At 39.5% G+C, this 223,021-nt stretch overlaps 4 protein-coding genes across 15 annotated transcripts; 3 read left to right on the top strand and 1 right to left on the bottom strand.

Annotated features, from left to right (window-relative positions):
* Positions 1-12,236: 12,236 nt before the first annotated feature.
* Positions 12,237-15,378, bottom strand: senp8 (SUMO peptidase family member, NEDD8 specific). Its single transcript, XM_084723706.1, has 2 exons — positions 15,253-15,378; positions 12,237-13,641 (listed from the first exon to the last, which is right to left on the bottom strand). Exon 2 carries the CDS (start codon positions 13,612-13,614, stop codon positions 12,949-12,951), a length of 666 nt encoding a protein of 221 aa, XP_084579832.1. The 5' UTR covers positions 13,615-13,641; positions 15,253-15,378; the 3' UTR covers positions 12,237-12,948.
* Positions 15,379-16,143: 765 nt separating this feature from the next.
* Positions 16,144-176,633, top strand: myo9aa (myosin IXAa). Of its 12 annotated transcripts, none has more exons than XM_084739754.1 (45): positions 16,144-16,548; positions 52,940-53,911; positions 101,324-101,418; positions 101,511-101,573; positions 104,560-104,659; positions 107,040-107,093; positions 112,526-112,623; positions 113,606-113,732; positions 114,989-115,078; positions 120,548-120,664; positions 121,596-121,730; positions 129,360-129,481; positions 131,657-131,798; positions 134,441-134,636; positions 137,535-137,654; positions 139,433-139,480; positions 140,892-140,967; positions 145,423-145,563; positions 146,090-146,129; positions 146,233-146,355; positions 149,369-149,449; positions 149,673-149,783; positions 153,820-153,942; positions 155,509-155,658; positions 156,477-156,796; positions 157,479-159,197; positions 160,351-160,450; positions 160,675-160,908; positions 162,724-162,821; positions 162,972-163,099; positions 164,029-164,249; positions 164,774-164,890; positions 165,066-165,254; positions 165,462-165,512; positions 165,692-165,803; positions 167,375-167,436; positions 168,764-168,956; positions 169,068-169,196; positions 169,311-169,416; positions 169,518-169,649; positions 171,238-171,361; positions 173,178-173,198; positions 173,472-173,680; positions 173,772-173,914; positions 174,983-176,633. In XM_084739754.1, exons 2-45 carry the CDS (start codon positions 53,027-53,029, stop codon positions 175,480-175,482), a joined length of 8,145 nt encoding a protein of 2,714 aa, XP_084595880.1. In that variant the 5' UTR covers positions 16,144-16,548; positions 52,940-53,026; the 3' UTR covers positions 175,483-176,633. The 12 variants fall into 12 exon arrangements, with proteins under 12 accessions (XP_084595880.1, XP_084595963.1, XP_084595805.1 ...); XM_084739837.1 differs by having other exon boundaries at positions 164,026-164,249; positions 173,181-173,198; XM_084739679.1 differs by having other exon boundaries at positions 164,026-164,249.
* Positions 176,634-182,251: 5,618 nt separating this feature from the next.
* On the top strand, positions 182,252-191,547 carry scamp2l (secretory carrier membrane protein 2, like). Its single transcript, XM_084739582.1, has 9 exons — positions 182,252-182,390; positions 184,139-184,216; positions 184,322-184,408; positions 185,644-185,773; positions 185,869-185,997; positions 186,945-187,104; positions 188,385-188,486; positions 189,014-189,131; positions 191,052-191,547. Exons 1-9 carry the CDS (start codon positions 182,334-182,336, stop codon positions 191,217-191,219), a joined length of 1,029 nt encoding a protein of 342 aa, XP_084595708.1. The 5' UTR covers positions 182,252-182,333; the 3' UTR covers positions 191,220-191,547.
* Positions 191,548-196,384: 4,837 nt separating this feature from the next.
* Positions 196,385-218,873, top strand: bbs4 (Bardet-Biedl syndrome 4). Its single transcript, XM_084723692.1, has 16 exons — positions 196,385-196,444; positions 198,552-198,594; positions 202,602-202,681; positions 205,610-205,673; positions 205,929-206,040; positions 206,271-206,343; positions 206,844-206,897; positions 206,988-207,115; positions 211,111-211,165; positions 211,313-211,381; positions 211,594-211,746; positions 213,209-213,380; positions 213,594-213,663; positions 214,341-214,485; positions 214,572-214,776; positions 218,256-218,873. The coding sequence occupies exons 1-16, from the start codon at positions 196,385-196,387 to the stop codon at positions 218,408-218,410; spliced, it is 1,638 nt and encodes a 545-aa protein (XP_084579818.1). The 3' UTR covers positions 218,411-218,873.
* The last annotated feature ends 4,148 nt before the right edge of the window (positions 218,874-223,021 follow it).

Below are 223,021 nucleotides of genomic sequence, written 5' to 3'. Positions count from 1 at the left end.
TAATCTTTTTTTTTTATAATTTTAAGTTTAACTTGAAGTTTTTTTATGGCTCTGATAGACAAAACAATGTCAGATGCAATTATTGCCATTTCTACTACTTTGACTACTGATTAAATAGCAATTAATACATGTTTAATCTGGAAAGTTGGAAACCACTGGTCTAGACATGTAAAAACATGTTTTCATCTATTTGTGTTGAAAAAAAAAACAAATTTAATTCAAGTAGGAATCAAATGTGTCACACAAAAATTGCACAGAAGTTTCTAATCAGTGTCAGATTTTAAACACGGCCCAAGAAATGTTCAATTGAGCTGATTGTGAACCACTGAACTCCATTACAAGAAACTACACTGACATCTAGTGAACATTCAGCACAGAGCAACACACTCCTAAATACACTCACACACTCCACCTGCAGTTTTCTAACAATATCTGAAATGACCTACATCCAAATAAAACAAGCCCAGTACTAATTTTAAAACAAATCTGATTCCAAATCACTAAATTCTCCAGTGAAACTCTGGATAATATTAATGAAAATTCATGACATTGATTATAATTAATATTCATTTGGTCCAGTGCCTGAAAATAACCTGTTTGTCACTTCAAAGGCTCGACCACCTGGATACCATGGAAACCTCAGTGATTGACAGTTGGCAGAGTTCCTGCAGTGAAAGAGACGGGGGGTGGGGGGGACAGAGAGGAGGACACCTGGTTCAGAGGGTCAAACGATCGTGGCCCGACTCTGTCCGAGGAATATGCCAGGAATCTGACAGCTGATCCTGCTGTGATGTTTTTTTTTTTAATGTGTTTCAAGTAACAAAGTCTAATCTTGATGTTTGACATAAAATTAGTCTGATGCCACGTCTCTTTCTCTGTTTTATGTGTTGTTTAAGTGATTTTTATACTTTTAAAATCAGAGAGAAGATCTGCTGCTGCTGATAAAGTTCAGTTCTACACCAAACATGAAAGATCAGTGTGTCTGAAACCTTTGGAAAATGTCACATCACTGGTACTTGAATTTTTGCTAAATGTTTTTATATTTAACTAGAATTTACAGAGTTTTCTTTTACATTTATACAAATATTGTCACATTGTCAGATAAGAGTACAGTGAAGTAAAGAGGAAGAGGAAGATATTTGAACGTGGACCTGCAGCCATAACCAGCCTGAGAAAACACGCAGAACTCCACTTCAAGATCAAAATGAAAGAAGAAGCATCTTAACTCAAGGACAGAAAAGTGAAGTGGATATGAAACCCTCGAGGATTCGGTTCATTACATTACAGTATTCAGCCACAATCATGATGAAAGATTGTGATTATTTGCTCACTTTAACATCAAGGAAACTACATTTAAAAATGTCTCGCATAAGTGCGCCATGTTTCCGATACTGACGTCCCTCTGATGGAGATTTTATCTCTAAAGGATGTTTTTAAGGATTTCAGGTTTGTTATGACAAAGAAGAAAGTTATAAAACCATTTAGAAAAGAAAAGATTCAATCTAAACTTTGTATGTTACTGTTGATACATCAGAGCTGCAATTGGCAGAATAGTTTAATCTTAAATAAAACTCTTGATCAAATGGCAAAATTTTAGAAGTAGTTAGCAGAATAATATGTAGTTAAATATCACTGACAGGATTCATTCTGCTTCATCATGATATTCTAAGAACATTTTATTGACATACTTTTACTTAAGTTACATTTTAAAGGCAGGACTTTTACTTGTAATGGGGGATTTTTCCTCTGTGACATTTACTTGAGTAAAGGATCTGAATACTTGTTTTGTTTTTAAACAGTATGTTTATTGTTTTCACATAAGAGATGCATACAGGAAGTTAAAAAAGGAGGACAAAAGTAGTGAGTATATTAATCCAAAGGTATTTCACAAGCTCAGATAAACTTCACAATCTGTTATAAATCATCCAAGTGGTCTCCCTGTGTTAATACATCCACCATGATCCACAAAATTTATGAAGGGTCCCCAAATCTTTTCATAAATTCAATTTACCTCTGAGTGTATATGTATTTTTTTTTTTCCAGCAATAAATTCCTGTCAAGCGTTTTGCTTGCAGAACGCCAAGACTAGTAAATTGGGATTTTTATTTTCTCCAAGAAAGATCAGGAGGATACAACCTCAAAATAATAACCTTACGTTCCAGTGGCACCTTAACAGACAAAAGCTACGTAAAAGACATAACAAGACAAACATGTTGCTAGACGATGAAAATGACATAAAAGACATAACAAGACAAAAATGATGTGACAGTACATAACAAGAAGAAAAAGACGTAATAAGATGAATGTGACGCTAGAAAACAAAAATGATGTGAAAGACATGGCAGGACAAAAACGCCATAAAAGATGTAACAAGACTAAAATTACCTAACAAGACGAAAACAATGTAAAATGTGTGATAAAAGAAATAGGATGCATATAGACGTAAGAAAACGAATAGGATGAAAAAAGATGAAAATTATGCAACAATATGTAACAAGTCAAAAATGTTGTAAAGGACATAACAACACAAAAATGACGTGACAGTACATGACGAAGAAAATTACGTAAAAGACGTAATAATACAAATCTGATGCAAGAGGAGGAAAATGAAATAAAAGGCGTGACAAGGCAAAAGCAATGTACAGGTGTAACAAGACAAACATGATGTAACAACACAAAATCTATGTAAAAAATATAACAAGATAAAAATGATATAAAAGATGAAAACGATGTAAAAGACATAACAAGAAGTAACAAGACAAAACAGACGTAAAGGAAGATTCATGGAGAAAAGTTGAGCTTTGTTTAACTTCACACAGAGAGAGCAAGTAGAAATGTCCTTCAGTGAGCTACTGTTTACCTTTATACATTTCAGAGCCTGTACTTTCTTAAACTATTTGGCACTTTATAACTTATTATTTAATAAAAGTGCTGTAGAAATGAGTATAAGATTATACAGCAGCGAGTTTACTGCTCTCAGTTGAGCAGCAGGCCTTCTGGGGACCTTCAGAAGTACAAAGGCCAGGGGCCAACTACTGTAACACTGTGTTTGTGTGAGCGTGGAGTCAATTTCAGCTGTAGAGGAACGGGGGCAGGTCCAAGCAGATGTCCAGACAAGCCGCAGCCTCATCCATACCTCCAGGGAGCCGTATTGTCTGTCCCGGAATGCTCTGCAGGTGACCTTTGACCTCTGTGGTGTGAAGCAGAACGCTGACTGTAACGTCACGGTAATGGTCTGCATTACACACTGTAAAATCATCGCACTCGCACACACACACACACACACACGCAGGCTGCTTTACTGGAGGATTTCCATGAAGAACGCATTACCTCAGCGGTGCATTAAATGTGTCCACGTCTGCACCAGAGCACAATCCCAGCGCATTACGGCGAATCGCTTTATGAAGTGAGAGGCGTCGTGTTTCACTGCTAAACACTGCGCAAATATTTCTCTCTATCCAAAGGGATTTTATAAACCAAATATCCAGAGAGAACATAATCATAAATGTCATACATCTTACGGAAATATTTCACGCCGAGGCAATAAAATGATGCATGCTTCTTTAAAGAGTTATGCAAGTGCATCTTTATGAAGTCATATTAAAAAGATTAACTGAAAAAAGACTGAAGATGGATGTGCACGCTTTATACTACCTGGCAAGCACTAAGAAACTGCATCAGAGGACTGTTCTTTAAGGCACAGTTTGGATTATTTGAAGTGGATTTGTATGAGGCACTGATAACAGTAGATAACAGTCATTACGGCCCCAGTTTGGAGAAGCAGAGAGGAGAACCAGCGTGAAGCAAAGCAGTGTGCTGCTGTGGACGGGGTCAAAACTTATTTCAGCCACTTAATAAAAAGTCCACTTAAAAAAAAAAATCAGTATAACTTTGAATGCATGCTGAGGGGTGATCTCAGTGCTGCACCTGATCCACACAATACCTGTACAACCCCCCGGCTACCTTAAAAAAAAAGTAGTAATAGGAAATGACTGCTTAACTGTAAAAAAAAAAAGAAAAAAGAAAACGTAGGGTAACCAAGATAAAAATTAATGCTCTGTGAATGAAATTAAACGGAGGCGGTTACTGAAACTAAAGTGTCTCTATTTTGCAGAGCTGATGAGTGAAATAATAATTTAAAAGTCGTGGGTTGGAGTAACTGATTCTGTGAAAGTCTTTAATTGTAATTTAATTGGCGGTACCCGTGTCAATCAAAGGGTCAAACCCGCCTCCCTCACGTATAGTTGATATGATGTGATCATATGTTGTTACCTGAGCAGGCAGCAGACGTGTGTCGACACAACGACAACAGTAGACGCAAGTAAAACGCGTGTACTTACGGTGATTTACCACAACTTCCTAAAGTTTTGATATTGAGTATAAAAGTAAATTCACCGACCCTAAAAAAGACCTGTGGCGGTAACAGTCCTGCTGCCATTTGCTGAAGAAAAGTCCCGGTGAGTGACTGAGATGTTCATGTGTCTGCTAATGTGAAGCTACTGAACTGTAAACGGGTGAAATGACATGAAAACGCCATAGCAACGTTAGCTGCGCTAGCGTTAGCGACCGTTAGTCGCGCTAGCATTAACCGTGCTAGCCGCGGCCCGCTAATACGAACTGTGACGTTTGAGGCCTGTGACCTGCTAATGTTGACTAGGAGTCACTGCACTGTGTTCAGACACACCAGACGTCGTGCAGCCTTGAATAAAAGTAACGTGTGCTCACAGAAGTTTGTGCAAATGTGAAATAGCACTTTAGTGTTCAGTTAGCCACGCTGTGATAAAAATGACCTCTGCTAGTTCAATCTAAAATGAGCTAAAGCTAAATCTGTGCACTCTGTGTGTATGGAATTGTCATAGAGTTTGCATTGTTGACTCTGAATGAGAAAAAAATTGACATGACAAATTGATAAAGGCACAATGACTTTTTTTTATATTTTGTTATGGCAATATAATTTTACTTTTCTTAAGGTAAAAGACATTATAGTTGAATGATACAAGGCTTTGTAACATTTGTCTCTTGCCACTAGTGGTAAATGATCTTGAGCGACATTTGGCTTATATAACAGCGATTTCCTGTTGGAAAAGACTGTTTGATGGAAAGGTAAAGTGGTGAAAATATTCTAAATATAGTGTACTCTTAAACTGATGCTGTTTTTTTTCCAAATTGACCTCTTTTAAGGTGGCTAAAATATGTTTTAGCAGTACATTGCTTAGCTTCCTTCACTGGGACTCCTGCTGCTTCTCCAAACTGGATTATTTGAAACAGGGCTGTATAAGGCACTTACTGCCTACACATTGCCAAACTATCGCTCTAATATTCTGTAACATGAATTGAGTATTATGTGAAAATGTACAGACCTCTATTAGCTTTAGAGGTATATCTACAGTTCTATTAGTGATCAAAAATCAATACTAAGTCTGTGAAAAACAGTTCATCAGGGTGTATCCCTGTTATTTCGATGGAAGAAACACCCAACACGAAGGCATGACATCACTCTAGACTACTGTTGAGTTTGATTGTCTAAAAATATGGTCAGTTACCTCAAAGTTTGAATGGCGAAGCATTTCATTTATCCCCAGCCAGAAGACCTCAAAGGACCAACAGAATGCAATGCAGCCACATGTTAAACTGTGTTTTGATTAACGGAGGTTGGCTGCGACCACAGACACACCCCAGTCTTCACAAACAAGTTGGATAGCTTCACTGTATTTAAACGTCCAAAAGCCCACCATTGACTGGGAGCAACACGTTCACACCCATCCTCTGGAGAGCCGTTCAAAGTCACTCTGGGAGAAATGGGAAACCATTCAGAGCACGGCGAAACAATACGCTGCAACATTTCAGCGCAAAATAACTGGGGCTGAATCATTCAAATGCAAAAAGACTGTTAGATTGGGTTGCACCAACAAGGATTCGTGGTTTAACTTCTTATTAAGTTGCACTAAGCTTTATCACTTTATCTTAAAATGGTGAGTGAACTTTCTTTTTTTTTTACTCTAAATCTAGATTAAATTTGAATCTAATGCACCAAAACATTCAACTCAAAATATGATCCACTAACACTTAGAGCCTTACTTTCTAAAATGGCTGCCTGTCCTTTAAAATAGTCTGTAGTTGCTGCCAGCCAGCTCCTTAGTGCCTGGCAGCAATTTATCTGTCATTATTTGGCCAAATTGCTCCATTAATTCAGCCAAAAAGTTTTTGTCAAAGGAGGAGAGAGATTAGAGCTTCTTTGCTAAGCCATCATGAGTAGGCTAACCAGGCTAACTGACCTTTTAGCTAACAAGTTAACAGTAAGTTTATTTTTTACTTTTTAGCTAACTAGCAAACAAAGCAATGTTGTTGTTGTTTTTTTTTTAACTAGATAGTAAACAATGTAAAGTTTTTTCAACTTTTTAGCTAGCTTGCAAACAAAGCATAATTGTATTGTTGATTTTCAAAAACTTTTTAGCTAGTTAACACAGCAACATTTTGTTTTTATTCTTATTGTTTTAAATTTTTAGCTAGGTGGTAAACAATGTGGAGCTTTTTCAACTTTTTAGCTAGCTAGCAAACAATATAAAGCAGCAGAAAGTTAAGTTTTCCCCCTTGTTCTGATAGCACTCAAATTTATTTTTTATCTATTTACTCATTAAGTATATTTGGATTGAAATGACTGAACTTGGATTTACTATACTGACATGAGTTTTAATTGTGCAACGGAGCTCTGCTTATTTTTAAATCTGGATTCAGTCGTTTTAAGCCTAGTTTTGCTAAACTTTGATTAGAACTAAAATCTTTGTTGATGTGACTTAGAGTATGTAAGGGAGAATTTATCCTTAAAGGAAAACTGGCCAAAACCTCTTTATTTGGGAAATTTGGTTCAAGTACTTGTAAGTCTGCCTGTTGTATCAGGGGTTGAATTGTTGATGTGGAGGAAAAACAAACTGTGCTAGTCTGAATCTTCATGGTTGAATTATCTGTCATATTTATGAACATTAGCATGGAATTAAATTTACTGTACCTTTTCATTTTGCTCTTCACTCTCATCTTTTCCTCAGCCTCTTTCTCTCTGTGTGTGTTTGCATCTGCACTTCATCAGCTCTTTGGATTTCTTTACTTTTCCTTCCAGCAATTACTAATTCAAACCGGCAAGTCCACCGCTGAAATCTGCGGTCCCTCATAACTCAGTGTGTACACACTTTCCACAGAATCAGTGGCTTTCGTTATAAGCTATTCTACATCGGTTGTTAGCTAACTAGTTTGTTAGCATTTGGCTCATATTAAGATGACTATATGTCACTTTTACAGGTTCCCCCTTTTAACCATCTTAATTGGTTGTCAACATAGACAGGCCACAGAGCATATTTAAGTACAGGAGACAGAAAAGGAGACAGTTAACTGAGGTTCTGCTGAGTACCAAGCTTGCTCAGCTGTTAATGGAGGGCCCAGCAGCACCTTGACTGTGTTTAACATGAATGGAAGAGAACCTATTCCCAGCTTGTTGAATGTGATTTTTTTTGTTTTCTGCAGGGACAGAGCATTCAGTGAGTGTTCACACAACAACTGACCTACATAACAACTTCAGTTCACCCCTGAGGAGGTGAAATGGACTAACCTGACTGATACTTTTCTGTTGAGCCTCATCTCAGGGGGAATCACGCTGCACATTCGATGAAGCATCTTATTCTTGCTTTCTCTTTTGATTTCTTCTGTGATGTGATGGACCTGACCTGACCTACTTACGCCTCCTGACCAAGACAGACGTGTCACCGTGCAATGCAACACCTGGAACACAGAGCTGTTCAGGATGTAACTGTGTTGGTTTGGGCCTCTCGGTAGGATGTTGCTTGTTTTAATCAAACTGATTCTCACGCATGCTGCTGTAAATGAAGCTAAAATGGCTCCAGGTTGTTGTAGTTGGTTGCAGATGTGTTGTGACAGGACATGATGTAATGTAGAACCAGCGCTTCCAAAACAGATTTAACTTTTAGAGGTCACAGACAGTTCTGAGCTCATGTTTATGGTCTCTGTTTAAGTGTATGTGTGCATTTGTGTATGTATATGTTCCTCCTCCAGGCCTGAGGGGTTCAGTCTGACGAGAAAATATGAACCACCTGGAGATCCTGCAGGGAGAACCGTGGCTGCTGCTCCTGACATCAGTTACACACAAAACACAGCAGTGAGTGTGCACTGTGTACAAGTACACTTATTATTTAGTACACTTTAAGCACGCATTACATTACTTAGCACTTGTTTAGCACACTTTACATTTTTTAGCACATTTTACATTATTTAGCACAATCTTAGCACACTTTACATCATTTAGAACACTTATCATTGTTTAGCATGCTTTTAGCATACTTAACATTATTTGCCACACTTGTAGCACATTCTGTATTATTTACCACACTTTTAGCACATTGTAAATTATTTAGCACACTTTTAGTACACTTTTCACTATTTAGCACACTTTTATTTAGCACATTTTACATTGTTTAGCTCATTTATAGCACATTATTTAGCACACTTTAAGCACACATTACATTGTTTAGGACACTTTTATTTAGCATACTTAACATTTTTCATTAGACGCAGCTTTGATGTTTTTGCACAGTTATGTACTGGTTTCCAAGGAGATCACCTGTCAGTAATCTACCATGATGCCATCTGGTGGCATGCCTGTCAAGCGTCCAAAGCTGGCGGTGCGACCCCTTGCATCTAGAAACGCCCCTATGGACTAGGGGTGGGAATCTTTGGGCACCTGCCGATTCGATTACGATTACGATTCAGGGGCTACGATTCGATTATAAAACGATTATTGATGCATCTTTATGTATATTGATGCACTTTTTCACAAACACATTTCTTTTTGTCTCACTGAATAAGCATTGGTCACTTGCAATTTTTAAAAACAGCGCATTTGTAATAAGAATTCATTTCGATTATATTTTATTAAACTATTGGAAATATGTGCAAACTGGAAAGTACCAACAGTAGCCACTAGTAGCCGCAGCAACAGCAGCCTGCCGTCTCCCCGACTCCTCCGTCGGGTGGAATCGAGTTACGGCTTCTCATGTTTGTTGTGTTGCCAAAGTATTTTATTTTAGCTCGACACAGCTTACATATAACGTGGCTCTTGTCCAGTTCGCTTCCGCCGTCGACGTTGTAGAAGCCGAAGTGTTTCCACACGGCTGCTTTTAAATTAGAAGGAGCTGTTCGGACCTCATGGCGAGGTGGCTGCCGGTCGGCCATGTTTATTTTCCGCTGTGCGCGTGTCGCTCCAGGTGCGCGTCCCAAAGTGTCCCGGCGATGACGCGTACCGCGCTTCTTAGTTCCACATTATTTAGAAGCTTCTGTATCACTTTAATTAACAGATTTAAATAATCGAAATTTGGACGTTTGTGAATCGATTCAGATTCGTCCACGTCCGAATCGCGATGCATCTAAGAATCGGAAATTTCCCCCACCCCTACTATGGACACTGTCATGGTTTGGAGTTTTTGTTTGTTAGTACTAAGTAATTAATTTTGCATTGCCTTTGGTTGAAGTATTGTATGTGGACTCTCATTGTTTTCTGATTGATAACCGCTGTCATCAATGGTATTTTCACAGTTGCTTCAGTTAAACACTTGTAAGGCCAACTACTGTTTTCAACCTTCACTGAATGTGTGTTAAGCTCACTGCAGGGCTTTGCGAGATGAAGAATGGCCTTCTTCCTAATTGCGACAGCGATTATCAGTAATCCTACTGTTGATTTACAGCAGAACAAACCCACAAAACCAAGGAGCTTTGTTTCATGCCACAAAAATGTGTGTATCATTTGCCAAAAGAGCAAAGAGCAGTATGGGATTTTGTAGGATTTAAGTTTATCCATCTCAGTTCAGGTTATCCAGCACATAACAAGGTGCCTGTTTGTGATAGTCCTTCAGATTCTCATGCAGAACTTCTGTGCACTACTGTAGGTTGAGAGTACCCAGACCTGAGATGACAATAGACAGAAAGTCGAGTTCAGTTTCCTTGTAAGTGCTCATGGAGAGGACTTGGTAAATTGGCCATTTAGAGGCAAATCTGTCTAAATTAATGTGCCTTTCCCTGGGCTCTTTGTCTCACTAATGCAGTGTGCTGACTGGGTGGTGAATGACCCAGCTTTGTGGCATTTTATTAGGACAATAGTAAACCCTGATGGCTCGTCCGACTGGTTACTCCGGGTGAAATATGCCTGTGGGATGTAGATGTGTGCAGGATGCCAGAGGAGGGAGAGCAGAGGCTGGAAACAGTCCAAGCTGTGTGGATTTAAGAGGAGTGCAGGGCGGGCAGCCACATGAGGAGGACATGTCCCCTGTTATACAACACAGTTACTGATAAGTATTGCTGATTATACTGTATGCGGTCAATTACATTAGTGGGTACAATTTTACGTAGTTGTACTCTTTTAGGTTTTGCTTTCTAGGTAGGAAGTTACATAACACAAGACAGAAATGTTTTATGCATTCTCACTCAGTCCTCCCAGGTCCAAATGTGGTTTGCTGCTTCATCCATCCATGTTGAAACCATAAATCCTCCAACTGATATAGTAAGCTTGCTCATAAATATATCAAAGGCCACAATTAAGTTGTAAATAAAGAGCAGTTTGTCCTTCCTGTGTGCTTTCTCAATATAGTTAAGTACAATGCTGGATGACAGTTGGTACAGTTGCCCACATTCTGCCTCTGTACCCTTATGGAAATTACATCAGTGGATATTTTCAGTGATTTTCTAAATATGAAAGCTGTTGCCTTTTATGGATGAATAGAAATTTCTTGCAGCTAGAACACAATGAAGTTTACACCGTGTTTGTGTTTCAGTGTTATTTTGTTGCTGTCCATCTGTGTCAGTATTATGTTTATTTCCTTTTAAATCACAAGAACATGTTGAATTTTAAGCTACGGCAGGAAAGCCCTCGGTATCAAACTTCAGTATGTTTTGAGTGATGACTGAATTGTTTGTAATGTGAAGAATGAAAAACTGTCAAGTCCAAAAATTATGTTTTGAATGTCTTATTAGATTGTTCAACTATTCTGATAATTGATTTATATTTCAACTCATTTATGAAGCAAAAATGCAAAACATTTCTTATTTCCACCCTCTCACTCTGCTTTCTTTGTCTCATGTTATTGTAAAATAATTTGGACTGTTGGTGGTACTAAGCAGGTAATTTGCAGATGTCAGCTTTTGTGTGATGAAATTGTGATTGTGTGAAATTTTCAGTACCTCCTGAAATTTTGACTCAATGATTTACTGATTACTGATTAGTCAAGAAAATAACCTGCAGACTAACTGTTAATGATAATAATTGTTGTTTGTAGCTCCACTGCAGTGCTGCAATGAGTAATAGATCATCAAAAGAAAAAATCAAATTGGACTCTGAAGGTGTCATTTGGCGTTGTTGGACTATGCAATGGCCTTCTTTCACTATTTTATGTCAGTTTATACACCAAATGAAACAATTAGCTGGATCATCAGAAAAGTAATCAAACTGGATTGTAATTCTGACAAAACAAGCATTTTGCAGGTGTCTGATTTATGCCATAATTACATTTTTTAAGCAATTTCTAGTTCACCATCATTTATTACTAATGAATTTTAAAATACTTACCAGAGTACAGTCATTTCAAACAGGTCTATGGGACAGAAAAATACCCATAAAAGGTGTCAGTATGCCAGTTGTTCTGATCATTTTGCAGCCTAACAGTGTTGGCTAGACAGATAAAGATTTTCTGTCTTATTTTGGCTCACAACCTTTACGTTTAAGAAAAATATGTTGTTCAACATTACAGCTTCTGTAAATACACATACACAAATCCACTCAATTTCTTCACCGAAGTAACTGTGTATTCAAAATAACAAACTTTGCTGCTAGAAAATGTCATAAAAATGTAACAAAGGGAAACAAAATGAGAGATGGAAGATTTTTTTAAATTTTGCTTTTCGAGGCTCAAGTCTAAATGTTGAGAATAAAGTTGAACTTTCAGTCAACATTCTGACTTTTTTTTTTTTGTCAAAATGCAAAATAAATAAAAATCCTCCTCTTGACTTATTTTGCCTAGCTCTAATGCTTAAAGTTTAAGTTGATTCTCTACATTTCAACTTTATTATATAAATGCAAAATAAATATAAAATCTTCCTTGTCTCATTTCCCCCCTCATGCGGGGCCTTCGTACACTTTGTAAAAATAAGACAGCTGGGACCTCAAACAAAAACCACAAACCAAGTTTAACATTTTGTCAACAAAAATGTGACAACAGCAGAATTTATTTCATCAACAGACAATGAGTTTGATACTTGCCTCTTGTGAGAACATAACCTACATTCCACCACTCAGCATTGCCCTTTGTCCCATAAACACTTGCAGCACACAGTGCATCAAAAATGTTTCGAAACTAAAAGTGTTGTGGTTGCAAACATCTGTTTCAAACTGAGAAACAACGAATGTGACCACTGGAACAGACGTGACATAAAATAGGAGCCAATATTAAGATGCACATTCTTATTGTCAATTCTAGTTCATTTAAAATGACCCTGAGCAATAATCTGTGTAAACATTTCTACATTCGCTCCGAACTAATACGATGGAGAAAAGAAAAGTCTGTGCCTCCTCTTCCACATGACATATTCTCTCCATCCTCAAGAAATATGTACAAGGGAGTAAATTCCTTTTACAGGCATGCTGGTGTTCTTGTTTACATATTGTATTTTGCTGTGCATATACAAGGAATAAACATGACACCAAGTGCTCAATCAGTCACTGAAGATTCATTGCTTCATCTTTTTAAACGTTTCTATATGGAGTATGATAGAGACTGTAATAGAAATATACTTCATATATAGTTATATACTGTATTCAAGGAGTGCATTCAGATGCTCCAGCAGTAGATATGTAGAGGCTGACAGCTGTTCTGCATATAGTGACGGGCAATTGACGTGCTAAGGAAAAGACAGAGAGCAGCAGAGGTCACTCTGAGCTAGACTCTGGATCAGTCTGCACCACTCAGCCCTCTTCTGGGTGATGTAGGCCGGGGTGATGATCTGCATGGGGAGGCGTGGGGAGCCCTCCACCCGGGCCTTCTCACATAAGGCCTCTGCGATACAGATAACATACATGCCACAGTCATAGCTGTTCTGCTGCGAGGGGCAGGGCTCCTCCACAAACGGCGCTTTTCTCCCCGCGCCCAAAAAAGGCTCCAGCTTGCTGGCGATGCGCCGCGCGTGCAGTGAATTGCTGCCGTTTTGAGAGTCATAGTGGGCAAAGTGGTTGGACTTGTGGTGGTAGACCAACAGGCTCCAGTGGGATCCCCCTGCGGTTTGGTTGGAGTTGTCGTTAACGGCGAGGAAGACCCAGTGACGAGAGGCGAGATCCAGCGGCTCCAGAAACAGAGCTAACTCATCGGGGCAAGAGGCACACTTGATGAACTGGGTGACCTCTGGGCTGATGAAGATGATGGTGTCACCCAGGACTCTGAAGCGCTCGGCAGCAAAGTACTCGAAGGCAAAACCGATGACTTGGTCATTGAGCCAGTAAGGTCCTTCCAGTAAGGACACATCAGAGCGCCGCAACAGGCTGTCCTGGTAGCTCAGCACTACAGGATCCATCCTCCAACACAGTCAGAGAGGCTCAGTCTGAAACATACACAGGAAGATTTTATTTAACTGATTATTGATTAGTCAATCATCAAAAAATGAATCAACAACAATTTAAATAATTAATTCAAGGCTGCAACTGATTATTCTCATTATCAATTAATCTATTGATTATTTTCTCAATTAATTGATTAGTTTTTTGGGCCAAACAAAAAAACTTTCTCAAAATTATTAATCAATCAATGACTTATCTTTTTTACCCATTTATCAAGCAGAAGTACAACACATTTCTTACTCCATCCTTTTTAATTGTGAAACTGGGTGCTTTCTTTGTCTTATGTGATTGTAAAATATATCTCTTTGGGTTTCACATTGTCGGCAGCACAAAACAAGCAACTTGTAGATTGTATGGAAACTGATTGAGGAGTGAATTTTTTGACACTTTTTATAGATCGATTCAGAATCAGTTCTAGGTTCAAAACGAAATCTTATTTCAATACTAATATATAGTTTCAAGCTCTTACGTTGTGCTTGTTGAGCAAGGCTCTGGGTGAAGGTACATTAAGTTTTAACAAGATAGTGCACTTTGGTCTTGCAAAGCTAATCATTAAATTATTAAATCCAAAATGCACTTCTTACATCTCTCATTAGTTACACTACAAAATAGGCCAAACTCTTAATGTTAGACCTTCTCCATGCTACTTTGTGTTTTCTTTGTTCTATACAAGTATTTGAAATGATTCATGTAAAAATTAAGGTTTTCTTTTTTTGAAAGCTGAAGGAGGCTTGTACAGCTCACCTGATATCCACTTCCCTGAGGTGGGGACAGATAAAAAGTATCATGGATAGTCATAGATTATCAATAGATCATCAGAAAAGTAATCAAACTGGACTGTATATCAGACAAAACGAGCAATTTGAAGGTGCCATTTGGGTGTCAACTGAACAATGCCATGGGCTTACTTTTGAACAATATATGCCAGTTTATACATAACAGTTAGTTAGAAACATAATAACTTATCATTCAATAAAATAATTTTCATTTGGAATAATAGAATATTTTGCACTGATATGGGACTGTTTTCAGCAGAAGAAAGTTTGTACGATTAGTTGCTGTTTTCAAAGTGACACAGAACCTTAACATGATGATGAAAACCCAATGAATTATCTTCATGGTATGATTCTCTAAACAACTGCTGCACAGAGATGAAGATGTATTAAAGCTAAACAGCCTTACAGAAACCGTGTGCTAACACAGAAGGTCCCAATTTTATTTCCATCTTGACTTGGTTCGTTTGTGTGGAACATTACTTTGGAGTAACTTGTGGTATTAAAAGACAGTGTTAATTTTCAAATATTTGCAATGGCGTTTGATCGGCCATCGCCGAAAAACTACAGGGTGTCGGTGTCCCTGTAATGCCGCTGCTGGGTGTCACATTAACTTACTGCAATGCGTTTAGGCTAGTTCATCATTTTTGCCAGCAGGCAGCTCGCTGCTCAAACGGTCTTTAGCTTTAGCATGAGCTAGCTAACCGCCACTTACACCATCACACGAAGCTAAACAACTCAGCTCAACAGTAATTTAAGCCTGTAGAACAAAAACCGTGTTCTATCAAATCAAAATACATGCGTTTGGATAAATGTCCATACCTGTAAAAGACACATTCAAATAAAAAGTACCACGAAAACTGCAGTCTTGTCCCTCATTGCAATGACTAACGTAAACCGGGGCAAGAAGACGTTACACATTTTGCGACAAAGGTATGCGCATGCGCAATATATTTACTGTAAGGCTTTAAAGATTGAAAAGTTCAGTACTGTACGTTTTACAGTTACATAAGAAGAACTACAACCACTTACGTGAAAATCGACATAACGGCCGTCACGACAATATTATATAAACGCAAAGTAGACGCTTAGATTTGGTTTAACCATCTAAACACATATGTGTACATCGCTGCCGTTAGTCAGTGTTTAGATGGTAACTCTAGATGGAATCTCTCGCGAGATTTGTACCTGTTGTTTCTTCATTGGGCACAGTGGACAAACTAATTAGTTTAATGAAGTGAAAATGCTGTGGTTGACCTGTATTTGTCTTTGTGGTCAAGAACACTTGGTTATGTTTAGGGGGGGGAAAAAAATCCTTTGTTTTAGTCTCTCGCGAGAGCTTTCGCAGATCTGGGGTTCCCCTACGACTCCGTACAGTGATGTATTAAGGAAACTGGATAGAGCGACAAAGATGGCGTCCCATTCACTCCTACGGAACTGGCTCACTACGCCGAAAAAAGCCTCAGCGTGATTTGAGTTTGGGGGCCATGAAGCATGCGCATTACAGTCTTTCTCCAGTCGAGCCTTTAGAAAACTCAGAAAAAATCATAGTTTAAAGCTGCTCCCTTTCCAACGGGGAAAATGCTTTCTGGACACGATGGACCAAAGAAACTTTTTTTTATTTCTTTGTAATTAACACGGAAATTGCAATGCCCCTTTCGGCCACTACACCAAAACTCTTCTCACAGTCCAGCTCCGGCGCTGGGGGTTTGGCTCCGTCCTCCCTCTGGATTTTCTCCCCGCCCAGGAGCAGCGTGAACGCGCACGGCTGCGCGTCCGAGAGTGGCCGCACTGATTAGCAAGGCAAAGTAGAGTTTTCAGCGACCGTCACCGAGCTGCGAAGGACTGCCTTTTTAAAAAAAATTACATTCAAACAGCGAACACGCACGGATAAAAAAAAAAAATGCGCAAATACTCTGCGCGGACTTGAATTTCGAGGAGTTGTTCGGGGGCGAGCGGTGGCAGAGAGGAGGAAACAAATTAAATCAGTGGGAATGCAGGGAATTAAATAGAGACTTAAGCATTTTGTCTGGCTACAAGTGTGTGTGGCTCTGCACCCCATCCCGAGAAGAGACGAAAAACTTGAGTCCCACTTATAATTTACTTCACCGTCTGGAGGTAAGAGTGATGTTTGGTAGTTAACTTGGAGTCTGGGTTTGTGTGGTGGTGGTGGTGGTGGGCTGCCCCACAGTGGGAAGAGGGGCTCTGGGGCTGGAAGCAGCCAATGAATCATGAAACTTGTTCTTTTAATCTCTCCGCTCATTTGCAAGATGGTTTTCAGTTGCCACGCTGCTTTTAAGGTGTGTATGGCCCCAGTCGGTGCTTTTGTTGAATGAATAGTAACAATCAGAGGTGTGTTTGTTGTGTGTGTGTGGTGTGAGAGCTTGTAAAAAGTTTGAGTTGCTGCTCAGTGACATGTCATTTCACAGTGCAGCTGCAGGCTGCCTGCTCTACATGTATTATTCCTATGAAATGTGACACTGATGAACAACAGCTCAAATAAAATTATGCATTTTAGTTGAATTAACTTCATTATATTCATTTATTTGTCAATAATAGCTCATTTAGTAGCTCCATTATGATGTAAATGTGTCAGAGTAACTTAATTTTCATGTGTGATCCCCGGGGAGGTTGATATTATACATTATGCAAGTTTACACACCAACCGATTACAAAGAAAAACAAATTACTGATTAATTATTCAAGAAAATAACCATCATTTGCAGCAGTCGAGTATTTAAGTGGCATCTATATGATGAAAATGTGTCAGATTTACTTAATTTTCATTTGTAGTCCCATTAAAAGAAACAAACAAAGCAACAAAACAACAGCAGTGCACATACATATAGGATGATGCAGCATAAAAGAAAGGAAACCAAGCAAAAACATTAAAGAGCAGACACATATGACAGCAATAATTCATATACCAGCACACTCAAATCTGTTATTTTGTCTGTTAATTTGCATGCTTGTGTGAGTGTTTGGCTGCAGCAGGGTGGGGTAAATGTTTACATGTATTATTTAGTGGAGGTCAGACAGCGCAGCTTATAATGCAGTGCAGGCAATAAAGAGTGCAAAGCAGCTGTAATCGTACAGGGAGGTCTAATGGGGTGAAGAAGCTGCTGAATCATGGACTCAGCCTGTCAGTGGACAGAGAGTCGACTTCAGACACATCACGGCTGCAAACTCACTGTGCAAGGTGCCTTTAATGTACCGTGAGATGGTTTATATTTTGTCCCTTGGAGGCTTTGTCCTGCATTGTGTCTGTGCTGCTCTGTGGTGAGATTATAGCAGCAGCACCTTGCTGTCCTTGCTGATCTTCTGTCTGTTCTTTTTGGGACGTTTTATGCTTTTGTTATTACAGAGTTGTCAGTAGAATGATGACAGGGAAGTGAAGGGAGAAAGAGCTGGCGAACAAAGGTCCCCAGCTGGTATGACAATTATATAATGCTCCTACTAGATTTAGAACAGGATTTCTGTGATTATAAGGGATAAATGTCCTCATATCAGGGTGCTTTTCTTCTCATTTAGTTAAAAATATTTGTAATTAGAGCTGCAACATGTAATCAAATCATTGTTTTTAGTCATATTAAGAAAAACATCAAAATTCTCTGATTCCAGCGTCTTAAATGTGAATATTTTCTGATTTCTTTTATCATTTATGACAGTAAACTGAATATCTTTAAATTATGGATACATGAGGACGTCATCTTGGGCTTTTTGCAACACTTTTCATCATTTTCTGACATTTTATAGACCAAAACAGTTAACTGAGAAAATATTTGACAGATTAATCAACAATTGTTAGTTGCAACTCTACAATTATATAATACCCCTTTTCGATGTAAGTCCACTCAATCTAGTTATATTTATAAAGCCTCAAATCATAGCAGAAGTTCCACTAGGGCACTTTTAGGGCACATCTAGCCCATACTCTTTGTAATATTATTTACAGAGACCCAGTAATTTTCACCAAGAGCAAGCACTGAGGCGACAGTGGCGAGGAACTTTTAACAGGCAGTAACCTCAAGCAGATCCAGACTCAGACTTTAGAGCAGGATTTTTTTGAGTATTGGTGTTAAACATCCTCATATCATGCTTTTTTTTAATCTGCAAGTAGTTTAAGAAAATGACTTGAATTCAAGGAGCTGTGAGGTTCCCCGGAGAGTTCGTCCTGCCTTCTGATCACGCACAGGTGATGAAAGTAAAGTGGGCCTGTCCTGCAGGAATGTGAGGTCTGAGAAGACACAGCTGCTGTAGCATGAGAGGCGGCCCGGGCCAAGACTCAAGCAACTGGTCCCTGTCGACATCTGACACCCCGCAGGCCCTCGCTGTCTGCTATTTCTAAAAGACGGGCCTTAGTTTGTATCACATCGGGGCTACATCTGTGTTCAGGGATATCGCCGACACCACCTGAAAGACTGAAGCTGTGGTCTGAAAGGTTGGAGGCTCAGTTTAGGACGTGTGCAGGAGCTGATTTGCAAGGCTGTGATAGATTTTGCAATTAAATGAACATTTTGCAGCGCTGGAATAACATCATCTGCCTTCCTAATAGAGCTTTTCACCTTCTAAGACTAGTTGGTAAAGTTGCACATATCATGAAAACACAAACATGTGCATGTGAAGTTACATCAGTTCATCTTCGCAGCTACATAATGTGTGATTGTGTCAGCGTTCTCAGGGAAACAATGAATGACTTCGGGTGTTGTCACCTTGTATATCATGTCCTGGGGTGTGGCCTCACGTTTGACCAGTCCTGTTCTTTGTGTCTAACTTGAGTTCATACAAATTCACATCTGTCTCATTGACGGTGGCCATTAACTCCTTGTTAATCAGTCACCAATAAAGATGGTGGCCGTAATGCAAACATGAATGAGATTTTGTAAGATTGCCTGGTTAAAAATACCTTTCATTGGTTGCAGTTGCAAGGAGGGTGAGACTTTAGTTATGCTGCAGCACATTTTAGATGCAGACCAGCTGAGACATCGTGAAGACAGAGAGGACAACCTCTACCCTGCAGAGTTTAAACCCTCTTGTCATAAAATATACATCAGCAGTGAAATAACTGTCTATATATAACCTCATATTCTTTTGACAGTTAAACATGTTGTAACTTGGCTGAGATAAAGACAGTTATCACTACCAGGGTGTGGGGTTAAACATTTATGTTTTTTTAACTTATCCCTGTACAGATTGTTTTATTTATTGGCTGTAATCAAATAAGAAGAGTGATGCTACTAACCAGTGTTTTGAAATATGATACACCGTGGTAATCAGTTTTTCGATTACCTAACTTGCCTCAGCGTTCATGTTTCCAAGAAGCACCAAAGAAGGGCCTATCGGCAGTAGAGCCTCACATCTTTTTGAGGATCCCACGAGACACAGAATTTTTGTGGGATTCCTGTGGGATGGGAGTCAGTTTCACTATTCATCACAGTTGTGGGACAGGAGAGGAAATACAGTCAAAAGGAGCAGGTGGGAGTGGGACTCATGGTAACAATAGACCTCATTTTTACTTACAAAAACATGTATACTGTTGTGTGTGGACTGTGGATTGACAGGAATGGGATGTAATGGGAATCCTCTTCATTTTTTCAGGAGTGTGACGGGACAGGAGTGAAAATCCACTCCCTAACCTCACATTCGGCAGCCCTCTTAGCTTCCATGCAAACGAGGTGTTTGCCTGCTCTCTTTACTCCAGAGACGTTCTCAGAAACTTGACGTTCCTTTGAAAAACGGCCCCGTTTTATCCGCCTTGCTCTCTAAGTTCAGACACACTGTGCAATATATATCTGGAGTTTTGCCCACGTCCTCTAATACCAAAACTCCTATTTCCAGCATAACTGAAATGCTGGCTTGTGCTAACTTACTGCCATTTTCTCGTAAGTGCCTGTTTGCTACTGCACATGTGCAACTCTCAATGGAAATGAAAAGGAAGAGAGATGAACACATGTGGGATACGCTGGTATTAATAATCAGGTTTTCACAGCATTTTTTGGACATGTATACAGTGCAGTCGGAATATGTTTCTCAGTTGGGGTTTGCGACACGCGGCCTCTCGCCTGTTTATGGTCAGCTCTGCTAACCAACTAGCCCACAGTCTGCAAGGCTGGGGTAGAGCACAAACAGTGCAACGCCGACCTTTTCAAGAAGTTGTTTGAATGAGTGAAAGAGGGAGGCTGTGTTCGCGCAAACAAGTCCACCATCAGTGGAAAAACGTTTTAAAAAGTATTATTTTGAATCAAAGAAGCAAAAAGCAGCTCCAGCCGCTCCACTTCTCCATAATCAGAGTACGCACGGCTGCATGCAAACATGAATATTAGTGGAATATTCATCATCATTAACTATATAAAGTGCTTAGTGGGAATATAACCTTTCTCAGAATGCAGGTTAAAAATTAATATTATATTTTGTGCATGTAAATGTCGTCACTGTGACTCTAATACTAAGGGACTGTAACTGTGGTGTTCATCTTTTGTTTCATTTTCTGTTAAATTGCAGCCTTTGGGGGGAGAAGGTGACAACAGTTACCAGGGCCTGTTTCCCAGAAATAATTTCATCGTTCTTTTAAAGCATAAATACAGTGTTTAAGACTCTTTAGTCTTCACACATGCTGTTTTGCTCTCTTGATAATTGCTGTAACAATCCTCTGTGCTCTGACAGCTTCTTTGCACATCCACAGCAGCTCCTGTGAGCTCCTGTTGTTCCTACACTCGCCAACATAAATCTAAAAATGTGAATGACCCCATCATCGCCCCTCAAGGTGTTACCTGCTGAAGTGGGTTGCAGCTTGTGTTTTTTTGGGGGGGAGAGAACAGCGAGTCACGTGCCACAGGCTCACATGATCAGAGCGTCCTGAAAAGTGTTGTGGCCTCATGATGGGATTGTATGGTGTAAGTGATTGGCATGCACATGAAGTCATTAAAGAGGAACCTGCTTGTGTTGCAGCGAACAAAGCTCCCCTTTCTTTAGTAGGCCATTATATGAGCGAGGCTTTGGCCTCAAAGGCTCAGCTTCCCCGCGTTTTGCATTTCCCCTCATTAACTCACTGCTGCTAACAGTAGCCTGAGTGAGATGGAGAGAAGAAAGTGCATTGTGTTCTGTGCAATTTTGTTTATGTGAAATGAGCTTAACTTGTTCTTTTTAATTAATCCCTTAAAATGGGAAACAGAGTCAACAAACAGTGCTGATCTGAATGGAAGGTCAGTTTGTATCACCTTAAATTAAATTCTTCCCTTCAAAGTTTTGTTTTGAACGGAGAAGGAAGTGTTCAGCATCTCTTTTTGATGAGATACCCCCCTGGTTATTTATGTCGCATTCGCGTACTCCTCAAATTCCCAAGTTAGGAAGCCATTCTTCTGACTTTGTTGTGTTCATGAGCTTTTAAGTCATAATGTGGACAAAACATGGACACTGCATCATTACATCCCCTAAAACCACTTAAGTATAGTTTAATGTGACTTTTTATCCTAATAAATAGAAAGTATAGGCTGAACTTTTCTAACTAAGCTGGGTCACTCAATGACATGCACATCCATAAACCCAGTGGGATGGATGCTGGATCATAAAAAACATACCTAAACAGAGAAGGAAAGATCAGCACACCAAAAAGCTCCTGTTTATAGTATTTGCATGTGGTATCAAACTCCAGGCTCTTCTTAGACCACTTCAGCTGCACTTTACATGGACAGCAACTAATGATTACAACCTCATACCATGTTACCAATAACACGTGAGCAAAAAAAAAAATATCAGGATTCAATGTTAATGGGTTTTTTGCTTGTCTGGTCGTACAAGTGGGTCAGAAATCTACTTGCCAGTGGTCGAGTTTTACTTGCCCCTGTAAGAATTGGTATAATTTATTAGCAATTCTAAAATACCAACAAAGATTAACATTAATTGTCATTTTTAAGGGGTGTAGCATCTGTAAAATGTCATAAAAATAGTGAAATCTGTCCACGGTGATGTCTTTAAATGTCTCATTTGGTCCAAAACCCAAAGAGGCTGAAAACAGCATTTTCTGCCATTTTTGCATGAAAAATTACTTTAACCATGGATTATTCATCAAAATAGTTTAATAATTCAATTCTTTTTTTTGCCACTTGCCTAGCTGGAAAGGTGAGTTGACAGATTTACTTGCCCAACATGGCATTCGTTTGCCCTGGAGAAGCGGGCAAGCCTTATTGCCGAGCCCTGGACATGCGATGCGTGTTGGAAGTTTCCAACCAAACGTTTACTTTCATCCTTACAGTTTCTGCCTCTACGATATCAACAGATAACTTAGGACTGTTCATGTATACTTACCTAGTTGGAAACTATTTTTTGCGATTATTCCAATGCCTCATGAATGCAGCATTAGTTGAAAAAGCTTGAAAAATAACAGAGAAGTTGAATGTCATGGAAAGAAAGCAATATGCTGAGCGTTAAGACCCCTGAGTTTCTCTTTCCTACTGTATATTTTTTTATAAATTGACCCTGAATAACTATGTGATGAAGTTTGATGTGGATATAGATGCTTCCTTACATCCTAATTTGTCTTTTGGTTTAAGGAAGAGGATGGTTAGTGGCTTGGATGTGGAAGCTGTTAATTAGTGGAGGAGGAATGTTTAAGATTTTTGACTTGCTGTGGCAGAACCACAGTGTAAAACTTCTCATAAAAGTCCTATTTCCAAAATGATAGTTTAGTTCAGGTATCTTGATAATCGATTGGTCATTTTGAGTAATCTTTCTAAATGAAAAAATGTCCTAATTCTCTGATTTATATAATATTGTCTAGTTTCTTTAGTTGTCTATTATAGTAAACTGAATATCTTTGGTTGTGGGCAAAGTGAGACATTTGAGGACGTCATCTTGGACGGATCTAAAGACTTTACGGACCAAACAACTAATCGATTAATTAAGAAAATGATGTGCAGATTAATAGATGACGAGAATAATCATTAGTTGCAGCCCGAGTTAAGTTCCAGAGGTTTTAACAGGAAAAAATATATGCATGATGACACATACATTAACTGAAGCCTTCAGATGCCAGTGGCCACATTACTGCAGGGTTTTTGGCAGCGGAGCACTGACTGGAAACTAAAGTAGTGATTTGCTGAATTTTTGTGTGTGTTGTGACACAGCTGTGACAATAGCTGCTGGCCCCCTGCAGCCTTATGGTACAGACAGGACAGGGCCAGTGGTTAATCCTGAGGTATGTGCTGTTGTGTAATGGTACACAATACTGTCTATGTGCAGAGCAGTGCTGCACCGAAAACACTTTAACTATCAGTGAAAGGTGTGGTGATCTTCTTAAAGCTTTCATATGGCTGCACTGGCCCAAGTGTGTGTCATAGCATCAGAGAATATTATGTAATACTGTATATAAATATTCATTTGGGTTTTTAAGCAGCCAGTGCACCCACTCAGTGCTAAATATACTCTTAAAACCTTAAGGAAATTATGTGATCTATTGATTTTTAGTTCTGAGATACAGGCTAGTCAAGAGAACAGGAAGAAGGGAGTTTTTTTTTTTTTTTTCAAATGAGCTTTAACAAAAAGTCTTTAACACCCTGTCTTCAGCTTTCATCAGGTTATTATTTGATTATCAGGCTATTAAATTAATATCTGTGATTGCAAGTGAAGACGACAGTGTGAGAGTCTTTTTGTCCTGTATTGTCAACCAATTGTTTCCAACCACCTGTCAATCTACACGTGTGCAAAAGTTTTGCTCTATTACTGGTGTTCACGCTGTTTCTGTATCACTTTTACACAAAGTGCAAACATTATTATCAACTGTAGTATTACTTCCAGGGCTAAAGAGCACTGATCAGTTTAAAATACTTCATTTTTGGAGGAATTTACTGGTTGAATGTGGTTTGAACTTAACTTTTTAATAGTATATTTTGTGATATGCTTTTTACATTAAGTATTACAAATGTGTCCTCATTTTTGAGATTGAGATAAAGCAAACAAATAAACAAAAGAGGCATTTATAACTATATCTTTGTCCCACCCCCCTTCCCTTCTCAGGACTTTACGTTGTGTCACTCAGATGGGGGTCATTAATATTAGACAACTATTCAGTTTGTTCAAAAGTGCAAAGCATATTCTCTCTATGTGAGAGAGCTTTCTTACTGCTTTCTTCCACAACATTAAAATAAATGTCTTTACTACGATAAGTGCACAAGATGGCAACTGTTGTTGACATTTATCAAGCAGGGAAACTGATCAGAGACTCCAACCATCACCGTATTTAGTGAATTTCAAGAGAATATAATCTTTATTTGAAAGTCCAGCAAATAAATGTGACCCTCGAATAACTTTGTTTAGAATTTTACTTTCTCTGAAGTTAGGAGTGTTGATTTAAAAGTGAGTAGAGGTCAGCAGCTAAAGGAAAGGAAGTGCCTGGAAAAAGATTCCTCACCAACACGAGGAGTGCAGTGAGAATTGCTTTAAAAAAATGGCAAATAGTTTTTTATGGCATTTAAGGTTTTATTTAAAGTTCTCAAAAGAGGGAACATTGCACGTGTCATCTAAAACGTGCATGTAACGGACCAGATATTCTCCTCCATCCAGGAAGAGAGAAAGTTCGCTGAGGCTGTTATCAGTGAGGAATTCTGTCAGTTTACAGTAGTCTGTGCTCTGTCAGAATGAGGCAAGAGGGAGGAAGAGAAGCGGAGATAGTTGTGGCTAACTGACAACAAACAGGCTGTGATAAGGTGCATTTCACATACAGAGACATGCAGCTCTCTATGGCTGGAATGCTTCTGCTGCCTAATCTATACGGTAGTTATCAGCGCAGTAAATGAGCAGATAATATAGGCTCAGGCTAAATTCAGATAACTCTAGAGTCTCTACCATTAACTGTGGAGTTTGTGTCAGAAGTGTAGCCTCTTAAAGTGTGTTGGAATTAGTCTGATTAAAGAAAATGATGGAAAATAAAATTCAGATAGCATTGCAATGAGGTGCTGGATGTAGACTCATGCATTTCTTTTTATTTTGACCTAAAGAAGGCCAAAACATCATCAAAATAAAAATTAAATTAAAGCATTTAAACATGCATGATGCTCTTGCAGGTGCTCTTTGGCTGTCACAGTAACTTTGGAACAATTATTCACGAGTGACTTTTATATTAAATCAGTTATCTAATGGACAGTGGTCGTCCCATCCATTAAAATCATATGCCTCCAAGCTTATCAATTCCTTTTATTGATGCTGGCATGTTTTTCTGACTGTTGCTCATTGCAAAACAATGATGTCAAACTCATTAGTCATGGCAGAGACGAAGACACATTTCAAACCATGGCTTCATTTCACGAAGAAAGATGGCAGCAGTGCTGTTGTAAAATATCTGTAAAATGATCGTCAGGAGAGAAATATGCTGAAACATTTTTCTCCACAACATGAGCTTAAAATCTGGGAATAATAACATTAGTGCTACGCAGGCAGGAGTATCAGATTTTTCCTTTGACCAAGAAAATCCAAATGAAAACAAACGCTGTTCAAATATTCTTTCATTTCATCCATTTTAGATAATGACAGACAGACTTTTTGCTGCAGCTACCTCTCAGGTTACAGCCAACTGATCAAGAATCAATAAAGGGAATCAAGAAAGAATCAGCCTGATAAGCAGAATTGATAATGGTATTTATATCAATAAAACCTGATCAATTCCCAACCGTACTGATAATTAGTTTTTAGTCCTATTATGTCAAGTTTTTATGCTTTGAAATTACTTCTGCTGTCGGGGTTTGTGGGCACATTTTTTGGCAGTTCGTTTTCAGAATACCTTGAAATTTTGTAACCAGATGTGGGTTAAATTTAGTGGAAAGTTTACCTTTGCGCCAAAGAAAAAGTGAGGCATTTTTGACAATCTGGAGACAAGGAATTTGTCAGGCTCTGCAGAGGAATGCAGTCTTGCAATAAGACACACTTTTGTAATAAGAGTCAGTCAACAAGAGAAACACGGTCTATTAGGAGGAATAGGGGCATATTGTTTCTTGTATGTTTCGAGTGTAATTTGACCATGTAGTAGCCAGGGAAACCACCAATAAAAAACACTGTTATGTGCTGATTTAAGTGAAGCTGCAACTATTTCTGGATTAATCGATTAGTTGTTTGAGTCAACTTTCAAACAAAAATGTCAAACATTTGCAGGTTCCAGCTTCTTCAGTGCTTAGGATTTGCAGCTTTTCTTCATCAATTCAATGATTTTTTTTTACTATAAACGATTAATCGTTAATTGTGAAAATAATCAACAGATTAAACAATTTGTCGATAATGAAAATAATTGTCTGTTGCAGCTCTAGATCAAAGTATTTCTGTGCTAGAAGTGGTAGAAGCTGTGGTAGAAGTTCTTTTAGGGTGCAAAAATATAGCTAAGACTTCTCTCTAGGTCTCAACAAACAAAGCCTTAAAGTAATCATTGTTTGATCATTAAAACAACATAAAGATTGATAAATTCACCCTCCTCGCTGAACTCTGCTCAGTCCTCTTGTTTCACAGCGTTCAGTTTAACGTCCATGTCCTTTTACTTTGGCTCCCACCTGCATTAATCCTGATTACCCACTGATGCATTTCAGAGCGGCCATTCACTGCAGTGACTTAGTAGTCTGGTTGAACGATTATGGTCAGACACCCTGGAGACGTTTAGAGGCTCCCTATTGTCTTCGCAAAGTCCGAGTCCTCCACTCAGCCTGCAAGAGCCACTTAACAGTGAAGCTGTCGCAGCCTAGCAAATATTTTTGCTCTACATGTCACGCTGGCTGTGCTGCATCGCAGAGCAGGTGAGCTATGAGAGGAGACTCCAAATGCCAACTGTAATGAGTTTTTCATGAGCCCTAGTTTTGTGGACGGAGAGTCCGAGCTGGTGTGAGCTTAATCAGGGTTCAGATGGAGGGTCGGACTGTTCTGACCTTCTCAGCTGAGAGAATGAAGTATTGTTCTGAGAGACTGTGCTAAGTTGTTTTGTTCTTGATGTTAATTCGCTGTGGATGCACGGTCTCTTTTGGTGAAATAAGTGTATGTAAAATTCATGTTGTCAGTTCATTTAAAGAGTGAGGTTCTTTAGAGTGCTGAGAGAATTCTATGAACCTAGTCAAACAGTTTATTGATCAGTTGACTGTAAATTAGTTAACAATATCTGTGGCATATAGTTTTTTTGGGAATTATTTTTGTGGCTTTTTTTAGCCTTTATTTGACAGGACAGCTTGTAGGAAATGTCAGCTGCTGAGGACTCTGTACTCGCTGTACATGGACCGCGTGCTCTACAACCTGAGCTACCAGGACATCTAGCTTCTCAAATGTGGAAATTTGTTGCTTTTCTTCATTTTATGCTAGTGTCAGTTGACAACCCAGCCTCTTCAATCTTCAATCTGTGTGTGTGTGTGTGTGTGTGTGTGTGTGTGTGTGACATGTAGTGAATGGTCTGCAGGAGGGAGTTGAACTACTGCAGAATATGAAGAGATATCAGTGTTTTTTCCTCATTTGATCAGAAGCCAAAAACACAAAAACATATTGCATTTGACTTTGTCTGCACAAACACATGAAACCTGACTGGATAAAACAAGACCGCACATGTTGTCTGGGGTCGTCAGAGGGCATGCTGGGAAATGAAGGAAGTCTCAAGGTGAATAGAGAAATACGTGAGACATATTTAAGAGAATTGGATTTCACAAAAGTCTAGTGTTTCCCTGCAGAATGATTCCTTCAACACATGAAGATCACATATTAATGATGCAAAGTGAGAGGGGATCTGAGGCTGGAATTTTCCTGTAACCTAGAAAGTCTTGTTTATTTCTAATTTGACCACAGTTTACCAAATGTCGCTCCCCATCATCTGTCCACAAGCTTTGGGTGTGCACTAAACCATGAGGTCATAATAACATTTACGTGCAGCCTCTCCAGAGATCCTCGCCAGCATCTTCCACCATCTCATTGAAGCCTGCAACCAAAGTTGCGTTATCATCCCGCTGCTGCAGCTCTCTCTGTCTCTGTCTGTCGACTGCGGCTCTGACTGCACCACCAGGCTCAGATTTCAAACAGCCTGCGGTCTGCTGAAGGCAGAAAGACAGCAGTCGTCCCCCCGTCCTCAGAAGAGACGGCGAGAGCCACTGTAACGCTGCCCTGTAATTACAGGTCATGTTTTTTCCTAATACGCTAAACAGATGTGCTTAAAATTATGCTGAACATTCAGACCCTGAGTTAGACATGATGACATGTCATTACTATCAGCTGGTGAAGGAGTTCACTGTTACTGCTAAATGATTTGCATTTAAGATTCTCAAATTACTAAAGTGTTGCTTTTATTCTCAGTGACAAAAAAGTTGCAACATCTACGGGTTAAATGGACAAAAACAAAACAAATTCAACTTATACCGAACAAACACTTATTTTGAAAATGATGTGCACCATATATAAAAGTTCCTTGATTTAAATTGAATAGTTTTAGTATATAAAACTGTAAAAAAAAAAAAAAAAAAAAAAAAAGTAGCCAGCAGTGATAGTGCTGCTCATAGTGGAGCAGAAGCAGTCAGTTGTCAGTTTGGCTTTAAATGTACAGTACAGGTTACAGGCTGTCAGTTAATGAACACAGCAGATGCTCAAGACCAAGAAAAGTTTTGTCTGTTGTTTTCCAGCTGATGGAAAAGCAACGAGTTTAGCCCTGAAGTAAGCTGAGCAGGAGAGACTAACGTCAAGCTAATCCTAATGTACTGCACCTTAACAATATTGGCTCTGCACTCATAACATTTTCAGAGGCTCTGTAATCCACCCTCGAACTACAGCATCTTTTTTTGAAGACGTGGTAAAATAAATCCATAATGATAAGCCAACTTCTGTAGTTATTTATCCATCTTTTTGTCATGAAATCAGTTGTTGTTGTTGTGAGCATGAGATGCCTTGGGTTGAGTCTATAGACCAATTGGAGGTTGTGTTCCTGACATATGTGGCGGTGCTGATTCTTAAGTGTATTAACAGATCAATGCATTGATCTGTACATGAGATCGACCCTTCAAAACAAAACTTGTAGTGATAATGTTGATAAGTTCACCCTGATTTACATTAAAAGGAGGCCTTTGAAATCAACTGCTGTGCCCGACAGAATCAGTCTGCTGACTGCTGTATAATACAGTGATGTCTGATGGTCCGGTTATGTGTGGTGGTGGGTTTGTTTAACTTGCTGTGAAGTGAGTATGACAACATATAGGCCTAATACATACTGACTTCCAAACATATCCACAAGAGCAGTTTTGCAGTGCCAAAATGTGATATATTGGATTATAACATTTCCTTTGATCACTGGTGCCCACTCGTGTGTTCCATGATTCATAGTGATGTCTTTGAAATAGCTCTTGATGTAGGTGTCGGATGGCCTCAAGGAAAGAAATATTCCCTCTGTATCGTTATGCAACGCCTCACAAAAGGAACCTTTGGCAGCTAATTTGATCAAATTCACTGCAGCTAATTGGCCATGTGGATGACGAATCCGTGAACGAACCCCGAGGTTAAGAACCCGTCTTATGTTTGAATGTCTTTTGTCTGCATGCTTGGCCTCCTCACAGGTATCCCACATAGGAAACAGTGTTGATCTCTTGGTGCACATTACAGGACGTGTGTGTTTGTCTCTGTGAGGTTGGAGGCATGTTGGCACTGAGCTGCATGAGCAGCTACAGTCATTACTGCTCATCTCCACTCAGCTATGAAAGACGAGATGAGTCCTTTTGGCACTTGGAGCCTCTTTTACCCCGAGTGTGTGTTTGCATACAAGCTCCTGATCCTTGCTACCTGTTCCATCATGCGTATGTATACTGTGCCCGTTTAGGTCTTATGTTGTTGTACACTCAGCCTTCCTTCTGGTTGGTATGTTGTCTTTTACTTGTTGAATGTTTCTGGAGGAAACGTGCCGGTGTCCTGGCTGCTCCTCAGCACTGTCTTCCCCCAGGCCAGGGGCCGCTGAATGGGTCCGTTTGGCCCAAAAGACTCCCTTTCTGAGGGGGAAATGGAGTGTGCATAATCTGGGTCAATGATACCTCCTAGTCCCTCACCATCTTCCTCCTCTTCTCCTCCCTCCTCTTCTTTCATCTCCCCTCTCTGCTGCTCGAAAACACCTTACAAACTGTTGCCTTCGGTATGTTTTGACCACATAAACTTTTTACTGCAGCTCGATACGGGAGATTTGAGTCTGATATTGTCTCCCTTAAATTAGCTTCATCAACTAACTGCTGCTGGTGGACAGACTGTAGAAAGGTGACAGTTTCTTATCTTTGACTGGCTGGCACCGCTATATTGGCAATAATTGTTTTTAATTGTATTTTAATCAGCTTCAGGTATGAACATGCACAATAAACACATTGCAAAAGTTTGTCTGAAATGCAGAAAATAAGAAAAATCATTTTATGAACAGTCACCAATGGGTCTGAAGTTTGTATGCAGAGGGCATCAATATGCCCGTCGTAAACTTAAAAATCTTTATAAACAGATAGGGTTGGGCAATGTTTACCAATATGTTGATGTCCACAGTGAGGCATCATGATGGACAATGATATCATTGCTGGGTTGAAAAGGGTCTTTGTCTCTGCACCACATGTCCGTAACTTAATTATCTTTAAAAAGAAAATAATAAACACGAGATGGAGATGTAGTCCACTGAACAGCAGATCCAACTTCTTTTTATTTTCTCTCCCAAATATCAAAAACAGAATTTTGGCAACAACTCCATGGCAGCTCTGAGGGGACGATGATGTTACAATGATAGACGGCTCAGTGGTTGATGACTGTCAGCCATCATGATGGACGCCGCCGTCGCCCATCAGCCCAAAAAACTTATAAAGAGATTTTAAGAGAGAGAGAGAGATTTTTGTGAGGATTTTCAAGCTGTTTTATTGCAGATATTTTCAAGAATTAAATACTAAAGTTGTAGACATTTTGCACACAATTTCACTTTATCACAAGTTATGTTGTCGCTGCAATCCCTGAGCATCGTTATCACATGGCCTTTAACTTTATAAGCTCACAGTTATGAGTCTTTTTTCTGCTTATATTCATGTCAGAGTCGGCATATGCGACCTGATTTTTCACATACATGTGTCATGCAGTTGTTTCAATTGGCATGTAAGTGTGATCCTTTTTTTAGCTGCAGTTATGGGCGCTGATAAAGTTGGCACAGTTCACATTCACTAAGGTTCAAAGTCTTCACGGGTCCAAAAATGTATGTCAGCTCAAGAGGACCTACATAGAACTGAACTAGATCCATTTATTACTGGAAAACTGGTACCTGGACCCATGCAGAACTAAGACACTTTGGACCCAAACCTGGCCGGGAGACACAGACCCAATCAGCACTGATATTAACGTTAATTTGAAAGCTGTGAAAATAAAACCGTGTTGTGTGTTTTATCACAGCTGAGTCTTCTCAGATCCTTTTGAGGATTACCCTTAATGTTAAAATGACCTGTTATCCGTGGTAATAGAACAGGACCCACCCGGGCCAGACTGACCGTGTTAAACATAGATCTGAATCTGTACAGGTCCCGGGTTGTGTTTTGGGTCCTGGGGTTCAGGTGGACCTGTGAGTACCTCCAGTTTTAAAGCCTCTCTGCTGTTTGAATTTTCCTTCTCCTCACACTGAAAGCGTGCTGTAAAAACCACCCATAGTGACTTAATTAAGTTTTTTTTGTTATATTTCATAAAATAGAAGCCAACATGTACATTTCTGGATATGATTTCACAGAAAACCATTAAACCTAAACTCTTTATTATGCCTTTAAAACAACAGCTGTTGATGATGTGCCTTCCATTCGCTGGCCTCTTTTATGGCGGGGCGGTGTACTTTTCCTACTCCACCGGCCAAATGCAGACCGTGCAGCGTCATATTGATATTTCCAGAGCTAGACTGGAGTCTGAAAGGAAAAACATTTTTCCACTCTCTAAAACAATAAAATGTAAATGTGAGGTCAGTCCAAGAACACGGGCCTTGTTTTAGACTCAACATTTTGCACCAGTGCTCAGTAGTCGTACAGGACGTGGATGGGACACCGGTGTCTCCACCTACAGCGGCTTAATCAGGCCACAGCTCAGGTAATTATAGTATCGAGAGAAGGTGAACAAAGGAAGGCATGTTTAGAAAACTGCACACACGATATTCATAATGAAATGCACTTCCAGTACGCGTGTCAGAAAATGTCACTGGGAAACGCTTTGATCTGTGTAATTATTACCTGTTATCGTGTACTTTTACGAGGTCTTTCATTACAATCACAAGCTGTATCCTTGAAGAACCCTCCACCCACCACCGCTCACTGATAACAGTTAACCATTAGAGCATTAGATCACACTGAAGTTTAGTTTTATGGCTTTGACTAAACTGAAGTGCTTTCTGCTTCAGTCTGACATCATTGGGAAGTACATATGTTTGTGGACTATTCACTTTGTTACGGGAATACATCTGGTTTTTGTAAGTGCTTAGTCAGTGTATTAACGACAGCAGATGGTGGTCAGTGCGCCCTCGATTTTGAGAAGTGGATAGGAGTAGCACAGGGTCAGAAACAACATTTATTTCAGCCACTTAGAAAGGGCCTATCTATAACAATCAATATCAGTTTAAGTTTTCATAAGAAGCTGCCGTTATATAAGCCAAATATCTCTCTCTCCAAACCAACCAGACTCCGCTGGCAAAAACTGTAATTTTACCTCACAGAACATGGGAGTTACTGGTCTACTGCTGCCGTGATTGGTTTGGTTTGATATACTGAGTAATCGATTATTAAATTAACGGCCAGCTATTTTGATTTAATAGATTCATTGGTTTAGGTGAAATAAACTCAAAATTCTGTGATTTCAGCTTCTTAAATGTGAATGTTTTCATGTTTCTTTACTCCTCTGTGACAGTAAACTAAATATTTTCAGGCTGTGGACAGAACAGCAACATTTAAGGACGACGTCTTGGCCCTTGGGAAACACTGATCAATGTTTTTCACCATTTTCTGACGTTTTTATGGCCCAAGCAATTAATCAGTTAATTGAAAAAGTAGTCAGCGGATTAGTAGAGAATGAAAACAATTAGTTAGTTAGTTAGTTGCAGCCCTAGTTTGGAGAGAGCAATATTTGGCTTCTGTAACAGCTGGTGGTGACTTAAAAAAAAAATATATATATATATATATATGTATGTATATGCAGCTCAAGAGGTAGAGCAGGTCGTCTAATAATTGCAAGATTGGTGGCTTGATCCCTGTGAGCTAATGGTTGAATGTGACATCTAATTATAAAAGCTGAATAATGCTGTATAAAGTTAAGTCCAATGACCACTTGGGGCTTTTTTAGGAGGCATATAGATGTTTTGCTGCTGACTCTGTCTACAGCAGTGTGTTTCTTGGCTTCCTACACCTGTACTCCTCTTTGCTTCTTCAAGCTGGGGGTGTGCTGACCACCATCTACTGAAGGTAATACACTGACTATGGATGAGTATCTCATACAACCCCAATAATCCATGTGCATATAGTTACCAAAGACAGAAGTGTTGGACAGAGACCAGCAGTTGAGAGTTGGAGACAGGCAACAGGTTTGGCAGCAGGTGTTTCAGGATCAGCCGACACGGCTGCCTCATCTGCTACGGAAACAAGAAAAGCTCAAATTGATCATCGCGTGAATCCTTTGGCAGACAGATAATGTTATTGTTTTTATTGGGATGGTGTTTGTGATTTTTCTGTGTAGTAATTGCAGGTATTAGATCAGGTGCTAACAAAGAACGTTAGTGGTGAAAACAAGGTGTCCTGCATACTGTTGAGTCTGCACCTGGTCCCCACTGTGTGGCCGTCTGTGATTGTCTAAAATGTCACATGACTGGTTGTGTTACATTGCTGAAAACCCTCTCCTTTCGTCCTTTTAACGCCTTTTTTTTTCTGCCCTAGATACAAACTGGCTTTGTCACTCTTTCACCACAGGCCTTATTGTTTTCGTTATTTGGGTTCTGGATCCCATTCAGTCCCGCTTTCCATTTATCTTCAGAGGAGAACGTAAACAATGCTGAAATGGAATACTGACAAATTTGTATGTGGCGCCAGAGTCAGCTGTGCTTCAATTGTGGTTCAAGTTTGACTTCATTGTTTGCCTTTTAAATTTGGCTGAATGTGAAGTCTTGAATGCCAAATTTCTCCAAATCCCTTTTGTCATGGTTTGTGGGTCTGACTGCGTTTATAAATCATTCTGCTAATGTGTTTTTTCATCAATAAGTTGGAAAAGAAGAGAAATGAATGACATTAAAAGCATCTTTTTATATGCTGTATATTAATAGACACATGTTAACAATGCTGTAATAGCGTTGTTATGGTGTTGTTATGTTGAAGCCCCCTGAGCTACACTTCCTGTCTCACCCAGAGCTGCTGTCATTGTCCTGGGAGTGGACACAGGAAGTGGAATTCTCCATGGCGACAACAGAGGAGTGGTGCTGTTTACTCCCACTGTTTCTGCCGCTCGTTTACAGAAGCCCCCAGTCGTATTTTTTAACAGACATTCTTCACGGCAGCAGCCTGTCACAGAGTTCAGTTTAACGTTGAATCAAGGGAGAACTGCCCTACCAGCAATGAAAATATACAACCTGACACGGCAACGACTTGTCACCGCTCTCTCAGGTGTTTTCACACCTGTAGTTTGGTTCATTTCGTTCTGAACAAAAAGAAAAAAAAGTGACACACAGTTTTGGTGAAAGTCATTCATGCATCATCAGGATCCACTTTGGGAATTCAAATTCCGGTGACTGACAGAAGTTAATGCAGCACTTTAATGCTTCTGATGTTTATATTTCTGTTCTTTAGTGTCACAAAATGCTCACAAAGAAATATAATGTAGACAAATGGAAATAATATAAACTTTATTAGTATTGTAGACTGCAAATTGCTGCATGTTATGAATAATGACTAACAGGTAGAGACAGAACAGGAATGATTCAGGGCTTATTGCTGTGGTATCACTGTCATGATTTAATGAACTGTTAAAGTACAAAGAATTGGATATAAACACAGGAGTTTTAAAGATTTTGACCTATTAATCAGAGAAAATACCCATCAGGGTTGCTCCTGTAGAAATTGTAGTATTTATTAGCACCTGTCAAATAACAACAAAGACTGAAGTTAATTGTCAGATTTAATCGAGGGTAACAACATCTATAAAGTGTCAAAAATAGTGAAACCATCCTGGTTTCTCAACGTCCAAGATGATGTCTTTTGTTTTGACGTTTAAAACCCAAAGATATTCAGTTTAATGTGATAATGAACAGAGAAAAACTACATTTTCTGCCATTTTGCATGAAACATTACTTACCATTACCAAGCCGGGCAACTGACTTGCTAGATTTAGTGGCCCAACGCTGCAGATGAATATGCTTCATGGTGGATCAGCAGATGGATTTATTTGTAATTCACCTTCTGGAAATCATGCTAAAACCACATATCTGCTATCATAAAGTCTTGTTGTTGGTTCATGTTAGGGTTTTCCTTTCACGCAGAGCACTAGTCCCTGGTTGAGTGGATGTACTCTGTTCTGCTGGATGAGAACACGTTGTGGAACAGAGCCTGTTGCTCTGCAGACCATTAAATTAGCAGAAAAATATAAAAAAATATTGCCCCTCACACTACAAACAAACCACACTAGAATCCACTTAGAAGTGGACCGAGACCCAAGTGGTCTTGGTCTGGTTGTTTAGTCTGCATCAGGGTTCGATCAACAGCTTTCACACCAGACGAAAAAAAAAATAACTGGACAAATGGTCAAGAGTTCATTTTACCCAACATTTAAAACATTTATTAGAAACGTGAAAGTACATTTTTACCTCTGTGTGGTTGTGTGTGATTTGAAATATTCCCTTTTCCAGCCTCTTTCTCTTTTTATGAGGGTCCATTAGAATTAATCCTGCAGTCATTTACAAGCTTTTTAACTTAACCTTGTACTTTGGATCTGTTGTTTTTTGTTCCACTGAAGATTTGACCGAAGCTGGTTGGATTAACAGCATTTTACGACAATATCCTTTTTTCCATGAAGGCTTATAATGTTCAAATACTGAGTCAGTGAATTTAGCTAAAAAGGGCATAGGTTATAAAGACATGGCAGACTGTTGCACACAGTAGCATGCAATGTAATTTTTTTTTTTTTTTTGCAATGTTGTCCTTGGAACTTCTGCTGTACTCTGAATTAATTTCCTTCCTTTGCTTTCTCCCTCTGCTCTCTCCACTCCACTTCAGGCAACAACAATAACAGGTCCTGCACAGCAAACACACACACACACACACACACACACACACACACACACACACACACACACACACACACACACACACACACACGGCTCCTCCCTCCCGTGTCATATTTTCTTGTCGGTTGTGTCACCTGTTGGTGTTCGGCGGTGGAATGTGCAGGGAGTTGGTGTTGGCCGGGCGCTTCATTCAGACTGAGCAGCCACAGTTATCCTCCGCTGTGTGCACAGACGGGCCGAAGAGGCCTTCAGTCATTTTTAATTACGGTGTGGACACTGACTCCAGCATGGACTCGCTCCAGCACCGCTCCGGCCCCACTGACTCAGGTGTCTTGTAACCTGAAATGCCAGCGGCGTGCAGGCTGACATGTTGTAGTTCATCAACTTCATGACTCAGACTGATGAAACACTTGTGTTTATTTTCCTTGGTTTCATTTCAGTTCGATCTTAATGATTTCCTGGATTAGTAAGTAGCGGTTTATTTGTTTAAGGAGCTGTAAATCTGAGTTCCCTGAATCTGTCCACATAATTATCTTGTTGTATATATAAGTTGCCCATGTTTATAATGCTAGAGTAACCTTAATAAACAGTGGATTTAAAGCTAAACCAAATTAAGCAAAAATAATAAAACCATACTAGTGTTTTTGAACGTTTTAGCTCCTTGGCTACAAATCCTTCCATACTTTTTGCTGTTCATTTCCAAATAGCCTTCATGCTGTACAGTTTTAGAATCGACAGGTTACTTCAGGAAACACTGGCGGCAGCAACTTGACGATTGCGCAGTAAACATTAAAAGTCCACAGGAATGAATGAACAAATTAATGAATTATCTTTTATTTACAGCGTGCTTTTTGCAGCAGAGCCATTTCTAAGATGCATTGCAAACCCAGGCAATTTTCTCAATGTAACAGGCCTGTGTCATATGAAGAAAATGTAGGCTCAGCCTCGCACTGTAATTTTACTGTTTAAAAATAAAATACGATGTAATGGAACTTCCTGCAGATATATATATGATCAAGTATATATGTTTCTCCACATCATACACTTTATCTATGGTTTACATTTTTGGTTATCCTGTCATTGAGTGATTTTTCCATTGCTTCATGCACATAATAGCTATTTACAGACTGGGTGGAATAAAACACCGAAATCTTCTTTACAATAATTCGTTATGTTTATTATTGGGTGGGCAAGCTCAATAAAATATGCTAAGTTAATATTAGTGTATATGATGGAATTGTGGCATTAAAATGTGTCCATGGAAACATCCAGCTGGCTACATCATATCCTCGTAGCGAGTCCTGGATATGATAAAGAAAAGAGCAGAAAATCCTTCTGTTTTGAGAGGCTGGAAGCAGCGTTGTTAAATAATCAAATAAATGATGAAGCGAGTTGTTTCTCCCTGCCTTCTCTTCCCCAGACATGAGGAAACTCAGGCAGGCTGCAGGAAGGTTGCAGGGGCGCAGCATTATAATTTGAGAATAACAAGCGACTACAAGTCGGTTAATCAGCAGTTTATTGCTGTTAATTATCTTACAATGTAAAGTTAAGCCTGTTATCCTGAAAACAAAAGCCCACTGCTCTGATGATGATGACACACTCTGGAGTTTGAGTTCAGTGCCTGCCTGCCTGCAAGACTCAATTAACAAAGTGTTCAATTTAACTGTTAGAAAAACATCTGTGCCTTCTGAAAGATTATTAATAATTTCTTACGGCTCATCAACAGACTCATTAAACAAACATTTGGCATTAATTTGAACTCTAATTAATGTGGAACGGGCGAACAATAACGCAAAAGGAGGACACCGCAGCTGTAGTGTTGTTGAGATTTCAACCTAACATGTTTCCTTAATCTCTGATGCCATATCATGCTAGTTTTCCGATTTATTACAGTAAATATCTTGCACATTTCTTCTTCTCTTCTTCTCAAAATCAAGTCAAGGAAAGATCCTCTATCATGTGGTCTGAAACGTGTGTTTGGATTAGAAAATGGTCAGCTGGTCAGTCCTCCAGCGTGATGTCCGGAGGGAGACCTCAGGTAGCATCTGCGGAGAGTTTCCTGGACTTAACCTCCAGTAAACCCTCAGCTCTGAGGGCACTGCTGAAGTTGCTGAACAAACCATCTGTTGGACAAATTGTTTGAACCGTATCAATAATGAGCTGAAGTACATAAACAGGCGTGTTGGCTCGTGGTATTCCTCTTTTTCATTTCTTGCTTTCCTTCCTCTCTTCCGCTCTCACTTTCCCACAGCTCAGGTTTCAGGAAACCGACATCCTCTCCTCTCTCTGTGTCTGTATCTGCTTCATTTTCTCATTTCACTCTCTCTTTCTGTGACCTCTCACTCGGCCCTCTTTTCTCACCCTCGCTGGCTCTCTGAATATTTCGGTCAGAGCTCGTGTTCCACACCCCAGCCACCGCTTCCTACTCATTAGTGCTTCCAGAGACAGACGGAGAGACTGGAGAGTCGTGTGACTGAGTGCACAACATGCTTCAGATGTAGTAAACTATGTGTGCAGGTCTGTGTTTCACCTCGGGCACCGAATCCATGTTAGTGTCAGTGCATGGGAAAGAAAAACAAGTCTTCCTCCTGGGCCTAAAGTTAATTCAGACCGGATACTATTCACCTCCACTCCCTTAAATTCACCTTGACTCATTCCTCTCTGATGGGTCATCGGAGTGGTAGATCTAGCTGAACTAGATATTAAAGCTTTATTAGTGTATTTATTTTCAGGTAATTGTTTTAGGCTTGTCTTGTCGATGTATAAGAAGCTGTCTGTTTTTATTATTTTCCCAGGCGTCTCAATACAGCCAATGTGAAACAGGCATCAAACGCTTGTGACCTCCTCATCACAGGTTCTGCCTTTAGTAGGGCTGAGGGATTTTGGAAAAAATATCTAATTTGATTATTTTGACTGATACTGCAATTGTGATATCGTTTGCGATAACAGAGGCAATGATCACTTTTACGTCGTTATTGTTATTTTGATTGAAAAACATGTTAAAATGACGTTTTTTAAAGTCTGTAGAATCTGATTTGTAGGACAGGACATCTCTGCCTCACAACATTCATTAATTTAAAAGTTTTTTTGACTCACATTTTGCCTTAAACAAATTGAAAATCTCAATAATATTTTGATTAATTGAGCAGCCCTAGCCTTCAGTGCAGTGTTGTGCACATTTTAACAAAAGATTTCTGCTTTTCAGTTTGTTAAATTTCAAGATATTTTTAAGTCTGAAAGAAAGGTGAAAGTATTCAGTGCTTTGCAAGAAAAAAAAAGCAAAAATGTGATACCTCACATTTATCTTGGGGGGTCCTTAACAGCTGGTTGGGACCCTGTGGCTAGATCAGATCAAAGTGCTGTGGAAAAGGAGAAACGTGCTGCAACACTGTTTAGTTTTAGTTTAGTAGAGAACGGATCAGACTGTGATCAGGTCTATTTCAGCTGATATTGATCCATCATTTTGCCCAGATTTTCCCCAAGACTGAGCCTGAGGACTGGCTCAGGGCATCTCTTATTTTGGTGTGAAATTGCTTTCTTTCACCACAGAAAAAGTTGTCATCATCACTTTAAAACATCATCTGGAGACGCAGAGCTACTTTCAGACACTAAAAAGCACCAATAAGCTGCTCTGAGAAAAATATTTCCTGTGTTAGCAAATCTACTGATGCAGTCATTCCCAAAACGAAAGTCCAGGTTCTGGAGCAGTGAGCACAGTCTACACACAAAGGTTTTGAGGAAACATTTGCATGTATTAACTGCAATTTTCACAAAACCCCAAAACCGAAATGTTAAAGACGCTGACTGCAGTGCTGGCATCCTGCACTCCTCGTTTTTCCGTTGACCCAAATTAGCGTCAAACATGGTCATTCAGCAGTGAGTTAAATACAGGGAGAAGGTACAGTAGGCTGTGGTGCCATATCCTCATGTTACAGTCAATTTACCACACAGTCTAGAAAGAAAGTTAACCTCTGTCAAACGTTCACTTGTGGACAGACTTATTGGTGTGACCCAAAAATGGTTGGTGCACTTTTCCAAAGGAAACTGTGTAAATTTTCAGATATGTTCTGAGTTCGGTCAGCTGTAGTCAGAGCTGCAGAATAAAGCCCCACAATAATGTAGACCAGGTTATATCCTTACTGTCAGAATATGGTGAAAATAGTCATCACAATGCCCACATCCACAAATTGCTTGTTTCTTGAAACCAACTGTTCAAATCTAAAGATATTCAAAATAGCACTTGAGACCATTTAAAGTTGGATTTCCTACTAGTAAAACATCTTTTTCATGTAAATTGATGTCAAAATGTTGCCAGTGTCATTAAGTGATGTAAAATAAAATGCATAATGGCGTCTGCAAACTCCTGTGTTGTTTGTCCTCATCTGTGCAAAGAGGCTGCACTTCAGAGGGCTCCGTTGTGGAGCACACTTGTCGAAGAAACTAATCAGTTTGTCTCGGTCAGCCATGTTTTTGTTTACTTTTAGTGTTATGCATCTGGAAAGCTTTGAGGACAAAAGTTGGAAATTTCACCTGGGAAATTCTGATCTCCGACATTGTCTGGAGTGCAGCATAAATACTGGAAAGATCCTTTGTGACGTCATCCATTGGTTTCTGCAGATCCGTTTTGAAATGTCACAGTGTGGCGGCCATGGCCATCGCCGTCGGCTAACTCCCGGCCAATCCAAAAAACGTGCAAAGAGATGGAACGTGAGTGGAGCTCAGACGGCTGAATGAAGGAGCTTCGTAGCAGCCAGCCACCTATGATGGCATCCACCTGTCACCCAAAGTAGACACGCCCTTAATTATGCATCACTTTAAGCGTTAATATAATTTTAACGTGAGAGTTTGAAAAAATTCAGCCTCTGTACAGTTGCCATAAATGGAGAAATTAGCTTTAGAGACCAAATCTGTTTTTGTACAAGGCTGCAAAGATATTTGTTTCTGCTTTAAAGTTGAGAATGTTAATATGGAAATTTACAGGGAGTGGAGTTTGCCCCAAGTGGCCATTTGAGGAACTGCAGTTCAGCGTTGGTGTAATTTTCCAGTCTCGGAGGCTGCTGTTGGTAAACTACTAATGATGAGCTAACTGCAAACAAGCTAGCCAGCTGAGACGTGTACTGCCCCTGGCATTTTGTTTTCAGGATTGTGCATAATTTCATTCAAAAAGTTTTAATGAAGAAAGGCAAAAAACTGTCTGAGTTAATGAGTTTGTTAACTGATAGGAGGACAGGAACTAGTTGATTTCGTCTCAAAATTTTACTGTTAAATGTTGGTGTGACCAGAAGTAGAAACTGCAAATCCTCACATTTGAGAATTTGATTGCTGATAGTTGATGATTATTTTCAGTCAGTCAACTACTGAACTAATTAGCAGCTGATGTGTTACTCCAGTAGAGTCAAAGAAGCCGGAGGAGAATCATAACTCTTCGGTTGACGAGGTCAAGGCCGTTCTCTGTGAGCTGCAGCGTTGCCTCCAGGCTGAAGGTGAACTATTTCTGTTGGACGCTGCAGAGGCAGAGTTGTGTTACACTCTGATACATTTGTGGGGCAAAGAATGGTGACCCGTAATTAAGTGTGTGTGTTCGTGTGTGTGTTTGCGGAGCGTGCTGGTGCTCGTATGGCACGTTCACTGCCACATCAATCAGCTGACCCCTCCGTTCCTTTCATACTGCAGCTGGGGCTACTGCTCCTGCAGGGCTTAAGTCATCTCCAGTGGGCAAACGTGAAAATACCGGCGAATACAATCTGCATCCACGCTAGATTTTAATGTTTTTTGAGAACCTCTCTGTCCACACTAAAATGCCAAAATCACGAGGAAATGGCTAAATCACAAAGAAATTGTGCATTTTCATCCAACATCTAGCAAAGAGACACATCCTGTCTTCTAAACCTTTGAAAGAATAAGGAAATTCACACCCAGAAAATCCCTTTTAACAGGGAAAAGATGGAAGAAACCACAGAGGAGGGATTCCTCTCTCAGGATAGACAGACATGCAAGAGATGTTGCGTGTACAGAACAGCAAAGTCACAATAAAAGCAGAATATCACATAAAATGGTCATTCTGATTTTGCCACATAAATACTTTTATCTCAACCAGGTGAACAGTGAATCCTGTGTTGTGACACTGAACCAAAATCTTTATTTTATGATACACAAACACAACTATTATATTAACTATTTTGATCATTGATGAAAAGTTTTGAGTATTTTTAAGAAAAAAGGTGCAAATTCTCTGATTTTAGCTCCTTGAATGTGACTTTCTTTTTTTTTTTACCCCTCTATGACAGTAAACTGAACATCCTCATGATCAACATTTTTCACCAGTTTCTGACAGTTTATGGACCAAACAACTAATTGATTAATTGCAAAAATAATCGACAGATTAATCGACAGTAAAAATAATCTTTAGTCACAGCTCTGTTAAAGAGAGCCTCTACTGCTTCACAGAACCAGACTGAGCATGTGAAGGTTTGTGCCATCAAGAAATATAGTCCATTTTGTTCACATGTATTCATCCAAACAGGCTCACTGCAGTTTATAATGGATCTTTTGACAGCAGGTATGACAGAAATGAGACAGAGGAGCTGCTCAAACTGCAGACAGCAGGCCGACAATTCAGACAAGCCAGAGATCCGACCAATCCAAACTGTTAATTGTTCTGGCGGTTGATCGGCCACTGTGACCTCCCTCAGACTACACGTCAAACACTTTTAACACCTGCTCTTGACATGCCTTCGTAGGACCGACTGCACTCACACTAACGCATGTGGAAGCTGTTTTCTGGGAGTGCCGCAGGCGTTGTTTTATTTTCTTTCTTATATCGACCATGTGACAAATCAAAGCACATTCTTTAGAAAGTTCGGTTTTCATGTACGTGAGCAGCTTTCAAGACCTTCCTTTTTCTTTACAGTTGGTTTTATGACTGTTTGCAGTGTATGTGTTTTATGTCTGAAGTGCAATTTCCTCTGCCCTGTAACACTGAGGGGGGTTGGGCTGTTTTTGAAGGTAGCAAAGGACTATTAAAAGCAGGGAAATGAGTCTCTGTGTGGTATGTATGCTGCATAACAGAGTCGGGCTCCGTGTGCCTTATCTGTGTCTTTATCTGTGCTGTAATGCACTGCCATAATTAGCACCTTCTTTCACACGCGTGACACAGGTAGAGACCAATAAACTAAGCACATTCTCATGTAATCACACCCTTTTGTTACAGAGCTTTACAAAGTGCTTTCCAAATAAAAGAAAAAAGCACTCGGAGGCTGACTGACTCAGTCAACAATAAACCCTTCAAACCTGTTGCTATACATCCAAACATACATCCATCACGTGAAGTATATATATATATGTCAAATCATGTTCATGTCTGCAAACTTACCTGTAAGATTCTAAAGCACAGTTTTTATACCACATGTGGCGCAGGAACAACAAATTATTATTTGGTCAATATTCAATAAAAATCCTTTTCAGTTTTTCAGCTGTCGCGCTGACAGACAAATGAGTGAAATCATGACCTCATGGGTAAATTACATCACAATTATGAACGAGTATAATTGGTATGGCCAGAATGTCTGGTAATAAAAATAGTAACTACCAGATGACACGCCTGTCTTTGGGTAATTCAGCCAAGATGTGAACCTGAAGGGCTGAGCACATGTCACGTCTGTCCAATTAGAAACACACCCAGTGCTGGCATGCAGTAGATTAAGAAAGCATTGTTTTGTTTTGTTTTTATCTAAATTAAAGGGTTAATAGATGAAGCATCCAGAAATCTACTTGCCTTCAATTTTTACTTGTTCCTGTACAAAATTGCTTATTTATTAGAGGTAATCTAGTAACAGCAAAGACTAAAATTAAATGTCATGTTTAATCTCAGGTTGCGATGTCTATAAAATGTCAGGAAATAGTTAAAAACTTACATCCCAGTTTTTCACAGTCCAAGCTGATGTCTTTAAATGTCATGTTTTTTCAGTCTAAAACCCAAAGATATTCAGTTTAATATGATAATAAATGAAGAGAAGTGGGAAATCTCCATTTTTGGGAGGATGAAAACAGCATTTTTTTTTTTTTTTGAAAAATTACTTCAACGATTCAGTAATTATCAAAATATTTTAATAGTTTTATCATTTTATACGGCTTGCCTGGTTGGGAAAGTGGGTTGCCAGATTTCCTTTACTCACCCCGGGCAAGTTGGCAATCCTTGTTGTTGAGCCCTGACATCCAAGTAACATTCCTAATTTATAATTGACAAAATTATTGCCAGTATTTGACAGTTTTATTGCTACATCAGAAGACTATTTTTGTTTTTCCAGTGATTAAAAAAACAGTATAAAACATGTTCTTGTTTGCATGGACTTTAGTGATGGGAATTACGTCTCTTTGAACGGAGCTGGATCATATGTTATTTTGTTTTAAGAGGTCGAGGATTACTGGAGTTATCTGCAAAATAATCACTAGGATGATGACAGGGTAAGATTTTGATCAGATTTAAATGGACAAATCCTGATAAATAGTAAGACAGCTTATTCAAATAATAATGCTTTGTGCAAAAGGCTCATTTTACAGCCAACTTCTGACTATCGGGCTTCCCACCTGCTTTTAACACGATGTTATGATCTCTGTTCGTCATTATGTGTGATTGGTCGCACGCACATACACATCAACACAACATTCAGTCATGGCCGACGAGGACGTGGAGAAAAGCTCATCCTATCGTTCTCTACTTTGACTGAAATTTGTGAATGAAAAAGAGTTTGAATGCTGCATCAGGAGTGATTGTTTTCAGGCATTACCTTGGTCTTAAAAAGGTCAAAGGCCTGGGGTTTCAGCTGTTTTGTTGCTTGCAATCCTGTGACATGTCGCTAATAAACATGGCAGCTAAATTTGGAGCCGTCAGATTCACAAATGAACCCACAGACACGTGTGGACTAGATGTGAGAGTTCACAGTCCAGCGCCAATTCACACACCTCAGTGCAACACATAGAAATTCCCAGCGGCTAAAGGTGGAACACAAAGCCACCACAACATTAGGAGACATGAATACACGAGCTTAGCCTTGATGACAGTGACACACACACACAGTTCTTCAGAGGGATGACTTCACATCGTAGAAAGCCGACCAAACTTGATCCTTCACTCGTCGGCAACAATGGCAGCCATAGAAGAGTCTGACTCACACGACTGAACCTCTCCTTCACTTCCTGTCAGAGGGAACCTCCATACAGGCATCTCGCAGCAGACAATCAGCCTCCTGCATGAATGTTTTCTTATTTTTCTCTCATATTTCTTCTCAAACAAAATCCTACGTGGGATCCATGAAACGTGTCTGTTCTCACCCGCCTGATTAAGCTGATGAATCGTGTTTTATCCTAAATTGGATGCACCTGCCAGGAAATTTGCAATTAGCATTAAGAAACGCCCAGATACATCTGTACAAGAGCAGCAGGCAGATGCATCCCTGGTGTCCACAGCTGTCCGTTTGGGAATAATCCAGCCTTAATAACGGCTAAACCGTGGACCGGGACATGTCAGACAGGTCTACAAACTCTCTTTAGAAGGTCAGGAAAGCGACAGCGATGTCCACAGTGAAACGTTGCCGATGGTTGATGACATTGCCATTTTTTGGGGGGATGGTGGGGGGTTACTGTTCCATAACAGAAAAACAGACTTGCTCACCACTGTAGTTACCGACACTTCCCACTGTCTCACATCCCTGCCAGGGGAGCGTCCAACGTACATCCCTGTGCCAGATTTAAAAGTTTAAAAAGTTCTTCATCTTCACATGTTAGTCAACATACTACCTCAAATGCACAAAGCTTTTAAATCACAATGTTGTGCTGGTAGAAGACACAGTGGCTGATGACTGTCAGCCATGATGGCATCATTCCAAGCTCTACCCCGAGGGCACTGTTGAATTTTGATCTTACCTAAGAACAAACAGCAAGACCAAAAGTATAGCTGAATGCCACAAAGGTGCGTCACGCACAATTTCAGATCACATCTTTTCATAGGAACAATTCATGCATGAGGCCTCATGTTCAGATTACAGAAAGAACACAAAGAGTGCAGTTTTCTTCTGATTATTTAATATTTTAAATAGAATAAGTAAATTTGCAAGCATTCTGGGTTCTTAAATCCTTCATAAATTACATTGTCAGACCCACAAAAAATAAATATGCATGTTATTAAACAAATCCATCCAGATGTTTTGATGTAATGTTTGAAAATCTGTCCACTTGTTTAAAGCATTTTGCTTTATTGAATAGAAAAGGACTTTTTATTTATTCATGAAAACAAACTATTGTTTCTGCGTTTCGCTCATGCTACAGGTTGTTTGAAGCCACTGATCCCAAAGTACAGATAAGTTCCAACATCTTAACTTTGGTGAACTCTGATAACATCTGACCTGAAGTTTAACTCGTTCAAAGGAAGAACGCACACAGTCTATTGTTTGTTTTACATATCCAGAACATGCTCTGCGTGAATTCCAGCTTTTAGATGATCCTGGGTCTGTCCGGATCTGCCACGTCTCTGGAAAAGTCCCCTCACGCAGATTCCAGGTCAGATTACTTGACTGTGATTCTTAATCCCTGACCATTCAGGTGACGTAACCGGATCCGTTTGTGGGTCAGTTGTTTGAGGAGACGAGAGGCCGCTGCAGGTTTCCTCCAGCTGTGCTCGGATTGCTCCGTCACCTCCTCAGAAAGCACAAACCTCGAGCTTATCTGTACCAGACCTCACATACGTACATACGTACACACGCACACACACACACACACACACACACACACACACACGTACACGCACACACACACACACACACACACGGAGTGCTCAGGTGACATGACATCATGCCTCAAACATTTTCTCCTCTTCTTTTCTCACTCTGTTTCTTTCTGTCTTTTTGTTTTCGTGTCTTGTTTCAGTCTGAGGACACTTTTAGCAGAAGAAAAGCTGCAAGTTTGATACTTTGCACTGACGGCATCACTCACATATTGCTGAGACGATGTATTCAGAGTGTGAAAGTGCATCTGTACTATGTGTGTGCGTGTGTGTGGGAACAGAATTTTTTGTTTAGTTGGATAAAGTGCAACAATTGTGATGATGTTGACCTTTTGGAAGTTTTATTATCACAGTTGGCCTTTAGCACGTAGGCCTGAAGAATGAAAAGCATAAATGTTATCTATAAAGATATTTTATTCTTGGACACAGTAGAATTCACTAAAACATTTTTGTGCATCTCTTGGATAACAACTCAGCTTATGGGTGTGGCTTCAGTGGCAGGACTTATGTCGATTGTTAGACATTTGGAATAACTGCACGCTAATTTCTGTAAACAAATATCTGCGTATGAATGCAGCATCTGCAGGAAAGGGACAAGATTTTGGTATCATAAGTGTTCTGGTTTCCGTTTGTAGGCGAGTGGGCTTTAGTTGCATGCAGGTAAACAGTCTGCACGGACAGCAAAAGAGCTAGGAAGGAGTGCATTGGCTGACATGCAATCCTGGAACCCACTGGTTATCAAAACAGTTTAGCTTTTTAAATTTACCTACCTTCATTTGCAGATATCAGATTATCCATGTAACAGCTTATCCTTTAAGGGTCATGGAGGGCTGGAGTCTATCCCAGTTAAAATTGGGCAAGTGGCGGGGTTCACCCTGGACAAGTTGCTAGTTCATCACAGGGCTGACACATAGTGACAAACAACCACTCACACATTCACACCTATGGGCCATTTAGAGTCACCAGTTAACTTGTTAAACTGCATGTCTTTGGACTGTGGGAGGAATCCAGAGTATCCGGAGAGAACCCACATGGACACGAGGTGAACATGCAAACATGCCTCGGTCACAAACTCCCCAGCACCCCAGCCGGCTCAGGGATTTGAACTCAGGACCTTCTTGCTGTGAGGCAGCAGTGCTAACCACCGTGCCACCGCTCAATATAATGTGTCATGTTTAAACTCAGACACCGATGTTTGACTTGTCACTTTTTCTGAACACGGAGCAACAAGTAGCTCTGCACTCTTTTGCTGTCAAATTAAGCTCCAGGGGATAAAAGTTAGGGCTGCGAGATATGATAAAACAAGTCATATTGCGATTATTTTGACTGAAATTGCGATACGCGATATGATCAGTGGGAGCGAACTCACCAGTCTACTTTTTAAAATGAAATAAAATACATTAAAACATCTGCATTGTTCTCAACTTCTGGTATCTTTCGCGATTAAATAAACACCTGCTGAACTTAAACCGGCTCACTATGGCTGCTGTGACTTATACTATTCCTTCCTTCATTGTAATAGTATCCAGCTCATCCGCCAAATATTTATCAACAAGTATTAAATAAAAACCGGTAAGACTGCTCTGTTTGTCTTTTGTCTGAAAACCAGATCCGCCCATTTCATTTCTCTGCCAAATAATCTGTTTGTGGGTTGCAGCACTTGTTGTTGACACTCGACTTAGTTTAAGTGCCCTGACTCCTTAGCTTCATTTGAAAAAGTCTGTAATTTGTGTCTAATTAATAAGTTTAATCTTTTAAATTTTGTGTGACAATTTGATTTAAGCAAAAGATGTAAAATGTGCTTCCCCTCCAAAGCTGATCTGCCTTTACATTCCTCTCATGTCACCTTGATCAATTCTAGCACAGTTGTCTGTAAATCAATAAAAACAGCAAGATAACAGTGAAGGTAGTTATCACTGGGGGACGCTCTGTGTTCGGGAAGGTTTGTCGGTGTCTTCCTGGAGGAGACGTCTGTCCGTTAGTTGATTGTCTTCATGTGATGGTAAACAGAGGAGCAGCCAGCACGGCCCTGTGCCGTCCCGCCCTGCCACAACCCTAAATCCCCCCTCCCTATCCTTTAAGCAGCAAGCTGACCATCTGTTCCAGGCGCTGGGCCCTAACCCACTCAAAACACACACACACACACACACACGCAGACGAACATGGAAACACACACACAGTACAATCACTCAAGCAGGAAACACACCAACACTCATGACGGTCAGTTAATACCTGCTAATAGTGTGCATGGTTTCAGCCTGATGCAGTTAGATCGAGTGCTTCATGTGAGGTTAAAAAGGTGTTTTTCTGTCTCGTGTGTGTGTGTGTGTGTGTGTATTAGTAAAGGGGGAGAGGTCCTGTGTTTGTGTTTGTGTGGCTCTCATGGTTATATGAAAGTTGCTGAGGCGACACATGGCATGAGAGCGTGGACGTGAGGCGACAGGAAATGACCAGGAGTGCAGCGCTGTATCATTTCCCTGCTGGAGTCCTCTGTGATCCATTCTGCACACCAACTTTATGTTTTCCTGCTCCATTTCCTGTTTTCACTTTTGTTTTCTGATGTGCTCAATGCTGCTCGTGCAGTTTGAGCAGATGAGGAGTGCGATCTGCTTTCCTCTTCATCCGTTTTGATACTGAAGATAAATTTAAATTAAAATGCAGATCAGTTTTACTGAAATTCGGAAATTAAAGGACTATGTTCTCTGTGTTGCAGCAGGTTTTATTTGTCCAGCCTGGGAGAGAAGGCAGAGTATTCTGTTTAAGGCTAAGCTATGAAATGGACTGTAATTTTGTATTGAAAGGAAAATGTTTGAATGCTACAACTGTTTTTGGTGTCTTATAAACCCCTGAGGCTTGGGCACTTTTTGTGCATGACATGAAAATAAAAGGATGTAAATATTTCAGGAACAGTCAACAATCAGACATTTTCCTAATTGATGTAATGATGATGTAATTCCAAACCGCATTTGATCATTTTCGGTGTCATACATGATGGTACACTGTATTTCTGCAGGTCAGACAAAACAAAACGTATGAAGAAGCTAACTTGGGCTGTGGGAAATGGGGGATTTTCACTACTGTCTGACATTTTACAGACAAATTTAATTAGTCATCAGATTAAAGCTATAATATGAAACATTTCTGCATTAAAATGTCTAAAATTTCTAGACATGTTATATACTTTGTTAAGATGTGCACTTACATTGTCCCAGATGTTTCGAAAAATGTTCAAATCCAGAGAAGTCTGTAATTTATTCAAGGTAATGGTGCATTTCCTACTAACCATTAGCTGCTGTAACTTCTGGGAAATCATTGGAGAGTGAGGAAGGAATGAGGTGAACATGATTCCACCCGAGTCTGCTGTGGTGGCTGTTTAACAGTTAAGACAACAACTCCCATGATCCCACTCTACTTCAAAATGTCATCAAACTACATCTTTTGTTAATGTTTTAATGTGAGAGACTCATAGCAGCAGAACATTGATATTATGTGTTTATTCAATAATGAAAATAATCATTAGTTGCAGCCTCAATATTTATTGTAGGATGTTTAAGTTACTGATTCAAATCAGTGATCAAACGGATCTGTAGATACTCAAAAATCAATTGTAGAAGAGGCAGAGATGCTGATTCCTGCACAACCTTTAGCTCTTTGTAGACCAGAATGCAGTGCAGCCACAACACGTGTTGCTCTTTGACTTAATAGCAGCAACTTAAGTGACACAGTGCGCCACTCCTTTCTCCACCCGCATGAAAAAGCCACAGCTGATAGCAACAAGTCAGAGCCTATTCCTCTGCTTTGAAAACCAAAATCTTAAGTAAAAGTTGACGAGACGAGTGGAAGCAAAGTGGGTACAGCAGCTGACATAGTGACTCCTGGAATGCATTGAACTTTTCAGACCGTAATGATATCAGGGTTTGATATAAAGGATGAAGACATTTGCTGCTGCGGCTGTTGGAGCTCTGATGCGATGCTGAATATATTGTTTATCACTGTTTAAAGATGTGCTGACGGCCAAATGTTGCTTTATTACCGAACCCTGTCTGCTGTATGTGTAAGTGCATTGTGTACTGCTGCTAACCCAACCACTCAAAAATAACTTTGGGTTCATTCAGATGCAGCCGATCAAGAGTTTGTGCGACAGGATCGTCCAAATCCTGCTGATAGTGAAGAAATCCCAGCGGCGGCTCAGTCATCAAACCAGTCTTTCTTCCTCTCTGTCTCTTTGGCCTCTTCTCACCCCATGATGTCCCTCTGCTGTGTATTAAAGAGGGAACTTGTGAATGGCGTGATTGTGTATTCAGTAAAGAGGATGGCAGCTGCCGACCTCGGCGTTGGCGAGAGCTTATGTGTGTGTTTGGGAGTGTGTATGTATGTGTGTATGTGTGTGTGTGTTAATGGTAATCCTGTAGATCCTGATGACTTATCCTTCATCCTTTATGAGTGTGCATGTCGGGCTCCGGCAAAATAATTTGGCCCTTTAGTAGATTGCATAATGGCACATGAAGTCTTTGTGTCATAATCTGACAAATTTCGTAATCTGGCAGATTGCAGAGGGCCGTGGCCTGGTTTTAGAATAATTGAATCGTTGGTAAAGGTCTGCTTCGATTGCAGTATACACAGTGTCATACCTGCTAGTGCTTTGCTGTTTGATATGTAATAGGCCTGGAACTACTTTTGATGGATGTATTGTCCCAGAAATAATTGTGATAAATGATTGATTGAAGGATTATTGTCATTTTAAGACAATTTTATGCCACTGATGATAATACAATAGTGTAATAATGCACATACACCCTTTCAAAGAGCAACAGACTTTTAATTCAGACAGAAGACAGCAAGAGGACAGAAATTACGAAAAAAGCAAAATGTGTGTCAGCCAGGGATGGGTATCATTAAGATTTTATTGATACCAATATCGATACTGATACTGCTTATCAGTGACAATACTTATTCATACTGTTATTGATATTACTCACCGTGATTTAGTGCAAAAAGTCCAGGGACTATAGAGTGAAAAAACATGCCTTTTGGTGGTAAATAAATAAGTAAATAAATAAATAAATACATGATGTGAGAGTTCCTGAGTTATTGCATTTAGCTGCATTTTCATTCAGTTCAGTAAAGTAAACCCAAACATTTGTCTTGTCAGCTGTTAATGTAACGTTAAAAAAATACTCATAGCAGTATTGTTCGTCAAAGAGCTTATCAACATACCAGTTTAGTACTGGGTCATTTGGTTCAGGCGCTGTGGAAAAAATGCTCAGCACTGCTAACAAGCCTTCTAATGTCAGAGAAACTGCTGTTTTCTCATGTAAACAAACATAAAAATAAAATCAATGATTTAGGAAATATAGACAAGACCTTGATCATTTTGACTGACCTTGATAAGTTGATCGCATATGTTTACCTATTTTGTGTTGATGTTGGTATTTTCAGTTTTTTAAGCTTGAGAGAAGTGATCTTAAGTGTGTTGATCAGTGTTTGTGTCCTTCTCCTCTGTTTTATAGTGGTGATGTCTTGAATCGGTGACCCCTTCAGCCCAGTAAAGGACGTGCCACTGCCGGGCTGCTGCTAATGGGAACTCCTGCTCCGCCATGAGTGCTCGTGATGGCGTTGGTGGCGTCGGTGGCGTGGGCACCCTGGGCCGGCGGCAGCGCTTCGACAACTCTGAGTTCACAGTGCGCATCTACCCAGGCGCCCTGGCCGAGGGCACAATCTACTGCCCGATCAGCGCCCGCAAGACCACCACCGCCGCTGAGGCCATTGAACGCGTCATTGAACGCCTGCAGCTGGACCGCACCAGGTGTTACGTTCTGGCTGAGGTGAAGGAGTTCGGGGGAGAAGAATGGATCCTGAACCCCAGCGACTGTCCCGTGCAGAGGATGATGCTCTGGCCCCGCGTGGCGCTGGAGCACCGCGCGCTGTCTGGCGCCGAGGATTACCGCTTCCTCCTGAGGCAGAAGAACTTGGACGGCTCGATCCACTATGGCGGCAGCCTCCAGATGTGGCTGCAGGTCACGGAGGAGCGCAGGCGCATGGTGGAGCGAGGACTGCTGCCACAGCCCGACTCTCAGGGTGACCACGCAGATCTGTGCCACCTGCCGGAGCTCAACGAGCGCTCGCTGCTGGACAACCTGCGCTCGCGCTTCCGCCAGGAAAAGATCTACACTTACGTTGGGAGCATCCTCATCGTCATTAACCCCTTCAAGTTCCTGCCCATCTACAACCCCAAGTATGTGAAGATGTATGATAATCATACGCTGGGAGATCTGGAGCCACATATTTACGCTGTGGCGGATGTGGCGTACCACGCCATGCTGCAAAGAGAGAGAAATCAGTGCATCGTGATATCTGGGGAGAGCGGCTCGGGGAAGACGCAAAGCACAAACTTTCTCATTCATCATCTGACGGCGCTCAGCCAGAAGGGTTTCGCCAGTGGAGTGGAGCAGATAATCTTGGGAGCAGGACCTGTACTAGAGGTAAGAATAAACCTCCTCCAGTGTTGCCATGGTTGTTGTTGTTGTTGTTGTCAGAAACTTTTGACTCTTCTTCTTTGGTGTAACTTTCGACTTTGAGTGGCGCCTTCTAATGGATGTTTTGCTTAACGTCAATGCCAACATAAAGGGCGTACGGTATGTGGGCAGTGACAGTTACATAGTTTGAAACGGACGTATCTATTTTTGTATGTAGAGGGGGCATAAAGGAGTCTTTGGCTGACTTTGGGACTTGATTCCCAGAAGACGAGACGTGACTTTAGACTGGAAAACAAACACATTCGTCTCAAGTTCGGACTTTCTTAAATCCCGGAACAATAAAAACGAAATAAGCCATTAACAGGTAGTCTTGTGCTCTGCATATGAAGAGTCATGAGTACATGTTTTTCATTGAGTTCTCAGAAGATGAGCTTTATGTTGAACTTTTAGTTGCTGCACCTAATTAAAGAAGCTCTCGTTATATAAAAAACATCTTCTCCTTACCTCATTCTTCCAGATCCTGTCTCAGTTGTCTGTTGAGGCTTTGAGTTTCCAGTTGGCTGATGTGCAAAGATTCCCTCATTCTTGAATTGAGACTTGACTTGGATCTGCCCCCAAAAAACTGACAGCTCTGGCTTATAATGCTGCCTGATTCACAGTGTTTGTTAGCTGAATTGGCCACATTAGGAAAGACATACGACACCAGCAGATATTCAGGTTACACCAACATGTGTGGGCTGATGTGTTCAGTGTGGAATTTTTCACTCTGGATTCGTGTTTTCTACAGTTTTCCTGCATAAATGGATTTATTCCTGCAACTGCACTCGACACAAGTAGCTGTGAATGAGATCCTGTGCAACTTTTTTAACATTTAGTCACACAACAGTGCTTAGCCACAACTGTCTGTATGGCTGGTCCCGAGTTGTGTCTGCCCCCATACAGAGGTTTATTTCACTTTGAGTCCAGCTGTGTGGGGATTATGCAGCACACAGTGGAGCTCTCTATCTGCACGCTGCCAGTGGCCTATCAGTGGTTACAGTTGTACATTCTTGTTTTTGTGATTACGGCCCTTTTTTTTCCCCCCGCACAGTGGAAAGATTGTCTCAAGGTAGACCTCGCAGAGGCCCGGCCAGAGGTTGTGAAGGAAACTGGTTGTTTTCATATCACTCAAGACATTCCTCTCATATTCTTTTTTCTTCTTCGGGGACCTGTCACATTAATGCATGCCAGTCAAGAGTCTTTGACAAGTTCACAACCGCACGTTGTTGTTTTTTTCATTCGTCTTCAACATCAACCGGATTCCTGAAAATTGCATAACAACCTTTAACTGTATGCATAATGCTGCCAGTCAGGAAGGCAGATACTGGTCACTTATTGTCAAGAGAGTTGTTTTATTTTATGAAGGGTTGTGTTGCTCACTGTCACGTCACCTGACCACCAGCTGTTTACACTTACAAAGAACAGCGCAGAATAAATGCCTACATTTCTTCTGGTATTTCCTCATCTGGGTATGTAGTCAGCCATCAAGGGCGGCGTGCACTGTGTGCGTGTTCGGCTTGATTTCTGATTCTCAAACGTTCAAATCATTAGTCAGTGACTCCTCAGTCGACTTATTCTTCCAGTCGAGCAGTTAGTCAGTGTACATTATAATAACAGGATAAAACAGATAGAAGATTACAGAAATGCACAGGAATAAAATTTCAATGAGGAATTATGAGGAATCATAATTAAATTTTTATATCAGATGGCAGAACATGCAGGGCAGGTGACGCTTGCTTGTTTGTACGCTTGTGTTTTTTTTGCCTCTGAAACGCTCTGATTGTTATTTTAAGTATCTGACAGTTTTATTGAAAGGACTGCAACAGTGAGACCTTATTTTGAAGTGTAAGATGCGTTTTGTTGAACCAGAAACAGCTGCTTCATTTTTCTCGCCACCAGACTCACCAGACTCTTTTGCAAAACGTCATCATTGTCAGCTTCATTCAAATTCAACAGAAACAAAATAAAACTCACTAAAAACGTCTCAGTTTGTGTTTGGTTGAAATAAATTCTTAATTTACGGTGTGAGGGAGCGCAGATCGTACGGGGCAGGTAACGCCGGACAAGATAAAAGATCTCAAATGTCGACAGTTTTCTTCTCAAGTCAACCTTAATATAATCCATAAAGATAAACTGTATTTATGTAGAAACTTTACATCTTGGCTTTTGCTGCTTCAGCTCTACTGGCCTCTGTTGGTTAGCTGCAGTATTTTAGTGGGAGAAGACAATGGGAATGAGAGGTTAACCGTTTAAAAAACTGAGATTTCTCACTAGAATAAGTGCTGGCTGGTGCGTCAGATAGATACTGAATTAAACACAGACTCATAACACTGTTAATTCAACTTCAATCCTGTGTGTGTTTGACACATTTGAGGAGTTTTTTTTGGCTGTTTGTTGAATTCCTGGGAGTGCACCTACAGTATCTTCTGATTATATTGAACATTAAGCATTATGTTTTATTTTTATATACATGCAAAGTTGCATGATCAAAAAATGGGGATGCAAAAGGACGCTTCCAAAGTCTAATAGTGGAGCTGCAGCTGCTCCCTTCGCTCCATCGCTCAGACACTTACGTCAGCCACGTCTGCACGAATGTGTTCATCATCTACCAGCCAAATAATTTATGGTATCTTGAGTTTATAGCTGTTCTACTGGAGGGGATATCAGTTTTAAATTGTTTATTACAATCCAAACGCTAATTCATTTATTTCAGTTCCTCCCCAGATAGTAAAATAAAAATTCTTGGCATCGGCGTCAAGTTGAAAATGGCAGCTGTAGAGTCAAGTTCAAAGGTAACCAGCAAAACAAACAGTGTTTGCAACAAGTAGCTCGACACGCCGTTTTTTTTGCCTTTGGTTTAGCAGGCACGGTCCTCAGGAATGCCATTCATCGGTGTGTCTCCGGGGTTAATGAGTAAGCATATTGGGTTAATCCTCAACGCAGCAACACGAGTGAGTAGTTTTGAGTGCAGAGGAGCAGCCTTTAATTGTTTGCACAGTAAGATTGCGTATCTGCCCGCTGGTGATTGATGCCAAGAGTGAAGCTGCGGTGCTACTGCAGAGAGAGAGAGAGATAGAGGAGAGGAGGGAGGAACGGCAGCCAACATTACCTCATCGAAACACTTCGTCTTCATTTCCTCATCGCTCTTCATTCAGGACAGAAGATCGAGCAGCACAGGAGTGTTTTACTTTAATATATTCTGTGGATTTCTTCGTGGTTGTCCCTCTCCTACTTTACATGTGTGTAGTCATATTTCGTCTCAGGGTTTTGTCAGTGACAGTAAAATGTATTGACCTCTGTTGGAGTTAATGTTCACTCATCTTAACGTAAAGAGCTGTGAATTTAACCTTGACCTCTAACACAGGCCACTGGTTTCAAGAGGGAAACTCCAATGAGAGCTTGTTTACAGAAAGCGCTGCTGCACGTGCGGAAGAGTTATCGAATCAGAAGTTTATCGAAATCGCAATATGGCTTTTTGCAATTTTCAAATCGCAGGAGGTGCAAAATTAGTTTAAGGCAAAATTTGTGTCAAAAAAGCTTTTAAATTAAAGAAAGTCATGAGGCAGATGTCCTGTCCTACAGATCAGATTCTACAGACTTAAAAAAACTGATTCCTGCAAAAGAATCACACCATAGTCATTTTAACCAGCCGAACAATCAAATTAAAAATAATAACGTAACAGTAAAACATGATCAATACAACACATTACACATTAGGAAAGTTTTGACAAGAGCAGATAATTTCAGGCTATAAAACTTGAGTAAAACATGACAGTAAATATCTATAAAAGGTTTAGGTGTTTCGCCTTGCTTTGTGTCACTGACTCGAGGTTCAGTTAAGTTCATTTTCCCTCCCACTTGCAGGTTAGTGACAGGGACAGCTCATCAGTCAGAAATGACTGGCGTCAAAGATGTTCCGCCTTCACCCTCAACGTAAACAATGCAAAACAAAGCAGACAGACTTTTCCTCTGACTGTCAGCTGCAGGACAAATTCACCCCGAGGCCTGAAGCGTGTGGAGAGTTTTTTCTTTTTTTTTTTTTTTTAACTCTTGATAGAGGATATCACTTACAGGAGGTTTTGGTCTCTTTGGAAACCAGCCAACAGCTGCAGCTACGTGTTAAGATCCTGACAAATCCTGTCGCTCAACTGCTTCAATTAATAAAACTCAAGTGGAGGGAGATGAAAACGTAAACCCGTAATGACATGTCAGGCTGGTTAAATAAACACAGCAGGCTGCAGAGTTTTGGTTAAACGTGGTTATTATTCTACATTTAAGGCACTTAGATATGTGACAGGCTTGAAGTGCAAAGGGGAATGGGCTGATTTGACTTCTCCTACCTTCATCATCTTTGGACTTCAGTTGACCCTGAGTGAAGATGAATAAAAACATACATGAAATTCGACAAATACTTCACTCATGTTGGTTTAGTGCTTATCTGCTGTCTGTCATTCCTGACGTTGTTTGCCATCTCGTGCCAGATATGACTGAAATTGACATTACCCCATAAATTCCTGTGACTATACTTACACACTGGAATTCACTGTTTGAAATACTTTGGGTTGTCTTTACTTCTTTTGTCTCCACGCCGGCATCGGTCATGGAATGTAGGAAGGTTTGACTCATTCTCGCAAATGCGGTGGAGTCAAAGTCGATGCAGGCAACATGTGCTGCAATAGTTGAAATGCGGAAGGCAAAGTTGGCGAGGGCAACACATCTGACCTGGGGAAACACCTGGTCAAACACAAAATATATCAAAAGCAGAAGAGTGTAACATGTTTGATAGCCTGAAAACCAAGTCAACCGAAGCAGCAGCAGCTAACATTAACACGCCTGCAGCCAGTGTCTAAACAGTTAAACTTCAGGTGAATAATTAGCTCATTTGATAAGTTGATGTTGGAGATAACTGGGCTGTTTTCACTGTCTTGGTTGATGTTAGCAAACACTGAGCCACTGACTGCATCCAAAACTCCTTAGCAACATGCTATTTAGCGCGCTAAAACGGTGTGTGAGATTTATCAGTATGTCCGAAACCTCAGTATGAAACCAGTATTTGTGAATTGCAGGAAAATATTACAGTTTGCAAACACTGCATTAGTTATGATGATAACAATGAAACAGGAAGGATAATATGTGCTTCCTCCAGGAGACACACCAGAGGGTTAAAAGCCCTGGGGACAGACTGACAGGCAGGTTGTAAGGACAGGTTTCAGAGGGTAGACAGAGATAAGGAGCACTTTATTTCATGGAGTGTATAAAATATTCCAAATAAATAACAAAATGTTCCAGATAAGTAACACTACTGATTATGAGAAATAAATGAGATTCTTATTTTGAGTTTACTGAAGTCTCATCTATTTCTCCTAAACCTCCCGTAGGAGCAAAAAACACAAGGAAAGCAGGAGATTTTTTTGCTGAGCAAAAGTTGGTTTCTCCTTGGTGACCGTACGGAACAACAAGACTTTAATTTGACCACTGAGAAGAATTTAAGATCTCATTTAAGACAACCAAGTTTTCTTATAGATCTTGCTTTTATCTCGAGCTGATTATTCAAATTTAAAATCAGTGCAGTGAGACAAAAAGAGAATATTATAAGATCTTAAATTGGACTCAAATAAGTCTCAGGCTCAGACGAGACAAAGGCACCGAATTTAAGAAATATGAGAAAATGGTCAAAGTCTTAAATTGGTCTTAATTTGAGTTTGTTTATTTCTAGAAGACACAGGTTCGACAAAGACAAAATCTTATTTTGAACTTTTCCTTTTCTCTTTCCTGTGAACATTACACAACCCTACTGAACAATATATAAGGGAAACTTCACTGCTTTACATAAACATGCCAACTGACGAGAAATACAGACACCACCACATTATCTGTCCAGCAATAGATGACAGGCAGTTATGAAGGAAAGCTGTTAGTGCTGCATTACTATTAAAGCCCATTTGCTGCATGTTTCTCTGCTTTATCTCCATTTGTTCAACATTGCTCATCAGTAATGACAGGTTTCTGCAGAAAACTGTCTTTGCAAGATGACTCCTGAGTTTCGCCCACACAGTACTTAAACTTTTTTTTTTTTAGCTCTCTGTGACATATCCACAAACACCAAACAACTGTTGGATTAAAGACTAATAGAAGAAAAAATGTATCTTGGATAGTTTAGAGATTTGTTGTATTTTATTTATTTACCTGTTTGTAATTTTTTGTACCAGGTAGTCATCATCTTGTGTTTAACTACCACCCAGGCGTTGAATCCAGGTGTCAGCCTGTCAGACTTTGGGTTTTCAGGTGGCTACCTGACATTTAAGAATGATTGAAAGCACAGTCGGGGACTGAAGGTCCTAAGTAGGTATGATAATGCAACATGTTCTTAAAATACAACAGGATGGGGCGTTTTGATAGCCTAATGGTTAACATAACCACTACATTCAGATGTTAGGTTGCATGTTATAACCCTTACTCTCTCTCCATGTTTCCTGTATACCTCTGCTGTGTCTGCCATAAAAATAAAAGAAATAACTGGCAAAAATATGATCTATTAAGAGAAGAATAGTACTCCAACCTTTTCATCCTGTCACACAGTCCTACAGCAGCCTCATTTAGTGTGGATGTCTTTATAGAGTACAACACATCAGGATTTGGGTTCTTGTCATTTTATGTAACCAGTATAAGTCAATATCGGATCACTATTTTAAGAAGGAACTGGTTCTGGTTCGACATTGTTGTTTTTGACACAGATGAAAAACAAAGCCTGCTCACAGGAAGCTCGGTCATTTGTTTTTACACGTGAGCCGAGTGACAGCCTGATATGAGCTCAGCTGTCTCCTCATGTCCCCCGGGTCAGAGGGAGAGTGTGGGGTTACCTCACACTGCTCACTCTGACAGTGCATCATCAGGAGCCGCTTTCCAGGACCGGGGAGGGGTGTCACAGGGCATTAGTGCACGAGCGCAGTTAATGGGGTGTGTGTTGACGGGGTGTTTCAGGGGCACATCGATGTGCTGTGAGCTGCAGGGCACCGCTGCTGCACCCTGCTGCCATCAAAGCGTATGCAAACACCCACTTTCATGTGCACACAGGCATAAATTTATTGTCAGCCAGATTTGAATGCTCTCAGTCATTGCACTGATTGAAAACAACAAATCCTTTCAATACTAAAATAACATATTTAACAAAAGCCGAATTAAATTAATGAATGGAAATTTCTTTTAGTTCATTATTTTGCATGCATGACTTACAGATTTACTGCATCGGCCTTCGTTTACCTAATTTAATGGTCTAATCTCCAAAGAATGACTGAGAGCTGCTGCTCGGAGAGAAACAGCTGGGAAAAACGCTGCGTAGAGCCGGAATATTTTCACATCTAACTCAGTAAATTGAGGGTTTATTTTGATCAGACCAGAGATAGTGATTGTTGGAACAGTGGAAAGACAAACCAGGAAGGTTTCAGTGAGTTTTATTTTGCTTGAATTGAATGAAGTGTGTTAGAAGATGAGTTAACAAGGGAATTGAGCTCGTCTTATTTCGATGAAAGAGAGACTTTAATTCAGAGAGTGTAAGGTTGTTTTTTTTCTGTTGCCTGTGGAACATAGCGTACTCACCACTCACACACGTCTCCCAACTGAAACTCTAACTCCACTTTAAAGTTTGAGGTTTTTTTTTAAAGCATTTTGTCAGAGGCTGCCCAAAGTGGGGCCTGCAGGCCAAAGTTGGCCCACCATAACATTCAGCTTGGCCCAAAAGATGCTAGTGATGCTGACCTTTTTAGGTCACTAGAAATAGGATCTTAAGGGAACTTAAGATCCTAGTATGTTGCATCTTAACAATTTAGTGCAGTTGCTTCATGACCCACTCTTAAACCTCCGGTGAAAATCATGTTTTTAACATTTTTGCATGAAAAAAAAAAATATCAGAGCACTTCTTATTGTTTAAAACATGACTGGAGATGGACTTTAAATTTCAATTCTGGCCCACTAAGAGAAAAAGTTTGCCATAAAGCAACAAGTCAGACACCATAAGCCCGTAATAAAGCGAGTCTTTACCACAAATGGGGACTTAATGTCTTTTTTTTACACATGCTCCCTAAAACAGTTGTGATTCTGTAGTTCTTTCTTAATGTGCAACACATCTGGAGAAAATACCTACAAGTATTGATGTTTTGTGCATGTAAAAGGACCTGCAGAGCTCGTTGGCCCGGTGAGCTCTGGAGCTCCTGTTGTGCTCCTCCGTGCTCCCGGCCAACAGAAACACTCCCGGTGTGAGTCAACCCAGGTCAGCAGTTTCACCTCTCAGCATCTCCTTCACTGCTACCTCGGTACACACAGAAATACACACACACTTGCTCATTTAATACCATCTCCCCAGAGCCCCCCACTAATACTGAGTGGGATTAGTGTGTATTACGGGATCTCCCCCGACTGGGCGGGGTCAAGCGAGATTTACTGTGCCCTGAAAGCGTTGTTTTCCTGCAGCGGAAGAAAAGACGAGATGAGAGAGATGGGGAATGATTGAGTACCGTTCATGTGCGGTGTCTTTTCAGTTGAGTGTAAAGTTACAGTGCTGTGTGTGTTTTATTGAGGTGAAACTAGGGTAAAGAGTGTAACACTGGACGGTGTGTGTGTGTGTGTGCACTTACACAACGGGCTCGGCCTATAGGCTGCGTTCCCCGGTTGAGTAACAGGTTATCTGTACATCTCTGCAAGGACATGAATGTTATGGAGTTAAAACAAACAGTAGCAAGTTACACAAGTTATAACCACAGAATTGTTTGTGTTGCAACTTGAGGTTGGCGATGTAGTTGAAAAACAGAGTTTCATTAGTTTCTGAGCAACGACTCTCCTCATCATGGTATGAGGATTATGTAATAAAGCCATATGTTTGGAGCTGTTTGCTCAGGGTTGTCCCAGATGATCGAGTGAAGGCTGTTCTGTCACGTACAGCAGTGGTCGAATCATGTTCAGAGAGCTCTTACTTTAACTTTTATTATCTGTCTGTCTGTTTTCTCACACTTGTTGGTTAAATTAAGCCCTGACCTCACATCCTGGTTAGCTTCGGTTCCTCTCTAGCTTCAGTAACTCAGTGCTATCTCTCATTCAGCTGGTCTTTCTGAAAGACTTTACACCCCATTTACACTTGCTATTAAAATATTATCTGTATCCAGATAAGCTATTCAGTTTAAAAGAGAAGTAATCAAACACGGTTTTATTTATAATTAAAATTTGAAACAGGAACTCTAACCATCAGGAATTTTACTGTGCTTCATCGTAAAGCCGGTAATCATTTCATCCATGATTTTAACAAAGATCGAGCTACTTTGTGAGCACTCAACTTTGCGAGTGTCATTTGTATATCCTTAAAACTCTCAACACTCTCCTGTAAGGACATTTGTCAAACTTTTTAGCTGTGATATCTGTTGTCTAAAAAGTTCTTCACTGTCCAGTCCTCTTTTCTTTTGAGCTGCGACATTTAAACCAGTGTTGAAGGGAAATGGTGTTATCTAAAGGCCATTAAAAGCAGACATACTGAAAAAATACTGTCCGTATTAAAACACATAGAAGTCAACCACCAAAAAAGTTGTTCTCAGTGGTGTATGTTGCACTTTATATTGTTGCATCATGTCAATATTTGCATTGAAATTTCATACCAGAAACAAGGGCTGCACAATTAATTGAAATATTATCGAAATCTCAATGCAAGCTGCAATTAAATAAGGTAAAATGTGAGCTGCAGAGATTCCCTGGTGTACAGATCTTCTTCTCCAGATGTAAGAAAACATGTTTGTTTGGTACAGCAAGTGTTGTCAGTGAAAATTAAAATAATACAAAAATTGTGAATCATATTGCAATATCTGTAAAAAATAATCACAATACTTTGTTTAACCATACTGTACAACCAGAGCCTAGATTACCTGAACTGCTAGATGAGTTATGCTCCTTACCTCATCAGAGGACCACGTCCTTCCTCCGCTGTCATTAGTCAGACTCATAAAAACGAACCGCTGCAGGAAATGAATGAATCAGTCTGTCCTTTATTCACCTTCCACGGTGGGAAGCAGCCAGTGGAACAGACATTAGTGGACACTGGCTTCTGTAAGTTGTGTAAGTGCTGCACTTTTAGTCGTTATTGATTTAAGAGTTGTGGTAAGACTGTGGTTGTGGTCACAAATGAGATGTAACGGAATCAAAATGAAATTAGCTGAAGTTGTCAATCTTGTAGATACTTAGATGAGTTTTAGCTTTTTCAAAATATAGTAGAAAAATGTGTGTTGGCAGCTCTGACTCAACTGAAATGTAAGAAATGTTCTTTTTTTTTTTTCTGTCCGTAACACAAAGATAAATCTGATGCATCATCAGCCTTGTACAACAGGCATTGCACATATGAATAAATATATGAATATAATAAACAAATGTATCTGCAGACAAACACATTGAATCATCGTGGTCGCACTGTGAAGGCATTTTCAAAAAGCTGTTTTCACACATTTGCATAGAAAATGTTTATCCTCTGTAATGGAAACAGTGGGAGGACTATGCAGCAAAAAAAAAAAAAAAGAGATTTGAATATTTGGAGTGGCGCTAAAATGTTGCCTGAATAGACAAAACCTCATAAATACACATATTTAGGCTGCAACTAATAATAATTTTCATGACTGATTAATCTACCAGTTATTTTCTAAATGAATTGATTAAATGATTGGTCTATAAACATAAAACTATAGAAATAAAACTGTGTAAAATGCATGTAAAGATATTCATTTTGCTGTCATGAAAGACCAAAAAAGGTAGAAAAATCTCACCTTTGAGAACCTGGAACCATCAAATAAACAGTGAAACAATTAAATGATGATTGAAACAGTTGCAGAGTAATTATCTGTCAATCGACTTATCGATGCAGCTTTAGTTTAGGAAGATAAATGTGTATTTTGTGTTATGGAAACATCTGGCAGGACATTTCAGCTGCAGAGGTGATTGTTTTGAAAGACACTGAAAAGTTCTTGAGTTGACAAAAATGATAGATATGCATGGTTTTTTATTTCAGGATAAATTTCCAAAAAAAATGATTGGTTGGTGTCAAATTAGTGCAGTGATTTATATTTTTTAAGGCAGGAGTTACTCTTTCAGTCAATCTTCAGATAACATAACCCACAAACTACAGTTGCAGACTTTGTAACGTCAGTGTTACGAGCTAATGGCGTTTGTGCTCAGCAGAAAGATGAAGAACAACTCCAGCTGTTACTTTTCACCGTATGTTTATCTCTCCAACCTGGTGCCAAGCAGCTCTTATTTTTCTGTGAGACTGTATACACGAAGACTGGTACGACTGGCTTGGAAAGAGGAGTACATACTGTTCCTGCCGCAGAGGGTAGTGTTGATACAGCTCCTCAGTCTGCCTGTAACAGCTGGAGGTCAGAGGTCACAGAGAGATTTGGTGCCACATCAGTCCCACAGGGGTCAGAGTGTTTGACTTGTCAGCTGAGTGTAGTTTGTGTTGCACGGTCGAGATAATCACAACTTTTTAATTAAACTTCCCCCCATTTCCCAGCGAACTCTTTCATGCTCTGCAGTTAAAGCAGTGACAGAAGTTATTTTAAGTTACACACCACATTCAGAACTTATTTCTGATATTTTTGGCATTTCCAGAATTTCGTTGAGGCTACTGAAAGGGTAGCTAAACCTGTCACAAACTTCACAGCTGTGGCACATCTGTGCAGAGGTGGAATCATTTATTTGATTAGTCTGATCAGTACCTACTTTGATAATGGATCAGTGGTTTCAGTCAAAAATAGTGAAAAGATACCAAACATTCTCTGTTTTTCTTTCTGTTTTTTATCTTTGTAGACTAAACATCTTAGTGTTTTGTTCTTTTGGTCTCATGAAACAAGACTCTTAAATAGGCCTGTGACAGTGTTGGACAATATACCGTCATGGAAATAATTGCTATAAACAATATCGTTGTTGTTGTCATAGGATCTTTTTATGCTTCTATTATAGTGATATGAAACAGCATAAAAATGCAAGTGCACCCTTTCAAAGAGCAATGAACTTTAAATGCTTAAGAATATTCAGACTTTTGAGTTGGAATGTGAAAAATATATTAAAATATCCTAAGCAAATAAAACATAAATAAACTCACAATCAAATCAATAAATAAAATGGACTCTCTGTTAACAAAAAATACACTTGAATAAATATTAAACATTTGGCAGAGGGTTGGAGGGAGTCATATGTTAGTTATATTACCACTTGTCGTGAAGTCAACATACTGGTCTTAGTAGAGAAACCCCTGCTGTTTATTCTGGCGTGATGTTAATGCTAAACTGTTGGTGACATTCTCATGTAAACAAACACGCATGGAAACCCCACGGGCAACGTAGAGGTCAGCAGAAAAGGTCCAGGTCACATCCATATATCTGTGATAAGTAGATGACTGCTTTTGAAGACGTCATCTTTAGCTCTGGGAGGTTGTGATGTTTTTTGTCTCGTGCGTCTCGTTACACTTTCTGAGCCAACGAGTCAGTCGTCAGCAGCAGATATCAGCAGCAGCCCGACAATGTGCCCGGTTGTCTCCCCTCACAGGCTCTTTATTTATGCCGGGGTACGCCAGAGTTCGCAGGTGCTTCGTCAGCGTCTCTCTCTCACACACACACACACACACGCCACAGTCAGCACTCGCTGTCAGACTTGACCAGCTGCCCTACTGCCCCGACTACACCTGCAGCAGTGTGTCACACAGAAGTGAGCCTGTAAACCAAATCACTCTGGAGCCCATCTGGGTTATTGATGTCTTCAATTATGGCAGAAATTTTTTGTTTGGATTTTATTTTTCTGATACAAAGTCTTACTAATTTATATTCAGTAATGTGGAGATGAAACAAATAGTTGATTACTCTTATTGATAACATCGACAAAAAATTATTGCTCTGTATTTTTCTGTATTTTAAGGTTCTTAATAACTTTGTGATTTTTTTTTTTTTTATTTACGTAGAAGCTACAAATAAGCCCTGTGGGTTTGTTATCTCTCCCTGCACTTATTTTAACCTGAAAAAATAAAACTAAGCTAAAATAGATTAATTGTTTAAACAAAAGTGCCAAATTTCACAGGTGCCAGTTGATCAAAAGTGAAACATTTACTGGTGTTTTTTGGCATTTGTGATGATAAACTGAATATTTTTGTGTTTGACGGCTGATCAAAAAAGAAATTAAATTGACATTTACTGGACCAAACGATATATCTAATAATTGCAAGTTTACAAAAGTGTGTACGCACAATTGTGATGAATACTAGGTGCTGGACAGAAGTACATGTCAAAAAAGTAAAAAGGAAGGAAGTGGTTTACCATGACCTGTGGATAGGTACTTGTAAGACGTGTCTCTGAAATTGCTTGCGCCCAAAACGTCACATGGTCGTGTAGGAATAAATGTTCAGGGCAGCAACATTTAGTGTGTCTTTCAAACAAATAATTGAAAAAATAACTGGCACATTAATTGATGATGTAAATGTTAGTTGCAGCCTGACGGTCATTTTCATTCAGGAAATAAATTCCTAGAAAGTCCCCTGCTCCTCTTATATTTCAAACACACGTTCAGATACAAATAGCCTTCTCTCTGTCCTCCCTTCTGTTGCTGTGTCCATCTGCAGCTGGCCAGATGTTGCATTTCCCCTCTCATCCTCCCTTAGAAACTCTCCTCTGATTTTGTTGAGGATCGGATGTTCAGGACTTGTTTTAAAAGCCCTTTGTGGACCCTCAGTCATGTCCCTTCTGTCCCCCCTCCGCTCTCCTCCTGTAGGAGTGGAAACAACTGAAAGAGGGGGGGGGAGTCGTCTTTTGATGCTATTTTACACTTTGCAGTCTTGATTTCGAGCATTTTCAAAATTCAGTAAAGATCTGAAGGATAAGCGAGGTTTTTAATAATTTATATATAATGTATTTCTCTAAAAACAATGAAGACACCAGCACACCAGCAGTTAACATCTGAGACCACCTCTCGTCCCCCTTCAGAACTCACAGTCTGTTCCTCCTGCTGATTTTCCATCCTCATGATTTCAAGTATCAATAAAGTCCGTTACATAAACGCTGCAAGCACGCCCTCCACTCCTCACTCGAGTTACATAAATCCTCGCAGGTGACCTCTCTGCTGCAAGGGTCTCATGTGGTGCGTGTGTATGTGTGTGGTTTGTGGTCATCCCGGGCTTCCCATATTGTCCAGATGTGGTGTAATAAAACCCAGTGTGAAGAGCTCGCACATCTGGAAGGGAGCAGAAAACATGAGGGATGTCACCCCGGAGCAAGTCGCTCATGGAAAGATCATCACTGTACATGTCCCGGTGGTTTGTCGGTGCCAAGTTGTGGAAAGTTAGATTAAATTTTCTCTGAATGACAACAGCAGGTGGTCCTCTCCTCCGGCTCATGTTGGAATGAAAGTTTTAGTTAAGATAATTTCCTGACTTTTGTACTCCTGATACGTTATCGCTTGCAGGAAACGACAAGCAATTACCAAGAGCCGTTATCATCTTCCCTTTTCTCTGTCTTCCTCCGTTGGCCCGTAACTACAATCGTGGTTTGTCTATCTCCACTGGCCCGTCCCAGTAAGAAGTTAAGTGTCACCGCCACGCTAAGAATAAATCGCTGTGCTCTGGGAAAGCTGCCTGTGGTAGTGTGTGAGTGACTCAGTGACTGTCCAGAACAATGGCTCTGAAGAGGCGTTGCAGTGCGTTTAGTGAGTGTTGAGATATGGTTCCCTTCTGTCATAAAGCTTTTAACAGCCGCCGTCTTCCAGACATCGCTGCCTCTGCTGAATAAACACTGACCTCAGGTTTAAATCATTAAAAGACCAGGACAAGATTATGTTCTACATACAGCAGCGTTTCCCTTTGATGTGACACATTCATTTTATCATAATCCAAATATTGTTGATCTTTTTCAGGCTCTTTTAATTTGCTTAAAGTGACTGTTTGGACAATTTAAAATGGGGTTGTATGAGGTATTTTCACCACTTTCTGTCTTTTCTGTCAGGCAGAAGGGAAACCGCCATTACATAAGCCAAATTTCACTCCCTCCAAACCAACCAAACTCCATTGGCGAAATCAGTAATTTTACCTTGCAGAATTCATGAGTCGCTTGTCTTCTGCCACCTCAATGGTTGGTTTGTTTGTGAAGATATTTGACTTAAGCGTTTTGAAGGATTAGTTCAAATTAACCAAAGTCACACACTAACACAAACAAATGAACAAATAGAAGTAGCAGTAGAACAACAACTCTGAGGTAAAATTGCTGATTTCACCAGTGGACTTTGGTTGGTTTGGAGGGAGCAATATTTGACTTATTTAATGGTGGTTTCCCATCAGAGAAGGATGTCTGACACTGACTAAGTACGTCATATAACCCTCCTTTAAATAATCCAAACTATCGCTTTAATAATCTTTAGTATTTTCTTGGAGGTTTTGCGTTTATAGGCCATGGAGAAATAAGTAAAGCGACAAGTTTACAACTCATCATGGCAGCGGCATCATGCTTCTTGTGACGGGACGGAAGTGAACACACACAGAAACTGATGAATGGCAGCATGCATGCATACACACAGCGCAGTCAAAGAAATATATCGCTACCTCTGGATTATTTTATGCTTGAGTTTAGCCTGGATCCAGGTCTTGGTCCAGATTTTCAGAAGCCACTGTCTTAAGTGGTTTAGCAGTCTTGCTGATGCAGGGCTTTAACCTCATGGCTGTCAGGGTGATTTGTCATTTTCTTCTTGTTGCGATCCATCGATAAGAGAGATCATTAAAACAGACCAACACGCAAATAGATTTGTGCTGCTTCTTAAAGGTACAGCTGGAGTTTTTAATTTACATTTTTATTTGGTTTGAATGATCTGTTGTTCTATTTTAGTTCTCCAGCCCACTGGACATGTGCAGGAGAGGCTTCCTGCTTCCACATCATAAGTATAAGATGTTGAGCAACTAAGGAAGCAAAATCAGCAGCATTACAGTAATATCTGTGAAGGTGTGTGTCCTCTGGAACTTTTCTGAAAATTGCAAACAAAGGGGCGGGAAAATTCATAGCCAACGTTTCCATGGATAGGTGAGGGCGGTGTAAGTGTGAGGTTTTGACCACACATGCAGCTATGTGTCCGTATTTTGATGACTGGGTCGTATAAGCACATGGGTGACATGTCACACGTCCCTGCAGACTGCAGCAGCCACTTTTCCAAATATGTATTGTGTGGTAGTTGCATTGAATCCCTCAGTTTGACCCTTTTTAAAGTGAAAGCACTGCTGGTGGTCCATCACCTAGAGGCGGCACAGATGAAGATCAAAAGAATCAGGCTTCAAAATATTCCAAAAATGTCATTTTCTGCTGTTTGAGTAGGAAGGAAGTGCATTCAACATGTTTATTAATCCTCAAGGACACACAGACAGAATGTAAACATGACTGTGTTTGTTTACAAGAAAACACCACAGGGTACTTTCAGAGTTTGACTCTGCGATGTGTGTAGAGAGGTCAGCTACTAACAGCTCATTTAGTGCTACATTGAAGTGTAGAGGTCAAACAGAGGGGTGTACCCAGTTTTCTGGATTAGATAATTAACCATTTAATTCCAGCCAGTGTCTAACAAAGCGTTTCCTTATTTGTGTTATTTATGTTTTCTAACTTTTTAAAGAAAGAAAGCGGAACACATCTGTGTGTAATGTAAGACAGAGGACCGGATGAGGACAGATATTCTCGGACTGACACGGTGTTGGACAGCGTCCTGATGTTTGTGTCTCTCAGATGAAACTAATTGGATTGACCTCCTTTCTGCTCCGACCACGTGGCTCAGCTTGATTGTGCTAAGTCACTCCCCTCACCTGCCCTGCATTGTCTTGCCTCAGCGTAGCACCGCGTTAGCATAGCGGCACCGGCGGCCTGCTAATGCTTGACATGTGGCCTACATATGGGCGTGTTGCTGCTGATAAGACCACCTGTTCCGACTTTGCTCCAACATGGCGAGCTTTGTGGACGGAGCTTTACTCATATGACCTGGGTGTTGGCTAATGACAGTAAGAGGTCACAGTGCACAGGGTGCAGTGTACAACACACACACACACACACACACACACACACACACAGATTCATCTGTCAGCTGAGGTTAGAGTTCAACTGGAGCTTATATACCTCACTGGATCCATATACAGAATCTGTCGTAACACGAGACAGAGAAACCTACAGAGAATTATCACCTGAATCTGCAGCTCAGCTTTATGAAGAGCAACTGAATATTTTTTGGGGGGGGGAATATTTTTATTGCCACATTGTCATGGCACAAAAAAACATGCAATTATAATTATTTGGTGGATTTTATGCACATTAATAAGTGGGGAAGATAAAAAGCAAGAATCATGTCAGAAAACATGAGAGAAAAACAAGGAAAAATGAAATTAACTATAATAGGTAAACAGATGTACAGCTACTACTGTTACAGGATTAAGTATGTCATGTACCATGCATCTGAACATATTTAAACAAATGCAAAGCCCCTCACTCATCACTGTATTATTTATTTTATTTGGTGAGTTGGAGTCATTGACCACTGACAGGCAACAGCACTGGAATATTTTCATCTTTAAAGTAATACTGGGTAAACTTCCAGCTACGCTCCTCCAAGTGGCTGCTTTTTAATTCACCCCAGGTTTTAACTGAGCTGTGGAAAACTGCATTTTCCTTCCATGTGCCATGAGCACGGAACAATCCACAGAATGATCTTAAATTAAATAAACTCGCATCTACTGATGAATTTAAAGAATGTGGTGATGGAGACGAGGCTTGTTTTTGTTTAATATGTTGTATGTGTTGCCTTTTAATATGTTGTGATTGGCTGCTGTCTTGGCCCGGTCTGTCGTGTAAAATAGATTTTCAATCTCAGCAGGACGTCCTGATTAAACAAAAGTAAAAAAAAAATACCTTCTCTTTCCCTCAGACTTATTTACTTATTCTTTACCTGCCTCGTCCACAACTTCACTGTTTTGGTTCACTCTCACCTCTCTGACAAAGTTGTTCACTACCTGCTCAGCACTAAATTGCAGCCTGACACAGCTAGAAACTGGCTGGTGAACATAGTGGAGCATTTAGCAGCTAAAGAGCCAGATGTTTCCCTCAGAAGTTGGCAGAGACCAGATCTAAAAGAGTGCGACGTTGGTAGAAACACGGCCCCATATAAATGATAATGTTGCTTCTTAACTGCTGCATGTACAACTCTGCTGCAACTATTTGCAACTTAAAAAATGATGATGTGTCAATATTGTGCTCAGTTAAACATCACTTAAGCTGTTATTATACTGTGTGCAATTGTGCAAGAGTCTGCTAGGGTCTGTGTGATATAAATTTCGTCATCTCAGCGTGTGTGTGTGTGTGTGTTGTCCATGCAGCCACGAGAGATGCTGATCTACTGTGCATGCAGAGAACGTGTCCTCTAAGCAGACTCCAGAAAGTAGAATAAACACAACTAACAGGTGTCTGTGGTGCCCTCATACTGTAGCCTCTGCAGCTTTAATCAATCCTAGTTTTCTTCCTCCTTTGACCTCACAGGTGTTGTTTTGTCCTCTCTGGTATTCCTCGATGATCAGATAAAACTAACTGATGATCTCCATTACCGAGTGCACAAGCAGCTAAAAGTCAAACAGTGCTGACAGTGTCGAGTACACAGCTCAGAGTTATTGATAGACACTTTCTACAGTAGATGCAGTGATATTTGACATGAAGCCAAGCTCTCGAAGTCGAGGCCGATGTTTACAAACTTATCAAGACATGTTAAATGGTAGCTGCCGGCAGACTTCATTTAACAACCAGCATGAAAACATTTTAATATGCAGCGAGATCCCATGGAAGATTATAGATTAGGAATGCAGCAGGACCTGATTCTTTTATCTGTCAAGTTCGCTCATGATTTTTAACTTGATACCCTGCTGTAACCTTTCAGTGGTGTAGATAATACTCCAGATACCTTTAACATGAACAATAGGATCATGAATATGCATTTAGACCTCCCAAACCTGTTCTTTTGTTTCTAATTTCCCACAAAACTTCAACAGAAACTGTTTTATCTTAACATGTAATTGATCCTTCTCTTTTTTTCTCTTCTACCGAACTCGTCCGCTCTCATCCCGTAGCGTTCAGCTCGCTGTGTTCACTTGAGAAAAGTGGGAAACTGAGGCCCGGCCCCGCGGTGACTGATCTGTAATAACAATTAGCAACAGCTTTGCTGTGTTAGTGTAAGGAGACTGTTGAGCTTATAAATACTTGAAGAGAGTGAGGTTTATATTTCTGTGGCGGCTGAGTAATCCTCTCTGTCCTGCAGTGTAAAGCCTGCAGTCATTTTACTGACGGAGTTCATGCAGGGAGCTGTGATTTCTGCTTCTTTATCGTCAGCGTGCAGCTTGTAACTTTTCTGCGTTTTAATATTTCAGTGTTGAATATTTGATTTTTTCATATTTACACTGTGAGGGTTCTGTTACAGCCTCTAACTGCAGTATGAGAAAGTAAAACTAGTCTGTATATTTACTCTTCTATGGCTCATTTCAAGAATTAAATTCAACGGCACTTTTATAAAGAATTGAGAGCTGCAACGAAAAACCAAGAAGTCAAAATGAATTGCCAGCTACTTTGATAGCAGATTAATCATTTCAGTCATTTTTCAATCAAATATTTACTGGTTACAGCTTCCTAAATGTGAGGATTAGCTGCTTTTCTTAATCATTTATGACAGTAAATGCAGAGTCTTTGGGTTTTGGACTGTTGAAAGTGATCTGAAGACATCACTTTGGCCTCCTGGGAATTTTGATGAGCATCTTTCACAATTTTTGGACCTTTTACAGACTAAACAGTTCATTGGTTAATTGTGAAAGTAACTGACATATTGTGGTAGGGCTATAATTAACATTTTTTGGGGTGCTTTTTATGCCTTTAATGGACAGAACAGCTGAATGTATGACAGGAAATGGGGAGAGAGAGCAAGAGAATGACATGCAATAAAGTGCCGCAGGCAGGATTCGAACCCACGGCTGCTGCGGAGGACTCACAGCCTCCGTACATGGGGCACACGCTCCAACTGAGCTACTCAGGCGCCCCCAATTAACTAATTATTTTTGTGCAGATAAATTAATAGATCATTTTGTCTATAAAATGGCAGCAAAGAGTGAAAAATGCCCAGGTCATTGACTCGCTTAATGGTCTCCAACCAACACATCAAAAAGTTAAAATCTCAACTTTTCAGCTGAAACAATTCGTCATTTGACAGACAATTAATCTGCAACTTCTCCAATAACTAATTAATCATTAGATTTAAGCAAAACTACCACTGAACTAAAACAATCTCAAATTTAAGCTCACAGTCAAAGTTATGTCACAGTTTTCATGTGTTTAACTAAAAAAAATATCAATCACAATCACGACAGTTTGCAGTGTGATACTGGTAAATACTAATAATCAGTTATTCATTTCCAAGTACAGTGCGGCAGCGTTTCAGTGCAGATTGCAGCAAAACAAGCAACACAGGCTTGAATTTGTTCATCATTCTGGCTGTAGAGAAGATTCATAGTCTGTGACTGCATCTTAAGACAAAGAAAAGCAGCAAATATGTACAAATAAGAGGCTGGAACGAGGACTTAGGTTTCTACTTGAGAAATGGAAAGGATTGATCAATTGTCACAATAGTTGTATAACATTTATTTAGCTGACACCGTTATCCAAAGTGACTTACAATAAAAGCATTGATACGATGCAAGAATTGCAAGAATTGTGCAAGAAGCTGCAGGATATTTTTTGTTGATTAGGTAATCAGTTAATTGACTTCAGCTCTACATTTGGCTCATTAAACGTGTATTTTTCTGGGTCAAAACCTGAGACAACACCATCAATATTTCTGTGTATTTTTCCAGTTCTTGCTCCTTCCCGACTCCGTCTTTGTGTGAACACAGTGAATCGGGACGTGACTCCATGTTTTCCAGGACACGGCGCCCCCCCCCCCTCACTCCCCCTCACTATTACATTCCATCTCACTGTATGGTGGCCAGATTTGGGAAGCTTCTTTCCACGCCTCCTGCGTTTCCTGTCTTTCTGCTCTTCTGTTTCTGCTTCTCTTGCTTCGCAGAGAGCGTCTCTGATTTGTGTTGTGAGAAACTTGTACTCATTTTCTCTGTGGCTGTATGGAGTTACAGCCAACGCTGCAATATTGCGCACTGAAAATGATGAAATATATAATTATTTAGATTTTTCTGTGTATGGTTTCTCAGTCTCCACGCAGTAATTCGGGCTGATACTTTACACTCTGCCTTTGCACTGTACTGAGCTGCTGTAAATGCTGATGTACCTGCACTCACACAGATCCTCACATGCACACAGTCAGAATGCAAAGAGTTGGATTAAAGTTTCTCTACGAGCCCAGAAATCTGTCGCCACTCCATAGATCCACCCTGTGATCCCTCATGGCACGCCTCCACATTCACCAGAGACAACAAACACACACACAAGACACAAGACACAGAAGTGTGTGGTACAAAGTGTAGGAGGTTTTATATGAAGATGATTTTGTTTTGTAACCTACAAGTTTTCTCGTTCAGCCCATCCTCTCCTGCAGTCAGGATTATATTTGTTTTCCTGTTTTAGAAGCAGGATAATAAACTTCATTGGATGACGTGTGGAACAATATATCAGAGACAGGTTCTAGTAGAAAACAGTTGGGGCGTAAATCACAAGTTTCTTCACAATACGATATTTTATAGATTGTTTGTGAGATCAACAAATATTGTATCGTTGTCTAAAGTCTGTCACTGTGCAATTTCAGATTCAGAGACCCGTGATCGATGTTTAACACAATCAGTAACGTTTATATCAGCTCACAAAAAGCAACTAAAATATGATTTGACAGTTTTATTACTCATCCAGGCATTTAAATGAAAAATTATATATTTTTTTTTAATAAAAAGAAAGTCGTGATACTCATCTCTCTTTAAGAGTTATAGTTTAGTTTTTGCAGAAAGAAGCTGGTGAGCAGGCGGCGTCTAACGCGAGCACAAGGGTGAATGAATGCCATGTTTCTTTTTCAAGGTGCCTGAATATTTTATCTCATAACATCATTTTTTGCATAATGGCAAGTGCTTTGTCTGTTGCCTTTTCTCCAAAATCCCAAATATTTCCTCACTGCTGATTTATTCTTGAGAAGAGAATAGCCTAAATATCCTCGTCTTTTTCTTGGCTGCTCGCCGTTATCTGCCTGGTGCAAGCACAACGATGCCGTGGGAACTTCAAAATAAAAGCATATCTTAAAGATTATATTTGGTAAACTATTAAACTATTATTTATTAAAACAACAGGATCATGTTTTTCCTGCTGACCTCATTGGGCTTATGAATGTTCGTGTCTTTTTAATATTTTTCGCAGTTGTGTCTCTTCGTCATGTTTCAGGTGTGTATGAGTTATTAGCAGTTCCACAAAGAAGACATTTTCCCTCTAAACTTCAGCCAGAATTTTATTTTTCCTTCTTTCCTTTCCCATTAATCATCTCACAACCCCTCAGATTTTGTGACCCTTTGCAGGAGCCTAACCTCGTGATCGAGAACTGCTGGACTAAAGTACCTGACTTCAGTGCTTTTAAATCAGAACTTTTACTCGTAATGGAGCATTTTTCATTGTTGTATCAGTTCAGTGTATTAACTAAAGAGCCCTTTAAAACTACTTAGAAAGCTCTGTGCTCTGTGAGGCTGAGAGGAGGGACCTCTGGAGCCGCTGCAGGTTATCCGAGCTACTCGCTTGCACTGAGAAATTGCATATTGACACAGGCTCCTGGAGTGAGTGGGATTAGTGTTTGCTCTAAAAGATAGGCCTGTTTTCCTAATGGCTGAGCACATTTACTTAGCACTTGTCAAACACATCCTATACAGGGAGGCAAATTGACTCCGGTCACTCACCCCTCCGTCATCGTCAAAGCTCAGCGCTCACTGGAACGCCACCAAATCCGCTCCTGTACCAGGCCTGTTTCATTTGGACGGGTGGTGAAGTGTAATTCAGTGCAACTTTGAAGCGTTAGCACTTGAGTATTTCTTTTTGTGAGACTTTAATGTTATTGAACTACATGTCAGAGAGAAATAACGCACCTTTTACTCCAAACCTGTAGTAAATAGATATTTATGAAATCTTTACAGAACATGCACAGTAATAACAAAGTTTGGAAAAGGCTTACTTTTAACTGTGATGTTTTCAAGGTTCTGAGTTTGATTGAATTCAAATCTACTCATTGAAAATGTTTGATTTTCAACATGATCTGGTGTTTTATCTACACAATCATGTAAAAGCAAAAATCTTTAGAAATTTGACATGAAATGATCCCTTCATATGTGTTTGTCATCTACTAGTGTCTCACATAAGACGCGGAGTGGAGCTACATGGGTGCTGGAATGAAATATGGGTGTTTTTCCATTTTTTCCATTTTGCATGGCATCACAATTTAGATATGATGTCAAAGACTTTTAGAGTCAAGAAATATTTGGTATAGGTACTTTGAGAAGTGAGTGATTTTACTCATAAAAAGCTGCACAAACCTCATAATAACCTCACACAATAAAAATACTTTTGATATTAGGTACCTTTCCTTATGCTTTTCCTTCAAAAAAGTTTTAAGTGCAGATGTTTTGCCGTTATTTGAAAATGTTCACTGATGTCCTGGCTTGTTTAAGTTTGTTTAACTCAGTGGTTCCCAAAGTTTTTCTGGCAGAAGCTGAAAAAAAGTTCACCTCACCCCACAATTACTGTCAATAATTAAACATAACTGGACAAACAACTGATTAAAAAAAGAATTATAAAAGGATTCAAGTTGGAATTTAATGAAATAAAGACCAGCATGACTGGCATCAGCAAACTCTTCTTCATTTATTTCCCCTACATAAATGATCTACGCCCCTGAATTGTATTACTTTTATGAATAAATAATTGTTTGATTAATTAATAAATTGCTGAGATGTAAAATACCAGAAATTAGTGAAAAATGCCCTGAGCTGACATCTTCAAATTGCTTGTTTTGACTGATTTATAGTCCAAAATTCAAAGATGTTCAATTTACAGCAATAAAACAACAAAAGAAAACAGCAAATCCTCATATTTAACAAGCTGGAACCAGCAAAACTTTTCACGTTTGCTTGATAAATTACTCAAATAATTATCAAGATGCTTTTCTAGTTGTTGCGATTAGAGTTGTTGATTTCACGCTGTGCTTTGGGACGCTGCAGTCAGTGGTGTATTAGCACCGAAAAGCAACATATTGTTGCTGTAAGTGGTTTTAGATCCATGCATCGTGTTTCCTTTTTGCATTTCATCTAAAAAAAATCAAACATGATGACCAATAAAAAAAAACACCAGTCTGTGATGAACTCACTCTGATGTAATTCATCCCCTGTCTGTCCACAGGCACTTGAACCTGACCTGATCTCCACCCAACCTTTAAAACAAACATTTTGAGTGACGAGGCCTCGGCTCTGACTGAGTGGCATGTAAAGGGATTTGAGGTTATTACATCATCACAGTACGGAGGCTTGTAAATGTCGCTGCGAGCCAATAAAATCTCTTTTAATACCAAATAGTCACCGTGTTATTCAAAATGGACAAGAAAAATCTCCCCTGCCCTGTTTTTTCACTCTTTGCAGTATAAAATATCAACACGATTATCGTATTTTAGATGAAAAGACGCCGTTTTCTTCTTTATTCTTTTGTGCTTTACATAACAATTTAGATTATTACTGTCACTTTTTAAAGCAAAAATGCAAAAAATATCAGATTATGATTGCAGCAACACGTTAAACACAAGCTCAAAGCATATTCGAACCTTCAAAACTGCATTTGAACTACTTTTGAGGTGCAGATTGATTTACTCCATTATCCACAGACAGTAGACAGAAAAATGCCAACAACTTTCAGCAAACTATGATTAACCTCCAGTCAGTCGGTTCTAATAAGAAACTGAAAGTATGTGACATTTATGTGATTTCTATCTTATACATTTCAAATATTCTTATACAGCATTCTGTGAACTTTAGCACAACACAAAACCGCTTCATTAAAAAATTGTCGCACTTGTCAGTTTTCTATTTTCTCTTTAAGCTTCTTGACTTTAAGTATACTTGCTTTTTGTCTTTATATTTTGCTGCTGACTGTGTTTATTGTTAAGCACTAAAAATCCAGGGTAAATTCCTTGCATGCATTGTTTCGGCTTCTGCATGCAACTCTTATCTTATTTTTGTTTTATTTTTGTGATGCCAGCCAGGTGATAACCTGACAAAAGCTGTCCAGTCACACACACAAACACAAAAGACGTCTTAAATGTAATTCACCCTGCTCATACAACCTTAAGGCAAAATAAACATTTATAGCAAAAGAGACCAAAAACACAACTTTTCATTTAAACAGTTAGAACAGAGGCTCTGCTTTTACAATAAACAAACAGCATTGGCCAATAAATCTGATTGTGATTCTGGTTAAAGCTTCTCGAACATCTTCTCATGAGAGCTGCGTGTTTTATGAGTGAAAGCCAGCTGCTTCCCTCAGATGCTCCTCCAGTTGCCTGACATGACTGTATTAACACGTGTTTATAACTGGATTCATGTCATAGTTGGACCTCATTCATGATGAAGCAGATAATATGACTAAACGTGTGAATGTTTCCCCGTAGCTTGAACGTCGTAGTTACCAGATAATGTGCGCTAATTGTCCGGTGTCTTTACTATCAGCATCACACTTGGAGGTTGTGATGAAAAGGGCCACACCCAGGTCTGCAGTGCTGCATTGAGCTGGCAGAGATTCAAGCCGAGGGCTCAGACTCTCTGTGTGAGTCTGACTCTCCGCGTGTGTGTTGGTTTGCATGCTGAGGTGTGTGTGCACGTGGATCGATATGAGTGTTGCCGGCCCGGCGGCTCTGTTGGCCCAGTCTCACGCCGTTTGTCCGCTCAGGTCAGCCTCTGGTTTACTGTTGGGAAGGATTTCACCGATGCCAGCTGGAGAGGGTCCGTGTATAAAAAACTGCAGTTTAACCGCCGACAGCTGATCAGTGCAGATGGTGAAAACTCCGAACACATTTGTCAGATCAGGTTCAGTTGTGGGTGTGTTGTGATTCATGTGTTGTGTTGTTATCTTCCATGGACTTAAATTAAGCTGCTAGTTTACTCACTTATCTTTTGAAGGATGACTCCTTCAGCTTTCTTTTCCAGGGTTTTCAAATGGAAACTCCCACTCAGCTGTTAGCAGCAAAAAGCAGTGATGTAGTGATGAGCGCCGATGCCCTCGGCTCCCATCCCTCAACCGAGGGGTTTTATATGTAGCAACGTTATCACGCAGAAACTGGATCACATGGGAAAATATTCTTAGAAGGGCCTGGGAAAATAGGCATTTAGGCACTAAAACATACGTACTTAGACTACAATTGCTCAAATGCGTTATTGTGTCATCTATAAAATGTCACAAAATATTGAAAATTCCCATCATAATTTCCCAAAGTCCAGTGTCAGATGTTTTGTTTTTTTCCGAGCAGAAGTCCAAAACTCCAAAATATTAAGAACAAATCATGTATGATATCAAATCCACAACTTTCAGAACTTTGAACCAGCAAATTTGTGGCATTTTACCTTAAAAAAACGACAGAAGAAAAGACATGACGAAAACAGCATCAAAATAGGAGACAAGGTGACACCTTCAAATATCTTGTTTTGTCAAAAACCCAAATATATTCACTTTAGAGCTGCAGTGGTTAGTCGATTAATTGATAAGTCAATCGAAAGAAAACAATCAGTGAATTCTTTCAGTCTTTTTTCAAGCAAACATCAAAAATTCCAGCTCCAACTTCACTCTGAGTTCTAGGAAACTGTTATGAATATTTTTCACATTTTTTGACATTTTATAGACAAGATGACTAATCTCTTTTTTTGATTAATTGTGAAAATAAGGGTAATCATTAGATTGATTGATAATATAAAGGGAGATGATCGTTAGTTGCAGCCCGAAATCCATTTACTGTCGTAAAGATGAAAGAAACATGCAAAAATTCATATTCAAGGAGCTGGAAGCAGTGCATTTTGAGCATTTTTACTTAAACAAATGATTTAAATGAATAGTCAAAATCATCGCTGATTCATTTTTCTGTTGTTCAGCACTGTTTTGGCTCTAGTTCCCAGTGTGTTTTCTGTCCCAGATTTGTGTCTCATGTCCCCTGAGACTCTTTACACGGTTCATTATCATAGTGGGAGCAGTGGTCGGTCTGATATTTGACTCAACAATCAGGTTTTGTTCGTCTATATGTTGGTGGAGTGACTCACGGCTCTGAGCGCAGCCTGTGGGCTGAGTGGAATGAATGACAGCAGTTCATGACCATCACTACCAAACATCAGCTCCTGCTTTTGTTTTGGTAAAACCCAAAACTGCAGAAAGCTGCTCGGATGACGGCTCACAGTGAAGACATTTTGAATGCATTCGGTCACGTATGTGCGTCTTTTTAACCCTTCAGGTCCTAATAAGACTGGACAGGATGTGTTGTTTAATATGGGCTGCATAAACTGCAGGTCTTGGTCTTTTATTTTGGTATATAAGCGTTCACTTTGTTATTGAGGCTAAAGAATTGTGTCATTTACTGATAGCTGAGGACTTAATACACTGTGAATTATAGTAAAACAAACACAGAGGAAGAAGGAAGGTATTGAATTTCACTGCCATCCACAAGCTTTATTTCTTTTATTTATGCTTGTAAGGACTTGTATTTGTGTGCATATTTAGCATATAAAGCCTTCTCACTTTTCCTCATTCGACGCCTCCCCTCCGTTTTTTCCTTGGTGTTATCACTCATGCGTTTGGGAAGCTCTTTTCCACTGTTTTTCATGGATTCCTGCCTGCATAATCACGTCTACAGACGATTTAAGATGTGAAGCGGAGGTGCAGACACCGGCTGCTCCATTCTCATGCAGCAGTACTATTATTATTATTATTATCATTATTATTATTATTATTATTATTATTATCAGACCTGGACCCGGCGGTACAGATAAAAGTATATTTATGTGTGAAGTATAAGACTGACACTGTGGGATTAAAGGAATAATCTTTACTGAGTCCGGTGAATAAACACTTTATCACATAGACCTCACCATCTTTTTCAGAGGCAGCTGAATTTTACAATTTTGTCTGATGGCATCAATCATAATCTGATGATGGATGGTGTTAATACTCTCATGTGTTGCTCAGATAAAGTGATATTCCTTTATCACACATGGCGAGGCTGGCTAGGAGCTAAGAATCTTGTGTATAATCATAAAACTTCATCATTAAAACAGAAGTTTATGTTTATATTCATTTAACATTTAAAACATAGCAAAAACACCTGATGATTACCAAGCTGGACAAAACAACTGAGGGCCCAGAATCTGTTGGATCGTACTGCTGTAGGAACAGTAATCAAGTGACGTATGTGCATGTTTATTTATATTTAACATGTTTCTTTTAAGCTGAACCGTATCAGACATACTGAGGTTGAGCTTGTGTGTTTATTTTGAGTATATGTGTGGTGTTTTGTTTTCTTCCTTGGTCTTTCTGTCTTTTTTTTGTCTGTTTTGTCCTTAAGATTGTGTGTCTTTGTTTGTCTCTTCATGTAATTAAAGCACAGGTGATTTATGGAGTCAGTGCTCCAGATATTGCTGCAAAGTTAGTATCCGCAAAATCTTAAAGATTAGTTCCTTTTGTTATGAACTTTTTTACTGTTTTTACAGTTTAAAAAGATGCTACTTCCTCCCCGTCTTGCTTTTGAAAGAAAGTTGTTTCTTCACTTTAAAATGACATGGCCTGAACACATTTTCCATCATAACTGAACTCAGAACATAAATGCTGAGTGCCAGTTTGCTCTGCAAAGCATCTGGAGGCTACAGTCGCTCTCTGTATAGTTCACACACAAAAAATGAAAAGGTCGCACGTCTCAAGTCTTCAAGTCAAGGAGGACAAAATACTCAAATTTCACTTATTCATTTAGCTAACAGTGACATTAACGTTTGTCTATTATTTGAGCCAAATAAAGTGATATGTGAGTATTTCATCCTCCTTGTCTTGAAGATGTGCTGCCTGAGTTTAGCTCTCCTCTGAGGATCCCTCCTTTACTGGCTGTTATATTTTACGTTGATTTAACACATGATTCCCTGCAGGAATCCGCTACATGTCTTTCTTTACATCTCTTTCTGTCGTGTTTCTCTCTCTGTCTCCCTCCTCCCTCCTCATTTTTCATCCCTTTCGGTGCCTCTCGTTTACCTCATCTCATTACCACGAGGAAACACTGCACTATTGTTTACCCCTGAACGTCCCGGTGAAGCCGACGCAGAAACAAGAAGCTCCCCCGCTCCCGTTCGTCCCGCCACTAGTTGTGCATCTTTTTCGGAAATGATCTCCTCTGGTTCTTCTTGCGTCTTTGGACCACATTAACCCCTCGCTCACACTTCTGATCTGAAACCGAGCGGTCTTATGTAACGGCGGGTCAAAAGTTCAGCTGAGGCCAAGTTTTTTTTTTTTTCTTTGAAATCGTCACATGGCAGAAAGAGCAGGAATAATGAGGTGAATGAGTAAAGAACAGAGCAGATACTGTGTGTGCCAGTGTGAGAAATGACATTGCGTCAAAGGCATCTTGACAATGTTTGAAATAAATCCTGTAAGGCAGCTGTGCTCCACAGAAAAGGAAAAGAGGCCTCGGCTACAAATAGTCACCCCTCACAGCAAAGGACTGTAGGTTCGGTCATCTTGTTACACTGAGGAAGAATGTGGTTTAACTTCTTTCTGGAAGAATGCACAAAGGAAAACCTGCCTTCAAAAATGTCACGATTGTGGGATTTCTTTTCACTGTAATGGCCAAAAAATAGTTGATCCTTTGTGGTCTGAACTTAAGCTGGAAGAGTTTTCCCAGTCGAGCTGCAGGTGCGCTGCGGTCTCACCTGGAGCTGAACTGTTTCGGGCTTCACCTTTGAGTCTTATCTTGAAACAAGGCTAAGTGAAACCTAGTATAAGGCTGGAAATTCAAAGTGTTTCTGTGACATACAGATGACTTTTTATTAGTGCTACAGTCTTTATGATACGCGGCCTTTAAAGTAAAAACTAAACAAACTCATTATTTTGAGAAGGTTGGATGTTATTTTAAGATAAGGTCATTATTTGGGGATTTTAAGTCATTATGTTGAAATGTTTTCATAAAGTTTCTCATTATAATGACTTGCAGGATCTTATTTTTTGTCCTTCACATTGGCAGAAATCGGCGTCCACAGACAGAGAGACAGGGCATGGACATGCATGCATGGACATACAGACACTTCATAGGGTGTATATCACTCGAATAAAATCAAAATAAAAAAATCAGATGGTTTAGCATCCATTTTACTAAAAGAAATTATTATTATGTGATCATATCAGTGTCATCACCTTTAAGTCCTCCGTGAATGTCTCTATAATAATCTTTATTATAGAGAAATGAAAATGGAAATTTGCATTTGGCTTCACAGGCTGGTTAAAAACACATAACATTAAATTACACTACACACAATTATAGCAGAACACGCACAGTTCAGACAACAATAACAGACAGTGTCACAGTGTGAATGATGTTCATGAATTTAGCAAAGTTATTGCATTTAGTATGAAAGACTTTTTATAAATATTCTTGGTTACTGCAGCTGCTCTATTGTGTGCTCTAATTCTTTACAGACGAGATGAAGAGGATCAGTTTCAGCTGTTATACATCAAAAAGATAAAATCAATCGAAAACAACAGTTTGGATTAAGGATGGTCTGTAACTTATGCTGCAGCCTTGAGTGTCTGCTGGTACTGATGTTGATCAGATATCGTCTTTTTTCCTCTCTTAAACTAAGCTGTTAATAATACATTTGTTTGGATGCACTTTGCCTGACCATCTAAATCTGATATCGGTCTCAAACTGTGAAACAAATATTCTGCTCCCATGATGGCAGAAATACACAGCCCACAGCGTGACTCTGTTATGTAACACCGCTGCTTCTTTTTATTTTTACTTTTTAAAGTCACTTTCAGCAGCATTCAAACATTTAAAATGTAAATAAACTGCATAAATGTGTAAATAAATGTCACTCGGCTGTGTGTGATTTTTTTTTTTTCCTCCCAGAGCTCAAAATAACTCCACACATCTGGCACGATGACAGCGGTGCTGACAGCTCTCACTCACGTTCTAGTTACTGTTTTTGTGACACATGCTGCTCATCTGCATTTCTGTGACGCATCTCTGTTTACAGCAATCCTTAGTTAAGAGTTCATCTGATAGTTCAGGCTAATTGATCATATCCAATCCAGGGATTTTGACCACTGTCAGAGGGATACTGAAACTGAGTGTTGGATCAGGGAGTCCCTAGTTTAGATATCAAAAAGAATTTAAATACTTTCAAATAGGTGTACTAAAAATCTTAACTATCATACAGGGCTGCAATAAAAGATTATTTTAATTGTTGATAAATCTCTGGATTATTTTCTTGATTAATCAGTTAGTTGTTTGATCAATAAAATGTTAGAAAATGGTGAAAAAATGTTGGTAAGTGTTTCCCAAAGCTCAAGAAAATGTCAGTGAATATCAGTCAGTTATTACTTTAATGATTGATTAATAATCATTGTTGCAGCTCTACTGTTATATATGTAGAGGAAGAAAATAAGAGCACCGTGTAGCTCTGGTGAGGAAATCATAAGAACGCTGATGCAGATTTATTAAAGAGACATTCACGTATTTGACTCCCTCATTGCTGCTCTTCAGTCTGGATTATTAGTGTGCAGCTGTTGAGGGGAGATACGAGGCTCAGCTAAATTGAAGGTTAGACCTCTTTGTTTTTAAGTTCCCATCGGCACTGAATTCCCCCCCTGCCAGCTCACACACACACTCACACACACATGCGAAGAGCTGATGCTCGCCAACAGCAGAGATGCACACACACACACACACACACACACACACACACACACACACACACACACACACACACACACACACACACACACAGATCTACTGAGACAGAATCAAAAGTCACGTGTGTGTCTGAGCTGTGTAAAACTGAGCTAAAATTAGAGATGTTGATGACTAGGCTCAGCTGTACGTGTGGCCACAAGCAGGGAGGTGACATTTCAGCACAACTGGAAACTGCAATGGGAAATTAAGACTCCCACTGGGCCTCTCCCAGTCCCAGGAGTTCAGGACCCCGAGGAATTAAAATGCACCCCTAATGCTTTGCAAGGCTGAGTCTGTGCAGACGGATCAAACTGAGAGTGAGAAAGAAAGAAACTTTCCACAGCAACAGTGAGTCAATCAGTGTCGTAAAACACATTCAGTTCAGTTTGAGTTGTCAGAGTGATTACAGTTCCCTTTGTGTGTTGGATTTGGAAACCACAGTTCAGTTCAATAATGATGAGACAAAACTACCTCTGTTCTCCTGCAAGATGATATTTGTAGCTGTAGCCTGTTAAAAGCAGGTTTAAAACCCTGTTCTTATGGATCATGTGATCGTTGCTGTGTGTGCGTACATGATCAATGGACCTGCCTCTTGTGTGGAGCTAATCTTGCATTCTACTGCATTGATCAGCCTAGTTTTTGTTTGTGCACATTCATGACTATATGCTGAAGGACATTCACAGTTTTTGAACCCCCCTTTTCTTTTGTGGCTCCACGTGGGCAGCAGTTGTGGCCACAGGCATTATGTTTTCAGGTCATCCCAATCTTGTAAACGCAATATTTCAAGACGGCCTTGAGGGACCTTATTTTTCCATAGGTTAGTCATCTCCGTGTAACCAGCGCTACCATCTTTCTAGTTTTTGCACAGGCTAACTTGGATGTTGTCTGTTTTGCTGAAGACCATGCTAATTTTGTTGGTGTGAATGTCCGACTGTTCTTTTAATTAACGGAGAATGTTGCCATTCTATATCATGTGCTTCTCTGTGGGGTTGAGAGCTTTTTCAAGTGCATCCTTTAGCATGTGGGCTACTGTCTCCTGCAGCGTTTCCATCTCTGTTGCCATTGTTTGCTTGATTAGCATAGCTAACTCCTCAGGGAATCGTTAGCTCGTTGCCGTCTGCAGGAGTCTTGTTTCTTCGTCGAACTTGGTTCTTTTTTCGAGGCCGTATCTTTAGTTGAGTTGACTGTTTCATACGACCATTGACAGCTGACTTCTCACTCTTCTTAACCGACTGCTTCAGTCTGAAATCTTGTTTCAGTGTATGTGGAACTTAACAAATCTCTGTGGCATTGCAGGAGGTTCTTCACCCTCTGTTGCCTCGTGGGGATCTGCACTCTACCGAATGCATTCCTCAATGTTGTGTTAATCACTTTTGTATGACAGGATTGGCTCTAAATTTGTGTATATCCTCGCACTCGTAAATGTCTGTAAAGCACTTTAAAACCTTGTGTATGAGTTGTGTTATAAAGATAAATGTGCCTCGCCTTGTAGTGTTAATGTAACTGACAGTGACGGAGCTGCAGCAGGAGAGATATGTTTAGTTTTAATATGGTTAAGTGTCATTAATGAACTGAATTTGTATTAATCAATGTGCGGATGCATCGATATGTTTGAAAATGGAGTCACATTAATGGAGTTCTGTTATTGTTTAGAATAAGTTGTTCTCTGAGGCGTTCGTCTGCTCTCTGTCTCACGCTCTTCCTGTTTAGTTTTTGGTGCAGTGGACCTTTCATTATGTTTTTGTTCTGCTGTCTGTCCCTGTCCAACAGTCCAACACAGAGATATTGTCATCCTCTGTGTGTTTTGGGCTGTAATAAGTTGTTTTTACCAGTAAAAAAGATGTTAAGACTCCAGTCGTCGTCGTCATGAAACAGAGGAGAAGCATCGCCAGTCATATTCACTGGTGTTTGTTTGTTTGGTATCCTCTCTGCAATGTGTGAGAGAAAGTGAGAGTGAAATCAGATGAAACACAAATAAAGAAAGGATCAGATGCCAGAGGGGGGCAGTCAGAGGAAGCAGGACACACACACACACACACACACACACACACACACACACACACACACACACACACACACACACACACACACCTTCAGTGCAGATCAGGAATGACTGGGCAGCTTACTGTGCTGACTCACTGAAGAAAACAAGTAAACACGCTGCCACCCACGAGCCGTGCAGGGAGTCCATTTGTCTGATCTGCAGCATTTTATCCAGAAGGTGATCTGTTCTGACTCCAGTCTTTCAGTCCCGACCTCAGTGAGACATGCAGGCCAGTCTTGAAAATTTGGAAAATGCTTAAATTTTATGTTTTCAAACTTAAGAATATACTCTAAGTTGAATATACTCCTTGACAGACTCCATGAAAATGATACTCGATGTCTCTTTAGGTACCATGGCAGAAATAAAACTGCTCGGCACACAAAACAGGACAATATTTTTTACAATCTGCACATAGTACTGGTACAGAAAAAAGTTATTGAACACTGCCTGGAAGAACAATGAAGACTTGAGGTCTTCAATTATCATTTTTAATAGCTTTAGTTCTTCCAATAACATAATTAATGAAGGCTGCGTTGTTTTAAAGATGTGGTGTTGATAAAGTATTGATATTTGACATCCTTACTCCTTGAAAATGCCTCATTTGCAAGATAATGTGTTGTATCATCTGCACAATCACTAATGTTAACAAAAAAATCTTTAAATATGACCCAAGCTAATGGGGAAATAAAATAAAGATTAAAGAATAAACTGCTGGATTTTTTTTTTAAGAGGACAGAGAAGAGTGCTCCGTCTTATCTTATATTTTATTTTAATTTTACATACAGGTTAATAAAGGGAGAGGATAGGGGCTCCTTTCTCTTGAGAAGCAAATATTTTGCATATGTATGGACGCTTCAGTTGCAGTTCAATTAACACACCTGTGAGTAAACCACAGTCTATAAATGGAGAAGAGAGGAGCTCCATCTGATCTCCTCACAAACTAACGTTGTATTATTTCGTGCACCGTATGGTTGCTTCATATGCAGGTCAATTATAACACACTTGTGAGTCGGTTAAGTATATAAACAAGAAAACTTTGCGCTTACCTGATAATGTCAGCTCAGCGATTATAACGAGAACCGGAGATGACAACAGTGATGCTGGAAATGCTGATCGTCCTCTGCAACTTCACATGAGATTTCTATGTGATGATAAAAGCCTCGAGAGTCTGGAAATTTTGGGGTTAGGTCTCTCGAAAGAGCTTGAAAAGTGCTTGAATTTTATTCTTAAAAAGCTGCACGAACCCTGAATTACTGTAAATTATGAACACAGTGTAATTTTCATGTACGTTATTGTGACTTTAACTCATGTTTCATTGCTCTCAGCTCAGTTTCAGTGATATTTAATGTTTTCGGAGTGTTTCGCTGAGGGTTGAGAACATTTTCCTACCCCTGGGCTTAAGAATTCTTTGCTAAATCCATCGCTTAACTCAAACAACAAATAAGGCTTCTGTCTGTGTTCCTGGAAAGTGTTCTCTGACTCTTTGGATGTACAGAATTTCCTCTCCGTCGCCGCCAGCAGAAATTATTGCAAATGTTAACATCTTGTCTTTAGGCTAACTTAAAGATAAGATGATCTTGGCTTAAGTCTTTCTCTGCCTCTTAAGATCATTATCTGTAAACAGGGGAAACTGATTCAGTCAGATATCCTACAGTACATGGTTTGTAGTCGTTGTCACAATTTCCTGGCTAATACAGCCTCAGTTATATGATAAAGAGCTTCTTTCACAGCCCGAGGATAAGAGTCTTCTTTAGGGATTCATCCACAGGTCTACAATTTATGGAATAGCATGGGAAATGAATTCACTAATTTCAAGCTTTTTGAGAGTTTATGATTTTCTTTCTGTGCGTCTGAGGGGGTCTTTGTAACTCAGGAATGTGTTTTTTTTTCTTCCCTCCACTCATCTCGTGTAATTCAGAGAGGTTTATGTTATATGAGAGATGTCTCTGATAGCCGAGCGGTCCTGGAGATCCGTGATTATTTTTCTATTACGTCTGGCTTTCATCTCCATCCCTGTGACTAATGTTCACTTCCCTCTGACTAACTCAGGACGACTTTCTGATTGAGCCAAATACTTCAGTCAGTCATTGCACTGATCAAAAGGCCGCCGCTTTTTCTAATTAGGATTCTCTTGTTTTTCTTTCTCGTTCATCTCCATCTTTTTTTTTTTTTTTTTCCTGGAACACACATACTAATCAGTCATCTCCAAGCCTTTTTATGGAATCATTTAACTTTTTGGAGAATGCCCTTTTTTCACTTTTTTGGTGGAGAGTTTTATGAGAAGATCAATATCACTCTGTTAAATGTCGAGCCGCAGCCAGCAGCTCATCAACTGTAAACAGAGGGGAGCAGCTCATCTGACTGTTCAGAGGAATTAAAATCTGCCTTGTTTTAACAAGATTTGACGTTATAACTACATATTTTGCATAGTATTGTGATGTATTTTCACATTATTATACCATGGTATTTCAAGAAACTTCCTTCTTAACAACATTATCACTTAAAGATGCATATTGCTGCCACAACAGTAAAAGAAATGTGGATCAGTGTCATGTAAATACGTCAAAAGTTTATTGTTACAAGATAATTTCATGTTTTAACAACATATTTTCACATTATTACAATTGACAAACTTATCACATTATAACAAGAAACATTTATCTTGTTATATTGTGAAATTTTTCACATAACTCATATTATTATAACTTGACATTATAAAGATACAAGTCATCACATTATATCTAGAGCTGCAGTGATTAATCAATTACTAATCGACCATTAGATTATTTGCCAGCTGTGTTTTTTAATAATCAGTTAATCATTTTGAATAATTCATTTTAGAAAAATGTCCAAATTCAATTATTTCAATTTCTAAAATTTGAGTTTCTTTAGTCCTCTGTGAGAATAAACTGAATATCTTTGAGTTGTGGACAAAAAGAGAAACAGCAACAGTTTTCACCATTTTATGGACCAAACAGCTAATCGATTAATCAAGAAAATGATCAACATATTGATTGATAATGCGAATTGTCATTTATTGCATCCCTAGGTGTAACAATATAAGTTATTACTTTAAAGACAAATAGTATGTTGTTATAACAAGAAAAGTTTCTTTTTATAATATAACAAGTTTGTATGTTATAGTTTTGTGAAAATAATTCAGGATGATTTCCAAGAGAAACTAATATGTTGTTAAAATCAGAAAAAAGATCCAGTCGATGCAGCTTCATCTGCTAGAAAAACTGACTGAGAAAGACTGAAGATGCAGTTCCCACAAACAGAAGTACGTCATTTTCTGCATGGTTGCCAGACATAATAATAGATATAAAGAAACTACTGTTGTCTTCTTCTAAAAGTAATAATAATAAAAAAAAAAATACAACCAAAATGGGACTGCATCGACTCCAGAGGTTTGAGTCTGTTTATTTTTTTATTTTTTCAACTGGTGAGAAATGTCATCACTGATACAAACACACTATGTGCTTGTTGTTGCATCAGTATCCACACACAGAATGACGCAGTATAAATAGATGAGGCCACAGTTTTAGCAAAGCTCGAAGCTGCAGCTCTCTTGGACACAACACTTGTCAAAAACCCCAAACAAACAAGCTCTGAGGTTTATGGCAGTTCGCTCGAGCCCGGCGCTTCTCGCCAGAGGTTGTTTGACGTCTATATTGCTCATTTCAGTGGACCATCAGATCTGATCCCAGGGGTGTTTGAGGCAGAGTGATGGTGAGCTACTGAGAATTACAGAGGACGGCTTTTTCTGACAGCAGGATCGCGGTGCAGTGCTACAAAAAGCTTGATCTCTTAAACCGAGCTCACAGCCAAACATTTCAAATGGCTGAATCACATTTTCCCGTGTCACTTGGTGGTTCACAGTGTTTTGCATGAACACTCATTGCAGAAACAGACATGATTTGTATGGCTTAGCTGTAAACAGATTCACTTTTCTTTATCCACAGGGTTCTGTTACCCATTGTGGTTTCATGTGTCTGCAGATTTGGATGTATTTAAATCCTTATTATTAAGATATAGGATCAGCCGGTCTCATGAGGTTTACACTCTCATGCCACAGTTTGTCAATGCACACTGCCACTATTATGTTACTGTGATATTTTGATTGTTAGTTTTAGAGTTGGACTTGCAATTGTTTCTGTAGATAGACTAATTAATTAAAGGAAATATGTCATATATTTACTGTAATAAATCAGAATATGACCATCAGAGATTAAGGAAACATTCTAAATTGACGATAATGCTGCATTTCCACGTGTCCAACCCACGCGGACAAGCTAATTATCGCCCCTTTTTCGGCGTGATGCTACGAAGGCTTGATGCTTCGGTCTGTAACTTCCACAAATTCCACGTCTCAGTTCAAGCAGCACTCAAACTTTATTCCGAATTAGTCGATGTTTAGTTTGAAAGACTCAAATAAGACATAAAAAGTGACCACTGAACTGTAAATGCAAACATTGTCCTTACTTAATTTAACTAGTTTATCTTTAACCTAATTTATATTAGTCTTTTAATTTAGCTTGTTTACACTGAGTTTCCAGCACTTTTCACCCTCATACTTTTTCATTCTATAATATTTACCTGCTTGTTGATGAAAGTAATGCACAACTTGACGTGGTTAAGATGTTTTACTTCTTTTTCCCAAGGTAAATGGTGTTTTTAAGTAAACTTAACTTGCTGTACTTCACAGTGTGGCAACATGACTGACAATGGAAAAAGTCAGTCGCCTGTTTTTAGCGGATTTACCCCTGTTGTCACGCTACTGTGGTGTAAAAACACTCTTGTTAGGACATTACGGTCCAGACAGTTTATTTTGTTCTGAAAATTAAAAAAAAAACAGCTTCCATTTGGTCATTTCTCCTAAATGTTTTGCGCTGACAGTTAAACCTGTGTACTTCCTGCCTCAAACACATTTTAGAGGCCCTGTTTAGACAGAAAGAGCCACTGCCAGAACCCACATCCCACCGTGCTTTTACTCAGCTGGGAACCATGACTGCAGAACCCCCCCCCCCCCCTGTGATTAAACAACCGCAGTGACCACAGTCCGCTCCGGCCAACGTGACCTGAGGTGTGTGATTACAAGGGGCACGGTTACGAATTAGCCTCCGGAGAACGTTATCTGCCCACACACACTCTGACATAATACCCATGATGCACGTCGGGCTGAGTCACTCGCTCCTTCACTCTATTGTTGACATCCTGTCCAGATTATTGTGGTGGATGAGTAGGTCTGGTAATGGGCTCAGGGAAGGATATGAATCTATAAATGAGCGACTCCTCTTTGAGTAGCCGCTGAATCACACGGATGCTTCGGAGCTACTGTCAGAGCAGGAATGCTAAAAATTTGGTGACACTTTTCCTCAATCAGTTTGCAGTCAGTGAGTCAGAAGAATGCGTTTTTTTTTTTTTTTTATCTCACGGCCCATTTCACTTTAGTAACTTTGAAATTCAGACAAAGCCTTTCTCTGTGTATTTTGGGACCACGCTGTCACATGACCTCTAAACACAACCCAGCATGGAAATTCATTTGTAACCCCGAAGCATTTAATGACTCACTAAAAGATAATCCCCTTTGTGAGTTAAATCAAGCGGTCTTTTGTCCGCACTTTCTATCTGAGAGCCAAGCGTGACCTCTTCATCCGTCTGAAACTATTCTCTGCTGACTCCTCTCCTCTCCTCTCCTCTCCTCTCCTCTCCTCTCCTCTCCTCTCCTCTCCTCTCCTCTCCTCTCCTCTCCTCCCTGTGCCTCTGCTCCTCACAGATCATACAAAGGCGGACAAAGACCTAATTACCTCTCTGCAGACAGAAGCATTAATAGAATCTGAACTGATTTCCTCAGTGTGAAGCGGCGCTGGAAGTCTAATTGATTTCCTAGAAAAGAAGCGTCTGCAATTTTCCTGCAGAGGCTGATGACCCTGCACATCATCCTGTATATTCCTAATGCAAACATTTATTTTTTGGCAAAAATAGTGATGTGATGTATTAGGTAACAAGTAGGGATGTGCCGATCCAAAAAAAATTAAATAAAAAGTCATGTAGACTGTATTTCTTTCCCAGTTGTAGGGCTAGGTCAAAAAAATTGCATATATACAAGTGTATTATTAACAGCTTAGTTGGTTAAGAGAGGGAAGTAGATGGTATTGGATTTGTATCAGCAGATACTCAAGGTTGCGGTTTCGGTGTTGGACCTGAAAAAGTGGTATGGAGCCATCTCTAATATTAAGAGATGGATCTGATGTTCAAAGAAGCAGTAAACTACCAGCTATGATAGGCCGACCGAACAGAGAAAGCATCCTGCCAGACTGAGTCAGATAAAATGTCCAGCTGTTGCTGCTACAAGTTGTACAAATGCAAACTTGACCCAAACCCACTGAAAAAAGAGACATGGAAAGACAGAGACATGTCTAAACATCATCAATTTCAGGAATAGGATATGAAAAAAGTTTTCTAACAATATGTACTTTTAAATAACTATCAGTGGGTTCACCGGTAAATGTGAACCTTCTGAAACCTCTCAATGTTTTTGTGTGTGAAAAGTTCAGCATCACAAGGAATAATGGGCAAATACATATGATAATGAACAGATAAAAAAGAAAACAAATCTTCTTTCCTACCATAATAGCTTGAATCCCAGTAAGAAAAGGGAAAACGCTATAGTTTCATTATTATGATATCAGGTAGTAGGAGGTGCTGCAGACCCCTTTGCCCTCACAGCAAACCTCTTGTTCCACAGGAAACACTGATCATTATTGTTAAATAACTGAGTTGCAAAGTGGCAGGAGCTATTTTGAGCCCCTCTGGTTCTGGAATTAATTAATCTTTCCCATAAATAATGTTAAATGTTGGTTAAATAATCAGTGGAAAAGATTAATGACTGCCTTAGAGGATATTTTTTTTTTATTAAAAAAAAGTTGAAGGTAGAAACCTGAGCACATAAAAACTTCAGCTGACTACAACTCATTGCATTTCAGCAAGAAACATCCAATCAACAAGCTCAAAGCTCTGTTACATGCATCGCTAATGGCGGTGCTGAGAAAACTGAAAACACAGTCTGCTGTTTGAATCAATTCTGCTTTAAATTCTGCGGTCGGTTTTGGATAAATTCAGACGCTATGATGTCATGTTTTGTTCCCAAATGCACTCAAGTGTTTTAATTTCGCTACTGCAATGACAGCGGCAGCCGAGGCTCATGGGTGTTGCAGCATTTTGAGCCGTCCACCGTGCAAAACAGATTGACAAAACAGAAAGAAAGTTGAAGTAATTAAAAAGCTGGTGGCCATAAGTTATCGTGTGAAGACAAAGATTAAAAGGAACTAAAGAAAGTGGAAAAATAAACTTCCTAAACCAGTAATCTTATTTTACAACTCTTTAATCCACTCTGAACATAACATGTTGTGTCCATAAAATTGCACTGAAGCTCATCTGACAGGGATCTGGGGGTACATCAGATAAAAGGTTGGGAACCGCCACCTGAGAGAGTAGCCTAATTCATTCAAAATTGGAAAGAAAGCACTGGAAATAATCGGGATTGGTCACTACGCTGAGTGAAATTATCATAAGATCAGGAGGGAGAATAAATGGGGTCAGTGAGTTCACTTCCCCCTCCAAAATGAAAGTTGATTGATTTCGAAAACAGCAGTGAAAGACATCTAATTAAAAGGTTTTCTCACAGTGAGCACATTACTCAACACACGTGTACGAGTGTTGGCATGAGGATGGACAGAGTACTTTACTAATAAAAACATCACACCAGCCCTGCGGCGTCCTCTCTCTCTCTCTCTCTCTCTCTCTCTCTCTCTCTCTCTCTCTGCGTCTGAGCCCCTCTGAACGACTTTGACCGAGCCTGCAGACAGACACATTACACCCAGAACACGCTGGCACCATCTCAAGTCTGTCATTGGTCTGCCTTTGGCTCCGTCCGTGGTCTGAAGCCAAGAATAATGTTGTTGACCTGCTGGAGTGACTGAAGTGGTGTGGAGAATCATGTCTGTACAAACAGTTTTAGCTCCCTTTGAGTCTTTGTGACCACTCGAAAGGGGGGGAAGGATCCACCCTCAGAGACTCTTCCACTGCTAGAAATCTTGTGAAAATTTATGTTTCAGTCTTTCTCACTTTGCCTCGACCTGCCTCGTCTGCTGGAGCTGAAGTTAGCGACTTACATTTCCCAGAATAACTTCTTGACAACTCCCATCGGAGAAGAGGCAGGAACAAATTTGCATTGTTGTGGGTTGTTTGCGGAGGTGGAAAGAGCAAGAGTGCAGTAAAATAATTTTTGCAGTTGAGAACGAGTTACTGAGAGCTCGACTTGTCTTGCTGCTGCTTTGCATTCAGATATTTGGGGTCAGTTTGGGTGAAAAAATCAAATTTGTTATCTCAGCCAGGCCTAAGTGTTCAAATGTCTGTGTGTGTGTGTGTGTGTGTGTGTGTGTGTGTGTGTGTGTGTGTGTGTGTGTGTGTTACATCCATTCATCTTTCATGGACTATAGTTAGCTCAAGATGAGATGTTTTGACTCATCGTCCTGTTTATTGTTTCTCAATGACAGTTAGGAGTCGGGCTGGGTGATCTAATCTTATTTCAATCATGATTCTGGCCTCCCACGATCATTAAAATAAAATAATCAAAATAAAATGGTTATTGTGCCGCATGTTGTGTTGCCTTATGTTTTGTGTTTATTTATGTTTTTCATTTTGTTATTTATTTTCATTTATTTCTTGTTTTTCAGTTCAGTTATTTTGACAGTTCGAAGTCTTGTCACCCGGTTACAATGGCAGTACACTATTCTGTGCATCTTAAAGGGATAGTCCGGGTTTTTGAACACTCAGTGTATTAGCTGCAGTAGATGCTGGTCGGTGCGTCACTGATTTGGAGAAGCAGAGAGAAGCACAGACACTGAGCAATGAGCTGCTGCAACAAAAGGTATTTCAGCCACTTGTCTTTGAACTAGCCAAACTCCATAGGCGAAATCAGTAATTTTACCTCTCATAACATGGGACTTGTTTACAGCTGCTCTGTTTGATCTGTTTGTTTGTTTGTGTTATTGTGTGAGTTTGATGTTTTAAAAGAATTTTTAAAGTCATACAATAACACAAACAAACTAACAGATCAAGGCAGCCGTAGACCAGCAACTACTGTATTCTGAGGGGTAAAATGACTGATTTCAACTATGGAGTTTGGTTGCTTTGGAGAGAGAGCAGTATTTGTCTTCTGTAACAGCAGATTCCCATCAGAAAAGGCTGCCTGTCTGCATACACTTAAACTGATATTCATTTTTTCAAGGTGGCCAAAATGCGTTCTGCTGACCCTGGCATGTAAACCGCCATCTATATAATATCCATAAGTACCTCATACAGCCCTACATCAAATAATCCGAACTATCTCTTTAGCATGCAGTGAATTAAGATAAGATATTAACACGCAGAAGAACTATCCCTTTTAAAGAAATTTGAGACTATTCTATACAAAAAACATTGTTCACAACTTTGCAAATATCCGCTGTTTGCATCTGGCAGTTGTGATGGCATTGCAGTAGGTGCTTCACCATCTGTTGTCTGGTAGAGATCTGCTCTCTCATTGTTACTGATGGATATTTTTGTCTTTTCACATGTTGTTATAGATTGCTTTGCTGCAGAGGAAATACTTCTGATGTTGTGACGAAAGGTGGCAATATCGCATCTGATTCTCAGAAACTGAAATGGACTTTTTTCTTTTGTTTTGACTTTGAAAGTGACCCAATAACAGCTAGTTCTCTCTGTAGTGACTTATTTCAGTTTATTTTGCATGCATGTTGTAATTTTAAGTTGATTAAACTGTTCTTGTATGTTGGTAAGAAGCTCAGTCTGATCCGGAGTTCAGTTATGGCATATTGTCCCTTCTGTGGCGAGATTTGTGTTTTATTGCCGTTGATATAGAGCTAGCCAAGTTTAGAAAGAATACAAACTGTCGGCTATAAAAATGTCTTCTTTAACTATGCATCTTTTTTACACAGACCAGGTGGATGAATACACTGAACTGTTCTGAGCATAAATCAGCTCTCGGTATTTTAGTTGTTCCACATCCTGCTTCCTGCCGGCTCAACACTAAATGTTGAATGTCAAGCCGTTTAATAAAAAACAACACCAAAAGGTCCATTATCTGACTCGTCTGACCCGAGTTCCTCACCATGTCTGCGAGCAGGTTGTTGTTATGATCTTTAGCGCTTGGTTTTTATTGGCTGTGCATTCAGGAAGTTCTTCCTACTTAGGGACTGATGGTAGTCTGTCCTTGTCTGCCCTGTGGTTCCTGAACCAGGCTGGTTATCCAGTTCACAGACGCATGGAGTGATGAACAGAATACCAGCTCCTGCGGGAATATCAGCTGCATCAGGGATCACGATTTAAAGCCCACGTTTCTGAGCTGTATTGTCACTGTTCCTCGGTTTGACCTCGTGCTGCTCTTTCTTTGTCCAGACAGTAGAGCTGAATATGTTTTTCCACAGCATCTGCCCATTTTAATGATTTGTTCAGCCTGGTGAGTCATAAATGAAGGGCGAGTTCATTGCTGTGATCCAGTTGTTTGAGCCAGGCTCAGACAGGAGTAGACAGGCCAAAGCGTCCTGGGTTCTCTTGGGCCTTGAAAAGCATCTTAATGGTATGAGGATCTTTGCCCATAGACTTGAAATGGGACAAAGATCATTGAAATCCTATGATGCATTTGGGAAATGGAGCACTGGTCTGAAGTCTGAAGAGTTTCAGTTTTGTTGCAATTGTTTTCATAGGGTTTCCATGGGTCCTTAAAGTCCAATAATCTGAATTTTAGGCCTTAAAAATGTCTTATGAACTTTGAAGAGTCTTAAAAATATATTGGATTATAAAGTTAAAGTTACTTTTATAAAGTTGCATCAACTACAGTTTCACTTTTTAAAGTGTCTTTGGGAAAAAAAATGTATTAATCATGCAGTAACAACTACAGCATGAACAAAAATCAACACGGGACCAATAACCACCAATGCAAAACATGTAGCCTGGTCAGAATTTATAGGAGCACCAGGTAGTGTCACGATGTGATGGGTGTCCTAACATGGCGTCTCCTGTCATCAAAAATAGCCATTTTTATAAGTAATAAGTTAAAATTGTTCTTGAATGTGTTACTTAAATCTAATATGGCATAGTGCAAGTTTAATATGGATGTAAAAAAGGTCTTAAATTGTGCTGATAATGGTCTTTTTGAAACTTAAGGAACTCTGTTTCTACTGAATGTTTGTCCTGTTTTATTTCCCTATAGGTCTTTTACAAAGAACTGTCCTATGTGCCGTTACCCTTTGTGTATTTGCGACTGAAACACACTGTAATCCATGAGTCAGCTATTATTGACTCATTTGATTTCACTTTCTTACCGCTTTTCCTTGTGAGGCTTTGTTTGTGGCTGGAAAAGATCCGTGTCCTAATTTCCTCCTCTGTGTCGCAGCAGCTCGCCAGCGATGGCCCACCCTGAAACAAAAAGGCAAGATGGTTTTGTAATTAAAGTCAAATGAATGAATGAGTCAGAGTTGTGATCCAGCGCAGATACTGACGTAATTCACTCCTCTGATACTGGACTCACGTCACTGATCCACGTCGCGATCCAGATTCTGTAGTCTGATGTTTTTTTGACAGTCGTCTTGGCCTTTTCTGGAGTTAATTTGTTTGACTGCTGTTTATATATTTGTGTGTGAGGATCAGCCAGAGATAGAAAGGGAGATGAGGAAAGGAAGTGAAAGACAGATGGATGAATAGAGTGGCAGACATGCTGCTTGGAGCCTGCAGAATCATATTTTGTACCTCATATTGCACACAATTGGGGGTCGACGGGTTGACGGGTCTGGACTGCAGGCAGGTCAGTATAGTACCTGAACTCTTTTACTACAAAACCACGCTGTTGTAACACATGCAGAATGTGTCTTGGCATTGTCTTGCTGAAATAAGCAGTGATGTCTTTTGCAGCTCGTATGCACCTTTCAGAGTTAATGGGGCCTTCACAGACGTGACACACCCTCATACCATCACCATGCTGGCTTTTGAACTTTGGGGCTGCTGACAGTCTGGATGCTCCTTCTCCTCTTTAGCCCAGACGAAACAATGTCCATGGTTTCCAAAAACAATTTGACACGTGGACTCGTCAGACCGCAGCGCACTTTCCCACTTGCTGTCAGCCCATCTCGGACGAGCTCGGGCCCCAGAGAAGTTGGCAACATTTCCGGACGTTGTTGATAAATGGTTTTCTCTTCGTCTGGTAGAGTCTTAACGTGCATTTGTAGATGCAGCAACAAACTGTGTTTACTGACAACGGATTTCTGAAATGTTCCAGAGCCCATGTAGCAATATCCTGCCTGAGAGGTCGAAGGTCACGGGCATTTAATGTTGGTTTTCGTCCTTGCCCCTTATGTGCAGAGATTTGTCTAAATCTTTTAATAATATTATGGATTGTAGATGCTGAAATCCCTAAAATCCTTGAAATTGTATTGAGAAATGTTGCTCTTAGACTGTCGGACAGATTGGAACCGAAAAAAGTGCATTTGTGCATCTGTAGAATGAACTCGGTGAACCCCTTGACTCGTTGCAGTTTCAGCTGCAAATTTATGCCTTGGGATTAGCCTGAAGCCCTATAATGTTGCCTATTAGCTTGGCATTAGCTTGGCATTAGCCTCTTCCTAGAATGCCTGCATGTTAGTAAGTGGAGTTGGTGAAGGGTGGGGTCAGGGAGGGGTGTATTCCCATTCCTCAGACGCAGGGCTCGGGGCAGCTCTAAGTGATTCAGTGAGGAATTTGTTTACTTGTGGCGGAGCTACAAATAACTGCAGGGTTTATATAGGGCGAGAAACGACTTCCCCTCCAGGCAGCCATACAACATAAACAGAGCTGCGAGGGGAAGTACTGGACCGTCTTATTAAAGCACAACCACTACACATGTTCCACACAGCCACATGGATCCCATTACTCACTGAGGAGCTTTTTTCCATCAGGCCCGCTGTTGGCCCCGACCCCCTTCATCCTCACTCTGGCAATTTGTCTGACTCTGACTTAAATAGATCCTAAAACCGTGTTATTAATCTGTCTCGGACTGACGCTGTTTGAAACTATGTAAGAGGAAAAGCTCGCTCTGCGTCGGCCAGGCTGACAGCGTTTCAAGACAATGTTTGGCACGGGGCCAAAGCCTCCGTGCGCTTGACCCACAAACAAATAATCCACACCTAAAGTCGACTCTGAACTTGACCTCAAACGTCTGGCTCAAACCTGTGTCTAACATATGTTAATATGTAATGTTTCCCAGTGCAGATTTGTTTTCATCTTACCACGTCTTCCTCTTTTTCCCCCTGCAGGCATTCGGGAACGCGAAGACAGCCCACAACAACAACTCGAGTCGCTTTGGCAAATTCATTCAGGTGAACTACCAGGAGAGCGGCACCGTGAGAGGGTAAGAAACCAGACACAAATACTTTTCATCCTCCTGAATAAATCATGATTTGAAATTAATCGTGTTATTGTACTGTTTTGTTTTTTTTTCAGAGCGTATGTGGAGAAGTACCTCCTGGAGAAGTCGAGGCTGGTCTATCAGGAGCACAATGAGCGGTGAGCACTTCTCAGAAATGCAGATCACATGCTGCTTCACTTCTGAGCAGTGGTTAATAATACACTAAAAAACGTGACGATGTTGGCGTCCAGATGGCTGACAACTTCCTCAAACACTTCTTATCAAGATTCATCCAGTAGCTCTTGTGCACGCATTAATCTATACACGATCTATGAACCGCTTGTGTGCATTTTAAGCCAACAGCAGTTTATAATACTCTATACTCATGGGTGCTAAATTGGGGTGAACATGTCAGCCTATGTAATGTTAGATGGATTAATATTTATCCTGGTGTATCTCAGGCAATGCACTTCTTCTTAAGGTCAAATTTCAGGTGGCCAAACACATTGATCATATTTCAGGTGACGCTATATGTAACAAGGAGAAATGTGGGAGTGTATGAACCCCATTTCAACATCAATCGACATTATAATGAACATAGTATAAACTGTGCAGTCCTTAATATTATAAAAATAAAATTTGTTAAAGCGTGTTATGTGGTGTGTAGTCAGCCTAATAAAGTCAGTGATCACTCAAAGTTAAAAAGGTCGACTCGAAAAAAGCTCTCACTTGATTTATGATGGATTCTTCAGGAGATTTTGTCCGTCTCTCTTCAGTGAGAGGCTCATTTCGCCACAGCCAACTGTTGAACGTCAATCCAAAATATGCTGCCATCTCAGCAAGCATTTCGCCCAGAAGTTATTTGGATAGACGGAGATTACAAATGTTGCGGCATACGCCTTGTTGAACCTCAGTCGAGCGCATTTGGTTCCTCGTTGACAGAGCGCCGCGCACACTTTGAAGTGTTTCCACACAAAGTTGGAGGCAGACATTGTGTTGTGTGTAATTCAGATGGCAGAGCCACAAGCCACTGTACTGACTGCATTAATGGTCAGAACTGTTTGAATTCCTACTCTGAATTAATTAAAGCGCTCGGTGTGCTCGGCCGGTAACACCTCAGAGCAACAAAACACACACTACGCCTCATGTAAATGTATAATAGAATGTATTCTGGTCATTTCAAACACCAATGAAATTAATTAGTCTGTTGCGATTCTACAACTGCATTTTTTTTCCTGCTTTGCCTCGGGATTGAGGGGGTGTTGCAGCTCCATCTTAAACTTTAGGGGAGCAAAAACCTCAATGCCCCACTATAGATGGAGAGTGCTATAACATATTATATCAACACTGATATGGACAGTATGTCAACAAACTAGGCTGTGTCAATCTTGGCAATTTCAGCACGATCTTTTATGTTGAATCAGTCTTGCAGACATTTGAACTGCACTTTAGTTAAAACTTTATTCACTAACTTAGAAAGAAATGTCCCAGCAGCAAATATAAACTAAACAGAGTTTTGAATTTTGGCAAAAAATGTGTATCTGAGTGAATGTAAACTCAGAAAGACTGCCGTTTGAGTTTGCCAAAGTGGTTCATGAAGTGAGTTGAGCTCTAAATGGGAGTGACACTAATGTGCTGGAGTGGCTGGACGGTGTGGCGAGGGTTAACCTCACCATGGGGGGCTCCCAGTGGGCCCCCTGTGTTAGCCACCTCTTATTGAGATGGATTGCTGACTCCAGACCCATAAAAGCGTGTGTGTGTGTGTGTGTGTGTGTGTGTGTGTGTGTGTGTGTGTGTGTGTATTCCAAGAGGACCTTGGTCGCACAGCTGCTGAACACTTTTGACCTCTAACCTTTACGCTGCAACTTGATGCTGTCAGAGAAAAACGCATTCGTACACACCAACAAACTGAGATACATGAGCTTGCATGACTGTTCTTTTCTAGTTTTCGCTCTCGTTTTAGCCACGTCAGCGATGTGTCTGTAGGGAATCAATGCAACACATCGCTCTAACAAGTAAAATCTCCAAGCCCAAAGTATTTGTTTGGATTTTTTTAATTAGAGGATTCCTCTTAAATTAATGGCTGAATTCTCATTGCTAGTTCTCTCTTCTTAGGTTTAAATTAACGCTTTAACAACAACATTGTATGCTAACATTCCCCTGCTGGTGACAGTTTAACATTTTAAACATTTGCTTATTAAATGATTATGCTAAATATAAGCATGTTACTAAGCTGTTTACATGCTAAATATTCTACGCTAAATGTTATCAAGTTGCCAAGCTAACTGAACACATTACCATCCTGCTTTTGCTAACTAAGGTGTTTAGAAACAGCATCTTATGAAGCTAACTGTTAGCATGCTCAATATTCCTTACTAAATGTGAGCAGGCAGCCAAGCTAACAATAGAAAAATTCTGCTATAGTATTTGGCGTGGTAGCTATTACCCTGCTGACATTCAAACATGTATTTGTTTGTTACCTGAATATGCTAAATGTAAGCATGTTACTTAGGTTAGTCTTTGCATAATAACATGCAAAACATTACTTGCTTAACATTAGGAGGCTGCCAAGCTAACTGTACGCATATTAACGTCCTGCTATCGGTAACTATTTTTACTATTACTATTTTTAACATCAGCATGTTACAAAGCTAACTGTTAGTGTGGTAACATGCTAAGCATTTATTGTTAGATGTTAGCAGGCTGCCAAAACTAGCTGTATGTCCTGCTCTTGCAAACTTAACATTTTAGTGTTTAGCATGGTAGCTAACAAGCAAATAAGATAAACATTTTATGTAAACATTAGCTACTGTCTAGCTACTATTGTAGCATTTTAATTTGCTTGCTGTGCTGCTGACATCAGTAAGCTATCATGCTAAAAGCTAAAAAACTTTTTTTTTTAGTAGTAGTGTTGTGGTTTTTTGTAGATAAGCTTTTGCTCATTTTTTTACTTGTAGTGCTAAAGTCCTATTTTTTTCTAATCATGAACTAATTAACAGTTTCAAGATGGAAATATTTTTGTCCTTTTTATTTTTAACATGGTCTGCTCATATAAAACACACAAAAATACAGATTTTTAATAAAGCTTTCATTTCAAGTTCAACTAAACAAAAGTGGAAATGTTCTTTTTTATGTTGTTTTTAGGAACTACCATGTGTTTTACTACCTGCTGGCAGGAGCAAGTGAAGAAGAGAGGAAAGCCTTTCACCTCAAAAAGCCTGAAGAATACCATTACCTCAGTCAGGTGGGACTTTCACAATGAGACACAAAAAAATAAGAGAACAATAAGTGACCTTGCCTGGTTGTTGTCAGTTTCTGTTTGTGTTTTTATGTCTTCGTGACTTTTGTGTTATTTGCTGTGACGTGTTTGTTTATGTGTACAGTTATATATGTTTGTTTGCGTCTGTATTGGTTGTTCTAAGGCCCCAGCCAAGCAAGTACAGTTACCTCTGTGTCTCTGCAAACAGGAAAGAGAGAAATCAGGACACAAAGGAAACACATTCCACTGTCGGTGGCTTTCAACACCTGCCATATTGTCTCTTTGTGTCTTTCTCTCTCTGTCTCTCACACACACACACACACACGCGAACACAAGACCTGCCACTGTCTGATCTTTTCGCTTTTTTCAGAGAGACGGACAGGAGTGTTTTATTTTAGACATCTGTGTGTGTTTGTGTTCACTTGATAATGTATTAGTGTGTGTTTTGTGAGTGTAACTGCATGTGTGTGGGTTTTTCACTTTATCTTTGTCACATGAACTCGCACAAACCACCACTGACAAACACAGAAAGACAGAGACAAAAATAGTATTTGTCACTTTGCCTCTGTTGCTTATGTTGCCCACAACGAAAACAGGTTTCTCATAACCATGACACAAAGCCACTATAAACACATAAACACACACATATGGAATGTGGATGTTGTGTAAAACTTGTTGCGTCTCTTCCTCCGAGCTTCGACAGTCACGCCAAGACGACCAGTGACCCGCACTCCTCCTCCAAAATCCTCACACCTACGCAGAAGGGAGCAGGGAATTCCTTCCATTCCTTTCGGCCACTGATGTGCACATGCAAACACACAAACACACAAGGAAACACACATGCAAACATAAATACAAACACACATTCTTGCACTCTGTGTCTCTTCTTTGTTCCATTTCGGTCTGTTCTGTGGTGTTTACATTAAAAAAAAAAAACGAGCGAGCTCTTGCATGGATTTCACAACCGCACAGTCGAGACAACTTGTTTACAAGCTACGTAAACATGTTGCAGTTCTGTTTTTTCTTTTAACAGTTTTTTTTTCATTTTTCACACCTTGTTCTTTAATCATAACTCTTGCTGCGTTGTGCTTTGAAAATCACACCTGTGGTTTTGCAACTTTGAATTAACCACAAATCTTTATTTAAACGGCTGATTTTCAAAGCGAGCCATAAGATTTTAGGTTGAGTTCCTCATTTTGTAGCAACAATTGGACTGAATTCATTTAAATACTTGGTAAAAAATGATGTTGCAGAGACTTTAAACTTTATTTAGATGCTTGAAATATGAAACTGGAAGTTTTATCATTTCTCACGTGTCCAAAGTTTGCACCAAATATGTGTTTTAATCCAACCCAAGAAATACTGCAACAACTTATGAAATATAATAGAACATTAGAATGGTCATCATATATTTCTATCATAAAGTCCTTCTCCCTTGTACACTGTAAACTTTGAATATTTGAATAAGCGTGTGACCCAAAAGCAAATACAAAACTTGTTACTACAATACGTTTTGAGGAGTAATTTAAAAGGTATAGGTACAGAATTAGTTGCTAAGTTCCTCAGGTAAGGAGTTCCACAGCAGACTCTAACAGAAAACACCCTGTTCCTGTTAGTTATGAGGCGAACTGTAGAAACGGCCTGGAAGGTCCTGCATGAAGAACGTGATGATGCTGAAAAAAATCCAGAAGGCATAGACGAATAGACAAGGAGGTCATGTTGAAAGGATTGTATGATTTTAATAATTTATTGCAAATGTCGCTTTTCAACAGCAGTTTTTGAAATGACAGACCTGGAGAAGAATTTTAAAACAGTTCCTGGAACACCAGGGAATAGTTACTTTAACATGAAACAGAGGCTGTACGCTATGATAGATTTCATATCTCAGGCAAGTTGATTTTATACATGAACGAGACTTCCTGGAATGTAGGAAATCAATCATAAAAACTCATGGTACGCTTTAAAAAGCGGTCAGCTGTAATATAAACTAAAGCCAGTCATTCATTCAGAGTCATTAATGTGCATGTGTGTTACAAATCTGCAGCATTTATTTCACCTTTTGACCCTGCTTTAATGACATAATGTGTTCGATCATTACATGAGCCTTTTGTTAAGTGTGTGTGAATTTCTCTCTCATCAGTGTCTCTATACCTTTGAGTGTTTGACTACTTGATATGTGTGTGTGTGTGTGATGAACCGAGCTGTAAATTTGATCCATTGCTTTTGTCTTAACAGCACGACCTTCCATCGCTGTTTTAGCTGCGCATAAATCTGAGTACATGTTTGACTGTATGTGTTTCCATTGGACTGCTGCTGTCTAACCGTAACCTCGCCCCCCCTGTAAACTCTGCCTTAACATTTCCAGATGACAAAGTCAGCCCGCCAACTGCACTGGGACAGTTACTGTGACAGTGAACCGGTCAGTATCTGTGCCTCGGCCCTGTCTGTGCTGTCCGTGTGTCTGTACGTGTTGGAGAAACGTCGACAAAGTAGATGTTCAGTCACCTGAGCACTCGCTGAAGCTCAAGCCGCACTCTCCCCTGCACAGTAGCACACACCCCCCCCCCCACCTCCTTCCCCACCCTCCTCCCCTCCTCTTGCTCATTTTGTTGCTTTTTGGATATTTCCTGGTTTGGTTTGGGGTGTGTTTATTTTAGCTCCGTTTGTTTTTGCCTTTCCCTGTTGTGCTGCTTCTCTGAGTTATGTTGGTATGTCTAGTCATATCCTGGCTACTGTAGCTGCCTGTGTTGCTGTAACCTGTGTGACTTTTTTGATCATTGACAGTGCAGTGTTTTCTATTATTGAGATGTGCTTGTCACCTCCTGTATTCTGAACATGTCTCAAAGTCCTAAAAATGCAGTCAGTAAATACAGGGTTTTATTGTCAGGCTTTCTGTATCATTTAGATCACATTTACTGACTCACATTTGGCAAATGCTCTTGACAGGAGGAGCTGACAGTGCTGCTCAGTGTTCAGGAGTAAAAATGCACAGTAAGATCAAGTTAAGATGAACACTTAAGTCGAGTTCATGCTACAGTATTTCAGCCCTGATTTTCCACTTGCTGATTGCACTCAAAAGGCCAGAGATCATAGGCAAATCGACAGATTCTCCTATGGGGAAAGATCGCTGTGAAAAAAAATATATCAAGCAGGTTTAATATCTGGTTGTGCCAGGGACAAGCGAGGAGCCACGCAACAGCTACAACCAATGAGAGCAGACACAGGCCAGGTGAGGAGAGGAGAGGGAGAGAGAGAGAAGAACACTGGAGCAGCAGACAGAAAAGCCCAAATATAGAAAAAAAAAAGTAATGATAAAGTTATAAATTCATTCAAACAGCTCTACCTCCAGCAGTGCTGATGCAGTGCTGTGAAGTCCCGCTGTGAGATAACAGCATGCTGCACATAGTATTCATACTCTCATGTCACTTCTCACATGTGTTTTGGTGACAAAATGTAGTTTGGAGAATAGGCAGAGTCACAGGGGATTCCCCAGGTGAAAAATCTTGTAATGTGTGACCCCTTATCGCTTATCAGCAGGATTCTGCGCCTCTGCTTTTAGGTTGTTTTTAATGTATTGGGTGCTTATTTTTGCTGTAGTCTTTGTTATCTTAAATGAATGGTGTCTGTAAAAAAATAAATAAATCTGCAGGTTCTGTTAGGGCCTGCTGATCAGTCATGTAGTGTGCAGCACGACAACTTCAAGACTCACAATTACAAGACATAAAGTTGCGTAATGTGGACGGCACAGCAATCCGACAAAACCGTGTAGTGTGACTAAGACATTAGCAGCAATCAAGTCCAAGAGGGAGACAGAGGATGAACGTGTGCTCGTGCAAATGCAGGCGTTAAGCTGCAGTTAGCGTAGATTAGGGACGCAACACATAGTATGATCATACTCTGCTTAGCTCCCAGCTTATCCAAAAAATATATGGAGCATGAGTGGAGGTCAGGCAGCTGAATAAAGCACCTACCTAGTGGCTAGCCACCTGTGACAGCGTCCACCTGTTGCTGAAATTGGCCATGTCCCTTAATTAAGCATAACTATACAACCCGGTACAGTTGTCAGAAACAGGGAAATTAGCTACAGAGACCAAAACTGTCTATTGTACCAGGCTGTAAACATGTACGTATATTTCTGCTGTAAAGTTGTCAAATGGCCACTCGAGGAACTGCAGTTTTTGGCAGGTCTGAGCAGGACAAATGACTTGTTAAAACCATCAGCTAAGCAGTGAGCTGGTAGTTTCCCCAAGGTCAGGAACACTCAAACAGATTGGCGTCTTTCCTAAATCGTCGTTCAACCAACTCTAAAATACAGTATCTCTGCTAAAAGTGGTCTGAATTAAACATAATGCACTGCAGCCAGGAGACATGTGTGAGTGCACAATGGGCTTGAGTTTTCACAGACGTGTCGCATTGTTCACTTGCTTAAGTAGTCATTGGCTGAGCTCCAGTATTTTTTTACATGCTCATACGTCTGTGTTGGCACACGCTGTTTGCCCAAAGACACACCCTCGCCTCTCATTAATTTCTGTATCTGATTCAAATCTCACTCACCTCTCTGCAGCAGAAATACTGTGATTGTATGTCAATGATCAAAAAAGTTTTCTTTGATTTGTGTTGGGATTTTTATTTTTTTTTGTGGTGGGTGTTAAGGTTTTTATTTATTAACCTACGTATGTAACAGTGCATGTTGATTCTGAAGTTATACTTTATTATTAATTACTTTTCCACTCCTTAGAAAAGAAAACTGCCCAGAGGAAAGGAAAAGTTCAAAATAAGATTTTGTCTTTGACTAGCCTGTCTACTAGTCATATATGAGCTTGACTTTGACTTTGACCATTTTCTCATTTTTCTTAAATTCGGCTCCTAACAAATAAACTTTGTCTCGTCTCAGCCCAAGACTAATTTGAGCCCAGTTAAAGATCTTAAAAAATCTTTTGTCTCACTGCACTGATCTTAAATTTGTTTTAAATAATCAGCTCTTGAGATAACGCTGAGATCTTGAAGAAAACTCTTAAACGAAATCTTAAATTTGTCTCAGTGGTCAAATTAAAGCCTTGTTGTTCCTTATGATCATCAAGAGGAAAACCTCTGAGACACATATGAGCTCAGGAAAAGATCTCCTGCTTATCTTTTGTTTAGCTCCTTTTTTCCCCTAAGAAAAGTTTCGGAGATGAGACCTAAATTTGCTCAAAATAAGAATCTCATGTATTTCTCATAAGATAAAGAAAAGACGGTTGTGAGAAACAACATTTTCCTCTGGGTGTATTTTTGAATTCTGATATTTATGTAAACTCTGATGTTAGGAAAAGGAAATACTCTAAATATGCAGTGACTTCAGTGCGATTATCCCTGCAGCAATGGTCTGTATTAGGAGCAATATAATTTGATAGTTGAAAAACAACTATGTTATTACATGTCTGCAATGGAAATATTATTCCAGATTGATGTATTTCAATGATTCTGATGATTTTTTAATGTTATTTGGTTTCATTTACAACATCTGGAATCCTCAGACACCTTTTAATTACACTGACAGATTGTTTTCACTGGAAACAAGTCTGTAAATGTAGATTTTCCAGCTATAGAAATGTAACACCAGAGTTACTAATAGGTCAGTGTGAGTTTCTGCCATGGAAGCAGAGAGCGAGGGAGGCTACGAGGAGGCACGTTGGTGTAAGTGTGAGTCTCATGTTTGGAGTGTTTGTCTTTCAGGCCTCGGTATGTGATAATTATGGCAGCCATAGTGGAATGGGCCCATAAAGCAAAGAGCAGACCTCACATTACGGAGGGTGTATGTAGTGAAAGACTGTGTAGTTATGTAGTTACATCAAAGCGTGTGTCCCCAGTCGGGAAAAAGCTCTTCCTCTTGTCATAAACAACTAATCCAAATCCACATTTATCCACAAGTTTACTCAGTTTAATGTGCGTTTATATGCTGAATGATATTACACAGTATTAGTATCAAATGATAGTTCGGATTATTTGATGTGTGGTTGTATGAAGTACTTATTGATAGTCAGTACCAGCACGAAAACTGAGCAATTAACTTGTGGACAGAGTCAGCAACAAAAGGTATAAAGGTAAAAAATGAATATCACTTCAATTGTGCACTATATTTAGAATATTGCTCTCTCCAAACCAACCAAACTCTATAGGCAAAAACAGTCATTTTGCCTCATATAACACGGGAGTTGCTGGTCTTTCAACTCCTCAATCTGTAATTTTGTTTGTGTTATTGTGTCACTTTGGTGAACTTTTTAAATACTAAAGTCACACAATAACACAAACAAACTAACAAAGTGAGGAAGCGGATAACCAGCAGCGAGTTTGGTTGGTTTGGACTGAGCGATATTTGGCTTTTTTAACAGCGGTTTCCTGTCAGAAAAGCCTGTTTGACAGCAAAGTAAAGTGGTCAAAATATTCTAAATATAACATTCGGTAGTAATGGATTACATGTGATTGGCTTTATGTAATCAGATTATAAAGATAAGTAACTGTAAGTAGCCCACTATATTTGAAAAATGTGTCATTAGATTGTAGTTACATTGTCAAGGATAACTCAATTACATTTTTGATTACATCTTCAAAATATGGAAATTTTAAAATTAAGACACTATTGTCATGATAAATAGTGCTCTATTAAGTAAAATACGTCTGATATACAGTTTCTTAGACAAGTGGTACACAAAACCAAACCCTGTGTAAAAAAGCATTTTATTTGCATTGAAAAAGTTTTGAGATGTTTAAAAAGGAAAAAAAAAATTAGCCCTAGTTTTTTAGTAGAAGTTCAGTGTTTGAATTTGAAGTAATCCAAATTTAGTGCAAAAGTAATCAGATTATCTTATATGTTTTGTAATCCAGTGCATTTGTTTACTAATTACAAAATTTCCCATGTAATTCGTATCAGTAACTGACTACATTTCAAAGTAATCTGACCCAACCTTGTATAGTATACAAATATTTTTTTAGGTAGATTTTTTTTTTTTTTTTTTTCGGCAAAATCACTTTTTGTTGTTTTTGTTTTGTTGCAGTACGTTTAGTTCCTGTGCTGCTTCTCATAACGTACTGCACGTTGACCACGATCTACTGTAGGTAATACACTGACTATGGATAAGTACCTCATACAACCTCACTTCAAATAATCTGAACTATCCCTATAATGCTTTGTTTTGGATTTTTTTTGTGACGATTCTTGTCTCTGTGTGTCGTCAATAAGATCTACACAGTACATGTATTACATGCACTATGTAAAATGTGCACTTGCTTCTGTGAACTATACATTTACAGTAAGCGCCTTTCTGCAGACATCACCGCCGTTGCATCCAAACACGCTCCTCCTGCGTCTCCTCTCTGCTAGTTTAGTTGTCGTCAATCACTCAAACACAGGAAAACCCATAAATTGCTGCCCTTCTCAGCTCTTTTGCCAGCTTGCCAAATTTCTGTGGATTGGTTTAAAGGGGGAAGCCAAGCCGGTTTTTCCACTACATGAGCAGAACCTGCACACGCTGCTGCTCTGCACATCAGACCGGAGTGTTGCTCCTCTGTTTGACCGCCAAAACTTCTTAATGATAGCTTATTTTAGAATGAGTCATTCATTTTGTCTGCTTCAGGCCACTCTGCTGTTCTTTGTTTCAGCTGCAAAGTAAACTTCAAAACTATTTTAAGCATCTTTGCTGGACACTCTGTAAACATTGAAAACATTTGGACACTTTGTATGTCAACAGTCTTTAGCGAGTCCTTCTAAACTTTACAGTGACTCGTCATTAGCTGTGTCGGCGTTCGGGCCGGTGTGTCGTAACAGCATCCGTCGGCCTGGTAACACCCGGTGCTGCTTTGTTTTATTTTCAGGACTGCTTCACGGTCGAAGGAGAAGACCTGAAGCACGACTTTGAGAGGCTTCAGTTGGCCATGGAGATGGTGGGCTTTCTACCTGCCACGCGCAAACAGTGAGTGACACACACACGACCGCAGAGAACGTGTGAAAAAATAAGATCGGTAGTCGCATACACACAATAAAGCTGCTCCCTAGAACCCTGAAGGGTTCTTTGGCTTGTCCCCAAAAGAGAACTTATTTTGGTTTGAGGTAAAACGGTTCTACTTGAACCCTTTCAGAGAGTTCACATCAATGTAAAGCTTTTACCTGGAATCATCTGTGAAAGGTTTCATCAGAACCTCCTAGGTTCTACAGAGAACCCTTCTATGGTGCAATGGTTCCAACTAGAACTGTCTCTGAGGGTTCTTTCCAGAACCCATCCAGGGAGTTTTACTGAGAACCTCTTTATATTTCAGGGATTTTATCTCTAATGCACTCAAGGGGTTCTACAAATAACCATTCTACATTCTAAGGGATATATCTAGAACACACTTAGAGTTCTCCCAGGAACTTTTTTATATTACATATTTTATCGAGAACACAATCAGGGGACTATACAGAAGACCTTTTTTTATTCCAGGGGTTTTAGCTAGAACCTACCCAGAGGGATCTACTGACAACCATAGTCCAAGGATTTTAACTAGAACCCTTGACAAAAGAGTTCTTCAAAAAAGGGATCTTTGCATGAAAAGGATTCTCAATGGAACCCTTAGACTCACAAAGAACCCTTGACAAACACTTTGTTCAAAAAAGGGGTTCTTCAGAAGTAAATGGTTCTGGATAGAACCTCAGCCCTTCAGGAAGAACCCTTCTGGAACCCTTATTTCTAGTATCCAGTCTCCTTCACACTCAGTCACCTCAGCCATCTTGTCCTCCTCGTTTTGAAGCCTTCATCACCTCCAGTGACATAATGTGAATTTAAATTTTATCGTCATTTAAATCAAATCTGTTCTCATAGATCCAGAGGGTTCCACAGACAGACACCAACTGCAGCTGCAGTTATGGTTCCACAGTATTTTTCCTGTCTCCTAAACTTTTCCTGAACTGTTGTCTAGGATCTTCTCCCTGCTGTCGGCCATCCTCCACCTGGGTAACATCCGCTACAAGAGGAAAACCTACAGGGACGACTCCATCGACATCTGTAATCCAGAGGTGCTGCCTGTCGTCTCAGAGCTGCTGGAGGTACTGAAACACAATGCTGCTGGGAGAATTTTTATTTTATTGCTTCATGTTCTCTAAATGTGTGCTTAGATTAAAAAATATGGACGGTGTTAAATCTAACATGATGCACCTGCTCTGATTGTGTTTCTTGTTTGCTTGTATTGCCAAACAACATGCAATAAATAACACAAAAAAGATGCATTTTAGATCAGTAAAATATGATAGAAATCAAAGTTGGGGTTTGTAAGTTTGGAGAAACCGGTATTTAACTGAAAAAAAAAAAAATCCACCCCTCCATTAAAGGGGTAGTTCACCCAAAAATGAAAATTTACTCATCCTCAGGCCAATTGAAGGTTGGGTTTTGTTTTTTAATCCAGAAAATCTCTAAAACATAAAGGGTCTCCTAAGCAATTAAAGTGAATGATGACTTGTTTTCAACTGTAAAAAAAAAACAGCCCCAAAGAAAACGAAAAAAATGCCTCAATACATGCTGTTCACTTGTGCATGCACACCATCACACCACACACACCCAGTGAGCACACACACACATGAACGTGGCTCAAACCTAAAGATCTGTGTGCACGTATAATGCATATTACTCTCCAGCTAATGGAGCCTGAATACAAGCAGAGCCATTATGTTTACATTACAATTGACAGTTTAGTTAGAGATCATGTATGATTTTATTATTTCATGCACATTACAATCTAATACACGTTTATCGACAGAAACATGCTGTTCTAGATGGATTTTTAATTAATGAGCGCAGACATCAGCCGATGACAATTATCTCAAAATGCCAGATAATTGCCCCGATTAATCAGGAGACAGATTAATCAGTCTGTCAGTAGTTTTAGTATTGTATTACTTAATTATTGTTTGTGGGTCATTAGTCATGACACAGTATTCACTCTGATGTGTTTGAGTGTAGAACTGTCAAATCTCTGCTTTTAACTTGTGTGCTAAAACAGGATGTTTGCGCGACAGGGTAGACGGTTCAGGAGGAGACGGTTTTCATGACAGTTGATGCCGCTGCTGTCGATATTTTTTTAAAAGCACCTCTTCAAAGCCGTCACCCTGCACACGATCACTAAAACACTGTCAGAGATGAAAGGCAGCTTAAATGGAAAGTGTCAGATTTCTTTTAAACAAGTCAAAACGCTGTGATGAGCCAGGATTCTCTAGTCAAAATACACATTGTTGCCGTTGAATTGACTGACGGGCTTTTCATCTTTTCAGTAACTCGGTCCACTTTCTCTCTCCGCTGTCACACACAGGTCAAAGAAGAGATGCTGTTTGAAGCTCTGACAACACGGAAGACGGTTACAGTCGGAGAGAAGCTGATTGTTCCTTACAGACTTGCCGAGGTGAGACTGTTGCTCTGTTACCGCCGACATTAAATGTATCAGACCAGAATTCAGACATGTAAATACAGAAAAAAATAACTGCTTTCAAGTTGAAGCTAACCAGGCAAAATCACATTATGCTTTAAAGTCCATGGTTGCGGAAAAAAAAAAGTTTGGCAGGTTCATAGAGAGCAGGGCTTGTGGGTAAAAATCAAAGTGCTGCTCCAGACTGAACTAGATTCACTCACTGGCTTCCCGAGGGTGCGACATTATGTAACTGTGCTAACATACAGAGTTATACAGTGTAATTGGTTGTGAGACCTTGTTGAAAATCCACTTCTCCTTTTTTCTCTGTTAACTTTCTCTCTTTTTCATCTCTATGCCAACATGCCTCGGTCAACTCTTTAGAAATGAGAGATGAGAGAATTCTGTGTTTGCAGTCTGCACTTAAAACATCGGTGAATCTGTTTATAAATCCTAATTATCTCTCAGCTGTCTGCGGCTGGTTTTGCAGTGTTGTCACTGCTGCTGCATTTCCAGTTTTCTTATGTGACCATTATCGATTTTGTTTTCATGTAGCCTCACTTCAAATGTAAATAACTAAAAATGTTTCATAGGCTATGTAATGTAATGTGTAGCTGTGGAAATAAAGCTTTGACTGAGGAGGAAAAGAGGGACAATCAAATGGTATAAGCACATTTTTACTAATGATTTATCGATTAATTGATTGTTAATGTTATCAATGATGAGTAAGCTTTGGATCATCTTCATAGAGGGCTCAGAGGAACTGCACTATCTACTAATACCAACTTAAGTTTTATTATTTAGCTTGCAGGAAGTGTTTCTGTGTTTGGTTAAGTTTCTATCTGTACATGCACTATTATAATATGTTTAAGTATGTGAAAGCTAGCTAGCTTTAGCAGGAGATTGGATGTTTTTTTTTCTCCATCATGAATTAATTTAGGTGCAGCCTGATATTTTTCATTTACAGGTAAAAAAAAATCAAAAGTTAAACTTAGCTACAGTTTTAGCTAGCTGTCACTTGATCTAACCCTCTGATTCTAGTTCTCTAGTCGTCTTTCTGGAGCATATCTGTATTCCCAGGGTCCTATTTCCTTTGTCATGTTCCCATTATGTGCCATATAAATCTGGGGAACGTACTGCGGGACCCTGGGAACGTGGGAATGAACCCCTGACTGTTGGGAGAAGTTAGCTTTAAAGGCTTTCTGCTAGAATGCCCTTCTTGGTTCGGTTCAGTGGAAATAAAATAACGGTTTGAGTTAGAATAGCAAGATTTCTGCCAGAACAAGCTTTTTTGGCAGACAGCCTTGAAGGCTAACTTCTTCCATGTGCAACCCCGGAGTGCAAATGCAGATATTTACAGTGAAGATTAGTGTTTATACTGTAGTAGTCAGGCTTTAAGACACGTTAGTTTTTGTATGACTGAGCATTTCTTTAAGATTAGATAAAGTGTCATACCCAGTGGTGCGACTGAGGGCATTTTGCCAACTCAATAACGTCTCTGCAGGCTCGTCTCTTGAGTCTGACCCGGCCGTGTTTACAGGACAGTGAGGACAGTGTGCACCAGCACCGGATCTCCCTCCTGCTCTCTCCCTCTCTCTGCAGCTCTCTCAGTCTGTAGCTTCTCACACCAACACACACTCACAAACACACGTGCACGGAGTCCTTCGGCCTGTTTAGAGAGCAGGAAGGCATTTCAAGTCCCTCTACAGTTTTCATTGGGACCCCCTCTCTGAAAACAAACACGTCACGGTCTGCAGATGAGAGCCATCCGAGAGAGGACAGGGAACAACACGGATGTAACACGCCTGTCAGTTTGAATGAAGTCGTTTTTACACATGCATGAGTTTGTTAACTCAGAAACTTGTCGTCCTGGATAAATATTTCATATTCAAGTGATGTCAAATGTTAAATATTTTCTTGCACACATGCACTTAGTTTGGTTAGATGATTTTTTTTTATTTTCCAGTACAAATTGCTCACAGTATTCGCTCAGGGAAACAATCTCAGCAGTTATTTTACCACAAACCCTCCCAGAAGATGGTTTTTGTATTACACATTCCCATCAAAAGGCCAACAACCCTCATAATGGCCCGTCAGATATTTAGGAGCCCTTTCATATGAACAAACTGTGATTGTTTTGGTAGCGCTCTGGGTGGTCTCTGTGTAAATATTGCTCCAACAGTCACAACAATCTCATTGCCTGTTAACTGAAATCATACACTTGAAAACCTCAAAGAAATTTGAGAGATTCTGTAATGAGTTTTCTCCATTTGGTCGGAGTTATGAGGCCGTTTCCCTCCGAATGTTTTAAGTCCAACTTCCTCTAAATAATGAAAAGCTTATGGGTCATTAGACCGCAGTATGTATGGAGTTCAAAATAATATCTGTGGTGACTCATGGAAGGTTCATATTTGGTCTGATGGCTGCTAAAAATATCGTTGTTAATTATTTAGAAACAAAGGAATTTTAACTTTGAGTGTCCGCTTTATGGTTTATTTTGTTTCACCTTTGCTGCAGCAGGGTCAAATCTTTCCAGCGGATACGGGAATTAGACAGTTTTTCTCAATAATGTGACATGGAAGCTTTTGTTAAATAATCTCTGTGTTTATGAAAAGACACACAACATTGATCCAGAAGACTATTCTTACTCAGTCTCCACCAGCGATTCCCTCTGTTTGAAGGGTGTGGATGAGCCGCCCCTAACCCTAACCCTTTTTTTGGTTTGATCTCACACTTGTGACAAAGATATGTAATGAAGGCAGGATATTTTACAGCTTAACAATAAACATTATTGTCCAAAATGACACGTTTAATAACTATGAATAACTATAAATAACTGTAATTAAAAATACACAAATAGAACAAACTGTGTTTGTTCAATATTAAACCTGAATTAAGAAAAGGGATTCAGTATGCACAAAATTCTGCCTGTAAAGCTGAGAAATAAAAACAATCTGCATTATGTTCTGTTAAAAAGAAAACAGTTTATATATAGTTGCATTTTGGACGACATATATGCTGATATTGATATTGACTAATATAGCTGTGATATATAGGCTAATACCAGGCCGCTAATGATCAACCAGTCTTTACACTGACCTCATCATGTTTTATTTTTTTTAAACTGTTGATTAAAAAAAGACTGGCTATAATTTGAACTTGTGGTCATTATATACATTTGTGTCGTGCACATTGATCTGATGCGACATCAACTGTCACTTTCATGTAGATTAAATAAAAACTAAAAGCTCTTTTTAAAACAGTTAGCCAGTTAGCTAACATCGACATTAGCATCAGTGAGTGTTAGAGGTTCGGGGGAATATTAGGTTATGTTACATTCTCAGCAGATCAATGTGCACAACATGAATACGCTTAATTAACTTCAGCTGACATTTAACGTTAGCTAATATTAGCTAGCTACCAAACGTTAGTGTTAGCTTACTTGTCAAGAAGAAAAGTGGCCTCCTCTTTGTGGCTTTTTAGCCTTTGAAACCTCATCAGCTGACTTCAACGAGCAAAAGGTGACCAGCTGTTCACCCTGGTCTTGTTCCTCCATTTGTCACTAAGCACTCTGGATTGGCACCAAGAGGAAGCTGGGCGCCGATCGACCGTTTTCCACACTAACTTGGCAACTGCTAACCGCGTTGTTGCTGATGGCCACACAAGATACCACGTGAAAACACCGTTGTTGTACTTTTGGCTCACAAGCTTTGTTTTAGTAAAAGTGATACAGCAGTTTTATTCCACATCTTTTCCACAAACTGTTTAACACTAAATAACATGAAGAGTTTATGAAAATGATTCTAACTAAAGTGACACAAGAAGACTTCTTCAGAAGAAGTCTTCCAAGTATTCAGTGTTTGTCATCTGAACGCCCCAACCGCAGAGTCTCATAGGCTGCATGTTTAGCCTATAAAAACTAAGTAAAATATTTTTATTAGGCCATAACTGAAATTTTTACACCAGAACTTGGCAGATGACACTGTCTGTGCCACATTCGACCGATTGCCAGTTCTCATGAGTCAACCTGATGAATGTTCGGCCGGCTAATGGCATTAATACAGGCTCAGGGACGTCCTGCTGTGACACTGTGCCGTCTGCCAGCACGTCTGTAATGCTGTCTTCTGTGCCAACGCTTCAGATGAGAATACCAACGTTAGAGAAGTGTTTGGATAGGAGAGTCGTCTGGGTTCTCCTGTTCTTTTAGGATAGCCCTTTATGCATTTTCCAGTGAGAGTTTTGAGTGCAGTGTTGCTGACAGACAGCTCAGTGAGGATGTGATTTACATCCAGGTCAAACTATGAATGTTTAGATATAAAGGAGAAATACAACTGTCTGCACATCTTGACTCCTTTTTGCATAACCTGTTTCAAACTGGGCCAGTGCTGTCTGAGACTTGAATATAAATCCATTTTATTCTCTATCTTTAAATGCCTCCATTCACTGGACCTCAACAAAAGCGCAGTATTACAAGGCCACACTCTAATGTATAATACAGATGTGATGTCTGGAGTCGTGTCAAGCATCAGTTGGCACCTAAAATAATGGATGACTCTTCAAACCTCTGGCACGCCACACAGAAGTGTCACAAACTTAAATATTTGGACATTTAGGGGAAATAGATTTATTTGCTTTCATGCTGAGAGTGACTGTAGATGAGGAGATCAATACTTCGTCACATCTGTACGGTAAATATGAAGCGAGAGCCAGCAGCTGGTTAGCTTGGCTTTGGATAAAGATTGGACACAGGGGGAAAATCTAGTTTGGCACTCTCCAAAAGTAACACAATCCACTTTCCAGAACCTCTAAAGTTCACAGCTTAACATATTATATCTTGTTTGATTTATTTATTTATTATAACAGGGAAATTGTACATTAATCACAATTAAATCAAGTTAGCTAAAGCCTAGTTTTCCTTATTTATGGCAGGTTGTATGCCAAACTATTTTTTTGGCTGGGACAGGTTGGCACATCACACCACCATAAAACATCTTTTTACTCTCTAGTTAAACAATTGAACAAATGAGATGTGGTATGTTAATTAGTGATCTTTAGAGGTGATGTCAGGCAGACTTTATTACGTTTGGACAGAGATATGTTAGCTGTTTCCCTCGTGTCCAGTTTTGGTCCTAAGACAGCGACTACTGGCTGCAGCTTCGTATTTAGCCCGTAGTTATGAAACTGGTAGCAATTTTCTCACACAAGAAAGTGAATAAGTGTATTTCCAGTTATTTTGTTTTTGCAAAGTGCTTTCAAAAACTAGGGTAAAAATAAACACAGTTAACAAGACAACTAATTAAAATGGGAACGTGGCAGACAAGGTGAGAAATAAAAACAACATATACAGTAAAAGGACCTTATATAATGAGTGATATGCAACAGTTGAACGCTTCTCCCTTCTTAATCAAGTGTTGTAAGCTGAGATCGCGCTGTGCCTGAAGAGATGTTTGTTGTGTCCTCCTCCAGGCTGGTACGGTGCGAGACTCCATGGCCAAGTCCCTGTACAGCGCTCTGTTTGACTGGATCGTCTTCAGGATCAACCACGCTCTGCTCAACGTCAAGGACCTGGTGGAGACCACCAAGGTAGGACGACACGTCGACTGTCACTGTCACGTTTAAGAAGACCTATTTCCACCACATGGTGCGACTCAACTCGACTCTACTTGCTTTTGGTACTTGTAGTTTGTTTTCCACTGCAGATGGTACTGTACTCTGGACTTTAACCCACACTGTATATTTACTGCCAGATTGACAACTTCTCACATGCACACAAAAAGAGAAGCAACATTTCTCTTTTAACAGAGGGAGTGAAGGAATGATTTTCTTGATACATCTGCACTTTGTCAATTTACTGTGATGTGGCAGCCATTTTTTAGTTAATAAAGAAACTGAGGTTGGCATTGATGGTAGCTTGTCTGCTTAACAATGCCAGGTTTGTCCTTTTGGTATCAGCTCAGCTTACTTGGAACCTTGACCGAGGTGCTACCAAAAAAAGTACCACCTAGCGGGTACTATCCCTAATGGAAAAACAAAAACATAGAGTCAGAGTCAGTTTGAGCCGAGTCGAGTCTTACCATGCTATGGAAATGCAGCTATTCTGTCTGAATTACACACAAGATCAAGAGATGAGAGAATTGTACTCTGAGAGATTCTCAAGTACGGAAAATCTCAAAATGATAACGGCTAGATTCCTCTGCAGAGGCTGTGGGTTCGACTCCCACCTAACCCTCTTTGCTGCATGTCATTCCCTTACTCTTACCCCCTTACCTGTCATATCTTCAGCTCTCCTATGAATAAAGCCATAAAAGCTTAAAAAAGAATAATTTCCTACAGCATAAAGCAATATCAAGTTGTTAAAGTTACTGCTGAGAATATTTAAGATCTTTATTGACAATATAATCAACTTTCAGATGTTGCAGCCCGCGAGATTTTGAAATACTGATATTCAGGAATTTTCCGTCGTTGCTCATAGGATGCAAGATTAAATTTCTGTCATTTTGTGTTCGTTTGTCAGATCTTGTCCATTGGAGTTCTCGACATTTTTGGATTTGAGGATTACGAGAACAACAGCTTCGAACAGTTCTGCATCAACTTTGCCAACGAACGTCTCCAGCACTACTTCAACCAGCACATCTTCAAGCTTGAACAGGTAAGACGTCTTCTTCTCTTTAAGGAGGTGTCTTCTTACTTGAGGTTTTTTAGCCGGGAGCTGAACCTCTGAGCTTCTGAGTTACCGCAGCTGTTACTTTAACATGTTGTAGATCTACTCGCTTCAGCGGCTGTGACCATTTTCAAGGAAACGCCTCATCCTTATCTGACCGCGCAGTGCACGTACATTACAATGACACCGAAACAATGGAGGAATTCTTCATCACGTTATGCAACAGCGTTAGTGGAGAAGCTGACGGCCGTGTGACTCAACTCACCCTCCCTGTGACCACCCCGACCGAGGATGTATGTTCTGTTAAGTGAGCTGATTAACTTCAAAGGGCCTTTTAAAGTCATGATCCGTGAGATTTGCCTGCAAGTTAAACATTGTGTTTACCTTGAGATTGACTGAATCAGGGCTCTGCCTGCCCTGACATGTTTGAGGGGTTTTCAGTCACTGCGTGAGTCGGACCGACACATGAAGGACGACTTCCTCTGTCACTGCTGCTTTGTGCAAAGTCAAACCCGGTCCTACCATGTCATAAATATGTCAAGACTTAGACTGTAGATTTATGACATGAGCAGAGACTTCAAAGACGTCTTTGTTTTGGAGGTTAAAGTTAAGGTCGCATTTGTTCTTCACATGAGCTGATGACTTGTGTAAGTAATGGCCCAACAATGAAAGATTCATATACGTTGCAAGTTGTCAAGTTGTCAAGCATTCATGTTTTAATGAAACCTCTGCAGGGAACAAACCTGAACATGACATCATGACATTTACAGAAACTTAATCCACAAATGTTTTTCTTTGCATAGATTGAGAAAAAAAATGAGGGCTGGAGACGTTCAGGGTGGCAGATTCAGCTAAACCAGCCAAGTTAGCTCTCCCAGCTTATGTATGCTAACATGGCTAGCGACATTTTTTGCACACACTGGATATCAAACAGAGACTACGTCGTATTTAGTTGCTGTGAGCTGCAAATTCACCACCTCTAAACAAAAGACTGAAGAAAAAGTTATCCCTCCTCCTGGCAGTGTCTGTGGTGTCTGCAGCTGTCTGTTTGGGAGTATAATCCAGGCTTCGCTCGCTCATTAGTTGTCTATAAAATGTCAGGAAATGGTGAAAAATGTTGATCAGTGTTACCCAAAGCCCAAAGTGACGTCCTCAAATGTCTTAGTTTGACCACAAATACTTGTTATGGTTGTTACTAATATTAAGAGCATCTTTATACACTATTAACTGATGTATGAATTAATGCCATAGTTATCCTGCTTATTAAGAAGTAACTAATGTTAATTAATGGACCTTTAATGTAGTGTTATTGAGTATTTGAACATTTTTTTATTAGAAAATGACCCAAAACAATTAATTAATTATAAAAACAGTTGACAGTGAATTAAATCGTCGATGAATAATTGATTAAGTGATTAAAACAACAACTTGACTTGAAGAATTTCAGTGAACTGACGAGTCTCCGACTGATGAGTTTCAGGGGACAGCCTTAGAAAAAATATCTTTAAAAATACAATATGCAAAAGCAAGTACTTTTTTTTTTCTCAAACATGTTTGAGATTAGACTAAATATTTCGAGACATTACAAAAACTTTAGTCTTTAGTTGTCGTTAAATAGTTAACGATTGATTTTAAGGTGTTTTTTGGATCCTGATCTTGTAATATCTTACTTCTTTTCTTCTCACTGACTCTGAGACTTCAGCTTCCAGCGTTTGTTGATACTTATTACGGGACTTCCTGTGCTACTGGTCGCTGCACTTATCCAGGTCATAATATATCAGCCTCGAGCAAAACTGTTGAGTTCTTTTCTTTAAAGGCAGCCTGTTTTTTCTCTTTGTGTCGCATACTGTGTTTTTTGTGCTTTTTGTATTTAGTAGTTTGAATCCCAGCTCGCCATGTGTTGGAAAATGCTTTGAGATTTTGTTCTTTACTTTAACAGCTTTGCAGAGATGTGGCCACATATACTTATCCATCCGTGACCCACAAGTTCACAATATATTGATCACCACAACATCCATTTACTGTGCATGTGAACAGAGCTGTGAAATTATCAGTAAACATGTTCTCGTATTGATTTCTTATGTTTTCCATGGATCAAACAGACACTACAGCTTTTAAGCCACTTTTTTGTCGGACATTTGGAATTTTTTTCACGCCAAAGATAAAAGAAAATCCATATTTTTAAGTCTCAGGTTGTTCGGTTAAAAATGAAGTTTGATATTACATATCCCAGTTGATTAAAAGCGCATCAAAGACTTGAGCAGAGGAAACTGGAGAGCTTAGGAAGTTATAATGGTCTAAGTACAGTAAAGCATTAGTCGTGTGTGGAAAAATCGATGTGCACCACTGAGGCGGCCTGAAAGCTTCTGAAAATGATTCAGCCGGGTAAGTTTGAGCTGGCATGCTTCATGTTTCCGCTGAATCCAGCTTCACACCCTCGTCTACAGTTACATACAGTATATTTCCATTCATCTGTCGGCCGATGAGTCACTCTGCTGGAGCAGTTAGGGGCTAAAGCGTTTGCCTAAGGGCACATTTGACGGTCATTTTAATCGGCAGTAGAACTTTTCTTCTTTTTTTTTCTCGATTTTTGAAGACTTTTCAAACAATCTCTCTGCCAGTAATTATATAATTGAAAGACATGAAATGGAATAAGAGGATGGTAGTATGATAATATTTATACTACAGCACTACTGTATAAACGAACTACAGTTAAATTGTTTGGCACCGATCGTGGAAACTTTTAAATCTCTTGCCGTGATGGTGAGGAGGAAGGTTTCCATGATAGAAAGGCAGACAGACGGAGGATGTTAGTGTTAATTGATAATTGAATTAACCTATGTTCCTGTCATTTATCATCTGTACCTACTGCACAGACCGTAAATCTCTCCGTACATGACAAACATGATATACACACATTAGAGCACTTATTAGACCTCTTAGTTTCTGTTTCACTGAATAATTTATGAAGAGCTTTTAAATATTGACCCTTTCAGACAGACATTACGTTGATCTGATATTAATTCAACATGTCGGTCTCGAGTCTGAATCAGTAATGGAATAAATTTTCAATTAATTTATCCTCAGTTTCTAAAAGTAGCAATACCACCTTGTAGAAATACTCAATTACATGTAAAGGTCCTGCATTCAAAATTTCACTGGAGTTAAAGTAAATAAAGTATATAAAATAAAGTATTCAAAGTTACATCAAGTGATAAAAATACTTAGGTATCAGAACGCTGTCAGTGTTACATCAATATATTATTTTCCATTAATATTGATGCTTTACCTTGTAAACAGTGCTTTTATTTAATCTATTTATTACTTTAATTTTATTTTTATCAGGGAGATCATACACAGTCCAGGTTTAAAAGACATTTAGGTGCATAAATTACATTTACATAAATGCGTAATAATAGAAACATAACTCAAATACTTGTATTTTGCTCTATCTTATGTTTTACTTTTAATAACTATAAACATTTGAACTAACAATGCCACACACGTGAATTTATCCTTTATTTACTCTTTATAAAACAGTCTCCTTAATAATTCAGAGGAGACGGCAGCTTCAGTTCAATCAGCTCAGGTCTACGTGAAATAATTTAACCAATTCATTTTGAACAAATTCTTCTAAATTTCTCTGTTTGCGTTTTTATTAAATATGTTTCTCTCTCCACTTCCTAATACCTCTGATAAGTAATATTCTCATTAAGTATTTGTCTGCTGTAGTTGCTGAGTATTCAGTGTTTTTGTACCCATTAGCTCATTTTAAATACTGTATATACTTTTGGTAGTTAAATCTTTAATACGGCATCATATTTTATAAACTGATAATGTGCTGTCAAATAAATGTAGTGGGGTACAAAGAAAAATATATTTGCCTCATGAGCTGCAGCGATTAATCGATTATTTATTGACAATTAAATTAATCACCAACTATTTTGATAGTTGATTAATCCTTTTGAGTAATTTTTTAAATAAAAAATGTCCAAATTCTCTGATTCGCAGCCTATCAAAAGAGAATATTTTCTTGTTTCTTTACTCCTTTATGACAGTAAACTGAATATTTTTGGGTTGTGGACAAAACAAGACATTTTATGGACCAAACACTTGTTGACACTTGACTGACTTGTCAAAAGTTAGTTAGTTGCAGCTCTGAAATACCTCAAACTTGTACGTAAGTAAATGCACTTAGTAATACACAGAAAGTACCGTTTCTGTGTCACTTTCAACATGACACAAGTCTGACCTGACTGACATCAGATAACTGTAAAGGCTGCAGCAGTTTAACAGTTTAACATGCAGAGAGAGAGAAATATGCATCTAGTAATATCACAACTCTCTAAAATCACCGTAATAAATGTATTCTGATGCACAAACACGATAACATCAGTTTCATAAACTATGAAACACCATGAAAAAGACGATTTTCAGTTGGATTCAGATCAGTGTATAAAAGCAATTTTCCTCTCGGCGGTGTAACCGGGGCAAAGAGGTCAAAAAACCCTCATGCAATAGTAATAATCTGACAAACAGTCTCTTCCTATAGGTGCACAGGTTTCATTCATCCTTCCTTCATCCATACTGCATGAGAGAAAATGGGACTTGACGTCCGATCAATTTAATGCATGTGCACTGTCATATATTAGAAAATAGGCAGCAGAATTTGCTCTTTAATAATGTTAAATAATGAAATTGATGTAGAAATGTGTCATGTAGTGGATTTACTGTAAGAAGAGGGGGCAAGCGTCCTTCATGCTCAAGACGATGGTCATCAAATAGGATTTAAACTGTAAAATAACTTTAAAATCTACTGGTGTTTCAGCCTTCTTATGTTTCATTTGTTCTGTTGCCACCAGCTGTCATTCACTCTGGCGAAATCTCAAAGAAAGCATCAGATAGAAGTTGTGATGACAGACAGGCGAATAAAGCAGCGGTAGCAGGGAATGGGCTGTTATTTCTAATATAATTACTGGGTTAAATTAACGACACGCCATAAACACAAACTGTAGACTAATATGAAGACAGTCTGTTGTGTTTCTGCACATGTTGGAGACACGTTGTGGTTTCTTTTCTTGTCGTTTGAGTCAAAATAAGAGTGAATCACAGCAGTTATTGGAAGACAATTTAAAGGCATGTGGAGGGGGTGGATTCAGTATCCTGTGCAGTGTAATGCAATCCAATACAAACACCCCCGCAAACCACAGCTTAGTGATTACCAAAGAGTTGACTCAGCACCCAGCTGACGCTCAAATGTAATATTATAGCGTTTATTCGAGGGCTGTTGTATTGGATTAAATTGCACAGGTGTGCAGCCACAGTTTGGCTCAAGTCTTATTAAAGACACGGGAGTAAAAACCATGTGTTTAGCAAGTTACTCAGTCAGAGATAACTATTATGTTCTGAGATGTTTACACTGTGAAAGGATGGAAAGACAGATGTGTCCTCTTCTGCTTTAACTGTGTTATTATCCTGGAGGAAATTTAGTTTGCAGCCAGAAATTAAACAAAAACTGCACAGTAGCACACAGATGTCGAGTCCTGCACAGGTCCAGTTTTGCAAACGTGCACTTGCAAACCCGAGTATTGAAACTGACACGTTATCCGCAATTAGCTCCAAGTCAAAGTCTCATGACACGACCCATGATTAAACACATACAGTCACTCACTTGTCACTCTTCCTCTTCTTGGAAAAATATCTGTCAGTTGGCGCAGCCCTGGTGCTCCTGCAGCTGTCGATGTGTTTCCTCAGCAATGTTGTGCCTAGCTTGCGGCTATCAAAAGAAAATGTCTTTTGGCACTTTTTACAAGCAGCAAAACCGCTGTCAGCGTATTTTTTACAGTCTCAGATTACACCATATTTCTTCCAAACAACCGACTTGGCATTTGGTGAAGCATTTGGTATCCTCCGCTGGATATTTTTGCCTTTAAGTCATCTGTTTTGATGCAGTAGCTATGAGCTAGCTTACGTCGCTGTTTCAATCAGTGACGTCGTACCATTTTGCCAGATGTGGGATCAAAGGTTGCATCGTAGGCTTGACAGCTGTTTAGGATTGATATTATTTGCTGATTTAAATGTAAAAAATACATATAGGAATACAATAGGAAAAAACAACAACATCACACCACCACCAACTTTTTTTGTGGGTTACCTGGTGGATACTCGACCCGGACTCTGCACTGAGGACACTGAACGATGCAGAGCAATATCAATTTAAAATGTATAATCGGAGACTATTTACCTTTTGAAAGGAGAGATAACAGTTTTTTTCATACAAATGCAGTTATAAGCAATAAAACAATCTCTTGCTTTAACCTCATTTTGTCTGATATGATCAGCAGCTTACAGTATGACAGCTAACACAGGCAACCTTTATGTACATTGATGCTGTGTAATTGACTTTACTGGTCAGTTTACTGACTTTAAGGCTCTTATCCTCTTATGTTTCTGTTGCACTCAGGCTAAGATACAGTTATCATGTAAGCATAACTTTTTGCTGCTTTGTATCCTTCTATACAAGTAATCATTCATTCCACCGTCACTGACATGTAACTCAGGAATACAGAAACAAAACGGCTCTTCCTTCTGTTTTTTTGTAAAAGATCCAAAGGTATAAACCAGCTGCCTTTTCAGGAGGAGAGTAACAGCTGGTGTTGAATAAATGTGGTTAATAACAGTGAAATAAATCTTTTGTTGATAAGAGTCGAATGGAATCAGCTGGATTGTTTATATGTAGAAAGTTCAACACAAACTGCAAATCACTGCAAAAGACAAAGACCGTGGTACAAAATGATGCTCTCAAACTCCTTATTTGTTTACTTGTTTGCTGTTCCTTTGTCACTTTATCTCAATACCGACGGCAGTCATCTTCCTTTTAGAATATTCTTTCCTGTGAACTGTATTGTCTTCAGCACAGATGGTGGAGGAAGCAACAGTAATTAACTTCAGGGTAACAAAGGAAGATACAAGAGAGGAGAGGATTCCAGTGACTTTTTTAGTTTTTATTAAACCTCGTCTGGATTAAGGTCTTTATTGGTTAAATCTCTTTCCCAGGAACACTGGAAAATAACATGTATGCAGGGGAAGAACACTGATAAATGCTCTGAATGCTTCTCTCATTATTAAACCACCAAGAGGCCGAGCAACATCTGAGGAACGTTTCATAGCACAGGGAGACAACACGAAAGCATGTATACAAACAGCATTGTTGCTTTGATTGAAGTGCTTTAAACAGCCCGACCCACAACGGGACCGGTTGTCTGTTTTTAATAGCACATTAATAATATTTCATATTTTTATTGGCACCAAGAGATATTATCATTGATGCCACGTGCACTGAATGTCTTCAGGCCAAAATCTAGAACTCGTGATCTGCATCTGTCTCTGTTTCCCAACTGCTTAAAAGCATAAAAGGACAATATTGATCTTATTTTTTGAAATATTGCATATAGATGTGATGAAATAAGGCACTTGGCAGGAGCTTCATTGCAACAGCAGACATGCCAAAGAAAGAGACTAGAGTTTCTACATCGCATAAAATTGCTTGTAAGGAAAGTGTTCTCACGTGTTGTTAACTGACACTGAGCTCTCTGTGTACATTTTGTGTCCCTGCAGGAGGAATACAGGGCAGAGGGCATCAGCTGGCACAACATCGATTACATCGACAACACCGGCTGCATTAACCTGATCAGCAAGAAGCCCACGGCGCTGTTCCACCTACTGGACGAGGAGTGCAAGTGAGTCTTTGGTCTGTCTGTTTACCTGTTTGACTCATCAGTCATCAAGAGCTTCAGGAAGATGAAAGCAAATTTGGCAGGTATCCTGACAGCTGAATGATTAAGATGCATCACATTTAAGTGCAGCATACCTGGTCTGATTCCAGCTGGGGACCTTTGCTGCATGTCATATCCCCCTCTCTATCTCTCTCCTGCTCTCCTGTCTGTATTTATACTGTTGACCTGGGACTCACTGCCTGTCTCTAACTGTAACGGCGGCCTTGCTGAACTGCTGTGGCTCGCAAGTGTGTGTCTTTCTACATTGAGTTTGCATAAAAGACAAGCGAAGCGTTGTAATCAGAGAGCGGACACATTATTTTTGTTCCCTCATTCAGAGAGAGCACACACCAGAAAAATACTGCCCCTCGCTCGATTTTTTCATGTCTGTGAGACATATAGACATCAAAACTGTATTGAAAGGTGTTGGTGGTGGTATGATCAATCAGTATGACTATCAACAGATAATTTTGCAGAGAAACATCTGCATCACAGCAACAACAGGCGACACACTTCATCACTTGATCGCTGCAGCACGACTCACATGCGTCTGTGTTGCTGGTCTGACCAGTGAAAAGCATGAGGTTTCTCTCTTGTACCGAACTAAGACAAACTTAAGTGGCTCGTTAATCCCTCGTAAAACAGACTTCACTCAAACCCGACAGACAAACAAGTACCAAAACCATATTTGTTAGTCTGACCACTCTTCAAACAATCACCAACTCTGGTTGGATCAAATTAAATTCTGAATTTGCCGCAAAGTGCAAAGAGTCTGACTCTGCAGGGTGTTTACCTCTCACTCCTCACCCAGCTCAGTGCACTCATGGTCCGACTGAGTGGGTGTGTACTGTGCTGCTGGATGAGAGAGTGTTGCAGGGCAGTGGCTGTCACTCTGCAGACCATTACATTAACAAAATAAAATAACAAGTATCGCCCCAAAAATGGGACCAACAGCCGCCGATGGATTCAGTCCATCGTCGATGGGCGATATATTTGTCCAGTCGGACAACCCTAAATTGTAATCCCTTACACTACTTGTTACTGGAAAAGGTAATTATACCTCAGTAACATATTACCGTCCAACAATTCTTGATTCACTGTTCACTCTAGTAGGCATCAAATGAAAATATCAAGTGTGTACACTGACATTAAAATCATCCCAGGAGCACGTTGGGCAGGTTAACAGAGGCTGTCCATAGATGTTACAGCAGGAGGGATGTGACGCTTCATATGTCGGACCTTCTGGCTGATGTTCAGTTTCCGATAACTCAACTTTTATGGTCTGACTATAAGACTCTCACTGGGAAGGGAAATATGATTCTTGTGAAACTACTCTCTGTCAGGTAAAGCAGGAAGCGATTCTAGTCTACACCCCACCTGAAATAATAACTGTACAGCTCCATGGAAAAATGTTGCGTAAGACTTTGTTAAATGTCCACTTATTTCTACTAATATAATCTTTGAAATGTAATCAAACCGCTTAAGTGTAAGAACAATTCCCAGAATGTAAATCCTCCGAACTGTATTTATACCTTTCGTGACTGTACTGTGACTATTTTTACTAACGATACTGCCTCCTTTATTTCCCCCCGTCTTCTCCATTTGGACTCTGGATCGAATTCCTCCGACTTGGACGAGCTGAAAAGTCTTCGGCTGTGTTGTTTTCATAGCTCAGGTTTCGCCCTGTTCCAAAACCCCTGGTGTCTCATTCTTCCCCTCTTCTCTTCCTGCAAGCTGTTTTGTTTTCTGCAGAATTGCTGGCTCTTCACGTTAAAACACCAGAGCCCAGATTAGTTTTAAATGATAATCCTCGACCTGTGGCATCGGGGGATAAGATGTCAGAGCTGGTTACAGATCGGATCATGTTAACTTGCCATGTTTCCACTGGTCCGCCGTAAAAAACTGTTGTTGTAACTGGATGACAGGCCGATGGAAAAATGTCTTCAATTCATGATGTTCTTTGTGGATGAGAATATCAAGAATCTATCAACATTTTCAGTGTGATTTATGCTGCAGTGTTCATGACACGGTCGACGGCTTTAAACAAGTGCATCAACAGCGTGTTTCAATATTAGACACAGATGTAAAAACCTTTTGTTCTTCAAATTAAACTCTTCTGTCCTTTTTTTTTTTTTTCAGTTTCCCTCAAGCCACCAACCAGACTCTGTTGGACAAGTTCAAGCGGCAGCATGAGGGGAACAGCTACATCGAGTTCCCTGCTGTCATGGAGCCCGCCTTCATCATCCGACACTACGCCGGCAAGGTCAAGTACGGAGTCAAGGTCAGTTTCATCTTCACCCCCACAGCCAATCATTGATTAGACAGATAGGGAAGAGAGAGTGCAGCCAATCTCAGCATCGACCTTCTGCTTTTTGTGCTGAGTTGGAGAGAAAGTGTTTTTCTCACACAACTGATAATGTAATCTCGTCGGTTAAAAGTCGCCTTTTCTCAATTATTGACATTGATTAGCATGTTTTCCAGTTTATTCAGTGGGTTTTTAAAGCTGCAACCTCTCTCAACCCTAGATTATATAATATTTTAACTGAACTTAAAACGTCAGCTGTATCTTTTTTAGTTGGAGCCGCCATGGGAAAATGTTGTAAAACCATTTTAAAGTGGCGAATGACTGGCTAGATTTCATGGGACATCATGTTATATTAATATTACATCAATGAGTGATTGCTACTGGTGATGCATATATGTAAAAAAAAACATATTGAAGAAATAAATAATGTAATAATGATATTGACTTCAGTGACATTCGGTGTTGAGCTGCATTTTAAAGATGTAACTCATGAATAAAATAAATGAATAAAAATAGTTATTTGTAGAAATACGATGTACCACTTTATATGTACGGTATCATAATATTGTCGGTTTAATACAGTAAAATGATAATGAATCTTAATCATTATATCAGCAATGAAACAGTATTTTATATCTTTAATGAAGTTTTAACTCATGTTTAAATTGTATAAAATTTAAAGCAGCAACAAGGAACTTTCATGTTGTGTTGATTATGGCGCCCCCTCTGAACAAAAGCGGTAGTGTTTCAATCGCCATATTTCGTAAAGATCTTGATCGAACTAGTGAATGCATATGTTTTGGAAGGGAATGAAACAAAGACAACTTATTTTCAATTGTTTGTTGTAAACACAGCTGTTTACATCATGCATAGCGATGATGTCGTGCATCTATTTGTAGCTACGTAACATTAATCACTGATGATGGTGGAACAAAAGTAAACTTTGCTTTAGTACCGTTCTTACATCTAAGTTACATGTAAGCCAACATCTAACAAATTCAGTTGTTCAGTAGAAGTAATTTTGTAAAGAAAGCTTAAGTTGTGGACTTTCCTCATATTACGAAAATGTTGGTTTGGAGTCTTTTCAAATCCTGCATTTCTCTGTTAAATCTGTTAAATAACCAACCAAAGCTGACTCATGTTTCCCCTCATGCTCTGTTATTACCCCTTTTTATTCCCCCATCAATTATTTTCTTTTTCTCTTTGCTAATCCTGCCCAAGCATAAGCCGTAGCCACAGAATATAACGCCAGAAATAAAATCCTCTGAAGAAAAATCTCCTCCTCTTTCCTTTCAACATACCACTCACTGTGAAACTTTACCGGGGAAAATGTAAACATTTGTCTGATTCTGCAGAGATTTAGACATAATCTGGTCCTGTATAGACAGTCTTTTCGCTGATGGTCTTATTTGCTTATGCAAATTATATAAAGACATCAGTATTAAATTTAAGCTGTTTCATAACAAGATAAAAATCCTTGTAGCCGGTTTTACACATTCATGGGGTTTGTTACATAATTTATTGAAGATAAAACATATAAAAATACATAAAACATTTTCCAAAATATGTAAAAGAAATGCAAAAAACCTCCCACATAAGCTCACATAAATCAGTGTGCATTAGAATTTAAACCCTCTGCAGGTAAAATAATACGCCACTGGTCCCTTTTTTCTGGAGCCAGAGAGAAAAAAAAGGGGGTTGTTAAGTCTCACATAACAACGAGGAGGCATTTTAATCCCTTTTTCTATATTACACAATCAAATCAAGATATGGCATCCCGGCGACCCTTTCACCTATTGTGCAGATCTGAGCTTTTGTATGCAGGGTTACTGCCGTGAACAGCAGCTCTGTCGTGGCCTGTCAACGTGCTGTCAGCCAGGAAAAAATCCACTGCAGACGAATTCTTCTCAGATTTGAAGACCAACTAAGAAGCAAACTTGAGATTGAGCTTAGAGTTAAACGTGTACCTGAATGTTTTTTCAGGTGAAGTCGGCTGATCCAACAGACACATATCACACTCAGTATGTGCATAAATGACAGTTAGTTATCTCTAAAGCCCCACGACTTTACTTCAAGCTTCTATGGGATAAAACTTTAACCCTTTGGAGCCCATCGTAGGGATATACCATTGTTTGTTTTTTGCTAACTGTAGTCATTTTTTTCAGTATATTTAAAGTGTTTTACATCCATAAAATCAACACATCCTCTGCTATCCATTGATGTCACTAAGTAAGATATACTGAACTGTAAAATTCAAGACAAATTCAAGGTAAGAATTGCAGAAAAACACAAAATTTGTCTGCAGAAGTTCATCAGTTGTATAATCATCAATTATGTAGATGTATTTTAAAGAAAGAGTTCAGATTTTTGAAGTGGGTTTGTATGAGGTACTTAACAATAGTCAGAGTTTTACCAAGAGTAGAAACGCCCCCAGTTTGGAGAAGCGGTACCAGCATTTACTGTAGGTAATGCACCAACTGTGGGTAACTATCTCACACAACCCCACTTTTAATAATCTGAACTGTCCCTTTAATGCGTGGACCCCAGAAAGATTAGCAACTGTCCTGGCGGAAGACGATAAAATAAACAAATAACACCCCTGTGTATCACACGTGCAGGACTTCAGGGAGAAGAACACCGACCACATGCGTCCGGACATCGTTGCTCTACTGAAGAGCAGCAAGAACGCCTTCATCTGCGGGCTGATCGGCATCGACCCGTCAGCCACTTTCCGCTGGGCGGTACTCCGAGCCTACTTCAGGGCCCTGGTGGCTTTCAGAGAGGCCGGGAAGAGACACACGCAGAAGAAGACTGGTGAGCTCTCACGCTAATGGAAACTCCACTCGTGTGCACATTACAGCAGTGAGGGCAGAGTACAGCGTGTTCTGATGGAGGAGATAAACAGACAGGGAAAACTTATCTGAGCTTAGAAAGAGAAAGAAAGCTTGAAAAAAATCATCATTAACTGTGTATGGTCTTTTTATTGTACCAAGTTAACTATTCATATTTTATTTGTACCTATATTATTGATTTACAGCACATTGCTGCTGCACATTTTTCAGTGATCAATTACATTAGATTTAATACTATGCTGTCATATTATGTTATATATTATATGAAAATCTGTGCTCACTGTACAGCCATATTCCAAAACAGTTGGGACGTGGTGTAAAATATAAATAATTATAAAATGCAATGATTAGCAAATCATTTTCAACATATATTCAAGTGAATATGGTGCAAAGACAAGATGTTTAATGTTCAGACTGAGTTTGATGCCTGCGACGCTTTCCACGAAAGTTTAGACAGGAGCATGTTTGCCACTGTGTCTTGACAGGCGTTTGGGAAACGAGGACACAAATTTTTGAGCTTTGAAAGTGAAATTCTTTCCCACGTTTTGTGTTTGTGCTTCATAATGCATCACACATTTTCAGTGAGAGACAGGTCCAGACTGCAGGGAGGCCAGTCAAGTACCTGAAGCCACGCTGTTGCAACACGTGCAGAATGTGTCTGCACTGTCTCGCTGAAATAAGCAGGGACGTCTCTGAAAAGGGCGTCGCCTGGATGGCAGCGTATGTCGCTCCAAAACCTGTATGTACCTGTCGGCATTAATGGGGGAGCTTTACAGATGTGCCCAGATGCTGGCTTTTTAAACTTTGCGCTGGTAACAATTTGGACAATCTGGACACAATGTCCATGGTTTCTAAAAACAATTTGAAATGTGGACTTGTCACACCACTGTCCACTCACTGTCAGTGTGTCTCAGATGAACTCAGCTCTCAGAGAAGTCTGCAGCGTTTCTGGATGTTATTTATGAGGCTTTCACTTTGCACCGTCTTAACTTGTGTTGGCAGACAACCATTAAATATCAGATCTTTGTACTGTAATCAACTGAATATTGCTCGAAAAGGATTTTCAAATCATTGCATTATGTTTTTATTTAGGTTTTGTGCAGTGTCCCAACTGTTTTTTGAATCAGGGTTGTAGTTTGTGTGAAGCTCAGTCTGTGTCAAAACAACACCGAAGAATCCAGAAAGAGAGAAAGGACACAAACTTGACTGAATGTCATGTGAGCATCACAGCAAGAATAGCAGTAAATGAGTTTACTACTACTAAATCTAGAGAAGGTGATAATGATTATTTGCTTTTTCATTTCCTCTTGCTCTATCTTTGAAGCCTGCGGCCTGTTGACTCTGAGTGAAAGTGAAAAACAGCTCTGTGAAATTACAAACCTCATTTTTACTGTATGCTCACATGTCGTGCAGTTAGGATTTTGTCCTTTTCAGTCATTATAGTTCTCTTTATGTCCGCTATATTTTGTGTCTCAGTAGTCACTGTTCTGTAGTATGTGTGCAGTAGTGCTGGTAGTGCTGCCATGTATTTACAGTAGTAGCTCTCGCTCTTTGTCTCTCTCAGCTTTGCCTTTCTACGAATGTCCTCTTGCCCTTTAGATTCGACTCTAGCTGTACTTGATATGCAGTAGATGTTACCATCAGATGTTCTTTCAGCTCTGCCGTCGTATGAACCAGACTTGCGCTCTGCACCCTCTTGATTGTTCCTACACATGAAGTTTGACATGTAGATGTTGTTGATGTGAAAATTTGCTTATCCTTAGATACAGTATCTTTTAGAAACCTTTCCAACTGAGCTCTAAAGATATTGGTGTCACCCAAGGAAACTTTTTACATGTCTTCTAAAACATTTCTGCAAAATGACAGTAGTGTTTTTGACTTTTAGTAAAGTTGTTATTGTGCCATGCCTTTTATTTCTTTTTTTTAAATAAATTATGAGGTAAATTGTTTTTAAATTACCTGTAAATACCCTCACCATGTCCAAGGTTCTGTTTATGCCTGGTATTAACTCACATCTTGGATAATCCATTTCAAAATGAACAGCTCTAAGTATTTCAGTTTGGACACGGCATTTGAATGCATTTCCACATGCGTCTGGAGTGACCACTTGTGATCGTATCTCACTTCCCCGCCCTGTATGCAGACATGCAGGTTCATCATTTCTGTTTTGAAAGACCAAATGCGGCTGCGGTCCAACACTTGTAACCAACACGCTAGCAATGTTTGTTACACAAAGAAAAAAAGAAATTAATTTATACCATTTGCCAAATTTACAAGAATTTGTCTTTCACAGCATTTCACAAAGTTTCAAAAGATTCACCTGACCCAATAACTCTCAAAAGTGTGTTTTTTTTAGTAGTAGCCCAGGAAGTAGTAGCTCATAGCCCAGAGGTAGCCAGTATTGGTTACAGTTTACGGGATGTTTAGCAGTGTGGTCAAATACCTAGCTGCTAAATGTTGGCAGTACGTCTTTGGTGCATTCTCATAAATACTTAAAAGTGTTTACTGTTGAAACCAGGTATAAACAAGGCCTAAGAGGACAAGGACTGTAGATTCAGTTTGCAGAAAACCTTCTAGAAGACACTGTATGAAAGTGCCTTTGGGTGGCGAACACCCACACACAGAACTACAACGACAAACATCCTCCTGCTGCCACCAACTGCAGTTTTGAATGTCAATCATCTTTTCTCCAGAAGTCTTGCACAGGTATCTCTCCAGTAGACGACTGCATCTCTTGATCTCTTCTTCTTCGCTGTCTAATCTGTCATTTCTTTCTCTCTTTTCCCCACCTTCTCTTTCCTTGTGTATTTTTTTTTCTCTCTTCTCTGTTTTCTTTTTCTTTTGTTTTGCTTCTCCAAAGGGCATGATGACGCTGCTCCCTGTGCAGTTTTGAAAAGTGTGGATAGTTTTAGCTTTCTGCAGCACCCTGTGCATCAGAGAAGCTTAGAGATCCTGCAGAGATGCAAAGAGGAGAAGTACAGTAAGGCTGCCAATACAACAGTTAACAACTACTCCTACTCTCATGTTAGATCATGACTTTGGGGAATCTGTAGGGAGGAGGCTGACCAACGTCTACGACTTTACTGCACCGTACTGCAGCCACAGTCAAGCCAAAAGAGATCAAAGTCATAAGAAGATCCAAACTTTAAGGGATAGTTCGGATTATTTGGAGTGGCGTTGTATGACGTACTTATCCCTTATAGTCGGTGTATTACGTACAGCAGATGGTGGTCGACACGCCCCCAGTTAGGAGAAGCAGAGAGGGGCACCAGCAAAGAAGTGAAGCAATGAACTGCTGTGGACAGGCTGTTTTAGTCAATTAAAAAAGTGTTTGTTATGTTAAGAATATTTTCGCTGCTTTACTTTGCCATCAAACAGCCTTTTCTGACGTGAAACCCTCGTTAAATACGACAATATCATTTTCCCCAAACCAAACTCTGTAGGCGAAATCAGTAACTTTACCACAGAGAACACAGGAGCTGCTGATCCACCGCCAACTCAGTATGTTTGTTTGTTTGTGTTATTGTCTGACTTCAGTGAATCTGAACCATCCACTTAAAACAACAAGGTCACACAATAACAAAAACAAACTACGAGATTGAAGCAGCGGTGAACCAGGAACTCATGTGCTCTGTGAGGTAAAAGTACTGTTTTTCCTTAAGGAGTCTGGTTGCCTTGAAGAAAGTGGTATTTGGCTTACATACCAACACTTTCCTGTTGGAAAAGGCTGTCTGACGGTGAAGTAAAGCCACACACACATTCTATAAATAGCATACACCTTAGAGCCAGACCGACATATTAGTATGACAGCAAAGTTTGACTCGCATTTATTAAAAATGTCCAACAGGTCTAACAAGTCATGGGGAAAAGTAAATTCCCATGAAATAAATAACACTATATGAAGATAATTCTCTAACAATCAAGATAAATCTCTGTCCTGTTATATTTAATGTATTTAAGACTTTTTTCTATTTTATGTCACACCATAGGACACGCTTATGTTAGAGTTCAGACAGGCTCCAGTTCACATAAACTGACTAAAATACATTTTGTTGCCGACCCTGTCCACAGCAGTACATTGCTTAGCTTCCTGCTCCTGCTGCCTCTCCATCGACTATAAGTAATACGCTGACCAACCTCAGAGAACCCCACATCAAATAATCCAAACTACCCCTTTAAAGTGACGTTTTTATTAATTTTCTGCTTTATGATTTGATTTACAGCTCCTGTTTTCTCTCATTAGACTAGATGCTTGTTGGTCTCCGCTCCCTCTGTCTCCCTCTTCCTCCTCTCTCGTGCACCTGCATGCATTTGTCCTCAGTCTTGTCTTGCACGTTGTTCACTAGCATGCTTCAGCCATCCTGTCACTAACACTGTGCTGGTAGATAAATGCATGGTTTGTACGGCTCTGTCGGCTAACTCCGGGGTGGGGAAACATCGCAGTAACGCCTCCGGGTGTCCATCACTTCAGCACACAGCTACACGTTCATGTCCAGTCCTGTCTGTCGGGCAGTGGGTATATCTGCTTGTCCACCACAGCACTCGTCACTAATACCACATAGGCTGGTGATGGTGATAGAAGACTGAGGGGGTACATATGACACAGACGTGTACACTATCATCACTAACTTGCTCACAGGCAGCTTTACATGTGGTGCAGGACCTCACACACTCTTCTCTCAAAGGTCACTTTTCCTCTACAAATGTTTCATGACACTCCGATGTGTTTGTGTCTTTTTGTTTTGTGCCACCCTGCAGCTCCGGATGAGAGTGAAAATGTTGTACAAAGTGATGAAACTGAAAACGGTACACTGTTCAGTCACCTGATAAAAAATACTCTCTGTCAGATTTGCTTCTAAAGTAGGCTAACGCACGCCGTAGATTTCTCTGATTTCACATCACCGGGGCCTGCTGCAGGTTCAGAGGGGATGCTGTGCACTGTAGTAATGTAACAAAGCAGCCTTAAAGGGATAGTTCGGATGTTTTAAGTGGGATTGTATGAGGTTCTTATACATAAGTCAGTGTATTAGCAGCAGGAGCACCGGTGTAGGAAGCTAATTAATGTACTGCTGTGAACAGGGTCAGCAGCAAAATGTATTTTAGCCACCTAAAAAAAATCAATCAGATCAAATCAAAATATTTTCACCTCTTTACTTTGCCATCAGACAACCCTTGAGACCCTAGAGTGCATGTATAGGTTTTAGTAAAGAAAACAAAAAAAAATATTAAGTATTAAAGTGAAAACAATCTGGTGAATAAAAGACAAATAAGTTATTAATAATAATTGGTAAAAAAAAAAAAAAAAGGATAAACCAACTAGACTGTATAAATTCATAGCCAGTAAATTAAAAAAATGAGTTCCATTAAAAGCCAGACTAAAAATGTATGTCATGAGTTTGCTTTTGAATTTAAAAAAGGTTAGTTAAGATTCACTGAAGTCACACAATAATTCAAAACAAACTAATAGCAGCGTCTGTTGTGTTCTGCAAGATAGAATGAATGTTTTTGTAGAAGTTTGGTTGATTTGGAGAGAGTGATATTTGGTTTATACAATGGCAGTTTCCCACCAGAAAAGGCTGTCTGACAGCAAAGTTAAATGCTGAAATTATTCTAAATTACACTTAAACTGTTACTGATTATTTTAAGTGGTTGTAATATCTTTTTTTTTGCTGACCCTGCTTAGTTTTCAGGATGGGTGTACCAAACACCTCCGGATAATAACCTCATACAATCCCATTTCAAATAATCTGAACTGTCCCTTTAATTCAACCCATCCTGCTCAGTTTTATTCTCTAAAATTCTCTTTAGTTTGACATAAATGGCTACTTCCTGCCTTACTCTTATTAGATAAATTAATTATGGGACAAAATATGCTTTGAATACTCTGATTTTAAAATAACTAAGCAAACCTACAGTCCGGACTAAACTAAATAACTCTTGAGTATCATCTTCCATAATTCGACACTAACAAGAGAAACTCACTATTAACCTCACAGATCTTTGTTTCGGTATTAAATCATCTGCAGCAGATCATATTTCCAATAAAAGGGCACATAACACTCACTGCAATAACACTGGAGTGTCACATGGTGTCGGAAGTGTGTGTTTTTGTTTGGGAAGGGGTTTTGTTTGTCTTTATGTCTGTTTTGTGTGTGTGAGTGAGTGTGTGTGTGTGTGTGTTCTTTCACATGATGCCAACCTGTGTGTTCGCGATCAGGTATGACCAGAAAGAGTCCACGTACGCCGCTGTCAGACCTCCAGGGGAGCAACACCATCAACGAGAAATCACCACGGTAAGAGTCGGTGCTCTGAGGTTTGTCAAGTGGTTTGTGAAGTTTCCAGTCAGGTCAAGTCAGGAGAGAAACTGACATATCTGAATAAATAAATTACGATTGTATCATTACTTATATGTTGAAATAGCGTTACAATTCAAAGCCAGGTCCTCCTAATGACCGCATTCATAAGACACCACAGATATGCAGGACTCATGAGCACCTGTACATGTGTCAAATGAGGACAAAATACCATGCTGTCACACCTGACAATGTAATGCAAGCTAACACAAACACCACAAACTACAGGTGCAAAAGTTACCAGACAGTTAAACCACTTATAATTTAATATTTTAAGCTTCATAAAGGTACCATTTACTGCATTGGATTTGATTGTAATGCACAACTGCTTGGGAGTCCAAGTCAGACTCACACTGGGGACATTGTAGTTCGTTGTTAGAGTCCTCCTCCGTAGACCTCCAGGGCTTCCTGTAATTACGTTTTTGATCTTACATACAAATGACAAAGAGCTCTCAAACTGATCAACGACCCTTTAATAACTTCTGTCATACTTTAAATAATATATTTTTAACCATCATGCAGTGATACTCACCTCTGGCATTGAGACAGACGTGGCATTCCTTTAAAATAAAGGGTGAAGACTGCGATGTGACCCCGAGCGTTGCTCTCACGCCACCCCGCTGAGACCCCGGTCCACCACCTCCTCTAATTAGCTGTGGACCGTGAGATTAGCAGCCCCACGACCACGACTGGTAGCGCAGAGCGGCTCGCACAAGACGGCTTTTGTTACACAGGAGCTCAGTCCGGGGCCGTTAAAATCCGCCCTTAATGTGATTTGCGACCTCTGGCCTCCCCTTCTGACTCTGTATCTCACTCACACACTCATCTTCTACATGTTAGCAGAGCTCTAAACCCTGCAGCTGCTTCCTCTGTGATGTAAAGTCAGAGCTATGCATTTAGAGGAGTGCCCGGGGAGTGATAAATATTCAATCCCTGCAGGGTGCTTGTCGGTTGGACGGAGCAGAGGACAGTGCGGTGCTTTATGGGACTCTCAGAGAGACCGGGGAGACAAACACTACAAGAGGCAGATTGTACTTTCGCCATTTACTGAGATCGATGATCAACTGGGGAGAATATAAACCCAGTGAATCTTAAGACTGATTTACACTTACATACTGGAGCTTTGTGGATCTTCTCTCGTAATTTGTAAAACCGTAATGTAACGCAGGCTGCTGGTACAAATCATATGGATCTGTACGACTCCTCTGGGACTGTGTACCCCAGACTGTGATGAGGATGGTGGAGCAGTGCGCCGGCTTTGTTAACGAACATCCTCTGGGTCTCTAACGTGGCCTCAGAGAAAAACTAAGTGAAAGGCCAGCAACACCTCTGTTGTAGCTTTTTTACACCTGATTTCTTTCTTCTTTTTTTTTTAATCTCATGTCCATAGTGTGTTTCAAATTCAACAAAAAAACATTTTGAGGTTTGAAAGAAAAAGAAAACGTTCAATTCAGAATCATCTTTACTGCATGTTTAAGCGTACAGTTTGAATCTGGTTTCCTGTGCTTGAAGCAGAAAGCTAATGTCAGAAAGTCAATGCTAATATACTTATATTTACCGTGTTAACCATCTTAGTTTAGCATGTCAACATGCAGACTCTCACCAGGCAACAGGTGGTGAAGCACCTGCTGCGATGCCACCACAATTGCAACCAGCAGAGATTTGCAAAGTTTTGAAAGAAGTTTTATTTTTGTGTAGTAGTGCAGGTTTGTTCAACTTTCAAATGAATACAGTTATGTTCATGAAATCCACCGAGTCTCAGCTTCCTGTCAGACCCAATTTAAACAATTTCATTGATATTCAGGGACCCCAGTATCTGGAAATATTCAAATACACAGTTTTTATAATGGACTAAAATAAGACATTTATACTGCGTGCAAAAAACTGCATGTTTTCTGCCCAAAACCGCATAGATTTAGCATGGAGTGGGTCCGTCTGAAAAGGAGTATTTTCATTCAGGTATCTTCAGGTGAGACAACAAGGAATCCCTTTGAAAATGTCTTTGCCAGAAAAAAAAAAAGAAAACAAAAGATAGGGTACTTAAAAATGTATTTCAGCAGTGAAAAATCAATCCAAACATCAGCTTTTCACCAAAAAATCTACAGTACCATAAAGCTGAACCTTCTCATCTATTTTTTTGTATCGGTGTTGACTTTCATTTTTATTAGCCACTGAAAACGTCTCCACACGCTCGTGTCCCTCCTCGTTTTCTCTCTAGGAATGATTCAGCCCCCTGCTAATAACACAGTACGAGTTACCAAACACATCTCGCTGCTGTAGCGTACAGTGTGTGTCACAGAGTGTGTGTGGCTTGTTAACTCATCAGGAGGAGTTCTGACTGGAAACACATAAATAAAGTCCTTGAGTGGATCTGAAGAGCTGAATCAGTGATAAATTGCAGCTGCCACAGCTGCACTCTGATTCTGAACAATGATTATTTATTTTTTTACCTCCATGTGTTTTTACTCCTCTTTCTCCTCTGGGCTAAAATAGTTGAGAATGGTTAATGGTTTTAACCATGACCTGACCGCCCGTGTTTTTGTTTGTGTTCTGGGCAGGTGGTGAGGTTTCACCTTGAGGCCTGAGGTTTAAACCCTCACAGGCTTCAGTAAACTCTGAGAGGTGGATTTCGCTCTCTCCTGGGGTTAATAACGTGGAAACTGCTGCCCCTGCTGGTGGCATTCCTTCAAAGAAAAATATACAACAGATGCAAAATATAAGGCACTGTTATTATTATAAAACAAACATTATTATACATTGGTTAAACTAAGCTACAACAGATCTATCCAACATATTCACCCATATGTGAGAAGTCACCCTCTCACACAGCTGTTTTTCTCTGAGCGTCTGACCCTTCACACACTGATAAATCCAGACTGTCAAACGGCTATTTTCAGTGTTTCTGAGGAAGTTCAAAAACCCTCACAGTCACAGCAGATCTTTGTTAATAAATTACTGTGTCAGAAAAAAATAAAGACACAGTATTGAAGCTGTGAAAAAATGTCAGTGTAGTGCAGGGGTCTGCAACCTGTACAGTACTATGGACAATTATTAAATTCTCTGTTTTCCTCAGAGACTTTTCTTCTTTTTTTTTTTTTTTGATTTGGTCCACATCTAACGTATAGTGAGAATTTAGAGTAGCCACCAGCAGAACGCACATTTCAGTTGACGAAATATTAAAACTTTTTCTTACTTTAGTGCATAGACTACACATTTCTACAGTTGAAGAATGTAAGAGTCACTTTAGCTCTACAACTGTGATAAGTGAGGGTTAAAATAACCATAATTTGTTAAAAAAATTTTTGCCAAAGTCACACGGAGCCACTGGAGAGGGTCAAAAGGGCCGCATGCAGCTCCAGAGCTGCAGGTTGCAGACCCGCCAGTGTCGTGCATGATTGTGACTGACACTGTATAGTTTAATTATTTCATTTTAATTTGCTGTATTTTCTGTATTTGGTGTATATATGTAATTGCAGATCCAGGCTTGGCATGTAAACAGTTAAACCAATCACAAGTAAACATATATTGTGTTTTTGTTTTTGTTTTTTACAGTATAGCCCTAAAAGTTTGGATCTTTATGGCTGTGTGGACAACACTAGTTGTCAAACACAGCCAGTTAACCCTTATACAAACAAAATATTTAATATACAAGGACTACTGAGGGGTCCCAAAAATATCATCATGGCAAAATAATTTATTTCTTATCTCTTCTCAAACCATTATTAGTTATGTAATTAATGTCATCTGACAAAGATTATTATCATTTTAGGAAAGTTACTGATACATTTGCATGTTGTGTAAAATGAAAATATATGACAGTTGAGGAAATCTGTGTCTGCTGTGAAATAAATTAGGACCCACAGAAAATAAGAACTCAATATAGTTCGATCTGTTAAAACTGCACCGGTGAAATTGGGTGGTTTCGACTGGGGTACCCCAGGACCCCAATATATGATTATTAAAGAAAAAAAAAAAACTTATGAAAAAACGTACAGCAGTAAGTAAGATTTAGATGAATATCTAATGAACATCAGGCACATGCTGACCGGAATATCTTGTTGTTTTTGTTGTTTTTTTTTTAATCATGCTTGATAGCAGGTTGCATGTAAATGAATCTTTAGCACTTTAATAAAAAGATTAAATACCTTAAAGTTAATAAATCTTTCACTCTGTAAAAGTGAATGTATTCTACGTTGAATTTATAAAATAAAAGAGGACAGAAAAAAGTTGCTTTTCACTCATAGCTGTATGTATGATTATATTTTAATAATCTACAGATCAATTATGAAATCTATGTAGATAGATATGAAGCTTCATCGGTGTCTTGTAGTGTAAAAGATATAATTTTGTAAACTAATGACTTTTTTTGCTGCCTGTGTGTGTTTTGTCTTGAAGGAGTTCTCCGGGCCTCGGCTGGAATGGGCGTGTTGGTCGACAGAGCCGCTTGTCGTCCAGCAGCTCCACCACAGAAGAAGACGGCATCTTCGTCAACTCTGCCAGCAGCAAACTCCTGGAAAGAGCCCACGACATCCTCATGTCAGTAACACGATGCTGCCACAGTTATGCAACTTTTGCAATTTTCTGCAATAATTTAGTTTTTCTAATTTTACATTTTTTTTTTTTTTTTTATTTAAATGTGAAGCTATTGTCAGAATAGTTTGACTGTACTGTTATTTATTGCTGTGGTCAGCCGTGTGGCCTCGAGACATCCCTAAAACTGAAAGAAAGTTCAAACTCAGTGTCAGCCAACATCTGCCCTGCTGAAGTTTCCTCCAGTGATCTCTGCATTCCTACCAGCTCCAAGGGTGCTGTTCTGCAGCTGACCCTGACCTCTGACCTCCCCGCGGAGGGAACAAGTGGAAAGAGAATTTCCCCACAGGGATGAATAAAGTTCTTACATTATTGACAGGGATATGACCCACATGGGAAGAATTTCTGGAATTAATTCAATGCTTTGTTGACCCAACTCACCTGTTGATTTAAAGAGAAAATGAGGGATTTTGTTGCTCAGAGCAGACTAGACTTCTAGATTAACTTTTCTGTTTTTGTTTTTTATAAACAGGAGGAACAAAAACTACAAATCTAAGCCAGTTCTTCCCAAGGTACAGTACAGTATTTGGTTAATTTATCATAATAGAAGGCATAGACTTTAATGTAGTGTTACATTATCCACATTACGACCTAACTGTGACTTTACACCTGCAGCATTTACTGAATGTTAAGTCCCTGAAGTACCTCAGCAACCTGACGCTTCACGACCGCATCACCAAGTCCCTGCTTCACCTCCACAAGAAGAAGAAACCACCCAGTATCAGCGCACAGTTCCAGGTCAGGCACACACACACACACACACACACACACACACACACACACACACACACACACACACACACTCACAGTGCAGAGCTCGATGATTTGCCAGTCAGTGCTCTCACCGTAAAAATAACACGATTAGGCCGAGCCGGAGCGAGGAATCTCCCTCCAGCTGTGAATCCGATAAAAACAAGGTGTGTCCTTTACAACTGGCTCTGGGTGGAGACGTCACCCTATGACTCTGGCTGCCCACGGCCTTTACTGTCCACTGTCTTATCCCTGTATTTTGTCCATAATGTCCGTGAAGTCCATTACGTAGTTCACACACCCACCCAAAAGTCTTAAAAAGTATGACAGCATGTCTGGGAATTTAAGAAAAAAAAAAGATTGAATAAATGTCTCATAAAAAAAATACTTTCGATTTGGTGAGAAAGTATAAAGTTTGGCATTTCAAAGTTTCTGACACACTCTGAGTAATGTTCACTTTATAAGGAGATGAGACCATGAAACAGGTGACTGTAATGATTCTTTTAGAGAATAAAAGCAGCCTCGAACCAAAAATGAGCTTATTCCCACCATTGAAAGGTTCAGTGTGTAAGATTTAGGTAAATCTAACGGCAGAAATGAAATATAGTATTCATAAGTATGTTTTCATTAATTTATCATCATCTGAAAATAAGAATAATTGTGTTTTTGTTACCTTAGAATGAGACGTTCATATCTACAGAAGGCGCAGGTGCTCTTCCATGTGGGCCGCCATGTTTCTACAGTAGCCCAGAACAGACAAACAAAACACTTAGGAGTTTTGCTGCCTGTGTAGGTTCTCTAACACCAGAGATATTCAACAGCCCCTTCTGAGCTGTGATTCTTGATTCAGTTCAATTCAAGATTCTTGGATTCTTGGTGATATCTAGTGAACCGGCCCTCTGGCAACCAACTTTTCAGGTTCCAAACCAGTTTATATTTGGTGGAATGAATGAATGTATATGAGATTATTCAGACGCTTAAACCACAAATAAAACCCATCGTCATCGAACAGCACAATACATCAGCATCATCTAAACATGAACCTAAACAACGTGAATTATAATCTCATTAGAGTATCGCTCCAGGAGAAATCCCACAGTACAAACACACAAGCACCACCTCATAAACACAAAACAGTAAAACCAAATTATCTCTCACACGTTACTTTTCTCCCTCGTTCCCATGGTTCAAAAAGAAACTCAGAAAGAGCAAAAACATTTGCAGATGCTCAGAATAGTTCAAAATTAGCTGCGTGAACAAGTACATTACTGGTTCCATGTCGGAAAAAGGCCAAACTCGTGGCCTGCGGGCCAAATCTGGCCCCCAACAAGGTGCCAAGTGGACATCTGATAATCTTCTAATTCACAATGAAAATAAATTGATTCATACTGTTTTTCCCAGGAAGGAGGAACACATATGGTACTTTCATGTGATGGGATAAATGAGGCTGGCGGTAACAGAGGGAGGCTGATCTTTGCATGATGGTGTTTCAGGCTGTGCAGAGCTGTAAGATCACATGATGAGCCATGCAGGAGAAGACAACTGTTAGCTGAAGAGGAGCAAAAGTTATGCAGAAATTAGGATAATTAAGATCCCACAAATGTGCATTTCATTCTAAAACAGCATGAATATGCTGTTTATTCTCCCCCTGGTTGTTTTTGTTTTTGTTTTTCGTTTATCATTTCAGTGACAGCATGATAGAAGAGGTTTCAACTGTTTCCAAAGCATTTACAAGTAAAAATTATTATTAAATGCAGCAAAACATCTGATTGATCTGTCAATCTTTGCACCAAGTTAATTTAGTTAATATGCAAAGTTAAAGGAATAATCTGCAACATTTTCTGGGGAAAAAATATAAACTTCTGTTATGCAATCTCTTTCAATCATCACTTATACCTGCCAGAAGTGTGTAGTGGTGGCTGTATGCTGTATGATGCGTGACTCCACCTTTAATAAGTCAGATTACTTGAAAATAAAGAAAGATTGAGTTATGCCTAAAGCCTCTTAATCATTATTTACTTATTTAATGTTCTGCTAAATAATGTTATTATTAATGTTTGTTTATTATCTGGCCTTGGGTCAGAACTGGGCCCCGGGCAAAGTAAGTTTAGTATGGCTGTCTTACACTCTTGGAAGGGGAGGGTGAGGCGAGCGGTATTCTAATAGTTGCAATCTTCAAACTCGTCCTTTTAAACTATTGGAAACAGATGAAAATGTTGTATCATTTGTTAGCAGATGATTTTCTTTAAAATGTGAGATAAGTGAGACTGAAAATTAGCATTAACATTCAGAATAATCTGGTTATCCTCAGGTCAAGAAAAGCAACACGGCAACAGAAACACTTCAGTCAAAAACTGCTCTATTTTCTCCCTGATGTCTTTGAACATGAACTGTGCGCTCCGGCTGTTGGAGGTAGAGACGAGTGCTGAGGCCCCTCAGCTCTGGCAGGCAGCCCTGGCCCCAGTGTGTGTGTGTGTGTGTGTGTGTGTGTGTGTGTGTGTGTGTGTGTGTGTGTGGATGACTTCACTTCCCACATCCTGTGCTGCGTTGATTGCTTTAATCTCCCATGGAGGGGGAGGAGACTGAATTCCTCCTCCTGCCACTGAAGTATCACACACACATGCTGCTCACACACATGGCCATATGTTTACACACACACACACGCACACACACAAACACACAACAACTGCACATGGAGACACTACACACATGGTTTCTTCTTTTTTTTGTTGACATATTGCTGATATTTATGATCCAAGGCAGTGACTTTAGTCTTTACTCACAGATGGAACCACCTGACTTTGACTACTGCCTGTCAAACAACTGTGGAGAAACACACACACACACACACACACACACACACACACACACACACACATACACACACACACACACACACACACACACACACACACACACACACATACACACACACACACACACACTGCCTCTGTACGTGTCTTTCTGTTAAATTTGTCTTCTGTGTCTCTTTGTCCTGCAGGCCTCCCTCAATAAGCTAATGGAGACTCTGGGTCAGTCTGAGCCTTATTTTGTCAAGTGCATCCGTTCCAATGCTGAGAAGGTACCGAGCATCGTGCTCTGCGGCCACTTTGGCTGTTTTGGTTTAGTTTTCAAAGCATTTTTTCATTTCCTTTGAAGTTTGAACTTTTCTAAAGCTGTTTATCATTTCCCCCCCCTCTTCTCTTCTCTTCTTCTCGTTCTGTAACCTCTGCTGCCTTTTCCTTTTTCTGTCACTCTCCTCGGTTGTCTTTTTTTTTCTCTCCCTCTGGCGTTCTCTCTCTCAGCTGCCCTTAAGGTTTAATGATAACCTGGTGCTGAGGCAGCTGCGCTACACAGGTATGCTGGAGACTGTGCGCATCCGGCAGTCGGGCTACAACATCAAGTACAGCTTCAAGGTAACACACACGCACACGTTTACACCCTGTAGATACTCTTTAAACGTCTTAATCCAGATTAACTGTCATTGATATACATATTTATTTGATATTTTCTTTTTATTTGAGTAAAAAGTCAACAGGTACAAAGCAGCTTACGTTTTAAACGTTTGCTTTTGAAGCCAAAGAAACAGAGAAGTCTGCAGCAGAGAACCAGAGAGGTTAAAATCCAACTGAAATCTGTTCTATAGCTCATAAACTCAGATATGTCTGTCTTGAGTTAATTTTTCCTTTACAAAAATGCCATGCATTTTGTCATACATGTGTTGACATCACCTGTTATTCTAAACGTGCACGCTTTAGATACGCCAAGAAATCGTGATGGCATCTGAACCGAGTGCAAGACCTGAAAACAAAAGTCATTTTTAAAACTGCTTCCATGTTTTCTATAATCGTCTTACATCAGCTGAGAATCCCAAGACACTTGGTAATGATTTGTCATTAATGTAATTTTGTAGTTAATACAGGAAATAACAAAAAAAACAAACAAATACGATAACAAATACAACACACGTTTATTTTCACAAATACTTGCATGTTTACCACTAAGTGCTCAGTTGTAGAATATAACTAAGTAAACGTAGTAAATTTACTCAGGCACTACGTTACTTGTATTTTTACTTGAGTGCTTCTATTTTCTGCTTCTGTATACTCTTGTTCCACTGGATAGGAAATAATGAACTTCTTTTACATTTAAAAGAAAGCTGTAGTCACTAGATGTGTTTTAAGAGTAAGATTTTACAAACAAAACATATCTGTTTATAAAAAATATGCATTGTTGAAGATGAACGACCTAATAGCATCTAAAATAGTTAAAATAAGCTCCTTCTGAACCAGATTATACATTAGAATACTACTGACATGTTAAAACACATGAATAAAAATAATTGGAGTCATATCTCTGCATTATAAATACTTAATTATAATAATAATAATAATAATAATTACACAACATTCACCAGTGGCAGTACCTGATGTTCATCTGCTGTTGAGCAAATGTTATTTGTAAAGAAGATTTCTCTCTATTCTTGGCACAAAAGTGGGAATAAATAGGAACAAAAACAAAATAAACAACCACAAACATCAGTATCATCATCAGCTGTCAACCATAGTTCAAACATCCCTACTGACACTGTAATAGTTCCATGCCTTTTAGCTTAGTATTATCTGAATGCAGGACTTTAACCTGTAACAGAGTATTTTAAAAGCATAGTTCACCCAAAAATGAAAATTCAGTCATCATCCACTCACCCTCATGTTGATTAAAGGTTGGGGTTTAGTTTTTCAGGCCACAAAACACTGCTGGAGTTTCACCCGACCTTCAGTCGGCATGAGGGTGAGTAGATAATGACTGAATTTTCATTTTTGAGTGAACTGTCCCTTTAAATTGCAGCATTGCTACTTTTACTATTATTTTTTCCACTGCTGTTGGTAGTCCACACACAATGAATTACATAAGATTATGAAAAGAATGGCGCAAAATCATAGAAGTAAAGATATTTGGGTTTTCTTTCATCTCTAAAGCTCAGAAAATACTGGATCATCCACTTTTACAACATATAATAATGTTTTTTCATTATTCCTCCTCTACGACTGGTAAATACCCACATTTTAGACTCCATAACCTCAGTTTTCACCTTAGCTTTTAGTTAGAAAAAAGTAGTTTTCTCCCATCCCAGCTGGAGAATCATTTATCAAACCTGACACGCCACAGAGGACATCACACAACAGCTTTCACAGGCTGAGTGAGTAGAACTAACCATGACGTGTGAACTGACCTTTGTGTGTAAAACTGGTGGAGTTCCCCTTTAAATGACGTCTTTCCTGACCGTTCTAACAGACCCACTTCATCTTCATCTATATTTCGATCTTTTTATTGAAATGAGGAGTATCATGTTTGATCCGGGAAGCAAACACCGGACAGCGGATCATATTAACATGTTCCCTCTGTGCAGAATCAGACATGTGCAGACCAGATCACTGAAGCTCGATCAGCCTCGCCGCTCAAACGACACTCAGGTTTCCATGGGTTTACGCGCCCGTGATCGCTGATTTCGTTCGAGCCTCGGTTCACTGTGTGCTCCGTCAGGAGGGAATTATGGGGGACGTGAGGTGGCAGCCATCTTAACCACGCTGGCTCTCATGAGAATGATGTCACCCTGTGAGAAACACTGTGTGACTAATAAAGCAGATCGTGTTTTATGCTGATTGGAAGTGAGTTTTTGGACGGAAAACGTTTGGGAGTGGCTCTCTCCCACTTCGGTTCTGTCTTACTTTACTTTCCATTTTGTGGTTTTGAAGGTTCGTCCGTGCCAGCCGTGTCATGTCGAGGTTTTAGCCAAAGATTAAGTCACTGTGAGAGTCACTTCACCAAATCACAACTTATTTTCCCATGAAACCGCAGTGTATCTACTGTAGCCGTGCAGAGAGTTTGGGGTTTTATTTGCTGCACTTGTGAGATCGTCGCTGCTAAGACTGCTGCTGCTTCGCAAATACAATCAATCATTTATGGCGCTGAAAAGCTCTGAAAGTGAGTCATTTCAGAGACATTTTAACAGCAGTGCCTGTGTCCAGAAATAATGTCCCAGTTACTGAGGATAATCCACAGACCTCACTGTTCTTTAATTTGACTTTCAGTGGAACATTTACTCATGTTGCACTTATGTACAATTTTGAGGTGTTTGTACTTAACTTGAAGTTATGATATGAAACATTTGCACATTAAAATGTATAAAAATGACTAAGCAAATGTTAGATATTTTGTTGAGTTGTGTACTTACATGATCCCAAATGTTTTCCAATAAACCCAGAAGGCAACAGTGTGTTTCATTTAGTCACCTGCTGCTGTTACTTCCAGGAAAACACAGGAGACAAGTCAGAGAGAGAGGAAGGAAGTTGGCAAACATGACTAAACGTAACATGAACAAAAATTTAAAATATTACCTTGTCCATGTACAAGATTTCTAGGGCTGCAGCTAACGATTATTTTCATATTCGATTTTGGTTTGGTCCATAAAATGTCAGAAAATTGTGAAAAATGTCGATCAGTGTTTCCCAAAACTCGGGGTGAAGTCCTCAAATGTCACGTCTTGTCCACAATCCAAAGAAACTCAGTTTACTGTCTCAAAGGAGTAAAGAAACCAGAAAATATTCACATTTAAGAAGCTGAATGCATGACCAAAGTATTTAGTTTTCTATGATAATTAACTGAGAAAAGCAGAACACACTGAACTCTCATTTTTCCTTCGTTGTATTGGTGCTGTTACTTTTTCGACCACTGGAATAAAGTTCCCACAAACTTTTGAAAACTAATATAAAAATGCAATTATATATTTAGCTATTAGTGGTCTGACCTTTTAGTTTAAAACCGACACAACTGAGCGCAGAACTCATTAGACTGTAACTATCGTGATGAGCTCACTCGGATGGTTTTAGCATCAGACGTCGTCATTTGCCAGAAATTCCTCCAAACATATTTAGCGCTGCGGTCAGCACTAATGAGAAATATCTTGGGCATGGTATCACTGTGGAGGACTGTGCTGTTTCCCGACTCTTCGGAACAGAGCCTGTCCATTGTCCTCGGCTCTCTGAAACACTCCCCATGCTTGTAATTGTATAAACACAGCATCTGTTTCCCTGTCCACCCCCTGCAGCCCAGGGTGCAGAGCGGATTGAATTCAGACAATGGGCCTCAGTCTGAGGAGTGGGAGTTCAGCATATTTATGTCATGATGTTTGAACCCCTGCAAATATGGACATCGTGGACTTTTACCTGAAAACACATGCGCCCTGACCGCTTGTTTGTGCTGCAGAGATTCAAGGCTGCACTGTTTACATCCCCAACTGATGAATCCTGTGCTGGACTGAGTGTCAGAAAAACTGATGGCTTTAGCAGAAAGTAAACCTCATGTTAGACTCATTACTGGACAGAAATCTTGTGACACAAACACAAAACAGATGAGCTTATTTCTCATCGACACTTCTCCTTCTCTTCGTAGGATTTTGTGCATCACTTCCGCGTGCTGCTCCCAGAAGGCACCAGTGCCACCAGAGAGGGGATCCAGAAGTGTCTGGACCAGCTCGACCTCGAACCAGATGGGTACCAAGTGGGAAAGACGATGGTATTTACCCCCTGCTCTCCTTTTTTCTTTGCAGTTCTTAAAAATCAACTGGTCATTGTTGGCTACTTTTATGTTATTTTATTAAAGAAAGAAAGGAGAAACACTTTAAGTTAGAAGGAAATTTTATATGAGCAAATACTGCGATATGATATCATGGACTTTTTATCATGGTATTATTGTTGATTCTTGAGTTTTTGGAATTCATTTTGGGATTATTCATACATGACAACAGGTGGAGAAAAAAATGAAATCATGATTATTCTATTTTTGTTAACTTTACTCCGGTAACCTGTCTGCTTCCCGCTGCTACCTGCTGCTGCTGTTTGCACATTGAAATCATGGCGGGAAAAAGAAAGTCACTGAAAGTGAGATGCAGCAGCAAAACTACAGAAAACTATATTTTATATACAGCACTGTACTGTAGTATAGTGCATTGAATTTTACACAATACAGTAATTTTTAGAGTGACAGTCAATACAATTCAGCAAATAGTGAGGCTGCCTGTTTCATTGCTTATATACATGTGATAAATGTTAGTTAGATGATAATCTGCCTGACGAATAAAGAAAAAGAACAAAAAACAGTTGTAATAATCATCTAATAATAACGATCAATTTGACAGACGTGATCAACATAAATGGTTTACGCTATAATCTGTTTGTTATTACAAATTAATGTTACACTGTTGAGCTTTGTTCAGTTTAGATTTATTGATGGTTCCAAAGTTTCCATTAATACAGTGATTTTGTGTAAATTAATTAATATGGTACTCAGAATTATGGCTGCACAGTTGATCAAAATATTATCGAAACTGAACGTGGCCATGTGCAATATCCCAATTCCGATAGATGGAGTTTCTAGATAAAGGAAAAATGTGTGTGTTACAAAACAGCTTTATAATAAGAAAACATAAAACATATATTTGAATATTTCACACAGTCTGTGTCTGATGCAGCTTCTGAAACGTTTTGGATCAAGCTGAAAATATAAGATGTATATTTTAAAAAGCTGCTTCAGGGGTTCAGTAAGTTAAATAAAGTCACAATGTATAATCCAGAGTAAAATGAAAAAGAAAACATTAAGGCTCGTTAAACTGCATGTTATTACGTGTTTTACATTATATTATCTGTTGGAAAATTCCTGTCCAGGACTCAAAATATATGCACTCAAAATAATGTGGGGTTTTTCAATAACACAATCAGGGTCAGTTTATTAAACTGTTAAATTACACCAGCTATAAATAGAGTCACAGATGTGGGGAAAGGATGGTGTCGGGGATAACCTCATATTACCTGACAGCATCCTCCCTCTCAAGACAAGGATGTAATGAAGACAGTGTCCCATATTTGGTCAGTCCACGGTATGAATGAGGCCTGATGGCGGGGCTCCGTGCCTTCAGGATGGTGTCTATATAATTAGAGGATCATACCTGACATACTTGTGACCGTGTGTCCGGCCAGGGATTTCACAGAGACTGTGTGTGTGTGTGTGTTTCTCATAACCCCGTTCTTCATTAAGTGTGTGTGTGTTTCCCCGTGCTGACTCCTTCATGGTTCCTCCCCTCAGGTGTTTTTGCGGGAGGCCGAGCGCCAGCAGCTGCAGGCCTTACTCCACGGAGAAGTTCTCAGACGTATCGTCATGCTGCAGCGGCGATTCAGAGCCCAGCTGGAGAGGAAACAGTTTGTCAGGATGAGAGAAGCAGCGATCTGCATCCAGGTACAGTCCAGTTCAGTCACTTTTTGTTGTTCTTGTTTTGGAAGATGCTCCTTAGAATCAGGGCTGGAACTAAAGATTATTTTCATCGTAGATTAATCTTCCGATTATTTTCACAATTGATTGATTAATCGTTTAGTCTATAAAATGTCGAAAACTTGTGAAAAATGCTCATCACAATTTCTCAGAGCCCAAAGGAGTCCAAAACCCAGAGATCATTCATTTATTGTCATAGATGACAAAGAAAAGCAGCAATTCCTCAAATTGAAGAAACCAGAACCAGCTCATTTTTGTTTGAAAAATGCTGATTAATTGATTATCAAAATCGAGAAATTCATTCACTATTATTTCTTATGGAATTTGAGTGTAATGGTATTTATATTGTGATGATATGGTCATATGATATTATAGTTTTACGGCACATTTTAATGAAAAACTAACAAATTACTCATTCATTTTAATTTACTTAAGTGAAAAAATATGGTGTATGTGTATGTCTTTTTGAAGTTAACCAGATCTTTGAAATTTAGTGCTTTTAATTTGGTAAAGACTGGGATTGTTGGTTCTTTATAAGTGGTTTAAATCTGTGTGTATTTCCATTTCAAAGTAAGCTTATCACTCACAGATATGACCAGTGTAGTTTGGATTTAGTTCATTTTTCCTTCCCATAAAAGAAAATTGAGATGACCCTTTCAAAAAATATGCTCCTACTTCTTATGAAGATGTTGTACTCAGTGAGCGTGACAATGGGTTTATCTAATTTAAAAAAAAGCATAATTTAAGTATCATGAAAGTAATAAATCATTGTTATCTCCTCACAGAAATGGTGGCGTCTGTATCGGCCCATAGAAGAGGAGGAAGAGGAGGACGTGGTTTTTGACCCTGCTGTCCAGGAGGGGGCAGCTTTGTGCCTGCAGAGACACTGGCGGGGTTACAGGGAGCGTCAGAGGTTCAGGCAGTGGAAGGAAGCCGCTCTGGTGCTGCAGAGGGCTTGGAGGTTATGGCTCCACCGGCGCTGCGCAGCAGCTCTGGTCATTCAGACGGCCTGGCGCTGTCATCAAGCCAGAGAAGCCTACCTGCGTCTGTACGCGGCTGTGCTACAACTACAGGCCGTCAGCAGAGGCTACCTCACCAGGGAGAGGTAAACCACACTGTAACACACCTTTAACCTTTTCATTAGAAGTAGCACATGTTCTGTTTTTCATTGCTAGCAATAAAAGCGTGCTAGTGTAAAACTTCATTTTAATCAAGTTTGATTTAAACAGACAGAAACAACATTTGCACAAGTAGAACACTTCAAACTGACCATTAAATCCATAAATTGCACAACACACAAATAACAGTAAAACATTAGAACAACAGAGCACAATTTAAACCCTGCATCCTGCAGGAAACCCTCTTTATATGCAATTAAAATGCCATCATTTAACAAAAACAAACATTTTCACATTTTAATAAAGGCTCAATACTCAATACTCAATAAAATAATTTCTAAAGGTAGGTGACTGCATGATATTTGCTCAAGCTCATGCAAAACCAGATTAATCTTTGCACACAGCTCCTGCAGTGTATTTGGCCATTGTTCAGTCAGTGTGCTTATAGAGCTGGCTCGGTAAGAGCATGCCATTATGCAAGCAATCCAACCCAAAGCAGCTCTACAATCAGCTGAGCTGCTGAGAACAAGACTTTTAATATCAAACTTTGAGTTTGGTCAATACTTGAGGCAGTAATAAATTGTTATGAATAACTTTAGCTCAGGCAATAGGAGAAAGACAGTAGTTTAACATCAGATGAAGCTGTAACCATGCCTTCTTGATTGACAGCTTCAAAAACCTGAGACAAGAAAGACTGAGGGAGAAGAAGGAGCAGCAGGAGAAGCTGCTCCAGCTGCAGAATGGCCAGGTGAGACTCTCGCCAGAAGAAGAGGAGGAGTCGCCAGAGAAAATCATGGGATTGGATCTCAGCACGTGGGAGGATCGTTCTTATGAGCAGCGAGAAAGGAGCCTCCAAATCCTCAGCAGCCAGGACGGAGCCATTAAGGAGGAAGGAGAAGGAAGGAGCCCGTCTAAAACCCAAACTGAAGCACCGCCCTCAGTCCCGACATCCACCGTGGTGGTGCGAGAGAGGTCTAGGACTGTCGATGAGCCCAGCCAGAAAACCACCCGTGCCAAGAGGGAGAGCCGGCGGATGAGGGAGCTGGAGCAGGCCAAGTTCAGCCTGGAGCTCCTCAAGGTGCGGGCGACCAGCGGCGGAGCCTCGTCGCCATCTGAGGAGCGGCGTTGGTCTGTGGAGCTGGTGCCCCCTTCGACGCCGCCTCTGCGTTCTCCACAGGGCACGCCGGACAGCCAGAGCTCCAAAGGCAGCTTTGAGCTCCTCAGCATGGACGAAGAGCCGCCGAAGGCTACAGAGGAGGTGACGGACACCGAGGACCTCTTGTCCCCTGTTCCTCCAGAACCCGAGCCTCATGTGGAAGTCATTTCAACAAGCCCGAAGCCAGTCGAACCACACAGGACAGGAGTTTCTGATGAGACTAAAATGGATCTTGCAGCTTCCTCTGCCCCAACACATCCGCCCAAAATCGAGAACTACCTCCCTACTTTTTACGTCCCTGCAAGTGAGGGCAGCAGCTCCCGTCGTCCTGTAGAAGAGCCTCAACAAATCATAGAGGCAGCCGTCTCTACAGCCACCTCCACTGTCACCAAGCCCCTCAAAGAGAGGCGAGAGTCAGCGCGTCGACCGGTGGTGGTGGTCATCAGCATGCAGAAAGAAACTCCACTGAGCGAAGAGCTGAGTGACCTCGTCCGTCCCCCTGTGGAGGTCCGAGACTCTGCAGCCCAGACGGGGGAGTTGACACCATCGCCGCAGAAAGCAGCACCGGCTCCTGCGCCTCAAGCTCCCGTCCCCGCTCCTACCTCCTCTACTGTCCCTGCGGCTGACCAGGCCGTCATCGAGAAGCTGGTGCGACTGAACGAGGAGAAGGAGGAGCGGCAGCGCAACCAGCAGCAGCAGAATGAGAAGGAGATGATGGAGCAGATCAGGCAGCAGAAAGAAGCGCTGGAGCGACAGCGGCTTTTCTTCGCTCAGTACGAGAGAGACATGTTCGAGAAGCAGCGAGGAGAAGCTCTGCAGAGGATACAGCAGAGCCGACAGGCCGGACAAGATGCAGGTGGTGCTGCAACCTCCACAAAGCCCCTCAGACCCAGCTCACTGCTGATCGAGAGAACGGCAGGACAGGCTCCTCACGCCAGAACGTGGTCAGACTCCACCGCCCTGTCGGTGCACTCACCCCCGGGTGTAGACCCACAGGGCCGGGCCCCCCAACCCCAGCTGCCTCCTCCACCTGCCTCCGCTCCCAGAGAGAAACGCAGGCCTGTCGCTGAGGGCTGGGCGCCCAAACTCACACTGGAGTCCAAAGATGGAGGAGGAACCAGAGCGAGAGCTGCTGCCAAGAAGCCACCAAGTAACCAGGTCACCACAGTTAGTCTGACGGATAAACCAGGAAACATCTTCTTCTCTCCAAAGGACAAAGTGACATTTACAAAGTGAGTAATCAATTCAGACATCACTGTTGTTTTACTTACACTATTATTGCATTCACATGCTTTTTGGTTGGCTCCATTTTTCTGAGTTGAGAAGTTTGAGTTGAGTTGGTGTTTTCATGAACTTTTAAGTCATAATGCGCAAACAATATAGACGCTACAAAAGGCAGGTTAGGGTCGTTGTTGTTGTATTTGTAGCGTGTGATTTGTCTGTCACTAGTATCCCAGGGATTTAAGTTGCTATCAAGTATACTGAAACAGTGTGAAGCTTTTATTTCGAAATGATTTTGTCCCAGACATGTTGCTGCACCACTACAATATCAAAAACCATAAAATACTATATTACCTCAATTGTTATCAGTGTTAATGCTAATAAACAACTTTTCTAACTAATCTAGGTCACTATGTGGACAGCAACTAACAGTTACAGCCTAATACCATATTACAAATTACATGTTAGCAAGTAATTATTGTGCAATACATGAATTGATTAGAAGAACAGACAACAACTCTTGATATTGAATGCAAAATATGTATGTTTTTCTTGTTTTGTTTTGATTTTCTTTTGAATTTTCTTTAACTTTTTGAATGTAAAAATGCGGGGGAGGGGGAGATGCCTGTGCATTTCCCTCAAATCTGAGATTCAGACTTACCTGGACAGCCTGGATTTGATATGTAACAAATTCCAAAACCAATAACTGTCTATTATTCAAATGCCAAAGAAACCTGAAACCCGAAGTGTAGAGCGGCCTGGTCCGTACAGACAACAGGGAGTTAGCAATAGCTGTGTCATCCACTGCCAGTCACGTGTTAACAAGCTAACAAAGAACATAAACAGATAAAAGATGCTAACTTTGCCCACCTTTTTGATGCGTCTGCTAGTTGCCAGTTTTGGTTCACAGCTGCCTCCTCATCTGAAACTGGGTCTGACTGAGGCTCAAACATGCGTGGGCTGAAACTCTGTGATGTTTCCTTGAACGCTGAGGCGAGCCATCTTGATGCAAAACCTTTTATGTGGTAAAACCACGATAAACAAAATATTAATCATAGCAGCAACTTACTTTAAAATGTGTCTGGAGAGGAATTTTAATGATTTTTTAATTTAGATTTACATAATAACATTTTGTATTTATGTTTTCCTCTTTTTGTCTATCAGGTTTGACAGTGATGCTGTCAGTAAAGAAACACCTGCAGCTGTTCCAAGGGAAGGGCCTGCACCGGCCTCCAAACCTGCCAAAGGAACAAAAGCACGGGATGTAAGCAGTCTCCTCTTTTTGTTTTAAAAAATAGATCTATAGCATGTGTTTGCAAGTTTGCAAGAGTGCCTTTTTGGTGTTGTGAATGAATTAATGAATCATGACCAGATATTTTCCGATCTTCACTAAAATCGAGTCGGCTGACCAACATGAAGAACAAAATGCACTGAAGCTCCTTAAAGGTGTCTTTTAAACACTCTGTTATCACTTCTGGTAAACTCCAGGTCGGCAGAGCGGGCCAAAAAAAGAAAGCCAGAATGGCACGGACCCGCTCCGACTTCCTCACCCGCGCCCCCATCCTCTCAGTCGAGGGCGATTCGGACGAGGATGACTATGAAGGCGACAGCCCCGTCAGCCCCGTCAGCCCCGTCAGCCCCCGTCATTACACTCTGCCCCTCCCCAAACAGAGCTTCACGGAGGCGGGCTTAGGAGAGTCCTGTTTCAGTGACTCAGACATGGTAACGGGCTCCATCCAAGCCAACAGTGGCCCCTCTCTGCGTTCTTAAAGCTCGACTTCTCTTTGTCACTTCTAACCCCCTCAAGCAGAGAGAGAGCTCAGATCTGCATCACCTGCCTCTGACTCAAACTGAGCTGCAGCACTCTTCTGGTTTCTAAAAATATTCAGTAACTTCCTACAAGAGCGGAAGACATTTCAAAAGTGTTCAAATGCAGGTATTTCAAAAAACATTTTGAAAATGTCAAAAAACATTTTGAAATACCTCTTCAAGTCATGTTGTGTAATAAAACATTAACACCGTACCTCTAACAAAAGAACAAATGATGCAGATATTCATGTCGGTTTTTAAAGACACAAATTCAAGGCTGGTAAACAACCATTAATCCAGTAATTTATTGATTTGAAGGGGGGTTATAAATAGTCAATTCAGTGTGTTATCTGCAGTAGATGGTGGTTAATATCCACCAGTTTCGACAAGCAGAGAGTAGTACTAACATGGAAGCTAAGCAATGAGCTGCTGCGGGCAGTTTCAGCAGTAAGATGTATTTAAGCAAGATAAAAAGACCCATAAAAAAATCGATATCGGTTAAAGTGTACGCTATAGTTATTTATTATTGATGTTATCAACGCTTTACTTTGCCATCAGACGACTTTGAACGATGGAAAACTGCTGTTGTATAAGTCAAATATCACTCTTTCTCAGTCAACCAGACTCCATTGACAAAATCTGTTATTTTTACTCACAGACCACGGGACTTGCTGGTCTACCGCTGCCTTGATCTGTTAGTGTGTTCGTGATATTGTTTGACTTGTTTGGTGTTTTAAAAGTGTAGTTCTGATTCACCAAAGTCACACAATAACACAGAAAAACTAAGCTCGAGGCGGTGGTACACCAACATCTCCAGTGTTCTGTGAGGTAAAATTACTGTTTTTGCCAAAGGAGTTTGGTTGAGAGAGATAGAGCAACATTTGGCTTATATCACAGCTGTTTCCTGTCTGAAAAGGCTGTTTGACAACAAAGTAAAGTGGTAAAAATATTCTAAGTACAGCGTACACTTAAAAATGGGTCTTTTTTTCATATGGCTGAAGAACTTTTTGTCGCTGACTCTGTCCACAGCAGTATATTGTTTTGCTTCCGTGCTGGTGCTCCTCTCTGTTTTTCCAATCTGGGGTCATGCTGACCTCCATCTACTGTAGGTCATACACTGACTATGAATATGAACCTCCTACAACCCCACTTTAAATAATCCAAACTATCCCTTTAATTGAACTTTATGCATCATGACAGAAGCAGGACTATTTTTGAAATGTGTTGTCCCTTGAAAGTTTTAACATAGCAGCTTTTCTAACATAATTTGGCTTCTCTTTCTCTCACAGATACTTTTCTCCTTGATTTATTCTTCCTGGTCAATTAACAGTATTTGCATGTCACTCAGTTATTTTTCCTCTTTTAGCATGTCGCACTAGTCACGAGTCAAACCCTGGGAATCTTTCAAAAAGAAGAAAAACGTCACTCTCAACTTTCTTTATCACTTAACAACTTTCAGTGGTTCTTTTCCTGGGAAAACTGATGTTCTTTCTTTAAGAATGTAATATTATTGTATTATTTGTTGTGTTATTGCTTTGTATATTATGATTACTATAAATAGCATTTAATTTTGTAACTGTACGCTGCAGCTGGTGCAGCTCCAGTGATGTGATGCTGCCATCTACTGGCTTAAACTTGTCATCAGAGCATAACAGACTAGACCACATGGATAATAGAGAGGCCTGTCTTCTGTTCTTTAACATGAAATCCAACCTGATGTTGTTTCAGCCTGCCACCTCTGAGGAGCAGAAGAAGATGCACAAAGCCATGTCGTCCGGAGATCTGGGCAAAGTGGACTCACTGCGCAAGAACTCACAAGATGGAAGGTTTGTTTCACCTGAACAGTTTGTGTTTATCCTTAGCAGAGATTGGTACAGAAGTTTTTGTCACTTGTATGTTAAAGCTATTTAGATATTGATCACATTTTCTTTTCACCGGTAATCAAAGAATGTTTCTGCTGTGTTTTTTTTTAACAGGGTTCGTAAGATGCGTTTCTGGGGGAAGAACAAGTATGGAGATAAGAAGACGTCCAGAGAGAAGCTGATCTGTGGGGCTGATTCACTGGACGGAGACTATGCAGACACTGGCCCACTGCTGGGAGAGGGTGTGTTATCCAAAATACAAAATACATCCTGTATTGAGACTGGAGGCTGAAATACTGTCTTCTTTTAAAAGAAGACATCAGAGCTGTTGTGTCTTTCTGTTGATCACATACAGGTGCTCTCTGAATACTGCAGGTGTACTGAGCTTATTACATCCTTTGAATTGCTTGTTGCTCTTTGTTCAAAAGTAATCTAAGACACACTGTAGGGTTTGAGCACAATTAAAATATCTTTATTTTACTCTGCAATGTGTGTTTAAGAAGAAGGCATACTTTATTAATTTAAAATTACATTTATCACTCTTTTTTAAAGGCCTGAAATACACACACACACACACACACACACACACACACACACACAGGAACTATAGACATGAATCAGAAAGATGTCAGAGTGAGGGGGGCTGCACACATACATATAGACACATATGGCCTCAGCAGTTAGGGGTTTGATGCTTTGCTCAAGGGCACCTCAGCAGTAACCAGGAGGCGAACTGGCACCTCTCCACCTACCAGCCCACACTCCATACTTGGTCTGTGTGGGACTTGAAGAGGCAACTCTTCGGTTCCCAAGCCAAGTCCTTACAGACTGAGCTACTGCACCCCAAATTAAAATGACTATAGATCATTCATTCTAGTCATTTAGATTTAAAATGACAGTTTTAGATACATATTTATACATATGTTGCCACATAAAATAGAGCCATTTTAATTTTGCACAAACCGTACAGTGTGCCTTTGGTTATTTTTGATGGAGACTTGGGTTTTTGATTATTAAGACTTTGTTTCACCCATGCAATGAGCCCTTCACTCAATGGAATAAGTCTGTTTTGTTTAATCTTTGACTGTACCTGAAGTTCATGTGACTGAACTACAGTAGTATGATTCCCCCATGAGGTGTCACTGACTGGAGCTCCCCTCCCTCACAGCAGGTCAGGAAAACATGTCGCCCCCCTGCAGTCCTGATCTGACGCTGGATCGAGGGTTCAGAGACTTGAAGGAGAACAAGGAGCCGTCTCCCAAGGTGAAGCGGAGGCGCAGCGTTAAGATCAGCAGCGTAGCTCTGGAACCTGCTCAGTGGCAGAACGACGCGCTGCAGATCCTCACCTGCACCAACGACTACAGGAGCATGAACGACTTCCTTATGAAGAAGGTGCAAACAAACATACACCGTCTTATTCACAGTCAGGATCTGGCTTTTGCCTTGTAGGTTTGGAATAGCAATAAACAGAGATATAAAGAAAGATAAAATGCAATTACTTCAGGTTGAGAAGCATGAATAGAAAATAGAAAATTGACAATAAAATATTAAAAATATCATGAAAATGTGTAAAATATGTTATTCAAATGAAAGAACTCTGTAGTTTTGTGCAGGAATATGCAAAGTATTCACCAGGAAATCTGCAAAAGTTCACATTATGCAATTTAAGATTATTTTAAAAAGTGGGATCATATTTAATATAGGTTTATAAAAGTAATAGTAATCCAAAAAAGATGTGTGCTAAGGTGACATGTTGTTACAGATGGGTAAAGATGGTTACATGGTTTGCAGATGTACTTTAACATCTAAAAGGAGATGAGGAGAGTAACAAATGAGCACAATGCACTTTTACTGATCTTATTAGAGCTACAGGTGATTTATTTTCATGCTAAGGTGGTTGTATTTTCATATTTTAGATCAGCGACTTGGACACAGAGGACAGTAAGAAGGACACCATGGTGGACGTCGTCTTTAAAAAGGCTTTGAAGGAATTCCGTCTCAACATCTTCAACTCTTACTCCACAGCACTCGCGGTAAGTGCTGCCAACAATATTTACACGATCATTTAAAATCAAATATTTCCATCCTGCGGGAAAGTGATTAGAGGCGCAAAACTGCAATCGAATGACAGTACATCTTTAATACTGAAATATTATTTCCAAAGCAGAAAGATAAACTCTGTGCTCCTCCTGTTGTCTTCCTCCCCAGATGGACGACGGTAAGAGTATCCGCTACAAAGACCTCTACGCTCTGTTTGAGCACATCCTGGAGAAGACCATGCGGCAGGAGCAGAGGGACTGGAGAGAGTCTCCGGTCACAGTTTGGGTCAACACCTTCAAAGTTTTCCTGGATGAGTTCATGACTGAGTACAAACCTCTGGACAGCACACTCAGCAAGGTAAAGACCCGGAACAGCCTCCAGAGTCCTCAGATATGGATTTTGGATGATGTCGTCATGATGGATCAGATAATGTGTAAAGAAAGAGGTTTTTTTTTCCTTAATATTCTGTTCAGTTAATGATTATTAGTAATGCTTAAATAAACTGAGAATATATCTAATAAATCCTAAAATATGTGTTGTTCTGTTTTGTCTTTTTTACTACAGCAGGTACCTAAACCTGAGCGCAAAAAACGGAGGAAAAAGGACACTGACATAGTGAGTCTGTCTTCATTCTCATCATTACTGACAGCCAGCTCTCTGCGCCTCCATTTTCTCTTTGGAATAACAAGATATGAGAACACCAGAGACCAGAGTGGAAACGGCAGTGAAACATACATATGAATGTGAAAGGAAACGTAAAGGTGAAATTGAAATGATCTTTTGCTCTGCTACAGGTGGAGGAGCATAATGGCCACATCTTCAAGTCCACTCAGTACAGCATCCCCACCTACTGTGAATTCTGCTCGTCGCTCATCTGGATGATGGACCGCGCCTGCGTGTGCAAACGTGAGTGTGCATGCAAAATGTCACGCCGGGGTTTCTGCTGACCTCCAGAATCCCCGAATCTCACAGATCTAAGGACAACTGTCAAGTTATAAACCTTTTTCAAATGAACTGTTTTGAAGACTACGGGTGGCACTGGAAGTCGTATTTTTTTCTCGTTGAATTCAGATCAGCTTTATTATCCCACGCAGGGAAAATCATTTGCTTCCAGACAGATACTGTAAAATCCAGACAGACATCATCGGATCCACAGTAAAAAACAAAAAACAAAAAAAGGCATACACACAATGAGACCACGCATAACCATAAAAAAACACAATTTCATCACACTGAGACAGGATGAAGCAGCTTTGTTATATAAAAAGTAGCTGTAGCTAAATATTTTTGAACTTACAGCCGCTGATCTGGGAACTTGTGATGGGCATTCAAACAATTAAATACAAAGATAATCAATGTATTAATTGGTAATGAACATAATTGTAGGTTGCGACCCAAAAATATGTGTCATATTGAAATTACAAAGTGTGGATCAGCATGTCACATACTTCACTTTAGCTTCACACGGACATTAACATGAACTTGATTAAAAGCACCGATACCACACTGTAGAAGAGTCCTGCATTGAAAACGCTACTTAAACAAAAGTATGCAAATATAATCAGGAAAATATACTTAAAGGATTCAAAGTAAAAGTACTCAATGCTGTAAAATGTCCCCTGTCACTGTTACACTATTATATGTTTTATCATTACATTATTGGGACTCATGCATTAACATAAAAGCTCGATTGTACAGTTGTGGTTGGTTGAGGTGGAGCCCTTTGTGAATTATTGAGTATAGGACTACAACTAATGATTATTGTCATTATGGACTAATCTGCTGATTATTTTCTCCATTAATCAACTTGTTAAAATTCTGAAAATACCGAGAAATGCCGTCACAATTGCCCAGAGCCCAAGGCAACACCTTCATGGTGTTTGCTTTGTCCAAATAATAGTCAAAATCTCAAAAAATATTAAAAGTGCATCAGTGTAACTGAACTAATTAAAAGGGCAAAACAGCAAATTAGTTGTTGCAAAATAGTTGCTTATACTTTTTTACACTATGTATCTCAATTTGTACAGTAAATAGTAATTTAAGTTGTGGCAGAAAATTTAAACACTCAAGTTAAGCAAGTACCTAAAATACAGGATGAAGTACAGTACTTGAGTACTTTTATCCCAGTACTGCTTGTACACACACAAACACACACACACACTCACACCATGTCTGTGGCTGAGCTGTGTTCGGTCTGGTGCTCAGTGAGCCCCACCCTCCCCCTGCCCTAATCAGATTGTTTTCAACTGGACTCATGGGGTCTGCGTCTCCGTCTCTCCAGAGATTTGTCCGCACAGTTTGTCCTTTATTCACACAGGATGTTTTCTTCATGCCAGCCAGGGCTGCTTTGGTCTCTCAGACGATAACATTTTTGTTTTTTTTCTTTTGGGTCAAATTTTGCTGAATAATGAGGAGGCACTGCCTGTCTGTGGATAATGGAAATGACCTGTTTGATTTTTCTGGCTGTGTTTATCCAGTGTGCCGCTACGCCTGCCACAGAAAGTGCTGCCAGAAGACGACCACCAAATGCAGTAAGAAGGTGAGTCGGCCATGTTGGGCACCCATACAATAATGTCCCATGACAGTAATTGTGTTACTGTGGGTTTGTGTACAGTAGCTACTGTTGTTTCTGCCACCTCAAGCACTGACGGTCTAAAACAGTTTTCAAAAAACAGAGAAAAGAGATTTTTTTTCAGAACATTTCATTTTTGTAAGGATTTTAAAATACAGAGTGTCTGTTTGCACCTGGCTGAGAATAGCCACACAGCAGCAATTCTGCTATTTGCACCCAGACCTCTAGTTTAGCTATAAAAAGTGACAAAGTCATTGCTGAGTTGAGGCTGTTGTGGATGAATGGGTTAAATACAGCACTGAGCCATAGGAGATTTGGTTTAAGCAACAAAACTACTTGATTAGGTTCAGGAAAACATCTCGTCTTTGCCATGTGTGTGTAAATAGCCAATATACAGAGTAGAAACAGCATCATTGGCTACTGACTCCTGGATGCTTGTCTCGGCATTCTTAGACTATACACCCAGGTGTAAATAGCCACATTAGCATCACTGGCCATTCACACCCCAGGTGCAAATAGCATTGTTGGCTGCACACACCAGGATACTTGTCCTTGCATTCTAAGGTGTTAATGGCCAAATTAGCTATTTACACCCTGGGTGCAAATAGCATTGTTAGACACCAGGATGTTTGTCTCTGCAGTGCTATTCTGCATACACCCTGGTGTTAATTGCCACATTGACTATTACAGGCAAGTGCAAATAGCATAGTTTGATTCTGACGCATATCTCTACCATCCTAGGCATACATACATACCCAGGTGTAAATATCCACATTGGATAAACTGGCTACACGTTTGGTGCAAATAGCATTGTTGGCTACTGACACTTGGGTGCTTGTCTCTGCCATGCTAGGCTGTATGTGCCTGAGTGTAAATAGCCACATTGACTAGTGCACCCGGTGCAAATAGGACTATTGGCTGCTGATACCTCGATGCTTGTCTCTGCCATGTTAGGCTATATACACCCAGGTTTAAATAGCCACATAGGCTATATTGGCTAATCAATGCAAATAGCATTGTCGGCTACATACACCTGGGTGCTTGTCTTTGTTATGCTAAGCTATATAAACCGTTGATGTAAATAGCCACATTGGCTACATTGGCTGTTTACACCCCTGGTGCAAATAGCATTGTTGGCTATAGACACCGGGGTGCTTGTCTTTGCCATGCTAGGTTATATATGCCCAGGTGTAAACAGTCACATTGGCTATTCCACCCTGGGTGCAAATAGTATCTTTCTTTAAAATATTGGTCTTAATTGCTGCATGTGTGTGTGTTTGTTGTCTGTTAACAGTTTGATCCGGAGCTTTCCTCTAGACAGTTCGGAGTGGAAGTTTCTCGTCTGACTAATGACGAGAGGACGGTGCCGCTGGTAGTCGAGAAACTCATCAACTACATTGAGATGCACGGCCTCTACACTGAAGGAATATACAGAAAATCTGGCTCCACCAACAAAATTAAAGAGCTCAAGCAGGGACTCGACACAGGTGAATGATGCTAGCTGGATTTTAAAGCCGAGAAACATGGGTGGAAAATCATTAACTGTGATTGCTAAGTTTTGGTTTGGTTTTCTCTGCTTTCTCCTTGCGACCATGCAGACGTGGACAGCATGAATCTGGACGACTACAACATCCACGTCATTGCGAGCGTTTTCAAGCAGTGGCTGAGGGACCTGCCGAATCCTCTGATGACATTTGAGCTGTATGAGGAGTTTATACGTGCCATGGGTAAGTGGTCAACATCAGATATACAGCTGCTTCACACTGGAGATCCAGGCCTCAATAATAATTTATTACTGTGAAATAAACTGTAAACTTTATCTTGTGGAAATGCTTCTCCAGGTTTGCAGGATAAAAAGGAAATGATCAGAGGGGTGTATTCAGTTATTGACCAGCTAAGCAGAACTCACCTAAACACCCTCGAACGCCTCATATTTCATCTTGTCAGGTAATAAAAAAATTATCATCTCAGAGTAGGATTTATACATGAAACTGCTTTATTTCCCTCCTGCTTCTAATCTTATTCTAATTCTGAATTCATGCTTTCAGGATCGCCTTGCAAGAAGAGACGAACCGTATGTCAGCTAACGCCTTGGCTATTGTTTTTGCTCCCTGTATCCTGCGCTGTCCTGACACCATCGATCCACTGCAGAGCGTCCAGGACATCGGCAAGACGACGGCGTAAGAATATGTCTCACGTCTGTCAAATAAATCCTGTGCCAAAGAGACATTTTGGTCTCCCTTACTGTTAGGTGGCTCTCACTCAAAGCAACGACAGGAGACACCTTTGAAACAACCAAATCCACAAGAGTTCATGAACCTAACAGCATACAAATAACTAAGACACCAAAATGAAACTAACAAAGTCAAAACATAAGTTTACAGCAATGCAAAAAATCTCTGTCTGTGAGGCATCAACATCAGTAGTCCCTTCACCAGCAGCCTCTCTCTTCTGATGCTTCACATGAGTTTTTGAAGACTCCACTCAGGCCAGGTGCACCTCATTGAGTAATCAGATGGGCAGAACTACAGAGGGCAGAAACAGAGCAGAGACAAACAGCACAGGGAACACACATACAGGCACGCATGACCAGAGGAAGACAAACTGGAGCTGAAGTTCAATTAATCTGTTTCATGTGGGAACAATTAACAAAACTCTTTTCAAGGTTATCAAACTTGCAGTTTAGCAAGATTTATTCAGACGGCGAAAGTCGGACGAGTTGTTTTTATTGTAGCAGAACATTCTGTCATGTCTAAAAACTCAGAACATAACTTAGTCCATGATGATGTTATTGGAATTAATAATGTCTAATTTGCTTAGTACTAATAGTTGATCAAATTAAAAATTCAAATCAGTTTTATTGTTTGTTTCAAGTAGGCAATTTGTGCTGCAGCAAGAGTGACAAACATACAGCAACACAACACTAAAAAGCTTGCAGTATGACATAAAAACATACGTGCACAGAGTGACAAACACCAAGGTTCAGTGAGTCATTAAAGCTTCTCTGGAACAGACTACGTATATAAAAAGGGTGTACACCAAAACCCCATATGGTCTATATTAATATAATGAACAGTAAATATTGTCAACCTTACGATTATAATTTACATCATCCTCAATAAAACATGACTCAGATCCATAATTCTGGGCATTGGCATCACTGTGAAGGGATAATGTACAGGGAGCAGGTCATTATTGTGAAATAAACCCTGACAGGGTGATGCAGGAGCCCAGCGTGAAGCGTAGGGGTTTATTTTACAATAATGACCACCTCACTGTACATTATCCTGTTTATTACATTGTTTCTTACCAAAACACAAAATATAAATTGTAAAATGATTTTATTGCATCTTCAGAGGCTATGATCAGAACTGCGTCCATAGCAACAGGCTGTTCTTCATAGCAATGGTCTGTTATACAGAAACAACAGACCTGAGAATGCTGTGATTGGCCAATCGGAATCAAGTATTTAACAAAGCCATGTAATAATACAACTATAATATTCTGCACATGAAGTTAAAAAAGCAGAATTGTCACTGTCACCAGTGGTGATATGAATTTGTTTTTCAGTTTCCAAAGGCACAGCTGACAGAAAAAAAATTGAGAACTACTGACTTATTGTAAAATACGAGTCTCATACTGTGCTGTATAAATGAAATGAATTAAATGAATGTATAGAAAAGGATTGTTTTTATTAATATGAACTTTGTTAAGCATTTCCAGTCCTCCTGAAGCGGTTTTGTTTCTCTTCATCTCTCCCTCCTGTAGGTGTGTAGAGCTTATCATTTGTGAACAGATGAATAAGTACAAAGTACGACTAAAGGACATCAGTAGTTTGGAGTTTGCTGAGAATAAAGCCAAGTGCAGACTGACCCTCATTCGACGGTCAATGGTAAGTTCAAATACTGTTATTAATATGACTATTCCCACTGTAATCAGATCAATCGCATATTTACACTGGCTCATTGCTAAATCTACCTGACTGAACCATCCTAAGAAACTCCTTCAGTGCTTTGGCGTCCCTAATATCCTCCTTTCAAAGCTGTGTTTTTCATCTCTAGATTCTCCTCCCTAACCTGTCCTTTCCTTTACCCAGAAACCCGTACTAATAGCTGTTAGATTTATGAGCATAGTGCGGACTATGGTATGTATACACACACGCCATGGACTGCATCCCCAAACCATCATCCAGTGGTGATGTTGTTGTGGTACCCTTCACTGCATAGTCTCATCTCTTTAAATATTAACATCCGCCTTCTCCATCTCCCAAAGCATGAGTCATCACCTCACTTAGTCTCTGCTTCTGTTTTTATTTTTTATTTTGCGACTGTGTTCTGTGTCTGTCTCTTAATGGTGAAAGTAAGGACATTATGCAACCGTGCAACTTCTAATTATATTTACATTTTTCCACATGAAGAGAGTGAACATTTTTCAGCACATTCTATGACTCAAAAGAGAAATAAACAAACTTTTCTGCTTTAATTTATGAAATAAATGTTGGTTACACAGAGTTATAACTATAGAATAATGACACCACCCAAGTTAAGATCGGTTCTTGATGAGCCTCGCTTTCACAATGCAAATTGTTCAGCCTCCAGGCACAAATTTCCCAGGAAAATTATTTCTCCATTATGGGATAAACAAATTCACAGTTTTCCTGCTTCCTGTTTCGCCTCTCCTGCGGTAGTTACTTATTGGTGCAAAGCAATGACATTACTCAAAGTATGTTATTACTACACAGTGCACATCATTAATAAAACTTATGCCTGTTCCCAAATTCAGCATAACATTGTCACAATTTGAATGCACCTCTTTAGTGAACGAGCGTCTTTCTTCTCTCATATTTCCAAACTTGTGTTGCTAATTTCTTGACGGAGTTAGACTTTGACTCTGAGGAAACAGAAAGTGATCTGGTGTTATGTCAAAGTGTGTTCCCCTTTCAGATAGTGTTTGCCATAGTTGTGCTCTCTGCAGTTGAGGGGTAGGTTATGGTTAGTCATAGCAGAGTAAAGCACAGGGGAACACACCGACAGGGAAACTGATTTTGACACCTGCTGTCTTTGCCACAGCGCCACAGCAGTAATCCCACTTAGAAACATTAGGGGGCTAAAAAGTGTCTGTCTCCACTTTAATACCTGTAAGAATTTTAAACATTTTCACACTGACTCTTGTAAAAAAAAAAAAAATGCAGTAGGAAAGTGGAAAATCTGGTTTTATTTTTGTCATTACTTTGCCTGGATAAATTGTGGACAGAGATGACAGTTAACTTGTTTTTTTTCTGGGAGGAATGTCACTGTAGATTTCCCTAGAAAATATCTCATCAATATCACACAACAGTGATGTTGTTACTATTAGTTAAACCTCTAAGAACTGAGAAGAGATCCCATCTGAAATGTGTGAAGTTAGAAGATGCTGCATCAGAAGAAACTAGACGTTAATACTGGACGTTGAATAAGATGTGCATGAGATGAGATCAAACTTTATCAGTCCAGAGGGAATGTGCTCAAAAATTAAAGTAATAAAAACACCTGAGTAATGCATATAAAGTGTATGAGGAATAAATACCTAGAATAACAATAAAGTAATAAATATTTTGTAAATTAAGTAAGCTAAAATAGAAAAGAAATATTGTTAATGATATTGAAAAGTCCTTTATGAACCTCGCATTACTGATTTCTCTTCTTTTTGTTTCTCACTTCTGCTCTAAGCAGCCAAATGCAGCTAAAAAGGTAAAGTTTGTGTATCGTTGTTCTGTATCTGTGTTTGGGTTTGATTGGTTTTTGGTGCTGCTGCGTTGTTTTCCGATGTATCCGGGTTCATTTCACGTGGTCCAGTCACTGCATGTGCAGCTGAGTAGCTGCTTGCTGAAAGTGGTGAAATGTGTCGCATATGACAGCATGAGGGTTTTCATTTAGTGCTCTTCAACTGCTTTTTTTTATGGAGCATGAATGTAATATTCACATCAGTGAGAAAACAACATCTGTCCTCTGTTTGTCTCTTAGGGAAAAGGCCACGTACAGCGATTAAGCTACCACACACCTTCGCCTCCGGTTAGTCCACGGCTGCCGTCTGTGGCTGATGTTGTGATAGAAGAGAGCGGTGGCGAGGAGGCGGCGGACTCGTTTTCTGAGATCTCAGAGCATCAGCAGGCAGCCATGCAGCAAGAAGAGAGAGTGCTGACAGAACAGATTGAGACCCTGCAGAAAGAGAAGTAAACAGTCTCTGCGCTTAAAAAGGTTCTGAAACCGTTACATGATCTGTAAATGTTCACGTGTTAACCCGGATAATATCTGTCTCTGCAGAGAGGAGTTAACTTTTGAGATGCTGACTCTGGAGCCACGAGCATCAGATGACGAGACCCTGGAGTCAGAGGCCTCGATCGGTACCGCTGACAGCTCTGAAAACCTCAACGTGGACTCTGAGGGAACCGTTTCTGACTTCTCTGGTATGTCGTCATGATGCAGGGAGTCATAACTCTTCTTTGTCTATGTATCATCTATAGATCGCATCATAAATAGTCGACTGAGCTTCAGGGTCTGAAAATTGAAGCCAACACAGAAGTGCCTTAAGCCTGTATTCTTTCTAATGGCCAGCAGGGGGAGACTTCACTGGTTTCAAAAAGAAGTCAGATTGTATGGAGTCTAATGGCAAAATTTCACACTTGATTTATGACCCAAGCAAAAAGTTTCCTGATGAGTTTATGGTCTCAAACACTAGTTTTAAGTCTTCTTCAGAATATGATGTTCATTTTGTAAATTCTGGTTTGATGTAGAATAAACTGGATGATTGAGCAGGGTATGTTTTAGGGTGTGGCTGCCATCCTCAGTGAGTCCATCCAGTGCAACACACAGGGCTCATGAAACTCAGATCAAACTGTCAAACTAAGCGGCATTGTTACCTAAAATGATTCATGTTTTCATGTACTATGTAATATGAGAAAGATCGTGACCAGGCAGCTGCCATTTTGAAATATAGATCAAAATTCTGTTATTACAGAGATTCCCAAAGTGTGGGCCGCGGCCCCATGGTAAGCCATGAAGGTACTGCAGGTTGGTTGCAAAAGGTCATTAGAAATAAAGTTTGTTATTTCCAACTTTGTAAATAAGTTTGAAATTACCATAAAATATTCATAATCAAATATTTACATTAAAGAGGTAATCAATAAAACAAATCCAAATTAAGTGTTATTGTATGTAGTTGAGTTACTAACGCAAACGTAATTGATGTTTGTGGATGGATTATTAATTTGTGTTGCATTGCCATAAGCCCATGTTCATATAGAACTGTTCTGTTTATAAAATAAGAAATATATAGGGGAATATATGGTCTAGTCTTCTGCTGATCAGAGTTGTGATTAAAGGTTTGAGTGAGCCACAGAAGACTGCAGTGACATTCTTAACTTTGGGAATGGTTGTATTACTACATTACTACATTGCCTATTTCTCACGTAGAAAATATGGAAGAAAAAAGGCATAAAACCATAAAACTTGACATGTTTTTCTTTCTCTTGCAGAGAGAGGTCCAGTGCTGACTTCCCCGTGGCCTCGGAGAGCTGACATGAAGAGCCCCCGGCGCCGCACAGTCCGCCGGCAGCCCGAATCCCTGGACTCTGTGGACTCTTGCTCGAGTGTTTCCTCCTACTCCTCCTCATCACACTTCCACCCATCGTCCTCTTCCTCCTCTGCCACGACCCGCCGCTTTCGCTTCCACGGCAAGTCGCCCTCCGTAGGCTCAGGTCCGGCCCAGGCCCAGGCCCAGGCCCTGAACGCATCTCAAGGCTCGCGATCAGACAGCATCGACAGCAGCCCTACGGGAGACCAGGACGCCATGTATGACGAAAGGCCCCAGTTTACAAGCCGAGGCACCTTCAATCCGGAGAGGGGCAAACAGAAACTTAAGGGGGCCAAGCATTCAACCTTGAGGCACTCCAGAGACGGCGATGGCCACGGCAGGGACCCTCCAGACATACCGCAGCAGCTGGTGTTATATGGCAGTAATGAATTCATGGTATGAAGGACACTGGGACACCAAAGCACTCCCTCTTCACCTCCCACGCAGGCATACACCTTCTTTATGGGAGGTAACGCATTGGCGACTGATCTCCACTTCTCAAAGCACTCTTGCTTAGCCTTTCTTTGTCAAAGTCTGCAAAGAAGTGTCCCCAAGTGCCGTGTACAGTGTTTCCACCCCCAGAAGTGGGGAATGTCTTCGGCAGAAATCAGCGGACGGACTCCTCCTCCTCTGTGGACTAAACTGCCACCCATGCTTTCACTGTGCCTTGGCAGCTCTTCACTCAGCGCCAAGAGGAGACGCACTGAGCAGGAGGACAGAGAAAAGGGAATGTTGGATTAACGCGAAAGGCCGCTTAGTATCAGGGAATGTTACAGAGCTGGAAAGCTGAAGCAGTGTACTACAGAAAATAAGAAGAAATCAGGCAACATCAGGCGTCACGGATGTTACAGTGAACTTAAAGCTCACAATTATTAGCTGCTTTATGAGTTTACAGTTCATAACAATCAGTGTCAGCAGTTGTTGCTCTGTTATTACAAATTTATTTTTCCCTTATTTAATAAATTTTAATGTCACAGAAATTCTTTATAGCATATAATATACAGGTATAAATACTGTACAAAGCCGGAACACCAGCCTCTGCTGGGTAGTTGAAGTCAAATATTTATCTTTTTTTTTTTTTTTTTTTTTGAGTATCTTGGACAGAGATGTACGGATTTGGGCCGTGGATGATTTATGTCGTGTGCGTTTGTGTGTGTGTGTGTGTGTGTGTGTTGGCATGTGCCGAGCGCTCATGCGTGACTGTACGTACGTGTGAGAAAGAGAAAACCACTTCATGTGTTTTAAGTTTGTGCTGCTTTTTTTTTTTTTTTTTTCCCCTCACAAGGGAAATATACCGCCATCAAAGGGACCAAGTTCAGCTGGTGTGTGTTCCAGCCATGGGGATCCCAGCTCTGTAAAGAATGTCGGATGTGTATAAAATCCCTGCATTCACTGCTTAAACAGCCATACAACAATTGTAATGTACAGTACAGGTCATATGTACAGTATAGTGGACAAATGCCATTCTATTCTTGAAATCTATTGTTACCCCATCCCCACCTCCTGTCTCTAAAGTGTTTGCTCAATAGCAACCAAGCAAGAACATAAAAGCAGTACGTCTTTTGTCTTTATTACCCCGCCAAGGAGGTTCTGTTTTTGGTGCCATTTGTTTGTCTGTTTGTCTGCAGGATTTTTCATGGTGGAAGGGTGTAGCAGGGCAAACACATTATTTTTCACTTTTGGTCAGTTGGCCGTGGAAGAATAAATATCATACATACAGTATATGCATATTAAACTCCAGTAGAAGGTCACTGGTGACAAAAACAGACAATTATAGAAATACACTGAGTCTATATTGGAGTCCACACCCACGTCTGCCGGTAACCCTCTGTGGAAGCTGCCTACACTTGTAGTTACTCAAACTCGATTCTGAAAGCAGTCGCAGTGGAGCAATCGAGGAAAAGTGGCTTCATGGGAGAAGTTATGACAACCGTAGCTGCAACAGCGCTTTCTCTTTTCTCAAATTTAAGTGTGACTGTGGAAACGCGCACATCCAAATGTAAATTGTGTGCAATAAACCCCACCAGAGATATTCAGGGAAAATGAACAAGCAGTAGTTTTGACAGTGAAGTTTGCACTTGCAGATTTGCATATCACAGAAGAGTGGACTGTTGACCTTTGCAGAGGCTTGTGCTCTTTTAGTTGCCTTCAGGTTATTGAGAATGTTTGTTTTTGTCATTTAAAGGTCCGGTGTGTAAAACTTAGGGGAACATATCGGCAAAATGAGGCAGAAATGGGATATAGTATTCATAAGTATGTTTCCTTTAGTGTATAATCACCAGAAAATAAGAATCATTTTGTTTTTGTTTACTTGGATTTAGCCTTTATATCCACAGAGACACACCAGTAGCCCACAATGGACAAACCAAACACTGGCTCTAGATATGGGCTTTTGCTTTTTCTGCGGCCACCATAGGTTTTCCTAAACATTTGGAAGGGGAGAGTGAGGCGAGATGTGGCGTATGCAGTCTGCAAGGTCATTACTTTGTCTTGTTATTCAGACTTATGTAGAAATAGTGAACACCTTCTCATTATTGAAGATTTTGCAGGAATGTCAAGAGTTCTGTAGATTAAATATTTGAAAATACACCATTTACCCAGCAGATACATTGACTTGACATTAAAGCCAGAATATGCAGGATTTTCCCAAAAAACAAAGCGTAGACTCATACAAAAATAATCCCTCTTAATCGTCACCCATGATCCATCAGAAGTGTATAGCGGCGCCTGTACCTGCAGAGACCACGCCCTCCGCCCGTACCTTCTTATTTACTCATTATTTTGCCGTGATTGGGGCATTTAATCAACCCAAAACTTCTGTATTTGACACCTTTTTCAACAATCAACTATACTTCCTGGGCGTTCAGAAACAGCAGCTGTGGCCCAGTTTTATTCGAGTGTCCCAGTGAGCCATGGCAGTCAGCCAACATGTTCACTTTACACTGGTGCTTTTCTTACCGTGACACGTCAAAATGTCTTCCTTTAAAAAGACACATAAAAACATTTGAAGGCCCAGCGTGTAAGATTTACAACAATGTATCCACAGAAATTGAATTAAATATTTTCAATAGTGTATAATCATCTGAAAATAAGGATTGTTGTGTTTGTAACCTTAGTTTATATCTAATGCTACTAAACCTTAAACACTGGTCCTTTAACTACTTAAGTTTTACCTGTTCCTACAGAATTATATTGAATATTTACCGTGATATCACTGCAAAACAAATATGATACACTTACACACTGTTACAGTTAGAAAGGGTGTCGGTGTGGAGACAGACAGCGAAATCTGTCCCCCTTCGATGTTTATGTGAAAACAACAACATTATTTCTGTCCAGATGAAAAGACACACCCTTTCTTGATTCAACACACTCAAGGTTTTTCTGCTGCGAGTCGTACTTTGTCCAGTATGACCAGTAGATTATGGTAACTTACCTTAGCAAACTAGATATTGTTTATGTAATTTCACCTTGACTGCATAATTTTTCACAAATGCAAAGTGGGCAACGGGCTGAGAAATGAGGTAGAGATCTTTTTTTTTTTTTTTTTTATAATAATTTCATAACATAGTTAAGTCCCAAACGCTTAACTTGACGTCAGCATTGGTGTTCCAAGCCTGAGGATGATTTAAAACAATAAATGGCATGTGGCCCATGTACTGCCATCACAGTTCAGTCATATCATTTAGTTTACACATCAGAAAAACACATTTAAGTGTGGAGTACCTCTGTAGTTTACTGACTTATGACCCTTCTCTGCTGTTAGACTACATTTTAACATTATTGTATAATTGTCACCACAGTGGCGGCTGTGTAGTTAAAGTCATATAAGCTCACTTTAAGGAAGAGGCTGAATTGTTTTCTTAATCTTTTCTGCCTCAAAGACATATTCATGGCTGCATTTTAGTCGCGTTGCACTTTCAGCACCGTAGTTCAGAACGATTTGTGTATCTTGTACTAAATAATTACCCAGTTCATGGTTGTGTTTTGTGATTTCACAACCTTTGAAAACCATCCAGTTTTGTGTTACACTCTTGTTACCTGGATGCCGTATCATTGCTTTGAGGATCTGTTGCCTCCTTCCAGGAAATCAAATGAGACGAATGAGTTCAGGCTTCTTCCTCCTAGAAGAGCAGATAATGTTCAATATGCTTTGTTTGTGTTGCTCTTCTTTTCTACGTTTGTTCACCCTTCAGGTGCTGCTTCTGTCGTGGAGGAGCAGAATCCACTCAGCCCAGGCCTCATGTCTTGTGCGTTTTTATTGTCACAGGATTGACAATCTGCTGTCGGGGCTCATTTCTCCCCTGTGGAAAAACCTGAAATTTGCTTTGCAATTAAATCTAATGGACTCCTCCTGAGTTACAGCTATTGAAACTCAGCTCGCCTCATACAATACGTGGCCTGAAGAGAGCAGGAAATGCATAATTTCCATTTTTTTTCATTCACATTTTGCAAAATCCATTTGTTTTATCACCTTTCAATGTCAGAGTCAAAGTGTCCACCCGTTAATAGAAGTAAAAGCAATTAGAAAGAATATGCAACAGTTAAAGGGGTAAAATGATGAAATGTAATGTAACAGGTGTAATAATAACCTGCTCAGTCTCAGAGAGGATCAGTAAAACATTTGATTAAATCCTTCAACTTTAATTAAAGTGAAAGAAATTATAGCTTTTAGTTAATAATGAAAAAAATACTATTATAACAAAATAAACCTTTAACGTGAATTGAATCTGTGCTGCAGTGCAGCATAGCTTTATGTATTCTTACCCTTATTTACCATGTTTTTATATGTCATGTTTGCTATCTAATCATGTATCAGCAGGCGACTCGGTTAGTAATAATGATATTATATTTATACAGATTTTATATTTGTGCCAAACAAGTGGCACAAAGTGCTTTATACATTTACAAGACTTAAAGACGACCGCAAACAGTGGAAGAAGTAGTCGAATATCTGTAAATATCTGTATCTGCATTTAAAATGTAACAGTATTAGCCTCAAAATAAACATAAAGTACCAACTTTAAAAGTCTTTATTATGCAGAATGACCCGTTTTAGAATTACATATTTTATTATAATTAGTAATGGATTAATGTGTACATCGATTTAATGTTGCAGCTGGTAAAGATGGGGCTAATTTTAACCTACTGTCGGGTAAATTAACCTATAAGACTTTCATAGATAGATCATTGATTCTTTTACACACACTCAGTGCATATTGATTTATGATCAGTGGTTTTCAGTGGTTTAGTCTCATTCAGTTCAACTCCTGGATGTTTATGGGATCATGATCATGTTATTTGACGCTCAAAAACTGAGCCAAGATGGTTTAATATTGCTGTTTGACACAAATTCAGACACCACACACATTAAAAAGGCTTTTGTTAGTTTCTGACTCTGGAAAAGTGGGACAAATTATTTCTCTGAGCCTCTGTTGAATCTGTTGGGGCTCCCTTTAGGAGACTACCTTAAAAACTGTACTTTAATTACTGTATTTGAGTAAATGTACTTAATTATATTCCACCACTGACAACAGCAGGACATAAGCAGCTACATGGTGATTGAGGTGGAAAACAATACAACAAAGTCAATCAGTAAAATTCACATCAAAAAATCTCACTGAAGTCAACTTTTCATGGTATCAGAAAAACAGCGCTGGTGTCAGGGCTGGGTATTGTTACTCACTACGTTTACTGTAAGGTATCAGTTGAAATTACTGAGTAGTATCAAATCTTCTACAGTCAAAAGATACCTGCAACCAAACCTTTTGGTACACAGATCTAGAAAAAAAAAAAGGTTTTATATGGTTTTGCTCACAGCGAATCACCGCAAGCATCCTTCATAAAGAAAAATATTTGAAAAAAGGTATTTGTATCAATTTAAGGGGTAGTGGTATTGTAATGTCTTAAACAACAACCAGCCTGAATGAATTATGCATTTTCCAGCTAATCCAAGGTCTTTAAATAGTTTATTTAGTTTTTCTCAACCTGTAAAGGAACTCAGTTTATCCCCTACATTCACATTCAAAATCACCAAATTTGAAGATATGTGGTTTTCACAGGAAGAGTATGAAATACTGTAACCTGTAAAGTAACAAGTAACTAAAGCTGTCACACAAATGTGGAATAAAACATACAATATGTGCCTCTTAAATGTAGTAGAAAACTGGAAAATAGCATAAAATTTAAACACTGAAGTAAAGTAGAAGTACTTAAATAGAAGACTTGAGTAAATGTACTTTGTTTCATTCCACCACTGTAATAATTGCTGTAGTTGAGTAAAAGTAGGCTACTTCCACCACTGACCACAGGTCATAAGCAGCTGCCTCAAAAACAGCATAGATAAACATATAGATAGATTTTTTTTTTAATCCCCAGAGGGAAAAAATTGTCATAGCAGCCAAAGCACATGCAATAAATACAAGGACAAAATACACAAAATATACATGACAAGTTGAAAGGATTCACATGGTACGCTCAGTGGCAATGTAAATAAATAGATCAGTGAACCTTGGACACAGTCTGAAAGAATCTGGTGTACAAAGAGCAGAGTGATACTGACAATAATGATAATAATAATATAGTTATATATATTAAAATATAGTGTAGAGCAACAGAAAGCATAAATATATAATAAATACATAATGTCTGCAGAAATAATAGTAATAATATGATAGCATAGCATAATATACTAACAATGTAGGATATATATGTCACAATACACATAAAAAGAGATTCTGATAATATAATATAATAATTTAATAGTAACACAATAATGTTACTAACTTATAAATATATAGTGTCAGATCACATATATGGAATTAAATCAACCTATCAGGTCTATCACATTTTCTCTGTTAACTCAGGTCTGTTCAGTCGTTTTCACGAGTCCCACAATTCCTACGGCACCTAAAGGCAACCTAAAAGTCTTGAAGAGCAGAATAAAGTTGAAAGCTGTTTGTTCACTGACCACAACAGACCGGGTCTCATTTCAGCACAGACCTGAAGCGGACTGACCTCAGACTGTCACGAGAACCGCACACTTGAAACCAATTCACGTTATTTGTTTCTAAAAATAAAGTTTAATTGATCGGCGATGACTCGCGGACGGCCTCCAGTGACGCGGTCCACCTATCCCCCCCTGACGCATGCGCAGTGAGCGTCACAGCGGCACCATCAGGAGCAGCAGCCGCCGGGGGACAGACGGGAGCTGCCGACTTGTTTATTTCACACAAGATAAACTTTTCTCCGCAATGTCGGGATTTGACAGCAACCCGTTCGTTGACCCAGTGGACGTCAATCCCTTCCAGGTGAGACAGTTGCGTTCTTTTATGCGTAAAAAACGAGTTTTTATGCGCCTTTTTTTCGTGTTAAGTTTAGACTGAAATGAAGATATGCTGCAACACAAAAACCTGTTTGGTTGGTTGCTGGGTTTGGCCTCAGCATTTCCTGACTGAGAATCGTCACTATTATCAAGTATGACACGTTGTAGTCCAGTTATCGGCAATTTATAAAGATTATCTATTCAAATAGTGCATTTACGGTGTACGGGGGCTGATAACTCACCTGCGCAGGTGAGCAGAGACACGAACAGGTGCCTGCTGATATTTAGTCATCTACTGTGACTCCTCTCCAACATTCATGGAAACCAAAACGCATATTTTTGAAGGATTTCGTGACGCAGTTTTCAGCTTTATGCTGCAGGATCTTTGCAGGAGGTGTGTATTTGTGTTTCGGTGTAATTTTCACATCCCAGTGTTTTCAGATCTAATAGCTCCAGGAGGTCATGGTTATACAGCAAGACGTTTGTCTTCACTTATGACGTGTTTACTTAAAGGAAAAAAAACACCTTTTACCTGCTCAGACCGAAGAAATTGTGTTTTAACTGAAGCAAATATGGTTCAGGGCCAAAAGTCTATTAATAGTTAATGTGGTGTGTCTTCCTGAACTGGTTAGGATACTGCTCACACACACACACACACACACACACGGAGCACCAAATAAAACTGAAGGGTCACTGCCTCTCAACAATACATCCAGTGGTGGAATGTAACTTTATCAAGTACTGTACTTAAGTACAACTTCAAGGTACTTGTACTTTACTATTTCCAATTTATGCAAGTTTATTTTCCATATTGCACATTTTGACAGCTAAGGCTGGGTGATTTGGACAAAATCAATATATATTTTTGACCAAATGTCTTGATATTGATATTTATCAATATTATGGCAATATTGTTAGGAAGACTGTTGGTGCTTTCACAAATTATTAACACAATAGATTTATAATATATTTGCTAAATATTCATCAGTAATACAGCTGCATGATTCGGTTAAAAAAAAGTCACACTGTGATTATTTTGATTGAAAGTGTGATTAGTGGAAATGATCATTTTTGCATCATGATTTTCATGCACTTAAAAAAAAAACTATTTAAATCATGATGATGTCATATTTATTGAGGTCTGCACCGAACAAACAGGTTCTCATGTTTTTTTTCCATCTGTAGAACAAGATTTTTAGGCCAGGTCACTTGATAATATTGCGATTTTTATTGTGATTTCAATTAATTGTGTGGCACTGATCAGTAATGAATATAATGATCAAGTGTGTGAAGATAAATAATAGAACAATTAGAACAGTCTGGTCATGCAGCCTTTAAAACCAGGAAAAGACAACACTTATGTCAGATCATGATGTAATGTTATTAAGAGTCCTATCCTAAATGCTATCCATTTTGGAAAAACACCACAGATTTGCATTGCGTGCTCATGATTAAAGCGTCATCTATCTCTATTTTATAACTTGGTCTGGGTGAAAACTCTTTTCTGATTGGCCGACAGGTGTGTGTTATAACTGTGTAACACATTTTTCTGCACTTTTTCTTTCTATACTTTAAGCATATTTTTCTGATAATACATTTACATAAAAAATAAGGTGTTGAATGCAGGACTTTTATTTGTATCGAGGTGTTTTCACAGTGTGATATCACTACTTTTATTTAAGTAAAGGACCTGAATGCATCATCACACTGAGTTATGTTGAATCTGTCTTCCAGGATGCCTCCATCACACAAGCCACCAGCGGAGGCACCGAAACCACGGGGGAGTTCAACCCTTTCTCTGCACCTGAAATGGTCAGCTCCTCTGTTTTTACTCTGACTACTGACGTGACGTGTAGTTGTTCTTGCTCCATCGCTGCGAAGTCATCCAGTTATTTAAAAAGCAGTTTTGTTTCACAGGGAAACCACACTGGCACGACCATCCCCATCTCTGCCGCCTCATCGCAGCCCGCCATCCTGCAGACCTCTGTGGAGCAGAGCGCACAAGTGAGTCAGACACACACGTTAAGAATTAAAGGAAGTCAAATAAGATGCAGTGAAATCACTTTTCAGCCATTTTCTGCGTCGGTGGAGACGTAACTAACCAGAGTGCATCTATGTGTCGGTGCTGAAGATAAAAGCAGAAAATCAACACATTTAAAACATTAAAAACAAGGATAAAATAAAATGAAAGTTAAAACTGTAAGGTTAGATGAGATAAAACAACCAGCAGTTGTAAAAAGACTGGTAAAAAGATATGTGTTAAGATTTCGTTTGAAAAATTTGGCCCCTAAGAACCGAATATGACCTCAGTGCTAAAACAGAATTCAATTAACTGCTTGTAAAAAATAATTTTAGGCGTCATAAAAATCGATTTTATTGCAGAGCGGTTTTATTGGATTGCGTTAGATTGCACAGTTGTTCCTAATAAAGTGGCTACTAAGGCGATTATTTATAGGATTATTTAAACTTGGACTATTGAGACACAAGCATTGCGACTAAAATAAATATATTTATTTACAGTTGGAAAAATCAATATTTTTGTTGCAATATCTTGTCATATAGCAGCCAATATCAATAAATATGTAATAAGCTGAAATTGTGTGATAGTATTAACTGATTACAGAATTGATCTGTCATTTGGGCCATAATAGAGAGTCAGAATCAGTTTATTGCAGAGTAGGTTTTCACACACAAGGAAAAAGAAACATATTTAAGAGAAAACAAAAAAACAGTGCAGCAAAAATCTCGAATCTAAAAAGTTTTAAAATAAATAAACATGTAAAATATGTATATATGTTTCAAAACGGAAAGTGTTTAACAGCGGTTGGAGTGAGTAGTTTACAGAGGAGCATTAGGGCCTGGAATGAGGAAAAAAGTTAAAAGAAGTAGTTTTATTTTAGAAGAATTATATGCAGAATATGAGAGCGAAAGAGGAGGAAAAGGTTAGGTGGGTATTAATGCCGGAAGAGGTGCAGCCGAGGTGTTGTCCTGCTCCTGAAACTCCTCTAGAAAGCTTCAGTTGTCGTACAATCGGAATAAAATTTGGTCTCAGGAGCTGCTGTCTTAGTTCTTTCTCACAGCTGCATTAGTTGCGCGGTGAATGCGCCGTTGTCTGTAGTGTAGTTCATGAGTTTCTCCTCACAGGGTTACTAGGGGGCAAAAGGCAGCATGGAGTTATAGTGATGTAGTGACAAAATTGAACACGGCGTTAAAAGTGCATCTCCTCCATCACCCACCAGGCGACTGCAGCTGCCGGCCAGGCGAGCCTGATCAAACAGCAGGAGGAGCTGGAGAGGAAAGCGGCGGAGCTGGAGAGGAAAGAGCAGGAGCTGCAGAACAGGACCGGAGGCAGAGCGCTCAACCCTGGAGGTACGTATCTGTAAACTCATGTCGTACAAACAAACGGTAAAAGTTGACACGCCGCTCACAGTGTCGATCCACGTCTGTATTTTTCTGTCCGTCAGTTAAAGAGAACAACTGGCCTCCTCTTCCCAAGTTCTTCCCTGTGAATCCCTGCTTCTATCAGGACTTTGAGGAGGAAATCCCAGAGGAGTACCGCAGGATCTGCAAGAGAATGTATTACCTCTGGATGTGTACGTACCCCTGCATGCAGTATATGTTCAGTACCTCGTCACACATCAACGTGGGTTGTTTTCAATTTAAAAGTGTCTTTAATACATAAGATAGTGTGGTTGACATGTGACGGGTTTCCATGTCAACAAATCTCTCCCTCTTTTTGAATCTGAAGTGTGTAGTAACCCAGGTTTACACAGACGTCAGCATCTTCACACTCAAGATGTCTTCAAGATGAAGACATGAGAATTTGGTGATTTAATGCCAAGTTCACTGTAATCTGACAAAACAAAAGTTACACACAGATGTCTAATAGAATAAAAGAAGTGATGACATTTTGTACTATTTATTTTTTTTTTTTGCTGAAATCTGTACCAAATTATGTTTTTTTTAAGTCTGTTGAATCTGATTTGTAGGACAAGACATCTCTGCGTCACGACATTCATTAATTTTAAAGGGTTTTGACACATTTTGCCTTTAACAAATATTGCAGAAGGCCATTTTGCGATTAATTGTGCAGCCCTGCTCTACGCACATTTAAACTGCTTTTTATTTTAGGCAGTATATTTCCTATTTTATGTTTTTTTATCCATTATTTTAGCTTTACTTTTAGCTGCTTTACTTATTTTTATTTGTTTGTTGGCTGTGATTTTGAATTTGATTCTTCTCTTGCTTCTTCTATTTATCCTTGTTTGTGAAGCAGCTTTGAAAGGTGCTATAAAAATCAAGTTATTATTGTTGTTGTTATTAATGTCTGTCACCTATGGATTAAGGATTTAATCCATAATGTTCAACATGACTTAATTGTCTAAAAGAACACCAGAGATCATTCACTAATAAAACACAGCTCTGTTTTTAATCTGTTTAAAAGCAGAGTGATGCTCCTGTCTTTATCCTGATGTTTTTGATGATAGCTGCTGTTCCTCTCCTTCAGTCCAGCTCACTGGTTTCCTGTGTGTCTCTTCAGTCCACAGTGCCACTCTCTTCCTCAACGTGCTGGCCTGCCTCGCTTACTTCACTGCGGACTCTCAGTACGGCGTCGACTTCGGCCTTTCCATCCTCTGGTTCATCCTCTTCACCCCCGTGGCTTTCATCTGTTGGTACAGGCCCGTCTACAAGGCCTTCAGGTACACCGGCTTAATGATGACGAAGTCTTCTTTGCAGGACTGGATGTAACTTGTGTTGTGCAAGCAGAAGCAATAAGGACACGTGCAGATGAGGTGGTTAGCAGTGTCATCCAACTTTGTGTCATCCTCCAACTCAGCCAGAGGGGTTGGAGGAAGTGTATGGGACACACTCTCTAGTCAGCAGCCTTCAGTACTAACATTAGAAGATGCTAATATCCATTCTGTGCTTTAATTTGATTTTTTTTTAACCCTGAAAAAAGTATTTTCTCTAAGACTCCTTCTCTTGGCAGAGAAAAAGCAAGCAGTTAGACCCTCACTAGACTCCAAAAATACAACTTATATTGTAGCATCTGCAAAACTATGTTTCTTTTAAGGTTTTACACATTATTTTATTGTTTCTTTGGTCTGAGAGAAACCTCCACTATATGATTTGATTTTTCTTATTGCTTCATGTACAAATAATGTGCTCGGCACAAGCAGCCTTATATTTCAACATTATCTGGAAACAACAGACCAGAAATCAGAGTAGCAGCATAAATTAGAGGTAATAATAAACACATAAACCATCTGATCCTGATGTTTTTTCCAATCTTTAGAGACAAAGGCAGCAAACTTTTAACAAGCATTAAATTTAAACAACCATACCATTCTGTCATTGTCAGTGCACCGGAACGTTTTTGGATTTCTGGAACCACCTTTTCATTTAATTTAGGTGTTTTTAATCACTGTCTGTGTCTCCTAATTCTCATAATTCACACAGCCTGTTGTCCTCTGGGACGTTTTTAAATCTGGGATGTGCTTGCTTCATAATTTTGGCTTCAACAAAATATAATTTAACCATTTTTCCTCGAATCTAGCGAGTAACTTTCCTCTAACTGTGTTCATGCTGCGTGATAAATCATTATCGTACATATTTTGTGACTCAGCCTCCTCAGAAAGATCATGAATCTCTTTGAGCCCATGGAGAATTGTGCAATTTACTCTGAAGAAAAACTTTCTTATTGACCCTGTTTTCTGACATTAAGCAAACGATTCCACATTCTGATCATATTAGAATATTTTTGCCGTATTGAGCCAAGAAATCAATCAGTATCACCCTGAACAGCCAAAACAGGAAAAAAATACATGCAGCTTGATTCTTTATGGAGTTCACTATTTTACAGTTTACATACTTTTGAACATCTAAATTTAATATCTAATTCTCTGGCAGCAGATTAACCTCTTAAATGCTAAATATTGTTAATGATGTGTCCTTTGTGTTGTCTGTTTTTCCCCTCTAGGTCTGACAGCTCCTTCAGCTTCTTCTTCTTCTTCTTTGTCTTTTTCTTCCAAGTGGCCGTTTACATCATCCAGACTGTAGGGATCCCAAAGTGGGGAAACAGGTCAGTTTTTTAACTGAGAGATCACCTGCATGTCGGGTGAAAGGCTGAAGCTGTGGAGTCAAAGCATGAGAGGGTTGTTTATTGCTAACAACACGTTTGTGTTTTCATTAGAGTGTGTGGGTAGATTCATAGTAAATGTGGGTGTGCGTGGGTCTTTAAGTGTGTTTCTTCATTCACATCTTTGTGTTTGTGTGTATTCTTGCCCTGTGTCTCCTCTCTCTTGCATCTCTTTGACAGATTCCTGCTGCCCTAACTTGTCTGGGTTGCTGGTTTTGTAAGTGTGGGACTTTTCCCTTTGGCCTTCTTTTCTATATCACGTAATATTTTAGGCTTTTTTCAGTTTCCCATCGTTCACTTTTTCAAACTTCATGCTTTTCCGTTGGTCAGTGGTGCAGCTTAGGATGTCGGCTCATTTATGTCAGTAATTTTAATGCCAAAAAAAATTCCGTTGTATCCTGTTCAGCACACTCTCAGTGTAGAGAAGCTGTGAAATGACACATTTGTTTGTCTGTCTCTGTTGCTGACAGCGGATGGATCGCATCCATCACCATGATCCCCACAAACTTGGCCGTGGCCGTGGTTATGATGGTGGTTGCTGGATTTTTCACTGTAAACGCTGTCCTGGCTATCATCCTTCTGAAAATGGTGTGTTAATATAACACTTCTCTTCACGAAAGGGAATACAGTTGGTGTTTTGCAGAAAAGCTGTTTGAATATTAACCAGTCAAGTAAAATATGCCCTGATTTTGCCATTTTATAGTCTAAACATTCTGTATGTTTGCAGTAAAATTAAAGTTGGCAGTGCCTTATAATTAATTCAACATGCTAAAAATAGAGAGTTGAACATGGCGTGGCATACGTATATAACTATGGGTATACTCGCTGTGGCTTCATATTGTTTATTTTCACTCCAACTCAGCACACAGATCAAAGAGAGAAACAACATGTGAAACTAAAAATGGTGATGAGAAAAAGTTTGAACAGCCGCTGAAACGAGAGGGCAACAGAGGGAATATGAAGATTTATGAGCTGCTGGAGGGTTATAAAGGTTCACAACATACTCTGAGCGGGTCAAGACGCTGAGACTACACACAACCAAAACATAATATTAATACAAAATAATAGTAACTTTATTTATAGAATACCTTTCACAGCACAGTTAAGTTATAAATCTGTGGTTCCCAAACTTTTTTCTGGCATGCCCCTCTTTCGGAAGCCAAAAGTTCAAGCCCCCCCCACCCCAAAGTGTTCGATCAATCGTTAACAAACTGATACAAAAGAATTCAGATGTTGAATTTTAGTGAAATAAAGACCAGTAAACTCCTGTTTATTTCCCCACACAGATCGTATTCATTCAGCTTTGTTTCTCTCTTTATTTCTCCCCTGGTCTTGTGCGCTGCCTCTGCAGTGGCTCTGCACCCCTATGGGGGGGCCCGCCCCGCAGTTTGGGAACCACTGAGCTAAATAACTTCTCACAGCTTTAAGTAATCAATAACATTTTGAAATCGATTCTAAAAGCTACAGGTGGCCAGTTTAAGGAAGCCACGACTGATGCAGTGTAATGTTTCCTGACTGAGTGAAAATCCTGGCAGCAGAATTTAGGATGAACAGGAGGTGGAGGAGGGACTTTTTACTGCTGCCAGAGAGCAAATGAATCACAGTAATCTAACTGACTAGTGATGAAGGCATTAATGAAAACATGGCACAATACAGTAGATGGAGACGAGGGTAAATAATAGTATAAAAAAATATTTATTAGCTAGAAAACCAACTGTGATTTCTTTTAAAGGACAGTGACTCTCTAGCCAGTAAATAAAGACGTCATTTCATTTTAACATGTTGAGAATTTTTTGATTTGCATCTCAATCCATATAGTGGCAAAAAAAATTGAGTTTTTTATTCTCATTTTCTTCAATATTACTTTCTGACTCTTGTCTAAACAAAACAACTCTCTTCAGATGTGGTGTGGTGCAAATAACTTTTGCAGATCAATGATGTGGTTTTTCCTCGGAAACATTTGAAAGCTGTGTGCTTCCAAACCGCTGGCACATTGTCTCATTATCACTGACATGCCTCTTTAATCACTAAACCAAAAACACGTTTGTTTCCAGGCATCTTACACACATGCATTAGAATCTGTATTAACCAATAAACTGTCACCACATGAAAAGAAATCCTTAATTCTTACAGATTAATAGCAACTAGATAATAATAATAATAATCTAAATATTCAAAAAACATTTTACTAGTTTTGGCTTTTACACCCATATCTGCATTAAAATGCATAAAGTAATAGACAATCATCACCTTTTTTCATTTAAATAGGGAGTTTAATAGTTTAAAACAACTTTCAAACAAATTTGACTGGCATTTATTTTGTTTTGAGACCAGTAGACAAATGGGAAAACTGTCTAGGAAGCAGTTAACACAGTTTTCCCTTTTTACTCCGGCTTGTCTCGCTTTGAAAATCCCTCAAATGTGCAGATTAATAGTGGAGACTTGACGGGATTCATCATTTAATCTGTCACTACCCTAATTTGTGGCCCTTTTCCGCCGTTCCCTCAGGTCCACTCTAAGTACAGAAGAACAGGTGCCAGCTTCACCAAGGCCCAGCAGGAGTTCTCTCAAGGAGTCCTCACCAACCGAACGGTCCAGACGGCCGCAGCGAGCGCCGCCACCTCCGCTGCCACCTCCGCTGCCCAGGGAGCCTTTGGCAGGAATCAGGGAAATTAGACTGTTTCCCGCATCCTGAGTGCCTCAGGCCAGTCTCTTCTCTGACCAGCACATCAGACGAGAGATGTCCCAACTTCGTTCAATGGGGTTAGAGGATCGGGGTTTGATTATTTAACTAAAAGGGCCATAAAACAAGTACCTTGTGGTGAGGGAGTTCTTCTCTCCACTGGATCAGTCTAGTGAGGTGTCCTTATTCTCCACTCGCAAACTTTTAAAGAGGCTGTGGTATAATACAGAAGACGAGCGCATGTCTTCATCATTATCGCCATCAGTGTGCGGCGTGTTCAAAAACCATGACATCAAAATTATTCTGGGAAATGCTGGAAATCAAAAACTGGAGTCGATTAAAACGAGGCAGAAAAAGAGGCACAGAATTAACTGGCAACACCTCATCACAACTTAGACAAAATATTAGGGCTGCAACCAACTGTTATTTTCATTCTCGATTATTTTCTTGACAAATCGTTTAATTTTTCGGTCCAGAAAATGTCAGAACATTGTGAAAAATGTCAATCAGTGTTTCCCAAAGCCCAAGGTAACGTCCTTAAATTTCTTGTTTTGCCAACAATCCAAAGGTATTCAGTTTACCATCATAAAGGAGCAAAGAAACTAGAAAATGTTCACATTTAAGAAGCTGGAATCAGAGAATTTTGACTTTTTTATCCTTTAAAAATTACTCAAACCAATTAATTGATTAATAGTTGGCGATTAATCTAATAATCGATTAATTGATTATTTGTTGCAGCTCTCTAAAAGATTGATCATGGCTGAGGTTTATGGAAAAAGTACATTTATTTATATCCTGCTGTTGTTTAATTCCAGATGTGATGGCAGTATCTCGCCTCCACCCTGGGATGTATTTCCAGGTGAAACAGGAAGTACCATTCTGTTGTAAGCTAGTTAACTCATGAATATTTGCTCTGTGCTGCTAAAAGTTGAAGATTGATGTTATATATAGTTCATATTTTATTTTTACAAGAGGAAAACATGATTGGATTTTAAATCTAAGAATACAAAAAAAATTATTTTTTTTGCATTTCATTGGCATATACTGTTAAAGAGGTACATAATTTGACTGGGAATTTGATCTAAAATGGTTAAAAAACATTTTTCATTTCATCTCGACTTTAAAGACGTTGGCAAAAAGTATTTTCTATCTCATGGTTCATGCGTAAATGACACACCGGGACCTCAAAAATGAACACTGTGCATAGGGTTGGGATCAGGGTGCAAAATAAACTCGTGTGTTCACCAGCCAGATGTCAAGTGACTGTTCAGATTTTACATTCAGATTTTTATTGGAGGTTATTTTGGCCGGTGAATGAAGCAAATCTTACATTTGGCTGGTGGCTGGAGCTAATTTTGTGCCCTAGTTGGGATTATATAAAGCGTATACTTGACATGAGAATGTTTTACCGTCAGCTAATGATGGATCCACTTGCATATTTTTGTCATTGCTGCAGCATGTCGACAGTTAAACGGTAACAAATCTGTCATTCCGCCTTATGAACATTTTAATACATACTGTACACTTAATACTACCAAGTTTTAGGTACTTTCCTCTCAGGCAGTCAGACTGGATGTTCTGTAAAATGAGATGTTACACTACTGATGAACACAGTTGCTGTTTTAAATTTGCTCACTATTTGTAATGTTTTAACGTGTATAATACTGTAAAGGACAAGTTCATGGTAAATGAAGGTGATGGGATGAAGGTTTTTTTTTCTACAGCTTATTGATTGAAATGAAGTGAAACGAGCTCTTATGAGGGCAAATGAAGACGAAGTGGGGTGGCACATTTTAGTTCATGTTTTGTTGTTAAAGGGATAGTTTGAATTTTTTAAAGTGGGTTTTAGTCACCTAAAAAAGGTCCACCTAAATAAATATCAGTAGCAGTTTAATTGTACACTATATTTAGAATATTTTTGCTGCTTTACCTTGCCGTCAGGCAGCCTTTTCCAAAGCAACCAGGCTCCATTGGCAAAAACAGTCACTTTTACCCCATAGAAAACAGGAATTTCTCATCTACCACTGTCATATAGGTTAGTTTGTTTGTGTTATTGTTTGACTTAAGTGAATCTGAACTAATCATTGACAACACAGAGGTCACACAAACACACAAACACACTAATAGATTGAGGCAGTGGTAACCCAGCAACTCCCAGGTAAAATCACTGTTTTTGTCTATGGAGTTTGGTTGCTTTGAAGAGAGCAATATTTGGCTTATATAATGGCGCCTCTTTGCCTGACGACGAGGCAAAGAGGTGCCATTATTCTCGATATTTTGTGCCAACAGCCATCTACTGTAGTCAGTTCACTGACTACGGATAAGTACGTCATAAACCCAACTTCAGAAAATCCAAACTATACCTTTAAGAACACCTTTATGTTTTCTGTCATAGTATGTGATTAAAATGAAAGACAGGGTGTAGGTTTGTTAATGTAAAGTTACTGACATTGAATAAAATTTAGACACATTTACTTAAAAACAGTGCATTATTGAGCAGAAAGAACACTATTTATCTGTTGATTATCTATTCTGTTGACTGCATCATAGTGATTGTACTGCAGGCAAAAGTCACGTGTTACTGAATAGTCGCAGATAGTTTGTATTTTCTAGCTGCACCTACTTGTTAGGTTTTAGCATTTTCATGTTTTTACCTGTGAATATTATATATACCGTATGTCCTGTCCAGTTCTAATCTTTTGTTACTGTAACACACTGAATCATTTTGTTTAGGAGTAACCTCAGTGCCTTTGAACGGATGTGACCTACCATTTTTATGTGTGGGGATTTAAGCACAAGGCTGTCGGCTGTTAGTTTTTGTCTGATCATGTTTGTCTCCGCAGAGAAATTTATTTTATGGTGAAGTTTGCCTTTGACCATCAGAATGTGTAATAAGGTATGTTGTAAATATTGGTGACCTATTTAAAACATATTTACTGGAGGGGATTTTGTGGAAAATCAGTTCTATGTATTAATATTAAATAAACTTTCTTTTTTTCTTCTTTGAAAATGTGGATTTTTTTTTTTTCACAGATATCCTGCTGCTAAGAAATGACTTATTACTGGACATACCAAAAGTCTCAGCTACATTATATTAAGCACACATAGACGTAGGCCCATGATGCATCTGTGTAAAGGTGTAGCTAGATGTTAATGTGATGAGTCATTCATACAGGTTTTCTTTGTTGTGAGTTGCATTATACTGGAGAGAAGATGGATATCTGATATCACCAAAACTCTGCAACTCAGACCAAACAAATCTACATGGATAAATAGCACTGCAGGCAATTTTTGATTTTGGGGTGAACTGTTCCTTTAAGCACAAATTTGAGACACTTGTACTTTCACTGAGCATTTCCATTTTATGCTACTAAGGCACATTTCAAAGGCAAATATTGTGTTTTTTACTCCACTACATTCATCTGAGTTATAATTAGTAGTTGTTGTTTTTTTTCATTAAAAATAAAAATGCAATAAGCTCACAAAATAAAGATTAAACCACCTTTTTGGGCTGTGACCCCTTCAGTGTCTAGTCAAAGACCTTGTCATGTTTCAGACATCTTTGAATTCCACTGATGAGACATTTTAACTCTAAACTTCTTATATTGTGTAATTTAAATTGCTGTAGAAATTATAAAATTATTTCACAAATACAAATACAAGAGGAAAGGTCTGAAATGTGTACTAAAAATGTATGTACCAGAAATTTGTCTTTATTTTTTCCTCCTCCATTAATTATCTCATGACCCGTCAGATTTATCTTTGGGTGACTTAATTACAAACTGTGTAAAGTAGCTACTACAGTCTAATGAAGTCATATATATTAATTTAATTAATTAATCAACCACAGAACTGCAGAACAAGTACTTTTACTGATGATATTGGTACTGAACTAGGATTTCAACTGCAGGATGTTTGCTTGTATGTTTACTATAAATGCACTGGTACTTCTACTTGAGTAAAGAGTCTGAATAATGAAGACTTCTTTACAGACTGCTGCTGTTTAACAGTCAAGGACACACTGCTGGTGTTTGTGTCTCCTGTTCTTGAACGCAGACCCTTTGTTTCTAATCTTAACAATGCAGAAAAACTGAACTATAAAACAGAAGCATACATGTGAATAACTGTGTTTTGAGAGCGGGTAGTAACTAATTACAAATACTCAAGTTACTGCAATTAAGTAGGGTTTTTTTTAGGGGGGTACTTGTACTTTTATGAGTAGACTAGTAGATTACACTGTGTAATCTACTTAGTCACTTTCACAATAATTATTGAATACTGAGTAGATTTTGAATTAATGGCCATCATTTCATTTGCATTTTTGTAGCCAATAAGGTGATCTGATCACAAAACAGCCAATGAAAATATTACATAATATCAAAAAACAACACTGTAGCAGCACAGATTTGCAGTAAAAATGTAAATGATTAATCATTACTCGATCAATTGCTGTTAAATCAGTAGTCTAGAAATGGTAGTATTTGCACCTCATCTGACATTGTTTTGTAATTCTTAAATAGCAAAATTTAAACTTAACTTAATACTGCTTCCCACCGCTCCCAAAAAATTAAAAATGAGACAAAAAATTATATATAAAAAAAAATTATAAAAAATTATTAATCAGTTTTTAGCTTTTTATTGGTTAAGGAAAACGCACAAAATGTGCACCCTTTGAGAGGTGAGCCTGTAATTTAGACACAAGATTTGGACAAACAGAAATCCCTTTGATTGAATGTTGATAATGTATTAAACATCATTGGTTGAAAAGTAACTAATACTCTGAGTATTTTTTTTAAAGAAGAATATTTGGTATTTTTAGTTGAGTATTTTTAGCACTAGCCCTTTTACTTGGATCTGAGTAATATTTTAGTAATGTAGCAGTACTTGTACTTGAGTAGAGTTTTTTCAGTACTCTTTCCACCATTGCAGGTTTTCATTAAAATTAAAATTCTTTACACTGAACTCTGCACGACCAGAAGCTCCATGCAAACGTTATAAGACGCTCTGTTAATACATCCATGACCAGTCAGTTATATATTTTTCATTGTACTGAACCTAAATGCGATCATTTCATTGGTGGAAGCTGTTGAGGGCGGGACACACTGAGATACATTCATAAATCCAACCAGCTACACCTCCGCATTCCTCTGCCGTATCCATGGCAACAGCTTCTAGTGTTGATCATCCCAAGATGGCGGACGAGGAGAAAGCAACGGCGGTGAGTCCAAAAAACCAAAGCTACTTACCGTTTATTTGAGTCAACACAGAAATGCGGACAGGTGAAGTTATAGCGTGACTGACATTTCATGAGCAAACCTAACGTTAGGTTCGTGCGTAGCTCGCGCATAACGGCCGTCACTTGAATGTTAGCTGCGTGGCTAACCGTTTTTTAAGTCGCAGCTAAGTTGATTAACCTGCGGCTAACGGTAACTTGCCTCGCGCCCTGTCTTTAATCTCGCTCGTCCAAGATAAAGCCTGAGAGCTAACAGGCGACAGTTACAGCTACAGCAAGGTGACAACAACAGAAATGCGTAGGTAAATATGAGCTGTTGACCATCGTTAGCCCACGTAATTTAGGTTAGATAACTGTCCAGCTCTGCAGGAACTGCCAGACTTTACCACAAATTTCAGTTGTGGTATAGCTATAACGTTGCTATAGCGTTGATGATATGACGAAATATAGTGAATATTTATACGCTGTTTCACTTAGAGGCTAAACGTCCGTGTATACACTCGAAGTGATCCACAAGTGAATGGAATATTGAAAAAACAATGCTGTGATGCAAAACACTGGGATGGCGCATGCGTTCACCTGCCTGCAAGGTGGCTTTATCACAGCCTAATAATGTAATAGCTAACGTTTCTGTTCATGCTGTTGTTTTGAAAGGCTGAGACTGTGTGCCTCCCTCAGACAGAACTTGGTAAAAATGCCCTGCTTAGAGCTTTGCTTACTTTGCTCAGTTCCTGGATATCTATGGAATCATGGCTATACTATTTGATCCCATAGACACTCAATAATTGAGCCAAGATGAGCTAAAATTGCTGTTTGACGTAACTTCAGACTGCACCAAATACATAAAAAGCACTGCCCAAAGGCATTTATTAGTTTTTGACTCTGGGAAAGAGTAAAATCCCCTCAAAACTTCTCTTTAACCATATTTTGCACATTTAGGGTATTCTGTGTGATCTCCTTTCGATAACTACTGTAATATTATTTTCTCTTCCATTCACTGAGCCTTCCCTGAAACTGTGTGGAGGCCTGCTTCCCACTTTAAAAACCTCTGTGCTAATGCATAACTGATGTAAACGTATGGACAGTCATTAATAATTGCAAAACCTTTTAAGTTGAAGCATTCAGCATGCGACTATGTAGACTTAACAGTGGGAAAAAGTAATTAAAGAAAGGAGGGTTTGTGTTAGATGGAGTGACTTTTTGTCAGTGGGCTTGCTTTTTTCATTTCAAAAATAAAACTGATAAAAAGTAAACATAGATTTGAACTGTTTTAAACTCAAACTGTAACTTTTCAGAGTAGATATTTATTGCTGAGTTTTGGGTTTTGAACTGTCTGTTTTGTGTTAGTTGATGAGTTTTACGTATTTTAAAGCCCATCGAGGGACAGGCTTTGCAAATTAGCTTGTGCTATAAATGCTGTGGTGTGTGACATTGTTTATGTCACATTCTAGTCCCTAATATACAAATAAGCATGAAATAAATAAATAAAAAAGACAGTATCTCATAATTGAAAACCCACAGCTTCAAGAGTTTTTGCAAGGCTGTCATACTTGACATTTGATAGTGGAGGTATACTACGGACTAGGGACTTATTGTAAGCCTGTGTGTTACTAATCTACAGAAAATTACCTTTCAGGAATTTGACCTTTTAGATGAATTCAAACCCGTACAGTGTCTCAGTGTAAAGCAGTTTAATTAATTGTTTGTTCAGCAAACATGTAAAATTTTAATTATTTGCCCCACAGTTAGCTTTAAAATGAACAGGACATTCTGTACAACATGCAATGGCTGTACATTCATAGTGTATTCTAACTGTACAGGAACACATTTTTCCAGCAGACATTTTAGTCAGCCTAAACTTTGACCTGTATTGCCACACAGCCTTATAATAGGCAGAAACAATACAAGAAAACCCCTTTTGGGTGGGGCAAATATGTTTTGGTGGGGCTAATGTACATACTACCCATTGCTTAACACTGATAAGCACTGATGTCCAACATATTTTGTTATGTAACAGATGGATTGCACACTGTTATTTATTTATTTGTTTGTGTTTTGTATTTATTTTATATTATTTACATTTATCTTTCAGCTCCTAGTTGCCACTGAAGCCAAGAAACGTCGGGCACCTAAAGGTACCATGCCTCATTTGACACATGCAAGTCATGTTGCACACAACAACATGCAACACAATTTTTTATGACATTAATTGTTTTGTTATTAATTTCTGATAATGTGTCTGTAACTGGTAAAAGATACTGATAGAGTGAGTTTGGAGCTAATCGTCCTGCAGAGGTCACCCTCACCCTTCTCTTAACCGTCCTTAAATCTGTGCTTACAGTATGCTGCTGAGCCATGTTCCACATATTTCTCTCTGTGGAAAATGTTCCTTGATCACTGAGGATATTTTGTCATTATAATTAATGTCCTAGTTAATGTTGTTGCTCATGCATTAAGCTTTTTTTGGTTTGGTTTGTTTTACAGTGTTTTGCAATTATCATCTGCGCTGCTGAAAATGCAAATCCCATGAGAGCAATTAAGTACATGCTATGTTATGGTATTATATGGCAATGCAAGCCTTTATTGTAGTGTGAGGCTTACTAAGTATAATTTGAGGAGACAAATCAAATCAACACCCTAATGTTAATGTAAGGTAAGATGGCTTAGTAACGAAGCAATAAAAACAGAAAGTGAAGAATGGATTATAATTGCTTAATGTAATGAAAGTTGACAGTGCTGTATAGGTGAAGTATGAAATGCTCCAGACAAAAACGGTAATATTTAAAATTTTCCTTATGATTCTAATATGTCAATATTAGAAAAAAAAAAAAACATTAAGAGAAGGATATTTGGAATAACCATACAATGGAATGCAGTACAAAGTTGAAAGAACATATGCCACACAAGTACATGTACGTAGAATTCTGAGAAAAAAATAGAGCATACAGTAATTTTAAAAATATGAAATGTATACAGTTAAAAATAGAATGGCAGTCAGATGCTTCATGCCTTCTTCTACAGGGAATTGTTACTCCATCATACCTTACACATACGTTATTTATAAATAAACGTAGTGTTAGAACAGGTACTCTAAAAATAAATTGTGTTAAAGTATGAAATAACTGAGTTTTCACACTTCATCTGTATGTAATTCAAACTATGACTGGACCATGAAATTTCGTCCAAAGTTGCTTGAATATGAGCATGAACTGAACCATCTTGCAGTCAAAAAATCTGAAATAATCAAATAAAAAGCCATAAATCTCAGTTTATTTTTCTCCATACGCTACAGAATTCAATTTAATATAGCACAAAAACAATTGGTAACAGGTGACAGTATCATGATTTGATATGAAAGGGGCATCCTCGAAAGGCTCGGTTGTTCACTAGCATGGATGGAGTGAGATTCACCACTTTGTAAAAAACTGAATGAGCAAATAGTCTGGCAGTTAAAAACAACACAATTGCAAGGAAATTAAGGATTTCACCATCTACAATCAATTCATAATATCATGAGAAGATTCAGAGAATTTGGAGAAATATCTGCATTTAAGGGACAAGACTGAAATCAGCATTGAATGTCTGTCACGTTTAATCCCTCAGACAGCCCTGCATTCAGAACTGACATCCAGTGTAAATATAAAGGATAGATGGGCTGAGCAACATTTCAGTAAACTGTTATCTTTAAAAACAGTTTGTTGCTGCATCTACAAATGCAAATTAAGACTCAACCCTGCAAAGAGAAAGCCACATATCAACAATATTCAGAGACACCATTGACTTTGAGCTCATCTGACATGGACTGATGGAAAGTGTGACCTTTGGGCTAAGCGAGAGAGGGGTTATCACTATTGTTACCAGCATGGGTTAGTAAATGTGGCATCATGGCTAACTGTCACATCTGTGAAGGACCCATTAACGTTGAAACATCCATACTGGTTTTGGAGCAACATATATTGCCATCCATACTAGGCCTACCTGCCTGCAGTCCAGACCTGTCTCCCCTTGAAAATGAGGGTGCATTATGAAGGACAAAATATAACAACACAGACTTTTGAGCACTTGAGGTCGTATATCAAGCAAAAATGGGAAAGAATTTCATACCCCTGTCCCAACTTTTCTGGAACGTGTTGCAGGCATCAAATTCAGTATGAGCGTATATTTGCACATAACAATAAAATGTATCAGTTTGAACATTAAGTATATTGTCTTTGTACTATATTCAGTGGAATATAGGTAAAAAAGATGTTTTTGTTTACGTCTTGGAATCAGGGATGTACATTTTTGCCGGATAACACCCAGGAGTTGTTGCAAAAATATGAGTGTGCCCACTAGAAACCTAAAATCAGCTCTTATAAACCAGTACAGCTTGTTTCAATTTTACAGAGTGAAACGTCTGTTTCTTGACATTAGCATTGCAAGCTGCCTCATTTTGTGTATTTTTTTTTTTCAAGATATTGACATTTATTTCAGTCATATTCCTTGGAAGAGTAAGTGTCAGCAACTAAATATGAAACTAGACAACTTGACAAGACCGAGGGTTTTTGAAGTTTCTTTTGGTAAAACTTCCAAAATAATTTTCATCGTATTTTCCATTACATTCTCCCCATGTGTCTTTTGATCTCAGCATGCCTCTCCTCTGCTCTTATCCCCTTTTAACAGATGGTTGAAGCACATGGAAGGCAAATCTGTCTTAGCATTAGCCAGATCAAATATAACAATGAGAAAATTCCTCCCTGTTTGGGATGAAGTTTTTTGCAGGACTATATTTAGGAGACCTCATGCTGCGCTCTTCTTCGTTGCTCCTTTCTACCCATTCTTTCATACAGTAGTTGCAGGAATACATGGCCGACATGTATCCCATCTTTCCTCTCCAAACGTGCCCTGCTTTGTGTATGTGGATGCTGGAGCACCGCAGGGCCACAGCTGAAACCCAGAGACAAGAATATTATTGCTGTCTCAGCAGGAAGAAAGCGGATTAGGGCACTACAAATAGGGCCATTCCGAATCTTGACGGGGCGAATGTGTGAAGCCCATGCAGTTTCACACTCGGCGATGGAGAGGATTTCTCTGAAGTCATTGAATGAGGCTCCAGTTCTAGCGGCAAATCAACAGAGCTCTGCTTGAAGCGCTGACAGATAAAAACAGAAGGGAGCTTTAGTGTAATTCACACTGTATTTTTTTACACAGGCAGTTCATTAATGATATCCCCCAATGTCAGTGGCAGACTCAAAGCCTTTACACTGGCACTTCATTTCACATTGCCGTGGATCCTATTTTTAGCCTCAGAGGAAGGTAGTAGGTGCAAGATAACAGGATTACCAGAATCAAACTCGCTCGAATTGGAATTACGTTTGCTTCCTTGTGAAATGAAGTGTTGTACTCCACTGGGAAGAAGACTTGGAGCATTGTGCTTGAGTTCTTGAGGTTACCTAACCCTGTCTAAAGCTGGCTTTGTATTGTGCTGCTCATACCTCCAGCCTCCCTCCTTTCAGTCTGTCTCTATACCCTCTCTGTTCTGTCACAAGCACCTGGCTTACGAAAGACATTGTTGCCCTGGCAACGGGGAGAATATCTCAACCTGCCGAGACGTTAAAAGAGTGACAGGGGGAAAAAAAAAACAGTGTTTGTAACGAAAAACTTGCTTACAAGGTGACATTTACAGCGTGGCGGATGAATTGATTATAGTTTAGCCCTGGGTTTTCGGTTGAAGTGTTAACATCTATGTTAACTGTCAGATCAAAGACTTGCAAGTGACTGCAGAGGGAGGGAGCTTTCAGGATTATTTATTCAACTTGCAAATTAAAAGAAGACTGTATGAATTAAAAATAGTCCAAATAGACGCAACTCTTGATAGGTTGAGGCGTCAATTTGTTAGTAGCAACTTGCTAACAAGCTGAAATTCACAGTGTATTTGCTGGATTGGCTTAAATTTAGCCTGTGGATTTAGGTGTACGTCTTACATCTTTGTTAACTGTCAGATCAGAGACTTACTAATGACTTCAGAAGGAGGGCACATTCAGGATTAATCATTCAGCTATCAACTAAATAAGACATCAATTGAACAGTAAAGGGTAATGAGCTTAAAAGTATTCCAGATTTTTTACATTATAGCCTTTTCCTCTTATATTCTTCCTTCCAGCTCCAGAGCTTCCCATTGTGGAGAGGAGAAACTGGCTAATCCACCAGCACTACATCCGCAAAGACTATGATACCTGTAAGGTAAAGTACCTTCATTCTTCCATTCTCCCCACGTTTTAGTCCGTCATTGACCCATGTCTGTGTTCAGTGTTGGACTGATTGACCTTTTAAACATAATGAAGGTAATGAATGCATGTCAGGTTTCTGTCTAACACTGAAATTTATTGTGGCCTAATAAACTGCATTGACCTGTGAATTCCCACATGAAACCAGTGGGTACTTAAGAAACCCTCTGAATACATGCCTGTACTTGTAAGATGTAATACTGGAATATTCTTTCTCATTTTGTCATGGAGGATCTCATTTTGAGCTAAGTGAGGCAGAATATAGATCAAAGTGTGTTGGGATTAATAAATACAACCTCAGCCAGTCACATTACTAGTCTCATCACGCTGAAACAGCTTAGCCAATCACAGTGAGGCATGATGACAATAGCTCAACAAATAAAGAATCAGCTTCTTAAGGAGATCATATTGTTGTCTGGATGGTGTGTGGCACAAAGTGAAGACACAGCACCACAAATCTACAACAAGAGGCAGATGGTGTGGGTTTGTTTTAGGTAAAATTATGCAGTTTATGTGATCACATCAGTTTGACACTATTTCAGTTTTACAGGGACAGTCCTCCCCAAAATCAAAATGCATAATTTTCGTCTAACCTCTGGTGGTATTTATTTATCTAGACTGTTGTGGTTTGAGTTACAGAGTTTTGGAGATATCGGCTGTAGCAATGTCTGCCTTCTCTTCAGTATAATGGAACTAGATGGCACTCAGCTTGTGGTGCTCAAAGTGCCAAAAAACACATTTAAACATTTGAAAGCTCATCAGCAATGTCTCGTTCCAGAATTCATGACCTGGTTACTCAAGATAAATCTGTATGGGGAACGTGAAAGGCAGTGCTTTCCCCTCCGTTATTTACCACCACTTAGGTGCCCTTGAGCAAAGTCCTTAACACTAACTGCTCCAGTACAGCTGCACTGTGGCCAACAGACCAAACTGTGGCTTTACTGGGTGTGAATGTGTTACTGCGCAGTGTGCACGTCATCAGGGCGTTCCTGAAAACGAGAGCGATGCTTTCAGTGAAACTTCCCTGAATAAATAAAGATTAAAAACTGTAGTGAGCAGTTTAATGTAGTTTGTGTTTATACCATCCATCACCTGTATCACTGCACAGGGGGAAGTGGAAATCTAGTCACTGTGTCATGATGTCTGGAATGAGCCATTGCTGTTGAGTTTTTCAAATCTATTTTTTGCCGCTTTGAGCGCCACAAGCCGAGTGCCGTCTAGTTCCATTATGTTGGAGAGAGGACAGACATCTGTATGGTCAATATTTCTAAAACTCTGCCACTCACACCAAAACAAGCTATATGGATAAATAACACTACATGTAAGAATAAAACTATGGTGAACTGTCCCTTTAATGTTACAGCTTCTATTGTGTATTTCATGTTGCAGTTGGTTACATCATATCTTAAAATTTGACATGGTAGTATTTGCCTCATAATGCATTTCAAGAATAAAACATGAACCACTGATTTTCTTTCCAAAGTTACTCTGATGAAGACATGCTCACAGAATTAATGAGCCTCTGTAATTCAATGTCTCTCAGGCAGAATACCAAGTTATAACAGCTATATGTCATGCATAATGTCACTGCGCCCTTGTGCAGCACCTTTCTAATTGGAGGCTACAGATTTATCAATGTTATCTGTCCTGCTGCCTTCAGATGGCTGCAGTGATTTAGTTAACTGAAGGAGAAACTTTTCATACTGTCAAAACAGATACAGTAAGAATCAGTCTCATTCATGTATAGTTAAATGCAGACTGAGTTAGCAGCGTTTCTTCAACCATGTGAAACAGTTTTTGAGAACAATTTAAAATCATCTGCTAACTGGAGAATGTTTGGTTAAAATAGATTATTTAGATTTTAATAATTATTCAGTCACTTCTGTGCTCCAAATATTCACTTTGCCCTTGTTGACAAAATCGTCAGATTGACAACATATTGGCGTTGTGCTAGGAACAGATGTGCTTCTGAGACAACTATTTTCAGAACAAAGTCTTAACCACCAAAATACCAATACTTGCTCTATGCTGCTTTCCTTGAACAAACCTCCCATCTGTTTGCGCCTCTCCTCCCAACTGTGCACCCTGTGCTCTGCACTGGGCACCAAAATACCACACAGCCGGGCAAAGCAAATTTCAAGGTCAGGAAAATACCAAGCTGTCAGCTTGTGCCGGTCTTTGCACCACCATGAAAACAGAGCCCTCAGTCTGTTATGATACAGATGTATGGAACAGGGTGTAAAACATGTTTAACTACTAAGTCTTAGTTGTAACTGCTGGTTGTTTAGCGCATTTTTTTCTCAGCCAGGACCATGTACAAGATAGAAAATATAGAGATGACCCCCCTCATGTATTTCACTTGGAGTAATTTGATGTAGCCTTTTTCACACATTCCACATCACACTTTTCTCATTAAAAACAGCTAGAAAAAGATGCCTCATATTGCAAAAACTGAACTAAGTCTAATCAAGGCCTTATGCTGGAATAATGATTGGATTGTCAATCGCTTAAAACAGATTACTCAAATAGAACTCAAAACTCAAATGTTTTATTTCCTCACTTGCAGAAAAAAAAATAGTGGAGCAATTCTCCTGTGCACACAACACCATAGCTACTTTTCTGTTGTGTATTCATGTAATATGTTTATCACCCTGTGCGGTTTTAATTCTTAACCACCATGATGTATAAATATGGGTGTGGTTTCCATTGTTCAGACATTCTGACCTGACAAAGATCTAAGTCGGATTGAAATGTTTTACATGTAATTATTCTCCCTCTTTTCAGCCACAGTAGCCAATAATTTTTGCAGTATTCCTAATCACACATGTAGAAATTAATCCCCACCTCGGTTGTAAAAATGTTCTCCCTTTCTGTGTCCATGCAGGCGATCATTAAAGAACAACTGCAGGAGACTAGTGGAATGTGTGAATATGCCATTTATGTTCAAGGTGAGCCAAAATTTTATATTAACACTTCCCCCTCACACATGTAACATGTATGATTAATTATCATACACGTACATACTTAATTATTCATCAAATGAAAGCTCTGTGGTGGTCGATGCCCAAGCTCCCCAATACATCATTTAGTTCCCCAAAATCTGCTCTTTGGACCCCATGCTGTGCCTTTGATTTTTAATGATTTTTTCACTCCCTCATGTAGATGAAGATTCACTCTTTTTGTGCTTCAATTTCTTGCCACAGCACTAATCTTGCGTCTTGAGGGCAAGATCCAAGAGTCCCTGGAGCTGTTTCAGAGCTGTGCCATCCTTAATCCCAGCAGTGCTGACAATCTCAAGCAAGTGGCCAGATCACTGTGAGTCTACTGCCCTCAAGCCCGGGGTGTATCGACCTTCTATTAACTAACAAGACAGAGACAGGAGAGGAATATATAGTCAAACTGCAGGCCATTCATGACCAGAACTTTCTTTTAATACTGTTGAGAAAAAAATAATCCATCCCCAGTGACTAAGAATATCTATTTAGCATGCAGTGATTAATTGGTTAATTTCTTATATGGATTATTGTTGTTTATTCTTTCCTTAGATTTCTCCTGGGAAAGCACAAAGCAGCTATTGAATTCTATCATGAAGCTGCAAGGCTCAACGAGAAAGACTGGGTAAAAGAAAAGAGACACTCTTGTACTGAGTTCCTCCTTTGTTTTAAAGTTAGTGAGAGAAAGTGTTCAGTGGACCTGGCATCTTTCACTCTAAATACACAGCGTGAAGTACTACCAGGAAATTCTCCCCACATTTAGGATGGGAAATCCTTTGACTGAACCACTTTTTCTCACTTATGCAGCATCTTTTTTTTTTTTTTAAAAAAAAGAACTTCGTGGTTGGACTTCCAAACTGATTCAAGGCTGTTTTACTCTGAAGCCTATAAAAATTGTATTAAGCTGGCCAGGCAGGACCATTAATCACTCACAGTAGTATGTTTTGGAAATTTAAAGTGTCTCCACTAATACTACTGTAATACTGTAGAATTTGTATTCCACAGAGCAGTCATCTTAAATAACTTTAATATTTTGAAGTATAATTTAGCTCAGCCTTTATCCAGCCCTGTTCAATTAAGTGTGCACCAGTGCCCCATGTATAATTTGGTATTTTTTCACCTCAGGAGATCAGTCATAATCTGGGGTTGTGCTATTTCTTCGTCAAAGACTTCAAAAATGTGAGTATGCTGATTCTACTAACGCTATACAGTCCAAACTGTACACATTGCTCCAGTGATTTGATGATTATGATCTTGTGTCTCTGTCAGGCTGAAGAGCATCTAAACATAGCTCTGCAGATTAATAAACACGACAAGACGTTCATGATGCTCGGGAAAGTTCATCTGCTGGCTGGAGACACTGACAAGGCCATCGATGTGTATAAGAAGGCAGTGGAGTAAGTAAAGTTTAAATGTTGGAAAACACTGAGAAGACACTTAAAGTGTCCATATTATGCTCATTTCAAGCCCATACTTTTATTTTGGGTTTCTACCAGAATAAGTTTAAATGCTGTCCTGTTCATGTTCTTTGCTGCGTATCATCCCCCATCTCTCTCTCCACCCTCTTTCCTGTCTGCTCTTCAGCTGTCCGATCTAATAAAGTCAAAAAGCCCAAAAAATAACTTTAAAATATACATATATATACATATATATAATATCAAAAATAAAATTATCTAGGTAAATATCTACTGTTGCCTCCTTTTTAGGTGGCTAACGTACAAGTCACTGTATCTCTGCCTGTGAAAATATAAACACTAGATCGTTTCATCTGATTTCAAGAGGACTCTGACCTGGTGGAAGGCATTAAAGGGATAGTTTACCTAAAACTTAAAACTCAGTCACTCACATATATGCCAATTCAAGGTCGGGTTTAGTTTTTTAGTCCACAAAACACTGCTGGAGTTTCACAGGAAAACAGTGCTGCAGAATCTCTGAAAAAATGTAAGTGACTTGTGACTTGTGACCAGTTTTCAAAAAAACAACAACCGAAAAAACATGCCTCCATACTGATTGTCTGGCATAATCTAAGTCTCGTAACACTTCACTTGTGTGCACACACCATCATACCACACATGCCCAGTTCAGATAATGTGCATGTGCATGTGAACGTGGCTCCAGGCTGAGGATCTACAGTGAAGATTTAGGCTAAAATCTGGTGTAAATGACATCTTTCAAGTCAACTTGGCATGAGACTTGGATGGGATATTGGATATTGGTTATTGGTTATTTTTCTGTTTGAAAACTGGTCACCATTCACTTAAACTGTTGGGGAGATTCTGCAACACTGTTTTCCTGTGAAACTGTAACTGTATTTTTAGTTGGACTATCAGTTTATGAATAACTATACTTATAGAAACAGCAAACAGTTTCACTGACTTATGTAGGTCATTTAGAGGCATCAGTAATAGATTGAGATTGTTTCATAACCAGTTAAAAACTCCTTGTAGCTTTAAGTACCAGAGCACAACTGCGCACATGCATCCATGCACACTCTTTAATTGTAGCTTATTTCAGGTCTTTTTAATCACAGTTCCTACAGTGGCAAGTATTACATACATGAGTCAACTGTAACTGATCAGTCACATCTTAGAATGACTTTATGAATAGTTTCATCATATTGAGAATATTACACAGCTGCCAGCCTACATGAGCGCTCTCCCTCTCTGTCTCTGTTTCACTGCTGCGACTCTGAGTCTGCATCAGACTTTTCTCATCAAAACAACCGGAAGAACTCTCCTGTCACTGCAAAAACTGTGCTTTGTCTGATCAGGGACATACACTTAAGTGATGATTGGATCTTTAAAAAACAGAGTATGACGATTCAGATTTTTAAAAATTTCCTCACTTGCAGAAATAAAAAAATAGTGGAGCGACACTCCTGTGCACTCTCACAGCTCTACAGCTACTTTTCTGCCATGTAATCAAATCACATCCAGGGTGGGAAATAACCAGCCGCCAGCCAAATGCTGGCAAATTATGAAAGTGGTAGGTAGACTTCAGGCACAAAATAATGATGATAATGAATGGTGAATTTTAACATTTATCTGTCAGTGGCTGGAAGATTTCAGGCACGAAATAATGATGGTCATTATAGTGAATCTGAACATTTATCTGTCAGTGGCTGGTAGATGTTCTCGTTTTAATAAGTTAATTTCCCATCCTGCAATACCTATGAGCTGTGGGCTCCAGATCAGACTTGAGACATAACTACATAAGTAAAAGGTGGGTGATCGCTTGCTTCCACATTTGTACTTTTTAAACAGAAAAAAACACATTTTATATTGTGATATTCAGATGTTTCTTTACTGGAAAAGACTTACAATATAGCCAACAGCAAGTAGTTTGTTATTAGTGAGGAGAAGTCAGCTCCACAGTCACCTCCCTCCAGCCACCTGCCACCTAATTTCGGTTTTTGTAGTTATATGAGGAGGTATCGTATAGATAACTCCTATTTTAACTTCATGAATCAGCAGTTTTTCTGCACCGCCAACATAAGTGGAAAGAATAAATAGAAACAGGGCAGCTGACAAAAGTTCTGCTGAAAGTGGTCCCAACCTAGCTGAACATTATGCAAATTTGTTACATAAGCCGTTTTCACATATGCACTCCGAGCTATACTCTGAGAATCAGGTCGGAACATCTTATGAATGTGCCCTTTCACACATGCATGCAGGTAATGACTGTTTTTGTGTTGACCGTAATCTGATGTTTTCATATCATAATTGACCAAGAAATTCGTTAAAATGTGAGATACATATATGTATATACACTTTAGTGATGATTGGATCTTCAGTCACTTGAAACAACAGATTATGACAGCTCAGGTTTTTTTTCACTCTCACAGCACTGCAGCTACTTTTCTGTTGTGTAATCAAATCACATCCAGGATGGGCAATAACCAGCCGTCAGCCAAATGCTGGCAAATTATTAAAGTGGCGGGTAGATTTCAGGCACAAAATAATGATGACAATGAATGGTGAGTTTTAACGTGTATCTGTCAGTGGCTGGTCATTTTCAAACACAAAATAATAATGACCATGATGGTGAATTTGAATATTTATCTGTCACTGGCTGGTAGATGTTCTCTTTTTAATAACTTAAATTCCCTCCCTGCAACACCTATCAGCTGTGGGCTCCAGATCAGACAGCAGACGTAACCACTCAAGTAAAAGGGGGGTTATCTGACTGTAATCTGATGTTTTCACATCAAAGTTGACCAAGAAATGCCTTAAATGTGAGCTTAAATATGTTAGAGTGATGTAGGCTGATTAGCAGTTAGTCTGTATAAAAATAAAACGATCAGTGAAAAAGTGGATATACAGGCGAGCAGCTGCACACTGCATAGTGTCATCAACACATCCCCTCCTTCACTCCAGACTCTGTTCTGCTCTGTTCACACATGTGGACTAGAGAGCTGGCAGGGGTCATCTAACATGGACATTTGTGTTCACACATACAGCTCCTCCAGGTAGTGTCTGAGCAATTACAGAGTTACAGTGTGTGTGCAAGAGAGGTTGGAGTGTTAGATTACAAACAAGGTGTTTCATGCAGTTGAGGAGGAGTGTTTTCTGTAGGAGTGAGTGACTCCCTTTGGCATAAACAAGCTACATAACACATTAAAGGAAACGGAGAAACCCAAAAAACATCATATGGCCTCTTTAAGGGGGAATCTGTGGAATTTAAGTTTTTCATCAAACCCAAATAATTTGAATAAAATAGTGAAACCTGTTGATAATATCACAGCCCCAGCATGATGGTTTCCTTCATGATGACATTCTTTCAAGACACTGAAAGAGATTGCAATAAAAGATGCTGTTTCAGAGGACTTTGGTTGCTTCCAGTGGGGTCTCTCTTGATTTATGTGGTGATTTTCACTCTTTGGAGCTCATTTCAATAAGTGGTCCCCCTTCAATCTTACACAAAGCTCCAGCTTTGCCACATTTTGACCCGGGGCCCTTTTCAATTCAGAATAAATTCTCTTCATTTCCACTTCTGTTCAGATGTTGAATATTTTAAACTTTAGGCCGTGGTGTAAATAAGGAAATGACATCAGTGTGTGTAATAGAGCTCATTATGGCTACCTCCTGTTGGGGTTAAATGAATTAATCAAGTGCCCCAATACTGGTGTTGCTTCTAATGAGACATACCACTGTGAATCTTACTTTAATGCAGATCTGCCTCTTCTCTCCCATTTTTCTCTCTGAGTTACATCGTCCCCCCACAGGTTATAATTAATACTCCACAATTATGCTGAATCAAACCCTGATTGAATAATCAGCAGATTCCCTGAATATCAACTATGTTTGCTTAAGAATAAGTGCAGGCATTAAATGTAATTACAGGCATAGTTAAAGTGACATTTTTCATTCGACTTGTCTCGTTCTCTATTCAGATTCTCTCCAGAGAATACTGAACTCCTCACTACTCTGGGTCTGCTGTTTTTACAGGTAGGTGGATTTTTTTCATAACCTTTTCAGTGAAATTATGTGTACACAGCAACGAGCACTACAAGATAAGAGTGACATTTACTGTAGTTGTCAGAAACATCTCAAATGGAGCAGATCTATAATTTTCTGTGTTCATGTTTTTGCCAGCTTGGGAAATACCAAAAAGCTTTTGAGCACCTTGGAAATGCCCTCACTTTTGACCCCAACAATTATAAGGTACGTGGGTATTTGAACACACATTATTTTCTGGTGTAAACTTTGTTTGCCACCAAGCTACCTGAGGACAGTGAATCGGACATCCTTTAAAGCAGTTCAGTCAAAATAAAAGGTCACACACTGTCAGGTGGCACAGTCTGTCTTTCATCATGTGCAGTTTCAAAGGGTACATCTTCCTCTAATATCTCTCTAATCATTGTTTTTATTCCTAGGCCATCCTGGCTGCAGGCAGCATGATGCAGACCCACGGTGACTTTGATGTGGCCATGAACAAGTACCGAGTGGCAGCATGTGCTGTGCCTGAGAGCCCCCCTCTGTGGAACAACATCGGCATGTGCTTCTTTGGAAAAAAGAAATATGTAGCTGTGAGTAATACCTTTTACTTGTCCATGCCAGTTTAAGACTAATATTTAATTTTCATTTGTGTTCTTTAAAAGATTACATTTAGCGCTAGTTTCACATTTTTAAATAAATACTGCACCAGCAGTGGTGGAAAGTAATTTAGAAGAGTTTACTGTTACAGTTCTGGGGTACTTTAATTGATTATTTACATTTGTGTTACTTTACTTTTCAGATTCATTTTTGCATTAAAACATATGATAAGCTTATGAAATACAAATGCATTGTTATTTATTAAATCAGTGGTTTCCAAACATGTTGGTTTGACTTCTTACAAAAAGTCTGTCCTGATAGAAATGTAACTAGTTGCAGCTCCTTGTCATGTTGTCTTTGACTTGTTGTCAGTTCCACAAAGACAGGAAGACATTTCCTCCCTAAACTTCTCAGACGTTTTGATTTAGTTAATTCTGAGGACCAAAGAAGGTCAAAATATCACCAAATCTTTCACCAGTATTTCACATATAACATTATTATTATTTAGATTATTTATCAAAAATCTCCTTGTGTTAATATCACTCAGCTCTAACTACTTGATATACTGTTGGGTAGTTTAATCCACAGCAATGCATGATATTCTTTAAGACTATCATTTGTTTGTACTATTTAAGAATTTAGGATGCGTTATAGTAGAGAATATATGTATATCATGGTATATATCATAAATCACAGAATAGCCTAAAAATGTTGAGATCTTATTTATAAGCCATATTGCTCAGCCCTAATGGAAACCGCTGGAATACACTACACAACTGAATGTAAAACATAAAAAACTAGCTCCACCTTCACCAGCTACAACAATAAAGTACTGCTTACTCACTCATTGATGCATCAGTCCTGACAGTCTCATAGTGTCATGTATAATAATATAATCAAGCACAGAGGACATACTGCTGCAGAACAAATACTTTAATTTTTGATACTTAAAGTGCATTTTGTTGTTAATACATCTGTACTTCTATTTTCAAGGTGCCCTCAGGAGTTTTCATGTAAATAAGTTTCTGTTTACATTCAGTGTCACTTACCAGAATGCATTTTGTGTGTCCTTGAGGTCTAAAAAATATGCATTGTTTATGTCATCCACGTTTACCAGGTTGCAGTTATCTTTGTTGGTGCATTAGTGTGTATTTTGGTGCTTTACTCATGTGAACGTCCTTGTGCACCTTCACTTTGATTGCTCACATCAACCAGCAGTTACCCTTAAATCACTGTATTTTTATCAATTTCAGAATGAGAAAGATGAGATAATATTAATAAATATACTACGATATACTACTACTTAATTTGGTCCATATGTCCCTGAAGTGTCATAAATCCACCTTTGTACAGGAGCTGTTGTTTCTGAGGTTCTTCATTGCATCATATATTATTTAAATAGTTGCCTAACAGTCAGCTCTTGACTTTTGTCTCCCACCTTCATGTCTCCCACAGGCCATCAGTTGTCTGAAGCGGGCCCACTACCTGTCTCCTTTTGACTGGAAAGTGTTGTACAACCTGGGCCTGGTACACCTGACCATGCAGCAGTACGCCTCTGCCTTCCACTTCCTCAGTGCAGCCATCAACCTGAACCCACGCATGGGGGAACTCTACATGCTGCTGGCAGGTACTGAGTCAGAGAGACAGAAATTCTTTGTGACTGGATAACATCATTAAAGAGTGAATTGATGATTTGTGGCTAAAGTAGTAGAAACAGTTACTTGGTATTTAGCAGTACTGTTGTGTCAGGTACGTTCTACGCCTTTTTATAAAGTATATAACTACATACAACAAGCAGTAATTTTCTTGCATTTAAACCTCTCTTATTCATTCTTAACAGTGGCTCTGACCAACTTGGAGGATGTAGAGAACGCCACCAGAGCGTATGAACAAGCTGTGACGATGGATGAGTGAGTCTGTCTTATACTTTCTACCTTAAAGGGATAGTTTGGATTTTTTTGAAGTAAAGTCGTATGAGGTACTTATCAATAGTAGATGCTGTTCAGCACGCCCCCAGTTTGGAGAAGTAGAGAGGACGACCAGCACAGAAGCTAAACAATGAACTGCTGTGGACGGGTTCAGCAACAAAAGGTCAACAAAAGCCACTTAAAAAAGGTCCACTTAAAATAAAGTTGCTATAGAAAATAGAAAATAGAGTTGCTGTTTTATCGCTGCCTCTGTTAAGTTTGTTTGTGGTTATTGTGTAACTTCTGTTTTAAAAGGACAGTTTGAATTCATCAAAGTCACACAATAACACAAACTAACTAACAGATAGGTAGACCAGCAACTTCTGTGTTCTGCAGCAAAAGTTACTGATTTCGCCTCTGGGGTTTAGTTGGTTTCAAAAGCATGCTATTTGGCTTTTTAAAATTTTTAAGGTGGCTGGTGCTGATCCTGTCGAAGCAGTTCATTGCTTAGCTTCCATGCTGGTTCCTTAATTGCCATCTACTGTAGGTAGCAAACTGACGATGGATAAGTACCTCATACCTCATACAACCCCACTTCAAATAATCTGAACTATCCCTTAAGTTGTAAAATGTCTGAATTTGAGTCTGTAGTTTAGTAATTTAATATTTTTTGCCTACAGATCCAACCCTCTGATCAACCTGAACTTTGCCATCTTCCTCTATAACCATGGAGAAAAGAAGGGAGCTCTGGATCAGTATCAGGAGATGGAGAGAAAGGTCAACCTGCTTCGAGACAGCAGTAGCAACTTTGAATTTGATTCTGAGGTACTTACTGCGAGATCCTGTTGTCGTCCTAAAGCCAGCGGTTGAAGCCATTACTTAAGTACTGTATGTCTGTCTGTCACTAACAGCTAATAGACATGGCTCAGAAGATGGGAACTGCCCTGCAGGTGACAGAGAGTCTGGTGTGGACTAAACCAGGCAAGGACTCCAAATCAAAACCAAATTCTGCAGCAGCCACCAAAACCCCTGGTGCTCAACTTGGTACCAACCAAGCTCTGGGTCAAGCCATGTCTTCAGCAGCGAGCTACAACAAGAACATCCAGCTACCAGCAGGTACAAACTAACTTAGCCTAAATGCATTTCTTTCTCTTTTACAAAATAGTTAATGTGCGTTTTCAGTAAAATACGTCAAGATAATATTAGGTGATGTAGTCATGTCAGTAAAAATGGTAAAGAATGTTCATTTATATTCAAAGAAACTTCCCCCAAGATTTATTGATAAGGTCTCTTGTAAACTGTAAGGTGATGGCGTGTCATTTTCAGAAAATGGGTGCCTATTCTGTCACCCTGGTGTATCTCTTGGTATCCATTTTGATATGTGACAGAGCAACTTCAGTGCTGAAGTTTGAAATAAGGTCCAAAGCTCTGAGTCAGGTCCTGATGAGACGGAGCCAGGCTGAGTATTTCTCTTTTGTTCTGAGCACAAACTCAAAATGAGGTGAGCACGTGAAATTATTTTTCATCAGAAAAGTTCAGCGTTACACTGTCAGCGCAGGTGATGACAAATTTCACAGTCTCCACCTCTTGCCATTAAACCAAAGCCCAATTTTTCATTTTAAATGGAAACTTAAAAATACCTCTTCCCTGTGTATTCACTGCCTCTTGCCTTGCAGATTGAATATATGGGCTAAGGCCAAATGGAATATGTGAAAAAAGAAGCTTACCTCTTTGCAGTATATTTTCTTGGCAACAAAAGAAAGTCAGTGGTGTGGAAAAATGACACACAGGTAAGCTAATAAATTCAAGGCTACTCTGAAATGATTGTTACAGCTCTCAAAAGTAAGTGGACTGGAGTGCTTCTCAACACAAGAGCCTGTGGGCTGTTGTTTAGCTGTTTACGAATAACACCAGAACAATGCCTTCATGCTCACTTACACACATTTTACGTAATTATACAGCTCAGTCTGTCTGCTTTCTAACACTCAACAATCAGCATTTAACAAACGACTTGTAGTGACTATACAAATATACAGTTAGTTACTGTTAGCAGTATAGACTCTGCTACAGATGCTGGCCATTTAAAGTGGAGGAGTGTATTTGCTGGTGTCGGTATCTTTATTGCTATGCTGTAGCAGCTAGTCTGTAAATGCATTTTGCTGGAGGTCAGGATTCATCTATGACAGTCAGGGACTTGCTGTGTCTTGGTGGCTATTAAAATTCAGACACTGTATATGGAAAACAGCTTACACCCGAATCTTCATATAGGTCTGTAAAGAAATCTCACAAACTGTCACAGAGTGCAGAGAGCGGTTTAAAACCACAGGGTAAACTTAAGCAATTAAGGAAGTTATTTGTACAAATAGAAGCAGTGGAAATCTTTCAGAAGGTTGGGTCTGTTTGTTCTGGCATGTCCACAGGCACTCAGAAAGCCCCTACATCTCAACCATGTGAGATGAAAGGGGCTTTAGCCATGTAAACAAGAACTGTTCAATCATGGGGCAAAATTGTTTTGAAGTTTTTAGAGTGCATTAAATTCAGTCTGATATCAGGCAACACATGTATAACTTTGTTTCTAGCTTCAGACTGACATTGTGGATTTAATACCAACATATCTAGAGCTGCAACAATTAATCGATTATTAATTGATTCTCAAATTAATTGACAACTGTTTTGATAATCAGTTCATCATTTTTTAAAGAAAAGAAGTTATAATTCTCTGATTCCAGCCTCTTGAATGTGGATATTTTCTGGTTGTTTACTCCTCTCTGACAGTAAACTGAATATCTTTGGGTTGTGAACAACTGGGATTTTAAAGGATCAGTGTGTAGGGTTTAGTGGCATCTAGTGGTGAAGTTGCAGATTGCGAACTCCCGCAAAACATGAAACATGGCATTGCAATGTGGCAGCCTCTGTGGTATAGGTCCCCTACCCTCTGTAGATATAAAGAGCTACCAATAAGCTAACGAAAACACCACAATTCTTATTTTCAGGTCATTGTACACAAATGAAAATAAAAGTATGATTATTATATTCCATTTCTGCCACTAAACTCACGTAAATCTTACACACTGTACCTTTTAAGACTGGGGCAGAATCAAGATAAAACAAAGTGCAACGTCACACGCTGTTGAGAACACATGTAGTTGTTATCTTTTTTATAGCGGATGCAGTTGTTGTTACTTCTCCTTGGGTCAAGTGCAGAGCATGACGGTGGCGTCAGTTCCACCCATGGCGCTGATTGGCTAATGGTTAGTCAGCCACAGTGCTCGTTGGGTTGAATGCTTTTTTTAACCAAGAAACCGCTGTTTCATGTCACGATGCCAGACAAATCAGTCAGCATGGTGGAGTGAAGAAATTCAAGGGTCTGGAAGAAGGCAAATAGATGTCTTGTTAAAGAGATACCTATTATCTCCTGATACTCAGGCTGATTGAAGGTTGAGACTTGGTTTTTTTTTTCGGTCTACAAAACACTGCTGGAGTTTCACTGAAAAACAGAGAGAGGACAATTTAAGTTAATGGTGACCAGTTTTCAAATGGAAAAAACAACTGAAAAAAACAAAAAACAAATATAAAATGTCTCCATACTGCTCATCTGGTGTAATCCAAGTCTCCTACAGTCCCGACATACATTGTGTGTGCACATGTGAACATGCCTCCACGCTAAGGATCCACATTGAAGGTTTAGGCTAAAAAACATGGTGTAAATAATGCATCTCAAGTCATCTTGGCATGTCGGAGTCTTTCTGGGTTTTTTTTTTTACGTTTGAAAACTGGTCACCATTCACGTCAGTTGTCTGGGAGATTCTGCAACACTGTTTTCCAGCTGTGTTTTGTGGCGTAAAAGACTAAATTCGACTTTGAATCAACATGATGGTGAGTAGGTAATGACTGTATTTTCATTTTAGGGTGAACTAGCTCTTCAAAGCATCAAAGTGGTTCTCTTTGAAATTTCACCCACTTTTAAGAAGTCGCACACTTGAAACAGACCAATCTAAACTGTTTGTCTATGGGATGTCACATCTGGAAAATCTATTAATATGCAATAATGTGTCTACTTTTTTAAAAGGTACAGTGTCATCAGGCTTCAAATAATGATGTGGTGTCATTGGTTTTGATGTGGATAATAAATAAATACTTAAGAGAGCGACTGTGATGCTTCTAGTAATCTGATGTTATATGAAACAAGTTACTGGTAAATGCTGGAAAATTGACTCGTCAGTTTCCAAACACGGTGCCTCTGTTTCTGTTGGCCTCTGCACATCTGCACTGTTGTAAAGTTGAACAGAGGTTAACTTGAGTTCACCATCGTCAGATTGAGATTGAATTAAAACAGGAAACACATGCTTGAATATGTCTGTTATGTGGGATTTAATTTGACTAAATAGGAGCTGTAGCAAATATTCAGCAGATGGAAGTGCAGTGTGACTGTGTCTTAATTCGGAGTCTAAATCAAATTCTATGCTGCTGGATATGATATAGACAGCAATGAAAGACAACAGTACCAAGCACATTTAAAGATCCTGAATAATGCTACAGATATTAATGTTTAATGTTATTGTAGATCACTGAGAAAAGACTTTTGTTATTTTCAGGAGTTTCCAAAGGTCCCTCTATGCCCCTTGAGCCAGAGCCTGATGTGGAGAAAGCCCCCAGCCCGCCCACTGATCCTCCAGGCTCCCCAGAACCTGCTGAGTCAGCCAACCCCAAACCCAGAAGTTCCAAGAGTAAATCTAAGGTGGAGGCATGAATTAGCTCAGTGGCTGCAGTCTTTGTCAGAAGATCACTCTCATGTTATGGAGCCAAATTACGGTTCTTAAACAGCAGCCGAGCTCTTTGTGGTTTTCTATCTCATTGTAGTTAGACACGAAGCCTCGAGTTAAAGGCTTCTGGTTTAGGTACTAAACTGTCCTACACAATAATTTACTTTACATCGAAAAGGGCAAAGGTCAACATGCACTTTTTTTCATACTATTTTTTTCAGGAACATTGAATGTCATTACAACACTTTTTTTAACCAAAATTCTGAGATAATCATGTGTTCCTTGTAGATCTCTGTAGACGTGGCAGGTTTGGTGCAAATGTCAAAACTAATTCCAATATTTCATGTTTCAAAAACTTTCTAGTCCACAAAATGGTAATATGGGCATTTGTGTAGTTGGAAGCGTTAAAGGGAGAATTCACTCCAAAATCAACAATAAATATTTTTCCTCTGGCCTGTAGTGCTGTTTGTCCATCTATATAGATCGTTTTGATGCAAGTTGCAGAGTTTTAGAGATATTGGCTGTAGAGATGTCTGTCTTTTCTCAAATGTAATGAAAGTAGATGGCACTCAGTTTGTGGTGCTCAAAGCCTAAAAAATACATCTGAAGAACTCAAAAGCAACATGGTAACTCCAGATAATCCACAGTCTTTGTTGGGAGCAATTTCATGGAAGATCTACTTTTTTTCTTTCTTTCTTTTTATAAATAATCTGTTTATTGATTTTGAAAAGAAGTAAAGAAATACCACAGAAAAATACATCAACAAATGCACAAAAAAGAAAAGAAGAAGAAACCATTGACAGTGACACAAAAAAGAAGCAGCACATAATTTATACACTGAATCTAAACTACCTTTCTCAAAATATAATACTTAGTACTTAGTATTCTAACATTTATAGAATTACTTTGAGTATTTTCACTACAGGTTTTCCACATTTCATCTGAAATTTCTGAACCCAGTTTTTTCTACATCCCTAAATGAATTGGACAGCAGACTATTTAAAGGGACAGTTCACCCAAAAACCAAAAATACACATTTTTCCTCTGGCCTGTAGTGCTGTTTATCTATCTATACTGTTTCAGTGTGATTTGCAGAATTTTTGAGATATCAGCCACAGCGATGTCTGCCTTCTCCCAAATATAATGGGACTAAATGGCAAATTCTGTGTTGCTCCAAGCACCAAAAAATACATGTGGAAAAATTCAAAACCAGTGTCTCTTTCCAGAAATCATGATGCGATTGCTCAAAATATTCAACATAGTACTACATAGTAAGAACTACTTTATTTCTGAAGTAGAATCTACCAGAACTACTTTCTATCACATAGAAATAAAGTAGCTGAAACTCACCACAATGTCTGTGGATTATCTTGAGAGACACCTGGTTTTAAATTTTTCCAAATGTGTTTTTTTTGGTGCTTGGTGCAACACAGGACTTGTGCCAAATCTAGATGGATAAATAGCACTGCATGCCAGGGGAAACACGTATTTTTATTTTTGGGGTGAACTGTCTCTTTTAAATTTGGTAGAATATTGAAAAAATGAGGAACTGCACCTTTAGGATTTTAAATATAATAGAATTCCTTTAATTGTCATTGCACAATGTATAAAAAATTAAGTAGCAATCCTGTCGGTGCATTCATACAAATCAGACAACAGATGAAAACTATTAAGTAAATGGCTCAGTAGTGATGAACATGATGAGGACTCTGCTTGTACAGTCGGACACTGGCCCTCATAGAGTTTCTACTTTCTACACCACAAGCAAGAGTGTCATCTACTTCCATTATGTTGGAGAGAAAGCAGAAATCTGTTCAGCTGCTGTCTCCAAAACTCTGCAACTCGCATCAAAACAATCCAGAGGGATAAATAGCACTACAGGTACGATTTTGTGGTGAACTGTCCCTTTAACACGGTATTTGGATGAATTTAGCAATAAGGATAAAAGGCGATTTCTCCTTGTATTGACATGTCTAGGGAAGATGTCAGTCCTTTGCTGCCGGGCGTCCCTGCAGCTAAATAAATGTGAAGTAACTGCTGCGACAATCACTGCGAAAATCTGAGTCCAGAGAGGGAAGTGTTTGAATAGTTACAGGATGTTTGCTTGTTTGTATGATAGGGCTCTTTTTGAGGGTTGAGTGTACATAGTGAAACATGCTTTTATATGTGGATAAATGTTATGTTTATAGAGAGTAATGTATTTAATATTAAATAAGAGACTTTAAAGAAAACGGCTGCCTCGCCTCTTTTATGAAGCCCAGTGTGTGTGAGTGTTGTTTTGTACTTTGTATTTTCTCATGTTGAGGTCATTCAGTTCTGCAGACATCACCAACAGGGGACAGTGTTGTTTAAGAGCTTTTAAAGTCTGACCATTATCTAACACACAACCTGTGTCATGAACAAGAGCAATAACTTACAGATTAATACGTTTCCATCCTCCATGCTAATGTTGAACCAGCTGTTCTTGAGTGAAGGCAGGTTTTTACACAAGTAAAAGGTAAAAACACTTGAATTTTAATGTGGTGTTTTCAAGGTGTAAAAAGGGTTCGTCCTCTGTATGAAGTGCCTGAAGCTGCTTGAAAATTGTAATTGCATTTCTTTCATAATAAATCGCGACCTGACTGAATAGTTTCTTTTCAGAAAAAGGAAATAAAATGATGGAGAGATACTGGACAAACATTTCTTTAAAACATTCCACATTGAACCTGATTCTGTCTTAATTATGTTGAGAACCTCAGATTTTACAGCTGTATTAAAAAGAGCACAGCAGCAACTTCTCTCCTCGTGGTTTGATTACAGACAAAAAATTAATTCTGACGTTCTGGAAGAAGAAAGAGGGTCCCACTTTTGCGCTGCGGCTCCATAAAATGACTAACCTGCTACACCTTGAAATAATAAGGTTCTCTCTGAGAAGCTGAGTCTCAATTTCACAAGATGTGACTGCCTCTTCGTCCATTACCTGAGAAACAACCCATAGTGGATTGTCTATTATTGTGTGTATTATGAACATCTGTTCCTTTTGTATTTACATTGGATACCATTTGTTGTATTCTCTTTGTTTTCCTAAATGAAAATGTACACTGTGTATTCCTGCCCTACATTATGCATCTCTTTGGCAATAAGACATACATGACAAAAAAGAAAAGGAAATAAAATCAGTCAGATTTTGGCTCAGGCTGGTTGCAAAGTCTACTTACAGACACATTTTGAAACATGAAACTTTGTAATTTTGCTTTAATTTGTCGCCCTTCTGTAGAAAGCAATCATCAAACATAATTTTGGTTGTTTATAACAAAATAACAGATTTAATGTGATGAAGAACTAATCGTTTTGAACATATATTTATAAATATGCAGCGTACCACAGCTGTAAGTTGCTGGAAAAGCTTGAAAATGCACTTTAAGAAATTCTGGAAAAGGTGTAGAAACCCTGGAAGAGTATCTGTTTCTAAAATGTAATATAATTAATTATATACTCATATTGTTTTTGTGTAAATTCTCATATATGCGGACTGACGGAATCAAAGTACTCACCAGCAAAATATTTTTCGAGTACTGGTGAACCGTTATGGTGGGAAAAAAAACGTATGAAAAAGGAACAGACTGTTGTGGCTTCAGATCGGACCTCATAAATTCTCTGTACTGAAGGTCACATGCAAACTGAATTATTTATGTGAATGAATTACAATATAGATGAGGCAATTTGTACACATTAACCAAAAATATTTATGAAATATGTCCCCCTGAAAAAGTCTAGATACACAAGAATATGTTTACTTCTGTGTGTTTAATACTCGGTGGCATTTAAATACTAAACCACTGGTGTTTTAGTGATTTAGAAAGTACTAGAAAATAGTAGAACTGCTACAAAAAAAACAAAACAAAGTAAGACAAAGAAAATTGTTCTGCGTTTCTAAAAGTGAAGATCCACACCCGGCACTGTCGGTATTTACTTGTTAGAATTACCAGTAGAGCCTCCAAATCCCAAAATCATCTCCCTGCTCACTGTTGATGTTGCAAAACTCTACTGTGAATGGGACGGAGATCATTAACTGGAACTTTGGGAGGGAATTTGGGAATATTTTTGAATACATTTTCAGTGTTGATTACAACTCAAGCTGGTTTCAGAGATTTTAGATAACAAGCATTCCACTCAAAAAGATCCACAAAAGTAGCCCGTTTCAGTGAAGAAAATAAAAATAAATTTGTTTCTTTCGTTGCAGTTTTGTTTCAAATCCTGAGATAATTAAAATGACAGATGCTTGGAAGGGGTAACTAATTAAGATAATGATCGATTCAAAACTTTTAATTCACATTGCTGTGTAAAATGATGAGGGGGAAAAGTGTTGAAAGACCTGTGTTTGAGTTTCTCGACAAACTCGACTGCAGTTGGGAGATAATGGTGTTTAAGAATTTTAAATATGGAGTTTTCTCTTCAAGAGAACAGGCTCCATCCGAGGTTATTTTTATAGACCTCTAAATATGTTATATAAAGTCATCCTGCTTATTTATTCATCCCTCACAGACCTCACAGTGATACCTCTAGTGACTCTGTGTATTTTTTTCTTTTTCTTTACGACACTTACATTTGTCGAGACA

Source organism: Lutjanus erythropterus, chromosome 1 (genome assembly GCF_056507025.1).
Source record: "Lutjanus erythropterus isolate fLutEry1 chromosome 1, fLutEry1.hap2, whole genome shotgun sequence".
NCBI lineage: Eukaryota > Metazoa > Chordata > Actinopteri > Lutjaniformes > Lutjanidae > Lutjanus > Lutjanus erythropterus.
This window is presented reverse-complemented; position numbering and strand designations above follow the sequence as displayed.

Bases quoted from the DNA above. Each gene is read 5' to 3' on its own strand.
- senp8 (XM_084723706.1), bottom strand. From the start codon at position 13,614: ATGGATCCTGTAGTGCTGAGCTACCAGGACAGCCTGTTGCGGCGCTCT.
- myo9aa (XM_084739679.1), top strand. From the start codon at position 53,027: ATGAGTGCTCGTGATGGCGTTGGTGGCGTCGGTGGCGTGGGCACCCTG. The intron at 120,665-121,595 runs GTAGGACGACAC...TTCGTTTGTCAG, and splicing joins ACCTGGTGGAGACCACCAAG to ATCTTGTCCATTGGAGTTCT. The intron at 164,250-164,773 runs GTGCAAACAAAC...TTCATATTTTAG, and splicing joins ACGACTTCCTTATGAAGAAG to ATCAGCGACTTGGACACAGA.
- scamp2l (XM_084739582.1), top strand. From the start codon at position 182,334: ATGTCGGGATTTGACAGCAACCCGTTCGTTGACCCAGTGGACGTCAAT. The intron at 185,998-186,944 runs GTACGTACCCCT...GTGTCTCTTCAG, and splicing joins AATGTATTACCTCTGGATGT to TCCACAGTGCCACTCTCTTC. The intron at 189,132-191,051 runs GTGTGTTAATAT...CCGTTCCCTCAG, and splicing joins CTATCATCCTTCTGAAAATG to GTCCACTCTAAGTACAGAAG.
- bbs4 (XM_084723692.1), top strand. From the start codon at position 196,385: ATGGCAACAGCTTCTAGTGTTGATCATCCCAAGATGGCGGACGAGGAG. The intron at 205,674-205,928 runs GTGAGCCAAAAT...TTCTTGCCACAG, and splicing joins ATATGCCATTTATGTTCAAG to CACTAATCTTGCGTCTTGAG. The intron at 206,898-206,987 runs GTGAGTATGCTG...TGTCTCTGTCAG, and splicing joins TCGTCAAAGACTTCAAAAAT to GCTGAAGAGCATCTAAACAT.